At 44.8% G+C, this 252,367-nt stretch overlaps 4 protein-coding genes, 1 non-coding gene and 1 pseudogene across 17 annotated transcripts; 2 read left to right on the forward strand and 4 right to left on the reverse strand.

The window, feature by feature from the left end:
* Positions 1-16,561: 16,561 nt before the first annotated feature.
* Wdr59 (WD repeat domain 59) lies at positions 16,562-87,880 on the reverse strand. 10 transcript variants are annotated; one of them, XR_013104899.1, is made up of 29 exons: positions 87,712-87,879; positions 74,946-74,995; positions 71,688-71,823; positions 69,790-69,875; positions 68,350-68,430; positions 66,136-66,173; positions 64,789-64,877; positions 62,161-62,277; positions 60,736-60,813; positions 58,536-58,692; positions 55,126-55,205; positions 53,928-54,081; positions 53,704-53,828; positions 50,353-50,517; positions 48,831-48,926; positions 48,519-48,675; positions 47,562-47,631; positions 44,654-44,807; positions 41,194-41,250; positions 35,395-35,528; positions 34,596-34,677; positions 31,374-31,486; positions 29,981-30,131; positions 29,801-29,873; positions 27,523-27,649; positions 27,208-27,350; positions 18,906-19,580; positions 18,708-18,789; positions 16,562-17,057 (listed from the first exon to the last, which is right to left on the reverse strand). XR_013104899.1 is itself a non-coding variant. In XM_076915901.1 (27 exons), the coding sequence occupies exons 1-27, from the start codon at positions 87,763-87,765 to the stop codon at positions 19,345-19,347; spliced, it is 2,979 nt and encodes a 992-aa protein (XP_076772016.1). In that variant the 5' UTR covers positions 87,766-87,880; the 3' UTR covers positions 18,820-19,344. The 10 variants fall into 10 exon arrangements, 8 of the variants coding, with proteins under 8 accessions (XP_076772016.1, XP_076772015.1, XP_034378772.1 ...); XR_013104898.1 differs by lacking the exon at positions 16,562-17,057 and having other exon boundaries at positions 17,579-18,789; XM_076915901.1 differs by lacking the exons at positions 16,562-17,057; positions 18,708-18,789 and having other exon boundaries at positions 18,820-19,580; positions 27,523-27,646; positions 53,949-54,081; positions 87,712-87,880.
* Positions 24,253-24,354, reverse strand: LOC117723547 (U6 spliceosomal RNA). The gene has a single exon (XR_004608661.1). It is a non-coding gene; the product is annotated as a U6 spliceosomal RNA (small nuclear RNA).
* Positions 87,881-101,203: 13,323 nt separating the features above from the next.
* On the forward strand, positions 101,204-189,974 carry Znrf1 (zinc and ring finger 1). 2 transcript variants are annotated; one of them, XM_034522238.2, is made up of 5 exons: positions 101,204-102,302; positions 174,562-174,657; positions 183,960-184,065; positions 186,077-186,168; positions 187,001-189,974. In XM_034522238.2, exons 1-4 carry the CDS (start codon positions 101,879-101,881, stop codon positions 186,132-186,134), a joined length of 684 nt encoding a protein of 227 aa, XP_034378129.1. In that variant the 5' UTR covers positions 101,204-101,878; the 3' UTR covers positions 186,135-186,168; positions 187,001-189,974. The 2 variants fall into 2 exon arrangements, with proteins under 2 accessions (XP_034378129.1, XP_034378128.1); XM_034522237.2 differs by having other exon boundaries at positions 101,206-102,302; positions 187,318-189,974.
* Positions 108,304-108,461, reverse strand: LOC117723554 (small nucleolar RNA SNORA70; annotated as a pseudogene).
* A 179-nt stretch (positions 189,975-190,153) lies between the features above and the next one.
* Ldhd (lactate dehydrogenase D) lies at positions 190,154-194,921 on the reverse strand. Its single transcript, XM_034522235.2, has 11 exons — positions 194,764-194,921; positions 194,472-194,584; positions 194,121-194,262; positions 193,797-193,938; positions 193,500-193,659; positions 193,030-193,229; positions 192,817-192,945; positions 192,609-192,736; positions 191,974-192,064; positions 191,764-191,875; positions 190,154-191,676 (listed from the first exon to the last, which is right to left on the reverse strand). The coding sequence occupies exons 1-11, from the start codon at positions 194,833-194,835 to the stop codon at positions 191,511-191,513; spliced, it is 1,455 nt and encodes a 484-aa protein (XP_034378126.1). The 5' UTR covers positions 194,836-194,921; the 3' UTR covers positions 190,154-191,510.
* Positions 194,922-206,142: 11,221 nt separating this feature from the next.
* On the forward strand, positions 206,143-238,773 carry Zfp1 (ZFP1 zinc finger protein). 3 transcript variants are annotated; one of them, XM_076915904.1, is made up of 4 exons: positions 206,143-206,293; positions 221,412-221,466; positions 230,276-230,435; positions 234,684-238,773. In XM_076915904.1, the coding sequence occupies exons 2-4, from the start codon at positions 221,452-221,454 to the stop codon at positions 235,751-235,753; spliced, it is 1,245 nt and encodes a 414-aa protein (XP_076772019.1). In that variant the 5' UTR covers positions 206,143-206,293; positions 221,412-221,451; the 3' UTR covers positions 235,754-238,773. The 3 variants fall into 3 exon arrangements, with proteins under 3 accessions (XP_076772019.1, XP_076772020.1, XP_034378018.1); XM_076915905.1 differs by having other exon boundaries at positions 234,687-238,773; XM_034522127.2 differs by having other exon boundaries at positions 230,309-230,435.
* The last annotated feature ends 13,594 nt before the right edge of the window (positions 238,774-252,367 follow it).

Raw genomic sequence — 252,367 nt, forward strand, 5'->3', positions numbered from 1 at the left:
CAGGATTTCCCAGGAAGATTTATTCAAGTGTACCATCAGTGGCTCTACTGAGGATGGACACACCCCTTTTAAGACTCAGTATCACTGGAAAGAAGAAAGGTCCCACATTAGAACTAGGGAGGAAAGATTATTAGAGAGGGCCCTTTGGAGGAACTCAGGAGCATGATGGGAAATGCCAGGCTGAACCTAGGGATGAGCTATGGCGGCCACTGCTAGAGTCTGGTCCTAGCACATAGTGGGTCTAACAACATATGCTACTGAACCGATAAAGAAGAAAAAGAAGAAGGAGGATGAGGGTGAGGAGGAGAAGGAGAAGGAGGAAGAAGAAGAGGAAGAAAAAGAAGAAGAGAAGAAAGAAAAATTATTATGTAACCAATACTCAAATTTCTGACTTTCTAAATGTCTGTTTGGTTATTTATTTATTTATTTTTGTTTTTCGAGACAGAGTTTCTCAGTGTAGTCCTGGCTGTCCTGGAACTCACTCCGTAGACCAGGCTGGCCTTGAATTCAGAAATCTGCCTGCCTCTGCCTCCCAAGTGCTGGGATTAAAGGCATGCACCACCACTGCCCAGCCTAAATTTGGTTTTTTAACACAGAGAAATGCTTTGACTCTAATCCCATACAGTCATGAAACACGAAATGGCACTTCTGATCCACAATGAACAGGACATTTGGCCCCAGTCCTATAAGATTATGATAGGGCCAAAGAATTCCAATTGCTGATGGTCATCAGAACATCACAGGGCCAATGAAATGGTTCAGTGGGGAAAGGTGCTTATGACCCCTGAGTCTGACAACCTGAATTCCATCCCTGGAACGCACATGGTGGAAGGAGAGAAAGAACTCCCTAAAGTTGTCCTCTGGCCTCCACAGGCTTACTGTGGCACACACATAAACAAACAGATAAACAAATGTAATGAAGTAGACAAGAAAGGATAGTAAATTTTTAAAAAGAACATCATAGTGCAACATTGTAGTCACAGGTTTGTAACAATCCTGGCATAAACAAACCAGGCTACTGTGTGTGCTTGAACCTTGGTTTTTAACAGAAAGTTTAAAAAGACTGGGGAGATGGCCCAGTGGGTAAGAACACTTGCCAGGAAGGCAAGAGGAGCTAAGTTCAAATCCCCAGCAACCATATAAAAAAACCAAGTATCATTGCACAGAAACCTAGTAACCCCAGTGCTGGGCCAAACAGAGACTGGAGGATCGATGCAGTTTGCTGGCTGCCAGCCTAGCTAAGGTTCAGTGAGAGACCCCATCTTAAGAGACTAGAGACTGACAGAGTGAGATACCTGGTGCATTCCTCTGGCCTTCCCATACACACCCAAGCACACGTACCTGCACACATACGTGCACATCTGCCATGCACATATGTAATCAGATACCCGAGCAAAACAAAAACGGATTTTTAAAAGTAAAACGTAAGCTCCAAAGAAATCATTTTTAAAAGCTTACAGAACAAAGATCCACCGAAAGTAAAAAAAAAAAAAAAAAAAAAAAAAGTCGTTTAGCTGTGTGGTATGTTTTTGTAATTTTAGGCAAAGTGTTATTACAAAGAGTCAAAGAGTGGTTTTTTTTTTTTTTTTTTTAAGGTGCCTAAAGTAAAAACGTCATAGTAAGCTAAAGTTGATTTGTCATCAAAGAACAAATTCAAGTTCTACTCATGCTAAGAACTTTATATGAACTTCTAGTTTTCAAAAAGTGCGTCTGTGTTGGAGTTACAGACAGTTACAAGCTGCTTTGCAGGTGCTGGGAACTGAACTCTGGTCTTGCAAAAAACATCCACGTCTCTTAGCTAGGGAGCCACCGGTCCAACCCCACGTAAGTCCCCCCCCCCCCCCCCCCCCGAGACAGGGTTTCTCTGTAGACCAGGCTGGCCTCAAACTCAGAAATCCACCTGCCTCTGCTTCCCAAGTGCTGGGATTAAAGGCGTGTGCCACCAATGCCTGGCTGTCTTTTTCTTCTTACTGCACCTTTCCATATTCAATGGGTCGAAGCATTTGCCATGCAAACATTTATTTTAACTTTTATTGGTAGACTTTTGTTTGTTTGCTTGCTTGCTTGTTTTTTTGACACAGGATCTCTCTAGCCCTGCCTGTCACAGAGATCTGTCTAGCAAGGGCAGATGCTAACATGCCCAGGTTCATTTACTTTAATTTTTAAAAAATTATGTGTACTGGTGTGTGGCTTGCACTCACGAGTGTGGTTGCTCTCAGAGGCCAGAGATATTATCTGGTGCTAGAGTTATAGCTGTTGGAAGCTGCCTGGTGTGAGCAATGGAGATTGACCTCTGACCTTCGTAAGAGCAATACTTGCTCCCCACGCTGAACCATCTTTCTAGCCCCAGATGTGTAATTTTATAAAATAGATTTGCTGTTGTTGCAGTAGTCTTGGAGACAGGGTTCCATGCATCCCTGTCTGAGCTTGAACTCCCTGGGTAGCTGAGAATGTCTTTGAACCCCTGATCCTCTTGCGTCCACCTCCCAAGGAGTGGGATCACAATAGCATGCCACCATACCCAGCTCGAAATGACAACTGTTAACAAATACATTGCAGAAACTGTATGTTTACGTGCAGGCATAAACTTTTACATCCAGGATTGCTTTTACCTACATTTCTAACTCAGTAACTGTTGGTGGACAGACGTTATTCAAGCTGTCTTGTTCTTAGACTAATGACATTTATTTTCTATTGCCAGGCAGTGCAGACTTAGTAGCTTAAAATGTAAACATTTGAGATCAGGTGGGTATCGTATTTGAACTCAGACAAAACCCGAACACCATTCAAGGCACAGAACACTACCAACCCTTCTCCAAGCCAATATGAGAGGCAGCTGCTTCTTCAGCAATTGCTGCACCAACCTCACCAACCTCACCAACCTCACCAACATCACCAACATCACCAACATCACCAACATCATCAACATCACCAACATCACCAACTTCACTTGGAAAAGTCCTTCCTACAACTAAGTCTTCAGATATCCAATCACAGGATTATCCTTGCTTCCAACAACAATGGACTTGGGACGGAATAGAGAACTGCCAAATTACTTTCTAATGGGTTCACTTTGCGTCACTCCATTATACATGCCAGCATACCCAATAGGCATGCATGCTTTCCCTTGGCTCTTGGCTGTTTTCTGTCGTATGAACATAAAAACTTATAAACATACAACTTATAAACTACCTCCTCAACTTTTTCTGAGATAGGCTTTCATGGTGGAGCCTAGGCTAGCTTCAAGTTCACTATGTTTAGGGGAGATTGTGCTGGGAGGTTCCTCTGTCACATCAATGTTCCTATCTCACAGTTAATATGACCTACTGTTGAAGGTAACCTTTACACCAACGGTCCTGTCCATGGTTGACAGTACTTACTGTTAATCCTTTTATCAACTATCCTATCTCATGGTTGACAAGAGTCACTACTGATGTTAGCCTGATGACCTTTTTGAGCAAATAACATTTACAAAATTCTTGACATAAATAAGGACACAGGCTAGGAGTAGAGTCTCAGTGACTTCCCAAGGAAGGACCTATGACCTCAAATTGAAGTGATAAGACTGAACATTGGGGTTCAGGGAGACCCTGCTACGAGAGCATCAAGAACTCTAAGCTAGAACATAAAGTACTTAGAAACATATTGGAAATTTAGAACATTCTTTGGTCTCCACTGAGATAAGTACCAGTACCCACACTTCACAGAGGAAGAAACCCAGGCACAGAGCCAAAGACACAGCCAGGAAGACCGGAATGCAAATGCGGGTAGAGCCCCATAGTTCAGGCCCTTATTAACTATGTACATTGATTTTCCAAGCTGGGCATGGTGACACAAGGCCTCAGTTCCAGTACTTAAGAAGCTGAGGCAGGAGGATAGGCAGTAAAAAGCCAGAATGTGCCATCCTGTTTCAGGGAACAACCAGCAAAACGATGCTATGCCAAAACACTAATGACCCTGCAGTGTCTCCTCTGTGGTCTTTTTTTTTTTTTTTTTTTTTTTTTTTTTTTTTTTTTTTTTGGTTTTTCGAGACAGGGTTTCTCTGTGTAGCCCTGGCTGTCCTGGAACTCACTCTGTAGACCAGGCTGGCCTCGAACTCAGAAATCCACCTGCCTCTGCCTCCCAAGTGCTGGGATTAAAGGCGTGTGCCACCACCGCCCGGCTCCTCTGTGGTCTTTAACCTCATTTCCCTCATGCCTTTGTTAGGTTTAACTACTGCTCTGATTTAACATCATGACCAAGCAAGTTAGGGAGGAAAGGGGTTTATCTGGCTTATGCTTCCACATTGCTGTTCATCATTGAAGGAGGCTGGGACAGAAACTCAAACAGGGCAGGAACCTGGAGGCAGGAGCTGATGCAGAGACCATGGAGGGGTGCTGCTTACTGGCTTGCTCCTCATGGCTTACTCAGCCTGCTTTCTTATAGAACCCAGGATCACCAGCCCAGGGATGGTGCTACCCACAATGGGCTGGGCCCTCTCCCATCAATACCTAATTGAGACAATGGCTCAGAGTTGAATCTTATGGAGGCATTTTCTCAACTAAGGTTCCCTTCTTTCAGATGACTCTAGCTTGTGTCAGGTTGACCAGTGTCAGCCAGGACACCTAGTTACTGGTAAGACGGTCATCTTTCCTTAGACAAATTAGCTATTAGATTTCTTTTCCTTCAAAACATGTTTACATTTAATATTAGGGGAGGGACATATATCATACTGAGCATATAAAGGTCCAAAGATATTCTCTCATTCTACCACGGAACCCAGGATCCAACTCAGTTTGTCAGGTTGTCATAAAAAGTGCCTTTACCCACTGAGCTGCCCAGCCAGCGCTGGACTTCTTTTTAAGACCTCAGTTTTGACAGGTGACACAAAGCAGCCACAAAGAACAGTTTTAGGTGTATACAGTCATTGTTGGCCCATGCCTGTCCAGGTGGTATCTATACTCAGAGGACCTGGGCCAGCACTGCCCAAGTCAGGCTATGGAAGATGGTTGTCACAGGTTTGCTGTTCTAGAGATTCAGTTACTCAAAGTCAACCTTGTTTAGATTTATCCAGAAATAAGTCATCAGTCTTTGGATTTGGAACGACTCCTGAAGGCCCATGTGTTGAAAGCTTGCTCCTTGGTGCAGCAGGATTCAGAGGTCAGGCTTTTGTAAGATGTGTGAATCATCTGAATCATGGGGCTGTAGACTCATGGATGGATTAACTCATCAAAGGATCATAATTTAATGACATCATTGGGAAATGGTAGAAACTATGGGACCGAACACTCTGAAAACATAAATCAAACCAAACCATTTCTCCTTGAAGTCATACAACACAGCAATTTGTCCTAGAGACAGAAAACTGACACAATATTTAAACAGTGTGCCTTTCTGAGTAACCCCTGTCTCATGCCATCTTGTTCCATCTTGTTTGGAACATGAATCATCTCTTGGTCCAGCGTACCCTCTGTGAACACCACTATCTGTTATTCACTCAGGAACCATCTCAGAGAGCAGATGTCTATCAAGGTATGGCCCTCATTGTATTTCCTGGCCCCAAAGCACGAGAATAACAGTGCTGATCATTTGAACGTGCTGAAGAGAAGACATTAAAATGCTTTAAGTGAAGGGTATAACTTCTTTTACTTACATGTGTGTGCTTGTGCACGGGTGGAGACAAGCATGTGGAGGTCAGAAGAGGATGCTGTCTCCTTCCCCAGACACTATCTATTAGTTCTTTTGAGGTAGGGTCTCTCCTTGAACCTGGAGCTTGAGCCTTTTCAGTTGAGCTGGAAACCAGCAGCCTCCTGTGATCCTCTTGTCTCCCTCCCCCTCAGAACTGGGGTTACAGGAATTTACAGGGGTGCCTGACTTGTTCTGTGGGATCCAAACTCCTCTAATCCTCACAACCTCGAAGCAGGGTTCCTAACAGCTGACTCATCTGCCCAACCCTAGACATTCTTGACAATATGAAAAAAAAATTCATATAGTTACATATATTGAAGGTGACAGAATTGATGTAAAAATAGAATCCTTTATTTACGAAATTGTGAAGGTACAGAACTTCATGCCAGTCTCTTTAATGCTGTTGGAAACAAGGGCTTGCCGTGTAACCTTGGGTGACTTTGAACTTGCGTTGATCCTCTTGTGCTAACATCACAGACAAGCAGCGCCATCCTCGGCGTTGTGCCAGCTTTCTGCAGCACCTCAGGATTTGCCCATCTAGCCCAAGGTGCTACTCCCTTGCCAGCCATACTTGGCCTCAGTTCAGAATTATCACCTACGTTTGCTCTTTTCTCCCGGCGACTTCTTCACACTGTCCTGACCCCTGGTCTCCTCTGCTTCCCCAAATCGACAAAGACACCAAGTCACTAAGTCACTGTGGGTGGCATACTTTTCTAAGGGTTGTCAGTAAAGGGTAAAGACAGGGGGAGGGGAGAGGGAACACTTCACATTTAACAGAGATTACTGCCATTTTCCCTCACCTTCAAATGGCCTTTCCCCACACTAATTGTTATTTCTCACATGTATGAATATGCATATATACGTATTTATTCTTAAATATAACCTGCTCTGTCCATATAATATTTACATTTCTTTTTATCACTTCTTTCTATAGATTCCCCATGGAACAAGAAAATTCTTCTCATCTTACTAGTCGGGGAAACTGAGCTTTTGTTTTGTGCTTTCTGCCTTCTGAGTACATAGCAGCTCCAGCGCATGACACAGGCTGGCCCTGCTCCTTCCCTAGGCACACACTCCAAGGCAACACGGCTCCTGTGGTGTGTTACTCTCCCTGCCGCCAACCGCTACCTTTTACTGAGATATCAGTATCCTCGTAACTTGGCTCCATTACTACTGGTTTTCACTGTAGAAATATAGAATAAGCTGCCGGGCGATGGTGGCGCACACCTTTAATCCCAGCACTTGGGAGGCAGAGGCAGGTGGATTTCTGAGTTCGAGGCCAGCCTGGTCTACAGAGTGAGTTCCAGGACAGCCAGAGCTACACAGAGAAACCCTGTCTCGAAAACAAACAAACAAACAAACAAACAAAAACCAAGAATAAGCTAAGTCATTGAAAGTCAGGTCTTTTCATCCTGTGTCTAAATTAACTCTTTACCAACTCAAAGATATCCTAATTTTTGCTATAGTTCTTTCTTCCTTTCTTTCTTCCTGAGACAGGTTCTTACATAGCCCAGGTTAGCTTTGAACTGGATACACAGCTGAGGATGACCTTACTCTGATCTTCCTGCCTCTGCTTCCCAAGTGCTGGGATTATAGGTGTGTAGCACCACACCTGGGCTCAGCCACCACTGCTTTTGTTGTTTTAAAACAAGTTTTCTCTGTGTAGCCCTGGCTGTCTTGGAACTCTCTATGTAGACCAGGCTGGCCTCAGAGATCTGCTGCTCTGCCTCCGCAGTGGGCCACCACACCGGGCTTTCATGAGCCACGGTTACAAGAGTGCTTTCTGGTGAGTCTGTGCAGAAATGGTCTTGCTGTTAAATTCCACACGCTGTGACAGAGTGAGAGAAATCAGTCCAAACTACAGCAAAAACTGTTCCAATCTTCGTTTTGAGAGATTTGCATTACATTTGTTTATTTTCTGTGTGGGCACAGACGGCCCGTGTGGAGGTCAGAGGGTAACTTGGATAAGTTGGTTCTCCCACTGTATGGGTCCTAAAGATTGAATCCAGGTAAACTGCTATCCTAAGCTCGAGATATGATTTGGCCACACTCAGTTTTCTTACTAAACGACCATATTTAAATTGTGTTTCTCACTTAATTAAACTGTGTCACTGACTTAAGGGGTCAATCCCCAGGACCCTCACAGCAGAAGGTGAGAACCAACTCTTGAAGATTGTCTCCCAGCTCACCTGGCATGGTAGCAGCTCTTCCCCACCAAAATTTTTAGAAATGTAAAATGCAGCCAAAAACATGCTAGGTGGCTTAATGTAAACAATAACAAGAAAAGCATACTCATACCTGATGAGGGGGTAGAATTTCCCTCGGCTTTTCTCTGCAATGGGGGGGGGGGAGGGGAGGGGCATATTTGTTCAGCCACTGAATGGACTGGACAAATCGAGAACATCTCACATCTGCATTACTGGATAGGACAAAGAACCAATAAAAAGCCCTCATCTGTGGTCTTGAGGAAAAAAAAAAGGAAGCCAATGAGCTGAGCATTGGCAAGCATCTACCTCTCTTTGTCTCCTGACTGCAGACACCATGAGACCAGCAGCTTAAGGCTTCTAGAACCAAGACTCCCCACCGTGAGGGACTGGACCCTCCAACTGGGAGCCAAAACAAACCCTTCCCTGTTCTGAGTATGTTGTCCCCGTAAAGAAGAAAGTGACTGGAACAGGAACTTTCATTTTACCACCAGAGAAGCAGGTATAGGCCCATTTGGATTAACTTCTCTTCCTTTCGGATGGAAGTGCTCAGGTTTGTAGACGCTCTGCTGCCACCTGCTGTTAAATTTGAGCTGGACCGACATAAATGCTCAAGGCTCCTTGGCTAAGAGCCCTGGTTACTCTTGTGGAAGCTTCCATTCCCAGTACCCACGCGATGGCTCACAACTGTCTGTAACTTCACTTCCAAGAGACCCAACACCCTCTTCTGGCCTCCAGAGGTACCAGGCATATATGTGGTGCATGTATATACACGTGGCTAAACACTCATGCACATGAATGTGCAGAAGAAGCCCTGGATCTGAAACCCACACGTTGTTACCTGTAACTCTATCAAGTCTTTAAACCAGGGATGGCGGCTTATCCTGTAATCCCAGCATGGGGAGAGGGGTGCCAGGTAGGAATCTGAGCCCAGATACCAAAACATTAAAAAAAAAAAAAAAGCTTTAAAGTAGGAAACCGTTGAATACCATACAAATGTTACCCCAAATCATGAAACTGAATGAGAGTTGGGGGTTGGGGTGGGGGTCGGGGAGTCAACAACAGTCTTCTGAGATGAGCTGTGTGTTTACAAACTGATGGCAAACACCACTACTATTCCCAACTACTGAAATGTCTGGGGTCAAATGGCAGTAGTGTTCTTTGAGACAGGAACTAGTTATGTAGCCCAGGCTAGCCTAAATCTCACCTTCCTGTTTCCCATCACTTTACCTAACCTACTTGAAGTTTATTTCTTTTCAACCTCAAGAACTGCTGGAAAGTGGTTACTAAGGACCACAGGGAAGAGTCAAAGCTGTAAACCTGTAAATTGGAATAAAAAAAACAAGATGTGCTTCTTTTCCGATGTCCTCACTCCCCCTAGTGGCAGTCGGTTCCTTACCCTGCAGCCAGCATCTTGCTCTCGGTCTACCTCTTCACTCTATAATTAGGCCAAAGCTTGCTCTCCAGGCAAGGAGGATGAGTTCACGGGCTCTGAGCAAATGCCCTGCTGAACATTGGTCTTGGGGCCGGAGAGATGCTCAGCTGATAAGTTTACTCGCTGCTCTTCCAGAGAGGACCCACTTTCAGCTCCCAGCACCCATGGGAGTTAGCTCATAACCGCCTTTATAAATGTTTGTTGTGATCATAGTGTCTCTCAACAATAGAAACTTTAACTAAGACAAGGATATTCCCTCTTAGCCACTCCTTCCTAGTGGTACCAACCTGTCCCATCCCCTTGCTGGGAAGGACCTCCTAGCTAAAGTGAGGCTTCTGTTTTGCTCTCCTCATCTGCTTGACCCCAGGGCCACCAGCTGATCTCCTTGTTCTCCAAACCACACAATATGACACATTGTTTCCCAGACCAGCTTCTCAGGTAGATCCTGGGACTGGGACACCCAAAAATCCCTCTATAACCACAATCACCCCTTCCCATCATTCAGTTACAAAACCCTACCAAATATGTCACCCAGACTCAATAACTGCTCTTTCTCCAAAGCCTCAGGGGTCTTAAGCCTCTCACCTTTGACCTTTTAAGGAAAAAAAAATCTTCTACACCCCACGTCTTTGCCCCTTTAACATTCTTATATGTGCAGTTATAAACCCAGCAGAACCTACCATTTAGTTCAGGATCTTCAACGTATCAACTTGGTAGTGGCTCCTCTTCAGCCCATGGTTCCCAACCCCAGTACTCTCTTCTCCACCATCTCCTTACTGACCTCTCGATGCTTTGACCTCAAAGATGCCTTCTTTTCTGTTCCTCTTGATTTCCAGTTGGGACAGACCTAGAAACTTCCCTTTCTACCCAATTCACTTAGACCACCCTACCCCAGGGGTTCCGGGACAGCCCACATCTATTTGGCCAGGCTCTAGTCTCTGATTCACTCTCTTTCCCCTTCCCTAAATCCAAGCTTATACAATATATGTAGACAATCTTCTCTTTCATAGTCCGTCTCTGCAAATTAGCCAAACCAACACCTCTACCTTATTCAACTTTCTGTCTGGCCGAGAAAGAAGGTCTCACCCTCTAAGGTCCAGCTGCCCTCTCTCCTGGTCACTCATCTTGGATTAGCTATTGCTCCAGCTCACAAGGCCATTGCCCTAGATAGAAAAGACTTGATTTGGTCATTCACAGACCCCACCACCAAGGACGAAATTCTATCCTTCCTAGGGATGGCTAGATTCTTACATCCTTGGATTCCTTCTTTCTCTCTTCTTGCCTGCCCTTTACATGAGACGGCTCTTGACACCTCATGCAAACCCCTACTTCTGCCCACTGACAAGCCCTCTCGAAACCTTCAAGCCCTCCCCCAGGTACCCACCCTACATCTTCTGGATTTAATTCTCCCCTTTTCTTTCCAGGGTACAGAAAAGGAAAGATTATGCCCTCAGAGTCCTGGGTCATCAAATGGGACCTTCCCTAACACCTGCTGCATACTTATTTAAAAAATTAGACCATACTACCCAAGGATGGGCATCTTGCCTACATGCTCTGGTGGCCACTGAGCTTCTTCTATGTGAATCAAAGAAGTTAACCTTCAGGTGGCCTATTACTGTCTTCTCTCCTCACCACCCAGCTGCTAACACACAAAGGCCTCCGAATGCTATTCCTTTCCCAGGTTCTTTCTCTTCAAGTAGCTCTGGTAGAGGACGCCATCTTTATCTTTCTGACACGCCCATGTCTCCACACTTCAAACCGACTCAAGTTGCCAATTTGACTCTCTCGAGGTGAGTACGGACCATTAGTTTCTGCTGGCTTCTGCCACCCATCATATTTGGTTCTGAATTCTAGAGGCTGCCTCTTGAGCTGCCTCTTCCCTCCATCTGCTCTAACCGCCTGTCTCTCCTCATCTATTGGGTAAGAAGTGTCCTCTCTCTGGCTCCTGGAGCCTGCTGCATCATCTGGGGCCCCACAGTGAGGGCCACACTTGCTCCTCTCCCTCCATTCTGTGTTTCCTTGCCTCTCCCCTCAGAAGCTGCCTGCTAAGTCCCTCAGCTTCCTTAAGGCCTCTGGACCTCTGTGGGCCTCTGCAACCTTGTCTCTCTTGTCTCTCAGCTCCATCAGAGAAGTCTCACAGCATCTCTATTCCCTCCTGGGCTGCTTTGCTTCTCAGCTCCCACTTGGGGCTTAGAGAAAACTCCCTCAAGCAGAATTCCTTTTGCATCTCTTTCCTCTCCCCTCCATGGACTTAGACTTTATTAAAGCCATGCTCTGTTACTACAAACAGTTTGGCCTCCGTACAGTCCAATGGCCAGTACTGGCATGCTTGATTTTCAATGGTGGCAGCTTCTGCCACTGCACAAACAATCTGAAACTGATCCAAAAATCTTTTATAAATAAACTTGCTCTTTTCTCTTGTTCATATCTACGCCTGTCCAGGGCAGCTCTCACACACGGCTATCTACCCCAGAGCTGTAACACTGTAATAGGGGGAGCCTTTCCCTTCAGAGCTGTAACACTTACAGTGTAGCCCAAGGCTGACCCCAAACGCACTGTCTTCTTACTTAAGCATTCCAAATGCTGGCGGACAAGTGTGCATCGCCAGGGTTACAACTCACCTACAACTTAAAAAACTCTTGAACTCAGAGATCCGCCTGTCTTCTGCCTCCTGGGTGCCAGGATTAAAGGCGTGTGCCACCACTGCCCAGACAGTAATTTATTTAATAGAGCAATGATAATATTATTTCCAGAATGTTCTAAGATGACCCAAGCTTGGTAACACATACTTTAAAATCCAGGGGTTGGGGGGTGGGGGGTAGAGAAGGGCCAGGAGCTCAAGGTCATCCTTGGCTACATATTTAAAGCCAGTCTGGCTGTAGGAGACCCTGATGGGTGTTGGGGGGAAGGGCAAGTGGAATTGTACTGAATGGTAGTGTAACTTTTTTTTTAAAGGATTTATTTATTTCTTGTATGTGGGTACACTGTCGCTGTCTTCAGACACACCAGAAGAGGGCATCAAATCCCATTCCAGATGGTTGTGAGCCACCATGTGGTTGCTGGGAACTGAACTCAGGACCTCTGGAAGAGAAGTCAGTGCTCTTAACCACTGAGCCATCTCACCAGTCCAGTAATGTAACTTTCAGATTGACTTTTTCATCCAGGATAAGTTCCTTGAAATCTAGCAAGTTGTCATCATCTATATTCGTGTTTTATTCCTTTCTATCTCTGAGTGGTCATCACTGTACCAGGTGCACAGTGTACCTGGCCTTTCAGCACCTGGAGGGCATTAGGGTTGTTTCCATACGGTTTTTAGCACTTAAGTCTGAAAATAATTAAGATGTATTATTTCTATAAATGTGTGTGTGTGTGTGTGTGTGTGTGTGTGTGTGTGTGTGTATGCCACACACTTGAGGGTGTCTGCGGAGGCCAGAAGAGGGTGGAAGATCCCTTGGAACTAGAATTATGCATGGTTATAACTACCCGGCAAGAACCCTTCACCACTGAGCTATGCCTCCCACCCCTCGATGTTCTCATAAGCCAGGCATGGTGGTTCAGGCTGGAATCCTGCATCAGGAGGCTGGAGCAGGAAGATTCCAAACTAAGGCTTTCTGGGCCACAAAGTGAATTTAAAGCCACCCTGGATATAGAGCAAAATCCTGTCTACATAGTGAGCTCTGGGGCTGACAGGGCTATATAAAAAAATCCTGTCTCTGGGCAGGGGTTGGAGGTGGGGTGAAGATAGAAAGAAAAGAAAAAATGTGGAGGACATTCAGTGTTGACCTCTGGCTTCTACTCACGAAGGCACAGGCAAGCACACCTGCAAATACACATGCATGACACACAAAAATAAAAATAAAAAATTAAGCGTGTGAGTCAAAAACAAGCCAGAATATGAGATACTGTTTCCTTTCCTAGTTATTTAAGAAACTGTGTACATTTGATCTCTGCTCTGCTTCCAAACAGGACTCAGAAGCTCTTGCCATTTCCCTAGAAATAGGGCCACTGTGAGAACATTTTCATTGTTTGGTCCTGGCTGGAGTTCCTGACCCTGAGATCCCATGACCTCTGTCACTTCCTGAAATGATAACAATAGCTTCTCACTTCAATACCATGACTCTTAGACACCTGGATAGCCACGGGATACAGACTGGCTGCCAGGGAAAATAACTGTATCATGAGAGGCCCTACCCTTGACTTTGGAGAAGGGCTTAGGGTAAAAGTTTAACCAGTGGCTGACAATTTAATCAACCATATCAATCATCTACACAATAGGTTTGGGGAGCTTCCAGGTTGCTGACGATGTGGAGGTGTCTAGAGGCTGATGGTCAGGTGACAGGTGGGAAGCTCCTTGTCCCTTCCCATGTACTTTGTCATCTACGCAGTTGGAACCTTAATACTATCCTTATAATAAACGTCACATGTAAGTAAAGCACTTCCCTGGGTCCTGTGTGTAAGCATACACGTACATGTGTGTACATACAAGTTCTCTGTGTGTGCTTATGTGCACACCTGCTTATGGAGGCTCTATCCCTCCCCAACCTCAAATATGAGACAGGGTTTCTCCCTAATCCCAGAGCTCACTGCTTGGCTGGCTACACTGGCAGGTCAATGAGCTCGGGGACTCACCTGTCTGCACGAGCGGCTCTACCCCACCCCTATCCCCCAGCTAGGGTTACAGACACAGCCCACCACATCCCAATTTTTTTAGTGTGGGTCCTGGGAATCCGAACTCAGGTCCTCATGTTTGTGAAGGAGGCTAAACTATTTTCCCAAGCCCCTGGCTTTCACATCCAGACACAAGGTCTCACGTAGTCCAGGCTGGCCTCAAATTCTCTGTGACAAGGATGATCTTGAGGTCCTGATCTTCTTGCCTGTATTTCCTAAGTGCTGGGATTATAGGTTTCTATTGCTAGCTGTTTTAAATGGTACTAGGGAATCAAACCCAGGGTCCCATGCATGTGAGATAAACATGCTACCAACATAACTATATCCCCAGTCCCTGCTTGCCTGGGCTCTGAGTGCCTTACTGTACCCAAGGACAGTCAGGTCAGAAAAGCATCACACCTAAGGACTTGAGATAGGCATCTGAAGTGGAATGGTCTTGTGAGACAAAGACCTATATCTTTAGATTCTAAAAGAAAACCAAGGGTACCTGCCTGGCATTTGCTGGAGAATGTCTTAGTGCATGGGGCACAAAGCCTGCACGTTGGATGCGATGTGTACTATGTTAAGGGTCCAACTGGGCATTGGCTAGCTGCATCCTGGGCAAGGAAAGGATGAATCACCAGATACTGGATACTTGCACCACTCTGCACAGGCAGGTGGGTTGGAGAGTCTCAAGTCTGAAGGGCAAGTGGGTAGGGAGGAGGGAAAGCCTAGCAGCAGAAAAACCGAGACTCCAGGCTACGGATAATGTCCAGACTCCCTGGCACAGCCTCCAGGCTCTTGCCTCTCTCCAGCCCTGTTTATCAGCTTCAGCCTGTGTTCCACTGATAAGCAACCGCAGCACGTGCCTTCAATGATGTCCTTCTCCCTGTCCTTGGCTAAGGCCTTCTGTGCTCTCCTCTCCTCTTTCCTACTGAAAACACTCATCCTTCAAAGACGTTCAGCCATGTTGACACTGAGCAACCCCCCCTACCCCCCATGCCTTTGTAAATGTAACCTTTATTCTCCTGAAGTAATTGTTATCTCTGAGGCTTACAGCTTCAGTCTGCTAACCTAGGCCTAGTCCTGGAAGCTTCTAGCCTCTGAACAATCTAATCTAAGCCTAGAAAATCTAAGCCTAGAATGTTTTCAGCCACTGAAAGTTGAGGGCATGGTATGTTGCAGGATATATTTTTTTTCCTGGAGGCCAGAGCACAGGTAGAGATATAACCACATTTCCTCCTAGATTCACCTCTTTCACAATGCCCACCTCACATTAAATACATGATAAATAAAACCAGGCCTTCTGAGATTTAAAAAGGAAACAACTCAGTAATGTGTCAACACAGACTTGCCAATACATGGAATACCAACAGAATAGGTTTGCTTCTGATTCTTACAAGAACACTAGGGTCTAAGCATGAGGCAAACACTGTGTGTTTTACCCTTTAATCTCTTGAGTGTAACACCTGCTGCTGCTGGCTTTGAAGATGGAATGAAAAACAGCAGCTTCAAGTAGTAGGCGTGTGATTTAGAACCCTATTTCCCAAGCTACTGTTCCATAGCTAACGGAACTAACTTGGAATTTATTCTGTTGCTTAGATATTTCCCGAAGCCCTCACCTATGCGTGTCCACACTACATCTATTTTTCTGGCAGAATGAAAAGCTGTTGTCTCTTTAGCTTCTGCTGCATTAAACCTCCAAACAAAACAAAGCAAACCTAGATTCCTCCCCTCAATCCTACGAGCCCCTGAGAGAAGCACTGGGAAGGGCTGTCATGCCCATTGTGGATCAGCAAATGCAGACTGTATGCATCTATATAGTAAAACTCTTTTTAAAGTTAAGCATAGTGGATTCTATATAGCATCCACGAGGAAAGCGACAAGTCTTGTGATCTGAGCGGCTTGAGGTGGGAGGACAAACTCAAGCTGATGGTCACCCAGAACACATGGCCGATTCTGCTTGGCAAGCTGGATAAAGAGCCCTTGGCGCCCTAGACAGCTAGCACTGTGTTTCTTGGCAAATAGTTTTTGTTTGTTTGGTTGGTTGGTTTTTGTTTTTTCAAGATAGGGTTTCTACATGTAACAACAGCCCTGGCTGTCCTGAAACTTGCTTTGTAGAGCAGGCTAGCCTCAAACTCTAAGAGATTCCCCTGCCTCTGCTTCCCAAATGCTGGGATTAAAGGCATGTACCACCAGGAACATGCCTAGTGTTTTCCTTCACAAATTCAAAGGTGTTTTTATAACATATAAAATATTATATTTTATATAATTTATAATTTAATATTATAATATTTTACAATATTATAATATTTTAAAGAGCAAATAAAACCCAGGTATGGTGATGTTTACCTGGAATCCCAGCACTCTGGAGGTAAGAGGCCCCAAATTCAAGGTCAGCTGGTCGATACAATGGTGCCCTTCCTCAAACAAACACAATAAAGAACAACAAAAAAAAGGACTTCGCTAAGGTAGAGAGGCCGTTGACCAGAGCCAGCATCCAGACTACTATGTTTCCAAACAGAGATATTTTTCACAAATACTAAGTTTTTGTTCTGGTAACTTGGAAATACAAACAGAACTGACATCTTGTGAGATGTTCTATAATGTCTTACTTTATTTTATGCATAATGAGTGTTTTGCCAGCATATCTACATACCATGTGCGTGCCTGGTGCTGATAGAGGCCAGAAAAAGGCATCTGGTCCCCTGGACTGAGTATTAAAAATGGCTGTGGACCGGCTTATGGTTACTGGGAATTGCATCTAGAAGAGCAGCCAGTGCTCTTAATCACTGAGCCGTCTCTTTAGCCCCCTACAAAACATCTAAACTTGAAATGACTTCATAGTCACTAAGAAAGGTTTTTTGTTTGTTTGTTTGTTTGTTTTGTTTTGGAAGACAATGCTCTTATAGAAATAATCCACACAAGAAAATTACCTCATTCTCAACAGGGACGGGGTTCCCACTGGCTTCACAGTAGGATAGAGAAATAGACTGTTCTCTGTAAATGGTGTGAACTCACAGAGGACCCAACACATCTGTATCTGTGTGCATCGGTTCACCTGTTGTGGGAGCAGGGTCATGGCAGCATCAGCACAAACAAGGCTGGAGGAATAAAGTAGAAAACACTCAGATGTCTGGGGCCCTTTCTCCTTCATCCCAGCATGTGCTGTTGAGGCACTGGTACCCAAGCCTGGCACATAGTTCAAGGTTAAGCTCATGCCTCGGAGTCTCTTGACCAATTAATAATACAGGGGACAGGTGAGGGCCAACTGTCATCAAAAGATATGTGTGCAGGTGTGTGTACACATACTAGTAAACAAATGACACATAATCATGTGTTAGTACAAGATTGTTTCTCGTCCACGTGATTTCACTGTCTTTAAATGACAGTTTTGGGGCTGGTGACAAAACAGTTTTGACTTTGCAGTCATGAAGATCCAAGTTACATGTGTGATCCCTAAACACACATTAAACAATCAGGATGTCCTGAAAATACCTATAATTCTAGCACCAAGGAATCAGATGGCCTCTTCTGTCCCACACTACATACACTTGAAGACACACAGAGATTCACAAAGTAATCCTTAGAAATATAAAATGTTGGTTTTTATCTACAAGATTGATTTCCTAATCCATTCATGAGTCTTAAATTGTAGTTTCAAACAAAGTGATATACAAAATTTACTTACCATGGAAGATGTAGTGTTGTGAGTGTGTGTGTGTGTGTGTGTGTGTGTGTGTTGCTGAGGATCAAACTCATCACCTCCTGTATGCTAGGCAAGTATTCAATTACTAAGCTATAGCTCCAGATCTTTTTATGATGTTTGTTTTTAAGTGTCTTCATACATAAGTTGGGCTGACCATCAACTCACTGTGTAGCCCAGGATGGCCTCAAACCTGAAACCCTCTTACCTCAGCCTCATGAGTGAAGGGATTAGAGATACGTGTACCCATACTCCAATGACACAAATTACTTATGTCTCTCAGATTAATCAATTTGGAATAAATTTGTAAATTTCATTTTTTGTTGTGTGTGTACATTAACATATCAATGCACACATGTGGAAGTCAGAGGACAACTTTTAGGAGTCAGCTCTTCTATCATGTGGGTCATGCTGGGGACCAAACTTAGGTTAGTAAGCTTAGTGGCAGGTAACTGTGCCCACTGATCCATATGAAAGGCCCAAGGAATTTACATTTCTAAGAGATAGGAATTTCAGTATAGTGGGTTGTTTTGTTTTTTAAAAATCTCTTCCCTGGTATAGACAAGTGAAGCCCCGGAAAATGCTCAAGGAGTGATTCTGGTGAGTTTGCAAGGGAGTTCAAGTAAAAAGCGCCCCTGGAACCCGGCCAGCCTGCCCGGAGGCAGAGAGAGACTTTGGTATCAGTGCTGAAATGCAATCTCATTTCCCTTTTGCTAGAAGAAACAGTTATGAGACTCTTGCGGCTAGAGAGAACCTTAATGTCAGATTCTGTTTCTTCTATCAGATGATCAAAGTCAAATGGCATTTCCTTTAGAAGTCATGAGACTAATTCTAGTCCTGTCCAAAACGGTTCCCTTCAACCAGAAGTACAATGCAAAGTGAGTCGCTAAGAATTCTCTCTCTCTCTCTCTCTCTCTCTCTCTCTCTCTCTCTCTCTCTCTCTCACACACACACACACACACACACACACACACACACACACACAACTATAAGCTTCTATTAGTCAAAGGAAAGCAGATAAAGAGAAATAGTACACACACACACACACCTTAAGCACTCTTCTGGGGCTGGAATGTTAACTCAGTGGTACAGCTGCTCACCAATATGTGCATGGCGCTTGAGTTCAAGCCCTGTACCAAGGAAAGAATGCTGAATACACATCCATCATATATTACACTTTAGTAATGTATTTATAAGGCCACCATCAAGGTGACAACTTCTAAAGTCACAGATAAACAGAGCTCACTTGTGGATGACACTAAGAGCCAGCAGCTGTCTTTTGGCTCAGGAGACTGTTCTGCAGCTTGTGTGTCTTTGTACTGGCATCTGGAGAGCCCATTCTTGGTTCAAGGACAGCATCCTGAAGGCTGATGAGGCTCTGGTGGCTCTGGACACAGGTGCTTTTCCTCATGAAAACATCCACTGTGGACTCAACAGCAGTGCAGGAGGGTCAGCTCTGTGTGTCCCCCTCCCTTCTTCCAGCACCATCCATGCCCTGACAGCCAAAAAGAAGGGAACACAAAGGCTCACGGGCAGACGCTGTGACAGTCTGTGAGGGGACTTCTCCGTTCCAAATCACCGAGGATGACCCTGGTTTTAGAACTTTCCACCACCAGCAGCAGAGAGCCTTCTCTAGCACGTATAGTGCCCTCTGGGATTTCTGCAAGTGCCACTGTCCTTTAAGTTCAGAAGGTGCTCTCCAGTAGGCAGTGGCAGCCACACCCAGTGGGACATACCTCCTGGGTCCGAAACCATTCCATCATATGGCTTGTGTGGCCACCATGCCCACAGGTCAGGCAGAAGTTGGATGAACCCCGCACAGCCACATGGCAGATGGCACACTGGAACGTGAAGCCTTTGCAGATGGCACACTGGGTGCCACGGACCTCACTCCGGCAGTGACTGCAGTACACGCCAAACTCTGGAAATGGGTGGACAGGGCAAAGCAAGAGGCAACATGAGTTCTAATAAAAGCAGGCTGAGTCTGCCTGGGTAAGGATACCTACTCCTCTCAAGATTCTGTCAGGCTCTGGCAGACCAATCTTTCTCTTTTCTCTCTCATCCTTATGCTTTTTCTTTCTCGCTGGTCAACCAGGTAACTCAAAAACTTGTCTACTGGGGCTGGAGAGATGGCTCAGCAGTTAAGAGCACCAACTGCCCTTCCAGAGGTCCTGATATCAATTCCCAGGAACCACATGGTGACTCACAATGGATTACATCACATCTGTAATGGGATCTGATGCCCTCTTCTGGTGTGTGTGAAGACAGCAACAGTGTATACATTAAAAACAAACAACAAAAACAAAACCTCCGTTACCTCTAATCCCACTAGTAATTGGCTGTAGCCATTTTTATTTAACCAATAGCTTTAAATTAAGGAACAAGGTTTACACAACAAAAGCTGGTAAACGTGAGAATTCACTTGTAGGCCTAGACCTCAGGTACAGAATTTAGCATTATAATACATTAGCAACAGATCAAACTTCAGCGGCTCTGACCTTTGCCCACTCTAGTCCATGCCTGCCTCGTTGTCCACCCGCCTCTGTTGTCCACCTGCCTCTGTTGTCCACTTACCTCTGTTGTCCACCTGCCTGTTATCCACCTGCCTCTGTTGTCCACCTGTGTCTATTGTCCACCCGCCTCTGTTGTCCACCCGCCTCTGTTGTCCGCCTGCCTCTGTTGTCCACCCGCCTCTGTTGTCCACCCGCCTCTGTTGTCCACCTGTTTCCATTATCCACCTGCCTCTTTAATCTATTTGCCCTTTTTGGCTGCACTTTCCTCTTTGGCCGACCTGGAGCACCTGGACTAAGTTCATGCCCCTGTTTTTTTTTGCAAGCATCCTCAGCTCTTTTCTCTTCCTGGTAACATCTGGCCAAATGGAAACCATCAATTAGCCATGGCACCTGCCCATGGTACGTCTGCCCTGGGGAGTAAAGCCAGCTGCAGGATCCTCGGCAACAGTGTGTTGGACTGTAAGCTCACTGGTGGAGAGCCTAGGCATGGTCTAACCCTGACTTTCCTCCTTCCTCAAGCTACAACACTGGATCTCTGACATAGTTCGCAAACTTTTTCCATGTGCCTTTGCTGCTGCTGTCTCTCACTGGCTATCCTCTCTTCTCATTTGCCCAAGAAAATGGAAGCTCTTAAATGGGGGCTGTGGGATGCTTTCACCTCCATGACCACTTTGCAGATTTCCAGAGGCTGATGGCTCTTCTCCTTTCTGACAGGAGGAACGACTGGGCCTGGAGCAATGACTCAGCAGTGAAGAACACTAATGTTTTTCTAAGGACCTGGGTTTGGTCCCCAGGACTCACATGGTGGCTAAAATTTCATGTACACATGCAGGCAAAACATGTGGGCTGGAGAGATGGCTCAGTGGGTAAGAGAACTGGCAGCTCCTCCAGAGGTCTTGGTTCAAGTCCCAGTAATCACATAGTGGCTCACAACCATTTGTAAGGGGATCTGGTTCCCTCTCTGGCATGCAGTCATATGCATAAAATATATAAATAAATAAATCTTTAAAAATACTTATGTAGGTAAAAAATTAAATCTTTACAAAATTAAAACTATAAAAACCCCAAATCTTATTTCCTTCCCCCCATCCTTCATCTTAAGTTATATAATTTGAAATAAAACATTAATGGTTCAGCTCTCTATTCAATGGTTTAGACAACTATTTTAGGTAGCCCTCTAGAACTCAGGAGGAAAAAAGGCCCAACACTAGATCTTAGATGCACAGGGAAACATAAGGACAAGAAGACCGTAGCAAACAAACATACACGGAGGGACCTCGCCTCTAAGCCGGCCTCAGATGGTGGCCATACATCATGCAAACTGTCTTTTACTGTTTTAAACAGCTCTGGTTTTCTTGTTAGGTTTACTTGTTTGGGGCATATGTGCGCAGGTACACTCATGCCACAGCACGTGCAGGGAGGTCAGAAGACAATTGTGGTTCAGTCTTCTTGTTGCTCTTGCAGAGGACCGGAGTTTGGTTCTCAGCACCCACACAGAGGCTCACAACCACCTATAACTTCAGTTTTAGGATCCAGCGCCCTCTTCTGGCCCTCCTACATAAAATCAGTCAGACATATACACACAACTTTTTTAATCTTTAAAAAAAAAAAAAAAAAAAAAAAAAAAAAAAAAAAAAAAGAAAAGAAAAGGCCAGGCAGTGGTGGTGCACGCCTTTAATCCCAGCACTTGGGAGGCAGAGGCAGGCAGATTTCTGAGTTCAAGACCAGCCTGGTCTACAGAGTGAGTTCCAGGACAGCCAGGGCTACACAGAGAAACCCTGTCTCGAAAAACCAAAAAACCAAAAAAAAAAAAAAGAACCAGATTTTTAAAATATAATTAAATTAAAAAAAAAATAAGCATCTTGTTAATTTAAAGAAATTTCTGTGGGCAGATCTGACTGTTTAGTGAAGAATTATCCCTACAGAAATAAAGTCCTCTCGGATCCTGAGTATCTTCTTCCTTTCTTGTGTTTGTTTCTGTTTTGAATTAGCACTGCTCTTGCTAGAGAACACAGGCTGGCCTCAGACTCTTCCTCTCCAGGCATCAAGTACTAGAATTACAGGTATGGTGTGAACACATTTAGTTGATTTAATAGATTTTGTTTGCTGTCTGCTGATCTGGTGACTCTTACAGACAGAACAGAGGAAACTGAGCTTTCCAGCATAGGGAGATGACCGCTGTCTTGGAGGCCTAGACGGTATCTTTCCTCCAGCACTTGCTGATCTGGTGACTCTTACAGACAGAAGAGAGGAAACAGGGCTTTCCTGCATAGGGAGATGACTGCTGTCTTGAGAGCCCAGAGGGTATCTTTCCTCCAGCCCTTTTTGAGCCCTGTACTTCTTGGTGTGCAGCTACTTCCTCCAAATCCAGAGGGACTGACTCCTCTGTGCAGCTTATGGTAATGTCTTGTCTGTGAGTCTCTTTCAGATCCCTCTTGCTCTCTTTCTACGATCCTGTGATACTGTTTTTATTTGTCCTAGGATACATATTCTCTTTTTGTTGTCTGTCTTTTTATCTTGTTTTGCTTTTTTTTTTTTTTTGAGACAGGGTTTCATGTTGTCAAACTCGATATGCAGCTGAGGCTGGACCTGAGTTCCTGATTCCAGGTTCCAGGATTGCAGGTGCACATTCTCACATCTAGCAATAATAGTTTTTAATATCACTTATTTATCTCATAGTTCAAGCTCTGTGAATTACGTGTGTGTGTGTGTGTGTGTGTGTGTGTGTGTACACATACACATACATACACACACACACCACCCACATCTATTTCTTTGTGTTGCCTGCATCTTGCATGGTGCTTCAGAGCAGATGTCAACAAGGGTTTGGCTGACTGATAGCTCCACATCTCCATGATTCATGTTTTCCTAAAAACTAATTTCAAAAGACAAATTGTTCCCGGCTATCATTAATCTCTTCCTGGTACACTCTCTTGTATTTAGAAGCTCTGAAAAAAAAAAATACCACATTGTCAAAATAGAATTTTGTATTTTTATATTGTTTCAAGCAGGTATACCTAGGCACAACTTGCTAAAATAACCTTGTTATTTAGTGTCAGCTCTTATAAATATTGTTCTAGTTTTTTTTCACATGTAAACTAGAGACACATACAACATACAGAGTTTTATGAATCTTATCAAAGCCCAGCCTTCCCTACCACTCACTAGAGGAGGCCTTACCTACTTATTCTGATATTTTTGTTCACTGTCTCATTTCTAAAGACCACTTTATAATGCCCACTCCCCTACTCTCTGGAAATGAGTCTGTTTCATAAGGACGTGTCCACGCAAATAGAGAATGCCTTTCTGAGCCTATTCCACCCCATATCTCCCATCCTCTCCTCCCAACCCCTCTCTTCTGACCCTTAGGCAGTTGCATTTCTACTATCACATCATAGACATGTATAGTTTTATGTATACCAAAATCTAGAATCCACAAGTCAGAGACAGCATGTGATACTTGTTTTTAGACACAGAATTAGATCACATAAAAGAATAATCTCCAGGTGCACCAGTTTTCCTGCAATGACACCATTCAGTTGTTATGGCTGAATGCAATTCCACGGTGTATATACACCACATTTTCTTTTTCCTTTAAGAAATTTATTTTTATCTTATTTGTATTGGTATTTTGCCTGCATGTGTGTCTGAGTGAGCATGTCAGAATCTTGGATCTACAGACAGTTGTGATCTGCCATGTGGGTGCTGAGAACTGAACTGGGTCCTCTGAAAGAGTGGTCAGTCCTCTGAACTGTTGAGCCATCTTTCCAGCCCCATATTGTTTATCTACTCCTCTGTAGATGGACACCTAGGTTGGTTCTATAACTAAGCTATTAAAAGTTACGCTGCAATAATCATTGATGTGCAAGAATTCCCATGATATACTGACTGAAAACAGGAAATGCAGCCAGACGTGGTGGCACATGCTTTTGGTCCCAGCACTCAAGAAGCAGAGGGAAGCAGATCTCTGTGAGTTTGAGGCCAGCCTGGTCTACATAGTGAGTTCCAGGATAGTCACAGCCATGTAGACAGACATTGTCTCAACCCCTCAAGCTCCCAAATGCACACCACAAAAAAACAAAAAACAGTAAATGCTTTATGAATTTATCTTCCTTGGGCAGGGGCCATGCTAACCTTATCTATAAATCTTCCAATTTTAGTGTATTACATGCTGTCAAGGTGAGCAAAAATCAATCTCTATCTATCTATCTATCTATCTATCTATCTATCTATCTATCTATCTACCTACCTACCTACCTACCTATCTGAGGCAGGATCTCTCTTTGTAGCCCTAGCTAGCTGGAAACTCGCTGTGTAGTCCAGGATGGTCTAGAATTCAGAGGCTCACATGCCTCTGCATCCCAAGAGGTAGGATTAAAGATCTGTCCCACCATGCCCAACCCAAAGTGAATTCTTAAGTATCATATCCAAGTACTGTCTATTGGCATCCCAGAATGGAAACTCCTTCTCCCCTGCAGTCTCCCCTCTACAGACAGCACCACCTGGCTCTGTCTTCCCATGCTCTGTTGTGGCTGGACCACATTTGACTCAGCCATTATTTACCTAAGCAAACAGTATTCAAGCCATGTCTATGACACTTTTCCTTTCTTGCACATTTTGTTTTTCCCAGAATTAGTAACTGCCTCATTCTTTCATTTGCTTAGTTTGCTGTGTACTTATCAATAATTCATCGCCAAACCCTCCCTCAGATGCCTGTGTCTTCTATAAATATACTCAACATTCGACTATTTTTTCAACTGCTCTCCTTGGAGTCAGGGCTCCTGGAGCACCCATTGGCACTGATCTCTCTGTAAGTCTGTCATAGTGAGTACCCTCCATCTATTTTCTGGTCCCTTCAGTTCCTGGACTGCTTCTAAAGTACACTCAAAGTTTACTCTGTACATTGCTGATAACCAGGCCTCAGAATTCTAGGTTAGAAATTCTTTTCCTTAAGAATTCTGGAGCGTCTGCTGCCTAGTCATCGACTTTCCCAGGGTCGGTAGTCAGAGCTGATGCTATTCACGTTCTCTTCCTTCATATCTGAACTGCTTCCTCTTTCTGGAAACTTCTAGGTTGTCTCTGGATCCCCGATTTTTCTGCCTTCATTAGGGTGGAGCTATCCAATCTGCAAATGTGCTTCTGTTCTCTGCAGAACAAGCTTACAGTTTGCTGTTGGGTCCGTGGCCTGTTCTACAAAGTGGGAGAGGCAACCTGAGCATCCTCCAAGGGCCATCAAATAAGACCAGCTTTTACATTTCATCTCTGAGTCCCTCCTGGAGGACCAGGTAGGCCCGATTCCTAAGCTATGGCAGGGTTCTATAATGGCCTGTTTTCTGACTAAAAGCTCAAGGTTTGGTTTGCTCAGGCTGTAAGTGAGCTGCCAATAACTTCTCCATTTCCTGGCTCCCAATTTATTGCCAATGTTACTTCTCTCTGTGAAGTTAACACCTTTTCAAAAAAAAAAAAAAAAAAAAAAAAATTCCTGTGCAGAGGCTTGCCAGGGTCTAGAGAGGGAGAGAAACAGTGTGAGGTCAGTCTGATCCCTCTGGAAGTCTTCCATGTCTTCCTATAGAAAATCTCTGCTTCATTTCTTCCACGGCACAGTCTGGCTTCTTGCCAACTCACTGGAGTCTCACCTGAGTTCTCCTCTTCCTCTTGGATGCTGAGTGCTCATTTCTCTAAGGGTCCAGGCTCAGACACCCCTCAACTGTGTTCCCTGCATTTGTCCTTTCCACCCTCGCCTCCCACATAAATACACACGCTTGCTTACTTACTTCCCCCCCTCCCCCCTACAAGGTCTCCCTATGTATCCCTTAGCTGGCCTCAAACTCACAGAGATCCCCCTGACTTTTCCTTCTAAGTGTTGGGCTTAAAGAAAGGCATACCTCACTCTGCCTAGATAATGCACACACTCTAATAGGCTTACATACCAACTGTAGAGTGACAATTCCCAAATCACCAGCTTTAGCTGAATACAATTTCTCCTGAGAACCAGATCACATCTGACTGACCATGCGACTTTTCTAGAGCCCTACTTGTGACACCCTGGAGACCCTGAGCTCCAGTGTTCTCCCATTTGTTTCTATCTGTGGGTAGAGCACTGTTAATGTGCTCAGTTCATCAGCTGGAAACCTCGGGTGAATCACTAAAGCTTTGTTTCTCTTCCTCAATCCATATCTGAGTTATCAGCAATGATACTAAGTCTACTTCTTTTTGTTTGTTTGTCTTCAAGACAGGGTCCCACTATGTACCCCTGGCTTGAACTCACTACGTAGGCCAGGCTGGCCTCAAACACACAGAGATACACCTGCCTCCTGAGTGCTGGCATATGCCACCACTGCATGGCTGAATCTACTCCTTTTTGTTTGTTTGTTTTCGAGACAGGGTTTCTCTGTGTAGCTTTGGCTGTCCTGGAACTCACTCTGTAGACAGGGCTGTCCTCTAAGTCACAGAGATCCACTTGTCTCCCAAGTGCTGGTGGATGACACCACTGCCTGGCTGAGTCTACTTCTTTCATTTTATGTGCATGGGTGTTCGATGCCTGTGTGCATGTTTTCGAAACAAATGTAGGCAGGACCCACAGAGCACTGAGAGGGATTCAGATCATCTGGGTAGAGTTACAGACCAAAGTGAGCCACATGTGGGTGATAGGAACTGGACCCAGTTCCTCGAGAAGAACAACCAGTGCTCTTAAGCCCTGAGCCATCTTTCCAGCCAAGTATAGTTGCCATACTTTTTAATTGCTTACATTTTCCCTCTACTCTTCCACAGGTTCCATAGTCTCGATAAATATCAGCTGGATGAATAATCATCTCTATTTCTTGTTCACATTGAGAATTGTCCTAGACATGCTGTCATGATAGAAAGTGAATCCTGCAATGATTATATATCTGCCATTTTGAGAAGCTTAGAAAAAACTCAAATGCTTCAGAATCTTCTGCCTATAAATGAGCTCAGCCTTCAGCCCTAAGGCTGTGGGCAGACAGAGTCTGGGGCCCTGCCAACAGCGACGGGAAAAGATAAAATCATATTCACCGATTCCTTTGTGAGGGTCAGGAGGGCAGGACACAAACTTCAGCACTTCTGCTCGCTTCTCTCTCAGACCCCAGCGGTAGAGGATCTCTCCGTAGCACTTCTTAAAGTCATCAAACTGCTGGGTATTGGCAGGATCCAGGAGCCTGGGTAAACCCAAAAGGTCCCCTGTCAGTCCCTTAAGAGAAAAGGGAGCTGACTACCCAATGGCGTCTAATCCTAAACTCCATCTTCTTGAAGCCCGAGTGTGATTCTGAAGCTGAGAGTTCTGTTCCTGCCATGGGGAAGGTGGCAACCCTTCTCGGAGAAGATGGCTACCTTTTGTTTTTATCATGCTGGTCTCGTTCCCGCTCACGGGGGTCACTGTAGGTCAGACTCCCAAAACGGAGCTCCTCTGGCGAAGACTCTCCCCAAGGAGAAGATATGTGTTCTGTCTCTCTTCCTGCTAAAAAAAGCAAAAGAGAAAAGAGATGGCGGCCGGGGAGGCACGGAAATAGGAAGCCCCTCCCCCCTCCCATGCCCAGCGTGTGTCTACTAGGTTCTCCAGAAGCCAAACATGCCAAACTCAAGACTCTGAGGAATGGAGCCCTACTGTCTGTTGGGCCTTGGACAAGGTAACTCCATTTAACCTGTCACCTTCAGTCATGTAGGACATAGGGAGAGGGCGTGATTAACAAGTCTCTACCTCCAGAGATTTAAATATTAATAAATTATCAAAAGGCCAGGGGCGTAGCTAATTAAGTTATTCCCTCCCCTTTTTCCTTCCCTATAAAATGAGACTCTCCTGGCCTTTGGCGGGGGAAGCCCGTACCACCTACATCCATTAACCATGTCATGAACAATAAAGCTTTGGAAAACCGGACTCCACATGTCGCATGGTCTCTCCGCCTGATTCCCAGCTTTTGGAACCCTGGAACCTTGCCGATGCAGCCGCCGGCCCGCCCACCGACAGCTGCATGAATGTGGGACCCTCCGCTGGCGATGTGGGAAGCCCACCCGGGACCCTGATGCCAGACCGCCCTGGGACCCTGCTGCCGGACTCCCTCCCCCCGCCCGCAAGATTTCTTCCCCACAACTGTCCTCTTTCCTAGTACACCTCTTTGTCTAGGGATTTGTCACCAGGATAACCTGGTAATTAAGTACACATGATAGCCAAGCAGATTATGACATAGTGATAGAGTAGAATTCTATACAGCGATTTGTTATGAAGACTTGCTAAGTGTCATGAGAAAACACTCATGATAAAAATAAAAGCACAATGCAAAACAGCATAAACCAAATGACTACCTCTCCACACACACACACACACACACACACACACACACACACACACACACAGAGGGGGAAGAGAAGAAAATGTTCTGACATAGTAGTTATGTGAGAGACACTGAGATAGCAATCATTACTTTTTTTTTCTCTGATAGATTTTGTCCTTTACTGGACATGTTGTATACATGCATATTCGAGAGTTGGTGAGTTTGCGCGAGTGTGCATGCGTGTGTGTATGTACGTTTGTGTTTGTGCGTGTGTGTGTGTGTTTGTATACAGATCTTTCTGTGCAGCCCAGGCTAGCCTTAAACTCCCAATCCTCTTGCCTTCACTTCCTGAGTGCTGGGATTATTTTCTAAGAGGCAGGGTCTTGCTATGTTGCCCAACGAGCCTCAGATGCCTAGGCTGGGTAACCCTTTTGTCTCAGCCTCTTAAGGAGCTGGGATTACAGGTGTATATTACTATACCTGGCTAATGTTCTAGTTTTATAATCACAAAAATTAAGATCATTTTTTAAAAGTTTTTTTTTTTTTTTTGAGACAGGGTCTCTCTGTGTACCAGAGTCCTGGCTGTCCTAGACTCACTCTGTAGACCAGGCTGGCCTTGAATTCACAGAGATCTGCCTGCCTTGCCTCCTCACAGAGATCTATCCGCCTCTGCCTCCAGAGTGCTGGGATTAACAGCGTGTCACACCACGCCCAGTCTGAATTTCTTTTGTTGTTGTTGCTGTTGTTGCTGTTGTTGCTGTTGTTTTTGTTTTTCGAGACAGGGTTTCTCTGTATAGCCTTGGCTGTCCTGGAATTCACTTTGTAGACCAGGCTGGCCTCGAACTCAGAAATCCGCCTGCCTCTGTCTCCCAAGTGCGGGGATTAAAGGCGTGCGCCACCACCGCCCGGCCTGAATTTCTTTTTAATCCAGTAAATACAAAGATATTTCCTTCATTCAACAAGCCCTACAGCCACCTGGTTTCCACCTGATCTCAGGCTGGCTTTCTTTCTCTCCACTGAAACGAAACATGGGAAGAGATGGATGGTGGAGGTGGCAGATGACCGTGGAACGGGGCATGTGGACAGGCACGTGGAAGGATAGAGGGTAGGTTGTTGTGACCTAAGTCACAATTGTGACATAAGTCCCAATGCAGCTTTTCAAACAAACCCGAGCAGCACAGAAACCTCCCAGAAACCGAATGCATTCAACATGCGCAGCCACGCCTTGCTGCCAACCCTGTCCCTGACACACTACATGGAGAAAAAAGCACGAGAATGTGCACTAAGCTTCCATGGGAACAGCCAAAGTCCAGTGTGGGCTGTGTGAGTCCCTCACCAACCTATGTTCCAGCCACCAGTGTTGAACCCTGGATCGGACATGCTGGAGCAGGACCCCGAGGAGGTAAAGCTGGGCTAGAACGGAGGAGAAACACACACTGGCATCAGAACACTATCCCGTTTCAAAGTTACGTTTGGGGGGGAGACAGACCTCAAGGGAAGCCAGGAGACCATGAACTCACATATCGGCTGTGGGACACCACGAGATTAGAAGAACGATTAGGAAAAGACCCAAAAGGGTTCGGTAACCCCTGAGGCCGGGACTGGGCTTCAAACACACTGCAGAGCATAGCCAAGGTCTGAACGTCTCGGAGTTGGCAGTAGTGAGCCAGTCTGTAAAATATGGGAGGAGACCAATGAAGCCAGGAGGAGGAATGGAGGACTCTTAGGAGCCTTAAAACTCCTACTATGGGCGAGGCTGGAGGATTTTGCATCCTCCTCCTTGACCTTGTCAGAAACAGGGCTTCCTACAGATCCACAGCCTCACCAACTGGGAGATGGGTCCCACTTATTTTTGTTAGGAACAACCTAGACAGGAATCTGACAGCTTCGTCTGGAACTCAGGCATGGGCTCTAATGCAGCACAGCTTCTCCAGAGCCAAGCCGACTGACCTAGCATCTGATCGAGGAAGTCCGTACACGCATGCTCTCTCTGTCTCCCCAGCTCCAGGGGGAAAAAAAACCCAGCTTTGTGGTAAGTTTCTATGTGCATCTTTCATTTGACCTTATACTACACGGAGATGCTCAGAGAAGACTGAGCACAGCACATCTGGTTCCTGGACTCAGTAAGAATGATGAGGAACACGTTTACCTTAGGTTCTCTTTCCTTTATCTCTCAGGACCACCGAGCTAGAACATGAACTTAGGGACTGAGAAGGATTCCTTCTAGATGCTTACGTAAACTAAGTACAGTGAGCTTTATAACCCCTGCCTTAAGGAAGAAGCAGCGGGAACACAATCAGCTGCCCGGGTCTGGCCTCGCCCAGCAGAGAAGCAAACCTCACCTTGAGGCAGTGGGGGTGGGGGTGGAGGGGTGGAGGGGGGGCAGAAGGAGTTTCTCTGCCCAGGCTCTGAGACTCACTGTGAGGAATAATACTTGAGTGGCTTACCTAATGCCTTAAAGATTATTTTATATGGTCTGACTTGCTGTATTTTGGAGTAATAAGTTGGACAGAATCCGATGCTTTTATGAGCTGTCAAACAGGGTCCTAGTACTGGCAGAACAGGAATACCAACACACAGTTCTACCCTTGTTCCCATGGGCCAAACCACACAGCACCATAAAGATACCGTCTCCAGAGCCCAGAGGCCCTTGGGTCCAGCGGTGTGAGTGAAGGCCTAAAGCACTCTAATGAGCACTGGATTCAAGGCTTTCAAACTCTTGTGAATGACACATATTACTTAATGTCAGAAGTTCACTCTACACGAAGGCCATTTCTGTGCTAAAAGCAAAGGGCTTTCTTCCCTTCACACCTCTGGCCTCTGCTCCCCTCACCACGGCGGGAACATTTAATATGTTTACAGACCTACAACCCCCTCCATTCATTTTCCTCACTTTTAGCTCTCAGAACCTACAGGGACTCCAGCAGCTGTCGCCCAAATGGATGTCGAGCCCAGGGTGTTTCCAAATCTGGGTCAGACTTCGGACCAAGGCAAAGATCTGTAGCTACCGTGGCCAGCGACCAAACCTAGACAGACCAAAGAAAGATACTCAGATTCAAACCACTGAAGAGATGAACAGAACCTGCAAAGGGGGCCCATTTGTAGGCTCTTCCTACAGCCTGAAACCTCACCACAAGGGTAAAGAAAGCTGGGGCTGGCAGAATTCTAGGCCCCAGTCAGACTTGCTGCCTTAAAGTTGATGTGCGACAGGATCCTCAGTGACTAATGACACTATAAAGCTGAGAAACACTAGCCTTAAAACTTTCATTAAAAGCCAAACATGGTGGCTCATGCTTGCAACTCTAACACTTGGCAGGCTGAGATGGCTGAGAGTTGGAGGTGAGGCTACACACCAGCCCACACTAGGTGGCAAACTCCCATCTCCTCAAAGTAAAATAAGCAAGGAAAACCTTCCATTAAGCAAGCTTCAGAGAATAAACTATCACAATTCAAGGGGCCAGCTTCTTCAGCACTCTTGGCCTCTGCTGATGCTTCACTGGTGAACTAGGTTGGCAGAGAGCAAACCAGGGCAGTCCACAACCACTGAAGACCTGTCTTTATGCAATGGGTGGAGAATACTGTCACCTCCTTTACAAAAGTTTTAGAGCCCTCTTGAAGCTGAAGAACAGGCCTAGAACTAAACAACCTTGGTTTTGTTTATGTTGACATCGAGTCTGATGGTCACCCAGGCCTCAAACCACATGGGACTTAGAATCATCACACTAGTGTCCACTAAATGTCTGTCAAACCCAAGGCTTCACTGCCCATCAGAAAGAACCCCAGCCCCTTGAGTCCTTGAGAAACTTGAATGCTACTTTTGGAAAATCTCCTCTGCTTTGTTTGTTTTGAAAAAGCAATATAATCATTGTATGCACTACCTGGAACACACTATTCTAAACGCAAAAGGAAGAAGACACAAACTTTGAATCAAGTCTATAATTTGAGATGAGCAAGCAAATAAAAATGCTGAAAGGCAAACATTAGATATGTGAAATACTAGCACGAGGGCAACATACCAAAAGTGAAGTGCAAGTATTGTTCCAGGGAGGGGCATGCAGTTCACACCCATCTTCAAAGTTAATGGCTGCCTGGGGCAGGACAGGTTTTCTGCCTTGGCTAACAGTAGAGTGGTGTTAGTATCTCTCTCCATAACACACATTTCCTAAAGGCCTTCCACAGAAGGGTGCCCTTGCATTTACCTCTCTGGTAAATTCAAGGGACACAAAACAGGAAGCATATCTTTATCAAGGGCAGGGGGAAAAACAATAAAATTCTTTGAGTGTCATCGTCACATCATTCCTGTCTTTGACATCATCAAGTCACAATGTGGAAATGTACAATATAGAGAACAGGCATTTCCAGTGAGCAGATAGCTAGGAGAAGTCACACATTTTACTTCATTTACTTACTGGTGAAGTCAGAAGTATTGCTCATTTTATAGCAGGGACCCTGAGGTTCAGATAGACTGGGCAGCTTGCTGAAAAAGTGTCAGGGCCCAGAAGTCAAGCAGAGCCTGCCTGAAGACAAGAGTCTCCCCACATCACTGAGACTGGTCTAGCCTTCCATACCAATTCAGTCAGAAAATACTGGGGAAGGGGGAGGAGTTGAGGAGACAGAAAAGAAAACGGAAGGTGGGGAGAGGGGAAAAGGAAGAGAGAAGGAACAGAGAAGTACAGGAAGAGAATAAGGAAGAGGGAAAGAACGCACAAAGGGAAGACGTAACCCTGCTGAATGTTCTTTGGGGCCATGGGACAGCCTTCACTGATTCCACCAACCCCATGGGGGAAAAATTCTTGTTGTTCTCACACTATAAACCCCCTCAAAGGCTGAGGGCCTGAGATAACTTGCCTGGGGTATTCTCTAGGACTCCGAGCTGGCCTCAGCCTCCACTGTAAATTCCACACTGTTCCTATTAGCTCATTTTGAATTCTTAGTGTTCAGAGTGGTGGGTGGGGCTGATGGAAACAGATCAAATCCATGAGGGAGTTTTTCTTTAAAGGGTTTCCGGGAGAGAGGATGTGATATTCATTACTAGATGAATGGAAATCTTAGGGATGTTTTTAATCAAATGAAAATCAAGGGAAGGTCTTAGTGTTGATTCATTTAGTTATGAGGGAAAACCTGATCTGCTGGGAGAGCTGCTAGTCACTTCCAAAGCTCAGTCTCGTCATCAACTGGAGAACAGAGAGAAAAAAGACAGGATGCACCTGGCAGTTGTCCAGGCCTGATGGGAAGAACCAACTGAAAGACAAGGGTTTCTTCTATGGGTGATAAAAACACTGAATGGTTTCTAATGAGAGCTCTGATAACACTAGAAAATACTAAGTGTCTCATTTTAAGTGGGCAGACTCTTGATGTGCAGACCGTATCTCAATAAAAGAGAACAACACAGGGGAACCTCCAGAGATGAAGGAAACTGACATCTTACAAATACTGTCATATTTTATTATTTAAAAATATACTACTATTTTACAAGTATGAGTGCTTTGCCTGCAGGTACGTATATCGTGCACATGCCTGGTGCCAGAGGAGGACAGAAGAGGAAGGTGTATTCCCTGGGTCTGGAGTTACAGATGTGAACCACCACATGGATGCTGGGACCTGAACCAAGGCCTTCCATCAGAGCAGCCAATGCTCCGGTCATCGCCCCATCTCTCCAGCCCCATGAAGTCATATTTCAAAACTGAACATCTTTACTTCGAAGTACACTCTGGTAAACCTTCTTATGAAATATTTTTAAAAAGTAATGCAGGTGAAATGACAAAGGCACAGATTCTCAAATTTAGGCAACATAATCACTATGGCATTGAAAAATAAACATACATAGTTTAAGAAAAAAAAAGCCACTTAAGGCTCTCCCAACTTAGCACTAATAAAAAAAATCCGCCCACAGGTGGCAGCTGTGATGTTCACCTTTAACCCCAGCACTTGGGAGGCAGAGGCAAGCAGACCTGAGTTCGAGGCCAGCCTGCTCTACAGAGTGAGTTCCAGGAGAGAGAGGGAGAAAGGGAAGTAGGGAGGTAAAAAGGACAGACTGGCAAAGAAAATAGAAACTTCAAATAGGGGGCACACCCAGTAGTGTCACTAGCTGACAACTGTCAAGGCCAGAACCTCACCAACAGGGATTGACAATACCTGGACAAGATCCTTCCTTCCAACAAGCATGGCAGAAGTAGCATTCTTCTGACATGTCTCCTGAGTGTCATTCACATTCAATCTGAAATTAAAATAAAAGAGACTAAAACGGTTTCTACTTGAACTTGCCAAGAATCCCTTCTGATTTTACAGCCTAAAAAGTGCCTCTCCAGTTGTCACTCAAAATACCTCCTCTGTCTGACAGGGGGGAAGGGTTAATTAGAGCTGAGGCTACAGGGCTGGGGGTTCCCACCTGGGGGGATCAGAAATACTCACCACTTTCAGGAGGAGACATTAAGAAAAATACTAATTAGCTAACAGCTTTTCTGTTGACAGTTCCCAAGGTTTGGGATTTAAATATGTGCAAACTAACTGTGATTTCCATGTAAAAAGCATTGTGCTGTAAATATACTACAAAAGAAAACACTTTCTGTAAATGTTCAAGGACTTGGAAGACCTACAGGCCAGCCTCCACTCCTGCTGGCTTTCAATAAGCGAAGGTTCTAAATTCAGCTACTTAAACTGGTTTGCTGGACCCTGAGCTTCAGAAGAGAATTCATGGGGTCAAGGTCATGCTTCCAGTGGTGAGATCCTGGGCACGGAGGGCCCACTGAGCTGGGTGCCTGACCTCCAAAAGTAGTGAGGTAAGAAATGGACATTTGAAGCCACAGTTTGTGGCAATTTGTTAGTCACCAACCAAAAAGCTAACACACCAAGTTTCCCCAAGTTGTCCAAAACTTTAAAAAGATCCGCAGATCCTGAGTGACATGCTCAGTGTTACCTGTGATCTTGGACTTACATGTACAGCTCTCCCAAGGACTTATGAACGGGAAGGAGGCACGAGACATCCTGGATGATGACCTTCCCAGCAGCCTTAATGGGTCGGTTGCCAGAGTCTGACCCTTCCCGCTTACTTTTCCACCTCCTTGATTTCTAGGGGAGATGACAAGATGTGAATAATGGGGCCTCTGGAGAGTGGAAACCTACAGTTGCACAGTACATCATATTTGGGTCATTGGTAATTTGCAGAGACTTTAAATTACATCATGCCCACAATTACATGAATCAGCATCTGTAGGAAATAAAAGGGTAACAAACGGCCCAAATCTCTTGATCCAAGACCCTCACAGGGAAACACGCACCTGCTGCAGGGCCAGCTACATTCTGCAGGTGCTCAAAAATAGATACTAGGAAGCCAGAATTAATTCATTAATTAATTTTAAAAATAGCAGGTAAAGAAGTTAGTAAAGATCCCCAACAGACGGGGAAAGGGGACTTTAGGGTGTTCAGTACTAGGTCCAAAGTTCTTGCCTGAAATGATTCAAAGGTTTTTTTTCTTCATAGACAGTTTCAACAGGATTTGTTGATATTTTAATTCAGACACGACAGTGTGGGCTCTGCAAAGCTTAACGTATGGAGACAGAGACACTTGGCAGCACGAGAATTGCCTTGTTTTTGTAGCAGGCCTGAATTATTTCTACAAGTGATCATTTCTGAAGGTCAAAGATACTTATTTGGGGAAACTGAACAATAGACATGGGAGACCATGGGTGAGTTTCAGCTCCCAGAGCTGTCCCAGGAAGTGACTGTGAGGAATGAGAAATGTCCTGGGAAACAAAAGGTAAGCGTCGCCCCATCTGCTATCTTCAAAAAGACAACCAGTCATGGGAGCAATGTCCTATTTTACTTCCAAAAGTTAAAAAAAGAGGTCACCAAAGTCACTTGATTAAGCAAGGGAGCAACATATTTATTAACAGGGAGGCGTAAGGAACAACTAAAAGGGGCTTGCAATTCGACATCAGCAAACTAAGGTGCTGTGTGTTCTGGCTCAACATGGCCCTAGGCAATTTATCCTAGTTAATCATTTGCTGTGGATTTAGTCTCATACCTGTCAATCTTTCTTTTGCTTATTGGCTAATGCTGAGTTCTGCTATCCAATCCCATGAGATCGGTAAGGGTACAATGAGAAGACACAGATGCAAACTGCATAGACGTGACATCACAACCTAACACACTGCAGTTACTGTGAATGCCCGGAAGTGGTCAGGAGCCGCCACCACTCACATTCCCGCTAGTGAGTTTTGTATAATTACTCTTTCCGGAATCTGTCTACATCTAAATCCAGGCATTTTAACCAACACTCCAAGTGTCCACTGAATCAACTTCCCATATTAATCAATATGTCTTGGGACCTACTAAATTCGGGCCCCCTGGGTTCCAGGCAGGTAAGTGAAGTAGGCCAGCTGAGGCTGAACTGTTCATCATAATTTATCACTTTGGAGCCACGATCCGTTTGATCTTAAGAAGGAGTTTTATTACTACTTGTTAATTTTCCACATCTCTTGATTCTTCAAAGCAGGGGGTGGGGGGAGCCTTGACCTGTTATTATGGGGTAAGCCTCCAGTCTCCTACAGGCCCTGATTTCTTGGAGAACTATGTCCATAACTCCAGAACTACTATCCTTTTATCCAGCCGGGGTCACTCACGTAAGGGAAGGACATGTCAGAGTGGGCCGGAGCCAGGCAGTGTTAACTGAGAGGAGACAGAAGTAGCCACAGGAGCATGCAATGCATGATGGGCTGCAGGGGTAACTTAGTGGATGGCCATCCTACAGAGAAGCATAAATGCTTAATTAGCTGGAAACTATACACCCACAGGTCCCTAACAATTGACCATTTCAAGTGAGATTTAGGATGCTGGATTTAAAAACAAAAACAAAAAAACCCTCTGAGTATGTGAGAGAGTTCAACAATGGCCTACAGTTACTGCCAAGCCTGACAACCTGGCTTTGAATCCCAGAACCAATTTAGTGGAAAGAGAAATCTGACCCTCACGAGTTGTCCTCTAACCTTGCAAGAGTGATGCCTTTACACATGTGCACACAAGTGCGCACACACACACACACACACACACATAGGTGTAAAAAACTTCCCTTTTCATTTCTATGCCAGAAAGATTCCATCTGGAAGGGAATGTGATCATTTAGTGTGATCATTTAGTATCTTCTGGGTTGGACAGAAGGCTTCTAAAAACACTGTGAACATGAAGTCACTGTGGCTCCTTAGTACAAAAAAAAAAAAGCTTCAACAGTTTAGCCACTCACAGAAGCTCATCTAATTATACAGTTGAAAGAAATGAAGACCTTGTGAAGGGCGGACGGGGCTGCTAGCTCTTAGGGTGCACTGAAAATAGCCATGCTTTCCTGACTTTGAAAGCAAGCCTAACAAAAGCATTTTACTAATTATATGAAGGCTCATGTGCCAGGAGTAGCTCATTTGCAAGGAGACTAGCTCACTTGGCAACAGATACTGGAACATGTCCAAGTATCCCGATATTTGATTTAGGATTTAAGGACTTAGTGTTGCTGTGTGTTAGTTCTTGCCCTGGACTGTTCATGCTGAGCCAGCAGGTGTCTCACTGCAGCTCCATGGGATAGGGGCATAACCTCCATTTTTAAATGGAGATGTGAACTCATACAAGGTTACGGTTATGGAGCAGAAGTTTAAATAGGTATATCGAGCTGCTACACTCGTGTGTGTGTGTGTGTGTGTGTGTGTGTGTGTGTGTGTGTGTGTTGTCTGCATGTGCATGCAGAGGTCAACTTCTGGTGTCTTCCTCAATTACACCATTAAGGGAGTAGGCACAGGGTCTCTCACTGAACCTAGAACTCACAAGATTAGGGTGGACTGGCTGGCCAATAACCTGTCTCTGTCCAGTACTACACTACAGACACCGGCCTGTCACTGGGACTGGCTTTTTCATTGGTACTAGGGATCTAACACAGGTCCTTATGCTTTTGTGGCAGGCACTTTCCCACCTAAGCCATATACCCTGCCCCAGCTAAGACCATTTTTTGTTGACTCGCTTTTCAGTACTAAATGTGATTTTAAGAATCAACAAAGGAAAAAAATTAAGCCCTAAATAATGTGCCACTAAATGTGTAAATAGTTTGGTCTGTCTTTAAGTAGATCACTGTCAGGACGTAAAGATACTGACATTTGGTTCTGGTGATGCTAACCCTAAAGCATCCTTCTGTAATTACTTTTCCTGTCATTTCTCTCTCAAGCATCCTGAGTGCATTCTGCTAACCCAGGGTAGTCTGCTGAAGGTCTGACTTTCTCCTAAACATCTTGCAGGCATTCCACGAGTCTCTGTTGTTTGTATGGCTATTAACAGAGGTACTTGCCAGGAAGTCCTTAGCTTTAAGAGAAGAGTGACACCAGTTTTCCCTAGGGTAAGTCAGACTTAGACAAGGACGTTGGGTTTCCAGCTGGGCTTGAGAATGTGTCCTGCATGCATGTGTATGGGTGTGTCTGTGTGTGACCTTTTGTGAGTTTATTAAGATCAGGCATCTAGAAGAAAAATCAGAGTCCAAAGAGATGTCTTAAGACTCTTCTCTCATTTGCAGACAATCCCAATTGCAGGGTTACAGAGATCAATAAAACAAACAGATTTGAGCTGCCAATTCCTTGAAAACAGAAAGGCAGTGGCATTCAGCAACCTTCTGCAATTACCCCCACTGAATTATGGAAATAGGTCTGTATTTCCTGGGACTGTGTAAGACAACAAGCTTCCAGGAATTTCCATCTGATATGTATTGGGTGTCTGTCTACAAGACGTGGTGGAACCTCATACAGCTACCTCAGCCTGCAAGAGAAGGAGGTTCCCCCACACTAGATGACTATAATTTTGTTTCTGTGGGGTTGTTTGTTTATCTGTCTGAATTTAGCAGAGAATAACTGTAAGATACTGTTCAAAAATCCCACAGAGGCAAAATAGTTGCGGCCATTCTTTTGTTTGTTTTTAGTTTTGTAGGGTGGCAATTTTAATGTCTCCCCTTCAGGTGACAGGGATCATTCAGTGGGCCACTAAATGGCCAATTATTCTAGAAATTCAAACATAACAGGGCTGCCTAAATGAAGATTTGATGAATTTTTAAACAGATGTTAGCTGGGGCCTTAGGTCCTAGATGTCCCTGATGAGAAGATGAATAATTTTTTCAGGCAGTTTCCTACAGTTTTGGGTAATAAGAAACATTCCTACCCCATCTGTTTTCCCTAAACCTAACTTTCTCCTTAATACCTTGAAGTACTTTAGGGGTTTCTGCGGTCTATACAGCTGTCAAGTAACACTGCCAGATTTCTCTTGGGACTCTCTGTTTGTAGTGAACAGGGACATACAAAGCTGAGATGTGGTTACGCTGTCCAGGTCAGGGAAGGGCACCATGGCCTAAAACTTTGTCCCTTGCCCTCCTGCACTGCTCCAGTCCCATTCTGATAGGTCTCAAGTGGACTTCTCTCTGTACTGACAAATGGGTGCCTCTGGGAGGCCAGGTCTTTCAGGGCTCCATCAACAGAAAATGCCCTTCCTCACAGATGGCATGGGAAGAGACTCAGGGAAGAGAGACAAAGCAAGGCAGACAGGTTATTGCATGATAAGCTCTGGGAGATCCCTGCGAACAGTGGTTGTGGAGGATGGTAAAGAGGACAGGGAAGAGGGGGCGGGATGGAGGGAGCCACTAAGTGACAAGCACGAGCCAGCTCGTGACTGCACCACTACTGTCACTGCTACAATTGGAGGCGACATCAATGCCAGTAAATGGGTTTAATGTAAAATCAGCCCAAGAATAAGCCACCAACCGCTTCGCAGCAACCCCATCAACAATGCGTAATCAGCAGAGTGGCAGGAGGCCAAATGAGCTCCTATTTGAAGAGCGGTGGGAAATGGGCTTCTGGAAACCAGTGAAACTCAGCAAGGGAGCCGGATGGAAGCAACTGTTTGAGGAAAAGAGGCCATGCTGGTGGCTCGACCTGCAAGCTGTTGAGAAGTGGTTCTCACTACTCAGGCTCCTAGTTTCAACTGGTTTTTGTAGGAAAGGGGTGTTGGAGTGTTGTTCTAAACATTCTTTATAGCAAATAAAATTGACACAAGGCCTCAAGACTGCCTTGAGGATGCCTTGGCACTACTAAAACATGAAGGGGGCGGAAGAGGAAGACAGAGGAGGGAGATGGCCAATAGGAATGAGTAGGAAAGGGAGGAAGGAACACAGAATGTCCATAGCAAATTTAATTATGAATGTAAAATACCAGGGTAAGAAGAAAAATTTGCTCCAGAAAATCCCCAAAGGATAAAACCAGCTCATGTAGTATGCCAATGAAGCAAGCAGGTCTTCCTTCTGTATCAGACCGAGACATTAAAACAGGGCTAATGGCAAAAGTCTCTTCTATCTTCCTCTGCTCCCCCCCATGCCAAAGGCAGGCTTTTGAAAGCTCCATGCAATTTGCAGAAGTGCCCCAAGTGGTATCAAGTGAGCTGAAGCCATTCGAGCAGGGTGCCTTCCAAGAACCCAGGAGTGAGTTTCATTTGCAAAGAAGCCCATTGGTGATCCCTAAGTGTTTCCCCATTTGAAATACCATGACTGGCAAGGAGGCAGTCCTTGGTGCCTGCCCCCCCAGGGTGAAAATTTTACTGCGGCTGGTCCTGAACCCCAGCCAGCCTGTCATTCAGGTTCCTCAAAGCCAGGCAGGTGGCATTTTATTCTTGGGCCTCTGGTAGAGACAGGATTAGTGGAGGAGAGCATTTGCACAGCGCACAGTACCGGGAAGTCGTTAATTGCTTGTATGGACCAACGTCGCCGGGCAGAGCGAGGAGACATCTGTGTGTGAAAACGTTACACCCAGGAAGAGGAAGAAAAACACCAAGAAAATTAAAAGGGAAAAATATAGAATAAAATGAAAGTTTCCCCCACATTTGATGGATTTATAGGCATATATGCTGCAAAATGGGAACTGGGGTGGCTGAAAAGGCTGAGCCTAAGCGTGGAGTAGTCTTTGCCCCTCTCCTCCCCCACCCACCTGCCTCAAGCCCAGCTTCAGTTTTTTGCTCCTTAGTCACTGGCCAGGATATAAGGAAGCTGATGCCAACACAGCTCTGACAAAGGAACCCAGATGAAGGGATGAGTGACTCTGGCAGGGCTAAGGTCCTGCTGCAAGTGGAGAAACAAAGAGTTTCTTTTCCCCAGTGTGGCTGGGAAGCAGCTTGGCAACTGAACGTCTTAGCACCAGGGCTGCAAACCCATTTCCTAAACAATGCCGGGGATTGGGGGGGGGGGGGGAGCAGGGGGAGGGGGGCGAGACATAGGAGCTAAGTTGAGGAGGGCACTCCCTGGGCACACCAGCTAGCCTAGAGGGTCTGAAGTGGGGTGGGTAGATACTATACTGATTGTGGAGATCGGATCCTACTCCATTAACTTAAAGGCCTCTTCAGTTACTTACATCAGAGCTGTTTAGTAACGTAAACTGAAGCAGAGATGACAGGCTGCAAACTTTGAAAAATGCCTATAGGCCAATGCTCAATATTTATTAGAAGATCCAGAATAAACAATATTTCTTTGGCCCAATCTGTCCTTGTGAGTATCTGTCCTTTCTGACCTATATGAGACTTGACAGGTCTTTAGGTCACTTACACTTAAGTTCTTAGTAGAAAACATAATTTCATGTAGAGAACACTGGGTAGATGTAAATTCAACCTAAGTCGGGCAGATTCAAAACACAAGAGAAATAAACCTCAGTCCGCAGGCAGCTGCAGACACTCCGCAAGCCCAAAGCACTTGCTCCTTGCTAGGCCTTAACACGGGCCCATCTCGGTCCTTCTGCCTCCCTCTCGGAATACTCTCAGGGGCAGAGGTCTAAAAGAATACACAAGTGCACACAAGAAAAAAATGTGGACACAGAAAATTCCAGGTAGCCAGGATATTTCCAGAGCAAAAGTGGCAATATGGAAACACTTCTCCCGAGGAGAAAACAGTCCTCAAGACTCATCGGCCTCCATAAGGAGGACGAGGCCACACATGGAAGAGAACGTGGGGGCTCTCACTGCTTCGGCCACCCTGCTCTGGTTAAACAGAGTAACGAATGAATAAGCCTCAGGGAGAGATAAGGTTGTTGCAGATTAATCACAAAACAACTGACATTTGTTTTGGATATCTTAAATACATTGAACCACATGAAACTTTTAGATCAAAAGTGGTTAAATATAAGCAAGTGCCCACAATTTACCTCCACAATTACTATATGCCATTCTTTAAAATGTCTCTTCCCTCCCCCAAGGGCTCCTGAAGGTCTTACAGTGTTCTACTTCTTGGCTTGGGTGTATGTTAATTCTCTAAGCTACACATTTATGACCAGCTAACTTCACTGTGCATATGGTATACATCAGTGCAAATCTTTCATGCACACTGTGATTGAAAAATAAAAAGGGCTTCCCATTTTATTTGGTTGCTATATAAAATAAACCTTAAAGGCTACTTTCTATGTCAGAGCAGATGACTAGAACAGCCCATTTCCTGTGGAGAGATAGCGCTCTAAGAGCTGCCCCACACTGAAACCTCACAGTCCTTTCTAACTGCTTGGATGGTCAGCCACACGCTCTCTTGGTGCTTCTTCATGAACACAGAGTAGGTGGTGAAAGGGGCCAGACCATTGTCATCATGAATGTGGGCATCACTGGTGCCTGTCTCGGAAGCACAGGCACTGACTACAGATGGGCTTCACATGAAGACCAAGTCAAATATGTACATAGACTGTTTTAGCCAATCAAATTGCAAGCATGGGTGGCAGCACGTGATATGAATCAAAGGTACATTCAGAATTGCCTCTGACTTGGGGATCTCTTCAAACCCGCCATGATACAAAATAAAACCCTCATTTACCTAACTGTAAGTTTACACAGATTTTATGCCAACTAACTGCTCCAACTATCAAATCTTCTACCCAGGTAACAGCTGCCTTGCAGACAAACGGGAAACTAATTGTTTTAATGTGAACCACTTAGGGGAGATACAGTGAATGAGGGAGTGCCTGCGGGAGGTCTGTGACAGAGAGAGGGAACAGAATTCCATCCGGGAGCTGCAGAGAGACAGTGTGGAGGGCTGAAGGCAGGCATGAAGACAACTGGCACCACATCCCTGTTTGGCTGGATGGCTTTGCCCAAGATTGGTCAGTCCCAAATGTCAGCTGCTGCCCCTGATTTCAGCTACATGAGTGCGACAAGTCAGCACTGGTCAGCCCTCAGTTGGAGCTGCAGGACACTCCCCTACAGCCCATTCGAAGACACCTGCGATACTTGATGGAAAAATGATTGTTTGTATTTTAAATGATTCCATCTTTAAAGCAAATTTTAATTACTGACAATCGTTATTCCTGTTTTATGGGAAACAGTGAAGAATTCTTAAGGCCAAGTAGGTCAGCAGAAATACTGTTTAGATTGCTAGTGTTGAGGCCTGGTTCTCAGCTTGACAACAAACAGACTCCTGGGCGTTCCTCAGCTCTGCAGGCCCCTGCTAGCTCAATGCTAAGTACTTTAGGGTCATTGCATCCTTAAAAACCCCAGAAAAGCTGGGCACGGTGGTACACATCTTTAATCCCAGCATTCGGGGAGTAGAGGCAGGTAGATCGCCATGAGATCCAAGCCAAGCAAGGTTAGAGAGTGAGACCCCATGTTTAAAAAAAAAAAAAAAATGAGGGCAAGTCCAGACAACTTTTGTACCATCTGATCCACTCAAATGAGACCTCAAAATGTAGGCTTATGTAGAAGTGGAAACCTTCTAGAGATCAACTTTACACCACAACTACAAAGTGTAATCTCCATCAAGAGCTTCAGCTTTCAGAAGCAACTCTCAGTGTGTTTGTTGACAGGCATCAGGATATCACGGGAGACCCAAAGCTAAATTATTCTACTTGAAATATGGGAACCAATTCAACTAATGGGGATTGCCAGGACAGGTTTTAGGTGGGGAGCAAGGGGTACTTTACAATGCAGTGTAAGATACACTTCATAGTACAGTGTAAGACCTAACTAATTCTACCCCATTGTTTACAGTAGTGCAAACCAACTGAGAGCATCAGAGCAACAACCATTCCTGCATTAACTAATTACGAAAGTGAAAGACCATGAAGGGGTTACTAACTTAACCACTGTGCATGGCACGCATGGGACAGGAAACAAAAATCCAGCGGGGGTTGGGGGGAAGAATTAAAAGCAATGGCTCAGACACTTACCCGTTCCTTGTAGTAGAAGGAGCTGATGGAGACCTGCTCTTTCTCACTCCGAGTTGGGCTCCCACTGTACAAACGCAGGTTCCCAGGGGCCTCGGTGCGGATCTTCATCGGTGCAATCAAGCCAGTATGGTAAGCAGATAGGGCTGAGAGAGATCTGTGGTTGAAATGAGAATTACCCATACTGACTGTATTCTCTATACTTGAGTGTGTGTATTCTTAGCATTTAATGAATCTGAGAACATGGACGTGGGAAGAAAAGGGGAATCTAATATATATATATATATATATATACACACACACACACACACAGAGAGAGAGAGAGAGACAGAGAGACAGAGACAGAGACAGAGAAATCATTTGAAAAAATCAGGGCAGTCTGAGTAATTAAGGGAAGCCCTGTCTCAAAAAAAAAAAAAAAAAAAAAAAAAAGTTGAATAGTTTAGGAACAAATATAATAAAAAGAGTCACTAAAGAATATACAAGACAATGGAGAAACACTATACAAGGGCATGACAAGATTCTACACCGTTAAAACATCAGAGTTCTCTCAATGGATGTACAGAGTCAGTGTAACTGCAATTACAACATGAGCAGACACTGCAGACACTAACAAGCTGACAGAGTTTTGTGGAGGTGCGAAGGCCTAGAACAGTCAACAAAAAACTAAAGGAAATAACCTTCGAGAACTTGCATGGCCAAACTTCAAGGCTTACCACAGAAGGCTATACTCTGAGTGATGAGACATGGGGAGAGATGTATATATCAAAAGAATAACTAGGGTGCAGACACAGACGGCCAATTTTCATCCACAAAGGCAGGTTGCATAAACAGTGCTAGAACCACTGTTTATTTCTATTAAATAAAACAAACATCCACCCTTACACCATGCCGTAGACAGCAAAGAGACTGAAATGGACCCTGGACCTTAAACGAGGAGTTTACAGACTCCCAGAAGAAAATGCATGAGGCATCTTTGTGACCTCCATGTAGATTGAGGCTTTTTTTTTTTTCCTTTTGATACAATACAAAAATCACTAACCATAAAATTAAAAAATGATGAATTAGACAGCATCATGTTCACTGAAATTGAAAGCCATGTTCACTAGACATTAAGGAGAGAGGAAAACCAATCATACATTAGGACAGTCAATGCATATTCAGCAAAGGATGTGCAACAAAAATAGACATCTACCACAAACAAGGAATGCAGTGCAGACACTTGAACAGGCACATCACAAAAGATGACACCCAAATGGTCGATAAGCACACAGAAGCTGTTCACATCGCTAGTCATCATTGTGGGAATGCAAATCAAAGCAATGAGGCAATACTTCCCACCCACCACAGTGACAGAAGTAGAAGGGCTGGCAACACAGAGAGAAGCTGTGTAGTCATCAATCCTGAGGCTCTGCTGAGAGGAGGACAAAATACCCTCGCCTCTCAGCACAGACTTCCTCAAAGTTAACCACATGCCTATCCTATGACTCGGCAGTTCTACTCCTTGGGTCAAGAAATTAGTATATCCATGCAAAAAGAAAAAAGAAAGGAAAAAAGAAAGAAAGAAAAAAAAGGCTTGTATATTTCATTTTACTCTTAATAGCCTCAAGCAGGAAATGATCCAAGACTCCATCAACAGAAGAATGAATCACCCTGCGTTATGTTCATACAATGCAATTATTGATCTACGCAGCCACTCAAATCAAGTTCAATAACATTAAGTTGGCCGGGCGGTGGTGGTGCACGCCTTTAATCCCAGCACTTGGGAGGCAGAGGCAGGCGGATTTCTGAGTTCGAGGCTAGCCTGGTCTACAGAGTGAGTTCCAGGACAGCCAGGACTACACAGAGAAACCCTATCTCAAAAAAACAAAAAAACAAAAAAACAAAAAAACAAACAAACAAACAAACAAAACAAAAAAAAAACATTAAGTTGAACAGAGTAAGCCACATGTAAAACAGTTCATGCTGCATAAGTCTAACTCAATGATGTTTAATAATAGGCAAAACTTAAAGAGAGTGGCAGATGTCAGGACAGTGGTTTCTTCTGGGACTTGGCAAAGGGACCAGGAGCTTTTAGAGGTCAGGACAATGTTCTGTATCTTGATCTGAATGTTGGTCACTGAGCAGTAAACTCCAGACTTTTATACTGCCAATTACACATCAATAAAAGACTGCTCACTGGAAAAGGTCCCCACTAGGGCATGTGGTCCCAAGTCCAGACCAGCTTGGTTTCCCTTGGAGAGTGGGTGTTGGGACCCTGGGTATTTGACCTCAGTTCTCATGAATCAAGGTTTCATCTGCTTGGTCTAGTGTAAAACCTGGCAACCTCCCTCTTCAAATAATAGCATCTACTCTCATGTGGACTATTAGACAGGCCCTTAGTACACACTTTTAATCCCAAACAATGATTTCTAATTGAGGGACAGACGAAGTGACGAATCAGAGAAAGATCTGAGAAAAGGGATACACCCAACTCTTAAGAGAAAGGATAGGGGGATGTAGTTTTCCCAAGACACTTTTACAGACAGGTTGCAGAGAGAACAAACTAGACACAGGTAAAGACAGAACAAGCCAGAGAATAAGAAGGAGCCAGAAGATTAGAACAGATTGCTAGAGTTAGTTGGAGACCAAGAAGAACAATTCAGTCAGAAGCTGAGAGAAGCCAGTTTGAATCAGTCAGCTTGGAGAGGAGTTTGAGCCAGCCAGAGATCAGAAAGAGTTCGAAAGGGTTATTCAGCAGTCAGCCTTAGAGATGACAATTACATCAGGCAAATAAAGGTTACTTTTCCACCATACAGTAGAAATAAGTTAATTTAATAGAGGAAAAAGAAAAATTTAACTGAAGAACTGAAATGAACTTTGCAAAGAGAGACCCAGAGATGCAGATTCCTGCCATATCTCCCAGACTCACCTAGGAGTGGGCTCTGTGGGAGACACTGCTCGATGCATCGTCATGGGCCGTGTGAAGTACACCAGGTAACCTGACAGAGGAGACACATGAGCACAGTGCTGTCAGTGAGCTGGATGTGGGAACTCCTATGGCAAGACTGGACTTCTTTTTTAAAGCTTTTGTTCTTTGAGACAGGGTCTCACTAGGAAGGGCAAGCTGGAATGGAACTCACAGCAGCCTCCAGCCCCAGCATTCTGAGTACTGGGATTAAGGTATGAACCTCCATGCCTGGTTAATAACTGTATTAAAATGTATATATAAGTTTGGTGGTACTAGGGATTGACATGCACACATGCTAAGCACTCTTACCAGCAGCTAGGAGGGCTTGTTCTCTATTTCAGTATACCTGAGGCACATCTCCATAAACTGCCAAGGCTTATGACTATACTGACCCTTAAAGGGACAGGTTAGGGTCTGCTAGATCTAGGAGAGGTCAAAGAATTATGGATCTAAGCAGATGCAAACTCAGGATCATCAGAACTAAATAGTTATGACTTGGATTATGGCAAACATTCTTTTTTACAAAGATTTATTTATTTTACTTATATGCATGTGCATGTGTCTCTCTGTATGCACACTATTGTGTATCCAGGTGCCTGTTGAGACCCAAAGAGAATGTTAGATCTCCTGGAGCTGGAGGTTCAGATGGCTGTGAGTTGCCGAACGTGGGTGCAGGGAACTGAACTTGAGTCCCCCAAAAGAGCAGCAAGTGCTCTGTCCTGCTGAGCCACCTCCCCAGGTTCCCAGTAAACATTCTTAGGCTATATTCACAGATACCAATTTAGCATTACACCATATGTTGTTTTGAGTTCTTGGGAAGTAAAAAACAAACATTTTCTGATAATTAATGCAGAATATAAGCCTTTCTTAGCTACATTCCCTCAGAGTTAAGAGTCAAAGAACAACAAAGAGTCCAACCTGCTCCACAAAACCTGGCCCCAGAGGTTCTAGGAAAGGGAATATTGGCATCCTGGTATGAGCCATAGGCAGTGGTCACCCGTGCAAACGTTGGTAAGGGTGGTGTGACAGAGTTTGGGAGTGCAAATGGGTTGCTTGAAGCACTGTCCTCTTGGTTCTGAAATCAGAGAGAAGCACACTAGAGCCCACAGCCTATCTTTAAGTTGTGTTACAAGACAACGATACAGCACCACAAAGGAAGCCAGGTCTTGGGATTAGAAGTAGGACAAGACACTAAAGCACAGGTTGGCTTAATAAGTCCACGGTTCCCACCACAAACGACTCAAGGCACGAGACAAGCTGGCGCAGGCACGGCTCCAAACAGCTCTGGTTGCGTTTCACTTTCTGCAGGGAAGTGTCCTTTAGGATCTGGAAAAGACCCAAAACTCCGTCAGGGAGAGAATCAGACGTCCATATGCTTCCTGCTTGGCTATATTCTGCAAAGTGCCTGGAAGCGTGACGGCATGGTAGCCGGCACATGGCCAGGCCTGAGGCTTCTATCGGTTTCCACGAGTGCTCAAGGGAAGAGCTTTCCTGAGCCTCAGAATAGAGTGACTACTCTTTCCTTCTAGTGAGTTCTACAGTTTTCTTCCACACATGAAAAACCTTGTCACTAGGATGCAGAGAAAACGGCTTCAAATGATATAAGCCAGGGCAAAGATTTGAGTACTATAAGCCAGGGCAAAAACTTTTATTTAGCAAAAGTTAAGACATATTGTTATATTTTTATCCATAAAAACAGTGACATCTTAAGGCATGTGCTAGAGATATGAATTGACACCCACATTAAGATAGGCATGTGACCTGGACCACTGCTGTCATGGCCTGCACGAAGCACAGGAGGTGTGCCTCCTTCAGACTCACTGTTGCAGCACGTGTAAAACCCACCACTGTACAGAAGGCTTGATATAAAAATTAAAAAGTATAAAACATCTCATTTTGGTTGCATCAGGGTCTTATGTAGCCCAGGCTGACCTCAAACTTGCTATGTAGCTGAAGATAACCTTGAATTCCTGACCCTCCTGCCTCCTACTCGAGGTGCCTGGATTACAGGACTATATAACTAGCTCATTTCACTAATTATATGTTGATATAATAATATTTTTTTAAATGTGCCAGGTAAAATAAAAGTACTGTTAAAATTAATTTATCTTAAAATTATTTCATACACACATCAGTTTCTGAACCCACAGGGCTCCTTTTCTGAGATATTTAAATGACTATACATACGCTTTTTCTAACTATCAAATATCTTTTGGTGTCAAAATATATCTTGCCTGGAGGTAAGATACATTCTTTCTGGATGAGTGAAATTGCTCTGCAAAGCTCCAAATTCACAAGGCAGTAGTTGTAGTTCATATATCTGCATGCAGTATTTATGAAATCCGTCCTACAGAACACTTGTAGAAGCTTTTCTGAAGAAAACCCCATGAGTTTTATTAAATTTTCAAAGGACACTCATACCCACACCTCAAAACAGCAGGTTAAGAACCCCTGCTCTATAGTCAAATCTCTTGAGTTCGAGGACAGCCTGGTCTACAGAGCTTGTTCCAGGATGGCCAGGGTTACACACAGAAACTCTGTCTTGGGTTACAAGAAAAATAAAAAAGAAAAAGAAGCCCTGCCTTACCACTGTCTGCACCAAGTGGGTGGCCAGGACAGCGGGTATGCAGCAGAAACTGCAGCATTCGGGGAACGGGCAACTTCCATATCTTACTGATCCAGGTTTGTCCTCCATCTCACCAAGGCTCGTTACAGCCTTGAGGAGAAACTGAAGCTGGGAACCCAGCAGTACCTTCAGCAGCTTGGCCTTCACAGTGGACGTGATAGTGGTGGGGTTAATGAACTGGAAAGAAGGAGCAGCGTTGTTGGGGTACTGGGCTGGGAACGTCACCAGCATCTTCACACGGTGGTGGCTGCAATGCACAGACACCGTGCAGCTCCGGTCGGCAGCATCCATCTGTAAGACAAGTACATGGTGCTTTCAAGACAAATGGCGATGGTCTTCAGATGCAAAGGGGTTTACCTTATCATACTGTGCTGCATTTTATTTGCAGTGCTGAGCCTTAAAGCTGGCCTTGAATAGGCAAGACAAGTCCTCTCCCTATGAGCCATAACCTCAGCAAGATACAGATAGATTTTAGCAATCTACACAAATGCCCATATTCCTAGTAACTGAGTGGAAGGGAAATGCCTTTAAAGATAAATGAGTTTAAAAGATAATTCATTTTCAGAACAGATATTTAAGTTTCAGTAGTGGCTTAAATAAGTTCACATATATATTATTTTTAAATTTTATATGTATGGATATGCCTGCACACCGCCTATGTGTCGGTGCCTTTGAAGGGCAGAAGAAGGCATCAGATTCCCTGAAACTGGAGTTATAGAGGTTGTGAGCCATCATGTGGGTGCTGGAATAGAACCTAGAACCTCTGGAAGAACAACAGGTGCTCTTACCAGAGGTATCTGTCCAGCCCCAAACTCAAAATACTTTAACTTTAAAAAAGCATCTCAAAGTTGCAATGTTGACTAAAACTTGTATACTTATTTTGCCATGAAAAAAAAAAAAGCAAAAAGTTTAAAGACATAACCTGAGTCAACTTAAGAACTCCTGAGAGAATGTATAGACAGAAAATAAAATAATGACTCTTTGGGGTTGGCGGTAGTGGGGGTGTGGGGTGGGGTAGGAGTGGGGGCAATGGAGAGTAACTGCTTCCAGGTATAAACGCTCTTTTTAAAGACTTTCTAGCTATCTGTATGAATGCATGCCACATGCTTGTAGTACCCACAAAGGCTTGGGGAGGAGGGTCTCAGGTCCCCTGAACTAGAGTTACAGTTATGAGCTGCTATGTGAGTGCTGGGAACCAAACTCTTGTCCTCTGAAAGAGTGGCCAGTACCCCTAATATCTGATACACCTCTATAGTTGCATAAAGGAGTTGTTTTATTTTATTTTATTTTATTTTATTTTGAGACAGGTCTTACTATGTACTCCAGGCTAGTTTGGAATTTGTTATAGAGCTAAGGCTGACCTTGAACTCATAATCTTCCCTGAATGTTGAGACTACAGAAGCGTGCTACCACACTTGCTGGTTACAGTGTGGTGGTTAGAATAGGTGTGGTCCCATAGATTCATGTGTTTGAATGCTTGGCTCATAGGGAGTAGTACTGTTAGAAACTGTGGCCTTGTTGGAGGAAGTGTGTCAGAAGTTCAAATCAGTTCTCTCCCAGATGCCTGCAGTTCAGGATTTAGAACTCTTAGCTCCTTCTCCAGCACCATGTCTGCCTGCACAGTTCCCACCATGACAATAACGGACTAAACCTCTGATCTGCAAAACAGCCCCAACTAAATATTTTCCTTTATAAGAGTTGCCATGGTCAGAGTATCTCTTCTCAGCAGTAGAAATCCTGACTAAGCCACAGAGGTGTTTTGTTGATTTGTTTTGTCTTTTGTTCTGGAATTAGGCAGTGGTGGAAGCTTCACAACTACCCAATCAACATCTTTCTAAAGCCAGACCGCCACTGTTCTCACCAGACCAACACTGCTCTCACCAGACCAACACTGCTCTCACCAGACCAACACTGCTCTCACCAGACCAACACTGCTCTCACCAGACCAACACTGCTCTCACCAGACCAACACTGTTCTCACCAGACCAACACTGCTCTCACCAGACCAACACTGTTCTCACCAGACCAACACTGCTCTCACCAGACCAACACTGCTCTCACCAGACCAACACTGTTCTCACCAGACCAACACTGATCTCAACTGGGACAACAGCTGCAGGCTAAGCTGATACAGAGAAGCCATGAACGTAGCTTTTAGGTCTGTTGATTTCCAATGTGGCCAACTAGAAAAGGCAACTGAAGTGAAGTTTAGTGAAAAGAGCCAAACTTATGGGAAATCTAAAGACCTCAACTACACAACTAAATTTAAATATTTAAATATTATCTCATCCCACCAAATAGCTGCTGGCCTTTGAAGTCATTGTGTACCTTGTGTCTCCATTTCCTCATCTGTGAAACATGGTAACTCTGCATTACAAAACAGCTTTATAGACCAAACAAATCGCTGAGCTTCCAAAGCCCTTCTCGGAGTGATTGATACTCAAGTCTCTGAAACAAAGAGTTCTAAAATCTACACAAGCGTGCACCACACACACACACACACACACACACACACACACACACACACACATACACTATTCCACATTGAGAGCTAGGCCAATCCAAGGCTTTCAGAGGCCCTGCTGAAACAACAAAAGGAACCAAGTTTTATGTCCTTGCCCAGGAGCAGACTTGGCAAGGTTTAGTCTGGTGCTGCAGTCTGGGCATCAAACAAGTTAAGATTTTGGTTCCTGGGTACTTGGCTTTTCCCCTCGAAGAGACTGGAGTTATCAGTCCCAAGGCGCTGTGCTGAGCACGAGGTATCACAAGTACACTGCAGACCAGGCTCCCTTTGTGCAACACAGCTCAATTAGCATCTTGCTGACTTTATCCCATTGTATGACAGACAGCTGCTACTGACTTCATCCCATGTCTCCCCTGGAAAGAGTATATATAAGATGTTGTATTTCTTAGTAAGTTTGCTTGGCCTAAGACATAGCTTGTGCAAGACCTCCCAATCCCAGGTTAATGTCTTCTTTATTGTCTCATCTCCTGGCCTCATTCTCCTTAGGACTCTGTCACTGAAGAACAACCTGCTGGTCCAGGTCTGCTCCAAGTATTAAGTGAACCAAGAGGATTTGGTCATCTTCTTACTCTGAATTTACATGAGAGAAAACTAGCTCACAAAGGAGAGAGAGAGGAGATGCAGCTTAAATTCAGCTCTGCCATTAACCTACGCCATATTCCTGACAATCATTAGGCCTTCCCAGAGCCAACATCATAAAATAAGGGCTAGGGAGGTGCTACAGAGAGGCTACAGTACATGAGCTTCAAAAAATGTCTACATTTGAAAAACTTCTATTTCTATAGAAACTTATGAATTAAAAACTAATCCAGGAGCTAGAGATGGCTCAACAGTTAAGTATGCTTCCTGCTCTTCCATAGGGCCAAAGTTCTCAGCACCTGTGTTGGGCAGCTCAGACAGACTGATTGCCCATGCTCCTACACCAGGAGTCCCAGGGCATTACTCTGCCTTACCTCCACATTGACATTCCGGATCTGCACGTTGATCAAGGAGAACTCCTGTTGCAGAGTCTGAGGCAGGCCTAGTTGGTCTGATCTCTTCTCTTCCAGCAAACTACTGGGAGGATCTTCCTTTATGGCTACCAGGAGAGACAGACAATATTGGAAATGTTTTAGAAAATAAGTCAGTTCTAGGGTAACTGCTATGTAACTCTGGACTGCAGAGTGGGGTCCCTCACCTAGGACATCAGTTACATTACCATCTTCCTCTCCATGGCTTAGGCTGGGCTGGTGATCTGCGTCTTGAGGATGTAGGGTCTTCTCAGGTTCCGGCAGGAGAGAAATGCTCTCAATGAACTCATCAACACCATCCAGGACGTCATTGGCACAGAGCTGAAAGCAGGGGCAAAGGATGGTGGGGAGTGTGCTTCAGTGTTGAAGTGTTTTCCTAGTGGGCCCCAAACCCTGGGTTTGATTGACAGCAGCACCAAAAGACAAAAACACCAAAACATAAGGATAAAGATGGAGGGCTAGAGATGTAAGAGAAATGGTCACTGGGTTTGGCTCATCATAAAGGATAGAGAGTAGCCAAGAACTGGTACCCTCAAATAGGTTTCACCCATTGCCAATACTCCCTAGATAAACAAAAAGGATAATAGACTCTATTATCATATCATCCTTTTCCATCTTGACCACAGCAAAAATGCTGAGGGAAAAAAAACTACTTAAATTCCAAGTCTTAATGGAGTTATTGAGCTAACTCAGAAGCACAAATACCATAACCTCAAGCATTTGGACCAAATGGTATGTTCTGGAAAAAAAAGATTTAAAAGGTGATAAGGTAGAGGTGGGGACTTGACCAAAATGCTCAGGTGAGTTTAAACTAAGCAGTGCTGTAAATTTCACCTAGCATTTCCCATCAGCTCTGGGGGAGCTGGAGTGGGAAATGCTCTCAGTGCTGTCTGATATAAAACACCAGTGAGCCGTGCTTCTCACCGTCAGGTGATCCAGCCACTGGATGAGAACAAGACAGTCCCATGACAGCTCAGAGTGACACTCCAGTACCACTTCCACTTATGTAAGAAACAAATGCTCATATATGGAAGCACTGAGGGAGCTTCACAGAGAAGGTGGTGCCGACGAGCAGACTTCGCAATCCATTGGGAAAGGAAAGAAATGAAAGGCTAAGTCATTTGCTCAGTGTGGTTTCCATCCTGTCCAACACTAAGACCGGGGGGATAAAAATAAGAGTCTTTAGCCTTAAAGTGAAGATTACTTAGTTCTGAAAGACCACAGGCCAGTGTGGCATACACAGGCCATCAGCCCACCACAGGCACATGTTAAATGTCAGCAAATATTCTCTAATTTCTTGTATCTTTTGCTTAAATTTCTAGTGTATCCACTTAATATTTATCAATAATATCACTGAATACATACCCTCTGCATTTGATAATCCACTCTCCACATTCTCAAGGTCTGATCCCGGGACCATGTAACCAGTTGATAGTCCTTGGACCCTAGGGAAAACAAAAACAAAACAAAACATCCTCTGAACCAATATTATTGGTCTCACAGAAGTCAAAGATCTTGAACCAGACCAATGACTGACTGCAATGAACCTTTGTAAGTGACAATGTGTGGACAGAAGGGTACACTGCGGGACACGCCGTGACACACTACAGCTCCCATGCTGAGTGGTTTTCTATGCTTTCTTTGGTTTGGTTTGGTTTTTTTGGTCTATTTGTTTGTGTGTTTTTAATTTTAGACAGGAGGTTGCAAGGGTGGAAGACAAATGTGAGGAGACAGGGAGATGAGCAGGACTGGGGTTCATGATGTGAAAGTTACAAAAAAATCAATAAAATGTATTTTTTTTTTTAAATCCTCCGGATTTGACATCCATTTTGTTACAGGCAGCAATGGAGTATGATTCATTCATTCATTCATTCATTCATTCATTCATAGTACATACAATCAGCAAATAGTCACTACACACCTTATGCTATGGCAAGTACCTGCCTAAGCCCTAAACACTGGCATGAGTAAGATTATCTAGCTTTGTAGAGCTCACATTTCAATGATGAGAAGAGAGCAGCAGATAAACATATAATAAAATCCTGGTGATAAGTCGAATGAGAGATAACAGCAGAGACCGCTGAGAGAGCTAGGACTTCAGGACTCCCTGGGGAAGTCTCAAGAGAGTAGAGACGTAAATGAAGTGAAATAATAACCGGCAAATTAGCAGACAAGAGTGACACTAAGACCTAATGTCACCTAAACTTTCGCCTCTGCAAATGTACTCCCAAGGAGCTGGTAGGAGTATAAAAATAAATTGTGTTCTATGCATCATGGAATCTCATTGTTCAAAACATTTTTTTTTTTATTTTGGTAAAGTAATACATCTCTTTATGAAGTAAATAATCAGTCTTTTAATCTTCTTAATCAGCTGAATCACGTTTTTAAGATACTGGGTTTAGTCAAAGAGATGACACAAAAGTTTAGGGTACTTCATGAAACAGCTTATAAAGCATGAGAATACTGGGGGTAACTACAGAGCGTCTGGACTCTCCTTCCTGGTCAACTTTATACAACAAAGAATTCAGAAGAAACTTCACTCAATTCCCTCATTTTATAGATGGGAAAACTGAGGCAACAGATGTGTACATAGCAACAGGATAAGTGGGCTTTGGCCAAGGGCGAGTCCTCTGCATCAGTCCCTTCTCTGCCTTTCCTACAGTGTCTTTGTTCATCCTGAGGCACTCCTAGCAACCTCTCTGAATCACTGGTGAATCCCACTACCTAGTCTCATGTTCGTGGGTATCAACGCTGTGACCTTACATCTATCCTCACATGGCCCTGGCTTTGTGGAAAAGGTACACCTGAGTGTCCCGTAAATTCAGCTCCTCTCCCTGCATCTTCCATGACATTCTCACATACTCCCAAGGGTCCTCTTATCACTGCCCGCCTTCACACATCTTCCTGCCTTCACCAACTGTCCATTCCACTCCTTGTCTTGGAGCTCCTGCTGCCGCCCTTAGACCACCTAGGTATCTGGCTTCTAGCCTCAGTCTACTTTGGAATTCTCTCCTAATGATCAAACATCTTCCTTTTTGTTCATTTACATGTTTTTCTCTCTCTGCACTGTGATCCTTCACAACACCCTGTGGGAAAAACTCTCGGGGAGTCCAGCGGCATGACAAAGTCATGAGGGCCAGTGGCAGGGTCCCGGGCGGGCTTCCCACACAGCCGGCGGAGGGTCCCACATTCACACAGCTGCCGCGGGCAGGCCTGCAGCTGCACTGGGAAGCTTCAGGGTTCCAAAGGCTGGGAACCTGGCAGCAGGCCCAGGAGACACGTGGAGTCCAGGAGTTTTCCAAAGCTTTTATTGTTCATGGATGGCTTGGTGAATGGATGTAGATGGTTCGTGCTCCCCCCCAAAAGCCAGGGGAGCCTGGCTTTTATAGGGAGGGTAAAAAAGGGAGGGAATAACTTAATTAGCTACACCCCCCCCCAGCCTTTAGATAACTCATTAGTATTTTAATCTCTAGAGGTGGAGACCTGTTAATCATGCCCTCCACCTGTGCCCTACATGACTGAAGGGTGCAGGTTGAATGGAGATTAGACCTCGTGTCAGGAGCCTGGGTTCTGGGGGTGTGGCCGAACACCAAGAACCAGGATACCCTTCCATGGCCCGACAACACCCAACCCTCTGACTACTGGTTCTTTCCTTTTCCCATAGCTGCCACATCCTGCTCCTTTCCCTCAATGATGATCAGAGCCAAAGGCATGCGGTGCCCGCTCCAACAGGAACGGACTGAGGAGAGACATGGTACCAAAGCACATTAGGTCAGGAGGAAGGTCAAATTTAAGCACACATTCAGAATAATTAAATTGTGGAAGGCAAAAAAAAAAAAAAAAAAAAAAAAAAAAAAAACCAGACAAACCAGCTTTAGGGATTCACAAATTGGTGGTGAAAGCCAGGGGTATACTTTAGTCCTAAGTTTGATCTCCAGAACCATCAAACAGACAGACAGACAGACAGACAGACAGGGAGGATAGACAGAGAAGGCAGGGAGAAGAGCAAGAGGGTAGGAGGAAAACTGCTATTGGTTTGTTAGGGTTTTTTTGGGTTTGGGTGGGGAGGAGGATTGTGGTTTGTTTGTTTGTTTGTTTGTTTTCAAGATAGGGTTTCTCTGTGTAGCCCTGGCTGTTCTGGAACTGGATCTGTAAACCAGGCTGGCCTGGAACTCAGAGGTGCTCTGCCTCTGTCTCCTGAGTGCTGAGATTAAAGGCATGCACCAACCCTTACAGTAAAAATTGCTATTGTGGTCTGGAGAGATAGCTCAGAGGTTAAGAGCACTGACTGCTCTTCCAGAGGTCCTGAGTTCAGTTCCCAGCAACCACATGGTGGCTCACAGTCATCCATAATGGGATCCGGTGCCCTCTTCTGGTGTGTCTGAAGACAGCAACAGTGTACTCATACACATACATAAAATCAATCAATAAATCTTAAAAAAAAAAGTATTTTTTAAAAAAATTGCTATTGTTATGGCTTGGGTCTGGAAGGTTCTAAAGTCTTTGGCCCTTGAAATGATTCAACAAAACCCCTCTCGACCTCTTCCTGGAGCAGATCTCTTCCAAGCAAGAGAGATACAATGGAAGCTGGAGAAGAGAACCAGGGAGAGGGAAAATGTTCCCCACTCCCTTTACTCATATATAATCAAACACAGCCCTCCCTGCCTTCCGGTCCCTAGAGCCAGCACTGGCCTGCTACCTCACTATGGCACATGACTGGCAGAGCTGTCCACCAGAGCTCAGAAGAAAATCAGACGGCGGCCTTCCTCACTCACCTTCCTTCTGTCTCCTCCACTGGAACTCCAGCACCACGTCGTCATGCCCCACAAAGGTGTGAACCGGAGTGTTCAGGTCAGACGCGTTCCACAGGAGCAGGCTGTTTTCCCTCCGAAGCTGAGGAACCATCACGGTCACTAACCCGTTGCTGAAAGGCTACAGCCAAGAAGGGGAAACTGGGATTACTCCATGTGGAATCAGCCAAAACCAAACCAAAGCTCAAACTGTTCCTAACTAAAATAAGCCACATGAGAGACACCAGGTGTGGTAGCTCAGGCCTATAATGCTAGCACTGAGGAAGCAGAGATAGGAAAATTGCCACAAGTTTGAGGCTAGCCTGGTCTACATATCAAATTCCAGGCCAAGACAGTCAAGGCTACACAAAAAGAACCTATCTTTTGTTTTTTTTCTGTTTGTTTTGTTTTAAGTTTTTGAGACAGGGTTTCTCTGTGTAGCCCTGGTTGTCCTGGAACTCACTCTATAGACCAGGCTGGCCTAGAACTCAAAGATCTACCTGCCTCTGCCTCCTGAGTGCCAGGATTAAGTGTGTGCCACCACTGCCAGGCTTAGAACCTATTTTAAAAAAAATATGGAAAGCTCAAACTCATCTGCGAAAATTCTGTCAGGTATCATATGTCTACCACATATAGCCTCTATGGAACACAGCAAATGAAAGATGAGGCTAAAGCAAATGCTTGGATAACTCTGGAAATGCTATCATAAGCACATGGCTCTTTCAAGTCCACGTCCTACCTACTCTCCATGAGTTCCTGTACACAAAGCTGGCTGAGAAAATCCGCAGCAGACAGGCCAGCAGAACGCCATCCACACGGAGGGAGTATCACCTTCTCACTGCCTCAGAGCAACACCACGTCAGGAAAACTGAATTCCCCCAGAACTGCTGTCTGACTTAGTAAAACCCAGTCTGCAGGGGAACTGAGGGCCCATTTGGTTTATAACTAGACTGCTATTTAAAGAAAAACACATACAGCACATCTGTTTATCTATTCCCTTTCCTCCCGATAACACTCCCCAACCTTCATGTTTATTTTTTAAAGCAAACATGAATGCAGAGATGTCAGCTCCTAAGAACAGTGTCTCATTTCTTGGCAAGTGATCCCAGATGCAAAACAACATAATGTCCAATTATCTTCTTTGCTCTACAATGTCCCAGGGTGACAGCCTAATGCATAAATGTCGCTTTGTTCATCCCGGTGCTTGCTTTCAAAGTGACATTAAAGGAGAGACACTTATCTCTGACTCACAGCTATCAACATGGCCATGGAAAGATGGTTAGAGGTGGGTAGCGGGCTATCTGTACCCTTCTGTGATTTACAAAGCATTCATATACACGATTTCAAGTAGAAAGCAGATTGATATTCCACATGCCATGGACTGTCCACTTTAGAATGGCAAATATTATCACAATAATAAAAGGAAGGTGGGGGGCTGGGGCAGACAGCAGCAGTTACGACACTGCTCTTCCAGAGAATCCAAGTTCCATTCTCAGCATCCACGGCAGGCAGCCCACAACCTCCTCCAGCTCCAAAGGATCTGACACCACCTTCTAACCCCTGTGAGTACCTGCACTCCCATGGCACGCACACACACATAAAAAAATTAACAATAAAATCTTTGAACTGGAATGACGGCTCAGCAGTCAGGAATAGTTGCTGCCCTTCCAGACAACCCAAGTCCCTTTCCCAGCACCCATGTTGGCAGGCTCACAACTGCATGTAACTCAGCTCCAGGGGCTCCACCACTCCACCATGGCCTATGGGCACCGACATGCATGATACACACACACATTCACAAATAAACACAAAAGACTTTTTAAAAATTTAAAGGGCAGAGTGAAAAGTATCCTTCAACTCTGGAAATGAAAAACTACTTAAAATGACATATCTTTTCCAAGGCCACAAAAACATTAAGTGGGGGAGTTGGGCCCCAAACCAGGTCCTCTGAGTCTAAACCAGAATTCTCTCCACTATATAGCTCAGCAGCTTCCCACCCTGGCCCCTCTTCTCCATCCTACCCTGTTGAGCAACTTTGGTGACCAAGAACCTCCGCAAGCCTGCTTCTCTGTGGAGCACCTGTCAAGCATCCTGGAGGCTAAGTAGCTAAGGCCACTACTGCATTCACAAAGAAAGCAGGAAAATGCACACTTCAGACAAGAGGTACAACGGACGGCTCACTCACTGTGTATCTGGCTTTCCAGACAGGCACCTGGCAAGGTAGAATATTGAGGTATTTCCGAGGCTGGCGGTAATCCCAGAACTACAAGACAGAAAGTTTGAGAAATAAATGCCATTTTGAAAAACTCAACAATTGAAGTAAGCATGGCCTTCAAGCTCATTGCTTTTCATCCTCCAAAGAAAGATTTCAATAGTGTGTTTTTAGTTCCTCCCCCATAAGCATGGTATTGTCAGGCACACAAAGAACCTTCCTTTTGCATGAGTCAACATTGAGCGAGGATTTCTAGACTTCAGGACACACGGACAGACCAACTGCCTATGACTAACCACTGTAGATAAAAGGTAAAATAACGGGTTTGATCCTGCATTGCTTCTACATCTAAACGTGATTTAACAACAGGTGACATACCCTGACAACTCACACCATCAGACAGACATTGAAAACTTTTCTTTTTAATCTCACCCAATCTTTACAACAAACATTGCAGGATGCTGCTAATCTCTTTTTCAAATGCAGAATGGAATATGTTCCTGTTTCCTGAATTTGGGAGATTAGGGACAGAAACACAAATGAACCAAACAAACAAGTCACTTCCCAGCACAATGCCAGGGGATTTACAAACCTCCAGAGAGAACTTTCAGCCCTTTACATACAAAGCCTTGGACTCAAGCTTAGCTAGCTGTACCAGAAAGATTACAGCTATGTAAACCCAATAAAACATCATAATGATGATGATGAAGTCACAAAATTGCTAAGCCAACTTCTGTGGCCAAGTGCTGACCTGGCACAGGGATAGAGACTTAACCACAGAAGGATGGTGGGGCAGAGATTACCCTGGCCCATCACTGCTTTGATCAAGGGTGCATAGCTGATACCACAGCTACAGAAAACAAGCAAAGGAGAAACACTGCCTCTAAGATAAATCACAACTGACAGGACTCCTGAATATAAACCTTGAGCAGGACTTAAGTTAGAGAATACTAGCAAATCTCTATCCTGCCGACGCTCATGTGTGAGGTCATAACTTTTACAGATATGACGATCCGAGGAGAAACTGCTGGCTTGCCACCATGAACAGACAAACTATAATCTTGGTGGTTTTAACAACTGTGTGGGCTTCTTGACTTTATCTCTGTGTATGCATCTGGCTTCTTTACAAGTTCTTTTCAGGTAAACGTTTCTCTCCTAAATGCTTTCTGTCTCTGACTTTCAGAGAGGGAAAGAAATCTGAACAAATTCAGAGGCTCATCAGGTGGCTGCTACATCATCCCATCCTCTAGTCAGCAGAGCTGGGCTGACAGACTCAGGCCCCCAAGGAGTACATGCACTCATGACGCACATGAACACACCAGCAAACTGCATGCTATCACACACCACTGACACCTGTCACACAAAGCTCCTCCAATGGCCCCAGTGGGGACCACTCACCTTGACAGAGTTATCTTGACTGGAAGTGGCAAAAATGTGCTCACTGTCTGGGTGCCAATCCAGGCCGTGGATCTTGGAGAGGTGGGCTGCTAGATACTCCACCGCTGTACTGGGTTTCTGCAATACAATGACATTGTGTTTGCTGATTTTGGAAGAACTCTATTGAATGTCTACCACTGAATGCTGTACCGGGTACCGAGGGGACACCAACACTGCCAGGATAGTTAAGCCTCTACCCTTCATAAGCTCTCTTTGTTCAAATCAAATACACCCAACAACAGAAGACTTACCCAGACCCTCCCACATGTCCTGTAAGTAAGCCTGTCAGCCTCATTTCTACCCACTCCAGCCTGGTGTGTGATTTTAATAAAAGATACAGGTAATGACTGTTTCTTTTCCCTTCAGAGGGGACACTTCTGTTCTCCTTCTGACACGAGAAGAGACCATGACAAATCCAACTTCAACCATGAGGGTAAGAGCATATGTCTCCTAGTGATGGAGTACTAAGTTCCCCAAAACATCCTACACACACACACACACACACACACACACACACACACACACACACACACATACACACTTACTGTGTGCGCGCTCTCTCTTCCTCCCTCCCTCCCACCCCTGATATAATTTTAAAATCTTTTTTAAAAAGCATTAAAGTTTTCCTTTTGTAGGGCAGTAATCCTAATTCAATAGAAGCTTCAAGTACGAGACATTCATGCCAGTGTTATCTGAAACTCAAGAATATCAGAAGCCAGTGTTATCTGAAACTCAAGAATATCAGAAGCAACTTCTAGAACCAATAAGGAGGGAGCAATTAAATTCAATAAATTACTCCATAACTATGTGAACTCACAATCTTCCTCCCTCAACATGTGAGTACTAGGATTACAGGCAGGTGGACCAAACCCACCTTATTAAGAACATTAACTTACACTGAAGTGTGTGATAAACTGAATAAAACCAACCGCAAATTCAAAGAAGGAAGGAAGGAAGGAAAGAAGGCAGGCAGGCAGAAAGATGGTTATTGGCAGACTGGACCAAATACAGAGAAAACAAAACTAGATACTGCTAGGCCATTCCAGTTTTTTGAAATCTCCTTCTCCCCTGCAAGCCCCAGGAGGCAGACTTCAGCCAGCACAGTGCACAATGCACCCCAGCAGGTCCTGCAGCCTTCGCCAGCAGGCAGGATGAGCCACCCCTAAGCCCCCAAGCTCTGCTTCACTTCCCTCATCTTTCAAAAATGTGTACAGTGTTCTCTGTCCAGCCAGGACTTTACTGTCAGCACCTGGGTTAGGACAGTCATGGAGACGCCCTCTCTACAAAGGCTAAGGATCTGCAGCCCCAAATTTCACAAAGCATGGAACAGTAATTGCACCCCAGATTGTATGGAGCTGACTCTCATACCTGTCATTATCCCATGGACTAGCAAGCAGTGGGTATAAGGGAAAGCTTCACCCACCACACTCTACCAATGCCAAGATATCAGACTCCCAGTTGACTTTCCATTATACACAGGACTCGGCAGCCTTTGCATGCTTTTTGGTACATGGTACATGAGGCTATTTTGAGGCTGACAAAATACACAAAGGAGGAGGTGAGCATAATCAGTCCCCTGCCTCAGAGATTTATGCTGGAAGTACTGAAAATGGCAGAGGCCTCAAACCAAAGCTTTCATTTTGCAAACATGGCAGAGACAAGAGGCCTGTTGGTCATTCTCTACAAACATCAGGTCCTAAAGGCTTGACCTCAATGATACACTCACTATTCTTATATTGATTTTGAAGACAAAGATTCTGAGGCCAGATGTGGTAGCAGCACACCTGTAATCCCAGTACTCAGGAATCAGAAGCAGGAGGATTGAGACTTCAAGATTCCCCTTCTCTTTTAGAAAGTTTATTTTTATCTTCTGTGTAAGGGTGTTTTGTCTGCATGTAAGTCCATTACATGAGAGCCTAGTGCCCAAGAAGACCACGGGAGAGTGTCAGATCCCTGGGAACTGGAGTTCCAGATGGTTGTGAGATACCATATGGATCCTGGAAATGAGGGAATGAACCTGGGTCCTCTATAAGGAGTAGACAGTGCTCTTAACTCCTGAGGCACCTCTGCAGCAGAAGAGTCTCAAGAGAGAGGTGAGGACAGGAGGGGGCAGCACACTGGGCATGGCAACACATATGTTTAATCTCAAGACTCTTTGGGCAGAGGCAGGTTCTAGGCTAGCCTGGTCTACACAGTCCTGGTCTACAAAGTAAGTTCCAAGCCCGGTGAGGATATACAGTAAGACCCTGTCTCAAAAAAAAAAAGAAAAAAAAAAAAAGGAAAATGGACAAAGACAGGAAAGCCATTGTAATGGCTTCCCTGATGTCCTAAGAGGGAGCAGCAAGCTGGGGCTCCATCTCAGGTCAAGGCATGTTTACCACTGGTCTCAGGGGCTTACTTTCCACCCTCCTTCAACAGCAACTCGGAGGAGAAGCCAATGCCATGTGGTTACAGTGACAACCTGCCATGCCCACAAGACCCTTCCATCTATTGAGGTGAGTCCTGGGACTCCATAACATCCTCTTCACACCCTCTGGGGGGAACTGAACACCAACTACAGGGAAAGACCACAAGGGACAGGTCACTCACTCGCTTATCCCATATCCGTACATCACCATCATGGCTGGTGGCAAGGTAGTTGGCATTCTTTTTATTCCATTTGACCTGGGAGGCACCAGCTGCAAAGAAAAACAACATGGAGAAAGTGGCTGCCTGCCCTCAATGCCTCTGAGGCAGAGGGGCATGTCCAGGGATGCTGGATAACCAGCCCTGGTCCAGTAAAGCCCATCCAGTTTCTATGACGGCACTGGCTCTGCTGGTAAACATGAAAAGAAGTTGTAAACAAGTGAGTTAACATGTAGGAGCAAGATCACAATCCCCTCAGGAGGAAATAATCTCCAAGGGAAAATCCACAAGTGACAGCACACAATCAGTGGGGACGAGGAGCAGGAGTGGATAGTTCGGTTGGTAACACAGCTGTCATAAGAATCTGACTCCTGGATGACACCAAGAGATCCTCAATGCTCACTCTCACCCCTCCCACTCTACTCTGTCATTGCTGGTTTTACATAATCTTGGGGAAACACTAACTCAAGCTTTAGAATCAGCTCCAGGTTGGGCAGTTCTGTGCATATGTTCTGTACATGCCCCCACCACCCCCTACCCACTCCTTTTTTTTTTTCCTTTTTGAGACAAGATCTCACTATGTAGCTCTGGCTGGCCTTGAACCCACAGAGCTACGCCTGCTTCTGTGTATCACCATACCCCACTCTACAAATCTCTCTTGACTGTCATCTCCCCATCAGCACAGTTAGCTTTGGCCACTGGCACTGGGCACGTGGACTCAGGATGACATGAATGGGCCTGGAGCTCACCAATTAGCCTGGGCTTGCTGGCCTGTGAGCCCCAGGGCTGCTCCTGTCCCTCTCTCTGTATTTCTGGGGTTTAAGGAACACACCATCATACTCAGCTTATTTTATATGAGTTCTGGGGATCAAACTGGGGTGATCATGCTTGGAAGGCAAGCACTTTGCCAACTGAGCCATCTCTCCAGCCTACAGAGATTGTGTGTGTGTGTGTGTGTGTGTGTGTGTGTGTGTGTGTGTGTGTGTAATGCATAATAAAGTACTGGATACATAATATAATACCCATATTTTGCTTCAAAATAATCACAAAGGGAATGAGGGTGAAACAAGATGGTGACAACTATGGTGACAACAACTATGGTGACAACTATTGAAGCTAACGGTGAGAACAAGACAGCTGATAACCTCTGATCTGGGTCAGGGTCAGGTCAGCCTGAAGCAGGCACCAGGCACCATGGGACTTAGAACTCCATCCAGCCACAATGGAGAATAGGCTGGGTGGGCAGTCAGAGTAGTGAGAAGGATGAATAGGAAGGACCTGGGGAAGACAAGCCAGGGTGCACACACTCACCTACAGCCGAAAGTGCAACAGTAGGTTTCCTTGTGTCTCTGAAACAGAGAAATCAGAAGTCAAATGCTCATCATCATGTACCAAGAGCCAGACAGTGCACTCCACCATCTGCTGACACTTTGGTACTCTCTTCTAGGGACATTTGGACTTAACCATGTTTGTAAGAACCTTTTAAAAATGTGTAAAGAGAGATCCGTTTTTGTGAGACACTTTAAGCAAGAAACAGCCTGGGTTTCAAATCATTCAGGTGCATCCACAGAAACAGATTACAACATTCATCATAGCCTGGGTAGCCCATGTGTGATAGGAGAGGAAGCCGTAAGAATCAGAACCCTGAGCTGGCCGTGGGTATACACCTTTAAGCCCAATACTCGGGAGGCAGAGGCAGGTGGATCTCTGTCATTTCGAGGCCAGCCTGGTCTACATAGCAAGTTCCAGACCAGCCATAATGAATATTGAGTCTCAAAGAGAGAATCAGAATCTCTCCTTCTAAGAACTACCTCCTTACAGAAGGTAGCTAAGGCGGTCAGACTCATTAGATAGAAACTGGAACTGCAGTTGGCAAGGGCTGAGTACTCAGTGCCAAGTGCTGCAGGGAATGGAGACTTGTTTGAGGTGGAAAGTTTAGAATTTGTGAGACAGAGCTGTGCAGGCAAGTTTCAGGATAATGAAGATACAAATGTATGCCACTGCAATTTTGGTGAAGAATAACTACTATGGATACAAAAAAGTACAACAGTCGATCACAGAGTCAGAGGGGTAACTTCTCCACAGAGACACATGAGAGAAGCAGACATTAAGGAAACTCACCATTCATTGTTTCTTAAACTTCACAAATTAACGTTCCAATTTTCAACTAAGAAATTTTTATGTGACCTTGGGGCTTACAGGTTTGTAATAAACTGGTATAAAATCAAAATACCTCAGATCCATCCCATGTTTGATTTTGAATTAATTTTTAGGTCACTAAATGTTCAGAAATCTTTTCTTGTTGCCAATTTTTTTTTTTTTTAACAACCTCATACATTCAGGTGTAACTTAAATAATCCCAATTCAGGGTCTTTTCTTATTTTTTTTTTTTCTCTTCTGTTTTTGTTTGTTTGTTTTCACTTTCAAGACAGGGTTTCTCTGTGTGGCCATGGGTGTCCTGGGACTCACTCTGTAAACCAGGTTGGCCACAAACTCAGAGATCCACCTGCCTCTGCATTCCAAGTGCTAGGATTAAAGGCGTGGACCACCATGCTGGACTAATTCAGTTCTAAATGATGAAGGTACTTGCTGTATGTGTGTGAACAATACTCCCTGATCCTGTTCCTTGGCTCCCTGAGGACTCTACCTGCTGAAGGCTCTCCTCTTCACTTCCAAATTTCTCCTCAGGTATTGTCCTGAGACCCATAGGCTTAAGAGCTGGTCCGCCAGTAAGGTAGCCATATTTGGTCAGGCTAGATACACACACCTTACTGCCTCAGACCACTGTTGGTAGTTTGAATAGTCTGTCCCCTTCTAGCTCTGGTTTGCCATCTGTCTACATCCCAGCTGGTGTGGTAAAACGACCAAAGTCCCTGCCATGAGGGAAGTGATGACTTGGCAGCCAGGGGGCCTCCAATACACAGAATGACCAGCTCTAACCATCAGCAAAAAGAGCTCTTACTAGATAAGGCAGGCCTCAGGCCGGAAGCTCCTTTAACTTTATGAGGTGCAACCGCAGGAGGAGGCCATTAGCTCCCCTACCCCATCCCACCCCCAACAGCAGGGAAACAGAAGCCTCACAGAGCCATAAGAGCTAAGCAGATGTCTTAACAACTCATCACTTGCTCTCTCTGCAGACCAGCTTGACTTGCAAATGCCAGCATCTGTGCTGCTTTGCCAAAGGGATTGCCTGGCCTCTGAGGACTGCTTTGCAGAACCCTGACAAGCATGAAGAGCCAAGGCATTCAGCCTTCTGGGGACAGCCATCAGCTCTGATTGCAGTCCCCTGCTTCCCAGGCTCTCCTTTGGTCATAGCTGTGGAAGGCGCTGTGGAAGGTGTTTCCTCGTGGCCTTCTATCACTGCCTGTCTTCTTCGTCCCCAGCAGCTCTTCTCTTACCTCTTACTATACCTGCTCTCGCATCCTGATCTAGGATCTGCATCCACGGGAAACAAACTAAGATGATCAAGCTCTAACAAAGTTCTCAGCGGTCCACCAAGGGGCCACATCCTTTCATTGTTCTTACTTAATATCCCAGATGTAGATGTAGGTGTCCACAGAGCTGGTGACCAGGAGATCTGGCTCAAACACTGCCCAGTCCAAGTCGCTGGCAGAGACAAACAGAACAACAGAAAGACAGAGCTTCAATGTCGCGTTCAAAAGAACTAACAAATTCAGTTTCTAGTGGCTTCATGTCTTCACAGTGTGCCTCCTAACACAGCTCAGGGCAAGACACTAAAGTTCTGTGCAAGTGAACAAGAGTTAACTGAGCTCTGAGGGAAACTCAGGTCCTTCTCCCTAGAACTGCTGGCTGTAATCCTGTCTATTCTTGAAAAGAAATAGGGCATTTCAACCTACAACGTGCCCAGAGGCGGATGCTGCAGAAGCCACAGGCCGCAGCAAGGTTCTGTCAAGCCTGCCGTTTTTTTCTGAGTCCAGACTCAAAAAAGCGTAAGTTCCTTTTCTTTTTTCTTTCTATCTCTTTCTAAACACGCTTTTTCTAAAGTCCCCTTCCCCACACGCGTGGCTGACCCTCCATGCAGGTCTAACCCAAACGGCATGGACTTTTCCTCTTCTCCATCTTCCTCCTCCAGGGAGCAGGGAGATCACAGCTTACCTAACCCTGGAGCTTTTCTTTTCAACTCTAATAAATTGCCCTTAAGCCTTAAAAACAACAAACAAAACACAAGCTGCTCCCCTCCCCTAACAAACCCTACTCCTCCTCTCCCTATTTTCTCCTTCTCGTACTCTCTGAATAAACAGACAAAACTAAAAGGAGGCAGAGAGTGAGCTCTGAATTATTAATCACAGGAGCCTTGGGTAAACTGTCTTAAGGAGTGACAAAATTGTTCCTTCCTGCCTGTTATCCTCAGCCCTAGGAAAGGAAGTAGTTCTCCGACATTGTGTACACATAAGTATCTCACCTTTCCTATCACTTCCGGGTCAGACATTCTGTGTACACTCAAATAGCTAACTTCTCCTATCACTTCCAGGTCATTTGCCCCAGCCCCACACTTCCTGCTAGTACTCTCCAGGAAAAGGAAATAGTGACCCAGAAGAAAAGAGGATCAAGGAACACTCTGGAAACCCCACACAGGAAGCAACTCTATGAAACAGGAGCCTCGTGAGGCAATCAATCCATGCTGCTGCCTGGTGTCCTTGCACCCTGGACAGTCAGACACCAAATAGGGAGGTTCTGTTTTATAACAACTTCTTCCTGCAGCAAAAATCAGCCCTGACCCTGTACCTTAGTCAGGTGCTGTAGCCAAGTTTCTGGTATTCAAGTCATACTTTCTAAGTTTTAAGTGGTTGTGCTCTCCGTTATCTGCCTGGAAGTCTGAGCCCTGCAGGCTCCTGAGAGCAAATGCAATACAGCAGGTCAAGCATGTGACGAGGATGGCGTCTTCCTTTCACTCATCACAGGACTGTGAGACAGGCCAAGGAGCTGCCCAGGGGCAATGCATACCTGATAACTCGAGTGTGCCCCTGTAAGGTTGTGCCAACTTCCCCGCTGCCATCTTTCCACTTATAAAGGTCGACCCGTTGATTACTCTGAGAGGAAGCAAGGATGAGAAGACAGTGAGTGGCTCAGCACACACCTGGAGTAGCAGCTCTCACCTAACTGCTTAAGGTAAAGGAGGTGAAGTCATACAGAAGCCAACTTCATGGCAGATTCTCTGGGTTCAGCTTTTTAAAAAAAAAAGTCTAGCTGGGCGGTGGTGGTGCACACCTTTAATCCCAGCACTTGGGAGGCAGAGGCAGGCGGATTTCTGAGTTCGAGGCCAGCCTGGTCTACAAAGTGAGTTCCAAGACAGCCAGGGCTATACAGAGAAACCCTGTCTCGAAAAACCAAAAAAAAAAGAAGTCTAGTAAGTACTGGAACATAGCTTAGTCAACAAGCTTGAGTACCGGAGTTTGATGCCCAGTACCCATATAAAAAGCTGGGTAGAGAATCTCTGTGCTGGGGAAATGGAGAGAGGAGAATCCCTGGGGGAGTGGGGGTGTCACTGGCCAAGCAGGAACAGATCTCCACATGCACATGCACATGCACAAATGATAACAACCATAAAGGGTCAGGCACAGACATCTATAGTTACTCTCGAGCAGTGGTTCTCAACCTCTGGGTTGTGACCCCTTTGGGGGTCGAATAACCTTTTCACAGGGTTTGCCTAAGACTATCTGCATATTAAATATTTACATTATGATTCATAAGAGTAGCAAAACTATAGCTATGAAGTAGCAACAAAATAACTATTTTTGTTGGGGGTCACCACAACATGAGGAACTGTGTTAAAGGGTCTCAGCATCAGGAAGGTTGAGAACCACTGATATAGAGAGAAGAATAGTGACAAAGGATCTGGAGAAAGGTATCAGAGATGACATGGCCCAAAATCTTTTTGGAGATTGATAAGTTTCTCAGAAAACAAAAAGAAGCTAGGTATAAACCTGGAGAATTTACAAATAGGCACTCAAAACCTGCAAAGGTTAACCAAGCTAATGAACTCCAATTAGAAAGAATCCTACCCTTGGAACAAATGAGACATTTTTATTTTAATTTACTTTCTTTTTAGTTATCTGTTTGTGGGGAAGGAGAGATCTGCATGTAAGTGCAGGTGCCCACGAAGACCAGAAGAGGCCAGAGGACCCGTCAGCTGTGAGCCACCGAGATGGGTGCTAAGAACTGAACTCAAGTCCTCTGAAAGGGCAGTACTTGCTCTTAACTGCTGAACCATCTCTTCCGGCTGCTGATGGATGAGGTGTTCGATCCCTCTGAAGGCAAAGAAGGCCGGCTCATACCAGCTCCCGTTCCTCCTCCTTAGAGGATATTTACGTCATATGCCAGGCAATCCTTGGCTAGTTACATCATCGCTAAGGAAGGTAACTCACTAGACACAGAAATGAAGGCATCCACTTGCTTCTCATTAAAAATTTGGATTCAGAAATACAAAGTCTGGCACAGACCAGGGGACAGCAAATTACTTACACATACAAACCTGCAAGGCACCTCCCTCTTCCTTCAGAAAGAGGCAAAGCTCCCTTTTTTATTTTTATTATATGTGTATGGGTGATTCCCTTTGTGTTATCTGTGCAGTATGTTCATGCTTGGTGCCCATGGAGGCTAAACACTTGTGTCAGATCTCCTAGAACTCAAGCTTTCGTTATGAGGTACCATGTAAGTTCTGGGAATGGAGCCCAGGTCCTCTGGAAGATCATCTATCCAGTGATCTTAACCACTAAACCATCTCTCCAGCTCCATAAACCCCCCTCTTCCCCCACTTTTCCTGAGCAATGAAGACTACATTTTCTTCTCTGTACAGGACAAAGACTTGCCAGCCCTCAATGACACTCCTTAAATAAACTCACCGAAGCTGCAAAATAGTGGGCAAAGCTGTCGTGAGGATTCCACTGCACGGCTCCAATGTCCCATTTGCTCTGGCGGGAGATTTTCCGGTGACCTTCAAAAGGGGCATCTAGATTGACGATGTATAGGAATCTTCGGCTAGAACGACATCAATGTGAGAGCCGCACAGCAACATAAGAACATGCACACGATGCTAGGAAAGCTTAGTCAGAGTTCATGCAGTTTGCAAGTGGTGCTCCCAAAACTCTCAGATACACATGACAACCATCTCATCAGAGAGTGTCTGGTCTCTCTGTGCTCAGCTCCAACCTGCTCCTCCGCCAGCCTTTCTCAGTGCCCTGGTTAAGATCGATTCCCAGTTCCATACTAATGCCACTTCAGGAGCTACATTTCAACTGTTTTCTCTGTAAGAAGGCTACCAAATGTTAAGGCCCTTGTCTCAAGTCACCTGCGTATCTGGAAACTACACTATATCTAGAATATCTTTATAAGCCCGATATTATTAGGCACAAAGCTTTACATTCAATAAATGTGTTAAACATACTTATTACTGAACCAAAATCCTGCAGAAAAATCTCAAATTCCTCTGCAAGTCAACTACTTAGAAACGAAACCTGATCGATCAGGAAGAGAACTAATGACCCAAGAAAAATTCGTAACAATTAAAGTAACATAATAAATATGTCAATAGCAAGTTTAAAGTATCAATCAATATGAAGAACCTGGAAAATAAGAATGCTAGGTATTTTTTATAAAGAAAACTTGCTTGACTGTGAGTTAACATTCCTGTGGTAATCTCATTCCTGGGGAGGAGGAGACAGATGGCTCTCTAGAGCTGACTACCCAGCCAGGCTTGTGTTATCTGTGAGTTCCAGCCCAGCAAAACAAACCTACCTCAAAACTGAACAAACAAGGTAGACCTTGCCTGAGGAACGACACCTGAGGTTACACACACACACACACACACACACACACACACACTCCTCAATAATGAAAGGAAGAGGCAGGAGGTCCTCTGAGGGTCCTGCTTTGACACAGGCCAAAGCAATCATGATGAGAATTCTTTAGATGTCTAAGGATTTCAAAGGTTCTGTTGAGACAAATCCAACACAAATGAAGCGCCTAGAAGTCTGCATAACTGTGACTCAGGAGGCGGGGGCAAGAGGGTGGCAAGTCCAAAGCCAGCCTGTGCACAAGCCAGCCTGCACAACTCAGTGAGGCCCTGTGAAAAGAAGCTGGAGGGGTTGGAGACGTTTGAGAATGCAGCTTAGAAGCTGAGTATTTAGCTGGCCTTGTGAGACCCTGGGTTCAATCCTCAGTGCTTGGGGGGTGGAGGCTCAGAGAACTCCAAATACCAACTCAACCCTTAACAACTGTTACAGAACACCAGTGGGAAGCAGGGGAACGTCAGACAGGTAACAGCCTGCGACATACAGAGCACACAGGAGAAGTATCAGATCCCCATCTTCAACTGTAAGAAGTCAACTTACAGGGTGCAAGACAGACGTGGCCAGATGCAGCAGTGTATTTGGAAACTGGAGACCATCAAAAAGCAGGCCTACACCATAGTCGAGAATGTGTCCTGGCAGGGGATCGGCATGGAAAGCTGAGTGAGGCAGACACTGCTACTCCTCTACACAGGCTTTGCAGCACTACTCAATTCTAGACTGTAAACCAGGGACCCACTTCCTCAAAAACGTGATACTGCAAAGAGTAAGTCGGCAATTGATGATGTCGTATGTTGCGACCCACTGACCTGTGTACTCTGAGTGAGTGAAGTGTATGATATGCAGATTATATCCTAATAAGAACGCTTATTTTATTTATTAATCTCTCTGTGTGTATATGTGTGTGTATGCGCGTGTTCGCGCACGTGTGTTATCTCCTTCAATCATTCCCTGCCATCTTTCTTTTTTTGTTTTTTTTTTTTTTGTTTTTCAGAAATCTGCCTGCCTCTGCCTTCCAAGTGCTGGGACTAAAGGTGTGTGCCATCACTGCCCGGCCCCTGCCTTCCTTCTTAAGAACTCATTTTATTTTTAATTACATGTATATATGTGAGGGGGATTTTCATGGGAGTGCAGCTGCCCAAAGAGGTTAAAAGAGGGCATCAGATCCCTGAGTCTGGACTTACCGGCAGTTGTGAGCTACCTGATCTGGGCGCTGGGACCTGAACTTGGATCTGCTGCAAGAACAGTATACACTCCTAATTGCTGAGCTATCTCTCCAGAGTTCTACCCCACCCCCACCCCCTTCAAAAGATGGGGTCTGTGAACATGGGGCCTGGAGGTTCAGCTAGGCTGTCTGGCCAGCGAGATCCAGGTGCCCTTCCCTCCCTACTTCCCCAGAGCTAGGACTACAGGCAAGGCAATGCTCCACTTTTTCTATGGGTCCTGGGGATCAAACTCAAGTTCTCATACTTGCACAGCAAATGGTTTTACTGGCTGAGTCAGCTCCCCAGAAATAACCAATAAAGTTATTGAAAAAATAAAGCTAAATGTGAGAGAGAAGGGAAGTTATCGCAAGTACCATAAAAGGGTCTGGGTCTCTAACTATATTCTGGTTCAACTCTAGAGTTATTACGAAAGACCAGAATTTTACAATTTTTAAGTGAGAAAACCATGTTGTCCAATTCCTTTTTGGTAGAAGTAACCTGCTTCTTGAGGGCTGGCAAGATGGCTCTGTGAGTAAAAGCACTTGCCACATGAACCTGATAACCAGAATTCAAACCCCAAATCATGTGGTGGAAAAAAAGAATTGATTCCCCAAAGTTGACTTCTCATCTCCACAAATGCACCACGGCACACATACACATATGTGTATACATACACACACACACACACACACACACACACACACATATTAAATATTTTTTTTTAATTCTTTCAGAAGAAAAGAAAAATCCAGTTAGGTAAACTGATTAAGTGTCCAGAGAACCCCAGCCCCCTCAACCCTCCTGACCACCTCATTAACCATGCTAGATTGATTCCTCGATGAGACCGTGTGGTAACAAAAACAGTGCCATCTCAAGGGCAAACTACAAATCACTAAAATGTGAGTGCATTGCTTACCTGTGAGAGACAAAACAAAAAACAAAACCAAGACTAAACAAAACCTCCAAGAATCCCGACCAGTGCCCTTGTGGCCCTTAGGATGTGAGCACTGAACCTTAGATTGTTCTCAAACACATAGCTTCCAATTTCCCAGGAATTTACACAAGTTCCCTAGAACTTGTGGGAGACAAACTCCCAAAGTTCACTTACCCAGAAAGCACTGCATGCTGCCCAAGACAGTCCACAGACATGGCAGTTGCCTGTGAGAAAGAACACAGTTTTAGTTCTGCTGGCAAAAAAAAAACCAGGGGAGAAGACAGACCTATCTTTGGCTCTTCTTCCTGTTTCTAAGGAAGTCCCTGGCTGACAATAATCCATTACCGGTGCTAGTGTTCTACTAATGGACACTTTCTGGTTCTCAACCTTCCTAATGCTGTGACCCTTTAATACAGTTCCTTATGCTGGGAGTGACCCCCAACCATAAAATTATTGCATTAGCACTTCATATCTGTAATTTTGCTACTGTTATGAATTGTAATATGTTTTTGCAGATAAAAGTTTGCCAAAGGGTTGAGAACCGTTGCTTTAAGCCCTTTTAGTTCCCACCCAGATCTTACATTCACTTTGACAAATGACACCTTCTGTTTAGCACACACACACCAGGACTATACACAACCAAGACAATACATTCTAAGTTGAGAAGACAGATGTTCTAGAGCTCCCCAGAGAATCTGACTAGCACAGAACAAGAAACAGCTACTAACAAGACTCTCCCCTACAGAAACTAACCTGGAACACTGCTACCTACATACCCACAGAACACCCATTTCTTTCCATAACACATGGGACCTTCTTGAAGCCAGATGGCATATTTCTCAAATACCATCCCTACTGAACCCAAGGTTTTATTCTTAATATTTTAGCCATTTTTTATTATACAGGGTTACATGAGGCCATTTTTTTTTTTTGCAAGTTCATAATGTACTTTAAGCATATTCTCACACATACCCCAGCACCCTACTATCTTCCAGGGTAATATTGTTACTAATGAGTCTGTAATTCTGTCTCCCAGATCCTAATGAGTATCATTTTCATGACTTAGAGCCTCATCTCCAAGTCTGTATCAAGTCTAGTGAAGGTAAGGCATGCAGCTGCCTGAATCCTGGCAGGTACAGCCTCACACTGTCATTTCTGTGCCGTCTGTTTGGTCCCTAAATGCTCTCAGTTCTTTCCAAGAGAACATGCTCGAAGAATTCATTTTGTGGATGTTGCTATAATCATATCCTATGAATAGCAACACCAATCCCACCCCCACTAGCTTCACTAATGGTTTTCTCACACATACCCATGTCATCCCTAATACTGGAGACATGAAGCCAGACTGTTCTCCCAGAGGCTGAAAAGTGATTAAAACATCCTTCATATTGTCCTAGAGTCCTGAGCAAAGAGAAACCTGGCTACACGGGCAAGCTTGATGCCGTGCCATCTCTAGAACCCTTCTGTGTGATGTACAGATTAACACTTATAAAGAGGACAAGATGGCTTCTCCAACAGGGAGCATCCTCTTTCTAGAAGGGCATCTCATGGAGAATCTGACCACAGCCCCAAGATTCTGGGCTCTTGATGCACATCCCTTGTGCCAGCTACACAACGTTAATTAATAAAAATACTCCTCTAGCTAGAGCTGCCAATGGTTTACTGATACGATTAAGGAGTCCAAGTATCCATCAGGGGATGCATGGAAGATAAAGAAAAGTAGTCAACATCACAGTAGATTATTACTCAGCCTTTAAAAACAGAAATTCTGATAGATGCTACAACAGGAATGATTCTTGGGATTACACCAAGTGAAACACACCTAACGAGACACTAGTACAAAATGACTCCACTTAAGGCATGTGTGGAGGTTTGAAAATGTCCCATAGGCACCTGTATTTGTATGGTATTTTATTACAGCAACAACAACAGCAACACTAAAGGTAGTGATACCGCAGGGAAGCTCACAGAGACAAAGTAGAGGCTGACAAGGTTGGGGGAGTGTTGTTTAATGGGCACAGATCTTCTATTTGGAAGGATGAAAAGTTAGGAAGGGAAGGTGACAACTGAGAGAACTAATCACACTAGCCAGTTAAACTGGTCTGGAAGCTAGAAAGGAGATGGGATTCCCCATGCTACCTATGAAAGAGGATAGTGACCTCTGGGAGCTGAGAGCAAGCCCTCAGTAACAGTCAGTAAGGGAGCAGGAATTTCTGTCCTAGCCCCTGGAGACTGGATATTGAAAACCACCTCAACACTTGGAAATGGATTCCTCTGAAGTGAAGCCTCCAGGTGGAAACACGGCTCAAAGATGCCTTGATTTTGGCAGTGAGGCACTGAACAAAGAAACCAGCCATGCAGTGCCTGGACTTCTGACCCACAGGAGTCTCAGCTAATAGACGGTTATTGTTGCAGTATACAGTACTAGTGCACTAATAAAAGATGATCTGGCAACAGTCTGAAAATACCATCCTTTTGTCACAGGAGCTCTACCTCTAGTATCTACCCCAAAAGACAGCAAATGTTTTCTGGACAGAGCTGTTTAGTTACAACTATAGAATGCATATATAGACAACAGAATAATTCTAGCAGCATTTTTATTTATTTATTTATTTATTTATTTATTTATTTTGGTTTTTCCGAGACAGGGTTTCTCTGTGTAGCTCTGGCTGTCCTGGAACTCACTCTGTAGACCAGGCTGGCCTCGAACTCAGAAATCTGCCTGCCTCTGCCTCCCAAGTGCTGGGATTAAAGGCGTGCACCACCACCACCCGGCTCTAGTAGCATTTTTTAAAACATGAAAATGCATCAAAACTACAAATGTATCATAAATCACCATATTAAGAAATTGCTTCTACACTATTTATTTATTGGGGGTGGAGGATACACGTGTGTCGTGGTGTGTGTGTGAGAGAGAGAGAAAGAAACCTGCAGAGGTCAGGTCTCTCCCACCACATGGGTCCAAGGCTTGAACTCATGTCATCAAGCTTGGTGGCAAGCACCTTTATCCACTGAACCATCTGTTCAGCCCAGAAAGTTATTTTTTTAAAAGGAACCACTAATTAAGAAAACAAACAAACAAACAAAAAGCTAACACTGTGTTTGTAGAAACACATAGGAAGATTATGCTACGTTGCCACCATGAAGAACTGGAGAGAAGGAAGTTCTCTCAACAAAACATGAAGCCATCTGCCCAGAGAAAAGGACGATGATCTGTAGGGACGGGAGGCAATGGTCCAAGGCCTTCCCACTGACAGGGCTCTGTAAATGAGATGAATGAATGAATGAATGTGCTAAGTGAATGAAATGGCAAATGAATGAAAGGGGTAAGCAGTTATGAAGAATAGGGGATGAAGTTTTTACTTGAACCCAAGGACAGCGAGGAAAGGAACACCTGCAGTGACTCCAGCAGAACTTCCTGTCTGCCTGAAGGAAGGGGCTTGTCAATTATGATAGACCAGCGATGTACCTGAGAATGGTATTTTATACCCCCTATCAAAACTTACATTGAGGACCAGTGAGATGGCTTAGCAGGTAAATGTGTTTGCCATGCCAGCCTGACCGCCTAATCCACAGTGGAGGAGTGAACCACCTCCACAAGGCTCCCCTGGCGCTGTGACACTCAGGCACTACACACTCACACACATGGGAATAAGTAAAAACTGTAGAAGAAAAGTATCTTTAAATAAGGCCAGAGAGATGACTCAGCAAGGAAAACAAAAGCACACGTGCCATGAAATCCTGACAGCCTTAGTTGGTACCTGGAACCCAGGTGAAAAGCCAGATATGGTAGCACATATCTGAAATTCCAGCATTTGTATGGTGGCGCTGAAACAAGAGGCACTGCCTTAAACCAACTTCCTAGCTGTTCTCTGTACACACACACACACACACACACACACACACACACACACACAGGCTGAGCACTGTGATGCATATCTGTAATCCTAACACTTAGCTGACTGCAACAGGAGGACCACACATTCAAAGCCAACATGGGCTATATTTAGTTAAAAACACAAAAACAAACAAACAAAACCAAAATGACCTAGCAAAGAAACTAAGACAGGATCAGAATCAATGATTGTTCCGACCTAAAAGGCCCTGCTTCCGGGATATGGCTTTACAGAGACTGCAGGTAAGTCTGGACAGACCTTCCTGTCTCCCCTACTCAACCACTCCCATCCTCTGCCTCATTATCACTTCTCACCCGGGAAGGCCAGGAGCCTGCAACCAGCTGTGCTTCCTGCCATCTCAAAGCTGCTGCTAAAGCTAAATCTGGCCGTGGCTCTGCAGAGTCAGCAGGACTGAGTGCATCCTCAGTGTCAGGTAGCATTACGGACCAGCATTACAGACCACCTTGGAGCTTCCTGTCCATTCCCACAGCCATTTCAGGGCTCTCCCTCTGAACGCTGTCCCCATATCCCAGCTACTATCAGTTCTTTAAAATGAATTCCTTTCAGCCCTCCAAACTTATGTCTGTCTCTTTCTCCTTCTTCCTCCCTTTCTCCCCCATTCCCTTCCTTCCTCCCCCTCCTTCTTCCCTCACCTCAGGTCCTTTATACCAATAGCTAGTTCTGCCTGGAAAGCACCTCTATCCTTTATCTGGCTAATTCTTTATCTTTTTATGTGTCTGTGTCTTTGTGTGTGTGTGTGTGTGTGTGTGTGTGTGTGTGTGTGTGTGTGTGTGTGTGTGTTAAGTACACTGTGCATACATGTCCCTGAGTGTGAAGGACTGAGGCCTACATGGAGTGTCTTCCTCCATTGCTTGCTTGCTTGATTGCTTGCTTGCTTGCTTGATTGATTGATTGATTGATTTACAGTTTCTCACGGAACCCTGGAACCCACCAATTCAGCTAGCCAGCAAGCTCCAAAGATCCTCCCACTTCCACTCCTCGGTACTCAGATCACAGGTGTGCACCACCATGCCCAGCATTTTATGTGGGTAGCAGGGGCCCAAAATCAGCTCTTTATGAAGTTTGCACAGAAATTATACAGATCTCCAACTCCCCACCTTTTGGGATTCAGTATAGACACTTCTAAGGTTTTGCTGGACCATCCCCTCACACTCAGTATGAATTAGCTTTGTCTGTGTTTCCATGGGACCTAGGATTCTGTTTCCTCAGCACTTGAGATATTATAATGGTATTTAATTATTAGTACGTTGTCTCCATTAGACTGCAATTTTCTTGAGGGTAAAAAAAAATCAATTTGCTAGTACAATGCCTAGCACATGGTGTTCATTAACATATTAATTTAGTGACTATTTGGTATTAAAGGCAACTTAAAAATGGTCTTAAATGCTTGTGCTACACAACAGCTTGTACATCAGTCTTCACAGCAAAATCACTCATAATACCCCCAAAGTGGAAACAACTCAAATGCCCATCAACTGGATAAATAAGATGCTGTGTAACAACAATGGACTGTTACTCACTGACAAAAAGAAATGAACAATTCATAACTAGTGGACCTACTACTCAACTATAAAGAGCAACTATAAAGAGCAACTACTCAACTATAAAGAGTTGGGCGCTGATGGCACACGCCTTTAATCCTGGCACCCAGGAGGCAGGCAGAGGCAGGAGGAGCTCTGTGAGTTTGAGGCCAGCCTGATCTACAGAATGAGTTCCAGGACAGCCAGGGCTACACAGAGAAATCCTATCTCAAAACAAACAAAAAACAAAAAAACCTGACTCAAGTCAGGGTGATGGTAATGACGGACATATACTAAACCTCATTCAGACGTTCGCTTTAAACCGGTGAATTGACAGTTAATTACCTACAGCTCAGAGATCTGCTAACAGGAAAGCTCGTGAAGCTGGGTATGTGTATACACTTATAATCCCAGCCTTAGGAGACAAATCCCAGCCTTGGGAGGCAGAGGTAGGAGGAACTCTGGGGGTTCAAGGTCAGCTTAATCTATATAATAAATTCCAAGCCAGCCAAGGCTAAATAGTGAAAACTTGCCAAAACAAACAAACAAAAACTCCTCATGCTTCAATATTTTTGTAATATTTTTATTTTTAAAAAGATTAACAGGTAATTATGTACTTAGTAATAGCCAAATGCCAGGATAGATTGTATTACAAGTCCATTTTGGACTTGCAGCTAAATGTTAGCACAAATACAATTGGTTCTGTTAGAAAACTGATCTTGGGCTGAGCACGACAATACATTCCTCTAAGCTCAGCACTTGGAAGGTGGAGGCAAAAAAATCAGGAGTTCAAAGTCACCTCCTTTTTTTTTTTGTTTTTGGTTTTTGGAAGACAGGGTTTCTCTGTGTGTCTCTGGCTGTCCTGGAACTCACTCTGTAGACCAGGCTGGCCTCGAACTCAGAAATCCGCCTGCCTCTGCCTCCCAAGTGCTGGGATTAAAGGAATGCACCACCACTGCCCGGCTCAAACTCACCTTCAACTGAACAGTAAATCCAAGGCCAGACTAGGCCACATAAACTTGACAGAAGAAGGAAGACAGAAAGGAAAAGTCTGTTGTCTGCTTATCCTTCCAATCAGTGCAAATCAGAGCCGGGTCTTTTCTCCTAATGCCAGTTTGTCTCCAGCCTGGGCATGGATCCTAATGAATGCATAATCAGATCTCACAGCCTGAAGCCACAAGCTGAAACCCACTGATATTAACAAGAATCAGACCATGTCACATAAGATCCTATCTCTATGTAAATTAGAGGGACAGACACTGCTGCCAAAGCAGTCTTTGAGCCATCATTGTCTAACATGAACTACAACTTATTTATACAGCAAGAGGGGTGTTGTCTGGGAAACCTCCCTCTTTAATGCAGGAACATCTCCCCTCCCTGCAAACTCAAATGCCACACAGTATCATTGGGGAAATGGCCTCATCCTTATAAGACTCAGCAGGTTCCAATGTATAAAGTATGAGGGCAGACGAGACATCACCTAAAGGTCTTCTCAGCTCCCAGAGTCTATTCTGTGAAGCCCATTCGTTACGTCCTTAGGTCAAACTTCCAATGCAATAACAACAGGCATCAAGCAGTTAAAGTACGCTGGCCACTGTGCTACGTGCTCTGCACAGACACCTTCACTTAACCCTCCCAGCTATTCTACATATGAAGCATGCCAGGGCACTGGTGAGACCTGAGGCTAGCCTGCTGAAGGCTTCCTTGTAATCGCAGAGCTGGGGTGCTGTCTGAGAACCTGGATTTTGGAAGTGTTCACACCAGCTGCCAACAGTGGCTGCTTCGGCCACACTTGAGCATGCTTTTCTCCTGAAGGAGGTCTGCACTTTTGGTACATGCTGTAGTCCTTAACCAACCAGGCTCCAAACAACACTTCAGGCACTAACACTGGGAGAACTGATCTCCTCCACCACTAAAGGTCGCTGGGGAGTCTGGAGCTCCTTTTGTCCAGTCTCTACTCCTTTTGCCCTTTGATTTTTGCTTCGAAGTCTTTGATGTACTCATCATCCTGAGGGTGCTGTAGAGACCCCTTGATACCTAGTGTTTGCCTTGCTTTACAGATGAAGAGCCGACGGTTAGAAAGGTAGTAAGTTAGCCAAGGTCACCTGGCCCACAGATGGCATCCCCTGGATCCTGGCACAGCACTCCAAACCTTTGACTTCTGTGCTAGATTGTATTTTTCATTACTGTTATGGCATTGTTATTTCAACTCTTAACAAAGCAAGTAATTCACATCTGCTGTGATGTGGTTTACTACCGTGACCTAATTTACTGTTTTGTTGTTGTGTTGGTTTCAGGTTTTTGGTTTTTTTGTTGTTGGGGCTTTGTTTTGCTTTTGGAGATAGGGTCTCCTGTAACTCAAGCTGTTCTTGAACTTGCTCTGTGTGGGAAGATGACCTTGAACTCCTGATTGTCCTGCCTCTATCTCCCAGGATCTGGTATTAGACTTACTATTCACATCTTAACGAGTCACTTCAAAATGAACAAACTTGTTTCCTAAAGATTTACTTTACCTTTAATTATGTGGCTCTTGGTGGAGAGTATGGATATGTGCACAGGTACGTGCAAACCAAAGACTGACTGTGCACTCCCTGGAGCTGGAGTTACAGGCAATTGTGAGCAGCTTGCCAAGGGCACCAGGCCCAGAGTGTGATTCTCAGCATCCATATACACAGAGCCAGGTGTTTGGGGGCTGGAGCTCAGTATTAGAGAGTTTGCTGCCTCCAGGGGGACCTGAGTTCAGTTCCCAGTGACTCACAACCTCCTGGAACTGTCCAGATCCAGAAAATTTGATACCCTCTTCTGGCCTCTGCAGGTACCCACAAGCATGTGCAAAAAGCATACGTGCACACTATCACTCTCTCTCTGTCTCTCTCTGTTCTCTCTGTCTCTGTCTGTCTGTCTGTCTGTCTGTCTCTCTCTGTCTCTGTCTCTGTCTCTCTCTCTCTCTCTCTCTCTCTCTCTCTCTCTCTCTCTCTCTCACACACACACACACTTTTTTTTATTATTATTTTATGTGTATTTGCCTATAGGTCTGTGTACTACATGTGTGCCCAGTACCAAAAGAAGCCACAGTGCCATGTAGAGGTCAGAGGACAACTTTCAGGAGTCAGTTCTCCACTTCTCCATGTGGGCCCTGCGGATCAAACTCAGGTCAGCAGCTTGACAGCAAGCGCCTTGGCCTGTGCTTTAATTACTTTTCAGTTGCTGTGACAAACATGATCCAGACACCTTATAAAAGCATTTAACTTGGAGCTTACAGAGGGTCCGTGCCCATCATAGCACAGATTGGGGCACCAGGCAAGTTGGCATGGTACTGGAACAGTTGTTGTGAGCTTACATTTTAATCTACAAGCAGGAGGCAGTGAAAGCTAACTGGAAATAGCATGGGCTTTTGAAACTTCAAGGCTGGCCCCCAGAGACACATCTCCTCCAGCAAGGCCACACCTCCTAATCCTTCCCAAACAGCTCCACCAACTGGGGATCAAACATTCAAATATATGAATTTATGAGAACCCTTCTCATTCAAACCACCACAGACTGCTGAGATTATTTTCTAGAATATAAAATATGAATGAGTATGGAGCATTTTGAGAAGTTTACTGCTCCAGCCATCTTCTTCAGAGAGGCAACAGAAAGTATTTCCTTTTCTCTCTGTATGTAGTAGAAAGCTAATAAAACAGGTTTCTGCTTCTTGCCAATCAATGTCAGACAAAACAGGCAAATTCACACTATAGATATACCCTTTCAACTAAAGAGAAAATCTTAAGGAAAAACAGAAACTCCCACAAGGCAGTTAAATTACCCAGTTTACTTTGTGCTCCTGCTATGCCAACTGCTGTTTAGGCTTAATTATTTGCTCCTATTTCATAGCACTCCAGTATAGGTGTCAGTGCCCTCTCTGCAGGTCTCTTCAGTTACATCTCTATGAAGAAACAGGGGTGAGACTGCCTGGGTTTCTGTGAGAATTAAAAGATTTATAGATTAGCATCGTCCAAATTAGCAGGCTTGGACACATGACACTCGTTCGGCTCTGTCCTGATCCCTAGTGAAAGCAATTAACAAGAAGGGGAACTGCAATCTGTCTTCTCCCCTGGGAGTCTGGCACCTCCCTGGGGAAAGCAGACCTCACACTGACAATGCTGACAGCACCAAGTGTTTCAAGATACCTTAATCCAAGAGCTGCTGGTCAAATTCTCCACGGGGACTACTTATCAGAGGGCACCACAGAGCAGACTGGTGGGTGGCTCCTCATATTAGCTCTCATAGCAAAAGACAGGATGGAGTTTTAGAAGACTCACGCTATCCACTTACTATAATCTAGATTTCCCTAAATGTAAAGTAACTGGATATTGACACTATGCCTGGGACAGTGTGCACTAGTAAGACCACAATAAATCCTTATGTTTAAAAGGGACTGGGGCTGCGGCAATGGCTCAACAGTTAAAACACACGCTTGTAATCATGAGGACGAAAGTTCAGGTCTCCAGAAACCCACATAAATATTGGGTAAGCATACTAACCTGCCTGGAAGGCCAAAGAAACTGGATTCCTCAGAGCAAGTTGGCTACCAAGACTAGCCACATTGGCAAGCTCTAGGCTTCACTGAGAGACCCTCAATGAACAAGATGGACAAGCAACCGGGATGATTCCTGACATCAACCTTGGGCCTCCACCTGAACGTGCAATCACACATGTTATGTGGCTTGAAGGAACAGCCCCATAGCCTTATATGTTTCAATGCTTAGCCCATAAAGCGAGTGGCACTATTAGGAGATGTGGCCTTGTTGGAGGAAGTGTGTCACTGTGGGAACAGACTTAAAAGTCTCAGCAGCTCAAGCCTGCCTAGTGGCCCACATATGTTTTACTATTGCTGGTTGATCTGCATGTAGAATCTCAGCTCCTTCTCCAGCACCATGTCTGCCTGCATTCCGCCATGTTTCCCGACATGATAGTAATGGACTGAACCTCTGAACTGCAAGCTGATTAAAAATTTTCAATTAAATATTTTCCTTTATAAGACTTGTCATGGTCATGGTCATGGTCTCTTCACAGCAACAGAAACCCTGAGATACATGTGTATACACATGCAAAAACATGTGTACACACGTACTTGCACACCACACACATAAAAAAACCCACAGAACCTGAATAAATGAATCCTTACTGAATAAATAAATAAACAGGTGAATAAAAGTCTGACACACAGAAAATATGCATGACTGGAGGGATGATGCAACCATTAAAGGCTAGGCTTACAACCAAAAATATATGAAAATACTCAATAAATATTCGTTGAATAAATGAAAAAAACTTGAGAAGAAATGTCCTAGGTATCAGGTAAGGGAGACACAATGTTTGTTATGAACCTATATGTGACACAATATGAGCGATTAAGAGATGAAATAGCATACTGAGCTCTGGGGCCAGAGACTACAAATCCCAGTGCCACCAGTCACACACAGGAGGCCTGACAGCTCTCTCAAGATCAGCCAAACAAGCATCAGCTTCCGCTTTTGGTAGAAAAGGACAATAGCTACTTAGCCTGCGCGGCTTTTTCATCAAGTAGAAAAAGAACACATAGATAGGCTGCTTAGCACGAAGCCTGGCATATAGAAGACTCAATACGGAAAAATGATAAAAAACACAGGGATGTAGCTCAGTTAGTATTGTCCTTGTATGGCATGCACGAAGCCCCAAACACTGCTTAAAACTGTGTGTGGTGGTGCACACCTATGACCTTAGCGCTCAGGAGGTAAAGGCAAGAGGATCAAAAGTTCCTCAGCTACACACCAGGCTCAAGGTCAGCCTGGAGTACAGGAAATCCTGTCTCAAAAGAGTTCTAGTGCATGCCTCTAACCCCTGGTCTTGGGGGACAGAGGCAGGAGGATCCCTCTGAGTCTGAGGCCTGCCTGGTGTACATAATGAGTTCCAGGACAGCCAAAGTTACATATGAAACCCTGTCTCAAAAAAAAAAGGGGGGGGGGGGGTTGGGGAAGGTACTGGCTAAGAGATGGCCCGGCGGTTAAGAGCACTGCTTCCTCCTCTTCCAGAGCATTCAGGTTACATCAGGTTAGATTTCCAGCATCCACATAGAGGGTTTCAACTGTTGGTAGCTCTACTTTCAGGAGATTCTGTACCTCTTTCTAGCCTCAGTAGTCATTAGACATGCAAATGATTCACATATGAACAAGCAAAACAACCGTACACCTAAAATTTTAAATAGGTACCTTCAAGATGGCCTATAGGGTAAAAATTCTTGCAGATATGGCTGTTGACCTAAGCTTAAGTCCCACAGTAGAAGAGTATAGACTCCCAAGTGTTGTCCTCTGATCTCTACACACCCACACATACATCGTACACTTGCTATAATAATGTTTTATTTTAATTTAAAGAAAGGAAAATTTTTTTAAAATATTCAGTCAATACTCTTTTTTAATTTATATTTTTTAATTTATTTTGTGTGTATGTGAGTGTGGGCACACATGCCATACAATATGTGTGGAGGTCAAAGAACAACTTGTGGGAGCTGGCTCTGTCCTTCTGCCATGCCACGTGGGTCCTGGGGATGGAACTCAAGTCATCAGGCCTGTTGGCAAGAGCTAATACCTGAAACATTTCAAGGACTCAAAGCTAACATTTTTTAAAAGATATCGTTTTTGGTTTTTGTCGTTCGTTTATTTACTGTGTGTACGTGTGCCACCGGATGTGATGGAGGAGAGAGGACAATGTACAGGAGTGGGTTCTTCCTGACATGTAGGTCCTGGGGATTGAACTCAGGTTGGCAGGCTAGGCAGCAAGCAGTGCCTTTGCCAGCCACCTTGTGGGCTCCCTGTGTTAACAATTTTTGAAGTTTGCCATGTACCACACATCTTAAACATGTGGCCTCATAAAATTACACCCCAATCCTGTAAGCATAATAATCTCACTTCTACAGGTAAGAAAACTGATGTGTAGAGAGTGAAGTCAGAGATGGGCTACACGGGTGTCCAATTTAAGCAATACATGTATTTTGTCAACGACAGAATATTTTCCACATTAGCAACCACTTAGTAGGCTCAAACAGATGCTCTGCAAAGCAGTATTTCACAAATTCACCCCCAAAATGGTACAAGGCAAGATTGGTCCAAGTAACTGAGGCTCAAAGAAGTTCTGCAACTTTCCCGAAGTCACCAAGTGCAGTCGACTACCTCAGGGAGGGGACACCTCCACCAACTCACTACCTTGAACAAGGGAAGAATCTCTTCAGCATTTACTATCGCCATCTCGGTGTCCCAAGACCATAAGCCCATGTGGAACCCTAAAGGCCGTACACACCTGCCCTAACTGTCCTGACCAGTAATCAAAGCTTCCCTAGGCTATCATGACTCCGACAGCTCCAGGTGAGCACCATGTCCATCTTCCCACCCTGAGCAAAGGGATGGATGAAAAGGTGGGGGTGGCGGTGAGGGTGTAAACCATGGAAAGCGCATGCTCAGACGGCACCATTCACGCACATCTCACCTGTGAGTCTCGAAACTCCACCACCACGTTCTCGCTGCTCCAGCGTGTCGCCATCCCACTAGCCCGAACGTGGGGTGCCAGTAGGCGACCCTCCACCCCGACCCCAAGACCTGAGACTCCCCAGGTTAGTAACCCCCAACACAGCGGACTAATAAATCCAGCCACGCCCAGTTCCCTGCCTTTCACTTGACTGCAACTCATTGGCTACCCCAATGATAGACCCCGCCTCTTCTGCTTTCTCTCCCAACCACGGACCAGGCCTGCCCCCAAACAGGAACGCCCCTTTCATTTCATCATCAGAACGAGTCAACCGGGCACCCGGAGGCTGCTGACACGCCCCCTGCCGAGAGCTCTGCCGGGAATTGTAGTCAAATGTCAGCACAGCGTCAGTTACCCAGGAAGAAGAACCTGAGCAGAGGCCGGTTGTCCGGTCTTCTTGCTGGGAGTTTGTTGATATCCCCGTATTCTCCTACACACAGCCTATTAAAAAATAAACAAACAAAAAAAAAAAAAACCGACATCCGTACCAAAGGAAATCAACATCTTCTGATTCCTGTCATCAAGGCTTCAAAAAGTCTTGAGTGCACGATTTATTGTTTCATGCTGTACAGCCAGGTCTCTTAAGTACTGAAGCTCTTGAGGTTCTCCGCGACACATTTTTTTTGGGGGGGGGGGGATAGGGGGAGACAAGTCCCTAAAGGTAAAACATTTTCTACTAACACATTACTTTCATTTTCTCTCACCAATGTGAGGTACAGTTTTCCCGAGGCTGTGTAGTATATAGGGAATGTACTCTAGGAGGTGGTTTAAACTGAATATCAAACGACGTGACACACTTTTTCATAACATCATTTTGGCTTTGAAAAGTGTTATTTTTTTTTCTTAAGATGTGTAATTAATGTTAATGACAGTTGCCATTGAACCATAATTGGTTTTTTTTTTTTATTCATGGCTTTAATTTTTAATAATACCTTTAATCCACACAAACAGTTTTTGGAGTCTTGGATAATTTTTGAGGATGAAATAAAAATAATCAGGAAGTTTAGCATAGTAGATAATAGTTGGCTTCTCTTCAATCCTATCCTTTGACATCCTGGGGTAACTGGCTTAGCATCACTTTCTCTGCAGAAGTGGAAATGTCCTGTCTTATTTAGCTGTTGCAAGGACCCAAGCACTGGACCTGACATGTTGTAAAGGCTCAAGTATAGACTATTACTGGCATTCCTCTTTGCAAATCGTTGCACGAATGGAGAGAAGGTATAGGCTCCTTTCCCTGTGAGATGCTGGTTATAAAGGTAAGACAAACTTGTATGTAGGTTAGGGTGACAATCATCTCACTGTCATCTGCCTGAAACAGTCCAGGTTTTACCACTGTAAGCAGCAAAAGATCTTGCATCCCAGAGAACCCTTCAGTACCAGAAAATGGAGCAGTTGGTCCCTCCATAGTAGGTAAATGCTTCTCAGAATGAATTGCATATTATAACAAAGTTGCAAGCAATGTGTGAAGATGGGACAACCTAAGTTGAAGACCTGAGGTGGCACCTTGAAGGTGATATTTGAGTGTTTCAGTATATTAAGATTTTGGTAGGATACACTATCAAAAGGAAAGGTACTTCATTAAGCGTATGAACAAGGGGCTGGAGAGATGGCTCAGCGGTTAAGAGCACTGACTGCTCTTCCAGAGGTCCTGAGTTCAATTCCCAGCAAGCACATGGTGGCTCACAACCATCTGTAATGGGATCCAATGCCCTCGTCTGGTGTGTCTGAAAACAGCAACAGTGTTCAGTGTTCTCACATACATTAAATAAATAAATAAATAAATAAATAAATAAATAAGAGTATGAACAAAGGAGCCCGGCAGTGGTGGCAAATTCCTTTAACCCCAGCACTAAGGAGGCAGAAGCAGGTGAATCTTTGTGTTCAGGGCCAGCCTGGTCTACAGAGTGAGTTCCAGGAAAGCCAGAGCTATACAGAGAAACCCTGCCCCTCCCCACTCAAAAAAAGCAAGAACACGAACAAAGATCTTGCAGTGTGAAGAATGAGTTGTGTCCCAGTTAAACGCTTTCTGTGGTACTATGCTGCTATTTAATTCAATAATTATTTATTTAATATTTCCAGGCTTCAGAAAGGCCCCTGGTCTGTTTTGTTGGAATCTGCTTGATACTGCATATACAGACTGCTCCGTGAATATTTGCCCTGAAGAAGCAGCAGCTACTCCCGATCCCACAGACCTTTGTAAGTCAGAGGGATACCTTCTGTGCAACCAAAAGTAACTTCAAGACTATACAAGTGACCCTTTTTAAAAGATTTATTTTAGTTATATATTTTTTAAGTGTGTGTGTGTGTGTGTGTGTGTGTGTGTGTGTGTGTGTGTGTGTAGGAAGGAGGGTATAGGGGGAACATGGAAGTGGGGATGTGCAAATGAGTACAGTTGCCTCAGAAGGCCAGAAGAGGACATCAGATACCCGAGAACTAGAGTTACAGGTACTTGGTGAACTGTTTGATATGAATGCTGGGAATTGAACTCAGGTCTCTGCAAGACTGGGATACTTATGAGCCGTCTCTCCATCCCTGTGTAATTCTGTACATCTAGGAGAAAACGTAGAATTATCAGTCATTTTCCTGAATGCTTTCTCTCCTATCCCCCTATCAGTTTTTTTTTTTGCACAAACTGAAACTCTTTAAAAAGAACAGTAACAGGTACTCCCAGAACTAGGGAGACAGAGGCAGGCAGATCTTTGAGTTTGAGGCTAGTCTGGGATACAGATTGAAGTTCCAGGACAGCCTGGGCTACACCAAGAAACCAAACAAAACAAACAAAACAAAACTATTATAGGCCTAGAGGGAGATGGCTTACTGAATATGAACGTTTGCTTTGAAATCCCAAAGAACAGAATCTCAGGACTCATGTAACAAATGTAGGCTCCAGTGTGGGCCTGTAATTCCAGATCTAGTTTGGTGGAGACAGGACAAGAGGATCATTGGGGTTTGCTGGTTTTCATCCTAACTGAGAAAACATGAGTCCAAGATTGTGAGAGAGAGGAGAGAGAGAGAGAGAGAGAGAGAGAGAGAGAGAGAGAGAGAGAGAGATCTCAAAACAATAAGCAGAGGAAACCTGATGCCTTCTTTGGTCTCCCCCATGCACAGAAGCAATTGCACATGAATAAGCACAAACACACACACACACACACACACACACACACACACACACAGAGACACTCATACAAGTAAGCACAAATATTAAAGAAAAACTTCTCGAGTGAATTGTAGTGTTGAGTTCTAATCAATCCCAGAACTCAGGGTGCACTATCTCAACAGGATCATCAGGGGGCTGGAGAGGTGGGTCATTGGTTAAACCACTGGCTGCTCTTCCAGAGATCTGAAGCCCCAGGTGGGACCTCTTACAACAGCTGTAGGGGAATCTGATGCCCTCTTCTGGCCTTCATGAGGACCTGCATACATGTGGCATACACATACATACACATAAACATTTCAAAAATCTTTTTTAAAAAATTCAAGCCTAGTGGCTTATGACTTTAATGCTAGCACTTTGAGAGGCAGACAGCTGAGTTTCTGCGAATTCAAGAACAGCCTGGCCTACCTAGTGAGTTTCCAGCCAGCCAGAGCTACATAGTGAAACCCTGTCCCAAAAGCAAACAGATAAAATGATTTTTTTTTTAAAGATCACTGGATATCAGGAGTTAGATCAAACTCCGAATCATAGTGAGACCTCCCCCCAAACAGGAAACTATTCTAGCCTACACACCCTACCTTTCTTCTGTCACCCAGTTCCCTCTAATCCCCAAGTCTCTATCACAAAGGATCAAGACAGCTCTGAAGATAAAGACCAGTCTGGCCTCAAAACAGGGACCCACTCCTATGACGTGAGATTGCAGGCATGTTGCTCCATAACCAGAGAAAATATGATTTTCTAGGCCTGTTCATGAACTCACATCAGAATCAATGAATGTGTTAATTTTCCTAGCATGTTAGATTCTTATTTGCCCATTAGCTGGAAGCAGTAAATAACTCTGCTGAATGAGTGGTTCCCATAAGCCAGGTTTGGCTGGTACTTGAGAGCATGACAGGATGTAGGGGGACATTACAGCAGAAAAAGGTAGAGAAGAGCTAGCTAAGGAGGCCTTGCTCATGTATTTAGGTTGGTTTAGGCGACAGCTACAGACAAAGATATTCCAAAGCTCTGTCCACAGGTAGCTTGGTGATGTGCTGCGTCACCCTTGCCGGAGCTTTTCTGCAATACTTCCCCAACTCAGCTCTCTTGCTCACATTACTCCAGTTCCTCCCAAGCAAGATGGGGGTCTCCTGTAGCCCAGGCTGGCTTGGGACTCACTGTAGCTCAGACAATCTTGATCTGATCCTCCTGCCTCCACCTCTCAAGTGCCAGGATAACAGGAAGCCTGGTTTCCATTCCTCCAAATCTTCATGTCATGCGCTGCAAGCACAGAAAGGACTTTGGATTTCAGGTTCCTCTGTTCTTTCAATGCTTTCTTCCTTTCATGTAGAAAGGTTGTAAGGAGACGGAGCATCTGTGCCTTCCTGATTGCTTCCTCAGGCCCTTTTTTTTAACACCTTCCACCCACACTGTGTCCCACCCACAAAGTCATGTCATGACTCTGTCATCAAAAGCTGGAGACTCTAAAGTAAAATAAAAAATGCTGTGGCTTCTGTGCACATCTGAGAGTCGTGGGTGAGTGTCCTGTCTGAGGCAGAGTCTGGGGAACCTTGGTGGTCCTTGTCACACAGACCACACACAACAGGGCTCTTACTTTCCTGTCTTTCTAGAAGGTCACTTAATTAGCCAAGCCACAAGAAGAGAAGATACACAGCAAACCTAGAAACCTAGGTCCTCAGCTATCTTTTAACAGCAGCTAGCTATGATATTTAAACACAGCTGTGTTTTTCTTTTTCACTGGGTGCTGGAGAGGCAACTCAGTGGTTAAGAGCACACACTGCACAGAAACTGGACCCACATTTGGTTCCTAGTACCCAGGTGAGGTAACAATGCCTTTGATCTTTTTTGACACCTGAACCCACAGAGAGACAGACAGACAGACAGACAGACACACACACACACACACACACGCGCACGCACGCACTCAGACATACACAGACACACGGATGCACACAAAATAAAAAGAACAAATGTAAAAATATAAAATTGTTTTAAAGAAACAGGTTGGCTGGACAGTGGTGGCATACGCTTTTAATCCCAGCACTTGGGAGGCAGAGGCCAGCCTGGTCTACAGAGTTAGTTCCAGGAAACCCTGTCTCAAAAAGAAAGAAAGAAAGAAAGTAAAAGAAAAAAAAAAAGAAACATAGGTTGGTTCCTTCATGTAGCTACTGTAAAAAGAGCCTCAGTGAACACTGATGTTCTAGTTAGTACCTACATGGTGGATTGACATAAAATCTTTTTGGTAATTATTAAGGAGTGGTATAGCTACAGTAGATTTGTTTTTGTTGGTTTTGCTTGTTTTTGTTTTGTTTTGTTTTGTTTTGTTTTGTTTGGAGGAACCTCCATACTGATTGCCGTATTGGCTGGACTATTTTACATTCTCACCCGCATGCTATAAAACAACCCCTGTCTTTCTCATCTGTTTCCTCCTCTGCAGGATGTACCAGTGGCTCTCTGCTCCCCACCACCGCTGCTGAATCCTCTTGCACCTCGAAACTTGGACCCTTGAGACCCACTAGTAATCTTCCTGTCTTTGTCAGTCAGCAAATATTTGCAGATGTGATCACACTCTGGGCCTTGTGGCCTTGCATATTTGGTTGCTCGTTTCTCTGCTCAAATTTTTGTCTTTTCAAGCAGAACAATAAAAACATAAAGATCTCTGAGAGGGCTCAGGAGGACAGTTCTCAGTGGAAGACTGTCTTTCTCAGTGGAGGTCCTGGGGTCTCCCTCAAGGCTGTGGAAAAGCCTCCCATCCTCTGACTAATATCGACAGAGAAGAGAGGTTCTTATCTCCTTTATTGTTTGAACTTTGCGAGCCCCGGACTTCTCGTGTATTCCTGAGATGTCTAAAACAGGCTTTGAGCACAGTTGCCTGCATTTTCACATCCGCAGTGGGCTTTTGCAACACCTTTTCCAGCAGCTCTCACTCCTATAATAGAAGGTGGGTCAATCAATATTCACTAACCCTGCCTCATGAGACAGTGCCACAAAGCAGCTTGCCCAACCTATGAGCAGTAAGAACATGAAGATCAAAACAGAAAAAGGAAAGACAGAGAGGTCAAGGTCCTAGAGCAGTGGCTAATGGTTACGAAGGATTATCGCTTTTCCAGGAGGACCCAGGTTTGGTTCCCAGCATCTATGTTGAGCAGCTCACAACTGCCTATAACCCCAGCTGCAGAGGATCTGACACTCACTCTTCTGGCCTACCCAGAAATAAAATAGAACATTTTTTTTTCAACATTGAAGTCCAATTCAAATAGAGACTTTGCTATTATTCTAAGGGGGTAACAGAATATTGGTAGGTTCTGAGACTCCATTTCTCTCTCGTCTCCACAAGGATACTTGATCTACTCATAGCATCTGAACACACAGAAAATGATTTGCTGCCTTTTACACACACACACATACACACACACACACACACACACACACACACACACACTGCTGTGGTGCCAGGAATCTAGCCCAGGACCCTAGGTTAAACAAGTGTTTGACCACTAAGCTATAGTCTGAAAACTTCCTCCCCCACTTTTATTTGGGGTGGGGGGGCAGGTTCTTGCTAAATTACCCATAGTAGCCTTGAACTCACTGTGTACCAAAAGAGTCTTAAACTCTCAATTCTCCTATTTCAACCTCTCAAGTGGCTAGGATTACAGTCATGTGTCACCAGTCTGTCTTCACACCCAACTGTGTGGGTCTGCTCTGTGCACAGACACACATGTATGGGAGTGTACATGCACATATGTATGGATGGGAGGCCAGAAGAGGAGAGGCTGATGCCAGTTATCTCTTCCTGCCACTCACCTTATGTACTGAAGCAAGGAGTGTGTGTGTGTGTGTGTGTGTGTGTGTGTGTGTGTGTGTGTGTCTGGATGGATAGATGGGTCTGGATCTGGGAAAGGCAGCAAGTCCTTTTTTGTGTTCCGATGCTATAAATAGAACAAGAATCCTCATGAAGACAAGAGAGAAATGGAGTCTGAGAGCTTGTGATTTTGGCTAGTCTAGCCAGCCAGCTTGCTCTGGGGATCCCCTGTCTTCAGTTCCCACGTGCTTGGATTACAGGAAGACTGCATGTCTGGCCTTTCCATGGGTACTGAGGATTCACAGTCTTTCACATTTTCCTCATGCTAGCATGGCAAACGCTTTACCCACCGAGCCACCTCCCCAGTCCCTCACACTGGCCTCCTGATGGGACAAATGACAACAGGAAACTTTTCTTAAGCCTTCAGGACCGGTTCGTATGCCTGCCTGTTGCAATGTCATGAATTACTGCCAGGTAAAGGGTAGACTCAGCTCCTGAAACCCAGCTCCATACTGTAATGCCACTTCCAAGAGAAAATTAAAATTTGGGTACATGCACAGAGTGGTGACAAGGGCAGTCTCTAAGATGGGCACCAAAGCTTGACATTAGAATGTTCCAGAAAGAGTCAGCTTTGCTTAGCTGTTTAAGTGGCAGCCTAGGAGCAGCAGCCTTTTAATAAACTGTAGGATAGGATATAAAACTACAGGCCAAATGGCTCATTTGCAAAACAGAAATATAGCTCGAAGCAGTCCTAATTTTTGTCATTTTGTTTAAAAGCATACAGAGCAAACAAAACTGTCATCTGGAGATCCCATGATGAGCATAGCCACTTTAAAGCACAGAAGCTCAGTTCTATTCCTACTGGCTATGTGACCTTTTAGCGTACATGTGGCACGTATCCATCAGTCCATGTAAATGAACATGGTACAAGGGGATGATGGCAAACACCTAGAACCTTGGCACTCAGGAGGCAAAAGCAGGAAGATGAAGAATTCAAATCTAATCTCAGGGACTACACAGTGAGCTTCTGTCTCACAAATTAAAAAGGAGAGGCTGGAGAGATGCCTCAGTGGTTAAGAGCACTTGTTGCTCTTGCAGAGGATCTGGGTTCAGTACCCAGCACCCACATGGCGGTTTCTAATCAATTCCAGGAAATCTGACTTCTTCTTCTGACCTCTGTGGGCACTGCATGCATGTGCATGTGCACTCATGTATATATACACACAGGCAAAATACTTACACATATCTAAAATAATGTTTAAATGAAAAATTTACATGGCCAGAGACAAAAATATTAAAACACATATAATGGGGCAAATGTTTCTCCTCTATTCTGTCACCAGAACCCTCCAGTTCCCGCTGTCTCTCTCCTAAGAGGACCACTATGTTGTATCTCCAATTTATGTATGTATACGTGGGTAAGCATAAATATCATGTATATGCTGAGAACAGATCTTTAGTTGAGGAAAAGGAAAATTGCCTTCATTTAAAAGGGGGCAAGTTTTTTTTTTTTTGTTTTGGTTTGTTTTGGTTTTTCGAGACAGGGTTTCTCTGTATAGCCTTTGGCTGTCCTGGAACTCACTCGGTAGACCAGGCTGGCCTCAAACTCAGAAATCCGCCTGCCTCTGCCTCCCAAGTGCTGGGATTAAAGGCGTGAGCCACCACTGCCCGGCAGGGGGCAAGTTTAAATTTCTCAGTTTCTTTGAGCTTTTGGATAGCACATCCCTCCAGGCATGGAGAAAAATACCTGGAAATTTTTAAGGCTGAGGATGACTTTGAACTCCTGATCTCCTACCTCTACCTCTCCTGTGCTGAGACTATAGGTATACACCACCATGCCCTGTTTATGCAACACTAGGGATTGAACCCAGGACTCTGTACATGTTAAGTAGCACACCGAGCTCCACCCCAACCACCTTACTCATCTTCCATGGCTCCACTTACACACTGAGCTTCTTCTGGGCACCAGTGTTATAACCGGCACTGTGCTCTCTCCCATGACACGCAAACATTCATATAGCAAATATTTTTGACAGCGCGTGGCAAATACAGTTCTAGATTTATCTCTATTGCACCATCGCCAATAAACCTGTCATCCTAGCACCTAGGAAGCAGAGGCAGGCAGGTCAGAAGGAAGTTCATGGGCATTTTTGTTTCATCTCTTTGTGCTGGGATCCCCTTCTGGAGTGCTTGGGATCGACCCAAAGCCTAGCATATGCATTCGAGCCAGGCAGGCATTCTACCACTGATCTAGATCCCCAGTCCAGATCTAGAGTATTACAGTAAACTTTATGTAACCTAAAGCAGCTGATCTCCGCAGATGTGTGATTCGATGGTTGCTTTTAATATATCCACAAGCATATGCAACTCTGATGTTAGAATATTTCCATCACTTCAAAAGAAACCCATTAGTAGTCACTCTTCATCTTTCCTTTCAGGTTCAAGTGACCCTAATCTATCTTAATGAATTAGTCCACTCTGGACTTTTCATGTAAGTAGACTCATATAATCATACATTTATGCGGTTAATGAATTAATTCTATCTACCATGGTGTTTTCAAGGCTTATTCATGATGATCTATCAGCACTTTATTTCTTTTTATGACTAAATATTAGTTTATCAAATATATATATATATATATATATATACACACACACATATATATATGTATACAAACACACACACACACACACACACACACACACACACACACAGGTTGGACAGGGTTTTGTTGTGTAGCCCTGGCTGTCCTGAAACTCCTTCTGTGGACCAGGTTGGCCTCGAGCTCATAGAGATCTGCCTGCCTCTGCCTCCTGAGTGCTGGGATTAAAGGAGTGTACTACACCACCCAGCTCATTGTGTAGATACTATTACTGCTTTAGTCTGTTGATGAATCTTTGGATTGTTTCAAATTTTTGGTTTTCTCAAATAATGCTGAAGCCTGGAGTGCTGGTACAGGCCTATATTCATAGCTCCTGAGAGAAAGACACATGAGGGCATCCTTGTCTACCTAGGGAATAAAGGGCTATCCTGGGCTATGTAAGATCTGGTCTCCAAAAACAAAACAAAACAAAATTAAAAACAGGGCTGGAGAGATAGCTTTGTCAGTAAAGCACTTGCTATATAGTAGTATCCAGTGCTGGGGAGGTGGGAGTAGGCAGGTTCCTTGGGTTTACTGACTAGTGAGTCTAGCCAATCAGGGAGTTCAGGCTCAGTGAAGAACCTACCTCAAAAAACAAGGCAGAGAAGTGATTGTGGAAGACACCCTACCTATATCTTCTAGTTTCCACATGCTTATGTATCCCTCCCCACAGAAACATGTACACACACACACACACACACACACACACTAATGAGGCTGTGTACATTCCTGTTAGTTATTTTGTGAACATATGTTTTATTTGCTTAGAAACATACCTAAAAGCCAGATATAGTGACAAATACCTCTAATGCCAGCACTCTGGAAGCAGCGGCAGGTAGATCTCTGAGTTTGAGGCCAGCTTGGTCTATAGAGTGAATTCCAAGACAGCCAGGACTATACAGAGAAGCTTTGTCTTGAAAAACCAAAACCCACCGGGTAGTGGTGGTGCACTCCTTTAATCCCAGCACTTGGGAGGCAGAGGCAGGCGGATTTCTGAGTTCGAGGCCAGCCTGGTCTACAGAGTGAGTGCCAGGATAGCCAGGGCTATACAGAGAAACCCTGTCTCAAAAAACAAAACAACAACAACAACAAAAAAAAAAACCCAAAACCAAAACGCAGTACATATATACATATACACATATATATATACATACACACACATTTTATATGCACACACTCACACTCCTAAGAATGAACTGGCTGGATCATATTGTATATTGTATCTGATGGGTTCCTGGAGTCAGAATCTCACTGTATATCCCTGGATGGACTGGAACTATGTAGACCAGGCTGGGCTTAAGCGCAGCCAGCCTCCTGCCTCTGTCTCCCTAGTGCTAAAATAAAAGGTGTGTGCCCATCACACTCAGCTTGTTTAATCTTCTTGAGGATCTGCCAGGCTTTTTTCCAAAGCAATCAACCATTTAACATTGCCAGCAGGAAGGTTTGAGGGTCTAATCTCCCCACTTCTCCATAGCTGTTGCCATCTTTCTCTGATTATAGTCCTTCAAGTGGGTACAAAATGGTTGTTCTGAAGTTTATGAGAAAGGGAACTCTGTCTTGTTCACTGTATTCTAGAATCTAGGAGAGCGACCGGAACTTCTCAGATATTATTTTATTAGTGAATGGGTTATAGCTCACTACTAATGCACATGCCCAGCATATATGAAGCCCTAGCTTCAATCTCCAGCACCTGAGTTGGGGGATAATTATATATGTGTACACACACACACACACACACACACACACACACACACGCGCGCGTGCGTGCGTGCACGTGCACACACATATGTGTAGTGAATAAGATAAAAAGTACTTTTCTAAGATGGTTATAATCTATTTAACTTCAAAAGTGGACGTGTCAAGAATCTAGCTTTTTTTTTTTCTGTACTGAACCACCCCTTTTCTGATACCATAGTTATCCTTTGGGAAAAAATAGATGAATGTTTCCTTTTTATAGATTTGTTTTTATTATTTCTATGTGTATGTGTCTACATGAGTGAGTGGTATCTATGTGTGGGTGCCAGTGGAAACCAAAGGAGGTCATCAGATTCCTTGGAACTGGAGTTACAAATCAGACTCAGGTCCTCTGCAAGAGCAGTGTACTTTCTGCTGAGCCATCCCTCCAGCCTCTGGAAGTTTAATTTCTTCAGATCATTCAGTTCAGTTTTAGAAGTGCACAAATTCCTGACTTAGACACAGATAATATTCTGGATATTATCTCAGTGAGTTTGTTTTATATTTATTATTTTTATAAAATTTTAGATTTACTAATTCTTTATAGATGAATGCCTTGCCCATATGCATGTATGTGTATCATGCATCTGGGATTATGGATGATGGTGAATCACCACATAGGTACTTGGAATGAACCTGGGGCCTCTGCAAGAATATGTGCTCTTAACCCCTGAGCCAATTCTCCAGTCCCTAGATACACAGACACACAGACACACACACACACACACACACATACAGAGGCACACAGAGGCACACACATTTGGTTTTTCCAAACAGGGTTTCTCTGTGTGGCCCTAGCTATACTGGAACTTGCTTTGTAGACCAGGTCAGCATGGAATTCAGAGATCTACCTGCCTCTACCTCTCAAGTGGTGTGATTAAAGTGTGCACCACAGCCATAATATTCTTTGCATGGAATTCAGAGATCTACCTGCCTCTACCTCTCAAGTGGTGTGATTAAAGTGTGCACCACAGCCATAATATTCTTTGCTTAGTTTTTCTTACAAAATTCTCAACTTCTTTGTTCGGGGCTTTTTGCTTGCAAATAGCCATCTTCCCGTGGCCTTCTAGGCCAGTCACACTGGAAGAGACAGGTCTATTAGCCTTTTTTTTTTTTTTTTTTTTTCTCTCTCTCTCTCTCTCTCCATTTTTGGAAGCTCCAGGCACACTTGACAGAGTGACAAGAGGGAGTCAGGCTAGTGACTGGGTGATGCTCACGGTGCTCCGGCGCTGAGCACTTGAAAAATTATTTGCTCAATGAATAAGCGAAGCGAATATATGAGAAAGACCGGGACTGACCTGGAAAGGTGATTCTCTGTTGCAAAAGGCAATTTGGTCAACAAATATTTATTGAGTACTGTGTCCTTGCCTTGCGGCTCTATGTCAAAATACATGGTAAACAAAACAGCAAACGGCCTTGGGCAAGGAGTTTCTAAAACCACTTCTTAGCTGCGTGGTTTTATTTCACTGTTTTTTATTTACCTTATTGATTTTGAGGATTGTATTCTAGCCTAAGGAATCGATTTAGACCCAAATAGTTGGTTCTGATCTAATGACAGCAAAGGCTATGAGCCCCTAGGGCACTGTTGTATCCCTAACAGCTAACCCCAAATGTTAAGACTCCTGATGTTTGGGTCCAAGCTAACAACCCTCCCCACCGCCGCCTCCCCCACCCCCGCACCCTCCTTGCTAAACTTCCTAACGTTGGCTTGGGTCCTTGGATGGAGTACCACCAATGGACAGCACATCCACCAGAGGGTGCTGTGTGGGCAGGTCTGTGGCAGGAGGGGAGTTCGCCCAGTGACCCTCAAACCCAGGTAGGCTTATTAGTTGGTTTTCTTTTCTTCTTGGGGTTTCTTTCCTACGCGCTCAAACCGTCGTTGCCCCTCCCCCCAAGCAGGGTTTCTTTTTGAATATAATGACTCGACTTTCGCCGCGACTCAAGCAGTGCTTGGTTCCAGAGGAAGTCTGACCTCTGTCGCAGACGCCCCGCAGCTGGAGCCGGCCTGTCCTCCGACCGCCCGAGGCGCAGGCGGTGGGTGGGTGGGGACCTCCGAGGCCGCAGGGAGCCGCCGCGCCGCAGGGGCCGCGAAGGGGTTAACCCGGCGGGGGGGGGGGAGGGGGTGCGGGCCGCGCGTGCGCTCTGCCGCCCTCCATTGTCTCCACGGCGGCGAGGAGCGCCGGCGAGCGCAGCCCGGGACCGAGCGGGGCGGCGCGGCTGGCTGGCGGGGCCGGCGGCGGCTGGAGCCGGAGCGCGACGCCACGCGACCGCGGCTTCCAGAGCTCCGCCTGGCTGCCCCACCGCCGCGAGCCCTCCCGAAGCCTGGAGGAGTGCGGGCCGCCGGCGCCGGTCGTCGAGTCCTGAGACGGGGGACGCGCGCGGCGCCCGGAGCCTCCGCCGCTTCCTGCTGCGGGCGGGCGAGCGGCCTCCTCCGGCGCCTCCCTCCCTTCTCTGCGGCTCCTCAAGATCCCGAGCCCGGGGGCGGCCTGTGGCGCGAGGCGCCCGCTCCGGACTGAGCGTCTTCGGACCTTAAGGGGAACATGCATTCGGCTTGGACAGTTTGAAATTCTTAGTTTGGGGGCCCCGCTCGCTTGCTTTTTCCACCCGGCGGATTTTTTTTTGAGGATTCCCCCCCTCCTTTTTTTTTTTTATTTTCTCCCCTCGGGGCTCTTTTGTGACTCTTCACCCCCCCCTCCAACCCCCCGCCTTTATGTTCGCCCAGCCCTCCACCCGCTTCTGAGTGGTGGGGGAGGGTCTCGGCCTCCACGTTCCCGCCCCACCGGGGCCCCGGCGAACATGGGGGGCAAGCAGAGCACGGCGGCCCGCTCTCGGGGCCCCTTCCCGGGGGTCTCTACGGATGACAGCGCCGTGCCGCCGCCGGGAGGAGCGCCCCACTTTGGGCACTACCGGACGGGCGGCGGGGCGATGGGGCTGCGCAGCCGCTCGGTCAGCTCGGTGGCGGGCATGGGCATGGACCCCAGCACGGCCGGAGGGGTGCCCTTTAGCCTCTACACCCCCGCCTCGCGCGGAACCGGCGACTCAGAGAGGGCGCCGGGTGGCGGAGGGTCCACGTCGGACTCCACCTATGCCCACGGCAATGGTTACCAAGATACCGGCGGCGGTCACCATAGAGACGGGATGCTGTACCTGGGCTCCCGAGCCTCGCTGGCGGATGCTCTACCTCTGCACATCGCACCCAGGTGGTTCAGCTCGCACAGTGGTGAGTCCGCGGGTGAAGGAGGCCTTGAAGGGTGGAGTGCAAGGGAGGGCGCGCCCGGGGCGCCCGAAACCTCTTAGTGTGCTAAGGTATGGGTATGAAGCTTAACTCTTGCCCTTCCCCTGATTCCCTCCATGTCAGAGGATGAATCGGATCAAATAGGATAACTACTGCCTAGGGGAAAAGCTGCCTACCAGGCTTGTGGAGCCGGGTGTTTTAGGACTGCAGGCATGTGTTCACTTGTGGATGACTGAGTGAAACCTGCCCAATTGAGGTCGCATTTATTAGCATCATGATCCTCAAAGGTCTTCTTGTCTGAGACTCTTCATTTCTGCCACTGCATCATGGTGCCTACCTTTCTGGTTAGGAGAGGTAGTGTCTCTTAAACAAAGAGTGAGAAAAGAAATAAAACTAGGGGCAAGTGACTCTTGGGTTAGGGTTCATACCTTTGCTAGGAAAGGGAGGGGAAAGGGAGGTGGCTAGTTTTTCCACCCGACTGGTTTGCTGTATCAATTGTTTAAAATGGAACAGGAGGCTGGCTTAAACAGGTGTGGTCTGATCTATGGAAAGCCTCCCTCTTTGGGTTTCCAGGACCAGGATTCTGGTCTCTCTCGTGCTGCATGCAGTAGATTGGGCTCAGGGACTCTCACATCCCTCCATCTTTTTTCTCCTGCTCCACGCTAAGTGCTTGGCTCTTCCCATGATTCTGCATCTTTTTTTTTTTTTTTCTTTTCCTCGTTTCATAGAGCACAGGAGAGGTGGGGTATTATTATTGCCCAGCAGTTGGCACATGACTGGGGAAGAGGAAGATTGAAAGGATCTAGATGAACTCATTCTGTGCACTTCTGGTGACAGGCCAGGAAAAAGCTGGAGGGGGATTTCCCAGGGCCTGGCTGGTAAGGCAAAAAAGGCCTGGCAGAGACTTCTAGAGGAAAACAGGTCTGTCTGCTTGGCTGTCCTGAGAAGCCAGGGCAGGCCTCTAGAAAATTGGTCAAAAGGGGTGAGGGGCTGCTGTTTGCTAATTACCAGTTGGAGTGAAGCAGTTAAGTAATTCAGACTCCTTTGCCTGAGTTGGGAAATTTTAGTTACTGTGTCAGAGAAAGCTTTCTCCTGTCCTTAGGGTACTTTATGGAAGGTTTACCTGTGAGATAGTTGTTGTAGCTAATTTCAAAAACAAGGTAGTTTTTTGTTTGTTTGTTTTGTTTTGTTGTATCTTCTTTCTTTTGGTCAACTCCAAAATCTTAAATTTTTGAAGTAACTTTGGTGGGTTATAGTGACTGGTTTAGAGCCTCTCTGACTTTAAACTGTTGGAAATCAGATACAAGACATGTCTGCGTTTGGTACCCTTTAGGCACTTGGTCTGTGTTAGGCATGTTGGAATTAATAAGCTTCCTTAAATAGTTGGGTCCAGAAGGCTCAGCTGTATTTGTGAGACTATTGTGATTACGTTTGTCAGCGAACTGTTATTGGTATGCTTTTAAAACAATTTTGAGTGTAGCAAGCAACTGAATTTATAAAAGATTGTATGGAGGAGTGAGAAAAGGAGTTACCTCTTTGGTAAGATTTCTTAAGTCTGTCTCATAATAGAAACTTCGTTATCCTTGTTCTATTGTCAGGTTCCCTGATAGAGTTAGGAACTTACAACTGAGTTCCAAAATGTCATACTCTTCAGATATGAAGCCTTAGCGTTCTCTCCCCCCACCTCACTCCCTTCCATCATGGGAATAGGGAGCACCACTGAGCAATGGGAGTACAAGAAAAGTTGAGATAGTCATCCTTTCGGTGTCTCTGAAGTGTGTGTGGCAGGCTCTTGTTAACATTATAGGTAATACTTGTATATAGTTACTTATTTTTAGTATATAGGACCATCCTGTACTTTTTGCAAGACTTTGAGCCTATTGAATGCTCCTGGCATCCTGCAGTTCACCTCATACTGCCTCTCTGAATTCCCAAATGGCTTTTACTGGGGTGGGTGTACCGGTCTGACAGAGATTCCTGTGCTGTTCACCTGAGGTGAGCATTCATTTGTATCAGTGTTCTGTCTCTTAGAATAGGCCGTGGAATTTTCTGGGGCATCCTTTTCTCTTGTTTATGGTGCAAGGAGAGAAGCTGTTTCTACTGTGGAGCTTTGGAGTGAGGTCTGAGCAGCTTTTGCTCTCCTGTAAGACTCCAAAGGCAGGGCTTTCGGGTGCTTGATTGACTAGGCACCTGGAAACTGGTACAGTGTTATTACTTGGGTTTTCAAGGTGCTTTGGTGACTCCTGGCAGAAAACTGTCATTAGAGAAGTCAGTCAAAGCTGTGGGCTTATGCTGTGTTCGGAAGTAGAATACTGAGGGCTTCTCGTTTTAGGTCCTCTGCTGAGTAACTTTGACCTTGGACAAGACACAGAGTTTTTCTCTAGGCTCATCTTTGTTATTTTAAAAATAGATGTGGTAATCCTCTGTGGTGGCAGCTTGTAACGGTTGTTCTCCAAACCCTGGGAGAGGATATTCTGCAGTTGCACTCGTCTTCCGTGTTCCTGTGCCTTCCTCATGCTGTGACCCTTGCATATTGAGATCCTTCTGACAGAAATGCTAGTTCTTCCTTTCTTCACATAGTTAGCTCCTTTGGATCTCTTAGGGCTCAACAGAAATTTCTCTTCAATGGGCACTCTTAACATCTGACCCTTCCTGTGATTGTTTTCAATCATTTATGGTAATCCTAATTTTTTATTACATTTTATAAGCATTTATCTGCTTACTTATTTTTCTTCTTGTAGTTTGACTAAGTTTTAAGCTCTGTGAGACCAGGACTAGCTCTTGAGTGCTGCTGTAACTTACACTGTGCTTGACACAAGTATTTGCTGGATGAAAGAACTTGAATGGTTTATGTCCATGTCTTATTCGTAACTGTAACTCTATTCCCAGTTTACAGAGGAGGTAAGGAACCCAGACAGCTAGCTGTAGACAGCAGAGATGAGACCGGACTGCTGGCCTGGCAGTGCCAGGACACAGCCTCTTTTTATCTATTTCTTTATTTTGTTTATGTGATTATTTATTGTTTGTTTTGAAACAGGGTCTTAGTATGTGGCCCCAACTAGCCTCAAACTTATGTAATACAGGTTGGCTTTGAACTTTTTGTTTTGTTTTGTTTTGTTTTTTCGAGACAGGGTTTCTCTGTATAGCCTTGGCTGTCCTGGAGCTTTGAACTTTTAATCCTTTGCCTTCACCTCTGGAAATGATTCAGTTACAGGCTATTGTTCTTGCCTTCTCTGTCTCCTTAGAACTAGAGGTCTACACGAATGAGAACATAGGCCCCAGATGGAGGCCTGTGCTGTCTGGAGTCTGCCCTGTATTCAGTTCTCCCATAACTGCTAGAGGAGAACTCCTTTGAGAAGAATGTGCAGCTTTTCCTTTCACTCTTCAGCTGTTGGGCTTGTTCTGAGGTGATTCTGTGGCTTTTGGTTTTCTGACACTAAAGGCCTTTTTGTAGTAGTCCTGTTAACCTTGGAATCAGGGATTCCGAAAGTGGGGAGAAATCATGATGTATCACATGTTAGGTGGTGCTGCTGTTTTCTACTGTAAAATGGCTGGCTATTGGGGGGTGTTGGTTGGGTCTGGCTTCTTAGTCATATATGTGTATACATATGTATATTCAAAAAATGCAAATTTGTTTTGTATTTTAACCAAGTCATCGTCTGGGGCTGAGATGGAGTGACTTATAGAAGTGTGTGAATATGCTAGCAGTGTGTCTCCTGGGTTCAGTTTGCTGTCATACGAGGATTTTCAAAAGGTTTAACTTTTTCTAGTCTTAAATAGTGAAGGACAGTTGCCAACTCTATTGGAGTGGATCGGGAAGTCCTTGTGTCTCACTGGAGGCATGCTAGAGGTGATGAGCCTTTTTGAGCTTTCTGAAAAAGGAAAAGCATTCTGTGGTCTCTAAAGAGCTAGATTCATTCCCTGTCCAGTTCTGCAAACAAGTTCCAGCCTTAATGAAGACTTCGTTTTTTAATGTAGGATTTTTAGTTTTCTGTTACCACAAGGGGCTTACTTTCCACGCATCCTTCAGGCAAAGATAATTTCCTAAGGGTTGTAGTTAACTATTCCCCATGAGATCTGAAAGGCGTAGCAAGCAACAGTGGTTAAATTGTTAACATGGTTGCTTTATGGATGTGTATATTTTTATATTAAACAAAGACTCATCTTCAACTATGTCACAAGGAATGCTGTAAGCCGGCCACCCTTAACCAAATAAAGAGTACTCGCTCCGTTGTTGAAGGAACGTGCCACATAGTTTACAATTGTGATGATATTCTACCTGAGCTCAATGGGCATGAACTCAAGTTTAAAATACCCAATTATAGCAGCAACGTGGCTCAGCAGATAAGCACACTGGCCTCCAAGCTTGATGAGTTGAATTCAATCCCCAGGATCCACATGGTGGAAGGAGAGAACCAACTCCCCGAGTTGTCCTCTGACCTCCACATGCCCACATACACACGTGCACACGTACATGCACACTAAAAATGGACAACAAAAATGAAACAGACACAAACAAGAGCCTCCTGATAAGTGAGCGCCACAGAGCAGCCTCATCTGCCTGCCTGCTGTGTTTTATGGAGCCTCATAACAATGCCGATGACTGGACCCTACTCCCAGAATTCAGTACAACTGAGGAGAGATCCCAGAATCTGAGTTTAAAACAGATCCTGAGAGTACATTTAGAACATCTACATTTGAAATTCAGCTTGTCATGAATTTCATTTTTTCCTTCTGAAACAGAAAGAACTTGGTGGTTTTTTGTTTTGGTTCATCCATTGTTTTTAATACTGTTAAACTAGTTGGGTGTTTTCTAGACAGGATCCTGGTTTTTTACCAGCAAGAGCATTCTTCGTAGGTTGTTTTGTTTTGCACATGGAATTAAGCATTTGTCACCTACATAAAGACCTAAGCCAATCTGCCATGGTCTTGCGAACTGAGTGGCTCTGAACAGACAGACAGTAATTGGAGCACTGGCCCTTCTGTGGATGTCTTCCTCCTGATTTTTCATGAGGCCCAGCTGCCTCTGGTGGTCATTACCACTGAAGGGCACTGAGTTATGATCTCTGACACACAAGCCCAGCCCAGCAGCTAGAGAGCTGGAGATCTAGGACAAGTCATGACACTAAAGCGGATACACTACGAGTTTCTCTGTTTTCCTCTCTATCTCAAAGCAGGAGACTTTCCGGCCTGTGTAGAAACTGACTGCGCTAAGACTGAGTACGCACAGGTGCCAGGAAGTAGTGTAGGTGCTTGGAATATGCATTTATTATAAAGATGATTAGTGTTCTCTTCAAGAATCTTTGCTTTCTTTTTTAAAAGTATTTTTTAATGATTTATTGATTTTATGTATGAGTGCTCTATCTACATGTCCCAGAAGAGGGCATCAGATCTTATTATAGATGGTTGTGAACCACCATGTGGTTGGTGGGAATTGAACTCTGGACCTCTGGAAAAACAGCCAATGAATGCGCCTAACCATTGAGCCATCTCTCCAGCTCACATCCTTCCTTCCTTCCTTCCTTCCTTCCTTCCTTCCTTCCTTCCTTCCTAAGCAGACTTGATGCAACATTTATTATTGAACATGATCTGGTAGGGTATAGGAGAGCACTGTGGAAGCCTTCAGGAATGCAGGGCTCTCCACTTGTCTAGAGGACCATGATTGGGGATATATTTGACACCACAGCCATCAGGAATGAGCTGCTTCTCAGCAACCATGTTTTCAAATTCATCCGCATTGAACTTGGTGAAGCCCCACTTCTCTGAGATGAGGATCTTCTGGCGGCCAGGGAACTGGCTCTGTGCAGAGCCTCAGTCACGTGTTCCTTGTTCTGCAGCTTGGTGCGGATAGACATGATGACCTGGCCAGTGTGAACCCTGGCCACTGTGCCTTGGGGCTTCCCAAAGGCACCATGCATACCTGTCTAGAGCCTAGATCAGGGACAGCATTGTGTGATCAGAGACTTATGATTATCAACTACCAGAAAATTGTCTCCAAGGTCCTCTGAGGCAATCCATATAGACAATAGGCTACATACACTACCAAGGAGGCTGCTGTTAGCAACCATTGCACACCACTTGCTTTCTTTCTTTCTTTGTAAGAGTGTTCTTGTGGCTTTAGAGTTTATCAGTTCTATGTTGCATGAACACTCAGGTGTGTGAGGCTGCTGCAAGGTGTTTCTTCTGAACTCTTCAGTGACTCTTCATTTTTCCCCTAAACTCTATTTCTGGTCTGGGCAGGTCATCTTTGTGTTTCTAACAGACTAAGAAATGTCTTGTGTGACCCAGTATAAGGGGGCTCTGTCTTCTCAGTGGTGTCTTGTCTACCCTTGGACTTTTAAGTGTCTTTGTTGTACCTAGAGCCGCTTTTCTTTTTGGTCACTGTGTTTGATAGGAAGCATTGTTGACCACGTCTTAAACCTTCTGTAAAGTAGCCTCTTGGTCTGTGAAGTGCAGGTTTTGAAACGCCATGGTATTGATGACTTTAGTACCCTCCACCATCTTCACCATTTTTAAGTGTGTAGTTGAGGGGCCCAGTAAGAACTGATTGTAAGCAATCATAAAGTATTTGTCTTGTGACTCTCATTTCACTGAGCATGATGAATGCCCTTAACCTTCATCCCTGTAGTTGCATCTCTGGTCAGGATTTCCTTCCCTTTTAGGGTTGAACATGTACTACAGAAAGTGTATTAGAGTGTACAGTAGACTGGACCACATTTGCTTCTCCATGCATCTGTCACGGACACACGGATTGCTTCCATGTTGTGAATAATCCTGCTGTGAATGGACAAATACTCTTTGAGACCGTTTTAACACCACCACCACCTCCTCACTAGTGATGTGTTTCTAGTCTACCAGTGGGCCATATCCCCTAGTCTTTCATATATACCTAGGAGTAAAATGGTTGGATCATATTTTTTGTTGTTTTGTTTTGGAGATAAGAGACAGCTGCCCCTCCTCTTTGTTTTTGATTTAGGCCATTTTTTTTTTTCCCCCGTATAGTTCAAGCTGACAAACTCACTGTGTAGCTGAGGATAAACTTGAACATCTGGTCTCCTGCCTCCACCCCTGAGTGCTAGAATTACCTGCCCTGTTTTGTTCAGTGCTGGTGACTGAAGTTGGCTTCATACACTGAAGGCAAACACTACCATCTTGAGCTATCTCCAGATCCTCTGTTTCAGAACTTCTGTTGCCTGCTTTCTCTCAGGTCTTGTTCTATTGCTGGGCTGTTCTATCTGGAATTCACTGTGTAGACCCTGCTGGGTTAAATTCAGAGATCTGCCTGCCTCTGCCTCTGGAGTGCTGGGATTACAGGCTCAAAGTCACCATATCTGCCCTTTTAATTTAACTTAATTTTTAATGTAATTTTTAAAAAAAGATTAATTTATTTTGTGTATATGAGTACACTGTTGCTGTCTTCAGACACACCAGAAGAAGGCATCAGATCCCAATACAGGTGGTTGTGAGTCACCATGTGGTTGCTGGGAATTGAACTCTAGACCTCTGGAAGATCAGTCAGTGCTCTTAATTGCTGAGCATCTCTCTAGCCCTTAATTTAATTTTTAAAATATTGAATGAAAATGAGCACAGTAAAGAAACAAAATAGCTATTCCATGGGTGAAAAGACAAAAAGTTCATTCCAAACTGCCAAGGCTGTCTGGGAAAGTAGGGAGAAAGCAACGAGGGAAAGATTTTCAGAGTTAAATGGGAAGGAGAGAACAGGGGGCTTGTGAGCTGGGACTGAGAGAACCTAGAGGCTAGCATTGACCTTGACAAGTTAGAAGAGCCACAAGTTCAACCTTGGGAAAAGGACTTTTTGTTTGTTTGTTTGTTTGTTTGTTTGTTTTTAGAGACAGGGTTTCTCTGTGTAGCCCTGGCTGTCCTGGAACTTACTCTGTAGACCAGGGTGGCCTCGAACTCAGAAATCCACCTGCTTCTGCCTCCCAAGTGCTGGGATTAAAGGCGTGCAACACCATCACCTGGCTGGAAAAGGACTTTCTTGACAGATAGATAGTAGCTAACCTAATGGGTAAGATGTTGTGTCTTGTAGTTTATATTTCTGTCATGATGATTGGTAAATCTGATTTTGGTTTTTTCCTAGCCATTCATGTATCTTTGAAGAAATACATATTCAGGTCATTTGCCTGTTTAACAGGGTTTTTTTTGTTTTTTAAATTTCATATGTATGTCTATTTTGCCTACACATATGTCTATGCACCACATTTGTGCTTGCTGCCCTTGGAAGACAGAAGAGGATTCCAGTCTTCCAGAACTGAACTTACAGAAGGTTGTAAGCTATCTAAAAGCTGGTGTTGGGAATTGAACCTAGGTCCTCTGGAAGAGCAGCAAAGGCTCTTAGCCACTGAATCATCTCTCCAGCCTCTCTCTCTTTGAATCAGGTTGGGTTTTTGTTGTTGTTGCTGTTTTTAATTCTTGCTTTTAGTGATGCTTTCAGTAATTTATTAAAGCCTTGTATGATAACCAACACCAGTAATATGTTATTCCCCAAAATAACTAATAAACGTGTGTTACATAGGAACACTTTTTGTTCAAAATGAAGAATTTAAAAGGCCCATGTTGAGATAACTTTCTTTTTATTTTATTGAAAGACTATGAAAAGTGGCTGTTAGACAATGCCTTCATTTTTGAAAAGTGACTTTTGGCGAATTGTCACCGTGTGTGTGTGTGTGTGTGTGTGTGTGTGTGTGTGTACATGTATATGTGCGTGTGCTTTGCCATCTTGTCTTGGTGAATGAGATTTATAATATGGCCACAGACTTCTTGTTTCTAGTACCCTTCTTCTCTCTCTAAAATATGATTAAAACATACTTCACAAACAGCTATTCCAAATTAGTTACTTCCATATTGTGTGCTATACAATATCTTCTAAGGTCAAAGAAGGTTTTTTAGCATGTGGGAGAAACAGTTACTCACAGATCCCAAGCCTGTGTGGTCATTTTGCTCACATTTCTGAGCTATTTGGAAACATTTTTGACGTGCCCATCTTGGTCACCCTTTTCCTGCAGAGAAGAGCTGGCGAGGATTCTTTTTATCCTGATTCTCCCCTAAGGACTCTATAAATTTTACAGGAATTTAAAAGAGCCCTTGGGATTCCATACTAACAAATTAGTTTTGTGAAATATTGCTCATTCTTTTATTTACACTCTCAAAGATATGACACTGTTTAAGATAGATAGGAAGCTTTCTAGAATACCAGTTACCACTGTAACCACCGTCCCCAGCACCCATGTAAGCCATCAGTTACTGGTTTTACTCATACCTGGTCAGATGTGGTTGAAGCATCTATACCATTGTAACCAGATGCCCTGGAGAGATTGTAAGACCTGTGAGTGCTGGCTTGCAAGCTAGTGGCCTTCTAGCTTAATATTGACAAACCCAGTTATATGATGTATTAGTTGGATTTAATCAACCAGTTTCCTACCTCTTCTCTCAACCTAAAGGCCAAATGCAACACAAAAGGCTAAGCGGATATAAATGTCTCCCATGTTTGGGTATAGGAACTTCCAGTGAAGTGGCAGACCTATGAAAAATACTATCATGAGCTGTTCTATTTTGCTGTGGCTTTCGGAAACCTTTGGATTTCTTTACTGAAAATTTGTTTGGGTAAAAAAAAAAATCTTTTTAATGAAACAGTGTGAGTCACAAAGCAGCCACCCCTTCTTATAATAGCATTTCTCACCAGGGGAATTTTTGGTAGCTGTTGGGGGAGGGATGTGAGTAGGTTGTAGATGATACATCCCTTGGTAGAACACAGCCAAAGGCTGCTGCATGACAACTCTGGTGCTTTCCTTGCTGACACCAAGCTCTGAATTCAAAATGCAGGACAGCAGAACAGGACAGAACAGAGAAGCCTGAGTTAGTGAATGGATGCTGCAGCATGAACAATGAGATTGGAGCCTCGACATTGTCAGTCAGTTCAAATCCCATTGCAGTGTAAAAGTATCATGCAACAGGCCTGAGGTCAGAGCACCGGAAGCCACAAAGGCAGAATCTCAGCTCTCTGGGTTCTGAGATGGCAACTGACCTAATGGTGCCCATCTGTGGGTCATCATTAGCTTCTTTCCTTCAGTGTCTGTTTCTCCTGTTTCCAGTTTGTGAAGTTACAAGGTCAGCGCACTATCATTCAGAGAGTAGATTTGTAGAGCTGTACTTCACCCTTAACGCTTTGGTTCAGATTGGGGTTGTGAGGGCTGGAGAGATGGCTCTGTGATTGAGAGCACAGTTTGCTCTTCCAGATGACCCAGGTTCAATTCCCAGCACTCACATGGCAACTCACAGCTGTCTGTAACTACAGTTCCAGGAGATCCAACACCCTCATACAGACAAAAACTCCAATGTACATCAAATAAAGTTTTTAAAAAGGGGGTTTTGTTATATTCAAATGCGTCTGCATAGAAAGGAAAGGATTACCAGGCCAGCCTGTGGGACCTTGTGTCAAACAATAACATCAGCAGCTTACAGAATGGGAGAAAATCTGCCAGTTGTTGATCCTCCAACAAGAGATTAATATCCAGAATATGTAAAGTCATAAAAATAATCCAATAAAACAATAAGAAAGGAATCCAACAGATAATTCTCAGAAGGAGTACTAGTACCTTACTCTAAGAACCAGAGAAAGGCAAATCAAAGCTCCTTTGAGATTCTATCATCAAGAAAAGAAAAGCAGATGTGTAGCTCTTTGGTGCAGTGTTTCCCCCATGTGTAGCAAGGACTGGATGCATCCTCAGCACCACCACCACACAAACAGATGCTGGGAGGAAGGAGAGCGTGTAATACACCCGGGAAAAGTCCACTATGGGACTCAGTGCAGAGGTTCCCTCAAAAAAACTAAAAAGATAACTACTATATGACTTAAGCCTGCCCCTTGGGAAATATACCCAAAGGAATCTAAGTGCATGCTAGACATACCTTCGTACACCATGCCTTTTTCAGTGCTAGTGCCGCTCCCAGCAGTGGAGATACAGAGTCAAGCTGCGCATCTATCAGTGGATAAGTTAAGTGCCATGTGTACACAATGGAGCTTTTTTCAACCATTTAAAGAAAGTGAAATCACCACACTGGTGGCACACTAATTTCAGCATTTGGAAAGCAGAGGCAGGAGGATTTCTGAGTTCAAGGCTAGCCTTGTTCACATAGTTCCAGGACAGCCTTGCTATGGAGAAGAAATAATAATAATAATAATACTTAATAATCATATCTCATTTGGACCAACTGGAAAATAATGGAATGCAAATGTTGCATGTTTTCTTTCATGTGGAATTTAGACTTAAACAGAAAAGCTGGGAAAGTAGGATAGTGAAGGAGCAGTGGACGGTGGAGCACAGGAGCCGAGGCCGGATCACTCAGACTGCTGCTGTCCCTGTGCAGAAATGCAGAACTGTTGTAATGACTGACGCCTATTACTTAACATCAGAGGTGCACTAATAAAATTATAGAGATGGAAATTAGATCTAGCCAGGTAGTGGTGGCGAAAGACTTAAATCCCAGCACTTGGCAGGCAGATCTCTGTGAATTCAAGTCCATCCTGGTCTACAGAGTAAGTTCCAGGACAGGTGGGGCTACATAGAGAAACCCTGTCTGAAAAAAAAACAAAACAACAACAACAAATCCAGTTAGGTCTAAAGCATATCAACACATAAAGGCATCGCTTTACCCTTAGCCTCTATGAAGGATGGTGAAAAGGAAAGACCTTTCTAGAGATAGTAAAATTTGAGACTAGAGCCGGAGAAGTGTCTCAATGGTCAAGAACATTTTCTGCTCTTCTAGAGGACCTGGGTTCTGTTCCCAGGACCCATGTGTCTTACAGTTGTGTGTAACACCAGCTCCATGGGGTTTCAGTGACCTCTTCTGGCCCCGTGAGTGTTCCGTGCACGTGCTACACAGACATACCTATGACAAAAATTAATTTAGAATAAGCCAACATAGCAGTATTCAAAAGCACTTGCCTCAAACCTTTCTCAAACTTACGGTTAGGTTTAGAGGTTCCTAGGGGATTATGTTTGTCTTGAGATAAGGTCTTAAGTGTTCCAAGCTAGCCTCCTCTCACTGTGGAGCTGAAGATGACTTTGATCTTCTGATTATCCTGCCTCTGCCTCCCTGTTGCTGGAATATCGGGCATGAATGACTGTGCCTGGTTTTGTGTGGTGCTAGGGAATGAACTTAAGGCTTCATGGATGCTGGCAAGCTTTCTGTCAGCTGAGCTAACGCCATCACTTTTTAGAGACAAAGTCTTGCTTATACTGACCTATAATTTTGTAGCCTGTGCAGGTCTCAAACTAGTAATCTTCCTGCCTCACCGTCTTGGTGTTGGGTTTGTAGGTATGAGCTACCACAGCCATCTTCTGAGCCTCAGTTTTAACTGCTGTTAGCTTCCTTGACTCAGAGTTCCACAGGACTCATTTCAGAACCACTGCTTCATGTAAGATGTAGACACAGGAAAATCTGAGAAGTTTTACAGTTGTTAAGATTCTAAACGTCATGGCTGTCTCCTTTTTGTGTTTTCCTGTCTCTCTCTCTCTCTCTCTCTCTCTCTCTCTCTCTCTCTCTCTGTGTGTGTGTGTGTGTGTGTGTGTGTGTGTGTGTGTGTGTGTGTGTGTGTGTGTTTTCCCAAAGCCTCATACTAGTTCCAGGTCTCCAGGACTCAAAAAGGGGAAACAGGAAGTCCATATTTGATACATGAGAGCCAGCAACAACTAATAGAGAAAAGGGCACCAGTACTGGAGGGGAGTTCTGGGCCCTGGGAGTGACCGATAGCAGTTCCTACGAAAGGAAAAGGCCTGCCTGCTTGGCTGGTATAGCAGAAAATAGTGTCTAAGGAACAAAACACTCAAGGAAAAGGTGTATTTTATTTAGCAGTAGGAGTCAGTCTCCTATTTCTCTGACTTGGAGGCTTGCTGGATGCTTATCTTTGGATCCCAGCTGTAGCCTGGAGCCTTTTCTCTTTCCTTCCCTTTAAGAGAGAACTCTGAAGATTTGGTCTTGTGGTTGGTGAACTGGTAAGTCAGGTGGTCAGTGCTGTTTCACTTCTTGTTTCAGGTGTACATGTCAGTAAATCAGATAGTGGTGTGACCCTGAATAGGGGATCTTTGGTGCCTTAAAATGTTCTCAAACTATGAACTATTTCAGGAATTCAAAAAAGAGATGATATACTTACCCTAATAGGAGATAATAAAAAACATTATAGACATAATTGTGTACATCCTTTTCATTCCCACTTTCCCATCCTTCCTCAAGAATACCCACTGCCCTGACTCTGTTGTTAATATATGTGTGTGTACATATACTATTTTTGCTCCTTACATTTGTTCAAAACTGTATTTACTGTACTTGTTAATTTTTTATACTTTGTATAGACTGTATCCCAATGTCTACATACATACAGGTATATATAGGAAAATTGTGATGTATAAGTGGGTTTGTGATGTATTGGTGGGTTTTACTTGTTAGCACAGCAGATCACTTTCACTGTCATACTATAAGACGACTTCACATCACCATCTGTCATTTCCTTTTTAATAAATAAGCATTAAATTATTTTCACTAGCTTCTAGAAAGTTTTCATGTTTCCTTATACACTTTTTATTGTTGTTGTTTTGTTTTTAGCCATGGTTGTTTTAGAACTAGCATGGTAGTCCAGGCTGGCCTTGAACTCAGAGATCCACCTGCCTCTGTCTCAAGTGCTAGGATTAAAGATGTGAGGCACCACACCAAGCTAATTACTATAGTAATTAGCTCTGTGGGAAGGGCAAATCATTTGACCTCACTGAATCCTTTTTTAGAACTGTTGTCTAAGTGGAACTTTCTAGGGTTTCAAATAAGGGATCCAGATGGGACCAGCAGAGTGAAGTCCAACGTTCCAGCAGCTGCTGTTTATAGTGGGGTTCTTAATGCCAGGACTGGTGTCTGGTGCGCCTGACCTAATGGGCACTTTCACATTCCCCCTCTACTATATTGCATAAGCAACAACATTTCCTGATGTCTTTGTATCACAAAGAACAGTGTTTCAGATAACAATAAAAACATAAACTGCCTATTTTGGGCAATTTTTGCTTCCAGACAAATTTTAGGTTCTGTTTTGTCAATATCTATGGGGGAAAACAGGAAGAACTGCAGGGATTTTATCCTGATCACAGATTTGTCTGCCATACTTTTGTTGTCAATTTTTCTCTAGCTTGTTTTTCTGTATTTAGAGTTTCAGGTTTGCTGAGACAGACGGTAATCTTCTTGCCTTAGTCTCCTGGGTGCTAAGGTTGTAGGGTCTCATACCCACCTCACTTGATACAAGAATTATAGTGTCTCATACCCACCTCACTTGATGCAAGAATTGTTTTTTTTAAGATTTACTTATTTATGTGCATGAGTGTCTTATCCGCTTATATGTCTGTGTACCATATGTGTGCCAAAAAAGGGTGTCAGATCCCTTGGAACTTGAGTTACAATTGTTAGCTACCATGTGGGTGCTAGGAATGGAACCTAGGTCATCTGAAAGAGCAGCCAGTGTTCTTAACTGCTGAGCTATCTCTCCAGCCCCAAGAATATAATTTATAGATTTTTTATATATATTTTTAATTTCTGAAATTATTTTCAGAACTTTTTTGGGTTGCTGGGATCAAAGATGTAAGCAACCACTGTCTGTCTTATATTCAGAACTTTTACAAATAGATATTATACCTCTGCAGCTTTAAAATCCTCAGTGTTACCAGAAATACAAATAGTTGACAAGCATTAAGTTCGTGGCTCTGTAAAGCCCCTTAAGGTCTTAACAAGTAAAATTTCGCAAGTCTGAAAAGTCCATGTTGGCCTGCTCCTGGGAATGGGAGTGCCATGTGATTTTGAGAATGACATAGGGTCTGATGGGGTGCTAGGCCTAACACTGAGACCTACTTTAATCAGAGTTGATCTGTATCCTTATATGAACCAAAATAGATACAGCCTCTGTTCTGTGTGTTGGTGCTTTGAGCTAGTCTATTAAAAGAAGGGCTTTAAAAAGGCCTTTTTAGGAGAATGGAGACGACTCAGTAGTTAAGATTGCTTGGCTGCTTTTGCAGAAGACTTGGGGGTTCAATTCCCAACAGCTACATGGTGGGTACTGTCTATAGCTCTAGTTCCAGTGTTTGCTTCTGGTCTCTGAGGGTACCAGGTATTGCACGTGCTGCATAGACATACAGACAGGCAAAACACCTATACACATAAAATAATTTTAAAACTAACTTTCTTTCTTCCTTCTTTTCTCCTTCTCTCCCTCCCTCCCTCCTTCCCTCCCTCCCTCCCTCCCTCCTCCCGTCTGTCTCTTTTTTTTTTTTCAAGACAGGGTTTCTCTGTGTAGTACTGGATATCCTGGAACTCTCTTTATAGACCAGGCTGGCCTTGAACTCAATGGAGATGTGTCTGCTTCTACCTCCTGAGTGCTTGGACCAAAGGTATATGCCACCACACCCAGCTTTAAAAACTTGTTTTAAAGACAACTTTTTTATTAATACTTTTTTTGAAAGAGAGAGAGAGAGAGAGAGAGAGAGAGAGAGAGAGAGAGAATGAGAGAATGAGAGAATGAGAATTTCATTTTGTAGTTCTGGCTAGTTTGGCACTTGTTATGTATATACCAGGCTGGCCTTGAACTCAAAGATCCATCTGCTTCTGCCTCTTGAGTATAGGGAGTGTAAGTGTCCACCACCCAGCCCAGCCTGGCAGTATGTTTTGTGTCCTGTCTTCCAATGGATACGGTTTGGTTGTCCTTACTCTATGTTTGTATCCACGCCTTTCACCATTTCCTACTATCTGGAAGCGTCCAGCTCTTTTAGTTCCTTCTCTTAAAGTCTTGGCATACTTCAACTGAACATAAAGTTAAATCATCTCTACTCCATTCTTACATAAGAACACACAGTCTCTGTTATTCTGCTCTGGCTCGGTATCATCGTCCACTTTGTTTCCGTACCCTAGAGTTAGTTATCGCTATTCTTACTTGATAACGTCTGCTCCCTTGGATCCACCCCCCTGCTTACCCTTCCTCTGCCTCCTGCTCCTTCTCCCATCTTGATGCTTCTGAGCTACATCTCTGCTAACTTTCTTTATTTCTCTACGGTGGGATCTACGGTTGTTTTTTTTCTGTCTACTACTGTGATTTTTTTTTTTTTTGCCTGCTTAAATATATTTTTATTTGTCATTGGATAATTTAACTGGATGTGTATGTGTCTGGGTTTGTGGGTTTATTTTTTTCAATATTTAGACAATCTTACTGCTGTGTTTTGTTTAGTATTTAGAGTTGCAATGGTGAGGTTGGCTTCTGATCTCTTATTGTTAATCTACTGTCTGCTGCTTTGTCCTCTTTGTTCCTGGTCTTCTGAAGGTTACTGTGGTGTGATCCTCACTTGATTTACTTTCATGTGTCCTGCTGGTTATTTGTACTTGAATACAAGATCTCATATCCTTCAAAGCACTTAAGAAAGTACCTTGCATTTAGATTTACAATTTTTACTTTTTATTGGGTTTTTTCAATCCTTGGAGCTGTGCTTTGAGCAGTCATGGGTGCATGCCATGGTCCTCAGTCAGTGATCCTCGACTTTCATCCTTCAGATTCTGGTCCTGTATTTCAGTTTCTTATCTCTGCCTTTCAGTGTACAGTTGTTTCTTCACCCACTTTTAATTTACAGCTTTACACTTCATTGAACGACATTTATCTCCAGTAATAAAGTGGGTTGTTTACTTCTTGCCTTTCATTGTATAAAAGCAAACAAATATGACAAACCACCTTACTTATGCTTTTCTTGTTGCCTTCGTTGGGAAAGAGACCCGGGTTTAGCTAGCTACTTTCTTACTGTCTCTTCCTGCTCAGAAATTCCATGAAGCCTTATCACTCTGGCATCATGCTGTTGAGCAAACAAGCACTGTAGCATGGGGACAGGCAGGAAGCTAGAGCCCAGCATGGCTTTGTGCTCCACTCCCAGAGGAAGAGCAGCTCCTGAGTCATGTGGGGAAACCTTACAGCATTGTACCTCTGGGGGCTCACAGCTGTGGCAGGAATCTGTTTCTATAGCAACAGAAGGCTTAACTCTTCCTCTCTTCTCAGAATATGCAGAGAAGAGACATGATAAACTTGGAGAGCATTCTGTGCTCTAGACAGGCTAGATTGGTTTTTTCCCTTTTGGACCATAGTGTCTAGCACATAGCCACAAGGTACAGGTGGTTATTTAAATTATAATCAATTACATTTAAAAATCTGTTTCTTGATTTTATTTTTGTCTTTTTTTTTTTTTTTTGACAATATTTTAAGAAGTTGTTTTATTAGCCCAGACTGGACTGAACTGGACCACATTAGATATTGTGGTTCTTCTTGTTCAGATGGAAAGTTGTTTTGGGACTCGGAAGCCCAGGAACCACATAGCTCTGAGGTGGGACAGTGACCCAGTGGAAGGGCATCCTGACACACAAGAGCCCCAGAACCACACAGCTCTGAGAGGAAGCCTCCTCAGCAGAGGCCCTGAAGCTCCGGGGGTGGGGGGACATCCCCTCCGCCTCCCCTCCCTTCTCCCCTCTGCACGGCTGAGATGAGGACTCCGGAGCCTGCTTCAGTGCTTCCCTTCTTACATTCTTCTCGTTGCTTCTTGACTTCTTCTGATGAGAGAGACACACCAGGCAGCAAATCTCATAAAAGAGATTTATTGGGTGGGTGCAGAGCGTGGAGAGAGAAACCCAGGGCTGGCTGCCTCTGGCTACCAGGAGGGATGGCAGGGAACAAACAGGTGCAGCTTTTCTGTAGGATTTCTTAGGGGCGGAGCTTTCTAAGGCTGAGATTTCCAGGGTGAACTTTGGGGAGCTCAGGGATTGGTGTTTTCCTATTCAAAGATTGGTGGTTTTGTTCATACTTTTCACCTAAAATTAGAATAATCTGGTAAGGGTCCTATTGAGGTGTTAGAAATGACCTTTGTAACAGTTCTGGAGGCTGGAAGTGCTGTTAGGACAGAGAGGTCTGAGGGAGGACCCTGGCTGACAGAAGCTTCTCAGGCAGGAGCCTGGCTTCTTTTCTGCCTTGAGGGATTACAAAGTATACAACGTTTACAAAGGGAGTCCATAGCACTTGAGTCCTTGTGAATAGCCAACATAGCTTGGCCTTGAAGACAGGGCAGTCCTCCTGCCTTACCCTCCCAAATGCTGGGATTGTTGTCCACGAACCACGGTGCCAGCTGAAGACTCCATTGCTGAGTCACATACCCTGCAGACGTCTGGGACGGTCACAGTTGGGCAGCACACACACAGAGCAGTTCTCATTGTAGAAAGTCCTGTGGATGGCTCTGGTCTAAGCTCCAGCACTGCATTCTCCCAAGCAGCTCATTTGCTAGGGATGTGGCTCCAGTGAACCTCTTGGTGCCGGAGTCTGGAAGACTCTCTTGCAGGTTACTACCACTCTGCACCATCTGTATTTTAAAAGACTCCAGAGAGGATATTGAGTTCAGTATCTGTGGATCATTGATGATCACAAGCCTTTTACCTGTAGTTTGGTATGTGGAGAGGAAAAGCCAGGTGAATAGAAAGGTCATGTTAAGTAAGATTTGGGGAGAATGAAGACTAGCTTCTGCGTGGATTGATTGGTTTTTATGCAGCTGTGATTAAGCTGAGTTGGAGGACAACTCTGAGTTGTGAGATGGCTGCAGAAAGCTAACTCGTCGTAAGGAAAGGTTTGTCATCCACACCAACCTTCACTGTTATCCATTGCTAGGAATTTGAGTCTGGGGGTTTGTATTCAGAGTGTCTATGATGCTGGCAATGTGCACCAAGTACATTGAACCCAAGGCTTTATACATATTAGGCAAGTGCTGTGCCAGAGTCTCAGTATGTCTAGCTTACACTGGCTTCAATCCCCATCCTCCTGCCTCAGCCTGCCAAATGCTGGGATCACAGGCATGTAATGCCACACTTGGTAGTGTGTTGGGTTTGTTTTTGTTGATATTTTTAAAATTAAAAAAAAATGGGAGGGAGGGATGAGAGAGACAGACAAATGGAGAGAGAGAGAGAGAGAGAGAGAGAGAGAGAGAGAAGGAGGTAGGGAGGGAGAGGGGCAGGCACATCAGCCACTAAGCTCTCTCACTAGCCTGGTGTTGGTATTTTAGAGATGTGAGATGTGGCTATTACATTGGTGACTGAGACCTTGTAGGGGAAGAACTAGGTAGGTATTGAGGTCCAGAACCTGGAAATAGGGTTTAGAATGAAGCTGAACCCATTACCCAACAGCAAGGCTATTATTTATTGAGTTTTGGTAGATGGCACATATCATTTTCCCTCCCTTTCCAAGAGAAAGTAAAGAAGTGAGCAGACTAGGAAAAGTACTTGGGAAAATTCTGTAATGATTGGAACTTGAACCATGCTCAATACTTAAGTGTTTGAGCCCTTCCTCCTGTGACTCCTGCTTTTATAACAATCTGGGTTCTGTTAGGTAATACATCTTTTTAAAGTAGGCAAGCAGAATTGTAACAAATAGTAACGAGTGATAACAATGTCGCTGACAGCAGGCATTTATTTAATTAATGCTTACCCAAAGCCTGCACTGTTTAAATGTGTTTAGTAGGTTCACTCTTTGTCTTTGCCCTGTGACATATTTGGCAGATGCAGAAACTAAGCCCCAGCACTTTAGGAACTTGCCTAAATGTCACATAGCAGGAAAGTAGTGCAGCTTTAGTGAATGGCACCTCATACTGTTATTAAGTGGCCATTCAGAAATGTAATTATTGGGATCCTTTTTAGCCCTGATGGTCTTAACCTCAATTTACATACCTTTGTAGTTCTGTAAAATGATGGAGAAATAACAATTTTCTTACCTGTCAGCCATGAGATTTGCATTCTTTTACTCCTTGTTATGACCAATCCCTTAACCGTCTTTGACTCTAGTGGGACTTACAGTCCATTGGCTAAGTTCCCTTTAAATTGCTCGAGCTCCACAGTCAGTGGCCAGAAGTCACCCTTGATGCCTTGCCCCGCTTCTGCCCGGTTATAAGGTGGCCAAGCCATGGCCTTGGTTAAATCAAGTCTGCCTGCTGTGTGGTCTTAGTCTTGGAGGGAAGAAATGCAGAGCCCCTCCCCTCTTCTCCATTTTACATTCCTGATCACTAAGTTTAATGGGCTTTTAGCATGGCCTGGAAATTCTCATCTCTTTTTATAGTTCATTCCTTCCAACTTCCTAGAGGTTGTCCCTTACCTTTTTTCTTTTCAAAACTAATTCCCCTCTTAGCAAACTGATGGCACACACCAGCAATCTCAGAGGCAGAGGCAGGAGAATTGCCAGTTGTGGGCCAGTCTGGGATGTATAATGAGATTAATGAGATCCTTTGCCAGTCCCCCATAGACTTTGGGGGAGACCTTACTGTGTTTCTCCTTGAAAACTGTTAACCACCTCGTCATCCACTGTGGACAGCTCTGCTCTTGTTAACTTTTCTGTGACATCAGACGAGCTATCCATGGGGTTTTTTGTTTTTGCAAAGGTTGACCCCTCTCCTTGTATATTAGATTTCAGCCATTTTCCATAAGCAATTATGGAATCCATAGCACTGATCTCCAGACTTTCTCTGCTCTCTCCTAATCGTGCCTCCTCTGTCACATTCCTATCAGAACTGGAAAAACTGCTGGCGTCTCTCCCACTTGAAAAGAGCAATAACAGATTATATCCTGCTTTCATTTCACTATTTCCCATGATATCAAAACTCCTTAAGAACTGTCATTCTGGGGCTGGAGAGCTGGCTCAGCGGTTAAGAGTGCTGACTGCTCTTGCAGAGGACCAGGGTTTGGTTTTTGGAACCCACCCTATTAACCTTTTCTTGGAGACTTAATTAGGTCCCAGAGATCAATGAGTGCTCCACACTTTGCAGAGTAGTAAGTAGTTTCTACTCTAGCACAGTTGTTCTGTCGTTGGTTGGTCTTTTCATTTCTTCTAGGACTATACCGATTTTGTCTAATTGCAGAGGGCAGTAGTAAAAGCCACACTACCTTCCATTCATGAGTGTTTGCATGGTTATGGTTATCTGTCTACCCTTTAACTTTTGCCTTTCTGTGCCTTTTTTCTTTTTCTTTAGGATCTCACTATGTAGCCAGGCTGGCCTGGAACTCCTAGAGGTCTGCCTATCTCCGCCTCCCAATTATGTGATTAAAAGTATGCTCTGTGCTCGACCACACCTGGCACTGTTTGCATCTAGAGAGGTTTTTTTTTTTTTTTTTTTTTTTTTTTTTTTTTTTTTTAGATTTACTTATTTATTTTATGTATACGAGTACACACCAGATCCCATTACAGATGGTTGTTGAGCCACCATGTGGTTGCTGGGAATTGAACTCAAGACCTCTGGAAGAGCAGTCATTGCTCTTAACCACTGAGCCATCTCACCAGCCCCTGTATCTAGAGATTTTACTGGTAGAAAAGGTATGTTGAGGCTGTCCTGCTGTTTTTAAATCCAGACAAATATTTCTTTGCTTTACGTTGGAAACTTCATATTCAATGCGATGTTTATCATCTCTTTCCATTTGTTCCTCCTGTCCTTTTCTATTTAAATTAAAATTTTTCTCCAACTTACTAATTTTACTTTTTTTGCTTTTAGGAGGAGGGTATTGCTCTAGGTTTTATAATGGATTTATTTTTACTGGTTATAGTGTGTCTTTAGTTAGGGTTTAGGATTTGTTTGTTTGTTTGTTTGTTTTGGGGGGGTTGTTTTGTTTTGTTTTTTTTGATTTTGAGGCATGTTGACCAGGCTAGTCTCAAATTCACTGCATAGCTGGGGATGACCTTGAACCTAAAAAAAGGTGCATGCTTATATGCATGAGTATGTGAGTGTGTGTGTGTGTGTGTGTGTGTGTGTATAGAGGGTACACAGAAGCCAAAGGAGGACAAGGACACTGTGTGTTCTGCTCTGTCACTTTCTACCTTATTCCTTTGACAAAGGATTTCATACTCAACCTGGAACTAGCCTGGCAGCAAGTGACAACAGCCCTCTTGTCTCCTCCCCAGTTGCTAGGGATTTGAACTCAGGTCCTCATGCTTGTACAACTAAAATCTCTTGCCCACTAAGTTCCATAGTATTTATTTCACCTCAGTGTAAGAACAGCACTCAGTCTTAAGATAATAGTCTTCCATTCACTTTCCCCAGAGACCTCTGGAGAAAAGGACACATGTAGTCCACGTGTACATTCTCACACACCGCCTCACAGGACACTAGTTGGTGGTTTTTTTGTTTTTGTTTTTGCTTTAACTGGTTAATTATTGTTTAAAGAAATGTGATTTTAAATGTATTCATAAATACACATCCATCAGCCTTAAGCAGATCCCAAAATGTTTAACCCCCGTCTCAGGTTTGCCTGAGGAAAGCAAATGAGGAGTTGCTAAAAGTAAAACCCAGAGTTTGCAGTTCACAAAACAGACACACGAAGTAAGTGGGCAGTAAAGTTCAAGCCACAGGAAGAAGACACTCGAAAGGCACAAACAGCCCCATTTTACTGGTTCTATGCTTCAAGTGGCTCAAAGAGTGAGGAAGTTTTAATCTAACAGGCAGATGAAGGCTGGGCTATAATTAGTAAGAGGCTGCCATTACCAGTTTAATGCAGTGCAGGTCCCACTTATATAAGAATGCAGACGGAGCATAGGGAAGCTCAGTCTTAGACATTCTCAAGAGCGCAGCTCTGCTTGCTGCTAGCATCCTTCTGAGCATGAAAGCCAGTCCTGTTTCAGTCTTAGCCAGGCAGTGAATTCAAGGATCTGTTGCCTCAGCTGCCTTGAGCTCCTGGCTCACCTCAGCTTCTCCTTTTAAGGATCCATCTCTGGCAGACAAGTTATCTGTTCTTTTATTCTGAAAGTTTTAGAACAGCCTACCAAAAATGTAGACTCAACTTAATTCCTTTGAGCTACTGAAATTTTAAACATTTATAAAGGAATGCTGGCACTTTACTTGTACTTGGGTAAGATTTGTTCAGTGATGGTGCATATTGGTATATGCCTACGTATATTTAATGAATGAAGCCATGTGTGGCTTTGGTTTCTTTAGTATGTTTAAAGAAAACCTTTCGGCTATGTAACACTTTGAGAGATCCTGTTGCATTGATCTAGGGTGGGAGAAAGGGATCATGAACTTGACATTTCCTGAGTACCTGATCTGTGCCAGGCTCAGGGACAGAACTTTACATGTATTCTCACTTTTCCTTTATAACTGCCTCAAGCAAGAAGGAAATGACTCCCATCATATAGCTGAGAAGGTCCATTGTCAGAATTTCTGTCTGACCTGAAGGTTGTATTTCACAACCTTCAGGTTGGCAGCATTTAAATGTGATTGTCTTTGTTTTCTTTCCTGTTGCACAATTCACAGGAAATGTTGCGCTGTGGGGGTGAGAGCAGCAGCCATGATACTGGGAGTGGTAACCAATGGGATCTTCTCTTTGGCCTGTTTTAACAAACTCCTAAGAAGGAGACCACACTGATAGGTTAATGTGTGTGACGTCAGCCTCACTATCTGTCATATTTAAAGCCCTGGACTTTATTTTCCCTTTCCCTTTCCCTTTCCCTTTCCCTTTCCCTTTCCCTTTCCCTTTCCCTTTCCCTTTCCCTTTCCCTTCCTTTTCCGGTTTTGGTTTTGGTTTTTGGTTTTTGGTTTTTGGTTTTTGGTTGATGAAGTCTAACTATAAGGTCCAGCTTAGGCTGACCTGGAACTCATAATGCAGACAACCAAGCTGGCCTTGAATTCAAAGAGATGTACTTGCCTCTGCTTCCTTCTTGCTGGGATAACTTGCTTTTTAATATATAAATTGAGAAACCACAAAGCCTTTTGCTGACAGATAAGGACCAGTCTATAATAGGGAAATTAATTTGAACTGGCTTGTGAACCCTTCTTTTCTTCCTCCTAGCAGTTGGGTTTCTGACTCCAATTCCCTGTGATTTTGAGAGCTGATTAAAAAACTTTTTTTTTTTTTTTTTGGTCTGTTGTTAGGTAATAAAATTTGCCTTAAAACTTAATGGCTTGTTTCTTGGGTTGGGATGATGGCTCAGTCCAATAAAGTCCTTTCTGTGCAAGCATAAGGACCTGAGTGCAATGCCCAGAACCCATGGAAAAAGCCAGACATGGCAGTGTGTGCTTGTAATCCTAGGGCTGGAGAGGTGGGGACAAGTGGATCCCTTGAGCTTGATGGCCAGTCAGCCAGCCTAGCATACTGGGCAGGTCCCAGGCCCCTGAGAGACCCTGTCTCAAAAAGAAAGAAATTGTTGGACAGCACCTGAGGCAAGACACCTGAGGTCATCCTCAGCCTCTGCATACATATGCATTTGCACCTGCCTACATACAAAACCACATACATGTACACATACAACTTCATGACTTACAACCACAGTAATTCTGTGACACAGGAAGTTAGGCAGGGCTCAGCTGGGTTGTTCTTTGTAACAGCGGCTGGGATGGTTGTATTCAGACAGCAACTGGAGCAGGAATGTCTAAAATAACTGCTAAGAGCTTCTGCCACCTTGACTAGCATGATTAGGAGGCAGGAACCCTCTCTCCATGTGGCTCTGTCTCTGCTTGACTGGCTTAGGTTTCCTTATATGACAACTAGATTCCAGGAGAAAAGCATTCTAAGCGACTAAGGCAGAAGTTGTAACTCTTACAAACCTCTGAAGCTTTTTCTATAGTCTGGCCAGTTGACAAGGAGATGTCAGGAGAGGGAACATTGTAGAAGAACCTATGACATAGAAGCAAATGTACCCTTCTGTCAAGGATTTGAATTGCACTCCAGGTCAGTTAAGTCAGAACCCTAAAGATACAGGCACTCTTGGGAAAGTTGGGTGTGTGTGTCCACAGTAACAATGAAAGCCCACACTCCTTTGAGCTGTACTGATAAAATGAGTTGAACATAATTTTAAGTGCAACTAACGTTTTTCCCAGGTCATAATCCTATTTTTAACTTCTATGAAAATTCCCCAATTAGGACTGGAATAGTTCAGTTGGAAATCACTTAGTAGCATGATGAGCGCAGGGGTTTGATCCCTAGCACCAAAGTAGCAGCGTGGAGCCCCTCTCCCTCTGCCCAGGACACCCTGTGTGAGTACTGTGTCTATAGTCAGTAGGGCAAGTGCTTTTTCAATGAGCTATACTCCAGTACCCCTTCCCTTCCCTCCCCTCCCCTCTTCTTCTCTCCCCTCCCCTCCCCTTCCCTCCTTCCTTTCTCCCTCCTTTGACACCCCCCCCCCTTTTTTTCTTTTTTTTTCCAAGACAGGGTTTCTCTGTGTATATAGCCTTGGCTATTATAGAACCCACTCTGTAGACCAGGCTGGTCCTGAACTCACAGAGATCAGCCTGCCTCTACCCACTAAATGCTAGGATTAAAGGTGTGTGCCACCACCGCCCGGCAGCCCTGGTTTTCTTAAGACATTTTATTTAGGAGTCTTTTGAGATAAGTGTTTCACTGTGTAACCCTGGCTTTCCTCAAACTTGGGGTCTTCCTGCCTATGCCCCCAGTACTGGGTATAGCCCCTCTCCCTATATATAGAGTATATATATTTGCTGGGTATAGAGGCATGTACCACTACACCCAGCAAACTTTAGGGCAGTCTAAACAGCATTAAAGAACTGTTTTTAGCTCATAAGTGTGTTGCACTATGCATTAACCTAAGGATCTTAAAATGTACTTACAAATCCAGAACCACGTGTCTGTGTCCCTCACTCTCATCCTCTCAGTGGTAAGCTGGCCTTCCCCTCCTATAGGAGCAGCAGGGAGTTTGTCTTAAAGGAAAGGTAAGGGTGATGACTAACCCTCTTCCATCTTCTTTGGGAGGCTGAGACAGGAAGATCATGAATCCAAGGCCCGTATTGACTCTCCTGCCTTCTTCCTTTATTAAAATCATCTATGTGTCCTTGAGTTCCCAAGCTGCCTGCTCATGTTTGCTTCCCTGGTTCCCTGACTAATGGGCAAAGTTTTGAGTATTGCTGTTATCAGATTTTAGTATTATTGTTTTGGTTTGTTTTTGCCTAAGCAGCTAACACGCTGTCACCACAGACAGACGTGTCATCAGGACTTCAGGAGGCTGGAGAGGATGCACACATCACACGCTCCTGCTTCTTTCCCTCAGTTGTACTTTGCAGAACATTCCATCTCATTCTTAACAAAAGTTGGCATCTTCCTTCTTCATTAGGCCTTTCATGTCTAGTTCACTTAGCCAACATTTATTGAGAATTTAAATAGACGAGCCATTTTAGGTTTTACTAAATATGTGGGAATGATTGATTACAGCTCTTGTTGTTATAGAACTTCACAGTTTAGTAAAAGTTAACAAGTGTAAGCACACAAGTAGTTGGAAAAGGCAGCGCGTGGGAGTGGGATGGAGAGCAGCTCTCAGAACCTGTTGAGCTTGCAAGCCAGTCCCTTACTTTGCCTTTATAAACAATAAACCTTGAATACCTTGGATAGCTCTGGCAGTGTCTTAGTGTCCCTTTTTGGGACAGAGTCTTTCACCTCTGTGACTCACTTTCCATTTCTCTTTCTCTCTCTCTCTCTCTCTCTCTCTCTCTCTCTCTCTCTCTCTCTCTCTCTCTCTCTTCTCTTTCCCTCCCTCCCTTCCTTCCTTCCTTCCTTCCTTCCTTCCTTCCTTCCTTCCTTCCTTCCTTCCTTCCTTTCGAGACAAGGTTTCTCTCCGTATGGCCCTGGCTGTCCTGGAACTCCCATGGTAGACCAGGCTGTCCTCAAATTCACAGATCCATTTGTCTGCCTCTGCCTCCTTGAGTGCTGGGATTTAAAGGTGTGTACTACTACACCTGGCCTTTCTAGGCTTCTTAAAAATGGGATTCTTTTTTATTGTTTGGACACACCTTCCCTATACACCATAGCTGTCCTGGAACTCCTCCCCTTCCACCATGTTCTAAAGGGGGAGCAGTATGGGGTAGTCTTTATTTCTAGCAGATCTCCCAGCAGGTGTCTTAGTTAGCTTTATTTGGGTGGTGTTTTTCTGGTGGCCCTTGGCTTTGGCACGTGTTCTTTAAGCATTTGGTGTGAGTGTGTTTTCTTTTAATTTTGCCCACACCCGTGCAGTCCATGTTTTCTGTGCCAATACCAGAATAACCCTGGCTAGAGATCAAGAAAAACCTGGTAACTGACATAAAATTAAATACTTAAACTGTTTGGCCTTTGCATATGTTTTGTTGTTGTTGGGAAGTCCTGGAGCCTTTTCCCACCTTTTAGGACAAGGCTGGGAAGGAGTCAAGTGGTCTTACTATCCTAGAAATAGTAAGGGCTGAGTAGGCTAGAAGGCCACTGTTGTAAGTTTAGACGGGGCCAGGAAAAATTTGCTGGGTTTAAAATAATTTTAGTAAGGATGCTATGACGTTATCAGTCATTGGCTTTCCCCATGCAAGCCATAGTAGTCTTGATTCTGAGTGTGAACCATATTTTGCCAAGCCCGGATGCTGTTCCAGCTCTGCTATGCTGCTCTTTAATGAGCCTGCCGAGCAGTCCTCAGTGGGAACATTGTTCATCCATGACACCTCTCGGATTATAGGTGATCATTCAGACCTGCAGCAAGGAGCTCTTGTCCAAGATTGGCTTATTCTGATTATATAATAAATTGCCTTTCTTTCTGGTTTTATCTCCCCTTATGTACATTTGTTGCTGGTGTGGTAGAAAGATAGTGGTGAGCTTTGTCTCCTGAGGAGGCCTTTGTATATAGGTAGTGGTAGGAGAGTGGATCATGTTTAAGCATAACCTTTAAAGTTGGTGTTGTAGTGTATATAGACATCAGTCACTTTAAAATGTAGGATTTTAGGCAGATGAGATGGCTCATCAGATAATGGTGTTTGCCACCAAGCATGACCACCTGACTCACATATCACACACACATACACATTGAAAGAATAATTTTAAATATATTAATATAATATAGCAAATATATATGCTTATAACCAAGATGAAATATTTACATATTTCTTATATACCATTTGGATATTTATTTATTTATTTTAGAAATAAGATCTCATTTTGTAGCCCAGGCTAGCCTAGTACTCAACATATAGCTTATAATTACCTCAAACTCAAGTCAATCCTTCTGCCTCAGCTCTCAACATATTGAGATTATAGATGTGAAGTAGCACAAAGCAGCTTTGATTTCTCTATACTTATGCCATTCCAGTGAGTCCCTATAGTTTTGTGTGTGTTAATATGAATAGGGCTGGGAAATAGGCTCTGCCCCTAGTAAAGAAAAAAAGAAAAAAGAAAAAGACCCACTGAGTTTGCTTATTTGAAGTTTCCTTTTAAAATTCAGTACTACGTTATGTTTTTGAGATGTTCCATGCATATCCAGTGTGAAGCTCTCCTTGTTAGGAGATACGCTGTCTCCTTCTGTATCTGCTTGTTTCTAACCATCAGCATGCAAGGGTACTGTGCATTTTGCATGTGCAGGTCTCTTACCTTTCCCAATGCTGATAGGATCCAATTATAGTTGCGTTTCTTACCCTGGGTCCTTTGTGTCGTTTCTCTCAAGCTTAGGACTGCTGTAAGGAAGTGCACAGGTTGAATACTTGCTCCACAGGCTTATAGTCTATCATCAGGGTGTCAACGTGATGGTTTTCTTGGAGGCTTCTGTCCTTTGATGTCCTTCGTTGGCAGATGGCCAACTTCTCCATGTGTCTCCACATGGTCTTACTTGTGTGTCTGTGTTCTAATCTCTTATAAGGGTATGAGTCTTATCTTTTAGGGCCTACCCCAAAACTTTATTTTAATATGGTGACTTGACTTCTAATACATCATTGGATTAAAGCAGGTAGAGTAGACCTCTTTCATTGCTCTTGTACAAGGTGCATGCTCTTGGAGTCTTGTCACTCAGGGCTGGTCACAGTTATAGTGAGGTCAGAGATGGTCCTCTGCATCCTGTTTGCTCTCCAGCATGAGGCCTACCTCAAGTGAGAGCTCAGAAAGTTTGGATCGCTTCCTCATGGGGTCAGAACATCAGCTGTCTCTAAGGCTGATTTGGAAGACAGCTTCAGTCAGAGCAATTGACAGCAGAAAACAGTATGAGTACTTGGGAGGCCAGTCATAGACATGAGGGTCCCTCTCAGTCCAGTGTACTGTGTCCCAGTATTGCTCTTCTGCCTCTCAGTGTTTCTCTGAGAAACCCAGCAGCTTTCAGCTGGCTCCTTCCGGCCTTATCACTACTGCGCTGTTCCTTTGGTCACTGTTAGGAACCTTCTTTGGCTTAGCCATCTGCTTTTCTCTTTAGTATACTCTAAGCCTCTCTCCGGCCCGTTGTTGTCACTTCCTAGCATATGCATTTTTCATAGCGTGGTCACAGTGGTAAGGGCCCGTCACAGCTCCTAGGTCGATTTTAGAACATTCTCATCATCCCCAGTGGAAAATTTTTCATACCTTTAAAAAATACTTAATTATATTTTTAAATTGTGTGATGTGTGTGTATACATATCTGCCATGGCAGTGTGGAAGTCAGAGGTGAGCTAGCAGGCATCAGTTATCGCCACAGTTTTGGTCTCAGAATTGAACTCAAGAGCCTTTACCCGCTGAGCCTTTGAGACAAGATCTTGTCCTTAGCCCAGTTTGACTTGAAACACTCACCGTGTAGCCCCTGCTGGCCTTGAACTTGCTGTGGCCCTCCTGCCTCAAGCATCCTGAGTTCCCGTGTGTACCACTGGTCAGCTCTCATGTCCTGTAGACATCTGTTTCCTCTAATTCCTATATTCCAATGCAGTCTGTATAGAGTTACAGTTTTTCTTTTTTTAGAATATACTTAAAAAAAATTCCCCCCTGGGTTCTCCTTTAAATGTATCCTACAAGCTTATTTTTGTTGTTTTGACAGACAGGTCTTGTGTAGCCTGGGATACCCTCAAACTTAGTACTTAGCTTTATAATTTGAACTCTTGACTCTCATATACCTGGAACTACGGACTATGACAACAGGCCTAACTTCCCACAGTATGTTTAATCATCGAATTTTAGGGAGCAGGGTGGGGGCAGGAGCAAGGTAACACAATGTGGCATAGGCTAGACCAGAACTTACTATGAAGCAGGCTGACCTCAAACTCAAAATAATCTCCCTGCCTCATCTTCCCTGGTGCTGGAATTATAAGCCACCATAATTGACTTGAGGAATAATTCTATCCTGTTTGTGTTGTTTCTAAGAATTACTTCGATATTAACATAAGAAGCCTTATGGTAATTTAGTATTCAGGATTCATAGTTATATAATATATAGTGAAATTATTCTTAGATCTTTTGATGAAGTTGGCAATTTCATTTCATAAGTGATCCAATACAAATGCATACTATTTGCTGTTTTAGGAATTATGGAATTCAGATTGTATGAATTAAACTAATTCTCAGATGAACTTCCCAGGGCTTCCTTATATATCTATCTGTAAGTTTCTTGGATGGAAACCACATTAAACCACTGATCCAGATATAGTGGTATATAGAATAATCTCGGCTCAGTTCAAGGAAGATTAGCCTTGGCTACATGGTAAGGTTGGAGACAGCCTCTGCTAGATGGACCTGTCTCAGACGATGACAATGAACATAAGGCAAAGCAAAAATAGACAAAAAGGTTTTCAATCAAGAATTGTGGTTTATATGTCGTTGTCATGTCTCCATAGTCCCATTTTTTTTCTAGAACATTCTCTTCCCTCTTTATAGGATTGACATTTCTGAAGAACAAAGTATTTTGGGTTTGTCATATTGTTTCCTTTAGATCTAGATTCAGGTTAGATTTCCTTGGCAGACAAGAACTGTGCAGATGATGTGTGTTCTTCTGTATCAGTGTCACTTTATCCCATGACTTAATTAGTGCCTGCTAGGCAGAGGGGATCTGGGTTTCATAACTCCGACATGGCGTGACTGTCTCATATCCTAGCAATCTGGGTGCTAAGGGTTTTAGGATCATTAGTAATCACTCTACTCCTGAACTGTAGTCCTAGCTCGCCTCTTCAAGAGTATTTTATTACTATCAATAACTTTTTTTTTTTTTCCTTTTTGAGACAGGCTCTCCCTAGCAGCCTGTAACTCTCTAAGTGGACCAAACTGTCTTCAAACTCACAGAGATCCACCTGCCTCTACCTCCTCAGTACTAGGATTAAATGTATGACACCACACCTGGCTCTCAGTGGTGTCTCTAGAATTTTGAGTCTATTTCTGTTGTCAGCCTTAAGTGTACTTACTTGAGTCTATCAGATTGTGGTGTCTTCTGCCTTGCCCTTGTTGGATTGCTTTGCAACTGACTTAAACACAGGAGACAAAACTGGCAAGTGACAGCAAATTGTGGGGAAGCCTTTTTTCTCTGTGTGGCACAGGCAGAAGTTTCCCCCTTACCTCCCATTTCAGTTCTTTCTTGGTTTCTGGCACCTGGGGATTTCCAGTTCTTTCTTTGTTCTCAGTCAGCATAAGGTATTTAGAACACGGGTTTCTGGTTAGATAGGCATTTGTTTGTTTTGCTGTAACTGGAAGTTCCCAGGATTTTCATTCTCACTATTGAGACTAGATACTTCAAAGGTGTTTTAAGACTTGAATTTATTCTCTCTGTGAGCTTTCAGAAGTAACTATAGTTGATATCTTTCTCATCATTTAGAAAACCATAGAATCTTGACTTACAGAGGTCTTACAAATTATTTTTTATGACTGGAGATTGGTAAAGGGATGGAATGGTGGCAAGTAGGGAGGAGAGTGAGTTCATAAGGTGTGGCTCAGAGTGTCTGTCTCTGCTTAATCTTTAGTTCTTAAGGACATCAGTGTATCAGCATTTAAAACGTGAGAAGCATGTTTTTGGTTTTTTGCTTTGTTTTGTTTTGAGTATGATTAAACCTGAGAAAATTATTACATTTTGAAATGAAAGGCCTCATGGTTCATTCCTTTGAGGCTCTATTCATTCTCCAGGGTTTATGTTTTTTTAACATATATTTTAAAGGCCAGTGTTGTATTTCCAGCAACAAATGGAAAGTGTTGTGCATCTATAACTTTACTAGCAAGTAATAGCTGAGAAGCCGGTGTGTTACTCAGCTCTCTGTTCCTGTAGCAACCTAAGTGAGATAGTCTACATCAAAAGAAGTTTGCTTTTGCCTTAAGTTTCAGAGCTTTTAGTCCATGGTCATTTTGCCCCATTCCCTTTGAGCCTATGGCAAGGCAGTGACTTCCTTCTCAAAGGGAGAAGTGTGCAGTAAAGAAAGCTCTTCCTATCACAGCATCCAGAAAGTAAAGAAAGGGCAAGAGGATGGACCAGGAAACCAACAAACCAGTGTTCCTTCCTTAAAAGATTTATTACGTGTATATGTTTGTGTGTGCATTCGCGTTTGTGCACACCTGGTCTGGAGAGTGGGCAGCACATGCCCCAGTGTGCATTGTGGAGTTGATTCTCTCCTTCCCTGTTGATGTCAGTTCCCAGGATTAAACCCAGGTCTCCAGGCTTCCATAGCAAGCACTGAGACATTTCTCTGTCCCCCAAATCTTTTTCAGGGGCATGCCCTCATAGCTGCCTGGAGAATTTGCAGCTAAACCTCACCCATATACAGCCTTTTTACTTGTGCCCAAGACTGGGGACCATGGCTTTTGGTTTTGTTGTTATTGTTTTGTTTTAATATGGGTTCTTAAAGGACATTTATCCAAGCCATGTGATAGGTGTGAAATATTCAGTTGAAAAAATAAAAACAAGCTATCCTCCTGGCACTTGGGAGGCCAGAATGGGCTACAGAGTGAATCACAAGCCAACCTGCTACAAAATGAAACCTACAAAAGAAACAAAAATATATCTTTGTTTTAGAGTTCAAACTGCAGCTGCCCCAATACAAATACAGGAAATGCCTGTATTTTTCTTTTGGCATTCAACTGTCTTTACACCATCACCACCTGTTTGGCTTGTCACATGCATTGCCAGGCTTTCTATCTGAAAGGAGATAATAATATTCACAAATGGCTCAGAAATAGCAATGAGCATTTCTGGTCATTATTAACTCTTTTAGAGTTGGGTTTTAGAATCAGATGAACTTTTGTGATCAAAGTGTCTTTGGGTTTCTACTGTAACCAATTAGGTGCGTACGCATGTTGGTTGTGTTTTGAGACACTTCTTCCTGTGTAAACCAGGCTGGCCTCAAACTCACAGCCATCCGTCTCTACTTCCCAAGTGCTGGGATTAAAGGTGTGTGCCAGCAAGCTTGTCTAAATTGGTAATTTATATAACTATGGTCTCTCAAAAATGAGAACTGGACCTTGGAGCCATTGGTACAACTCCCAAGCCTTACTTGGATTCCCAGTTTTACACTACCTCTTGTGTGTGTGTGTGTGTGTGTGTGTGTGTGTGTGTGTTGGTGTCCTCATAGGTGTTATCATCTGTATGGGTTCATGTATTCAACATCACAGAGATACAAAACAGGCCATAGCAGAGAGCAATTCCCAGGTTAGAGATACAGCTCAGTGCTATAGTCCCTGTCCAGCACCCACAGCTACCCGCCTCCACCGCTCCCCAGCACCTGTGTCTTTTTATTATGCTTATTATCACATATTTATTGTCTCTGTTGTCCATCCATTAATCTGTCTTGAGTCATTTCCAAATAAACTGTATACTTATCTCTATAATCTCTATATTTTAATGTGGTATTTTTCTCTGTGTAAAATTACATATAATAAAATACACACACTAAGTGTATGTTCACTGTGTTTTGCTCTCAACACAACCCAAATCTCTCTCTAGAAAGAGAAGCTCACATTCCCCACCACCTTTTAGACCCACAGTGAACCCTAGCACTCGTTGTCTATCAAAGCTCTCTGGTTTCCATGCCTTCTCCTGTCAGGAATGCTTGCTGCTCCTTTCTTTGATGTGAGTGCTGACCTTGCTCCTGCAGAGCTCCTTCCATTCTGTAGCCGACAGGCCTGCTAAAGAGTAAAATTGAGAAGCAGCCGCTCACTGCCTGCCTCCCGCCTCCCGCCTCCCGCCTCCCGCCTGCCGCCTGTTTTCCCGAGGCTGCTTTATCGCCCAAGGCTCATCTGTGCATCCCTTCCGTCCTCCATCTTATTGTTGCGACTTTGCCAGACTTTATCTGTATACACTGTCCTCAATGATTCTGTTGCACAGAGCAGACTTACACGTTGAAAGCAGATTTGGTGGCCCCTGTGAAAAGGAGACTCTGAGTCTGCAGACAGGAGAGCTTTCTCATTGGCTGTCACATGATGACGTGTGTACACATTCTCTGACTTAGCCCTGTGAGGTGCCTCGATTGGACCTCAGGGGGAACCTCCTGAGGAAACGGACTCTGCAAGTCCTGCCCAAGGTGGGCTCATTGCCTTCCTGAGGCTCTATTTATAAGCTGCAGAGGGAATCTAAGGGATTTTATATCACCTCCCACCCTGCCTTACAAAATTAGTTCAGGTGGGTGGCTAGAACCATGAAGTTAAACACCAATTATCTAAATATACATAGGAGGTAGGAACAGAGGGTCAGAAAAGAACCCATGTTCTCTAACTTGAGGATTCCAATTGCAAAGATAAAAATGGCAGCAGCCTCCTTGAGTCTGCAGCTGTCAGGGCTCCTTGAGCACATCCTCCGTGCACATCCAGACTCTGGTTATAAGTGCTTCATGTTGGAAAAGCCACTCCCATGTTACTTTGTGGATTTGTTTTTTGGTTTTGAGACAGAGTCTTACTATGTGTCACAGGCTAGCTCCTAACTCATGATTCCCCCTGCCTCAGCATCCCCTGGGGAGTGCTAGGATTATAGGTGTATACTACCACTTCTGGCTATAATCCATGTATTAAATAAGCAGATTTGACTCTTCCAACTAGAGTTTTCCTCACAACCTCCCATCATGCTGTCTCTGTACTCTGGCACATCCTGTCACATTTGCAGGGAAGCATTCGCGTATTTCTAGGTGGTCCTGGGCTCCTGTTCAGGCTGTCCCCTCTGTGGCACTGTAGGCTTGTTCTAATCATCCTGTTATGGCAACTCAAGGCCTTCCAGCCTGTGTCCCTTTGCTGATCGGTCTTCCAGGCCTAGTCAGAACTTTGCTTTTTGTTGATTCCATAAACTTTAGCTCTTTAGTAGTGTTCCATTTTAAGTTATTTATTCCCTCCGAGTTGACAGTTGGCTTTATGCTTTCCATTGTTCCTCCAGCAAGGCCTTTAGTTCTCTGTGACTTTTGTGGTTCTCTTGGGAAAGGCAGAAGTCCCTGTGGAGGTCGTTAAGCTAGTGGTTTCAGATATACACACCATCTTCAGGAGTGTAAAGAACGTCCAGCATTTGATTCAGATATGTAGTTTCTGACTTTAGCATTTTAGGTTTGAAGAAGGAGACCAGAATCCAGGAGCTGCTCTTGTGGGCTGGACCGATCTTAGATTCCAGTTCTGGGAATTAGAGTGAGAAGAGGGATAGCTTTATGGAAGGAGCTGATGTGGCTTGGCTTGGCTAGAACTTGGTCTGTCTGTCCTGACTCTAGGACCAAGCTAGGCCTTGGCTTTTTTTTTTTTTTGTCTGAGATCTTGGGTCTATTTTCCCATCAGGTCCATGGAAGATGTGGTGGACAAAGGGTAGAAACAGTAGGATGACGGAAGAAATTGTTGTGTGGGATTATTGGGCCTCTTACTGGGTTTTCAGCCTTGACTGTGATCTCTGATCTCTGAGTAAGATATCTCTAATTAAAAGTGTAAGAACCATTTATTCATTTAGCAATTAGATAACATAGTAGTTTCTCCTTGTCTTCAAGGGATAATTTCCTCAGTTGGTCCCTGGGATCACAAACTCTAAATTTAAAGTGTTTCTCCAAATACCCTGCAGCTAGTCAGAGTTAATCTGTCTTTCCACGTCTTTTGTTCTGATACCTGCTTTGCTTTGCTGCATTTGAGAGTTGAATCCATTCGGTAAAGCAGTCATTTTCTTAACACGGTTGATCTGATAACTGATCTGTTAACTCACTTAACAGCTGAGTAGTAGATTAAGCATGACTGTACTGTTTGAGAGAGTGATTCCTCTCTCAAACAGGATGGAGCAAGATTTCAACATACTACTCAGAAAGTTATGCAGATTAACAAGAATGATCTGAACCCTGGTGAGATGGTCCAGAGGTTAAGAGAGCCCTTCCTTGCTGCTCATGCAGAGAACCAGAGAGTAGTTCCCAGCACCCACATCAAGCAGCTCACAGCCGCCTGGAACTCTGGCTCAAGTGACCCAGCACTCTCTTCTAACCTCTGCAGGCACATCCTTTAGACTTTCCCTTCTTCCCATCTTGGTGTCTTCTGAAGAGACCATTCTAGTGTAAATGAAGTTTATTCCCGGCTTAGTGGAATCTAGAGCTTTTAGTGCATGTCTCCTGTCTCTTGCTGTGATGAAAACACCTCGACCAAAAGCAACCTGGGGAGAAAAGGAGCTGCAAGTTAGCATCACACTCCATCACTAAGGAAAGTCAGGGCAGGAGCCTAGCAGGAGCTGATGCAGAGACCTTGGAGTAATGCTGCTTTCTGGCTTGTGTCTTATGGCTTGATCAGCCTGCTTTCTTATAGCACCCAGGACCACTGGCCTCAGGGGTGGTTTCCCCCATAATGGGCTTGGCCCTCCTACATCAATCACTAATTAAGACAATACAAACTTGCCTGACTAATATCGCAGAGGCATTTCTCAACTGTGATTCCCTCTTCTCAAATAACTCTAGTTTGTGTCAAGTTGACATAAACCTAGCCAGCACATATCCATTCTATTTTCCTACCTGTGCCTCCGCCACTAACATATATGACTTAGGTGATATCTTCTTGGGGTAGAACAGGGCCCTGTCTTAAGGGCTTGGGTAACTCTTCTGAAGAATTTGGTGTCCTTTGTTTGTTGCTGCTCTGGGCATAGGGCAAGTCCTGTCCTCTGACTATGAGGTCTTCTCTGATAGACTCTGGCCTTGATGGCAGACACGGATTTTCCTTCTGGGAGAGAGGCTTCTCTTTGTTCTGTAGGAACCCAGAAAACATTCTTAAGTACAGTGCTCCCCCACCCACCCACTCATACTTCAAACTCAAAATCTCAGAAAGCAACAAATGCAAGGAGGAACTTTGTCTGGAGTTGCCTGTCTGACTAAAGGATGTTCGCCTGGTAGACATGAGATTATCAGAGGCTCCCTTCTTGGAGTCTGAGTAAACAATGATTAACTCACAGGAAAGGGACCCCAAAGTCTGACACCTTGCCCTAAGAGGCTTTACAGTCAGCACTGCTTGTTCTTCTGAGTCCTTCTCTGAATAACTGCACTGCATGACAGCCATTGTTCACACCCAGCATGCATTTATCCCACCCGCCCTCCTGGGCCCTCACACACTCAGACAGGCTAGGGCTGGAATCCTCTGTCATCCAGTCCCCTAGACACTCCAGACTCCTACTTTTTCTGTAGCTTAGAACATTCCATAAGCTCAACCATGTGGCCCTTTTTTATTTTTTGATTCTGTGTACTTTTATGTTAATAATTTCCTTTTTTTACCTGGTTGCCTACTTTCAGTTTATTCCTCAGAATTGGATACTATCCCTCTATATGGCTCACAAAAAAGAGGCATTATGGGCATGCCAACTGCCCACCTGGATGAAGAAATTCCCTCCAGGCCCTCCAGCCAGACTTTAGAAACTCAGTTCTGCTGTAAGAACATTGTCTCTTGCCCTCAGGACCTAGGTTGCAGGTCTTCAAATGAGCTAACTCACAAAATGACTTTGATTAGATAAACTAAAAACATATGCATGCAGTCTTGTGGGCTAATTATTGGTTTTCTGACTTAAAAATCAGCCTTCTATCTTTGAAGGACTAAGAGAGTCTTCCCTCAGACCCATTAGCTTCAGAGAAAACAAGCTGTGGTTTTGCTCTGCCAGTTCCTGTCCGATAACCCAGAGGCATCCTTAGGCCGTTCAGAATTTATAGTCAATTTCTTTGCTGAGCAGGCAGGTTATATTTATACATATTGGAGTAAATTCAGGAGCTCGTCCTCATTTTAGTTATGTATAGGCAAGAGTTAGGTCTTCAGGTCACTCTCCCCGTGTCTCTTTGGACCGCCTTTTTGTGTCTCTTTTGAAGTTGGAAGTGCCATAAAGATACATTGGGAACCTCCTTTAGAAGCAAGGCTTTGAGGCAGTTGACCTTGTAAAAGAATTCACTCTATTCCCTAGAGCCTAACCTGCAAGCCAAGTGGCTTTATGTCTGTCATACTTTGATCAGACAGCTCTGTCCAGAGGCTCTGGAAGGGCTCAGGTTGGAACAAGAGGCCATCATTTTTCTACGACAACCCTCTCATAAAGCTCTAGGTTTGTGGCTAGAACAAGTCTGTGAAAGTTAGATAAGTAATTCTGTCTGTTGGTGTTTACATTTCTTGGTTAAAGAATAAGTCTGGTATCTTTAAGAAGATATGAGCGTTCACAGGTCTGTTGCATGTGTGGACTGGTCTCATGAGAAAGACTTCCAATGCCACTGAGTTCCCTGGTGCACACAGCACTCTGAGTTCCAGATCAAGTAAGGAAGTGTCTGGAGCCCCACACTTAAGACGTTTTGTAACAGCGTCCTCTTTATCATCCTCCTCTTCTTTACTTTTCAGGTTTTGTTATGGGTGCTTTGTCCGTATATATGTCTGTGCACCGTGTCATCCACAGTGGCCATGGAGACTAGAAGAGGGCTTTGGGTCTCCTGGAACTGGCACCATATGGGTGTTGGGAATCATCCACAGTGGCCATGGAGACTAGAAGAGGGCTTTGGGTCTCCTGGAACTGGCACCATATGGGTGTTGGGAATTGAACCTGGGACCTCTAAAAGAGCAGTCAGTGAGAGCCCTTCACTGCTGCGCCATCTCCCCAGCTTATTTTCCTGTAGAGAATTGCTACTGAATTTTCTTTCAGATTTTTTTCAGAATCTCCTGTGATTTCCTCATTCAGTGGTCTTCTTTTGCCTTGCTTTCATATTGTAGAATAATTCAAATGCATGTTTTGTGCTATTCATGCCAAGCAGATTTCTGACCTAAATGGCATTTAGTGAGGTTGCTCCAGTACAAACATAGATGGCAACACATGTTTTCTTGTTTGCTCTTTGAGAACCAAAGGTTTGATAACCACATGGAGGTTTTAAATGAATGAATTGGTTCTGGGTTGGGAGGTGCATGATAATGTCCTTAAGTTTCAAGGTAAAGAGCCTTTGCATAGCAGGACAGCAGATGGTCCAGTTCTGTCTGTCTTTCATGTCCTTAGTCTTGATCTCTTTCACTTTCAAACCTTCTGGTTCTAGTTCCAAAGACAGAGACAGACTGAAAGCCAGCTTCACAAGTGGACTTGAAACAACATGAGCAAATGAGGGATGATCCTCCTCTGGCCTCAGAATTGTCACTGGCAGCTGCTTAGAAGGAAATGGTTCTGTTTGCCTTGGAAATGGCTATTTATACATGATGGGCTGGGTGTGAAGAAGGGTATCAGTGCCATTGAAAAGCTCCTCAGGAAAACAGGGCTTCTTCTTGTCCTATCAGTCTACTGATACCTGTGGGTGTTCCTTTTACTCTTTCTATAGGAATATATAATCTGATGGTAGCCTAGGGCTGCCCCCATTTGGCAGGCTGTTCTCATTCTTTACATGTATTGTGTTAGCTTTCAGTAGTTTTGCTTGCAGGAGGCATTGTGAGACTAACCCTATGACACTCAAGTCTAAGGATTATTTCTTTGTATCAGGTGGTTCAGCACCATTAAAGGCAGTGGGAATTAGAGGGATAAAGTGGACAAGGCCTCATAGAACCATGAGAATGAATGGTTAAAGCTGAGGGCAGCTTTTTCAGACCAGAAATTACTATTACAGTGGAATGGAATTCCAACCTCCCTTAAGCAGTTCAGTAGGAAGTGAACAGCACGTCTCAGCCCATTGCTTTGGGCAAAATAACTTGTGTTGAATTTGGTACTCCATTGCAGATGAGATCAAAAGTCTAGGTGGGCAGAAGGTAGTAATTTTTACTCCTGCCCGATATCTAATCAGGAGAGGTATTTGATATTCAGTGGTGCTTTCACTGTCTCCTTTAAATACACCAGGTCACATTGATCAGAACTCACCCTCTTTGGGACTTAGTTGAAAGTGTTTGGCCATGTTGGTTTTCCTGAACTGGAAAGTTTTTCTTTAAGCAGCTGTACCTCCTAGGCTTTTCATATTGAAAGGTGAAAGACCAGATTCTGGCCTTAATCTTGCCACTCTAGGAGCAGTAAGGAAACATTCAGAGTGACCCGGGTCTGGGGGCTAGAGAGCTGGCTCAGCAGTTAAGAGCACTGGATGCTCTTCTAGGGGTCCTGTATGACAGCAACAGTTGTAGCTCCAGTTCCAGGAGACCCAACACCCTCTTCTGGCTTCAGTGACTAATGCATGCATGTGGTTGCATATACGTACACACAGGCAAAACACCCATTACAAAAAAATAAACATTTTAAAAAAGAAAACATTTTTGTAAAGTATTACAGGTTTGTAAGTTATAGTAAAAGCCATAAGAACTGCAGGATATTTGATTACACTGTGACCCTCAAGATTGTTATTTGCTATAAACCCTGTATCTAGTTGCAGTGTGGCTCAGCCTTAGCACACACCTCTAATCCCAAACAATGAAGGGAAAGTTAGTTTGCAGAAGGAAGCAGCCATGTTTGAAAGTGATGTCTAATTGAGTGGCAAAGTAATGAATCTGAGAAAGATTTAACAGACTGGGATATGCCCACCCAATTCTCACGAGAAGAGAGAGGAGAGGGAAGCTACTTGAGAAAGCTACAGAGAAAGGAGACAATTTCTTAAGGACAGTTATAGAGAGACAGGTTATAGAGAGAGAACAAGCTAGACACAGGTGAATACAAAATGAACCAGAGAATGAGCCAGAAGATTAAAACATATTCCCAAAGTTAGTCTGAGGTCAAGCATAGCAATTCGGTGAGAGGCCCAAAGAGAAGCCAGATTCAGTCAGCTTGGAAAGGGGTTTGAGCCAGAACAGCTAAGTTGAACCAGCTAGCCAGAAAGAACTAGAAAGGGTGAGTTTATTTAGCAGCAAGTCTCAGAGGCTGAAAACATTCTAGGCCTAGATTAGGAGGCTAGAGGCTTCCAGGACTAGGCCTAGGTTAGCAGACTGAGGCAGTAAGCCTCAGAGATGACAGTTACTTCAGGAGAATAAAAGTTACATTTATAGCCTACTGTCTGAGCTGATTCAGAATAGGCATTGAAACTCCTTATAGATAATAATTGCAACTACCTTCCCTATTGTAGCCTTGGCACCAAGTGTCTGCTAAATTTCAAAAAGAACAGCCTAATAAATCTCAGACACTGGTATCAGAGAAGGCAACCTTTTTGCTTGAGTTTGTGATAAGATGGCTCAGGTCTCCTGGGAATCAAAAGACTTCACTCTCTTGGAGTTTGTTTTCAGGTCTTATTTGATCTTTTCATTTCTAGATGTACATAAGAAATGTTTTGAGCCAGAAGTTTGAGGGATTTCTTCTACTCGAAGTAATGGTTAGAAATTGCATAAAGTCAATTTCAAACTGGACATAGATTTTAAGTAGATAGGTGTGGCTCCTCCCCCTTCTCCAGGCCAGCTTTGTTTCCGTTGATCTCTGGAAGTCGCATTGTGTTTCTTCATGCCATTTCTCCCTTCACTCCTCTGTGATTACAGTTTGGATAGGATTATGTGACCAGGCGTCCTGGTTTGACTATTTGGTTCCATATAGCAATATGAAATGCCTCTCATCAATTAAAACAAAACAAACAGAACACCAGGTGCACTTGGGCTTGCCGTAAAACAACCCAAAAAGAAATGGTAGTTCTTGGCATGGTATCATGTATGGGAGTTATATCTGTGCATAAGAGCGGCAGGACCATGAAATCCACCCTAGTAGTGTGCTGGACACAGGACATCAACCAAGAGTGAGAGTTTAGGATTTTAAAAACCTGGATTTTATTCTTGGCTCATACCCTTGGTTTTGAGGTAAGACCTCTGAGGCCATCTCTTTATTTCTTCTTTGTGCTATATGAGGTTACTAGAATTCCTTCACTGTATAAGGAGGAGGTTGCTAAGAAAAGAAGGGGAAATCCACATAAGGCTGCCCATTGTAATATCATTCAAGGGATGCTGATGAAGTCAGAGCCTGCACTGCAGATCTGCCAGGATTGTTGTGATTTGATATTTTGTATGTAGTCAGAAGTCATCAAGGAAGAACACCTTAGACATATGAGGCTCATCACTGATGTCTGTTCCCAGTATAACTAGTCCCCCACCACTTCTTTTTTATCCACCTTTTTTTTTTTTCCACAGAATTAATCTACTTGCCCTCAGCTTAGTTTAAAGAGTTTATCTAGCTGGGCATGATGGCAAACACCTTTAATCCTAGCACCCTAGAAGTGAGAAGACTCACAAGGTGGGTCTTGTGAGCTTAAAGCCAACCAGGCATATGTGAGACCCTGTTGTTGCTGGTTTGCTTTGTTTTGTTTAAGCTTGTGTTAGCTTCTGACCTGCCTGAGCTTGCTGCTGAGATGTGAGAAAATGCTGGCTTCTGTTGTATTTTTCTCAAATTAATCTGTAAGAGAAATTCGGTTACACCCTTGACAAATGTAAGCAAGAAATGGCTTTGTTCTTGCTGTGACGCCACAGTACAAGACATCCTGCGAAAATGGCTGTTCAGTGACTTCAAAAGACTTGAAACAGTTTAAAGAACTGGCTTTGACAGACTGTTCCAGCTCATTTGTAATAACAAACTTAGAACCTTATGTGTTTAAAGGCATTTTAGAAGGGCAATGCCTGGAAGTGTCTCACTGGAACAACATTAAGCCTGGTTGATTAGGGTGTCAGAGCTGACACCTTACACAGCATGGATCTCTCAAGGCATCTCTGAGGGCCACTGGAAGAGTTCCCACTGTCTGTGGCTCATGGTCAATACTCTGACCTTTTGCTAAAGTTGAGAATTGCTGAAGGGAGATGAATTATTTATCAAGAGCCAATTAAACAGGAAAAGGGAAACAGTGCAAACACGGTCTTTACCTTTCCATAGCAGCCTGAACTCATTTTGTCCTCTCATTGTATATCAGTAGGTATATCACCAGGGTCACCAGGAGAAGCTCTTGTACACTTGGCAGGATGCTGCTTAGTCACTGTTGTCATCCTCGGAACATCCCTGTGAGAATATCTGCGCTCCAGGAGACTGTAGGTGGTAGACGTGTAAGGCATGAGACAAGAATTCATTCAGTAAAGCATCCTGGGAGAAAAGTCTCAGGGCCCTGACTGTACCTAGTACAGAGGAGGAATGAACAGCAATCTTTAAGGTTAATAGTCTCCATACTCATAAAAAGAAAAATTCTGTGTTGTCTTAAAAGTAATTACAAAGTCCAGAGAGGGATGCAAGAAGTAAATCAGCTAAACATGTCAGAATTTAGGATGGGCTGGGTGTGGTGGCTCACACCTTTAGTCCCAGCTAGAAAGGCAGAGGCTCAAGGCCAACCTTATCTACAGAGAGAATTCCAGGGCACAGAGAAATTCTGTCTCAAAAAAAAAAAACAAAAATAAAAAAATCACCTCAAAACTGGTCAGTGGGCCCAGTTAGCTCTGCATCATTTTTACATACAACTTTCCACAGTGCTCACCTCACCTGGGTCGGAAGCAGCAAGGACTTCTCCGTCAGTACTGCCCTCCACACCCACAGCTTTCTGTCACCCTGCCCTCTTATCCATAGCCCATACAGTTTAATGTAAAAACTGTATTATGCTTTCTTCCCCCACAGTCAAGATGTACTCTTGACTCTGTTTCCGACTGTTCTCTGGCCTTGCTGCTGGTAGTTGCAAAACTCTAGGTCAAGACCCAGTTAGTGGGGCTGGAGAGATGGCTCAATGTTTTAAAACATGGGCTGCTCTTGCAGAGGGTCAAGGTTCAAATCCCAGTATCCACCTGAAGGCTAGCGACTATATTTCCAGTTCAGAGGATCTGGCACCGTCTTCTGGCCTCTGCAGGCACCAGGCACCCACATGGAACACAGAATCCTAAAGTTGGAAGAAAATTTAGAGGGATAACCTCAGCTCACTCTACAGGTGAAAAAAATAGAGCCTTGTGTACAGATCGAAGCCCAGGCCAGCCAATGGACCATAGTAATACGACCTGTCCCAAATCAAGAGGAGGGTGGGATTGATAAGAGAGGGAGGGATAGGACAGACAGACACCAAGATTTGTCCAGACAGTAGTTGGGGATATTTTCTAAAAGAGTTCATGTGCTGTCTAGTCCCTGCTCATGCTATGTAAAAGAATTAGCTCAGCTCCCTGCTCTGTAGTCAAGGAGAGGGCAGTAGAGGTCTAGGCCAGTACCTCTGGCCTCTTGTAGGTGGATGTGCGTGTTCTGGGTGAGCCAGTTCCAATATAGACACTGCCAATTTTACTTTTACCTAACTCCCTTCATTTCTGACCCCACATCTACAGTGTTTGCCTTAGATGAGTGATGTTACAGAGCTTTAAAAAGTACATAGTGATGGGGCTGGAGAGGTGGCTCAGCAGTTAAGAGCACTGGGTGTTCCCAGAGAACTGGGGTTCAGTTCCCAGCACCATATAGCAGCTTACAACTATCCTTAAGTCCAGGTGCAGGGAATCTGGTGCCCGTTTGGACTTCTTCAGCACCAGGCATGCAGGCAGAGCACTCATACGTATAAACTAAAAATAAGGGATTTGTAAAAGATGCTTGTGTGGGCTTTTTGGTTTGTTTTTCAAGACAGGGTCTCACTGTAGCCTTTGCTATTCTGGAACTCACTCTATAGACGATGCTGGCCTTGAACTCACAGAGATCTACCTGCCTCTGCCTCCTGAGTGCTGGGATTAAAGGCATGTGCCACTGCCACCCAACTGAATATGATTTTTAAAGAGTATAAAGTATAAAGTCTTTTGCTTTGATGTCTGATACTTTAGTCCAGTTGTCTAGTAGCCACAGGTACTCAGCCAAGAGAGTCAGAAGTTCAAAGCCAGAAGAGTCCAAGGCCAATCTATGTAAGCCTGATAACTTGTCCACAGGTTTAAAGAAGAAAAGAGAGTGGGAATCTAGCTCAGTCAGGAGTAGTGCACATTTCTAATGTAGGCGAGGCCTGAAGTTATACCCAGCCTCTCACATGCACCCTCAGAGCTGTGCAGGACAGTTAGCCCCAAGACTGTGACCGGTCTTTAAACATTTGGCTTAGTAGATGAAGTAGCGAGCATGCTGGTGGTTTTGAGAGTGAATGATACTCCTTATGGAATCATTCTGAATACTTTGTGAACCCCATGCATCTGGTCTCACTTGGCACCATGTGTATCCACAGATGTCAGGAGAGATGAACACTGTGAGCACATTGCAAACCTGCCCTGCTTCTTGGTCCAGGGAAGGACCCACTCCTGTTAGCCTTCTCCTGATAACGGAGAAAAGTCCAGTAGAGGAGAGTGAGGTGCTTTTTAACCAAAGGCTTTATGTCTGCTGAGTGGTACATGCTCGTAATCTCAGCATTTGGGAAGTAGAGAGAGACAGAAGGATCAGTTTAAGGACATAATTGTTACATGAAACTGAGTTTAAGGTTGGCTTGGGCTACAAAAGACCCTGTCTCAAAAACAACAAATCTCTACAGCCATTGGCAGTGATGTCAACGGCGCCTCCGTGAGGATGAGTGAGTCTCCCCAGACAGGGTACCCAGCACACCCATGAAGAAGCCTTTAAAATAATCACCATCCAACTGCAGCTTCATGGAAGATGTGAAGCCCCCATGCCTGACTGAGCTGCTACTGTGTAAAAAGCCTTTGGTTAAAAGGCACCTCACTCTCCTCTGCTGGACTTTTCTCCCTTATCAGGAGAAGGCTAACAGGAGTGGGTTCTTCCCTGGACCAAGAAGCAGGGCAGGTTTGCAATGTGCTCACAGTGTTCTGCTACACTAGGAGTGTGCACTACTACTGAGCTAGATTCCCACTCTTTTCTTCTTTAAACCTGTGGACAAGTTATCAGGCTTACATAGATTGGCCTTGCAATCTACTGTATGAGTAAGTCTGTTTGCTAAAGGAGGCACATTTTTCATATTCTGCAATTTTTAAAAATGTATTTTGTGATTAAGTTATGAATAGAAGTTTTTTGTTGATGTTTATGTAAATAGCTCCAAATATATGTCAGTGTGAAGATACCATCTTTATAGTATCGGATCTTATGCAAGAATACATAATGTCCCTTTGTTTATTGGATGTCTCAAGAGTTCTGCATATTCTTGTGTAAGTTACTTACTACTGGAAACATTATGGTTTCTTCTATTATTTTTGTTTCTAGTTAATTTATTGCTGACATAGAAAAATGCAATTTGGTAAATAGATATAAAAAAGCAATTATCTCTTCCCTTCTAATGTCTAGCTTTAGGTTTCCCCACCTTAACCTGCAGATCAGTGCCTCTACAGTTATGTTCAACAGTGGTTTTTCCATTGAATATAAATTTGCTGTAATTTTGGTGAAGATACTTATATTTTTTCAATTATGTATTCCCCTTTCTGTTTTATTGAGAATTATAAACATAAAGTAGTAATGAATTCTTCCACTTTGGTTTCTGTATCAACTGAAATAATCATTTCCCCTTCCTTGGTCTATTGGGATTTTCAGGTTTCCTTGTGTACTGACTAGTTTTATGTCAATTTGGCATGCTCTAAGTCATCAAGAGAGGAGGAGCCTCAGGTGAGAAAATGCCTCCATAAGAGCATGCTGTAAGCAATTGTCTTAATTAGTGATTGATGGGGGAGAGCCTAGCACGTTGTGGGTGGTGCCATCCCTAGGCTGGTGGTCCTGGGTTCTATAAGAAAGCAAGCTGAGCAAGCCAGTAAACAGCACTCCTCCATGGTGTCCGAATTGGCTCTTGCCTCCAGGTTCCTACCCTGCTTGGGTTCCTGTCCTGACTTCCTTGGATGATGAAGTGATATGGAAGCCAGATAAACCCTTCCCCTCAACTTGCTTTTTGGTCTTGGTGTTTTATCACAGCAATAGAAGACACCTTGTGTTTGGAGGGAAATTGCACTTTCTGTGACTTGTGTGTCCTCAATACTGCCATCAGGGAGCTTTTCCATTTGTGACTAGATGTTAGTATGCACAAGTCCGTAGTGTTTACCTTCGAAGAAACAGACTCTAAATTCTAGTCTCCACCTGAGTCAGCAGAGAGGGATGACCATGTGCCCATCCTCCTGCCTCTAGTTCCACACTCCTGGAATGACCTGAGTCTATAGAGTAGAGTGGGCTCTCCCTAGATAAGCCTCACACACAAGAGAAAGAACAGTGTCACTAATTATTTGTAGCATACCTATTCCATAACAAAATACCTAAAGCTTAAAAGTTTAAGCCAGTAATAATCACTATCTCTGAGTATTGGTAAGTCAGGAAATGAGGAGCAGCTCAGTCAGGCATGGGGGCTTTACATCTTCCATGAAGCTGCGGTTGGATGGTGATTATTTTAAAGGCTTTTTCATGGGTGTGCTGGGTACCCTGTCTGGGGAGACTCATGAATGGCCAGGGTTCTTCAGCAAAGTTTTTTATGTGTGTATGTGTACACACACACACACACACACACACACACACACACACACAAACCTGGCTAGGGCTGTCACTACAAAAGGACTATATAGGAGCTTCAGCAATTTTTAACCATTTATTTTGAGACAAGATTTTATTATGTATCTGTGGCAGGCTTAGAACAACTTACTGTAGACTAGACTGGCCTAGAACCCAGAGGTCTGCCTGCCTCTGTCTTCTGGGTGCTAGGATCAAAGGTGTATGTACTACACTTGGCCACATTTCCTTTTTAGCATTGTCTTGGAAGTTACACAGAATCATCTCTTGCAACATTCTGTTGGTTCAGGTGAAAGTTGACTTTAATTGGAAGAGAACATAAAGAGCCTGTCTCAGTAGTCCTAGTATCACTTCCATCTTTAAGAAATTGCAGTCTGCTACAAAGTACAATTCTATTCCTATTATTTCTAAGAGGTGCATGCCTGTAATTCTGCCTACTTGGAAGACTGAGGCAGGAGGATCACAAATTTGAGATAAGGCTAGACAACTTAGCAAAACCCTGTTTGAAGATAAAATTAGGGCTACAGATGTGACAGAGCACTTACCTCTCTATCATGGGTAAGACCTGGGTTTAGTCTCCATCACCATAAAAAACAGTCAGAACTCAAGGGGATAGGAAATAGATAACTCAGTAATAGAGCATTTTCATGGCATGTACAAGGCCCTGGGTCCTCAACAGCACAGGAAAGGGAGATTTTTGCTGTGGTGTGTTGGAATTTATAAGCTGTTAAGTCATGGCACAAAAAGCAGGATGATATCTCTGAGAACAGGTAATGGAAAGGGGAAATCGAATGCAGATCTCCGAGGCAGAGTCTCCTATCCATGGAAACGTAGTATGATATAAAGGGGCAGCACAAATCCATGAATAAAGGATAATGGGTCACTTAGTAGATGATGTTGAGAGAATTGACTAAGTAGATGGAGAAACATAAGTGGTTCTTTGTTGAAAACCACATGTGATGGTGGGCTATAGATGGCTAAAGACCTAATGAGAGTTGGACACTCTGAAAACCACTTTTTCTTGACCCACGTGGCTTGGCTTGAGACCTTGAGCTGCCCTCTTTTTTTTTTTTTTTTTTTTTTTTTTTTTTTGAGACAAGGTCTTATGGAGTCCAGGCTGGCCTTGAACTTATTGTATAATCCAGGATGATTTTGAGCTTCTTTACCTCCTGCCTCTACATCGTGCTGTCATTACAGACATGTGCCACCATGCATGACCTTTTAATAATGCTATAAACCATCCTAAATCCACTCCACATTGATATTTCCCTGTTTGTACTCAAAATATTTTCCCCATTCAGCATGTGTTTATTGAACATCATTTATTGTTCATTGAGCAGTAATGCTTAGTGAACATTATTAAACATTTGTTATTATAAACCACACTGGAAAACAAAACAAAAAAAAAACAACAACAACAACAAAAAAACCAAAACAAAAAAAAATAAACCACACTGGAAAATATAGTATAATACTAGCAGAAATAAAGCTGTTTGAGGACATGAGCAGTGATGCCTTTTGAAAGGAGGCCTCCTCTTATATAGCATCTTGTACAGATGAGATAGTACTGACTCCTTTTCTTTGTCCTGACCCTGTTCTCGTGTTCTCTCTCTCTCTCTCTCTCTCTCTCTCTCTCTCTCTCTCTCTCTCTCTGTGTGAGAGAGAGAGACAGACAGACAGACAGGCAGACAGGAGACACTGCTACTGAGGATCACCTCTGTGGCGTTCTGCAATGACAGTGTCAGTTGATTTCTAAAATGCCTTCATTTTAGATTTTCTTATTGTTTCCTCCTGTTGTTATTTAACCTGTTCCTCTATCCCTTTTATTTATTTATTTTTATGCACTAAAAAATAGGTTAGGTCTAAATACTTAATTGGTTTCAGTTTAAGTACTTTGGGCAAAAATGAAAGTTCTATTGCCATGTACATCATATTGATTGTGTGACAAAGCACATAACAAACGCCAGGGTTCCATCATTGATTCTTGTAAATTGATCATTTGGTTAAGGTGCTGATTGTCAGATCTTTCCCTTGTAAAGGTGAATTTCTCCCATTGCAGTGAGTCAGCCGCTTTTACTTAATTGGTGGCTTGTAGATGTCCTATTTTACAATAACCACGTGAGTGATGATGATCTAATGGTAGAACTTGATGGCTGTGGTAGTTTGAATGAAAATGGCCCCTATTGTCTCATAAGGACTGGTGCTATTTGGAAGTGTGGCCTTGTTGGAGTAGGTGTGGTCTTGGAGGAGGTGTGTCACTGGGGGTAGGCTTTGAGGTTTCAAATATTCAAGCCAGACCCAGTGTGTCTCTCTCCCTGCTGCCTGCCCATCCAAATGTAGAACTCTCAGCTACCTCTCCAGCACCATGTCTTCCTGCATACCACCATGGTTCCTGCCATGACAATGGTGAACTAAACCTCTGAAACTGTAAGCCAGCCCCAATTCAATGCTTTCTTTTTGTTTGTTTGGTTTTTTTTGTTTGTTTGTTTGTTTCGAGACAGGGTTTCTCTGTATAGCCTTGGCTGACCTGGAACTCACTCTGTAGAGCAGGCTGGCCTTGAACTCAGAAATCTGCCTGCCTCTGCCTCCCAAGTGCTGGGATTAAAGGCGTGCGCCACCACCGCCCTGCAAATGTTTTCTTTTATAAGAGTTGCTGTGGTTATAGTGTCTCTTCAGAGCAATAAAAGCCTAAGACAGTTGTCCTCTGAAAGTCGATCGATCTTTCTTTCTTTCTTTCTTTCTTTCTTTCTTTCTTTCTTTCTTTCTTTCTTTCTTTTTTTTTTTCTTGTTTTCTTTTTTGGTTTTTCAAGACAGGGTTTCTCTATGTAACAGTCCTGGGTCTCTTGGAACTCATTTTGTAGACCAGGCTGGCCTGGAACTCACAGAGATCTGCCTGTCTGTGCCTCCCAAGAGTCAGGTTTAAAGGCGTGCACCACTACTGTTCAGTGTGGTACTGTCCTAGGTTTTGCATGAGTACTGTGTAATGGGATTTTTTTCTTATGTTTGCAAAGATCTGAGTCCCAAAACATTGCTGGTCCCAGGTTTGTGAATCAGAGACCATAGGAAGACAAAAAGCTAAGGTAACTATGTTAGGTAAGTGATGAAAAACTTGTAAAAGCACACACAGGGCATTAACACAGATAGTCAAAACCTAGACACTCAGGAGGGAGAGTGTAGGGAAAAAAAAAAAAAAAAAACCATCATGGAAGGACTGAACCTTGAGGCCCTGACCAATTTTAAGAGGTTATGAGTAGGGAATACAGCTCAGTGGCAGAGTGCCCTAAAGTGTCCAGTAACTGATTTTACTTCATAAAATTTATCTAAGGGATGAAACAGAATAAGCACCCAAGGTACCAAGTGAAATATTGTTTCTATTACTAAAAACCTGGGGACAGCTTTAGCATCTGTAGCAAATTCACTAAATAACTTAGTTTGCATGGCATAGACTACTAGACAGCTGTTTCTTAAGAGATGAGGGAGGGTCAGGTTGTAGTTGAGTTGATAGCATGCTTTCCTAGCATACACAGCACGGCATAAGCCATGTGTGGTGGCACAAAACAGTGTGGGCAGAAGAGAGGAATCAAAAGTTGCAGGTGATTCTTGGCTCATGGCAAGTTTGACAGCAGTCTGGGCTGTCTGAGGCCCTTTGAGGAAGGAGAGCAAGAGAGGAGTCCTTTTTCAGGAGGCTAAGGTGGGTTCTGGTCCCCGCCACCATTCCTATTCCTGGTGGGTTTTACCCATTGAAGCCTGTGTGGTCCTACTGTATTGTGACCTTTGTGTCTTTGAGGCCCCTGTCACCAGCCGCCAATTGGGCTGGCATCTGTGCTGCAAACTCTCCCATTGCTTCTGTAGCTATAGCCTACCTTCTTGCCAGGGTACAAAATATAATACTCTAGTCCAGCATGCAGGCTTGGTCTCCTGGACACAGCCAGAAGGTGAGCTTTCCTTTTCATGCTGTGATCGCCTCCCTTACTTACTAAGCTTTTGCATCTTTGGAAAAATGTGCTGCCTATAGATGCTTCACCCATTTATTATTATTTGTTTTTTCTTAGTGTACTAGGAAAGATGGAACTTTTGCCTGGCCCTCTTTCCCCTAGCTTCATTCAGCAAATGGGTGGAAACAAACTACTATCTGAAGAGAATCAGTGGGCTCTGAGATATTTAGAAACAATGGTTTCTACTGCTTTCTTGACAGAGGTGTAAACAGAATTAGTTGATTCACCTTCTCCAGGATTTAACTTAAGTTGAACAATGCTAGGGATGGAAGGAAAGGAAAAGGGAGTGCACAGGATGTATGGATGTGCAGACTGTGTGGATGTGTGGACCGTGGATGTGTAGACTGTGTGGTTGTGCAGACTGTGTGGATGTGTAGACCATGTGGATGTGTAGACTGTGGATGTACGGACTGTGTGGATGTGTGGACTGTGTGGATGTGTAGACTGTGGATGTACGGACTGTGTGGATGTGTGGACTGTGTGGATGTGTGAACCATGATGTGCGGACTGTGTGGATAGGTGGACTGTGTGGATAGGCAGACTGTGTGGATGTGCGGACTGTGTGGATGTGTGGACCATGTGGATGTGTAGACTGTGGATGTACGGACTGTGTGGATGTGTGGACTGTGTGGATGTGTGAACCATGATGTGCGGACTGTGTGGACTGTGTGGATGTGTAGACTGTGTGGATGTGCAGACTGTGTGGATGTGCAGACTGGGTGGATGTGCGGACTGTGTGGATGTGTGGACTGTGTGTATGTGTAGACTGTGGATGTACGGACTGTGTGGATGTGTGGACTGTGTGGATGTGTGAACCATGATGTGCGGACTGTGTGGACATGCGGACTGTGTGGATAGGTGGACTGTGTGGATAGGTGGACTGTGTGGATGTGCAGACTGTGTGGATGTGTAGACTGTGGATGTACGGACTGTGTGGATGTGTGGACTGTGTGGATGTGTGAACCATGATGTGCGGACTGTGTGGACATGCGGACTGTGTGGATAGGTGGACTGTGTGGATAGGTGGACTGTGTGGATGTGCAGACTGTGTGGATGTGTAGACTGTGGATGTACGGACTGTGTGGATGTGTGGACTGTGTGGATGTGTGAACCATGATGTGCGGACTGTGTGGACATGCGGACTGTGTGGATAGGTGGACTGTGTGGATAGGTGGACTGTGTGGATGTGCAGACTATGTGGATGTGCGGACTGTGTGGATGTGTAGACTGTGTGGTTGTGCAGACTGTGTGGATGTGTAGACTGTGGATGTACGGACTGTGTGGATGTGTGGACTGTGGATGTGTGAACCATGATGTGCGGACTGCGCGGACTGTGTGGATAGGTGGACTGTGTGGATGTGTAGACTGTGTGGATGTGCAGACTGTGTGGATGTGCAGACTGTGTGGACATGCGGACTGTGTGGATAGGTGGACTGTGTGGATGTGCAGACTGTGTGGATGTGCAGACTGTGTGGATGTGCAGACTGTGTGGATGTGTGGACTGTGTGGATGTGTGGACTGTGTGGATGTGTGAACCATGATGTGCGGACTGTGTGGACTGTGTGTGGATAGGTGGACTGTGTGAATGTGTGGACTATGTGGATGTGTGGACTGTGGATGTGTGGTGTGTGGATGTGTGGATTGTGGACTGGGAATGGTACCTTTAGCTTAGCTCAGTGGTTCTCAACTGGTGAGTCATGACCACATTTTTCCAGTGGTCTTAGGAAGTGAGACACAGCTTCAGCAGCAAAGCTATGAAGTAGCAACGAAAATAATTAATTTTTTTATTTATTTTGTTTTATGTTCATTGGTGTTTTGCCTGTATGGTTGTCTGTGTGAAAGTGTCAGATCCCTTGGGACTGGAGTTACAGACACTTGTGAGCTGCCATGTGGGTGGGAATTAAACCTGGGACCTCTGGAAGAGCAGCCAGTGCTCTTAACTACTGAGCCATTTCTCCAGCCTTGCAATGAAAATAATGTTATGGTTGGAGGTCACCACAGCATGAGGAACTGTACTGAAGGGTTGGTCACAGTGTTAGGCAGGTTGAGAGCCACTGCCTTAGCTGCTCAGATAAAGCTTCTCTGATCTCCTGGCCTACTCATCAGGCCCACTCCCCTCCAGCCACACACACTTGTTTTGTTAAACTGTTTAGCCTGATTCATAACTGGAGTCCATGGTTTCCCTTCCGGTTTCTACCTCTTATAGCAAATGAGCCAGCTATTTTTCCTTTTATTAGAGTCCCAAATTTAGTATGTCTAAAATCAAGCCATCATCATCTTCCCCTGTCCTTCCAGCAACCTGTTCATCTAGGATTCCATCTTCATTGAAAACCACCAGCTGGTCTTCTCTCTCTTAAACCATAAATTGGAATGCATCTACTGACCCTGTCTGCACTCATGCCTCTGACTTGAGTTGATACACAGTCTGGCCATATATCCCTTGCTAGCCTTAAACTTGTGATCCTCCTGCCTCAGTCTTCCAAGTGAGTACTGTTACTACAGGCCACCACACCTGCCATCATCTGTCTACGCTAACCTATGTACTTTGCTTCTACAGCTGGCACAAGTTATTAGTAGATGCTAAAAAGCACAGTAATCAAGATCAATAATTATTCAGTCAAGTCAACCAGATGTCCCTTCTGGATTCTGAGCCCACCAGATGGCCCATTGGGCACCAGCCCAGGGCCCCAATAACATAGGAGACCTTCATGTTTATCAGGGGTTGGCAGGGCAGTGAAGCCTGGTTCTTTCCATTCATACTACCAATAGCCTGAATAGTAACGACTCCATAACTGTTCTACAAGCTTTCAGGGTCTGACAGAGTGGTCAGTCTACTCTCTCTCTCTCTCTCTCTCTCTCTCACTCTCTCTCTCTCTCTCTCTCTCTCTCTCTCTGTGTGTGTGTGTGTGTGTGTGTGTGTGTGTGTGTGTGTGTGTGTGTGAAAGAGTTTAATGTTGGGTGTTTTTCTCAATTGCTCTTCATGTTAATTTTTGAAATGTGTATCCCTTACTGAACCTGGAGTTTATTGATTCTTCCAGATTTGATGGACATGGACCAGCAAGCTCTGGAAATCTGCCTTTCTCTACTACTTTGTCCCCTCCAAATGCTGAGGTTACAGATTCATGATCCCATATTTTTACACCATTGCTGGAGATCCAAACTCAGGATCATGGTTGTACATCTTTAATCTTGCAGAGGCAGATAGACCTCTGTGAGTTCAAGACCAATCTAATCTACATAGTAAGTTTTATGCCAGCCAGGGCTACAGAGTGGATCTCTGTATCAAAACAAACAAAAAAACTAAGTACTTATAGCACATCAGAAGTGCACATCTTCGCATGTGAAGTGTGGGATGGGCATGTTAGTGGGTGTGCACAGTAGGTCAGCGATTAGTATCAAATGTCCTTTCTAAATACTCCCTACCTTATTTTTGAGACAAGGTCTCTCCCTGAATCTGGAGCTTATCTATTCAGCTGGTTCAGGCTGGCTAGACAGCTGGTTTATGCATATTGTAGTGTGGTGTTGAAGACTTTTAGTTAGCCCTGCTGTAATAGCTTCCATTATGTGAATGACTATACTTCACCCATTTGTTCTTACACTGCAGCTGCATCACAAAATAGCCTAAAACTTCACAACTGTTATACCATTCTGTGGGCATGAAAGGAGCAGCTTGCCTCTGCTTCATGATACCTGAAGTCTCTGCTGAGAATCTAAATGTACTATCTTTGGACAGTGTGAGGTTTGAATGAGAATGTCCCACCCTCCGTAGGTTCATATATTTGAATACCTGGTCCCCAGTTGGTGGAATTGTTTGTAAGGATTAGGAGGAGTGGTGTTCCGCACGCCTCCCGTGTCCCCTCCGCCCGTGGAAGAGGTACATGTGAGACAGTATTCGGGTATCACCACAGCGAGGCTTTAATCTGTATCAGCAGACGTGAAAGACCGCGGAAGGGGCAAAGACAGGAAGAGGCACAGCTTAAATACACCCTAGAGTGACATGTTCACTTCTGATTGGCTGTTCACTCATCACCCAATATTACGCCTCGGGATTGGCCAGTGACTTTGGCGGGCTTTCTGCCTTTGCACCTGCGCAGTTAATTGTTTACTAGTGGGAGGACACGATGTCTGTGCCATCTTGGAATGGCGGATACTGACATGCTCACTGTGGCTCCCAACAGAGTGGCCTTGTTGGCGGTGTGTCTCTGGGGGTGAACTTTGAGATTTCAAAAGCCCACACATTCCCTTTTAGCTCCCTCTGCCTCTTGCTTCTGAGTCAAGGTCTAAGCTCTCAGCTACTCCACTATCCCCATACCTGCCTGCTGCCACCCTCCCTGACATGATGGTCATGAACTCTATCCCTAAAACTGTGAGCTCCAGATAAACTCTTCTGTAAGTTGCCTTGGTCATGATGTCTTATCACAACAGTAGAATAGTAACTAAGACAGATGATTCATTCACTCACATGCCTGGCTCTCAGCAGAGACTTCTGCAAGGCTTGTCAACCCATGGTGTCTGTGTAATCTAGCTTCCTTCCAGTATGATGGCTAGTTAAAAGGTGAGATTCTAAAAAGCTGAGTAGCAGCCATTTGTTGTATGTCTCTGCTTTGCACAGCATGACTTTTCTGCTGTATCCTTGGTCTGAATAGTCCCAAGCCCACTCAGGCCCAGGGATTAGAGATGCAGACTCCAGCACTAAATGAGGGGTGTGTGGGAGTGAAAACAGTACCGAGGACATTTTGGGACGCAGTACACTTTGCAGCTGTTGGTACGTATAGTATTGTATGATGATGTCATTCCTTTCTGAGGCAGCCACATTAGAACTAGTTCACTGACCACCTCTAGGCCCGAGTGGCTTTCTTTAGACTTCCTTTTTTTTTTTTCTTTTTCTTTTTCTTTTTTAAAACAATGTCTTTCCCAATATTACCACCATCCAACTCCAGAAGTTCAGTGTAGGTCCCGCTCTTTTTGCTGGCACCTTGTCCTGACTTTATCACAACGCAGGCTATGAAGCATGCTTTTGCCTATTTAATTGCTCTTGTCCCCTGTCAAGAGCTGGGGCTCTGTAAAGCAGCTCTTTTCTTTTCTTTTCTTTTCTTTTCTTTTCTTTTCTTTTCTTTTCTTTCTTTCTTTCTTTCTTTTTTTTTTTTTTTTTTTTTTTTTTTTTTTTTTTTTTTTGGTTTTTCGAGACAGGGTTTCTCTGTATAGCCTTGGCTGTCCTGGAAAAGCAGCTCTTTTCTTCCCTGTGTGCTGTCCAGTGTCCTTCCCAGAGTCTGGCTTAGTAAGCTACAGTGGAGTAGAGAAAATGTACCTAGACTTTAGTCTCTGCTAGCTAGAGACAGTGATTGTGTACCAAACACATAGGAATCAGCCATACTCTTCAGGATATTCAAACGCATACTCTCCTGCAGTCAGAGAAGCTTTAAAACAGGAAGCAGCTTTGGACTGTCTTTTCAATAGGTTAGAAATGTAAACAAAACAGTCTTTAAGTGGAAGTGGGTGGCCCGGTGAGCAGCAATCCTAGCCCTATTTGTGATTGGGGGGGGGGGGGGGGAATTGCTGTAAAGGGAGCTGAAGGGACTCTGTTTGAGTCCCTCTATTTTTACACTGAAATGCAGAAACTGTGTTAAGTCCAGTGATTGACACATAAGCCACTGGTCATACCATTCCCATGTGTGCACTCCAAGAAGACCACCTTTCTGTGATGTGCAGGCAGAAGTAAGGCATCTTTTTCTGTCCTCTTGACCCTACCCGGCAGATCCTATCTTGTTGGGTAAAAGAAAGCATTTTTTAAAATTGAGGAAGCTGAGGAGATGGCTTAGGGGCCCACAGATGTCAGAAGAGGGTGTCAGAGGCTCTGGAACTGGAGTTAGAGATGGCTGTGAGCTACCATTCGGGTGTTGGGTATCAAACACAGATCACCTGGAAGAGCAGCCAGTGCTCTTAGCCACTGTGTCATCTCTTCAGCCCCCTAAGACTTAAAATAGTTGTGTGTGTGTGTGTGTGTGTGTGTGTGTTCATGTTCCTTGGCCGCCTTTGTTTTTAGCTCTGCCACTGTATGTGTATTTAGTCTGTTGTTTATGTCTGCTTGTTGAGGAACTACTCCACTGTCTCATAATGTGCATGTTCCCTGTTGCACCCACCATGGTCTCCATGGTGCTGTTCTGGGCTGCCCTGAACTGTGCTATAACAAACATCCTCTATGTCTGAGAAACAGCCCTGAAGTGAGGTTGCTAGGTCATATAGACCAGTGAACTTTGTGGAACCTCTTCTAAGGACTCAGATGTTACTATGTCCCATTTCCCCCTGTTTTCCAGTATGGTAGGTTACTTCAGATGTCCCAACTTCACGCTAGATCTGGAATTTTGCAGTGATATCCTCCAGAGAGTAGAGAGAAAGGCTGGGATTTTAACCTCTTGTAGATTGTACTGTTGTGATCCACTTTGAACTGTTCAAATGCCTGCTTTTCCTTCTGTTAGTTGAAACACTTCATTCTCCTGTCCTGAGTCTGTAACTTGTTTCTGTATCCTGTGTGGAGGCAGTAGGTACGACGGCTGAGTGCAGAGTGGAGCACACTGATCTGGGCACACACTTGACTTCTGTCTGTGTGTGCCCATCTCGTCCATAAGCTGGAGCCAGGCAGCCAGGCCACAGGTGGTTGTCAAGAGTCCATGTGCCAGCATACACCGAATCTGCCCATCTCTTTCCTTCCCTGCTGGGAGACAAGAAAAGCCATGGCACGACTATTTAGAAGAAAGAGCACAATGCTCTAAGTTTAATGAAACATTTATGGTGGACTTATATCTAGGATTTGCTTCAAAATAATCTGGAGCAGGGGAAGTAGCTATGGTGAAGAGTGTAAAATTTGCCATCCAAATTCAGACACATCTAAGACTAAAGGAGAGAGCTATTAATTACACTAGGATAACAAGCCATAACCAGGATTGTCCTAGCAAACCAAGACACATACACCTCGGGGGAAAAATAAGATGGGACTGACCCTGAGTTGGTCATTGTTTCATTGTTGAAGCTAGGCGACTAGAATTTGGAAGCTCATTCTAATTTTTGTTGGAAGATTTCCATAATAGAAAAGATTTCTAAGAAGATATTTATTAGACTGCTGAAGTAGCTATAGTCACCCATGCAGCTATGGAGATTGTCAAGCTGGGGACTTAGCCAGTGGGAGAGCATTTTTAATACACAAGGCGCTGGGTTTGATACCTATATCTTCTCCCCAACCCTCTTCCCTCTTTCCGCCTCCAAAAATAGTCTTTATTACCCAGAAAATGGCTACTGGGACCGTTGCCAGCCCATTAAGAGTAGTAAGCTTAGGTCATCTCTGCTGGCTGCACTCTGGGCACCTCTAGAAGGGTCCCTCCGCCTGCTCTTGTTGACAGGAAGAATGAGAGGCTGCAGGTTGTTGTAGCCTAGTGGGATTGGTTCAGCCTGCCCAGGGACAGACCGCAACAGTTCCCTTCACATACACACGACAGCCTGCTAGCGATCTGTACACAGCACATGCGATTGTTATCTGTGGCAGGCAGGAAGCAGTCTGCAGACGGTGGTTCTTAACCGACATTCTGCAGCGCACACTTCCCTGTCCTACTTAACCCTCGCCGGTTTCAGCAGGTGCTGCAACTGAGGAATAGAAGGCAGCCTCTGCCAGGAGTAAACTCCAGCAGCAGGTTCACATACCCATAATTGGTTAGCTCTGTGCAGCTCATGGTCCTTCTTCACACAGTTCCATGAGAACTTGGCATAGTGCTTCTAGAGACTGATGGATCCTGAGCCCATCCTAAGAGTCCCAAGAATCTGTGTATAAGGTATATTCACTAGATAAACCTAATCCACGGAAGGCTCCACAATCACAGAGTGTGATCTCTGTAGCCATTTCTGTTCTCTTTCCTAAGGGCACCCATTGATTCACCAAGAGTAGAAATTATATTTAATTCTTTGCTGTAGATCCTGATTGTTCAATATAGAGTAAATGTGAATGGACAGACTGACTGATTTAATTACCCATTCTGAATGGCCAGCAGTCATGCTTTCATTGGTACCTAGAGAACATAATATACTCTGTGGGTGTGTGGAATCCCATCACCTGGTGTGGTAGTATAAAAGGTAGGGTCTGTCGGATGGGTTTAACTTTAGATGAGGTTGTTACAGTAGAGTCTTGATGATGGAGTTGTGTTCTTAGAAGAGACAGTCACCAGCACCCCCTACCATGTTAGGACACAACAAGAAGGCTGTTGCCTGCAAGCCAGGAATAAAACACTACATCTTCTAGCACCTTGCATCTTGGGCTTGAAAGTCAATAGAACTGTGAGAAATAAATATTTGTTCTTTAAGCTACCCAGTCCACAGTATTTAGTTATAGCTGACTAAGATAGCTCAGATAATTTTTAGCAGGACCAAAGAACCCCAGTTACTCTGTTTTGCTTTTTTCCTGAGACAGAGTCTCACTCTGTAACCTTGTCTGGCCCAGAACTTGCCTTTGCCCCCAGAGCACTAGATTAAAGGCATACAGTGTCAAGTTTGGGAGGTGATGCCCCGATATTGGCTTCATTGCTCCTGAGCAGAGAGAAGCATGAGAGTGCTGGTGCTGAGTCTAGATCTGTTTCTGTTCTGTCTGGATGTGTGCTTTTTAATTCTCGCCACACATTTCAATAAGCAGTATTTGTCAATATTTATGTTCCTGAAGCCAATCTTCTGGGAAATTGGTGTGCTGACTGGAAATGAGGAAATGTTAAAACCAATATAAAAATAGTCCTCAAGGCAAAATGTCAAAGTGAAGAAGGAGTTTGCAGTTTGTGGTTCTCTCATTTCATAAGCACTTATGAGGGAAAGGTCCAGTACACAGGCTGCATTCGGACAGAGTATTTTGTCCACTGACTTGTGCTTGCCTGTGATGTAATGTCCTGTTACAGAATGCTTGCTGTCAGTAGGAGGTCCTTGACTTTCTTAACCTTGGCTCTGTTGTTACAGGAAAGATTTATAAGGTATTCTCATGTTCCCACTACCATGTTGGAGTCTTTTCCTCCATCCTCCTTGTTCCCACCCTCGACTTCCTCTTCTTATCTACCAGAGTCAAGTAATCTGAGCCAAGAGGAAAAACAATCAAATATTAAGCCTTGCACGCCTTGGTAGAGATCATGTGCTATTTTAGGATCTTGGAATTGGAGGGTCTTTTTGTTTGTGCTATACTCAGGGACTCTCTAAGAAATTCCTTTTGACCCTTTGGTCAGTACCTCAGAAAACACTAGGATGTAGCTGTGGGTGACAGAAGAGCAATAAGGCTGTGATGCTGGCACTCCCTCCTCCTCCATCCTATGTCTTTCTCTTTGGGTGCCATTTCAACACCCAATGAGACCTTTGGAACTATGTCCTCCGTGTCTGCCTCCATGTACTCCAGGGTGTAAGTACAACTGAGCAGAGGATGTGTTGATGAGAAGGGGCTAAGTCCAAGCAAGAATCCAGATCTTCATTGTTTCCATGTGCTAGGGCCCAAGCTTCGGCTGGTTATTTCTGAGAAATGAGCAGAGCTGTATATGTTTTATAACCTGAGATTATAGGAGTACCTAGGAAGAACCTTCTAGTTGACTTCCAGTGATGTGAAGGCCAGGCACAGTGGTATTTACAGATGTTGAGTTGCATAGTGTAAACAAATAGCTTTATTCTATATGAGCACTCATTTGTATTTAAGTATCATGGCCATTTGCCAATAAGTCCAATATTATACTAATCACAATCTAGTAATATATTCAAGCATTTTCTCGCTAAATTCTAATCGTCTAATGATGTGGGCAGTGCCACATCATTAGAAATCAGTCCAGTATGGATTCTTGGTATTTTTTTCTCCTTTCTTGTCTCTTTCTTAACTGATCTTTCCTTCTTCAAACACATTCATGCTCATTCTCTCCTGTCCTTACTCCCTCTCTCTCTCTTTGTCCCCCCTTCCCATCTCTTCCTCTCCCCCTCTTCACCTTCATTTCCCTTATTTTAAAAAAAAGGAAAGCTGGTAGCTAGAAGATGGCTTAGAGGTTAAGAGTACTGTCTGCTCTCCCAGATTCCCAGGACCCACATGGCAGCTCACAACTGTGTAACACATACATATAATACACACACACACGCACGCACACACACGCGTGCACACACACGCGTGCACACACATGTGCACAGCCAAAACACCAGTGCACATATAATAAGCGAGTTTAGAAAAAAACAAAACCCAAAACTTGGTGTCTCTTGGTGAGGGAGAACTAGTTGAATACTGGGATCTTTAAGTGTATCCGTGAAGAGCTCAGGACTTAGACAGTCTCTGTCCAGTGGAGAAGAAAGCCTGCCTGCCACAAGGTAGCTCCAAGACCAGGCTGTTTTCTTTGGAAAGTTTGCTAAGGATAGTTGCTGTAAATGAGGCTCAGTGTACATAGCCAGTGCCTGGCTCCAACACTGTGCCCCCTAAACTGCAGACAGTAATACTCCCTTCTCTTGTAATATAGAGACAACCCACAAATCATCTGGGGCTGATAACTGCACCATGTACATAGAGACTAGATTTTTTTTCTCCCTTGTTTGGTTTTGGTTTTGGTTTGTTGTTTTCAAGCAGGGTCTCCCTCTGTGTAGCTCTGGCTGTCCTAGAATTCACTCTCTGTAGACCAGACTGAGCTCAAACTCAGAGATCCACCTGCCACTGCCTCCTGAGGGCTGGGATATGGTTTGGGCTTTTAAGGGAAAGTGCTAGTGGTATTGGACTCACGTCATGAGGAACAAGTTAGAGAATTTATCCTTTTTTAAGATTTATTTATTTTATGTATGTAAGCACACTGTAACTCTTTTCAGACACACCAGAAGAGGGCATCTGATCCCATTACAAATGGTTGTGAGCCACCATGTGGTTGCTGGGAATGGAACTCAGGACCTCTGGAAGAACAGTTAGTGCTCTTAACCACTGAGCCATCTCTCCAGCCTCCAAGAATTTATCTTGAACAGTATTCTTTGACATTGCCCAGACACTGGAAGGCCCACACTAGCAGTGAGGAGGATTGTTGGGTACTGGGAGCACAGCAGTGTGGGGTGCGGAGGCTGAGATGGGCATGGCGAGTGAGGTGGAAGGAGAGCTAGTACTCAGCTAAATGTCGTGGCTAGATTTGCCCATCGTAATTGCCCAGCTTTTAGGTAATCCTTGGTGTCTGGGAACTAGAAGAAATCCTGGCTTGATCCTCTGGATACTGGACAATCTCCCTCTTTCAACAGATGGCCCATCCTTTAAATAAGACATCTCCAAAATGCAAGCCAAATGCTCTCCCTGGAGACCTTACCCCACATTTTACGTGTGGCCTGTAAACTGTCCAAGCACGGTGGCCAGGTAACGAGAAATGATAAGTCTGTTCATCTTTGCCAGTTGTTGGAAACCTACCTGATCTCACACTCAGGCTAAGTCTCATTGTCTTGTACTGATCAGGGTTGGGTCACCACGTTTTTGTCCCCAGCTCCCATCCTTTCCTGCTAAGTAGCCCTTCTTCCTCCTTGAAGAAATGGGTTGCAAGAAAAGAGGCATGAAACAGTTACCAGCCTGAGCTCCTGCTGCCGGCTGGGGCTTTTCTTGGTCTTCATGTGGCTGGACTGCTACTGTGACAGCCTGAGCTTGCCACGCAGCAGGATGATGGGTCAGAGCTCCCAGGTACCTCTGTGTACATTGTTCCCTTTGCTTCCTGCTCTAGATACCTTCACTGAACCTGTTCTGGTTTGCAGCAAGATGAACAAGAATAATTTTACTGGGTATATGATTGAGCCTGTAACTTATCTAAATGTGCATTTTCACATGTTCATTGCATATACATCTCAAAATTTAGCAACTCAGAAAATTAGTATATGGCCTGGTATGGTGGTATGTGCCTTTAATCTCACAGTCAGGAGGCAGAGGCAGGCGGATCTCTGAGTTCAAGGTCATCCTGATCTACAGAGTGAGTTCCAAGACAGATAAGGCTACATAATAATAATAAAAAGAAACCCTATGTTAAAAAAAAAAAAACCTTGTTGTATGCCACATAGTCTGATAGCTTTTCCTCCACTCGGAGGAAGGGTGGTAATATTGCCTTATACAAGTGGTGACATCAGCCCATAATATACTATAGGTAAAATTCATTTGAAAAAAATTAATTATTTGTATTTACATGTACACACATGCTATGGCACATGTGTGGAGGACAGAGGTCATCTTTTAGGAGTAAGTTCACTCCCCTCCATGGGATGTGGGACTGGAACTCAGGCCATCAAGAGCTCTTACCCCAAGTTCCATCTCGCCAGCCTCAGTTTTCAATTTTCTTTTTTCTTTCTTTTTTTGTTTGTTTGTTTACTTTTTCCAGACAGGATTTCTTTGTGTAGCCCTAGATGCCCTAGAACTAGCTTGGTAGACCAGGCTGGCCTTGAACTCACAGAGATCTGCCTGCCTCTGCCTTCTGAATGTTGAGATTAAAGACCTGCGCAGCTGCTGCCCAGTTCACTTACCCATTTTCACATGAAGAATTTGTAAGTTTCCTCAAATAGGTGGATTTACCAGCAAGCCCCCTCCCCAACAGGTGTAAGCAAGCAGTACCAGATCCAGTCCATAAGAGCGACCGAAGGTCCACATTTCATATTGCTTTGCCTTCCTGGAGCACTCACAAGTTTTGTATTTGGGCTTTAAAGCAATACTGGATAGCACATAGAGTGTTCCACAAGTATTACTGAGTAGCTATACAAGCCACCTGGAAAGTAGCTGCCAAAATCTGTCTTAGGGGGTTGTTTTGTTTGTTTGTTTTCCTGTCTCTGAGTCAGGCTCTCTTTCCCACAGGCTAGTGCAGAATCCAGAATAGCAAAAGTATGTCAGGCTTGGAATATAGTCAGCGTAGAGTGGAGAATGGAGATGACTTCTGAGAGAAGTGTATAGTAGATAAAAATTGGGAATCTTAACAGAAAATAGCTACACATAATATGTCGACATCTGATACAGACATGGAAAAATACAGATTATTACTGGTTTGTTTTGGTGTTAAAGCAAGGTGTCACTCTATAGCCAGGCTGCCGTGGAACTCAGTATGTGGCCCAGGCTGGCTTTGAACTTGAAGCAGTCCTCCTACTTCAGCCTTCTAAGTGATGAGATTATAGGAGTGAGCCTCCATTCTCTGCTAAATATGTGTACCTAAGGAAGAGTAGCAGTGCCTGAGTGGGCAGGGCTCTGGGATAGATACGTATCTCCTTGACTTCCAGTGCCATCTATTCAGTTTCTTGAGCCAAGCAAGAAGCTCAGAGCATGTAGGCAGAGCCCAGAGGACAGTAGACTGCTGTGGGGGTGGTGGGCTAAAAGAAGCTACAGAGGAAGAAATTATCAGCATACAACAGTGGAAATACTAAGAGGAGATGCTGTAACAGTCAGAGTGGGCTAGGATGAGGTAATATGATAAACAGTCCTGTAAGCTCAGGAGCCAAGATCAACACATTTACTGTCTTCTGGTTGGTAGTATGTAGTGCCAGTCAAAAGTTGGGACTCTGCCTACTCTTGGCAGTTGTTACTCAAGGACCCAAGCTGACAAGCTATGTCTCCTGGTTGACTGCCTGCTGTATTATAAGTAGCTTGGTGAATCATACACTGACTGACTCTTGAAGTCTGCTTGGATGTTGAGAGTGGACTCAACAATTCATTGCCTAATGAGTATTTCAGACTTTAGAAACAATAAAACCTTAAATCTGGTGTATATTTAGTAGTGTGACAGACACGTATCTCCTCTTAATGTAGAATATCACCATTACCCTGGAAACTTTCATATCACCTTCTCTGTCAACCTCTGTCCCAACTCCTGTCCCCAAGAGATGACCATTGTTCTGATTCTTCTCATAATCTGTTAGTGTATTAGAGTCACACTCTGTGTCCTAGTGACCTTCACTGGGCAGGATTTAATACTCACTCATGTTGCATGTGTCAGGAGTTATTAGCTGCTGCCGCTGCTGAATAATTCTCCCATTGCTTATTGTCTCTAAAGCTGTGACGTGTGATTTCACAAAGATCTACTTACAGACATATGTTTTCGTTTGGTGGACATGGGGCAGAGGAATTGCTTTGATCATAGGCTAGGAGTATGTTTTATAAGAAATGCGCCTACCTTTTCCCAAATGGCTGTCATTCCAGCCTTTCATGTTACAGCTGTTCCATATCCTCACCAGCATCTGTCAGTTTTATTATTTGCCATCTTGATGGACACATATATTATGGTTCTACAAAAAAATGGAACCTATGCACATGAATGCATGCATATGTGCACATGTAAAGAGATCTATTATAGAAATTAATTGACATGATTATCAAGGCTGAGAAATCCCATAGTCTGATGTCTGCAAACCGGAAATCAGGGTGGCCAGTGGTGTTTCCAGGAAGCACAGTAATATCAGTCTCAGTCTAAAGCAGAAGTCCAGTGTCCTATTGTGCCCAGGCACATGGAGAATGGAACCCATCCCTCTTTCTCCTTTGTGTTGTATTCAGGCCCTCAGCTGACTGTGTGAGATGTACTGCGCTGGGAGAGCAGTCTGCTCTGTAGACCCTACCCAGCCTTCCAGAAACACCCAAGACTAATACTTAGCTAAATATCTGGGGACCCCGTCAGCTGTTTATGTTGGCACTCAGTATTCATCGCGTGCACACACAAATGTACATGAGGAGTTACTCCTGAGTTCTAGAAGAAAAGTGCAGAGACCAAGTGCAGAAGAGGGTTGATGAAAGAAAAGAGAATTAGAAGTCCAGGGCCTTTCTATGCCCAGAATATTCTTCAGGAGGCATAACTCAGACTTCAGTTCATCAGTTGATATATTGTGCATTGGATTTTTGAGAGGGAGAGGGTGTGGAGAGAAAATACATGTGTCTTTGTGATGAAGAAAGTGGGAACTATATATAATTGTTTGTAGCATCCCCTGTGGCACCTTTGCCCTCTTTGTGATAATTCCTACTTAGTCAGTTCATGTAACTAAGTCCTATTTTATTGCCAATAAGCATCACAGAATGAGGCAGGAAACTGGCATCTGGGAACTGGCTGGCAGAGAGAATTGGGGTGGTGCCCTCAGAGCTCTCAGCTGAGAGGTGCCACATTATTGCTCTTTCTACAGACAGGAGGCCCCTGCAGGGTGTGCAGCTCCCTTCACCCTGGTGCTTCTTTTGATTCTTCCACCTTTAGGTGATCCCAGAGACAGGCAGAACTGGGGCAGCCATTAAAATAGCGCATCAGCATCAGGAGGGTGGGGAGAGAAACTGGAGCAACATGAAGCCAGCTCTTGGTCCTGCCCAGGAAATCAGGTCTTAAAGGAGAAGGTTTCAGTTTGGGAAAACGAGAAGTACATCTGTGCCCAGAGTGTGGAGACTCTTAACTTAGATTGTATAATATACGGGAGGAGGATTTCCAGGAGCACTCTGAAACAGTCATCCCCATCTTTACTCTGGTGCTGTCATCAGACTGAAAAACCTGCTTATCTTGCCCCATGAAGATGCTTTTTTGTTTGCTTGTTTATTTGTCTGTTTGTTTGTTTTGAGACAGGCTGTCCTGGACTTGATTTGTATGAATATGCTTTTTAATTCACATGATTCAGTAAGCTTTCTCAAAGTCATTCTTGGTTCGCCTGCCAGGAGTCCTAATCTAACATTGTGATTGGGCTCCCTTGACCTAGCACAAGGCAGTTACCTGCCTGCCAAAGGATTCCCACTTAAACCGTGCACTTGTAGAAAGGAGGCTGCTGGGCTCTAGAGGACCAGTGCCCTTTGTTTTTCTGGCTTAGAAAGGAAAGATTGGGTCTTTTGTCCTCTGTTGGTTTTTTTTTTTTTTTTTTTAAGATATATTTATTTTATTTATATGAGTACACTGTCACTGTCTTCAGACACACCAGAAGAGGGCATTGGATCCCATTACAGATGGTTGTGAGCCACCATGTGGTTGCTGGGAATTGAACTGGGAACCTGTAAAGATCAGTCAGTGCTCCTAATAACTGCTGAGCCATCTCTCCAGCCCCTTTTGGTTACTCTTGGTTGAATCTTGTAGCAGTACTTGCATGATAGAGCCACCAAACACAGAATCAGGCCAAAGCACGTTACTGCAGTCTTTGCTCATTTGAGACATTAACAGAACAAGGGGCTGGCTCTGTAAGCCACCACCTCAGCCTCAGTGTGCTGACAGGAGACAGGTTGCTTAGCCAGCAAGCTATAATTAGTGGCAGTCACAAGTGTTGAGGACAGGAGTGGGAGAATCTCCAGGAGCACAGGCTGCCCCCACCTCCTGAATGGGGGAGCATCTTGAAGAGACCACCTGTGATTTTTCTCTTGAAGTGCTCTGGAGCAGTGCCAAGGCCTCTGAAGAGGTTTGAGAAGTCCTGGCCTGGCCACCTCTGCAGACCTTGGGTTTTCAAGGCTGATTTCCATTCAGTACAGACTTCCTTCCAAAATGGGATAAAGATTTTCAAGAAGTTTTAACCTTCAGATAGTCCATAAATATCAGTATTTGTCATTCCATAGGGCTGTTGGTGCTGAATCAAGACTGGAAAGATACAAGAAAAGATTGGGGCAGGAAAGAGGTAGAATCCATCTTGCTCATCGGATGACCTCTCGGGAAAGAAGGTGGGGACATTAGCCTTTCCCCCTTAGCTCTTCATTTTTTCCTGTCCCTCTTACTTTTTTCCTTTATTTTCATTTGAAAGGTGATAAACAAACTCAGCCTCTTACAAGCAGTGCTGTAGGCTCCATACCAAGAGGACTATGCTGCATTCTGGATTCTGATCTTCTACATTAACAAAATTCCTAGAAAAAAGTATCAGCTCTGTTTAGGGATTATCTAGAACCATGGGTATGGGCAATGCAGAAAACCTGAAGAGACTTTAAGACCTGTGTCTGTGTTGTGCTTGCTGCTGCTGAACCTTTCCCTTCTCCTGTGCTTGTCAGCCAGAGGGCGCAGCAGGTGCTGGCTTGAGGTCAGACTGGCTTAGTGTCAGCTCTGTTAATGTTGAACAAGTTACTTGAGCTTTTCACTGTGTTTCTGTGAAACAGAGTTAATATAGTACCTGCCTATTGATAGTTCTTACACTGTATTATAAAAAAGAAGCCATGGAAAACATAGTAGCTGTCTGTAAAAATGACTCCGTAAGTGCAAAATACTATTTGCCCATTATCATATTGCAAGTAGAGCCCTGCTTCCACATTGGCGGTTTGGAAAGTACCAGTGCCCTTCTTGGTCTTCGAGTTTATCTCCTTAGTCCTCAGTCCGTCCTCTGACCCTCTAGTTCCTTCCTCCTCACTCACTGTTCTAGGCTCATGATGATGTCATCCCATTTGGTCTTTGCAAGCAAGCAATGAATTCCTCCATCTTTTCCAGTAATAAAACTGAGGGCCAGGGAGGGATCTATCATTAGCCAAGGTCTCGAGTCTAGAAAACCCCATTATGTTGCCCTTCTCTGCTCTCATAAGAGTGGTTCCTAATGACTTCGTGAGCCGTGTAACCTAAGTTCAAACAAAAGCACCAAGAGCCATGGACCCTGCTTCAGTTAAGACGTGCCTCTTCCTGCCGTTCTGCACTTAGTCTACCAGAGGTGTTACTTCCCAACTTACCTCTTTCTCAAAATCCCATGACCAACTTTTTCTTCCTTGATGTTTAAACTGAGACCTAAGAAGACCCATAGTCTCAGCTCTACCGACTCAATATGTGACCTCACACTGCGCCAAGGCCTTACTGGGGCCTGTTCCTTCTTCAGTATAATGAAGAGAGTCTTCTAAATCCAAGGGTCTCAGTCTTTTGTCCTTTAGGATATAACTGTCTAGTGACATTTAGAGCTTGCTGAGGCCAGGTTGCCAATACCTCAGTGGTGACTTGAGCCTTTCTTCACTCAGTACTTCACACTGGATAGAGGACTGTCCTCCTGCTCTTTCAGGAAAAGCTAGGGAATGCACAGCCTGGGGAATGATAGACTTGTTCTAGTAACAGATGCCTTGGATACCTCTGTGGATGTGCCCACTAGGACCTGTGTGGTCCTTCCATGCCACTGTGGCCTAACCCTCAGCCTACACACGGGCGCTATCTTAGTATAAAGAACAGGTATTCTCTACGCCATTTAAATTCCTTTTTTTTTTTTTTTTTTTTTTTTTTTTTTTTTTTTTTTTTGAGACAGGGTTTCTCTGTGTAGCCCTGGCTGTCCTGGAACTCACTCTGTAGACCAGGATGGCCTCGAACTCAGAAATCCACCTGCCTCTGTATCCCAAGTGCTGGGATTAAAGGTGTGTGCCACCACTGCCCTGCTCATTTAAATTCTTAAGAAATCTTGCTCCTTTGAGTTGGAAACTACAGAAATATTTTGTAAACACACAAGAACTTAGGTTAGAAATGTAGAATGTCTTTATTCTGAGACTCAGATTTGTTCCTCATCCCTCCACTGCAGATAACACTGCACATTTCTAAGCTGGCTTTAAAAAGTAAGTAACCTGGTTCTACCAGGAAACAGGACAGTACACCCTGTTCTTTCGATCTTCTGGATTTTATGGACTTGTAACCGTGCAGAGGTCAGGTATTGGTACTATTCTAAGACCTTAGGTGAGATGTAGGTGTTGAGAATTTTTAAGGAACTAAGCAAGGGGGTGGGGGGAATGGGAGTTATGCCGTGGAATCCACGTCAGCTGTTGTTAGCTGAGCACCGAGGTTTCTGTTTGGTCTTTAGCATGATTGATACGAGCTGTGGCGGCACATGTCTTTAATCCCAGCACTCAGAGGCAGACGTAAGCAGATCTCTGTATCTCTGTGAGTTGGAAGTTACCCTGGTATACATAGCAAGTTCCAGGACAGCCAGGGCTACACAGAGAGATCCTTTTTTTTTTTTTTCTTTTTTTTTTTTTTTTAAGCATTATTGTTGAGAGAAAGGTTTGAAGAATCCACGTAGATACCCTGTGTGCCTTGCTTCCTGTCTGTGCCATTTTACCCCAGTCAGAGCTTTCAACCAGATCAGCAAGGCATCATGTGCAGGACACTGGGAAGGGTGTGAACTCCTCTGTTGTCAGGCACACAACTGCGTGTTTGAACGTTTGGCCTTTTATCTCTTTCTTTAAAAAATGTTGCAGGATAAACAGAGGCAGGCAGATCTGTGAGTTCAAGACCAGCCTAGTCTATATAGCAAGTTCCAGATGAGCCAGGACTACACAGTGAGACCTCAAAAAAGGCAGAGGATGCGGAGTTAGGCTGAGTAGAAAGATGACTCAGTGGCTTAGTAGTACTGGCTGCTCTTGCAGAGGATCCAGGTATGATTCCCAGGGCCCATGTGGTAGCTCACAACCATCTGTAACTCCAGTTCCAGGGAATGTGGTGCCCCCTTCTGACCTCCTTGAGAACCAGGCATATATGTACCACACATACATATATGCAAGTGGCACATATGTAAATATATATATATATCGTAGATACTCATTGCCAACATCAAACTGAAAATTCTTAACTGAAAATGAATAGAAGAGTGAAATCTCTCCACCAGTAGTTAGATGCATTGTGTTACATGGTAGCATATCCAGGCCAGGCAGGTAAGAGTCATTGTCACCAAAGAAGGAAACTGATAAACACAAAATGGATGCAGACAAATCAATAACTTTTCAAAGTTGTTGGATCTGTGATAGAATTTGCATGCAAAGAATTGATCTCTTTGAAACTGTTCAATAATACAAAATGGAAAAAGTTGAAATCTTAATTCATCTATCTTATCAGTCTTATCACTGGGCATGTTCATCAGTACATTCGCCTGCTGGGGTGGGGAGACTTCGTGTGTGTGTGTGTGTGTGTGTGTGTGTGTGTGTGTGTGTGTCTGTGCACGTGCAGATTCTGTGTGAAAAAGTTAGCTTTCTACCATGCAGTGGTGGCCCTAGCCTTTAATCCCGGCACTCGGGAGGCAGAGGCAAGTAGATCTCTGTGAGTTCCAGGACAGCCAGGGCCGTTATACAGAAAAACTCTGTCTTGAAAAAAACAAAAACAAAACAAAACAAAAAAAGAAGTTAGCTTTGCTTAATTAGAGTTCAACTCAGAAGATCCTCAACCAGAACTTACAATCCTGTTCCTATGCTGAGAAGCCCCTTTGATGTGTAACAGGCCAGATTGTCCTAGGCATAAGATGGCAGATCATGATGGCCTCTGCTTGCCTGGCATTGGAAATGGCTGCTTTACTTAGCAGCATTTAGGAGTCCTCTGGAGATCCCCCACCCCACTCCACTCTCCCCCTGCTCAGTATATACTTCTTAAAGGATGTAGCTGGCTTAGTTTCAAAGGTCGAAAAGGATGCTTGGGTAGCAAAGGATAAAGTTGCTACCCAAGTAGGTGGGTGAGGAGGTGGGGGATGGAGGTGCAACTGTCAGTAATGACTCCTCCCTTGGGAGGGACCAAAAGGTGTTAAGCTCTGAGACTTAAATACTATTCCGCTGCCTTGGCTTGCTGCTTCCCTAGTCTTGTCTACTAGACCCCATTGAAAGTCAAGTCAGCAACTCTGTTAGATGGGGTGTGGCAGAGTGCCCTCTTGAAAGCTGATGGCTGTGGAGAAAAGTAAAGTCTCAATGAGTGAAGGACAAATTGATCTCAGTTCTGTCCACATTGTCATTGTCTCGAGTGCTGATTCCACACAGCGTCGTGGTTGAGCGTGTCCACTTTGACTGTGGCTATATCGCTGGATTTGCAGAAGATAGTTCATGCTGTTTCCTCTCTTTTAGGTTTCAAGTGCCCCATTTGTTCCAAGTCTGTGGCTTCCGATGAGATGGAAATGCACTTTATAATGTGTCTGAGCAAACCTCGCCTGTCCTACAATGGTAAGTAAGGGCTATCTGTCTTATCTGCTTCCTGGTGTCAAGATGAGTTGAACAGCTGGAGACATAGCCTCTGGGTGAGGGGGGCTCTGTTTTCTTTTAGTAGCACTGTGTGTGTGGTGATGATGAACACACCTGGTTAAGCCGTAAGCCCATGTGACATCAGTTGGAAGGAATGAATCCAATCTGTAGATTTCTCTAGAGATTATTGCTAAGAGGGTCTCCATGTTCCACCATGGCTTCCTACATAGAAGCTGAGTTAGCGTCGGGTATAAGCTGGGCAGTGGTGGAACAAGCCTTTAATCTCAGCACTCGTGAGGCAAAGGCAAAGGCAGGTGTATGGATCTCTGTGAGTTCGAGGCTAGCCTGGTATGCAGAGTGAGTTCCAGGACACCCAGAGATACATAGAGAAACTTTGTCTTAAAAAATAAAAAAAATAAAAAAGAAGAAAAAGAAAGAATTGAGTATGAACCTAGCAGGGATATAATCAAACATTTGGGGGATTCGGTGGCACTTATCACTCTAGCATGTTTCTGGGGATAAAGTTGAGTGCCAGATCTGTCTGGTATGTTGAAGGTAAGTTCTGGAGTTCAGATGATTAGAGGTCAATTTTCCTCTGCTGTTCACCCACTATAGCTTAGACAAGTTGTTTAGCCTAGTACAGCCTCTCAGTTTTCTGGCCCATAAAATGAGGATACCGATCTTTGAACACAAAACCCTCTAGCCCAGAGCTTCACACATGGTGGTATTTAGGAAATTGCAGCTGCCATGGAAAAGCAAGGCTCCCAGAAGCTTCATGCTGCCCAGACTGTGCTGCCATTCCTCTGCTTTCCATTCCTCGGTGTCTATCTGCTCTCCTGACAGTGATTGCCAGGGAATTGTGTTCTCTGCAAAGTCAACAGTGAATCAGAAGGATGCCCTCAACCCCAATAAACGGGCCCACCTTCTCAGGCAGTAGGAAAAGTGTGGTTGTTTTGAGAATCTAAGGATGCCATCCTGTAACCAGAGGCGTCCATGATCACAGCATCAGCCTAGGGAGGGCTCATGGCAACCCTGAAAAATAAATCAGACAAGTCTAACCTGCTTGAGTCTCTTAAAAAATATCCTACTATAGGTTGAGTAGATCTGACATGAAATTCTTAGGGCCAGAGATGTTTTAGATTTTAGAGTTTTTCAAATCTTTGAACATTTGTATAGGTATAAATAAACATCTCTAATGTGAAAAATCTAGAATCTAAAATTTGTTGATTATCATGTCCCTAGTCAAAAATGTCAAGCCAGGCAGTGGTGGCGCACACCTTTAATCCCAGCACTTGGGAGGCAGAGGTAGGCGGATTTCTGAGTTCGAGGCCAGCCTGGTCAGTGAGTTCTAGGACAGCCAAGGCTATACAGAGAAACCCTGTCTCAAAAAACAAAAAACAAACAAACAAATAAAAATGTCAAGAGCTAGAGATGTGGCTCGGTGGTAGAGTGCTTGCTTAGCATGCACAAGGCCCTGGGCTCCATTCTAGCACCTCCCACCCCATATTTATATTTGGGGTACTAGAATAGAATCCAGGGCCTTGTAAAATATAATGTAAAATAAAATATATTTTACAGATTTTAGATCTTTCCAACAAGATTTGTGTTCTTATATCCTTACTTGCCTGGCCAAAGGATCCCAGTTGCAGGAGGGCATGTTGTCTATCTTGGTCTGTATGGCCTGAAGACTTCTGGATGTGCCAGAGGGCAGGGCAGGCTATGGCTATGTCTTTTCCCAGTGATTCCCTTTCTTCGCCAGCAGTTTTTCCCTTTTCACTGTGACTGCCATCTCCTGGGTCTGTTGTCCCTGCTTCAGCTAGCCTTCCCCTGCTCAAGCTCAACTTTGTCCCTGTCTTTGCCTGGGACTGTGGAAGGAGAGGTCCACAGTTATAGCTTCAAGTACTGCATTTACTTCTGTTCCACATGTGTTGAGACCTTATGAAACCTGTTTTGTCCTGTGGGTTGCTAGCAAGAGCTCTATGTAGACATTGCCTTTGTTGTTGTAGCACAGAGAAGCTTCAGAGGGGCTTGGCCTAAGAGAACTTGGCTTTCAGAGGCACTACGGAGAACTTTGTAATAATGTCTATGGCAGATAAAGTGCTATCAGGAGACACCATGACCACAGCAGCTCCTATAAGAGAAACCATTTAATTGAGGCTGACTTACAGTTTCTTCATCATCATAGTGGGAAACATGGTGGGTAGCACACAAGCAAACATGGTGTTGGAGGAGAAGCTAAGAGTTCTAATGTGGATTAGTAGACAGCTAGAAGAGAAAGAATCACACTTCTTCCAACAAGGCCACACCTCCTAATAGTGCCACTCCCTATGGACCTATGGGGGCCATTTTTATTTGAACCACCACATTCCACTACCTGCCCCCCTTAGGCTTGTACCCATATCATACAGCAATATGCATTTAGTCCAACTTCAAAAGTCTCCATAGTCTATCACAATATCAGCACTGTTTAAAAGTCAAAGTTTAAAGTCTCTTCTGAAACTCAGGCAGTCTCTTTTAACTGTAATCCCCTATAAAATCAAAATCAAAAAAACAGATTATATATTTTCAACATAAAATGGCATATTACCATTCCAAAAGGGAGCATAATGAGGAAATAATGGGCCAAAGCAAGACAGAAAGTTAACTGGGCAGACTCTAAACTCTGCATCTCCATGTCTGATGTCAAAGCACTCTTCAACCTCCAACTCCTTTCATCTTTGTTGACTGCAGCACACTTCTTTTCTTGGTTTAGTTTCACCCTGTTAGCAGCTTTCCTCAGCAGGTATCCCATGGCTCTGACATCTGCAACATGTGGGGGTCTCCAAGTTAATCCAGGCTTCACCTTCATAGCTTCACACTGTGGTCTTTCTGGGCCTCCATGCAAGCACACCCCTGATGCATGTCTGGCCTTAGTGGCTTTCTTTAGTCACAGAAGGAGATTCCATAACCACCTCCTTCTCTTCTTGACTCTAAGCCAGAACCATGTGGCTGAAGTTGCCAGGTTCTGCTGCTTGCTGGGGCTGGAACATGGCTTGCTCATTCAGTTACATCTTCACCAGCTTTCTGGTTTCCATGGTTCCTAAACTGCTTAAGCCTGGCTGTTCTGGAACTCACTCTATAGACTAGGGTGGCCTTGACTTTAGAGATCCACCAGCCTCTGCCTTCTGAGTTCTGGGATTAAAGGGAGTACCACCCCTCCTAACAAGCACTAAACCGTTGCTTAGCTGGGTGAGGCCTTGCCCTGAGGTCACCAATCCCTTTACCCCATTTCCTCTCAGGTTTTCCTTTAATCTGTATATCTCACTGAACAGGGGTTTAGCTTCATTCCATTTCCTGGTGCCCCCTTTTCTCTTTGAACTGTGTATTTTGTATTTTTTCCCTTGCTTAGCTTGTTCCTCTTCATTATAGATCTTCATAACAGTGAACACTAATAATCACTGACCGTCAATACTAGGCGGTATTGAAATTTTCTCTGCCAATGCAACTAATCCAAAACTCTTCCATTTACTCTCAGGCAGACTTCTTACGTCTTCTAAAATACCACATTCTTTACCCCTGAAACTCTTGAGCCCTCACAGTTCAAATCACCCTAGCACCACTGTCTCCCATGTTCCTATTAGGATTGCCCATTAAGCCCTACTTAAAACAGTCAACTGTTTTTCTAATCCAAAGTCCACATGCCTCCAAACAAAAACATGGTTAGGCCCATCTCCCAGTACTAACTAACTTCTGTCGAAGTTGAGGTTTCTATTGCTGTGAAGAGACATGACCACCGCAAGTCCTATAAAGGAATACATTTAATTGGGGCTGGCTTACAGGTTCAGAGGTTCAGTTCATTATCATCATGGTGGGAAGCATGGTAGCACATAGGCAGACGTGGTGCTGGAGGAGAAGTTGAAAGTTCTTTAGCTGGATCTGCAGGCCATAGGAAGAGACTTCTTCCAACAAGGCCATACCGCCTAATAGTGCCACTCCCTAGGGACCTGTTGGGGGCCGTTTTTAGTCAAAGAATCATACATACTAATGTAGGAAATGGAAAGTGAGAATCTCTAGCTCCTTTCCCAGAGAACCCAGGTCTTCTTTATATCCTCACTTGAGTTGATGTCTCTCTCACCTGCAACCTGGAGAAAGTCCCCTAGAGCAGTGGTTCTCATTCTTCCTAATGCTGAGACCTTTTAATACAGCCCATGTTGTGGTGACCCCAGTCTTAAAATTATCTTTGTTGTTACTTCATAGTAAATACTGGGTATGCAAGATGGTCTTAGACAACCTCTGTGAAAGGGTTGTTTGACCCCAAAGGGGTCTCAACCTATAGGGTAGAGGAAAAACAGGTTGGCCATCTAAGGCAGAACCACTGTGGCTCTCCCTCTGCTCCTTGCTCTTTCTTCATCCTTTACATGAAAAGCCACTTCTCCCTGTATGTAAGCCATAGACTTCACCTCTAGCCCTGTGAGTAGAGTTTATCCTAAGGAGATGAAGGGCCTTCAGAGTCTGTCTGTGTCCTCTGTCCACATGGCTAGTGCAGAAAGGGGGCTGTGGCAGCATGGTGGTGGTCGTTGTCTTCGTCTTCGTCCTTCTTCTTCTTCTTCTTCTTCTTCTTCTTCTTCTTCTTCTTCTTCTTCTTCTTCTTCTTCTTCTTCCTCTTCCTCTTCCTCTTCCTCTTCCTCCTCCTCCTCCTCCTCCTCCTCTTCCTCCTCTTCCTCCTCCTCTTCCTCTTCCTTTTCTTCCTTTCTCCTCTTCTCTGAGACACTAGAGGTAAGAGGACAGTGTTTGTTACCTAGGTTTGTGGCCTGGAGTCCTTAGAACATGTCTTGAATTCAAACAAAATGTGAATTCTTGGGTCCTTACACTAAAACCTCCAGCATGGTAGCATGCCCTGCCTAGTTTCTCATCACTCTAGTCTCACAGATTTTACCTTATCTATTAGGGGAAAATGTGAGCCTAAAAAGACAGCTCAGAAGTTAGGAGTTTGGCTTCTCTTCCAGGGGGCCTGGATTAGATCCCCAGCACCCACCAGCTCACAGCCATCTTTAACTCTAGTTTCAAAGGAATCTAATGCCTTCTTGCTTCCACAAGCACCAGAAACACCTATGGTTCACAGACGTACATATGTAAAATACCTATACACATGAATAAATCTTTAAAAGAAAACTGTAACTAGGAGATACCTGGCAATAAGACATGAGCTCTTGGAGTCTTTTTAGGAAGGGCCAGTGGGAGACTTTCTTCAGTGCTGGTGACGTTCTGTTTCTCATGGAAAGGGACTTGGGGGTCTGGAAAGCTGGCTCCGTGGTTAAGAGTCATTTGTTCTTTGCCAAGGCCCTGGTTTGATTCTCAGCATTCACAAGGGTCACCACCTCCTTGGAGAGCAGGCACACATGTAGTGCACAGACATATACATGGGCAAAACACTCTTACACACAAAATAATAAAATGAATCTAAAAAACATGTTTTTAAGTGACTGGAGGGCAGAGCAGCTCTGTCTGTGTGAGGTTCTGCTCTCTTTCTAGAAGTAGAGAAAGAGTGTGGTGGGGAGAGGGGTGGTGAGCTCCAGGAGCTCTGGAACCTCCTGGTCTCTGCCCTGGAGACCTCTACATGCACACATATTCACATGCTCACCTTCTTGGTTGCTGGCACCAGTGTAAATATGTATAAAATTTATAATGGTTATGTAAGATGAAATTTAGTTAAATTAGAGAGAAAAAAAATAGAAAGCTTCAAGTGAGACAAATAGAAAGTAGTATTTTTCTTAATCTGAGGGTTGGCCTAAGGGGAGGGCTGGAAGGCCTCCAGTAGTTGCCTGCCAGATTATTTTTTAAAATTTAGGAAAAGCAAGACCAGTTTTACTGGTCCAGTCAGTGCTCAAAAACAAAGAGAACGGGCACCTGGTGCGTCAAGGGCAAGGGCTCCGCCGGGGAGACCAGTGTCCAGCAGCTTCAGCATCCGCTCTTAGCCCTCTAAGCCTGCCTTGGCAGCCCTGAACTAAGGCGTGCCAGAAGCTGAGGGAGCTACAGAGAAGAGAGGAAGGAGGAGGAAGTCCTCTGCATAAATTCAGTTGGCTTTAATATCTCGCTCTGTAAAATCTTTGGCCATCGTATTGCCCAGCCTCCTGAGATGGAAGTATGACTGACTTTCTCTTAGCAAAAGAGCTCTGGCCAGGTGATGGTGGCACACACCTTTAGTCCCAGCCCCCTGGAGGCAGAGGGAGGTAGGGCTCTGAGTTCAAGGCCAGCCTGGTCTTACAGAGTGAGTTCCAGGACAACCAGAGCTATATAAAGAACCCCTGTCTCAAAAAACAAACAAAAAACAACAACAATAAAAAAAAAACCTTCAAACAAACAGAAAAGATTGTTCTGATACCATAGAGTTGACTAAAAGCTCAAAGGTGTTGTTCCAGGACTTGCCAGGATTCCTCACTGCAGGGATGTTTTGGTGAGGCAGGAGTTTCACTATGGCATCTGGGACATGGTGACCAGTACATTGCTTCAGTAGATTCCCAGAGTTCTGTTCTGGAGTGCAGGGCTTTTTGATTTATGGTGCTCTTCCCTCCTTTGCCAAGGGGTATTACTCTTTCTTCAGAGCTCTGGGAGTGCATTGTGTGAGCTCCTTCCTTCCTGCCTCCCTCCTTCCCTTCCTCCTTTTATTTAGTGTGAGTGTCTCTGCTTGTGTATGCTCCTTTGTGTGTGTGTGTGTGTGTATGCGTGTGTGTGTGCATGCATATGTGCAAGCACATGCCCACATGGGGGTATATACCGCCGTACACAAATGGAAGCCAGAAGACAGTGTAGGTTGGATCAGGTGAGTTCCAGCTCAGTCAGAGTCAGAGTGTTAGGCTCTGCAGCAAGTTATGCACTATGCCATCTTGCCAGCCCAATGTGCTTTCTTGAATGGGGTGGGATGTGTGTACATGTGGGACATATGTGTACATGTGGGACATATGTGTACATGTGGGACATATGTGTATATGTGGGACATATGTGTACATGTGGGACATATGTGTATATGTGGGTACATGTAGAGGCCAGAGTTCAGTCTCAGGTGTCTTTCTCACTTTTCTCTTTAAAAATTTTTTTTTTTTTTAGATTTTGTGTGTGTGTGTGTGTGTGTGTGTGTGTACATGTGGGACATATGTGTATATGTGGGACATATGTGTACATGTGGGACATATGTGTATATGTGGGTACATGTAGAGGCCAGAGTTCAGTCTCAGGTGTCTTTCTCACTTTTCTCTTTAAAAATTTTTTTTTTTTTTAGATTTTGTGTGTGTGTGTGTGTGTGTGTGAGAGAGAGAGAGAGAGAGAGAGAGAGAGAGAGAGAGAGAGAGAGAGAGAGAGGTTTGCCTGTGTGTGTGTATATGTGCTGGTGGTTTGGAATCTAGGTAACAAAACCAATGAAGGACTATAGTCTGAAAGTCCATGTCAGAGGCGAGATGCCCCAGAGAATGGGGAAGAAATGGCCAAGGATGTCTCCAGGATAACTCCACCATCTCTAGACTAAGCAAGTGTTCTTCCCATCTCTGATGTGTTACCGTGAAGGCATATCAAAGCTGAAAGCCTGTTCACTAGCATCGAACACCTGTCCCCTGGGCCCTGCATTGTATATTATGAATTCATCTCCTTTGTCTAGTCACGATCCATCTTACTCTTTGAGTACACTTCCAAGTAAAATGCAAATTACAGTTGTCTTAGTCAGTGGTCTCATGCTGTAAAGAGACACCATGACCATAGCAACTTTTGTAAAGGGAACCATTTAGTCCAGGGCAGGAAGCACACAGACAGACATGGTGCTAGAAAGGTAGCCAAGAGTTCTACATCTGGATGGGCAGCAGCAGGGAGAGAGACACACTGGGCCTCGCTTGAGCATTTGAAACCTCAAGCCCACCCCCAGTGACACACCTCCTCCAGTAAGGCTGTACACTACCTAATCCCTGTCAGGGACACCACTCCCTAATAATTAAACATCTAAATCTATGAGCCTATGAGAGGCCTATTCAAACCACCACACCAGTACACTTCTTTCATGTTATTTATTACGTTTTTTTGAAACAGGGTCTTACTTTGTAGCCTAGGTTGTCCTGGAACTCACTCTGTAGACCAGGCTGGCCTGTTCACAGAGATCCTTCTGCCTCTGCCTCCTGAGCCCTGGGATTGGAGGCTTGGCTTCCTGTGCACTTTGTTAAGGATTTTAAGTATAAAGTAGTATGTACTCAAACACTCACAACAAGACAAGACCACAACTGTGCTTTGCATCTGATCCTTTCTGTCACTTTAAAGGTGTATTTTTACAGATTTTTTACCTTGTGTGTACCAACAGTGTGTATGGTATCTAGGATGGGATTGGCCACGTTAGGGTGTTCTTCTGCTATTTAAGTTCATGCTGCCCTTTTTACTGTACCCTTGGCTTACTTAGCTAAATGTTAAAGGGGAAAGTGGTGACCACAAGTTGTCCCAGTGTCCTGGAAACCAAGTGACTTCTCTTACAACTCCTATGAACAGGAACTTTAATATCAAATTTTATCCATTTTATTCCTTTTCTTGATAGGGAAATTTGAGTCACTAGGCCCTTCTAGTCTGTGAATAATCCATATTTTATGAGTACTTAAGAGTTCTACCACCAAAATAATCAGGACACAAAGAAGCAGTGGGAAGAGAGGTCACCAGAACAAAGGCTCCAGTCTTGTGCAACCCTTCTCAAGCCCCTGACAAGGGCAAACCATGTGACCTCTCTGGGCTTCCCTTCCACCATTCATACATGATACCATGTACCCTGCTAGCTAGTGAGATCCTTCAGCTCAAAGAAAACCATACACACAGAATCATTATGCTCACTGGAACTTGATGGTGACTCCATGTGAGGGCATTACTGTGCCTGCCTGTGGCTTTATTGGAGTTCAGTCTAAACTTTGTCCTTGAACAGTTTCTTTATTCTACTGTCTGTACATGTTGTCCCCACATCTGGAAGTTCCCACTGGTATGTCCCTATGGAGAAAACTAATAGACACCTCTGGGAGTCATCACGGTAGCATTGCCTTTTCCTGTGGAGTGTCTTATAGCGTTAACATGTTAATTCCCTGTCCTTTTCATGCCCCTTGTTCCAGGCTTCTAAGTCAGTCAGAAGGCTCTTCTAGTTATTTGCATATTTCTCCCATTGCTGTGTTCCATATATACTGTGTGTTCCAAACACATAGTGGTTTAGGTCTGTAAGTAGCTCATAGACCTATGTGTGCTCTGTGCCACCCACCTGCTGGTGATTAACCCTGTTGGTATCCCCATTTCTCTTGCAGATGATGTGCTGACTAAAGATGCGGGTGAGTGTGTGATCTGCCTGGAAGAGCTGCTTCAGGGGGACACGATAGCCAGGCTGCCTTGCCTGTGCATCTATCACAAAAGGTACATGGGCCTGGCAGGAACAGCTCTAATGGATAGATCCCCTTCACCAGTCATCCAGTCCTTTTGGGTTATGGGATGGCCTTTGCTCTCTGAAAGGGATCAAGCATCTACTGTGGTGATGGGAAGGTTCAGTCATAGCAAGGGCAGAGCAGAAGTGAATTGTTGAAGGTTCAACTCTGTGTCAGCAGTTCAGATGATAAGAGCCAGTGGGTAGACCTGACTTCGAGGTATATAAGATCCCACCTAGAGCTTGACTCCCTCCTCTCTGAGCCCTGTCATACAGAGAGAGGTATCAAGGGTAGAGGTGGTGTCCTTGCTGTTCTGTGTGGCACCCTCTTCTCCCAAGGGCTAGGAGGCAGAAAAAGCCACTACCTGTAAGTACCAAGAGCTGCTATAATTAGCCAGGCCAAGCTTGGGCCTCTGCCTCCAGCAGTGCCCTTCATCTTTTTCCTAGCTGGAAAGAAGACACCTCCTTGTCCAGGACAGGAGGACACCCTGTGTTTTTGGGCCAGCACCTGCTGTCTGTTCCTCCAGCCCACACTGTTTCCTGACACATGGCTGGTGCCTGGTGTGTGATTGGCCTTGGGAGAACTGTGGTTCTTGGTCTGGCACAGATCCCTGCAACATCTCAGGAAGGCACTAACCAGAGCCAGGAAAGGAAAGCCCTGGCCCTGACAAGACCTAAGCAGATTATGTTTAGTTACTCTTTGAAAATGCCCAGATGTAGCTTTACAGTCGGGATGGTGTCATGGGGTACTTGCTGTTTCTTCTTTGCTGCAGATACTCCACTATGAACACTAGAGATTGAGACCTTACTGTACCCCGCCCCCTGCTACCCCACCCCCTACCCTGGCTCAGGCTCACTTACTTAGCAATGTCAAAGAGCCCAAGGGTCTAGCTCCTCTTCTTACTGTTATATCTAAGCTAGATAGACTTGGCTCCTGAGAGAGGGATCTAGCCATCCTCATCGCTGGCTAGCCTCTTGTGTCTGGTCCGACTTCCTGCCTCCCACTGCCCTACGTAGTCCACCTGCTCTTGCCTTCCTAATACTAGCTGTCACTGTCCTGGGCTCCCTGAACCCTGGCTTTGATCTTCACAAGGCTACTTTTGCCCTTTCTGCAAGGCCCAATCTCCGGAGCCTGTACCTACTTACTTCTGCCTCCTGCTGAGCCAGGGTCATTGTTCTGTTTCCTTTTTATCTTATTTATTTATTTTTGTTTTATTAATCTTTATATTTATTAATCATTTAGTGTATTGAGGTAGGGTCTCACTATGTAGCTTTGGTTGTCCTGGAGCTCACTATGTAGACTAGTCTGGCCTTGAATTTACAGAGCTCTACCTGCCTCTGCCTCTCTAATTCTGGGATTACAGGCATGCACCACCCACCACCAGCACACCCAGCTTATTTTATGTACCTGGGTATTTTGCTTGCATGTATTCGCATGCACTACATGTGTGCCTGATGCCCACTGAGACCAGAACAGAGCAGTGAAGCCCTGGAGTTAAAGATGTTTGTGAGCCACTTGTTCAAGTGCTAAGAACTGAACCTGGCTCTTAACTCCTGAGCCCTAGGATTGATCCCAAGCCCTCAGGATTATTCTTTTTTACAACTATTATTTTTATTAATTTTCAAGTATGGATATGTGTGTGCATCAGAATGCAGGCACCTACAAAGGGCAAAGGGTGAGATCTCTAGAGCTGGATTTATAGGATGGCTGTGAACTAGCAGATGGGTGGTGTGAACCAAACTTGGGTCCTCTGGAAAGCAGCACCACTCTCAACCACTGACCCATCTTTCAAGCTCCCATCTGCCCTCCCACCCTTAGGATATCGTGGTTGTTAATCTTCCTTCTCTCGCTTCAATGAGGTTGGGGGCATAATCATGTTTCCCTGGGGTCCTTTCAGGAGAGATTTAGAAAGTCCTTCCTGGGAGTCCAACCCCTTGAAAAGCTCCGTTGGCAGGAACAGTGTGTCAGCAGTTAATGTGTTTTCCTTGATGCCCCCACTCCAGCTGCATAGACTCATGGTTTGAAGTGAACAGATCTTGTCCAGAACACCCTGCTGATTGACCCTGCTGGGCCTGCTTACGGACTCCTCTCAAAGGTGAGCCCATACTTGTCAGGGGACTCTGGGCTAAGAGTCAAGTTTCTGGGAGCTGGGGGAGAGGAACTGGTCTGCCTGATACACACCCCACCAGGGAGAAAGCAGAAGCAGAAAGACAGAAGCCTTTCCTCAGGAAGCAGTCCCCAGGAAGTAGAGGGATGTTCCTGGGAGCTGAGGGAACATAAAAGAGCGATAGTAATATACTCATGAAAACCTCCATGCAAAGGCAGAATCGGGCTCCTCTCTCTCAGGAGAGGCAGAAAGATCCCCTGCAGGGTGCATGGGCTGAAGCAGATGAGCCCCCAGCCAGGCTGTGCAGCTGTCTCACCCTCCCTCACCCCTCAGAGACTTGGTTCTGAAAGGGCAGAGTCACTGAGTAGATGACCTGTGGAACAGACAGTATCCACTGCAAAGAGATTGCTGGTTCTTCTACCTGCTGGCTGCCTTACCCCACTTCTTGGGGAATTTGAAATCTGAGGGTTCCAGGCCACACTCATCCATCTGTCTGTCCATGGCACAATGTCACAGCAGCAGGCAGCCCCCTCCCACACATGCATTTGTATTTCTGTGTAACTATTGGATCTGACCTCCATTTCTTCCCCCAGGGTACCTTGTTTAACTACCCCCCCATCCTGTCCCCGACCCCACCTGGGCCTTTGAGGACATGGTGGGGATTTTCTCTCTCTTGTTTTATTTTGTTTGGTTTTGCCCTGGCAAATAGAGCATAAGCCCCAGAAAAACCAATAGTCCATTCTCACTTGATCTCACACCCAAAGGTTTGGGGGATCCCTTTTCTTCTCTCTCTCTTCTTTGTTGTGTTTTCTTTTGTTAGGTTTATTTTATTTATTCCAAGTAAATGCCCAGAACAGCTGACGGTGTCAGGCAAATCAGGGACATTGGCTCTTTTTACCCTCACCTCAAAATCTGATGGCAAGCAAGGGAGAGTGAGGCAGAGGGATTGGATCCCAGCTCCAGAGTGCAGGTCCAAAGTGCCGGCATGGTATTTGGCTTCAATGGGCCTGCCTGGACTGAACCAGATGCCCCCAGCCGACAGCCTGCCCTCAGGGGGACACACGCTCCTGCCACCGTGCGATGGAGCGGCAACTCTCAGCAAGATGGAGTGGGACTGACTTCTTCCGACCCACACAGGGACAGCCAGCCCCTGTTCCTGAGAGGAGGTTCCTCGGACACTGGACAGAGCTGAGCTTGGGACACCAGAGAGAACAGGGCACCCTTCTGCACTGACTTCCAGAAGATGGTCCTCGATGAGGGCACCCAGTGGATGAGAGCGAGTCTCAGAGAAGAATGAATTGACCTCTGTCCTCCCTCACCCTCCACCCAGGAGGGAAAGGGCATTTTCTTTTTCACCTTTGAAAGGCGTGTGGGTCTGTCTTTAAAAAGTGTTTACAAACAACAAAAAATTCTATAAAAAAGTCTCGTGTCGACTGGTGTTTTCCCTTGTGATGTTTACAGACTGCTGTTTGCTGCCTACCTAAAACCCACTCAGTGACAGAAGCAAGCATAGCCATGGCCTCACCTCTAGCGCTCTGAGGGCAGGCGGGCGGGTGGGCAGGTGGGCACATGTCACTTACTTTGCCCAACATCCCAGTTGGCTCTCTGCATCATTAAACTTTCTACCTTGGGGGATTCATTTTTGTTTTCTTGTTCTGTCCCACTTTTCTGGCTTGGTTTTGCACTTTTCTCCCCTTAAATTTCTGATATCTTGATTTCCTTGCCAAAAAAGAGGAAGATGAAGAGCCCATCCCAGACACTTCCCCTTCCATCCCCACATCCACCCTACCTTTCCTTCTGGATCTGATCCCATCAGAGGATTTAACAATCGCAAATACACTGAAGGAAAAAAAAAAAAAAAAAGCCTGGACATTTTTCCTAGGCCCTTGTGAATTTTTTTCTGAGAAAACTTAGAGTTACTAAAGGACTCTATGTACTGCAACCCCCGTTTTCAGGCACACGGAAATATTTTAGCCATTGATATTCACACATGACATTAGCCCATGCAGGATAGGTTTCTGTATTTATATATTAAAATCCAAAAAAACAAAAACTTACAAAAATGTTTTAAAACTGTTCAAAGCTTAGGAGAAAAGCTTATCTTTATCAGTCAAGGTGTTTTGATATGATATAGTGTGTAATAAAAGATGCACCATGTGATTTTATTTTAATGAAGTGTTGTTACACAGTCAAATTGGAAGGCAAATGCCAGTTCCCTCTGTCCACCTCCCAGCCCATACCCTGTCAGCACCTGTAATGGCTTAGCCACTCCTAGCCAGAGGCTCGACATGGTGGCTCAGCTGTGTCTTTGAAATTTATCAATTCTTAAGCATCATGGAGTGATTGTCAGTCTTCTGTCATCTCTGGTTGTGATAGGATGTTACTGGAAAGATATTCAAGGGCAGAGACCTTACAGCCATCAGAGGCTGCAAGGATATAGGCACCTCGAGATGCCAGCCCAAGCCCATTCTTCAGAGCCTCTGCTCCCCATCCTGCACTCTGCTTGCCTGTTGCTCCGTGCACAGCTGAGTGCTGACTCATGGGCATGCTTCACTGAGGCCCAGGAAGAGGCCCTGATCTGGGCCTGTTCCAGCTCACAGTCCTTGAACCAGAACCAGCCACTCAGCCTCATAAAAGTTGGCAAATTGCAGGCTGGGCAGGAAACTTGGGGCAGGGGGCAACAGTGCATACCTGCCTGCCTGTCTACTAGCCAGGTTCCAGGAGCTGCATTTCAGGGCCTCCTGCAGAGCCAGCTAAGGAGAGCTCTGGAGAGAAATGGCCCCACCTCTCCACCATGACCATTCCCAAACCTGCCCCTTGTCCTGCTGTCTCAGGGCCCAGTCCCAATAGGCCGATATAGTTTGGACTATGCTACCTACCACTCTTGCCCTCAGATGCTTCCTGAAGCAACTGCTGTGTGCAAGGACATTTGTTGGAGGCCAGTGGACACATGTGAACCAAGGCAGGTAGCAAGTTCAGAGAACTAAGAGTGCTTTATTTAGAGTCTCAGGACTGTGAGCACTATCAATGGCTAGAAACTGGGCTCTTGTCTGTCCTGAGGCAGAATGGTGAGCAAGTAACTGCATTCATCTGAACTTGATTTCTTGCATGTGAAGTGGGGACACGGTCATGCAGCTCAGTTCAATGAGTGTCGGGGATCTGCCCCCAAAGGCCTGGCACATGCATAGCAGGCTTCCCTGTAGCTTTGTCACTGCAAAGGGCACTGTTCTATTCCCAGCACCTCCAGCTTCTGCCTGGCAACTGTGTCTCCCCGTTCTATATATAATCCTACCAGCAGAGCTGGCGGGGCAGGGCCCAGCCCTCAAAGAGATCTCCTTGTCTGACCCCTGGGCTTGGAGACAGGCTTTGTGTACCCACCTTGGCTGTGTGAGCCCAGCCGCTTTGGCAGTGCTGTGGCTGAGTCCCGTGGTTGAGTTGGTTGGGGCAGCACTGAGCCCCACACCGGGTGCTATTCTAGGCTCTCTAGGCTGGTGCTCATCCCATCCCCAGTGACTTCCGCCCCCACCTGGCACACCAAAGCCCTCTGTTGGCTGTCACGTCCTCTGAATTTGGACCTAGATTGCCAGTGCCTGGTGTGAGGGTAGAATGAGGCTTGTCTGGGCTTCCCAGGTGGCACTTGTTTGTGTATGTCACCTTCCATCCAGACAGCCCTCTAGAATCCTGTGTTGTTCCTACTCTGCCTTTCTGAGAAGGAAGAAAATATGGAAGAGCCAAGAGATGGGTTCTTCCCCTTTGCTCTGAGGAGCCCAGAAAGCCTTCTGAGAGCTCCAGGAGCCCCTTTTGAAAAACCACCCATCCAAGCCATTTGATAGTATTGAAACTCATAGGAGAATGTCCTTCTTAAGGCAGTGGCTGAAATATATAGTTGAATGATTTCAAGAAATGTATAATCTAATCCCATATGGTCTCCCCTCCCCCAAAGTATACAAAGCAAATAAGGCAAGAATGTCCATTGTTGAATCTTCAACGACTGATATTTCAGTGAATAGTGTATTTGTTCTTTCAACTTTTCTGTATGTTTGGGATTTTCTTTAATAAAAGAAATTGTGGGGAAATGGCTGTCTGTTGAGTCACCAGTTATTGGGAGGTGTATGTAGGCGTCCTGTCCAGTGGAGCTAGACTTGAGAGGACTCGAGGGAGGGGGGTTCACTAGTGATCTTTCTCCCTGGTGAGTGCAGGTCTGATATTTGGGTTTCTTCATCCTGAAGCAGTTTGGGAGCGAGCCAAAGAATCGTGAGACAGACATTCTGGAGAAGGAATCCCAAAACCAAAAGTTGGACAGAGAAAGTGGTGGGGTGGAAGCAAGAAACTGCCCCTTCTGTTTTTCCAACCCAAAGACCTTGTAGTAGAGAAGATGGTACTGCAGTTGACTGGGACACACAAGGGGTAAAATGTCTAGAGAGACTGGCCACCCTGAAAGTCTCTTATGTTTCTGGTGTTGTGCGCCCTCTCGTGGACTTCTGGGGAACACCTGCCAAGCACCGCCAGACAAGAGCTCTGGCCAGGGAATCTCAAAACTGCCAGGCCTCAAAGTGGGCAAGACCCCAACTTTAAAAGTAAACCCTGGTGGATAGTGCATTATACCATGGAGAGGGGAGGGACACTGGATTATCTCATGTGTACTTCTAATGTCCTCCATAACAGCTTGGAGAAGGTACTTCAGTTTCCTGGTGGGGAAACTGTCAGGTGACACCCCCCACCACCACAGGCAGGTCTTCTGCCTCAGGTATGCAAAAGTAGAGGGGCTGGGACTGGCTTTCTTCCAAAGCTTGAACTCCATACGGCGCCCCAGGCTACTATTAGTCTGGGGACAGGCCCAAAATAAATGGCTCATTAGTCCAAGGTCAGAGACCTAGAGAGGAGGAAAGGATGCAGCTGCAAATGGGGTTCACATTCACGGGGGGTGGGGCAAGGAGAAGGCCTAACTGTGGAATGGATGCTCCTATCACTATATATAGGGTGAATCATATGATATTGGGCACCAGCAGAGGAGAGGCCTCCACAGAGGAATCTGATCTTAGCTTGGAGTAGGCCCACACCATCTCTGCCAGCCAAGAAGAAACTCCACTGGGAAACACCCTGGGTTTTTCTACTGGAGTAAAAGGCTTCTGAGAACAACAGTGGTGGCTTTCTGTGAGTGAGTCCTTCTTCCTCACCTTCATCCTGAGCCCCAGCTACAGAGGGCTACCTGGCAGGCATAGATAGCATCAGCCATTCCATTTCTTGCACAGTCATTGGCATGAAGGAAAAGTCCAGAACAGGGGCTTTGCATTCTTGGGATTGCGGGTGGGCCAAGTGTTACACGTTCCTCATAGCACTTTGCCTGGGTTCATGAGACCTCGGGGATCCAGTGTGTCTTTGAGCTGCCGCATAGTCGCCATACCCACGGGACCCACTTCCTCTTGGAGCAGCTGCCTCTTGCCCAGCCCGATGCCATGTTCTCCGGTGCATGTCCCATGGAGTGCCAGGGCACGCCTAGGAGGACCATTGAAGTCCATCAGCAGCTTTCTCCCTCAGCCTCTGCCCTCCCCAGCGCCCACCCCTCCCTGGCTCAATCCTCACCTGCCCAGAGTTTCTGCAAAGACCTTGACCCTCTTCTGCTCCTCCACATCATGTGGGTTGACCAGCAGGATGCAGTGAAAGTTACCATCACCTACGTGCCCAACAATGGCTCCTAGGGGCCCAAAGAATAGTAACTGTCACCTCTAGCCTTCTTGCCCAGGCCTTGGCTAACCCCAGTGCCTCCCACACAGCAATAAAGTAGAACAAAACCTGTGAGTTTTGAGGCCTTAATCTCCTCCTTGGTCTCTACCAAGATCTCTGGCAAGCGGGAGATGGGCACACACACATCCGTGGAATAGGCCTGCATCAGAAGGCAAGCTTGTGTGATTCCCCGCCATCACCCACCGCCTTCCCAAAGGTAAGGAATCACTGTGACTCAGGCCGTAGGACCAGTCCAAGGGATCTTGATATCATAGAATGAAACATCTGTCCTCAAGCCCACTGGCCTTGGTGTATTCGCTAGCCCAAGTCTTCACTACTCCCCTGGATCCAAGCCTGGACCACATGCAGGTTCCCAGCAGCCCCACACTTCTGAGGTTCTGCATAATATGCCCAGCCTTCCCTTCTGGCTAAACTGCCTTCTTCCTCTCCAATTCTTCCCCAGTCGACTTTTCCTCTGTGTTTAGAATTCCTAAGTGCTCAACACTGCACCTGAGGCTGACTCATGAACTCCCACGTTGTGGGCATATTAACAGTTCTCCCTCTTAGACTGCCTGGAATAGCTGGGTGCAGTGGTCTATTGCCCTTGGTCCTCACACCCCACTCAGCCAGCCCTTGGTGGGCCTCAGCCTTCTCTCTGCAGTAAAGTAGTGGGTAGATCCCACCTCTACCCCAGTCCAGCTCACCTTACTTCCTGGACACAGGGCCAAGGCTGCATACCAAGCGTTGTGCCGCGCTGCCCAAAGTTCATTGCGCTTTTCAGCCTCCTTGGCCCAGGAGAAGTGAGAGCCGCCATTATCCTGAGTGATGGCCTCTGTAGTAAGCACAGAAAGGCTTATCCTTAGCCCTCTACCGGGACAGCCCAGACCTCACAGAGCCATGTCCCCAGCGCACCTGTGCGCTGCAGCTGTTCCTCCAGTGCCTGCTGGGAACCGTGGAACTCCAGGAAAAGTGTGGGTGCCACAGGGCAGTTAAGTTTGCTGTGTCTGTTGCAAGCATCCATCATGACATCATCCAGAAACTCTGGAGCCAGGGAGAAGGCTGATCAGGTGAGGCCTGGCCTTCTAAGGGGGCCTTTTCTGTGGAACCCTCCCTCCCCTGGCTCACCAATGCGGGCCACAGGCACTGCAGCCTGGAGGATCTGCACTGTGCTATCCACAGCCGCTTGAACACTGGGGAACGCACAAATGGCAGCCACTGTGGCTTCGGGCGCAGGGTGCAGGCGCAGGGTGGCAGATGTAATGATGCCCAGAGTCCCCTCAGAGCCCACAAAGAGTCCTGTGAGATTGTAGCCAGCTGCACTCTTCCTGGGCCCAGGGACATAGAAGGTTAGGTGAGTGCCCAGGCCGTGACTACTGTCCAGAAGTCACTAAAGCTGGAAGACAGGTTTGGTCTGGTCTCCTGCAGCCCCGATTGTCATCACAGTGTTTGTGGTTTAATGGCCCAGAGAGGCCTTGCACAGGGAGAGCCAACTCCAGCACTCTCTCGCTGGCTCTCCAGACAGTCTCGGGGCCCTCCTGAGTGTCACTTACCTATCCTATCCGGGAGGCCCTGCAACTAAGTCAGGCAGTGCTCACCTATAATGGCGGCCCCGGCCTGCGGTGTGAAGCACCCTGCCATCAGGCAGCACCACCTCCAGGTTGATCACATTGTCCCGCATGGTTCCATAGCGCACAGCATTGGTGCCCGAGGCCCCGGTGGCTGCCATGCCACACAGAGAAGCATCTGCACCTGGGTCTAGAGAATGAAATGCTGGAGAGAGCAACTGGGGAGACCCTTTGCCCCTTGCCGGAAAGATGGAGGTCCTGTGAAATCCCTCAGACCACGCCCCCAAGCCCTCGGTACTCTGACAGAGTGGTTAGTCCAAGGCCTACCAACAGGAAACCAAAGGCCACTGTCGCGCAGGTGGGTATTGAGAGCTTTACGGGTGACGCCAGGCTCCACCACCACCGAGAAGTCTTCTGCATTCAGCTCCATGATCTGGTCCATATGGGTCAGGTTGATGCACACTCCACCCTGGTGGCAAGATTGAAAAAAAAAACCTGCCCAACCTAGGTCTCTAGGCCAGAAGCAGCCCCTAGAACCCCATTTTATGGCCGAGGCTTCCAGCAGCCATACCAGAGCTCTGGGATGGCAGGTGAAGATTGCTGTAAATGTGTCCTGTGTGATGGGACCAGACCCAGGGCACCCCACTATACCTGCACAGCACAGACTCCCCCCTCAACACCGGTGCCTGTGCCAAATGGGATGATGGGAACACCTTGATTGTAGCACAGGGTTGCCAGTCGGCTGACCTGGTCCACATTCTGAGGCCACACCACAGCGTCAGGAGGTTGACACCTAGAAGCAGGCAGGCATCAGAGGTTTGAAAAGGTGTGGAAGCCTCTCACCCTCTCTTTTCCAGGAACCTGGAATGGTTTAAGGACCTGAGGACAGGCACCTCGGCAGACCAGGGCCGAGAGCACCTCTCTCTGTAAGAATGCCTGGGCACTCCAAACAGGTGTTCAGAGAGGCAGGGACAGCCTAGGACCCTCAGTCCCTTCTGATACCTGTGCATTGACTCATCATGCCCATGATGCTCTCTGACCGCAGAGGCAGTGGACACATGGGGGCTTCCTACAACTGCCTTCAGAGCCTCCACAAAGTCCTGGCTGAGTCCACCCTGCAGGGTAGAAACAGTGTTCAAGAATCATCGGAAAGACAGTAGGAACCACAGACCTGCCTTGTGGCAGGAGAGAAGAATGGGGGACTGGTCAGCCTGCCAGATGACGTCACGGAGCCTCGAGAACCTCAGGCCAGGCTCTCCACCCTCCAGGACCCCATCCACACATAGACTTATACCTGCGACCCCCTGGAGCAGTAGCGCCTCCAGGGAGACAACCTCAGGGTGGCCACCCGAAGGAGCTTAGCCATAACCAGACCGCAGCTAAGGTGAGAGTAACTAGGCGGGGAGGAGGCCTTGCCGGCCTGCCTCTAGCGGGACCCAATGGCTGCACTGGGTGGAGCCTGCTTAAGGTGGAGCCGGTTTAAGGTGGCCTCTGCAGATCTGGAAAACAAGGACACCAGGCAGCTACTTCACGTCTTCAAAGTCAACTGCTCCCTGAAGCCCTTCAAACAAGCATTTTGTACGGAGGCTTTAAAGTCCCATAGGGCCCTCGGACTCCTCCGTCAGCTACACTTCCTTCCAGCCTCCTCTTTGAGCTTAAGCTGCAGTTTTCCTTTCCATTCCAGAGCTCAGGCCAGGCTCGAGACCTTGACACTTCACTGTGCCCTACACCTGGAACCATCTCCTGACTCCCTGTCAGGCTGATCCTTCCTCACCCTGCAAGTCTCAGCAGCATGTCACAGAGTAGGCTACCACCATGGCCACAAGGAAGGAAACCCCGGGACAAAGGGGGGTAGCCTAGTGCAGTGTGCCCCCAGAAAGGCTTCCTTGCAGAGGAGTGCTGAGGAGAAGCAGTGAGGGAGAAGATTACTTCCAAGACCATCCTGGAGCAGGGTGGCGGCCATGTTGGTTCCAAGCAACCCCCACAGCAATTCCAGAAGAGCCTTTGTACCGCCATTGAGATCGACTACCTCTCCATGATTCTTTCCTCCTTTGAGACAGGAATACAAACTCCTTAATTTATTTAGTTTTTACTCATTTTTATTGTGCATGTGTGCATGATGGAGGAGAATGTGTGACACCGTGCACAGGCAGAGATCAGAAATCAACTTTGTGGAGTTGGTTCTCTCTTAATTCACCCAACCACATTTGGATGGATATGTCAAAGGAGAAAGTTCTGCCAGGCCTGTGGTATGCACCTATATTCCCACACAGGGAGGCTGAGTTAGGAGGAGGATGAGTTGAAGCCAGCCTGAGCCATAAAAACAAAACAAGACAAAATGACAAATTTAGTTATAGAGTATGGGTGTGGGGGTGGAGAGATGGCATCAGGGTTAAGGGCACTGATTGCTCTTGCAAAGGACCCAGGTTCAATTCCTAGCACCCACATGGTAACTCAAATCCCAAGGGCACTCCAACACCCTCTTCTGGCCTCTGTGGGCACACATAAAGGCAAAATACTCATACACATAAACTAAAATTAAATCTTTAACTTAATTTAGTTATAGACTACAAAATTGAATGACAGCCCCCAGTGGGTTTTATAAAATGGGCGCAAAGAAAGAGCAGGAGGGGAGCTGATGGACTGACGTCAGCCCAGCCTTCCTAAAGGTTAAAGCAGACGGGACACTTTGTTGATGTCATGGCACGCACAAGCACTGGCATCACAGTCTGTGCACCGTTACTCCTTGTTCTTATGATCTGATCCCCACACTCACTTCCCACTGCCACCACCTTTCCACAGATTTTCTCCTCACAATGACTCAGACTGGAATTTCTAGTTTTCAGGAAACTTAACCGGATGAGATCTACATGTTTCCTTACAGTTTTGTTTGGATTGTGTGGCACTGAGCTCAAGTGACTCCATTTTGGCCGGTATATTAGTTTCTTTTCTCGTACTGTGACAGAAAACAAAACAAAACAAACAAACACACAAACAAAAAAAAAGCACACCATCTGACTGATAGCAGGCTTCTCCTTTTCCCATTATGAGATTCCCGGGGAAATTCCGATTTCTTGGGGTCCATCATCAGGCACAAGTGGAGGTCAGAGGTCAGGAGGAACGAAACTTCCATTGTAGCACCAAGCCTACTGGAATACCCTGATAAGCAAAGATTGGGGCCCCAGTCTCCCTTTAGAACAACATGATCGCTACCAGGATGGCTACATTCTCATGCTTTGTTTTTAGACCTCAGTTCTGAGGTATAATATACCTGTGCCTGAAACAATTATCACAAACAATATAAGCAGAGATCAAGGTCCAGAGACATTCAGTTAATCAGTTAACGTCAGGTAGCTGAGTAGATGGGTCATTCCTCCTCTCTTGGCTTTAGCTACTCTACAAGGGTGGGCACAGTGGTTCCATTTTTTTGTTGGCTTTGACCAAGTCTTGCTACAAAACCCAGGCTGGTCTCAAAAAGCACAATCCTCCTGCCTCAGGCTCCCAAGCATTGAGATCACAGGCAAGTACTACTATGCCCAATGTGACTTCATCTCAGTTTTGACTTTTCCTCCTTTGTCTCTGAGCAGTGTTTTTCTGAAGACATCACTGTTTGCCTGATGGCTTGGTCTCAACACAAGGATGAGATCCATTCTGCTTGGTCTAATCTGATCCTCTGCTTAGAGAAAAAGGCAGGGGTGGGTAGAGGTTGTGGTCATTTGAATGAGAATGGTCCCTCAGGCTCATATATTTGAATGCTTGATTTCCTAGTTGATGAAACTGTTTGGGAAGGATTAGGAGGTGTGGCCTTGTTGGAGGAGGTGACATGCCTGCCTGCTGACTGCCATGCTCTCTGCTATGATAGCCATGGGCTTACCCTCTGAACTATAAGCCCCCAATAAACTCTTTTTGCTACAAATTGCCTTGGTTATGGTGTCTCAGCATAGCAATAGAAAAGAAACTAAGACCGATGTAAAAGTATTAATGCCAATAATATCCTTGATAGTCAATTTTAAGGAACTGAGAGGTATGGAAGAAGTGATTTTTCTACATCAGACATCCCTAGAACCCACCCTATTTGTTCTGTGGGTACTATCTTCTTCTTTTTTGTTGTTGTTTTGTTTTTCAAGACAGAGTTTCTCTGTGTAGCCCTGGCTGTTCCGGAACTCACTCGGTAGACCAGGCTGGCCTGGAACTCAGAAATCCACCTGCCTCTGCCTCCCAAGTGCTGGGATAAAGGCATGTGCCACCACTGCCTGGCAAAGATGTACTCCTTAGGTGACCTATGTCTATACTTTTAAAATTGTTAGGAAGCACTGCCGAGAGCACACAGTATTAGAGAATGTCTTTGCATAAAGAGAATAAAATAGCAGGGGGGAGGGGGTGCTAGAGAAATGGCTCTGCCCATAAGATGCTGGCACCAAGCCTACATACAGTTTAAATCAGGCATGATGAGAATCATAATTTTAGCAGAAATAACTTGAAAACAGAAATGCGAAGATGAGGAGCTGGAGATCTGGCAGTTCAGAACACTTGCTGCTCTTGCACAGGACCCAGGCTTATTTTCCAGCATCCATATAATGGTTCACAACCATCTCTAACTCCAGTTCCAGGGGACCCTACAGACACTACAGATGCATGGTGCATGAACATACATGCAAGCAAAGTACTCATACACAGAAAATATAAATCTTAAAGCAAGAAAGCAAGCAAGCAAGAAAGGCAGAGATGAAGTAACCAGAGATTTACAACTCAGTTATTTCCAGGAATTCTAGGAACAGATTGTCTTGTCTCACACTGCCTTAAAACCATCACGAGCATACAAACTCTGATCAAAATTCTCCCTAGGGGGCACCAGCATAATAAAAGGTATAGCAGTCTTTATGGTTATACAAATCACAGAAAAGATCTCCTTAACGCCTCATTTCTCTCTCTCAAGTGATTTAACAACCATGATTGCCTCAAGAGAGACCCCCCACCCCAAATTTCCAAATGGGATGAGTCCTGTCATACAATGGCATAACAATATTCCAAATGATTCAGCACAACTGAACCAGCTCAGAGTTCACCAGACAGTAGTTACCAAAATGGTTCAAAAATGAACCAAAATAGCTCAAAGGAGCCCCAATCCAACAGGAAGGCAAAGCCTGGGGGGGGGGGGGCACTGACAAGAAGCAAATTCAAACCAAGTCCTAATAACTCACTTCTCCACTTTACCCAATAAAAGCAACTGATGACCTCCTGACACGGGAAGGGAAGGAAAAGTCTGAGGAATGAAGTGACTCTGGTAGTTGTGTTTCCCTTCTATCTTCTTCATCCAAGGTCAGTTTGTTCTAAGTGACTGAAACAAACAAATCAAAAGTGTCTATCTTCCTGGTTCGGTCACTTAAATTGTGACTCGGGAGTTTTTAGGGTCAGAGCCTGAGCCCTGGCAGCACCTAACAAGCCAGGCTTAGCCACCCATTGCCAACAGGCTACTTAAGCAAACAAAGAAAACTGAAAAGCAGATTTATGAGATGTGACCACGCTAGGAAGATGAGCCAAGAGCCCCAGTGACCCACCCACTTCCAGTCTGTCTTTAGGTTCTAACATGAGGTATAAGCAGAGGCTAAGGGGATTGAGTAAGCTACTCTATCCTAGTAGAGGCTATGGGGTGTGGATAAGTTACTCCTAGTTGAAGTGAGGTCCCACCCACCTTCATTGTCTCAACTCGGTCTCTCCTGCAAGGTGGTCTGACAAGTCAGTATTTTGTGAAAATTCTCTCTCAGAGACAAGCTCTGCCTCTGATTGGCACCAGAATCCTAGACTTTTCCCCTTTCCAACTTGAGGTCCATTGTCAATAGCCGGAGAGCCCAAGGAAGGGACACAGTATCTGTTTATGGTATCTTCATTCCTGTAAGGATGGTTACACACATCACTTTTAAATCATTAATTTCAGCCTTATGGTCACTAAAGGCTTGTGTTCATCTCATAATGCAAAATTCATTTAGCCCATCCTTGAAGTCCCCAAAGTCTTAACAGTTCCAGAATTGTTCAAGAGCCCTAACATCTCTGAAGTCAAGGCAATCTTAGCTTAACTAGGAGTCCATATGAAATAGAACAAGCTCCAAACTTCCAATGAGTGATGACATGCAGTAAACATTTCCAGTCCAGAATGAAAGGATGGAATGATAGCAAGGAAATGTTTACTAAAGCAACAGCAAAACCCAGCAGAGCAAACACCAAACCCTTCAACTCTACATCTGGCATCTGGGACTCATGATAAAATCATCTGGACTCTCATAGTCTTGAGCAGCTCTGCCTATACACATAGCTCTACTGCCTGAAGGATACATTCCCTCTATCTTCGAAAGACTCTACTCCATGCCTGCAGATTTTCTCAGCAGACATCCCAAGGTCCTGTGATCTCCAACATCCTGGAGTCCCCACTACACTGTTAGGCTTCATCTTTAGACTTTCACAAGGTGGTCTCTCAGGGCCTCCCTACAGAGAACCTGACTCTACTACGATCAGATGACCTAGGCAGCTTTCTAGAACTTTGGTACAAGCCTCCATGACCCCCTTACTTGCCTTAAAAACCAGTAGTACCACGTGGAAGACACAGCTAAGTTCTGTTTCCATCGTGAAATGTGTCTTGTCCACCTGAAAGCACAGTTGCATCAGCCTCTATGTGCCTTCCAGGCTGGCCTAGTAAAAACTCTTCCTTAGACAGCCATCTTGGAGCAGAGGGTCCCTGTGGTAGCACTCTCAGTTTAGGCTCTGCATTTTCACAAGTTAGAGCCTTAGATGGATGATGGTGTTTCACAAGTTGGAGCCTTAGATGGATGATGGTGTTTCACAAGTTGGAGCCTTAGATGGATGATGCATTCAGGGCACCTTATTTATTATCCCAGTACAGAGCAAGAGGTTTACCCCTAATGGCACTAATGTCTTTAGTAATGTCAGAGGCTTTGTCTACGACCTCTGTCTGTGACTTTAAATTTGCTCACAGTCCTTTCTCATCAGACAGATACATTTTCCCTCTTTCTGGTCTCTCTGTGTATCTGAGCAAGAACGGTGAGCCAAGCACTGCAATCTGAATGCTGTCCTGTCTTAAATTTCCTCTGCCAAACAAATTAGTCCATCACTTTAAAAATTCAATTTCACCCAAGCTTTCAGCACATAGGCAAAATGCAGCCTGACTCTTTGCCAGAATACAATACAAATAGCTTCATCCCAGTTCCTGACCGAGCCCTGTGCCCTATGAAAGCTCATGAGCCAGGCCTCCACTAGTCACATTCCCTTTGGCGTTCTAGTCTTCTGAAATCCCACCAGAATGTCCTAACCCCTGCTTACTGATCCAGAGCTTCTCTAGCCTGCAGCTTCCGTATTCCTCACACAAACCATTTCCAAAGGACCACATGGTTAGATTTACTATAATAATAACCCCCTCCTGGGTACCAAATTTCTGTATTATTTAATTTTGGTATTCTTATGACAAAAGAAACTTATGGAAAGAAAGGTTTCTTTTGGCTCAGAGTTTGAGGGTACGGTACATCATGGCAGGGAAGGCATGACGGCAAGAGCATGAGGCAGCTGATCATGTTTCATCCACATTCAGGAAGGAAGGTATAAATGTTCTACTTTTCTTACAGAACACATTCTGTGTATGCTCATATGTGTGTGTGTGTGTGTGTGCATAGATTCATGTCTGTGTATGCATACATTTGTGTGTGTGTGTGCATTCAAAAGTGTGTGTATATATGAGTGTCTTGGTCACTGTTCTGTTGCTATGAAGAGACACCATGACCAAGGCAACTATTATAAGAGAAAGCGTTTAATTGGGGACTTGTTTACAGTTTCAGAGGTTTAGTACATTATCATCCTGGCAGGAAGCATTGAAACAAGTAGATGTGGTGCTGGAGAAGTAGCTGAGATCTATAGAAGAGAGATCCAGAGACAGACAGACAGACAGACAGACAGACACACACACACACACAGAGAGAGAGAGAGAGAGAGAGAGAGAGAGAGAGAGAGAGAGAGAGAGAGGGAGAGGGAGAGGGAGAGAGACAGAGACAGAGACAGAGACAGAGACAGAGACAGAGACTCTGGGCTTAATGAAACCCCACTCCCCAGTGACACACTTTCCTCTAACAAGGTCATGCCTCCTAATCCTATCAGAGTCTCGCTGCCTGATGACTAAGCATTCAAATATGGGAGCGTGTGTAGAGTGTGGGTATATACCTGCTCTGGCAAGCATATGGTGGTCAGAGGGCGATCTTAGGTGTTGGTCCTCAGTTCCCACCTTGTTGAGATAGGGCCTCCTATTATTTGCTGCTCCATATACCAGGCTTGGTAACATGAATGCTTGTGAGGATTCTTGTTTCTTTACTTCCCACTCATTGTTGGGACACTGGGATTACAGATGTGCCTGACAATGTCCAGGATTACATGGGTTCTGGGATTCAAGTTCATATCCTGGTGCTTACATGGTAAACGCTTTTTACAAACCATTGAGCCATATCTCTAACCTGGAAACACCATCCTGACTTAAAGAATGACTACTGAGGAAACATTGCCGATTCTGTGTTTTTGGTGAAGTTGAAACCTTTCTTAACAATAAATGAAGGGAACTGTCACTTCCAGGAAAACAGCCGATTATATCTGTTGCTTAATGATAAAGTGAGCTTTTACATTAAACAGAATTTTGGCAAAAGCCTGTCCTGCTTCTGGATACTTAGCCAGTGTTGATGAGAACAGTGGTGGAATCGGTATGACATTTGATGCTGTATAATAAAATGTGCAGGCACATAGAATGATTTGATGAGCCACTTTAAATGACCAAACTGTGATGGTACAAATCCACACCTGACCAAAGACCTTAAATAAATATTTAATTTTTAAAAACACTTAATGAACATTTAGATTTTTTTTTATTTGACATATATGAATGCTTTGCCTTCATGTATGTCTGTACACCATGTGGGCACAGTGCTCAAGGAGGCCAGTTTAAGGTGTCAGATCTTCTGGAACTGGTGTTACAGACAGCTGTTAGCGACTGTGTGGGAGCTGGAAACTGAACTCAGGTCCTCTGTGTCCTCCGTGAAATCAGTAGGTGCTCTAAACTGTTAATGCATCTCTCCAGCCCCCAAAGATTTAAGTTTAATCATTTCTGTCTGTGTGTGTGTGCACATAAATGCAGATGATCATAGATGTCAGAGGAGGGCATCAAATCCCGGAAGTGAAGTTACAAGGTTATTGTGAGCCGTCCAACATTAGTGTTTAGCGATGTGATTGAGGGAGTATATAAAAATTAAATTTTTATCACTAATCCATGGGCAACCCACAGTATTGTTGACGCCTTGGGGCATTTGCTCCACTTTCAATCGTCACTGTTTTACGATTAAAATGTCTGCACATGAGCTGCCCCTGCCACTATGTACATCCAAGCACATCACAAAGTAGCAGGGGAGTGCGTGTTTTGGATTTAAGTAGCATATGGCAACATGCTCTGGACACCACCCAACCCCTAGTGTCCAGTGGAGGTGCCTGACGAGAGAGTCCTGAGAGCCCAGTGGGAAGTAAATGAAATTAAAAGTCATATTTCAGGCACTGGATGTTGTTCGATCGGTAGCATGCTCACACAAAGCTCTATGTTCCATCCTCAGCCCCCACTTAAAGTAGTATGGTGGTGTACACCTTTAATCCCAGCATTCAAGAGGCAGAGGCAGGAGAATCAGAAGTCCAAGGCTATTCTGAGCTACATAGTGAGTACCCAACTCCCAGGTACCAACTTCTAGATCTGTCTTCAATATTTAAGACTCTGTCCCCCCCCCCCAAAAAAAAAGAGAGAGAGAGAAAAATGTATTTCAGCAAAACAATCACTGTGTTTTCAAAACTTTCCTTTGTACTCTTTCTTCCTAAGGGAGAAAATGATTTGTTTTTGTTTGGTTTTTTTGAGACAGGGTTTCTCTGTGTAGCCCTGGCTGTCCTGGAACTCACTTTGTAAACCAGGCTGGCCTCGAACTCAGAAATCTGCCTGCCTCTGCCTCCCAAGTGCTGGGATTAAAGGTGTGTGCCACCACTGCCCGGCAAGAAAATGATTTTTAAAAATGCTTTGAATTTTGCAAATTCTTTAGGAACAGCTCACACAGTGAGCGCTCATTTGGTGGTGTTATCATAAAGGAGAGAGGGAGAGGGAGATCGAGGAGAGAGAGATCTGAGAGCTCTTCTTTTTGTATTTTCTAATTTCATCTCAAATATGCATAGTTTTTACAAAAATAGGGACACATTCTATTTTTGTTTAGATGTGTGTGTGTGTGTGTGTGTGCACGCGCACGCATTGCTGGGAATTAAGCCCAGGGTCTTTATAAGATAGCAAATGTTCTTTTATTGAACTACATCCCCAGTCTAAATAGGGCCACACTTGACAGATTCTCTTGTAATTCCTTTTTCATTTCTCAGTGAATTAGACACCTTCATCGTCTGAGCAGAGATTCTTTTCGGTATCTCTTCCAATTCTATTTGTATATAACTACAATTTATTTGATTCACAACTATCAAAAGATCTAGATTGTTTCCAATGTTTTACAAATACAAATGGAAATATGATTTAAATTCTCTTTTAAAAAGAATTGTATTATTCATAAAACATGAATATGATATTCACAAAATATGTGTGTGCATGTGCACGCTTGCATTCACAAATGTGCCAGTGTTCATGTGGAAGGCAGAGGACCAACTCTCTTCTTCCACCATGTGGACCAGGGATGTAATTCACATGGTCAGGATTATTGACAAACATCTTCACCGTCTGAACCACCTTTCCATCCTGTTTTTGTTGGTGGTGGTGCTTTGTTTTTTGAGACAGAGTCTACATGGCTCTGGCTGTCTTGGAACTCACTATGTAATCTAGGATGGCATCAAATTCACAGAGATTCAACTGTGTCTGCCTCCCAAGAGCTGGGATTAAAGCCAAGCACACCGCATCAGGCTCCAGCCCTGGCTTTGAGATTGGTCTTCAACTCTATATCCCAGGCTAGAACTCAACATGTAGCATGTAGCAGCTCATGTTGGTATCACACAGCAATAACCCTGCCTCGGCCTCCCAGGTGCTGTGATGACAGGGTTATTGCACTCAAACTGGAAACATTTCTTTTCTTTCTATGTGAGGGGCAGTCTCCCATAGTCCAGATTGACCTACACCTAATCCTGCTACTCTACTTCTGAGCACTGGGATCACTTCTGTCCCTATCTTTTTCCTTCCTAACCCCCATGCCCCAGAAACAGTTTTGTGTATACTTTACGCAGAGTTAAAATTATCAGCAACGACAAAGTTTTAAGATTTTATGTGCACGAGTGTTTTGCCTATATGTATGGATGCCTACCATATACATGCAGTGTTCATAGACGTGGTCAAAACTAAAATAAAATCATACTGAGCATGGTACCACTCGCCTGTTAGGAGACATTTCATGAGTCCAGCCATCTCAGGAATAAGTTCCATCCTGTTGGCAGGGCCAAAACTGAATTCATGTTCCCAGGCCCCCGAACCAACCCCTATCCTGCTTCTTCAGGTGTTTCATGTTTGTGTGTTAACCAGTAAAGGGTATTAAAAGGTAGGTTGCCATTATCCCGTTATCTAACTAAGGTACACAAATAATAAGTGTATTTCCTGTCATGATTTAAAGTGACTACGTGCTGTTTTCCCACTCCTTTGTTCCCTTATCATTCTAAATTCCAGGTCAGAGTCCAGGAGGGGACCTGACTGCAAAAGCTGACTCAGGACCTTGAAACCAGGTGACCAGGATAATAATGGCCCAGTCACTAATGTTAACTTCCTTAACTCCTTGTGTCAAAATATGATTGGTCAATTGGCCTTCTCCCACCTCCTCGAGATACACACACACACACACTTATATTGTGGCCCATCCTACAAAAAACGCTGTACAGTCAGTCTCCCCTCGGGGATGAGGTTCAGAACTGGCTGCCCCATACAGAAAATAAAGCTTCCATTTTTATGCTTCTGTATCTGAAGTTGAGTTTATTAGCTCCCTCCCCTTCCCCTGAAACCAACACTGTAATCCCAGTAGGTAGGGAGCTGAAACAGGAAGAACATTAGTTTGAAGCCAGCCTAGGCTTGATGACAAGACCCTGTCTTAAACCAACAACAGTGCTTCCAAAAATAACTGTAGAGCCTAGAGGTTAAGGAAAATGGTGGTGGTGGTGGTGATGATGGTGGTGGTGTGGTTTGTGTTCGGGTGGGTGTAATACAGGGTCTCACTTTGTAGCCTTGTCTGGGCTGAGATCATATTCTCCAACTCCCAGGGATCTGCCAGCTTCTACTTCCCGACTAGCTTGGATTCAAGGCGTGCACTACCACGCCCAAAAAGGTGTGTGTTTCCAACGTGGTTGAGATTAAGGTTGATATTTGCTTAAACGTACATATTTTGTTGTTGAACGTTTTAATCAGTTACTCGTGAAATTTTCAAGTCCAGGTTTTTAATAGCACAGAAAGATGAGAGAGACTGCGCGCTCACAACCATATCTGAGACCACAACACAACTCTGACTCTGTTAACTTGGAAAAAAACGGTCCCTAACCAACAATGCGTAGGCTTCCCAGAGTTCCTAGCAGCGCAGCTCAGAGGCATATGGGAATTGTAGTCCTAAAACTCGCGTCACTGCTCCGAGGACTCTGGGAACTGCCGCCCTCTTCACAAGCTGCACGCTTGCGCAAAAGAGCTAGCGGGCGCCCTTCCCCCACCTGCAGTCGCGAGTGGGTGACAGAGCCCCCTTCTCCGCGAGCCTCGTGACCCGGAACCGCGAGTGGAGGCTAAACCCCTCCAGGTATGTCTGCAAGGCCGGGATGCGCGGGCCCCGGAGGAGCGTCGCGTCTGCGCCGGGGTGGGAGCCCCAACTTTGGCGCCTTGCGGACCGCGGCGACCCCTGGGCACAGAGTCGGGCCTCGAGCTCTTCTGAGAGTCAGTCCCTATGGGCTGCTCCCGGTCGGCGCGTGTGGGGTCGGAGGAGGACGGGCAGTTCCCGGGCTCCAGCCTCCCTTTGTCAGGAGACGCGCCACTGCTGACCGTCGCGGGGCTCAGGCCGCGCGGGAGCGAGTCCGGAAGCCTGGCGGGCGCGCGTTTGACCCTCCACGAGGGTGTGAGGGCGGGGCCCAGTCGGCTAGCCACGCCCCCACGACGGCTTAGCCGGCTCCTGGAACCTCCTTGGTTCATGGTGCCTGTTGTTTCGAGTTATATTGTCACGGAATTATCACGTCTATCCCGTTACTTCCGATTTGAGCATCAGTATGAACAGATTTTTCTTTTCTTTTTTTTCTAACATTGGCTTTTCTAGGTAGCTTGGGTACACTTGGAGCTTGCCATGTAGCCCAGGCTGGCCTCGAATTCGAAATCTGTACACACTCAGCTTTACCTCTTATTTTCCTGATTAGAGTTGTGCTTTTTATTTATTTCTTAAAGTTTTCATGCAGCTATGTTGCCGAGGTCCAGCCTCAGCGTGAGGATGGCCCTCAGAAAGGCGTGAGTGGTAGATTCAATAATATGAGTCAGTAGTGGATGCAAGCTGTCAGTTCATGGGTTCTCTTGTTGCTCGATCTGGTCAGAGAAACTGAACCCAGCCTTTTATTTACTAAAGTTACATTCACTAGATCTTTTTACCACTGTTAATCAATTTCTAAAAAAAAAAAAAAAAAAAAAAAAAAATCCGTGGTTACATAAATTCCAATAATCCCTAACGAATCATTACCCCCAAGCCGCGATTCTTTGAAATAAAAACTAAACATAGAGCAAAAGTACATTTCCTTATCGCTTAAACACAGTGTGCTTTTCACGGGCAGCAGGGCACACAGCTCTTGGATTTCTTATATTTCCTTATTGCTTGAACACAGTCTGTTCTTCACGAGCAGCTGGGCAAAGCTTTTGCAGTTTCCTGGTACATCGGACAGTCATTACAGTGGCTGTTTTCATATGAGAACAGAAAGGTGACAGATGACTGAGGTTAAAATGACTTCTTACAAAGTTTTAAAATTTCTACAAGTAAAGCAGCTAGCCCTCTCCAGTCTCTCTCCAGGCATTGCCCTCTCCAATCCTTCAAGTTGCAAGGAGAATGAGGTAGTCATGTTTTATATGCGTGTACATCATCTTTTAATTCTCTAATCTTTGTTTCCTTATCCTAGAGATTCCATGGCCTCATGTCCAAGATTGACAGTCTCTCCATAAACAGTTAATTCACAAGCCTTTCCCATTAAGCCAAACTCTCCTTCTAATACTGTTTGTTTCTGGATCATACACAAGCCTTCCTACTATAGGATAAACCATCTGTCATTTGCTTGTTTTTTACAGATCCCTCTTGTTCTGTCCATGCCTTTTTTTTTTTTTTTTTTTTTTTTTTTTTTTTTGAGACACTTTAACTCTCTATCCTTGATGTCCCCAAGTTTACCCTGGCTAATTAATGCAGCAGTCATTGGACCAGAGGGTACATGTGTCTTCTCATATAATTCCAAGTTTAAGGCCAAGTCACATAATGAGTGGTTTTTACAAAAGACCATCTAGGTTTTTATGGCCTCTGTAGTTATGTTGTCTGGATCCTTTCCCATGGCCCTAAGGTCCAAGCAGAAGGCCTGTTTGTCCCTGGTCCCCCACAGCCCCATGACCACCCCCATCCCTATGAACCATATCTATTTCATTTATTATGGAGTGATTAGCTCTGAGTAATGGGGGAGGTATATTCCCCAGAAAGAGAAACTGAAAGTAAAATAAAGAGACAGCAGCGGTCAGCTTCAGGGCAACCACGGCAAGCAAGCATCAGCACACAGGATCCAAAGCCTGGTGATGATCCAGAGGCAGGAACTCTGTCATGCTGCCCCTTACGCAATATATATCGTACTGTCGCCTCTGCTTAATCCTCCCCTCCTGCTAGTCCCTTTGTCTTCCTAGTTTCGCTTCTACACATGATTTTATGCATCTATATAAAAATCCAAGAACCACAAGTCAGAAAACATGTTTCTTTTTTAGAGTAATTTGTTTAATATGATGATATCCAGTTGTATCCCGTTTCCTGCAAATGACATAACTTCATTCTTCTTTATAGCTGAAAAAAAAAAAAAATCCCATTGTGGGGCTAGCAAGAAGGCTCAGTGTGTAAAGGCATGTCCAGCCGATACTGAAAATCTGAGTTTGAGCCCTGTATAGCAGGAGGAGAGAACTGGAGAACTGGAGGACTGACTCCTGAAAGTTGTTCTCTGACCTCCACGTGTACGTGTGTGCACACGTGCACACGAAGACGTTAAGAATTCCATTGTATATGTCATGTTTTCTTTATCCACTCTTCTGATGTTACTTACACACCTTGGTTCCATAGCTTAGCTGTTTGTAAATAATGCTGGGGGAACAAAAAACAACCAAAAAACCATTAATGTGCAAGTGTCTCTGTGATACGAAGAATCTTTAGGTAAAAAAAAAAAAAAAAAAAAAATCTAGGAATAGTGTAACTGAGTCATGGAAGATCTATCATCAGTCTCTGGAGAAGGCTCTATACTGACTTCCATAGTGGCTGAACTAGTGCATCCCCACTGGCAGCGGGTGGTTTCACTTGTCTACCCTCCTGCCAGTATTTCCTAGTTTTATTTGCTTGTTTTTAATGACTGCCATTCTCACTAAGGTGCTGTAGCATCTCAGTGTAGTTTTGGTTTGCATATCTCTGGTGGCCTGTGAGGTTGAACATTTTTCCATTGGCCGTTTGTATTTTGTCTTTTAAGAACCACTTGTTTTGGTCAGAGTTACGGTGGGAAGCAGGGATCTTGCCTCAGAGACTGGTCTATTACGACAGATAATATTTTCAGTATTTTATCTGGTTCAGCTGTCCAAATTGCCCACTTGGTGGCCTTCTCTGCCTGGGTATTTTCCCTTGCTTGTGAAAGAACTGTCTTTTTAGTGATCTTAACCAGTCAGTAATAGCATCAGTGCTTGTAGCATGAAAATGTCAGATCCTCAGTTTTATGGGGCAGCTTTTGGCCATTAGTAGCCCTTCTTTCTGGATCTACATATGGGCGTGTATTAGCAAAGACACACACTTGGGTAAAACTTACTCGCTCAAGTTGTAGACATTCAGTTAGGGCAGGAGAGATAGACACGCGATAGACAGGGCGTGTGAGGTCGGAAGTGCCGTGGCACTTCCTGTGCCCTGGTCTTCTCAGTTCCCCCTTCCACATTCTGCTTTTTCTGTCCCAAGGAGAGAGATAGCATACTTTAAGATTGGCAGGCTTTTAAGGTGAGGTTAGGAGCGTCATAGCTGGGTGTGATGCTGTTAATCTTCTGTTGCGTAGCCAGAGGTATTCCTTTATCTTTGGGGGACTGTCAGGCATACGCTTTGATGCTTCACCCTTAAGCAAAAAAAAAAAAAAACTGGACCAGGTGGTTCTTAGGTCTTTGGACTTAGTACTTAGGTCTTAGGTTTTCTGGGAGGGATGTGGAAGAGTTTGGAATGTTGGGTTAGAAAACCTAAAATGCTGTAACTAGAACATAGTGGGCCATTCTGGTGGGAATTAAGACCATAACACCAAGAGAAATTTAAGGAGCTGGAGAGATGGCTCAGCAGTTCAGAGTGTTTCCTGCTTTTGCTGAGGATACAGTTCAGTTACTAGCAACTATGTTGGGTGACTTACAGCCACCTATGGCCCCAGCTCCAGGGAGTCCAACACCCTCTTCTGGCCTCTTTAGGCACCCACACATAGATGGCATACACTTATAGATACACACACATATACAAAAATAAATCTTAGAGAGAGAGAAACACAGATAGAGAAGGCAGCTAGCTACTGAGGTTTCAGAGGGAGGGGAGGCAAGGACTTCTCTGAACTGGGGCTAGAGGCCATTCATATCCTATTCTGGTGGAGAACTGGGGTGCTTTCTGTGGATCTCCCAAGAATTTGAGTGAGGCTGAATTCAACAATAATGGACTGATTTGTGTGGTGGACATCTGAAGACAGGATGGGGGCAGAAAAGGGGGATTAGTGGATTAGTGATGCAGACACTGACTGCTCTTCCAGAGGACCTGGGGGCGGGGGAGAGAGAGAGAGAGAGAGAGAGAGAGAGAGAGAGAGAGAGAGAGAGAGAGAGAGAGAGAGAGAGAGAGAGAGAGAGAACAAAGCCATGTGGTTGTTTGGGAAAGGGAGGGAGTATAAAGTTGTAGGCTGCAAGGCAGATGCTGAGAAGACAGCTACAGTTGTTAGACATTAGCATCATTTAAAGGAGGCCTGCTCTGCACTGAGACAATAGGGAAAATGCTCCAGGGACAAAGTTCCTCCCTAAGTTTAACAAAGCACATTCACTTAAAAGAAGAAAGCCTAAATTAAAGAGGCCACTGAAGGAGTCCTCTGTTTGAAAACCACCACCTGGGGAGGTGTCTCCTCCAGGATAAGCTTGGAGGGCAGACTGGCTAACCCAAGAATGGCCCAAGGGAACCAAGCTACATCTCCAGATGGAAGCAAGTTTTGGCATGGTGGTATAGGTACAGTAAGTAGATGCAAGAGTAAGGGGTTCAAGGAGGTTCCTGCCAAGTTTGTAGAAAGCTGCTGAGGCCGAGCAGAGTGGCCACTGTGGGGAACGGTGAAGGTTGTTGGGTCCAAAGGAAACTCCAAGCCTCTAAAAGATTGTCCAAACAGCCAAAAATGAGCTCAGCCTGGACTATAGGAGGATTTCTGGCAGTTAGATAAAAGCCAGTATTTCTCAGGAACTTGTGAAACTGGTTCCCATCTGCCAAAAGTAATTTCTCCTCCCTATGGCAAAGGGGACATATGGCTACCTGTGGCACCTGTCAGCTTATCAAAGCCCATGATGGCCTCCAGGCCCCCTCAGTATCTATCATAAGTGCCTGTTATATGCTGCATAGTCCATCTTAGTGTCCTCACCCTTCTCACCGTCCCAGGTTCCCTTCCTCCCAGACACAGGGCTGGGAGTAGTTTTAGAGCTCAGCTGAGGCACTGGGGCATGTCTAGGTGCCCAAGCTGAGTTTTATTTGTGAATGGGTATGTGCAACCAGCCCTCCGTGTTTGTCAGTTCTACCTCTGCGACCTCAGCTCTTTCTTCTTTTTATGTTGGCAGGATTCCCCTGCCCCTGCTATTCTCATTATGCTCTCTTTGTTCTCTGTCCCTTGCTGTTCCTTCTTCCCCCACAGATAGCCCTGCCCGTGTCCAGTCTGTTTCTCTTTCTCTCTTCTCTAGACTCCTCCAGATGCCTCTGTGTATTTTCTCTCTTATGCACGATAAAAACTTTCCCCTGATAACGGTGCAGTCATGTTGGCAGCTTCTGTATTGCACCCCCTGGCACACAAAGGTGAAGTTTGAGCTGCAGTGAAGATCCCAGGATGTTGGAGATGGCAGGATTGAGGGACTCAGCTGAAGAAAGTTGTATGCATGGAGTTGAGCTGGTCTGAGACAGGAGCTACATGAGCTGCAGGTGGCAGAGCTGCAGGGGTAGGAGTGAGTTTGGAGCCTGGGTGATATCATCACAAGTCAGATGCTGGGCATGTTGTGGGGTCTGGCAAAAACCCCAGGACACAACAAGTTTTCTTTTCTTTCTTTCTTTCTTTCTTTCTTTCTTTCTTTTTTTTTTTTTTTTCGAGACAGGGTTTCTCTGAGTAGCCTTGGCTGTCCTGGAACTCACTCTGTAGACCAGGCTGGCCTCGAACTCAGAAATCCGCCTGCGTCTGCCTCCCAAGTGCTGGGATTAAAGGTGTGGGTCACCACTGCCCGGCCACACCAAGTTTTCTTAACCAGAGCAACTTTGTTGATTTGAACAACAAACCATCCAGGGATGCAGCACGGACTTGGGAGCTGATATTGCTACCCCCACTCTTCTGATTGAACAGGTCTTAAGCTCAAAATCCACATTCAACATGGGTGAGACAGATCAAAACCATAAGCAGGTGGGCCATCTAATATTACAGGAAAGGGAACGATAGCAGGTTGGCTTCTTAATAATAGGTTTCTGGGATCAGGGAGTAAGAAATGAGTCATGGTTTCTGTGGTTGGAACATGGAAGGAATTGGAGAATAAAAGAAACAGAACACAGCTGTGCTCTTGGCTTGACCTTAAATGATATTCAAGCCCTAGCAAATGGGTGGCTGGCATAGAGGGCAGCACTCACTCCAGGCATCATCTTTCATCCCCTACACCCTGTTTTTATGTGAGTAGATCAAATCGTTGATCATCTTCTGTATACAAAGGGTTATATTGTGTTCTCATGACCATAAGTTTAATAGATCCTCTTCGTTCTTGAATGAGGTTAATGAGGGTGTTGCTTCTGCATCCTAGGAGGAGCGGTGAAAACAGAAGAGTCAGAGGACCAACGAGGGCCATAATAGAGTTTTTTAGCCTGGGAGGCCAATTAAACACGTTTTGGAAACAGTTCTAGGACCATTGTCTTTCTTGCTCTCTCTATATTAGATTTTGTTTGACCTTGGCTCAAGCATCCCTGATGACTCCAGAGTGACTAACATAGAAACAACAAGCCTCTTCCACAGCCATGCAGAGTCCCGTTTTCTGTAGAATAGTAACTCTAATCTTCTGTTCTGAAGGGTTACTTCAGCTGTAGAGTCCGTCTGGTTCTCTAGTTGGATTGTGAAATGCAGGTGTCCCAGGTCTTTATCCTTTTGCCTGGGGTAAGAAAAATGATGAGCAGGTTGTAGCAGGAGTGTTTGCTAAACCACTTTGTGCCCAGAAGCTATCTGTGGATCCATGAATGAAAGACAGACAGACAGACAGACAGACAGACACACACACACACACACACACACACACACACACACACACACACAAGCTTATTTTTAAAATGCCTTGACTACCTCAAAGGCTGGGCACTCTAGCCGCCAGCAGCTACGGGTAACCGGGTTCACCTGAAAGGAAGGCTAGGAATGAAAGGGGAATGGAGGTCGAGAGAAAACATGGGGCCAAGACAACGTATTCTGATCAAGGCTCAAAGTTTAATATTTTGCTTTCACATATATAGGGGAAAGCCCCTTTCCCCCCCCCCCCCAGTCTTTTCTTTGTTTCAGCTAAGTGGCTGGGTGAGGGGATAGCAGCCGGAAGGGTCAAGGTAAACTCAGGGGTCAAGGCAAGCTCAGCAGGCAGCCCATTCTAGCTCCTGTAGCAGACTGCAGGTCTGCAGGAGGCAATGCCTCCTATGTCTAATTGTTTTGGTCTACTGTGGTAGCTAGTTCAGGCCTGCTCAAGGCTGTGGGGGAGGGCACAGGGCACTCCTAAACCTTCCCTTGGTACCCCAGGCCCAATGGGGATGTGGCCAGTGACCACTTACCTGAAATCTCACATGGCTGGTTGGCTTTATCTCCTGTCACTCCTGCATCCCATCCTTCTACCCTGAGTCATGGCGATTCTCTCTGTTCTTCTCTGTCCTACCTGTGCAACTCTTAAGTGGCCTGTGCCCAGCCATTGGCTGTTGCCATCTTTATTGATCAAAAGCCAGTTGGAGCTGGGCAGTGGTGGTGCACGCCTTTAATCCCAGCACTTGGAAACCCTGTCTCCTAAAACAAAAACAACAACAACAAAAAAACCCAGTTGGGGACAGTGACCTTCAGCATCTGGACATGCAGAGTCCCAATTGAATCAAAGCATTAGAACCAATCTCCAACAGCAGACAGGCAATCGGTGATGCCAAAGGTGCATGCAAACCAAGTAGTAGTGGGGCGTTTTAGCCAGCTTTGCCTGTCCAGGGGTGCAGAATCAATGAGGCATGTTCCCTGTCCTTGCACATCCTCTAGTATGAGGGAAGCATGAGGACCATGGGCAGTTTTTTGTTTGTTTGTTTGGTTTTTGTTTTTTGAGACAGAGTTTCTCTGTATAGCCCTGGCTGACCTGGAACTCACTCTGTAGACCAGGCTGGCCTCGAACTCAGAAATCCACCTGCCTCTGCCTCCCAAGTGCTGGGATTAAAGGTGTGCACCACCACTGCCCGACCCATGGGCAGTTTTTGGCCATCTGGTGTGAAGGAATTTGCGGGATGTTAGTTATATTGGGCCCAAGAGTGACTAAAGTTGCTATCCCCATTTAATAAGCAGGTCTTAAATGTAAGCAAAGCCAGCAATCTTTCCTTTAAGTTGTGGATGAATCATGTTTAGGTTAAGCAAAGGTAGCAGTCAGGGTGTCAAATAGGGGTTCTTTAAGTTCTTGTTCAACAGGTGACAATTCTGACACAGGAATCTGACCTCCAGGCCCTGATTTATGGCTGTCAGCCTCTGGTTCTGGGGTTGCCAGGGGCACAGACTCTAGTTTTGGTCTGGGTAGCCAGTGGATGAAGATCTTCCTAGTTGGCCTATTTGGGTTAGGGAACAGCCTAAAGGGCTGTCTTTGGATATTAGATTCAGTCCCAGGTCTCGGCCTGTCTGATATTTTCTGACACCCCAGTTCTGTCCTTTGTCCCAGATGTCTCCTGGAGGGAACACATCCCAAGTTTTTAAGGTTATGGTTATAGGCTTACAGTAACTGGGAGCCTTGCAAATTCTGTCGGCCTCTATGGTAGTGGAGATGTAAGGATCATTGTCTTGGGACCAGGAAGACCAAGTCTCACACCCCAGTTTTTACAGTGATACCATTTTGCTCACAGTTCGATTCACAGGACATGCATAAAAAGATGATCCCCATAAAGACCTTTCAAACTCCAAGTCTCTACAACTATACCAGGTAGTTCTAGCTCCTGAGGCCCAGGATAATGAGACACTGGGGCTGGCCCTATAGTTTCCAATAATGCACAGAGATGGGCTTAAAGCTAGATGACTCATTAGGGTACACTGAGCACCCTGGTTATAATGGAACTTGTTTGAGTGTTCAGTACTTCCCAGTCATAAACCTTAAGGTGATAAAAGTTGGGGCTAGACAGGGACTTGAAAACCCAACAGAAAAGAATCAAGATTTGGCCAGTCGTAGCTTTAGTAGGTCTCACTGAATAGTCCATCAGTGGGTCTTCAAGGGGTTTTCTTCCTCTGGCACTGCCCTCGGGTGTGAATGATGAATCCAGAAGTGAATTCCATCAACCTTGACAGCCATCAGTGTGATCAGATGATAATACTGTACTAGGATCCTTCAAATAGACAGTCGGAGATGCCATTTAGCCCTGAAGGTGGACTGAATGAATGCATTTTATATCAAGAAATGGCCACAAGCCTATAGGGACAAGAGTCAGAAGGTGTGGCTTACAATATGTTTGTTGGGTTGACAAGTGGTAGACTTGTTCTAGTTAATACCGCCAACTAGACTGTTGAGGTTTGGTCTTTTGCTATGTATTATAATGCTAAGTACTGGCCCTGGTTGCCTCAGAAAATCTGCCTGTTCACCAAGTAAACCTTAGTCCTTAATTTAAAACTATTGGTTGAATAAAGATGCCTATAGTTGGGCAGAAGAAAGGTAGGTGGGGTTTTGATTCTAGATTATCAGTTGCCTCATGCTCCTGCTACCATGACTTTTCTGTCATGATGGCCTGTACCAAAATGTGAGCCCAGGTAAACCCTTCTTTAAGTTGCTTTTGTCAGGTAGTTACATTAATGAGAAAAGCAACCAATACTCTACATGCTAAAATGTAGGTTCCTGATGTTAGTGCAAAACCAAGGTGTGAAGGCATCAGGGCCCAGATTAAAGAGTCAGGTGTACATCTGTGAGTTCAAGGCCAGCTTGGTTTACAGAGCCAGTCAGGACAGCCAGGCTTAATTTGTCTCAAACAAAATAAAACAAAAAGAATTATGTTGGAATTTTGGTGGGGATTACCTTGAATCTGTATATTGTTTTTGGTAGGATGGCCATTTTTACTATGTTAATTCCATCAGTCCATGAGCATGGGAGATCTTTCCATCTTCTGGTATCTTCTTCATTTTTTTTCTTCAAAGACTTGAAGTTTTTTACTTGAAGTCTTTCACTTGCTTGGTTAGAGTTACCCCAAGATGTTTTATATTGTCTGTGGCTATTGTGAAGGATAATGTCTCCCTGATTTCTTTCTTGGTTTATTTGTCATTTGTATATCACAGGGCTATTGATTTTTTTTTTTTTCCCCGAGACAGGGTTTCTCTGTGTAGCCCTGGCTGTCCTGGAACTCACTCTGTAGACCAGGCTGGCCTCGAACTCAGAAATCCTCTGCCTCTGCCTCCCAAGCACTGGGATTAAAGGCGTGTGCCACCACTGCCCGGCCCTTTCTAACCTTTTAATAATCATCTAGCTGTTGTTTGGACAAGTCAGTGGGCAGATTGTTGTCAGAACTAAGTTCCCAGCAGAAGAAAATATCTGAGCTTTAGCTGATGTACCCAGACCAGGGCCTTGTGTTGACTCAACCACATCACCATCATTAGCAGACAGAGTAGTTATTGGCTCCACTCTCCTGATGCTCAGAGACAAACAAGAATAATTCACAGTACAAGCTTCCTTTTTCTGATTTTGGGATAACATCTGTCACAGACAAAGTAAAAGTGAAGACTTCACTAGCAAAGCCAAGAATGCAAACACAAGGCAAAGGTGGCCCTGCAGTGGTGGCGCACGCCTTTAATCCCAGTGCTTGGGAGGCAGAGGCAGAGGATTTCTGAGTTCGAGGCCAGCCTGGTCTACAGAGTGAGTTTCAGGACAGCCAAGGGCTACACAGAGAAACCCTGTCTCAAAAAAAAAAAAAAAAAAAAAAAAAAAATAATGAAAGAAATAAAGAAAAAAAAAAAAACAAAAAAAAAAAAAAAAAAAAAACCAAGGCAAAGGTGAGCCAATCGATTCCTCAAGAAAGGTCAGGAGATGCTGTGAATATCCACACAGGTCCTTGCCATGTGGGACCTAATGCTCATGCCTTGCCTTAGAGAGCAGTCTGCATTACACTCTTGCACCTTTCCCAGCAGAGGCTTGGTCACCTCTACCTTTGTGTTTGGGGCATAAGTGTTAAGAATTGGCACACCGTTTTGGTGATTTTTGCTTTGAGTATGTAGTGTCCTTTTGATTCATTTGGGGTAGAAGTCTATTCTGTTAGATATTAGAATGGCTACACTAGCTTACTTCTTGGCTTCATTTGTTAGAAAAGTCTTTTTTCCAACCCTTTACTCTGAGGTGATGTCAACGCTTGATTTTGAGGTGTGTTTCTTGTATCCAGCAGAAGAGTGGATCCTGTTTTTGCATCCTTTCTGTTAGTCTATATCTTTTTATTGGGGAATTGAGAGAGATCACCGACTCATGATTAATTCTTGTTATTTTGTTGGTGGTGGTAGTAGCAATGTGTGTGCTTCCCACTTCTGCCTTTGCTGGTATGAGATTATCATGGATATGGTTAAGTTCCTTGGGTTGGAGTTTTCTTTCTACTATCCTATGTAGGGTTGGATCTGTAGATAGATATTATTTAAATTTGATTTTATCATGAAATGTTTTCTCCATTTTGTTAGTTGAAAGTTTTGTTGGGCATAGTAGCCTGGGTTAGCATCTGGTCTCTTAGAGTCTGCAGGACATTTGTCCAGGTCCTTCTGGCATTTAGAGTCTCAATTGAGAAGAAGTTGGGTCTAATTCTAATAGGTCTTCCTTTATATGTTACTTGTTCTTGTCCCCTTGTAGCTTTGAATATTCTTTATTTGTTCTGTATGTTTAGTGTTTTGCTTATTATGTGGCAAGCAGACTTCCTTTTCCGGCCCATCTATTTGGTGTTCTATATGCTTCTTGCATCTTGGAATATTTTCTGGGGGTGGGAGGGCTGGAGAGATGGCTCAGTAATTAAGAGCACTGACTGCTCTTCCAGAGGTCGAAAGTTCAATTCCCATCAACCACATGGTAGCTCACAACCATCTGTAATGGGATCCGGTGTCCTCTTCTGGTGTGTCTGAAGACAACTACAGTGCACTCATGTATAAAATAAATCTAAAAAACAAACAAAATATTTTCTGGGCCTTTGAGCTGGGTTTCTTCTCCTTCCTCTATACCTATTCTTAGGTTTTGTCCTAGATTTCCTGGATGTTTTGTTTTAGGAATTTTTTAGATTTAATATTTTCTTTGACTGATGTATCTATTTCTTCTGTTGTATCTTCAGTGCCTGGGATTCTCTCTTCTGTCTCTTGTATTCTATTGGTGATGCTTGCATCTGTAGTTCATGTTCACTTACCTAGACTTTCCTTTCCGGAATTCCCTCAGGTTGTGTTTTCTCTGTTGCTTCTATTTCTGTTTTCAGGTCTTGAACACTTTTTAACTGTTTATTTTTCTTAGTTTTCTTTAAGGGATTTACTCATTTCCTCTTTAAGGACCTCTGTCATCTTCATAAAGTTGGTTTTAAGGTTTTTTTTTTTTTTTTTTTTTTTTTTGTGCTTCAGCGTTGTTGGAATTTTTTTGGATTCTGTTTCCTCTCTGGTCTTCTGGCCTGTGTGACCTATGATTAAACAAGGAGTCCCTGCCAAAGTTGGGGACTGGACTTCTGGCAGCTGGTCTGATCTCTTTTTTTTTTTTTTTTTTTTTTTTTTTTTTTTTTTGGTTTTTCGAGACAGGGTTTCTCTGTGTAGCCCTGGCTGTCCTGGAACTCACTCTGTAGACCAGGCTGGCCTCGAACTGGTCTGATCTCTTGTTGAACGGGAGTGGGGTATGTGTTTCTGCCTGAGTTGGGGGCAGAAATTCTGTCGTCCGTGTGACTTCTGGTCCAGGAGGAAGGTGTCTGCACTAGAGAGCTGGGATGTCAAGGAGGAGGGGGGAGGGACAGGGTGGGTGGCCTAGCTGGTCTTCTGGCAGGTGTAGCCTGTGGGTGGACTGAGGGTGTCTGCCCAAGGGATCCAAGAGTATAGGTGTGGTCCTTGGGCAGGGTAGGCAGGCTGGGGAGTGGGCAGCCTACCTAGGCATCTGGTAGGTGTGGCCTGTGATGAGGCAGAGGATGTCTGCCTGAGGGAGCAGAGAGCTGGGGCAAGGGACGCAAGTGGCTGGTCCATCTGATTTCTAGCCGGTATAGCATGTGGTTGGGAAGCCCATGTCCTTTATTTAATATTAGTTTTTGTTTATATGAGTTTGTCTTGTATGTAGCTCAATGTGTGCTGGTGCCTGCAGAGGCTAGAAGAGGGCACCATATCCCCTGGAGTTGGTATTGGGGTGGTTGTGAATGTCTGGCATGGGTGATGGGAACTGAACTCCAGGCCTCTGGAAGAGCAGGAAATGCTCTCAATTCTTGAGTGTCTTTTCACCCTCCTTTTTTTCTTTCTTTTTTTTTATCATTAAAAGAAAAAGTTTATGTGATGGGTGTTTTGTCTGCATGTATGTCTGCGTATCAGTTGTGTGCCTGGCACCTGAGGGATCTCGTGGAACTGGAGTTACAGACAGTTGTGATGTGCCATGTGGGTGCTGGGAAGTGAACCCTGGTCCTCTGGAAGAGCAGTGAATGTTCTTAAGCCAACTCTCTAGTTCCCAAAGGGGTGGAAAATAATATCTGCAGCAACTGTAATAATGTGTCCTGGATCATTCTAGATATTGGTAATTTGTGTCTTCATTGCTTCATTTTTAGATTTTTGTTTGGTTGGGCAAGGTCTTGCCACGTAGCCAGGCTGGCCTGGAACTTGTGATCCTGCCATAGCCGGTTGAGTACTACCACACCACCACACCAGCTGCTTTCCCTTTTCTTGGCCAGGTGGTGCTACTGAGTTTTCTTCGGAGCAGCTTTGGCTCTGCTGCATTTCTCCACATTTCCTGTTTGAGATTGGTTTCTGCTCTCATCTCATGGCTTCCTCCTGGGGCTCGCACTAACAAGGTTAGGGTGGGACCTGGGGTGGGAATGAGCTCAGGTCCTTAACTTCATTTATCGTATCTCATCCCTGAAGTTCCAACACTTGGTAGCCTGAGGCAGGAGGATCATGAATTTGAGGTTAGCTTAGGCTAGATGATGACACCCTATCTCAAAAAGATAAGTAGAAGGAACAGGTTAGTACAGAAACTCTCTCTTACTGCTTTAGTTGCTCTTTCTTAGGTATTCTCATTGTTACTTAATTCCTTGCTGCGAGCTGTTTTAAGGACCCAATCAAGACCTCAAGCACGCTAAGAATTCTTTGTTTCAGTGGCAAATGCCTGCAAGAAACAGGTCAAAAGAGGATTTATTGTGGCTCCTGGTTTGAGTAAATGGCCTCTTGATCGATCCTTTCTTTTTAAGTCTAAAGTGTTATTGAACATCACGGCAGTGGGAAGTGTGTTAGACTCAGCTGTCTCTTCTCACTTCCTAGCAACCATGAAGCAGGAAGACAGGAAGGGGCTGGAGACAGGGTTTATCTCCTAGGGCTTGCCTTGGCAACCTGTTTCCTCTAATCCCACCCTCTATTTTCCACTAAGGCCACCACAAAAGTCCACTGGGGATTAATCTATGGATGAAGGGGGGGCCCTCACGATTCAGTCACTTGTCAGTGATTGAATGTGGGTGTGGGGGGATCTGAGGGCCAAGCCTTTGACTCCTGAGCCTTTCAGGGGCTCACCTCATACCAGACCTTGACAGCCACAGAGCTATACTCCCAAGCCCTTAGCACTTTTTCCTTTTTTTTTTTTTCCTTGTAATTTCCATCTTTGCTGAAGTTTCTTATTTCTTCATTCATATTTGCCTTTTAAAGACTAGTGTGGGAATCATAGTTGCTTTAAATTACTGACAGCCTCAGGAGTTGGGGGTTCTGAGTTCTGTTTGTCTCTTGGTGGTAGGCTTTTTTTTTCATTTTTGAGACAGGGTTTCTCAGTGTCCTGGAACTCAATCGCACTCACGAAGATCTGCTTGCCTCTGCCTCCTGAGCATGTGCCACTATCCGTGGCTGATGGGTCCTGCCTTTGTGTGTGTTTCATCACGATCGGTTGAAGGCAGGTATTGCCAGCATGCTTTTTCTGAAGAGGGGGTGGTATGTAGTTAGGGGTGTGTAGGCCGAGCAGATCATTCTGGGTATCAAGGAGGTCAGATCTGTAATAACAAGGTTCCTTTTCTTTTCTTCCAGTTGTGCCTTTGTGCTTCTGTGCCTTTACCCAACGCAGAAAATGATGGGGTCCCAGGTAAGTTGTTTGCATAGTACTCATTTGGTTTTTCATCTCACTTTTGGCATGTTATACTTACAGAAAATGAACTAGAAAGCTGGCTCAGTGGATGAAGGCCCTTGCTGCACCTTAGTGTGGATCATACGGGGTTTGCCCACACCAGTACTGGTGCTATAAAGGGCAGACATGAGAGGATTGTTCAAGCTTTCTAGAAGTCTAACTCCATGGTCAGTGAGAACCCCTCTGTCCTTGACATTTTGGGGTTCCCTTGTGTTTTAAGGGGCTGACAGAAAAGTTCTTGTGCAGTATAGGCAACTCTCGAACTCGCTATGTGTTTAGAGCAGTCATTCATGACCTTCCTAAAAACATGAATTATGTACACAGTGTTCTGCTTACATATATGCTTGCACACCAGAGGAGGGCGCCAGATCCCACTATAGATGGTTGTGAGCCACCAAGTAGTTGCTGGGAATTGAACTCAGGACCTCTGGGCAATCAGTGCTCTCAACCTCTGACCCATCTCTCCAGCCCTTTAATACTGCCTTTTAATACATACAGTTCCAAATCTTGAGGTGACCCCCACAACCATAAAATTATTTTTGTTGCCACTTCATAATTAATTTTGCTACTGTAAGTTATTTAGTGTAAAAATTATGTAAATATCTGTGGTCTTGGGCAACCCCGTGAGTCATTTGACCCGCCATCCATGGGGGGGTGACACACGGGTTGACAACCACTGATGTAGATGGTGACCCTGAGTTTCTGATCTGCCTCTCTCCCAAGGTTTGGGATTACAGGTATGTGTCACTGTCCCTGGTCCACGCTGTGGGGGATGGAACCTAGGTTTTGTATTTGCTAGGCAAGCATTCTACCAAGTGAGCTGCATTCCCAGTCCACAGTGTATTAGTCAGTTCTGAAAAGACATCTTAATTGCTTCCCAGCTTTGACAATGAGTATACAGGTTTTTTTGTTTTGTTTTGTTTTGTTTTTGTGGAAGGATAATTTTTCAGCTCATTTGAGTGGATATCAAGGATTGCTGGACCACACAGTAAAAACATGACTAATTTTGTAAGAAACTATTAAACTATCTTCCAAGTGGCTACACCACCTTGCATTCCCAGAATCGGTTAGTGAGAATGTGCTTCCAGATCCTCACCAGCATTGGCATGGCCAGGATTCTAGATTTGTTCACTTTGATGAATACATAGCAGTTTCTTGTTATAATATTCAATTCCCTGGTACTCTCCCCACCTTCGTGTGTGGAAGTGACCTATGTGTGCTCTGTTGCTTATTTTTTAGTCAGGAGGTTTGAGTTTTAAGAATTATTTGTACATGGTAAGTACTTTTTTTTTTTTTTTTTTTGAGACATTATGTCACCCAGCTGTCCTGGAGCTCACTATGTAGGCCAGACTGGCCTCAAACAGAGATCCTCCTGCCTCTGCCTCCTCTCCCAAGTGATGAGACTAAAGATGTGCCACCATACTTGGCTACTTTAAATTCTCAAATTCTAGTCAGGCATGGTGGTCCATTCTTTGTCAACTTGACACACAATCGTTTGTCCTTATATCATGCTTAATTTCCAAATGAAAACAAATACCAGGTCATAATTGTGTCTAACATGATAGAACTATCTCAGGTACACTGCAGACACATTTATAAATTTCAGTATAGGTGGCAGAGTCTCTTGTGGGACATTATTTTAGTATCTCTACCTTAGATAATCACTGATAATTGCTGATACATTACATAGTAAAGAAAATAAGGAAAAAACAAAAACACATTTTTTTTCAAAAACACATTCTTAACAAAATATGACAGAAACACTCAAGTCAATCAAAATTCTTCCTGCAACTACACATTCTTAACAAAATATGACAGAAACACTCAAGTCAATCAAAATTCTTCCTGCAATTGGTCATGTGGCCTTAGCTGGTATTTATCACTGCTTTCCTCTACTATTCAGTTGTATTTCCTCCACCCTCAGCAAGCAGGGTGGCTCTCTTCCTAGAGGAGTGACTCAAACTTTCATTCCTGAGGGGAATGTTCCCTTCGTCATCCTGCCTGGGTTAGGTTGTTGTAGTTTCCCATTGACTTTCATCACAGGACATGGTAACAACAAGAGAGGCCCTAAAGGCTCTCCTCCACTCCAGACATATTTTTTCTTCCCTCCGTTGTGGAGGATCAATCCGATTTCCTCTTGGTAATCTGGACTAGTCACCTCTCCTAACACTGTTACTTCTTCCATAGTCTGTTGGCTTTGGGCATCGGAAGCCTTAAGGGGGAAGTCTGAGCTTCAGTTGAGTGAGATATTTGTTGTGTCTCATTGCAAGAACACTTCCCCCATCTGGAACCAGAACTTCTAGGCCAGGAGAATGTAAGGTCACAGGGACAGGAAGCAAAAAAATTCCTAGTGGGTGACTAGGGGTGACAGTAAGTGGAATTATCCCATTTTCTACTCCTTGATTCTGGATCTATAGATCTTGGCTATAGGAAAAACAGCATATATTGATCACTGATTCAAAGCATATACTGTCTTCAGGAGAACCCTGCCCAGCCCTCCATGCTGTTACCACCTACCTGGCACTATAACTGTGTCTTCAAAGGCCATTCCATTTTCCTGTTAGGCGAGCTGCTTCAGAATGCTGGGGAACCTGGTAGGTTCCCCACTGTCGTGCTTCTTTGGTTATGAAGTGAGTTCCTTAGTCAGAAACAATACTGTGTGGAAGACCATGATGGTGGATAAGGCATTCTGTAAGTCCACAGATGGTGGTTTTGGCAAAAGCTTTATGTGCAGGAAAGGGTAAATGTATAACCAAAATAAGTATCTATTCAAAACATTGTCCTTTTCACAGGGCAAGTGGTTCAATGTAGTCAATCTGTCACCAGGTCACTGGCTGGTCACCCCAGGTAATGGCACCATATCTGGGGCTCAGTATATTGATCTCTGCTGTTGGCAGATCTGATACTCAGCATCAGCTGTAGCCAGGTCAGCCTTGATGAGTGGACATTCATGTTGTTGAGGTATGCACCATAGCCACTTTGTTCATGTGCCCATTGGGGAATGACAGGGACTGCTGGGGAAAGGGGCTGACTATCCACAAGACAGGTCATCCTATCTGCTTGGTTACTGAATGCCTCCTCTGCTGAAGTCACCTTTTGATGGGCATTTACATGGAACACAAAAATCTTCACATCCTTCACCCATTTGGAGAGGTCTGTGCACATGCTTCTTCCTCACCAGTTCTTCAACCATGCTCTTTCCAAGTCCTGATCATCCAGCCAATCCATTGGCTACAGCCAGTGAATCAGTGAACAATTGTACATCTGGCCATTTTTCTTTCCAAACAAAATGTATGACAATGTGCACTGCCTGAAGTTCTGCCTACTGTGACAATTTGCCTTCACTGGTGTCTTTCAGATTTGTCACAGAGGGAGTTGTAATGTTGCAGCTGTCCACTTCTGGGTGGTACCTGCATAACGTGCAGAACCATCAGTAAACCAGGCCCTAGTCTTTTCTTCCTCAGTCAGCCAATCATAGGACACATGCCTGGCAGTAGATAGTATTGTAATGAGAGTAGAAACCATAGGCATTTGGACAATTTCATGCACCTTGTTTGTGCCTGATTGTGTGTATACCACTTCCATTTGATAATGGATTGCTGCTGTGCATGCTCTACTATGGCATGGTGTGGCAGATAATACCCAGCTCATGATGGGTGGCTGCTCGGGTCGCATGGTAACTTGGTAGCCCATTGTCAAATGTTCAGTTTTCTTTTTCTCTCTCTCTCTTTTTTTTTTTTTTTTTTTTTAAATTTATTTATATGTGTGTACACTGTCATGTCTTCAGACACACCAGAAGAGGGCATCAGATCCCATTACGGATGGTTGTGAGCCAGCATGTGGTTGCTGGGAATTGAACTCAGGACCTCTGGAAGAGCAGTCAGTGCTCTTAACTGCCGAGCCATCACTCCAGCCCCAAATGCAGACCAACAGCTGCAAAAGAATAGTTGTCTGCAGATAATGGTATATAGCCTTGCTCCAAAATCCCAACGGTCTCTTCTGTGAGTTACCTACAGGGGCCTGTCAAAGGCTCCAAACAGCATCCCTGTCTGCCACTGACAAGTCAGGTACCATCGGGTATGCTGGGTCATATGGTCCAAGTGGCAGAGCAGCCTGGACCTGTTGAAGAGCCCTCTGTTCCAGGCCCCACACAAAGCTAGTAGCTTTGAGTCACCTGATATATGGGTGGGAGTAATCCACCCAAGTGAGGAATGGGCTATCTACAGGATCCGAATAGATCTGCTAAACACTGTGCTTCTTTCTTGGTAGTGGGAGGGGCCACTGCAATAACTTATCCTTCACCTTAGAACAAATGTCTCTGCCTGTCCCATACCACTAGACTCCTAAGAATTTCACTGAGGTAGAAGGCCCTTGAATTATGGTTAGATTTATTTCCCATCTCTGATGTGCATATGTGTTACCAACAAGTCCAAAGTGGTTGCTACCTTTTGTTCACTCAGTCTAATCAGCATGATGTTATCAATATGTTGAACCTATATATTTTGTGAAATAGATGATCAAGATCCAATTGAAAGTTTCAGGCAGGTATGGTGGCAGATGCTAATCTCAGTTCTTTGGAGGCAGAAACAGCCAGATCTGAGTTTATAGCCATCCTGATCTTCAGAGCAATTTTTAGGACAGTCAGGCTACACAGAGAAACCTGACTGGGGGTGGGAGGATCCAGCTGAAAGAAATTGTTTCTGGTGGTCTTATCGACAGGTACTGAGAAAAAGGGGCATTTACTAAACCAATAATTACAAGCCATGTGCTAGGAGATAGATGTGTTAATCTGCTCAAGTAAGGACATCACCCCTGCATCTTTCAAGTCCTTTAAGGTAGCATGTGTGACTGGTTTTGATTTACTGACAGAGCCACCTCTAAAGGCTTCCAGTTAGCCTTTCCAGCCTTAACAGCCCTCACTCCACAGGCCAGGGAACCAATGTGAGAATGCTGCCAACTTCTAAGCATGTCTATCCCAGTTATACATTCTGGACCTGGGGAAGTTAACCAGAGGATGAGTTTGGGGACCCAGTTGGACTTTAGCCAAAACTCCACGACTCATCTGACCTTCATAAGCTCCGGCTTTAATTGGAGGACAACAATGTGTTGGGGGTTCCTGGAATCAGAACCAGTATCCAATAGACCCAGATAATCTGATTGCATCCTTTGCCCCTCCATACGGTTCCCCTTGTAAAAGACCACAGGTCCCTCTGGGGAAGGACGGGAAAGGCTAAGAGTAACATTTTTAGGCATTTTATCAAGGTCCTTCATCCATGGTCGTCTGGGTCTGCAGACTGGCTCAAGTATGGAAATCAGTTGATGGCCTGAGATCCCCTTTTGCCATGATTTTCTTTCATTTGTTAAGAGATTTTTGTTTTCCCGTTTATACAGCTGCTTTAAAAAAAAAAAATGCAGTAGGCTTCTTACCCATTTCCTGCCTGGAAGTACCATGATTAGCCAGTACCAAAGCTCCATATGAGTCACACCATTATAAAATTCACCTTTCCTGTGCTGACTACAGATTAGGCCGTTATGGACACTGCTCTGTGCTTCCCATCAGTACACTCACCTTGCCTTTAGTGACTCAGTGCTGCCACCTGCCGCTGCTCCTTGGGGGCCTGATTAAACTCAGGCCTGACCAGCCTGCATTTATTTAACTCATCCATTTGAGCAGCAGCGTCCCCAACCCTGAAGTCTGGCACAGGAGAGGGCAACGACAAAGCTTGTCAAATGTGCTGGTGCCTGTCTCACTGTTTGCATCTCACAGAATTAGTGAAGAGCATTAGTGATTAACTGAGTTACCAATAGCGGTGGTGTCACACTCAGATGTAAAAGCATTTCCTTTTGTAACAAGAGTGAGTGCAGATGGGAATTCCCTACATAGTGCTGTCTCGAGAGCCTGAATCTGTGCCTGCCTGAAGACTGCCGTGGGAATCTTGTCTCTCCTTGTGTTATGTAAAGTGGGGTCTGTATGTGTCTTATGTGTGGGAGTGGTATCTGTCCCGAACAAAGGGCTTTGCTCTGTCTTTATTGAGCAGCACAGAAAGCACCACATGGGAATGGCACACTTTACTGAAATTTTTGTTTTACAAGGGATTACATCCCTGATTCCAGCTGATACAGATAACACACATCATCAACCAAATATGATGGATTTTAGGAAGTTGTTTTCAGCTTCTGTACTTGCTTTCAGTAAATGGTACACGTGCATAGTATCCTGCTATGTAGTTGGTGTTGTCATGGAAACTGTATAGGTCCGGCTTACCTTGAAATCGTGGCCTTCCTACCTCAGCTTCCCAAGTTCTGGGATTACAGGTGGGCACAACCGTAGCAAATAACATCTTTTGAACTTACTAGAGCATAAAACTTCCTCATTTTCATTCTCCTAATGTTGAGAGGGGCATGGTGCCCACACCCTTAACCCAGCAGCACTCAGGGGCCAGAGGCAGGTACCCTCTGTAAATTCAGCCACAGATAGTGCTACACCATGAGACGGTCTCAGACCCTTTCTTTTGTGTGTGCTACAGCATCTGTGTTTTGGTTTTTAGGAGTTGGTTCTCTTCTTCCATCACATGGGTTCCAGGGATTGAACTCAGGTCGTCAGCATTGATGACTGGTTCACCACCGAGTCTTACTGCCAGCCCCCTTTCCTTATTCTTTGTCTAATAACAGTGTACACAATAAAGTACTACAGAGGGACGTCACTCAGCCAATAGTGTACCTGTCTTGCATCCTTGAGCTTGATCCCAGTACCCCTCCCACCCCAGAAAAGAAACGGTGTGTAGTGTGAGCTCTCTGTGCAGACCTGGGTTAAGAAGTGAGCTACCAGGCTGGGGAGATGGCTCAGTGGTGAAGGAGCACTGACTGCTCTTCCAGAGGTCCTGAGTTCAATTCCCAGCAACCACATGGTGGCTCACAACCATCTGTAATGGGATTCGATGCCCTCTTCTGGTGTGTCTGAAGAGAGTGACAGTGTGCTTACATACATAAAATAAATCTTCAAAAAATTAAAAACAAAAAGACACAAGTCCAAAAAAGAAGTGAGCTACCTGCTCCCTGTAATGCCAGCTCAGTTGAGCCCTTCTTGGGGAGCTTTTTTTGTTGTTGTTGTTTTGTTTTTGTTTTTGTTTTGTTTTGTTTTTGGTTGGTTTTTTTTTTTTTTTTTTGTTTTTTTTTGTTTTTTGTTTTTTGTTTTTTGTTTTTGTTTTTTGAGACAGGGTTTCTCTGTGTAGCTCTGGCTGTCCTGGAACTCACGCTGTAGACCAGGCTGGCCTCGAACTCAGAAATCCGCCTGCCTCTGCCTCCCAAGTGCTGGGATTAGCTTTTTTTTTTCTTAAGTTACATTTTAAATTTTTGTGTGCATGGGTGGGGGTTGGGGGACATGTGCTATAGCGTACATGTGGAGGTCGGAGGACAACCTGCAAGGGTCAGTTTTCTCCACCACATGGTGAGGAACTGTCTCCAGACATGACAGTAGCACCTTTACCCAGGTACCCATCTCATCAGCCCTTGTGTTCAGATTACATTAGCTGGTGGCAGTATAAGGGAGTCTTACTGACAGCAGTGTGGCACTCCTTAGCAATACTTACCTAAGCCATGGCTCATGGTCTAGCCTTAGCTTTCCCAAAAGCTCACTAAACCCTCATTTGGAAAGTCATTGACAAGGTCATGAGCAGCGTAGGAAGCACAGGGCTCAACGCTGTGGCGTCCGGCTGCGTCACAGTGTGCATCCAGTGCTCAGTGTTTGACGGGACTGCGACTGATGAAGCGGGTGCGGAGAGGGTGCTCGGTATTTTCTGCTTGTGGCTTTACCGCTTGACTGCCAGCTCTCGGGAGTTGGTTAGGAGCAGGCAGATTTGTTAGATGGATAGAGTGAGTGTCCTCACCTGATCCAAGGCAGCGTGGTGTGGAAGAGGAGGGAGAGAAATGTCCTTAGCACATGTCCAGGACAAACCAGAGCAAGTGCATGTAGAACATGCTTGTAGGCTTAGTTAAAACTGGTGCAGTGCCAGGGAGGATCTTGATGCTTGGCCTCAACATGCCTGCTTTCGGTTTTCCCGCCCTACACTAGAAGCAGTCTGGTATCATTAGAGTTACTTTATGGCAGTGGTTCTTAACCTGTAGGTCTCAACCCTTTTTGTGGGTCACATAGCAGATATCGGGTATTTAGGTACAATTCATAAGAATAGCAAAATTAGTTATGAAATAGCAACAAAATAACTATGGTTTGAGGTCACCACAACATGAGAAACTGCATTAAAGGTCATAGCATTAGGAGGGTTGGGAACCACTGTTCCATAGCTATGTAGTCCTGGCTGTCCTGGAAAACTCTGTGTGGACCAGGATGACCTCTAACTCAGAGATCCACCTGCCCTGCCTTCCGAGTTCTGGGATTAAAGCTGTGTACCAGGCTTCAGTGCATTTTTCAGGGGTTCCCTGAGAAAGGATGAGAAATACACTTCAGACCTTGTGTTTTTGAAAGGTCTTCATTTCCCTTTGTCATTTGATGTAGGCCTCTGCATCAGTGTGGATTTGTCTCTTTCTAGTTTTATTTTTGATCCCTGATTAGATTGAAATTTGTTATGTAGGCCAGGCTGGCCTCAAAGTCAGATCCGCTTGTCTCTACCTCCCAAGTGCTGGGGTTCAAGCTGTCCTGAAGAATGTCCTCACTGTTGAGAGCTGTGACAAACAGTGGACAGGCAGCAGCACAGTTGAGTTAGTGAATGTGGCAAGAGTAACTTTCCTGTATCCTTTCTATCTCCCAAAGCTAATCACTTCAGAAGGAAATGTGTCATTTCAGGGATCCGTTTCATTCACTGATGTAACTGTGGACTTCACCCAGGAAGAGTGGGAGCAGCTGGACCCCTCACAAAGGATTCTGTACATGGATGTAATGCTGGAGAACTACAGCAACCTGCTTTCAGTGGGTAAGGACAGCTTGGGAAACGGCTCTGTAAGCTGGAATGAGACTGTAGTCACAATGGTCAAGTCAGAATTCTCTAGGGGAGCTACAAGGAGGAGAAAGAAAACCTGGTAGAAGTGACATCTGAGGTTTTGAACAGTTTGAGTACATTTGAGGTTTATGGGATTTTGTTTTTAAGACAGGATCTCACTTATGTGGCCCTAGCCAGTCTTGAACTCAGAGATCATCGGCCTCTGACCTTCCTGCCCCAGTACGGGGCAGAAGATCCATGTTGTGAAAGGATGCCTCTGTCCCAGCCTAGCCTTGAACCCAGTACATAAGCCAAGTGTGGAGTTTCTGATCCTCCACTTGTACCTCTCAGGTGCTGCTGTTCCTGGTTTTCCGTGGTGCTGGGGATGGAGCCAGGGCATCGTTAGGTATGGCAGGTCGGCACTCGGCTAACAGCTGCATCTCCAGCCTGCTTTGGAACTATTTTTCAATTCCAAAAACCTTTAGAGATGACTGAGAACTCAGGGTGACCTGTGCTTCTGATCCCTGGCACACTTCCAAGTATTCATCTCTCCATAATTACCAGCGCCTGCCTAACGCACTAGCTCTGGGAGTTAGTATTGTGTTCTCAGTTTGCCAGAATGATGACCGTGTATGTAACCCATGGGAATTGACACAGATTTTTCAATACAAGAATGACATGGTTTTAGACGGCAGCAGGATCATAAGGAGTAGCTAGTACTACATCAAGGCTTTTAAAGTCTAGACCAGGCAGAGTAAGGACTCTTTAGATCTGTTCAGGTAAAGTAAGGTCATGGTAGAAGGATGAGAACACATGCACGGTCAGCAGCTTTGGTGTAGGAGAAGCTGTAAACCCAGCATACGATTGTGTCATCAGGACACTGACTTTCCATTTTCAATACAGTGAGCTCTGGGATCTTTGCTGTTGGTGTGTGAGACAGGGTCTGTCTACTTAGTGATGGCTGTCCTGAACTCACGCTGTAGACCAGGCTGGCCTCAGACTCACAGAGATCTGCCTGCCTTTGTTTCCCAAGTGCTGGAATTAAAGTTGTGTGCCGTCCTGTCCAGCTAACTCCAAGATCTTGCTGTCGGCTTGAGAGGTGTCTCCAGATACTTGGAGCACCTCAGTGTAATCATCTCTTCAGGCCTGTGAGAAAAGCTCACTTTTAAAGTTATTTTGGGGGGCTGGAGAGTTGACATATTGGTTAACAGTGTATACTCTGCTTTTGCAGAGGACTTGAGTTTGCTTCCCATTTTCCATGTGTGACAGCTCACAACCACCTGAACCTCTGACTCTGGTAGTACCTGTAATGTACACAAACATTTTTTTAACAAAACTTTTTGGACCAGTGAGGTGGGCGCTTGCTTCCATGTCTGATGTCCTGAGTTTGATCCCTAGGGCCCATATCGGTGGAGGGAGAGAACTCCAGGTGCTTGTCTCTGACCTCACTCACATGCCATGGTATAAGTAAAAATTGTAAGTTGGGTGTGGTGTTGCACACTTTAATCCCAGCACTGAGGAGGAGAGGCAGGTAGATCTCTGAGTTCAAGGTCTACATGGAGAGTTCCAGAACAGTCATGGCAATCTTCAAAAAAAGGTGGTGGTGGGCTGCAGCCATAATTTAGTGATTAAGAGTACTGGCTATTCTTCCAGAGAACATAGCAATGATTCCTAGCTAACAACCTTCTGTAACTCCAGTTCCAGAGGATCTGGTGCCCTCTCCTGGTCTGTGTGGGCACTGCAGACATGTACTCAGACATAGCACGCAGGTAAAACACCCATACATACACATAAAAGTAAATAATTCAGGCTGGAGAGATGGCTCAGTGGTTAAGAGCACTGGCTGCTCTTCCAGGGCCTGAGTTCAATTCCCAGCAACCACATGGTGGCTCACAACCATCTGTAATGGGATCTGATGCCCTCTTCTGGTGTGTCTGAAGACAGCTACAGTGTACTCATATATATAAAATAAATAAATCTTAAAAGTAAATAATTCTTTTAAAAATTATGTATGGGTGTTTTGCCTGCCCATATGTCTGTGTGCCATGTGCGTGCCTGGATACCCTCAGAAGCTAGAAGAGACCATTGGAATCCCCTGGAACTGGAGTGACAGGGATTGTAAGCCACTATGTGGCTGTGGGGATTGAACCTAGATCCTCTGGAAGAACAGTTGGTGTTCTAAAGTTCTGAACTCTCCCTCCAGTCCCATAATTCTTTTAAATAAGTTATTTGCAATGCTGGAAGAGTATACAGTTGCCCACAGAAATGCTGGATTGCCACCTCCCTGTAGTTCCATCTTTGGAAGGATAGTAAGACTGAGCACATCAGTGAGCTCTGGGTTTGACTGAGGGACCCTGCCTCATTGAATGAGGTAGAAGAGCAGTAAAGGATGGCTGCTGCTGTGAGCCATGAGTCTCCACCCACATACATGCAGACATGTGTACATATACATACGTGAACATGAGAAAAGGTTTTGGGTTATTTGGGGGCTGGTGAGATGGCACAGAGTATAAAAGGCCCTTCCATAAAAACATCGTGACTTGAGTTATCACCAGAACCCATGGGAAAGTCAAAGAGAGGCCTGGACTCACTGTGCAGACCGTCTTAGCCTCAGAGTCGTAGAGATCCACCTGCCTGGATTAAAGCTGTGCTGGGATTACAGGAGTGGACAGTTATGCCTGCCCATTATTGTTTGAAGTTATTTTGATGTAAGAGGTGTAGTTCGGGTGGTAGAATGCTGACCTAGCATATGGGAAGTCCTAGGTTGGATTCCTAGCAGTCCATAATAAGCCAGGCATGGGGTTACACACTTGTGATCCAGGCACTTGTGATATAGGGGCAGGAGGATGCTCACAGCATCCTTCGTTACATAATGAAGAGGAGGCCAGCTTACAATACATGAAACCCATTCTCAAGAAGATTTTAAAAGACAGAACAGGAGAGATGGCTCAGTGGTTAAGTGTACTTACTTGTATGGGAAGTGGTGGCATATGTCTTAAATCTGAGGCAGACAGATCTCTGTGAGTTTGAGGCTCCCGTGGTCTACAGCCTGAGTTCCAGGACAGCCAAAGCTACAGAGAAATCTTGTCTCGAAGAAAAAGAGAAAAGAGTACTTACTTGCTGCTCTTCCAGAGGACCTGGGTTCAGTTTCCAGCACCCATATCATGATTCACAGCCATTTGTAACTTCAGCTCCAGAGACTCTGGCACCTTCTTCCTGGCCTCCGTGGATCCTAGGCACACACATGATACATAGCCATACATAGATACATACATACATACATACATACATACATACAAGCAAAACACCCACATATATTAACAAAAAAGTTATTTGGGGCCAGTTGTTAAAAACAAATGCCTGTAATAAAGAGGATTGCTGACAGTTTTAGGCTAGCCTGGTCTGCATAATGAAACCCAGTCTCAAAAAAGGGGAGAATAATACAGATGTGCAGAGAAGACTGATGCCAGGGTCACTGTCAGCTAGAGCTGAAGCGTCAGTCTCTAACCTCTGCTCTTCCCAGGCCTGGTCACTCAGTGTCACCTACATAGGTTCTTGGTTTCTAGGCTAGCTGTCCGTTGTCCTTGAGAGCACTGGGAAATCTTCATTCCCTCAACTGCTAGCTTTCCTACGGCATCTTATGCTCACCTTTATTTTTGATTGTGACCACATGGATGAAGAAAGTTGTTGAGAGTCTTTCTACATAGTCCAGACTGGGCTCAGACTCAGGCTGGTCTTCTCAACTCAGCATCCTGAGTGTTAGAATTATAGGTATCAACCACTGTATCCCAGCTTTCACCATTGTTTCTTGGTTTTGGGTTTTTTTTTGGGTTTTTTTTTTTTTTTTTTTTTTTTTGGTTTTTTTTTTTTCTGCCCAGTTGTTTGATTGGTTAGTTTTTTCCAGACAGGGTTTTACTATGAAGCCCTGGCTGACTTGATGTGAAGACCAAGCTGGCCTTGAACTCACAGAGATCCACCTGCCCCTGCCTCCTGAATACTGGAATTAAAGGTATATGCCACCACTACCTGACTTTTTTCTGCCCACTTTAAGGTTATTTTGTCCTCAGGAAAACACACACACACACACACACACACACACAGAGCAGAACTTAAGAAATGAGAAAGGCTTGCAGTGGGGATTTTTGTTGGACAGCTGAGTCAGCTCTGTGGTGGGAGCACTTGTGGGGATTTCCCACTCTAACGAGAGAGAGATTAAGAGCCTTTCGTTGTGCTTTGTCCTAGAAGTGTGGAAGGCTGATGACCAGGTGGAGAAGGACCCCAGAGACCCGCATAAGCAGGCGAGGTCACTTATAGCCCTCAAGAACCAACCACCAACTGAAGAAAGAGGCAGTCTCTTTGGAAAGACATTAAATATGAACACAGACTTTGTTTCATTAAGACAAGTTCCCTATAAATATGATTTATATGAGAAAACTTTGAAGTACAGTTCGGACTTACTTAGCAGTAGAAACTGTGTAAGAAAGAAAGGAGACGTGTGTGCTGCATTTGGGGAACCACTTCTGTGCCTGAAGCAAGAGAAGCCTCATGCTGGACTTGAATACTCAGAATATAACGGAAACGGAAGGGCTCTCAGCCATAAGGACGCCATCTTTAAACATCAGAAAATTAAGAGCTTGGTTCAGCCTTTCATCTGTAATTACTGTGACAAGGCCTTCTCCTTCAAGTCGCTGCTCGTTAGTCACAAGAGGATCCACACGGGAGAGAAGCCCTATGAGTGTAACGTGTGCCAGAAAACCTTCTCCCATAAGGCCAACCTCATCAAACATCAGAGAATTCACACTGGAGAGAAGCCCTTTGAATGTCCCGAGTGTGGGAAAGCATTTACCCACCAGTCAAACCTTATCGTGCACCAGAGAGCACATATGGAGAAGAAGCCCTATGGATGCAGCGACTGTGGAAAGACGTTTGCGCAGAAGTTTGAACTCACCACGCACCAGAGGATCCACACAGGAGAGCGGCCCTATGAGTGTAGCGAGTGCGCAAAAACCTTCTTTAAGAAGTCAAACCTTATCATCCATCAGAAAATTCACACAGGGGAGAAACGCTATGAGTGCAGTGAGTGCGGGAAGTCGTTCATCCAGAACTCCCAGCTCATCATCCACAGGAGGACTCACACTGGGGAGAAGCCCTACGAGTGCACCGAGTGTGGCAAGACCTTCAGCCAGAGGTCAACGCTCAGGCTACACCTGAGGATTCACACAGGAGAGAAACCCTACGAGTGTGCGGAGTGTGGGAAAGCCTTCAGCAGGAAGTCCCGACTCAGCGTCCACCAGAGGGTTCACACGGGATAGTCCTGAGGCTACAGGCAGAAACCCAGCAGGCCAGAATTCTTCCCGTGACGGGAATCCCTCATGAAGATACTGAAGGAACTTTGGAAATGCTATTGAGATGTAACCTATCTAAAAAACTTTAGAAAAAAGGATACCTAAGAATATTATACTGAGGGCTGGAGAGATGGCTCAGCAGTTAAGAGCACTGACTGCTCTTCCAGAGGTCCTGAGTTCAATTCCCAACAACCACATGGTGGCTCACAACCATCTGTAATGGGATCCGATGCTGTCTAATGGTGTATCTCACAGCTATAGTTTACTCATATACATAAAATAAATACTTTTTTTTAAAAAAAGATCATACTTAAAGTTATAATATCCAGCTAAAGAGTATATATCCAAATATATGTATGTATTTCAGTACTTATAATCCAGGTCCAATTGTAAATAATCATACCCAGCTCTGTTTCCGTGAGCTTGTTTTGCTTTTTGTGCTCCTGGGAATGAAATCTAGGGTCTTGTCTGTGCTAGGCAAGATTCTTCTTTCTTTTTTTAAAACCACTGATCTATATCTGCAGCCCACAGTGAATTTTTAAGAATCTTGAATGACTTGAATATTCTAAAAGGAAATATAAAGCATATATAGACAGTACCTTAGAAATTTTTATATAAGGATATGCCACGAAACACAAAGTGTTTTAAATCTGTTCATGGAAGTTTAATAGCTACTATAAATTTGAAATTCTCACCTATGATAATTGCATCACAGCAAAAGGTTTCCAAACTCAGCATCATGTGTATCTCAGTACCTTTCCCATCCAGCACGCATCCAAAGGAAGAATGTGATGGATCTTAAAGTAGCACATAGCCCGTCTTCCTCTACAGCTGCCTTATACAGGTTGGTGTGACCATTGTTACTGAGCTGCCTGGTCACTAAAGCAAAGGCAGTATTGTTGGGGTTCTAACCTGCTTCTGGGTCTGAAGATATTCTAAAGCATTATTTATATAAATGTGCAAAGGTCTGAGGTAATTCAGATCTAGAGTGAGAGGAGGCAGGTATGCTCTGACTGTGCACTGCGGAATAGAGAGGTGTGCTCTGACTGTGTGCACTGAAGAATAGAGAGGTGTGCTCTGACTGTGCACTACAGAATAGACCTGTGCTCTGACTGTGTGCACTGCAGAATAGACCTGTGCTCTGACTGTGTGCACTGCAGAATAGACCTGTGCTCTGACTGTGTGCACTGCAGAATAGACCTGTGCTCTGACTGTGTGCACTACAGAATAGACTTGTGCTGTGCAGAGAGTGTCTTCTCTCTCATGTTCCTCTTCTTTCTCTGAGGCGTTTACATACACGTGCATGTCTATTTCCAAAATAATGTGTATCCCAAAAAACTATTTTTGTATGTTTCTGTCTTCCTCTTAACGCTTTATGAATTGTCCTTCAAAAAAAAAAAAAATGATCGGGGTGCCCATGTAACTCTCAAATGTTACATTTCACAGACTTTAAAGAAAAAACCTGAAGAGCTATGTTTCACTGCTTTTTATAGTTTCCATGTGCATAATCCTCTTTAGAAATTGTGTCTGCGCCGGGCGGTGGTGGCGCACGCCTTTAATCCCAGCACTTGGGAGGCAGAGGCAGGTGGATTTCTGAGTTCGAGGCCAGCCTGGTCTACAGAGTGAGTTCCAGGACAGCCAAAGGCTATACAGAGAAACCCTGTCTCGAAAAACCAAAAAAAAAAAAAAAAAAAAAAGAAAGAAAGAAAGAAATTGTGTCTGCTTTCTCCCCATATAGCACTGCCCTTTGGAACCTGCCTCAGAATTAGCTGTCACCTTGTCTTTTGGTGTTCACAAGATTTGAGGCTCAGTCCCATAGGATTAGCACCCATGACCATGAGAGGAGGGAGCATGGCAGCAGGCAGCCACGCCGACGGAGCAGCAGCAGAGAGCTCACATCTTGAGACGAAAGCACAGGCGAGAAAGCTAACTAAGTGTGCTGTGGGCTTTTGGAAGGTCAAAGCCTACCTCCAGTGACACATTCTTACCAAACAATTCCACCAACTGGAGACCAGATATTCAAACATACCTATAAGGCCCATTCTCGTTCAAGCTGCCATGATAAATTAGACTTCAGTGGTCTCCTCCATATGGTGGTGCACACCTTTAATCCCAGCACTTGGAAGGCAGAGGCAAGCAGATCTGAGTTGGAGACCAGTCTGGTCTACATAGTAAGACCCTGTTTGAAAATAAACCATGTTTCTCCATAACTGAGAGATGGTAATCTGAAGCTTGGTTTCACATCATAAGTTGAACTTTTTTATTATGCATTAGAATTATAAATGGAAACCACACTGGATTTTAATATTTTATATGTATGGGTGTTTTTGTCTGTGAACCATGTACATGCAGTGCCTATAGAGGTCAGAAGAGGGCACTGGAGCCCCTGAAATGAGTTAGAGAATTGTGAGCCAGCCTGTGGGTACTGGGAACTGAACCCTGGGCTCTCTGGAACAGCAGCCAGCGCTCTTAACTCCTGAACCATCTCTCCAGGCCTCTGGATTTTTATTTTTGAAGATAGTTGATTCTGTCTCTTTTAAAATTAAAGAAATACACACTCACACTCTCTTCATACCAGAAAGTGCATTCCTAGCGATCTGAAGATTTAAACAACAACAAAAAAATGCCATTACTAAGATTTTATATTAACCAAGTTATAGCACAATTTTGCGTTAGAAAAATTTACCGTTTAGAAATGAGTAACTAGGCGGGCATGATGACACACTCCTTACATCACAGCACTCGGGAGGCGGAGGCGGAGGCGGACAGAGCCGAGTTTGAGGGCAGCCTGGTCTTACAAAGAGTTCCAGCACAGCAGGACGGTCTTAGGGGGAAACGTGTCTAAAAGTCAGAATGAGCTCTGGCTGGCTGTGTTTTCACTGAACAGTGTGTAGGAGGGAACTCCCGGATCAGATGAGATTACAAGCTTATGACATTTTCTGGTTTTTTCTTTTCTGGTTTTTTCAAATAAAGATCCAGGGACCTTACATTCGTATGTTTGAGAATCCATCTCTCCCCTCCCTGGCACTGAAGTTAGAGTAAGGAGCCAGCTTTTTATGTGGGTGCTGGCCCTCAAGCCCGTCCCTTCTGCTCTCAAGGCTAGCACCTCACAAAGCTATACCCATAGTCCCAGCGTATTTTCTTTATGACGTTTTTATATCTGTCTTGATCTTTGAACCCTGCACCTCTGACTCATCAATCCTGTCACATTTGGTGGCCCAGGCAGAATACAGCACAGGCATGGAAAACCATGGCTTCCAGTCCTTCACTCTCAGAGGCTGCATCTCCCCTAACCCGGGCAAGGCCTTGTCTGCATTAATTATAGGTGTTCAGCTCTCATTTAACCATGAGCTAAGCCCAGATCTGCATTCTCTACTTCGTCCTGTGTCTGCCATCCTCCCCTGACTGTTACTGGAGACTGAATCTGTCCCTGTAGTTGTGTCTGTTCATCTGTGTCCTTACAAATGGTTGTTCTCTGTATTTACGGACATCACAGGAGGCATCCATGGGAAGGAATGAGGGGTACTTCACAAGGGACCAAGTCACTGACTCCAACTGACCCAGACATCATTGCTTATGAAGCAGTCACTGTATGTGTGGTATTTATGGTGGGTGTCCATCCCACAGGATCGCTTCAACCTCTGTCTCGTGACTTTTGGCAAATCATTACTGGGGTCACGGGTGTGGAATCCAATATAAGATTACAGGTTGTAAAGGGAAAGAGCCAGGCGGTGGTGGCACACGCCTTTAATCCCAGCACTTCAGGAGGCAGAGGCAGGCAGATCTCTGAGGTCCCCAAGATCAGCCTGGTCTATCGAGCAAGTTCCAGGACAGCTAGAGCCACACAAAAACCCACTCTTAAAGGAGGAAAGACGAGGCCTTTGTTTTTTTTTCCAGATGTCCAGCCCCACCCTCCCTCAGGGCCAGTTCAAGACCAGTTTCCCTTTGTAAGTAGTTCCCTTAAGTCAGCATGACCAACCTAAGTGGTTTGGCTCTGGAGTAAGCCAGCTTCATCTTCACAAATGAAGATGGCATCCATTCCCAGAACACCCCAGCTCAGAGCATGCCTCAGTCAAGGTCTGTGGTGAAACAACAGAGGAGGTGCACTGCCCCCCAACTGAATGTTGCAGTCAGGGAGGGCCCACCTCAGCGTCTCATGACCTGTACACTTCAATCTGACTCATTCCTGGGATGTCTTCTCAAGAATTGGCCTCAAGGAGCGGTTTAGAGCACTGACTGCTCTTCCAGAGGTCCTGAGTTCAATCCCCAGCAACCACAGGGTGTCTCACAACCATCTGTAATGGGATCTGATGCCCTCTTCTGGTGTGTCTGAGGACAGCTACAATGTACTCATATAAAAAGAATTGGTCTCAGTTTGATCCCCAGATTCTAAAAAGGGAAGGGGGGGCTTATTTTCCCTCATAACAAAGTTAAGGAAAATTAAAAACTCGGGTCAAGAATGCTGCCACCTCATGGCACACCGCTGTATCACTGATTCTATGATGAGACTTGTCATACTGAGGAAAGGACTCCAACCTCTTAGCCCAAGCCTTCATGACCGTGTTACAGGACTATAGGAGGTGGCTGAAGCCTTCCACACTGCTGTGGGAAGGATGTCATATGCCTAACTAGATTCTCTAACATGCCCGTCTCCCCCTAACTCAGCCCCAGCTGACATCCTGATGACTGCACACTCAAGCCCCTGTTCAGTCTGGTTTCTCTGCTACCATCCTCCACCTGCTCCCTCCCCCCCCCCTTCCTTTGATGACTTCCTCTCCAACTCCTCTTCCTTACCTGGTGACATGGTGTCATAGCTTAACTGCCAACTTGATACAAACCTAGAGTCACCTGGGAAGAGGGAACTTCAGCTGAAGAACTGTCCAGCTCAGATTGGCCTGTGGTCGTGTCTGTGGGGCATTTTCTTAATTTCTAATCTCGCTAAGAGTCTAGTCCGCTATGGGTGGCGCCATCCCTAGGTGAGTTGGAGGTACAGAAAGAGGCAGCAAGCCAGAAGGAGAACAAGCCACTAGGCTTGTAGTTTCTGCTGCTTTTCCTACCTCCAGGTTCCTGCGTAAGTTCCTGCTCTGACTTCCCTCAATGGTGGGTTGTGAACAGGCAGTATAAACCAGATAAACCTCCTCAAGGTGCTTTTGGTCATGGTGTTTATCAGAACATCTTGATATGGAGTCTCCCTCACCCACTCACTCCAGAACTTCACACAGAGAGCATTAAGAAGCCATACCGTTTCTCTGAAAACAGCCTTCCCCTTTACAAGTGGCTAATGAGGTCTTCAGCATCATCTGGGTACACATCGTCTTCCCTGTATCTGAGCTGTCCCAAGTATACAAGCTAAGCCACCACCATCCAGCCAGACGGCCTTGCTTCACTGTGGCTTTTGACCTAACCATGCAAGATACACACACACACACACACCCCTGCTTGATAGTGTTCTGTTCATGAACAGTCAGGCCAGGCTCCGTTGCTGTGTCTAGTATGGAGTCCCATCAGTCCTGTCAAGACTACTGGCATCAAAAACTATAGGTTGAGACCATATATGACCTACTTATTAGAGGAGATAACCACAAAGAATGGGGTTTCCAAGAAGCCTTATACTCCTTAAATCTAGCTAGTTAAAACCATGCACAGGTGCATGAATCTGCATCCAGAGATTGGGAACAAGCTATCCCGGCTAAACCTTTTATAAGCCAAGGAAGTTCCCTCTCCAAACATTAGACAAAGTTTATAGACTCAGGACCCAAGGCTCTCCTCGCTTGTTAGAAATAGCATTCAAAGGCTTTAATATCCAAGAGGAGACCTTTCAAGTCAGCAAGGTTCCGACTGCAAAAGGAAAGATGACTGGCCGGTCCTGTCTGTAGGTGGCTGCAGCAATTGCCTGGGCCAGGCCCTTCCCCAGAAATCTCAGTGCTCTAACAGTCACCCAGTCCTGTTTGAAAGAACTAAGTCAGCCTTGTTAACCAGGAGTGTCTAAAACCAATGAGCTACACTCCTCCCCTGGGGCCATGCCCAGGCTACAAAGTAAAGGTACATTGAAGGCAAGAATGTCCCTCTCACTGTAAGAGCAGGCCAGCCCCACCCAAGGACGCCACACTCAGCCACTCAGCAGACCCGTGTTCTTCATCTGTAAAGAGCTGGATGAGGAAAAATGTCCAACGTCTGAAGACTGACAGGGCCTTGAGGCCATACAGGCTCCCCTGTTCTCCATTTCTATGGACGAACCTCAAGTGACTGCAGATATGATAGGGGCCAAGATTACATTCTTTATTGATAATGACTTTTCCACCATTCCAGTCTGGCCCAGGAACCTGCTTTACACTCCTCTTAGTCTATGTGATCTCTATGATAAATATCTTTTCATCCATTTGTTTTTTTTCTGGTCCTACCTTGCTGCCTCTTCCAGAGACAACTTAGAGAGTTGAGTCTCTCATGACATTCCAACACCGGCTCTGTCCTGGAATGGCCCACAGCGCCCTAGGTCCTCAAAGGCCCTTCCTGTCACCTCTTTGGCAGACCCCCTACTTTACTCAGTAAATTCTTGCCCAAAGTCTGGAATACCTCCATTTCTGGACACTGACTGAAATCACCCCTGATTTCACTGTCAAACTGCCCTGAAGGAGCCTAAAATTTTCTTTGAAGGCCTCATTATTCTTTAAAGCCTGAAGTACCAAAGTCTTTCCTGCTTGCTGGCTGTTTCGTACAACACAATAGTTGGGTAGATCTCATAAGATGGTCGGGCCATAGAGGAAGCTGTGGTCCTGACCCATAGCTTATACCTTTACACGCTTTGGGTTCCCATCCATCTAAACTCTCAGTACCTGTTTGCCTCTTAGGGAAAAACTCCATTATCCAGCCTTACTGGGTACTCAGCAGCCTACCTGGACCATGTTACTGCACGGCTGCCTGCACCTACCTTTTAGACAGACCTGTCTACCCTTTATACCACACCCGCAGTAGACTCCTTCAGTATACAGATAACTCCAGATAAACTCATGTTAGATCATTGCACTGGCCAAGCTTTAAAAATTTGCCCCCCAAATAGGATGGATGGATGGATGGAGATATATATATATATATATATATATATATATATATATATATATCCTATATATGAGATACATACATCTAATTGAACCATATTAAATCATCAAATGGGTTTTTTTTTAGAAGATTTTATTTATGTGAGTTCACTGTAGCTGTCTTCAGACACACCAGACGAGGGCATCAGATTTTTTTTTTCTCCTTCAAGACAGGGTTTCTCTGTATAGTCCTGGCTGTTTTGGAGCTCACTCTGTAGACCAGGCTGGCCTTGAACTCAGAAATCTGCCTGCCTCTGCCTCCCAAGTGCTGGGATTAAAGGCGTGCGCCACCACTGCCCAGCGGCATCAGATCTTATTATGACAGATGGCTGTGAGCCACCATGTGGTTGCTGGAAATTGAACTCAGGACCTCTAGAAAAGCAGTCAGTTGTCTTTTTAAATATAAAGATGAATGTCAAGTAAGTGAATAAGAATAGTCCACACCGCCGGTGGTTGGGAAGGCAAGATTCATCTAAAGTGCACTTGAAGATGGTGATGTCAGAAGACAGGCAGATTGAGGGGTCATTCAGAAGACATTGTACAAGCCTGCAGAGTTCAACAACTGGGGCAACAAATCCCAGGTACAATGGGAGAGTGTAACACTTCCAAAAACTGATACAATTAAACAAAAACTCACTGAGGAAAACAGGAACCTTGTTGGTTTTGTTTGTTTTATGAAAGTCAGCAATTTTCAAACCTGAGCATGTATGAGACACACCTAAAAGACTAAGTCAGGGCTGGAGAGATGGCGCGAAGAACACTTGCCACTCTTCCAGAGGAGTCTGGTTCTCAGCACGCATATCACATGGCTCACAAGCACGTGTAACTGTAGCTCCAAGGACTTTGATTCCTTCTTCTGGACTCCGAGGGCTCCTGTACTCGCATGTGCATGCACACATACACACAACTTAAAAATGAATTACAAAAAGGACTTGAGATGTAATGCTTAGGTCCCCATTGTCTCTGAGTCTGTAGGCCAGGGGAGCCTAGAGCGTTTGCTTGCTAATGAGGCCCCGCTGCTGCTGCTGCAGCACCGATTCTGCAGGGTCCCCACCCATAATCAAGCCCACTGGTCTCCAGGACACTAGTTTGGAGTGGAGTTTCTAGGCAGATTACATTGGAGGGAGGAAAGTCCACTGCCCATGCCATTACAAGAGGGGGTGTCCAGAACTGACTAAAGTGAAGGCCACCCAGGACAAATGGGAGGTGCCACAGAGTTCTGTTGAAACCAGGTCTTACTGTGTCATTGAGACTGACCTTGAGGTCACCATAGTTCTGCATGTATTTCCCAAGTGCACTTTTGTTATTGCTGGGTTTTGTTTTTTAAGAGTCAGAGTCTTACTGCACAGCCCTGGCTGGCCTTGAACTCACAAAGATCCACCTGTTTCTACCTCCCAAGTGCTGGGTGGGATTAAAGACATTTGGTGTGATCGAATATCCTGCCTGCAACATCACGTCTGGTGAGAAGATCCTCTGCTCTGTAACACAGCCTGGTGACTGGGGAAACGAAACTGTTTTTCCTATACTGTTGTTGGGGTCTTTCTGGAATAAGCCCTTTGGTATCAGTGAACGTGGAAGACAGATGTCACTGGTAGGCCAAAGCCAGGACAGCTCCTGAAAGGCCTTGGTGTCCGGCCCACTTTAAATTTTTAAACTGTGTGGCGGGGCAAGCCAGCAAGTGAGGTTGGTGAGGTGGCTAAGGGCCACCTTCCCCAGCTCCTTCCCCAGGCACTGTGTTCCAGGCAGCAAGTGAAGTCACGCTTGGCCACAGGCAGTCCAGCCAGCGCTGTAAGCAACTCTCTAAGTAAATCTTTATCTAATCATTGGTCTTTGCTCATTTTACTTTAGTACCGTCCTGCGGTGTGGGACGCCTGCCTGTTGATTTGGAGCCAGACGGTGGTTTTTAAAATCCCCCAATTTCTAGAAATTCTTGTCTTCTCTTCCCATAGGCTAGGACTTCTTCCCCAAGTCCCTGTCTTATTGGTTTAGGATGCAAAAATTTTATCTAGTGATTTGAGGCTTGTTAACTACCTCGTGTTCAGTTCTAGGTTCATTCTTCAGACAGCCTCTAACTTTCCAACTGAGTTCGGAGACAAGCAGGCAGGGAAGAGAGGCGCCCAGTGCCTCCCGTTTGTCTGTGACTCTGATGAACTCGAAGGGTACTTCATACGCGGAAAATGGACCATTAATAAAAAGAAACAAAAATGTCCGGCCTTTAATCTTAGCATTCAGCAGGCAGAGACAGGTGGGTCTCTGAGTTTGAGGCCAGCCTGGTCTACAAAGTGAGTTCCAGGGCAGCCAGGGCTACACAGAGAAACCTTACTTCAAACAAATAAACAAACAAAAGAAAAAAAGCCTGACCCAAGTTCACATTTCTTAAAGGAACTTCGCCTGCTGATCACCTCTCTCATCTATTTATTTATTTATTTATTTATTCTTTTGGTTTTTCGAGACAGGGTTTCTCTGTGTAGCCCTGGCTGTCCTGGAACTCACTCTGTAGACCAGGCTGGCCTCGAACTCAGAAATCCGCCTGTCTCTGCCTCCCAAGTGCTGGGATTAAAGTCGTGCGCCACCACCGCCCGGCTTATTTATTTTTTTACTTTATTATTTTTTTAAATATTATTTTATGTTTGTGAGTACACTGTAGCTGTCTTCAGACACTCCAGAAGGAGGCATCAGATCCCATTACAGATGGTTGTGAGCCACCATGTGGTTGCTGGGAATTGAACTCAGGACCTCTGGAAGAGCAGTCAGTGCTCTTAACCACTGAGCCATCTCTCCAGCCCATCATCTCTCCAATTTAATATATATATATATAGTAATTAGTGGAGTGCAGGAGGGCCGTGTGGGCCATGGTGCACACGTGAAGGTCAGAGGGCAACTCTATAGAGTCTGTTCTTTCTGCCCTACGTGGGCTCCTGGGATCAAAATCAGGTCATTAAGCTTGCATAGCATCTCGCCATGGCCATAATGTCGCTGGGCTCTTATCCCCGTAACTCCACCTCTCCTGCTATGGTGCCGATTATAGTGAAGACATACATTGGTGGGTTGGCTCAGGCCATGTATATCCTCAGCAGCAGCCACTTCCTGGATTGCAGCAGCTCCCACCATCAGCCTGGACTATACAGGACAGCTAGTGAGGAGCCTGTTAGCCATGAGGGTGTCTCTCACGAGCATATTCCTTTGTGGTTTGGTAGATGCATGCATCTTCATGGCGTCTGCCTCGGACACATAGCCACCTCGGAGCCTCCAGCCCCTTCCTCCATCGAAGGCAAGAATTCAATACCAGGAACCATCTGGCAGCATCTCCTAGTGCCTGACCAGAGTGTGAAATCGCATGGCCTGGAATAGCAGTCCTCAATGGATAAACTCACTCAGGTGGTGTCAGGCTCCCAGTGCTGGCTCAGCTCCCATGGGATATAGTCTCCCTCCTTTCCTTCCAGGCCTAGACACCATGACAGCTGGGAACTAAGTGTACACAGACGCAGAGCTGGTGTGTATGTCCTTGGGTGTCTGGGGAAGGAGTGTAGCCTCTGATAGGAAAAAGGCGTCCACTTCCAACTGCTCTGAACTCAAGAGCTCTGAAGGTTTGAGGCTTCAGGCTACATCAACCCAGAAGTCTACACCACACGAGTTAGGATCCTGTCTGGGGTGTGGCAGGCTATCTAAGCATTCAGAGGGAAGACCACTCAGGAATTTCCTATGACTGTGTGCGATTCCGAGATCAAATTCAGGCTGTCAGGCCCCTGCAAACACGTCTATGCTCTCTCTCATCCACCCTTGCCCTTCATTCCTAATTTTTAAGAATTTTCTGTATGGGGTGTTTTGACTGCATGTAAGTCTGTGCCCCATTTGCATGAAGTACCTTTGTAGGTCAGAAGAGGGCATCAGAGCCCCTGGAACTGAAGTTACAGATGGTTGAAAGCTGACATGTGGGTGCCAAGAACTTGACCCTGGGTTCTATGTAAGAGCAACTGATGCTCTTAACCTCTGAGCCATCTCCAGCCCTACTCTTCATTTTAAATTGTCAGTTAATTACACTACTCGGTTTCTTGCGCTTTTCCAAAGCCTTTCTGTACTTTTAGCAACAGCCACACAATTCCACTATGCTCCTAGTTACTTCCTCCCCGCTATTTCTCAAACTCCCGATGTTTAAAACCTGCTAATGAGCCGGGCAGTAGTGGCGCACGCCTTTAATCCCAGCACTTGGGAGACAGAGGCAGAGGCAGGCGGATTTCTGAGTTTGAGGCCAGCCTAGTCTACAGGGTGAGTTCCAGGACAGCCAGGGCTACACAGAGAAACCCTGTCTCAGAAAAACCAAACAAAAACAAAAACAAAACCCACTAATGAGTTCTATTCCATCAGCAGGCTGTCTTTACAGGGCATAGTGGTCCATGCCTGAAATCAATCCTAGCACTCTGGTGGCTGGGGCAGGAAGCCATTCTGAGTTCTACAGCGGAGACCCTGTCTCAAAAACAAAGCAAACAAAACCTATCATGATTCAGCAATGGAAAGATCTGAGGAGAGCACTGCCACCTTAAACCTGGGCTACCAACACTTCCCCTACAAAAAGTGAGGGCTTCTGGAGCCATAGGCAGTCAGTCATGCAAGCCCAGAGTCCCGTCTTACCGTAGTCTTGTGTGGTTTGCTCCAGAGCCATGGTTGGAGTTTCAAAGGAAGTCACCTGAAATCCTCAGGAAACTTACCGGGGAAATCTGAAGTTCCAAACCTGAAAAGGGAGGGGTGGAACAGAAACCCTGACAGGCAAGGAGAAGCAAAATAGGCTTCAACATTGTCAGGTGTTTGAGCCTGAGAGACCAGGGTCCTTAAGTTTTCCACCAACTAATTGCTGGAAGCTGAGGGCATGGGAGGGAGGTGGGACCTTGCCCAAGACCAGGCCCTTCTGCAGAGTACTCTCTTTAAAAGAATGGCCAGTTGGAGGCTGCTCTCTGCCACAAAAGGCAGCTCTGTCTACCTCCTGCAGTTCTGGAAGGGGGCAGCTGTTGTGAAGTGCCCTGGGTGAGCACAGATGCAGGCCCTATCTGGATGAGTCTCGATTGCTGGCTTTAAACATTCCGGCTAGAAGAAAGCAAGATCACCTGTGAGGGAACTGATTAACACAGGCTGACTGGAAACAGGCAGGTCAATCAGGGCAGCCCCCTAATTGGCTTGTTTTGGTTTTTGTTTTTTGAGACAGAGTCTCTCTCTATAGCCCTGGCTGTCCTGGAACTTACAATTTTGATCAGGCTGGTCTCGACCACACAAAATTCCTGCCTCTTGGGTACTGGGATTACAGGCGTGAACATAGTATCCAGTATTTTTTTCCCCTAGTTGTTACATATATTTGGATGAATTTGGGAGTATGAATCTGGTTTTTCTTTTCTTTGGGTTTTTGATTCTCTGTTTTGAGACAGGTTCATGTAATTCAAGTCTACTCAACCCAGGTTGGCCTTGACTTCAGAATAGGACATTACATCTCCTGGGACCAGAATTACAGACAGTTGTGAGTCCCCGTGTGGGTGCTCAGAAGGGTACAGTGCTCTTAATTGCTTCCTGAGCCATCTCTAGGTGACCCTTGAACTCAGGGTAATCTGCGCCCAACTAAACCCCACTCCCCCCACCCTCCTTAGCCTCTCTAGTGCTGGGACTGCTTACCTTAGATACCACAACCACCTCGAGTTTGCCTTTCAAGTGTAAATTTTGTAATAGTTAAGTACAGAACAAGTGTATTTGATGAAAAGTTAGCATGCAAATAGAGATGTGTTAGAAATACAAATTACAGTCCGGTTCAAAGAATTCCCATACAAACTATAATATTCCTAATTTCAAGATAAAGGCCAAGTGGTTTAATGTTGAAATGATAATATTTGAGTATATTGAGGTAAACACATTATTAAAATCAATTCACCTATTTCTTTTTGGTAAGGGACAGAGCTGGGTTAGAAAACGACTGTGCAGTTTTCATACTGACCACCAGGTGGCAACCTTATCTCAGAACTGCTATGTTTAGCCCCCCCCCCCCAACTCTGGGACTTGCCTGGAGGGAAAGGGACCTAGGTTTGTATTTGCTGTTCTGTTTTTATACTAATCACACTTTACATTTATTTGTATATTTTAAAAAACCTATAGAAATAACAAGATACATGTCCCTAACTCTGGGTCCAAGAGCCTTATGGAGCTGCTGTGACTTTCTTACAAAATGGCACTCTTGGTGAAGGTGGGACGTGGGAGTGGGGATCTCAGAGAAAGGGGTGCATATTAACAAAATACATCGTATGACATTATCAAAGAATACATATTTTTTCTTCCCCTGCCCCTTCCCTTCTCCCTCTCGTTCCAGCCTAAATATTTTTTAAGAGTGATCTCTTTTTCAAAGTGTGTATGTGTGGGTATGCCTATGTGAGCTATCGGTGCTTACGGAGGCAGAAGAGGGTGCCATATCCCTTGGAGCTGAAGTTACAGGCAGTTGGGAGCTGCCCTATGTGGGTTTTGGGATCTGGACTCAGGTCCTCTGCAAGAACAGTAAATGCTCTTAACTGCTGGGCTGTCTCCAGCTTCAGCCTAAGATAGGTCTCTTATTAAATCTCTCTTTTTGTTGGGAATAGGACCCAGGGCCCCACACTCTACCCCTGAGCTACCTCTCCAACCTCTATGATTAATCATAGTTTTGAGACAGGGTCTCACTATAATAACTCCTGGCTAGTACAGAACCCTGTGTATAAAGCAGGCTGGCCTTGAACTCACAGAGAACCATTTGTTTCCTGAGTGCTGAGATTAAAGGTGTTGGCATCTAGTCTAGGCTCCGCCCCACAGTTACCTAGCAACAGCCAGATGTGCCTGGCTCACTATAAAAGGGGCTGCTTGCTCCTTCTCTCTCTCTTGCTCTGTCCTCTTCTTCCTTACCCTCTCTCTCTCCATTCCCATCCCCCTCTCTCTCCACGTGCTCATGGCCGGCCTCTACTCCTATCTCTCTCTCTCTCTCTGTCTCACGCGCGCGCACACACACACACACACACACACACACACACACACACAGAGAAGCAGTTTTCTCTTGCTGCCATAGAGGAGACCTAAGCTTAGGCAGACCGCTTTCTCCCATGAGTCTGGGACTCACAATGAGTGATGACCCGGTACATCTAGACCTGGCTGGTTTGTTTATTTATTAGTTATTAAATTTTGTTCTCAGGATGCTGGTATGAAAAGGCCCACTCTGTGTTGTGTTTTATGAAAAGATAAGAGAGGAAGGAATATGTTTGGTGGAGGCAAGGTGTGGTGTGGGGGAAGAGGGTGTTGTCATAGCTGGCCCATGCAGAGGCATCCCTTCACCGAGGGACCAACCACACAACGATATAATAAAGAATAGAGTTTATTCACAGCATGGGAGGGGAGTTGAGGGAGTAGAGACTGACTTTGAGCACGTGGAGAGAGGGGGGAGGGGAAAGGGGAAAGAGGGTAAAGAGCAAGAGAGAAGAGAGAGGAGGGGCAAGCAGCCCCTTTTATAGTGTATCAGGCACACCTGTCTGTTGCCAGGTAACTGTGGGGCAGAGCCTAGACTAAATGCCAACACTCTGGCCTACTGCAACCTTCAAGGTGTCTTATTTCAAATCTTGCTTTTCGTCTGCTTGGGCTTTCTCCTTTTGTCTTACTTTTCACAAAATTCCACCCCAAACCAAGGCTGTTTTCATGCCCTTAATAACTAAGTTTTCGGGGCAGCCTTACCCTCAACACCATACCATCGGAACATCTAATATTCTACAGGGAAGAGAAAAAGGAATTATGAAGAACTCTGAGAAATGCAGAAAGAGTCCCAGCACCATACTTACCAGCAGGCCGGGCTAGTATGACTCTGGCTGCCTCACCCGGAATGATCCAGAGACAATGGAGAAGAAGCAGATGTGAAGAAGGAGCTGTGGTCAGGGCTGAGGCCAGTGTCAGAGGCTGAGGATGGTCTGTAGGATGATGGAATGGGAGGATAGGGCCCGAACCTGTTGTTTCTCCTCACTCTGACACCCTGGGCAGGAGGTACCAGCCCTAGGCCTGCCTCAGCTTCATCACTCCTCAGAATACAGGGGTCAGGTGCAAAAGAGGCACCAGGGACAATGGGAAGATCACCCCTGGTACCCAGCCTGTTCTTCCAAGTTCCCCCTGGATGTCACTCAGAGATGAAGTATTTCCCTGGTGTTCTGGCATATGGGGCTCTTTCAAGGGCTCACCCCGTCTGTCTGCTTGATCTTGGGACTTTGGCCCCTCCCTCTGTTCTAGTAGAGTTAAATAACGTGAAAAGAAAACCCACTCGTTGGGATTACAGATTCTGTTAGAAATAGGAACATCTGGGGGTGTGGGCAAGATAAATTATAGTGAACAAAAGATGTTAGCAATCAAGTAATAAAAACCATTAAAGAATCCAGTAGGGCTGGAGAGATGGCTCAGAAGTTAAGAACACTGGATGATACTCTTCCAGAGGTCCTGAGTTCAACTCCCAACAACCACCTGGTGGTTCACAACCATCTCATCTGTAATGGGATCTTTCTGGCAGAAGACTGTATACATAAATATTTTAAAATTCATTATTTTATTTATTTATATTTGTGACATTAAATAAATAAATCCAGTAGAAGTTGGACTATGGTGGCACATGCCTGTAATCCCAGCACTCAGGAGACAGAGGCAGGCAGATCTCTGAGTTGAGGGCCAGTCTGATCTACAGAGTGAGTTCCAAGACAGCTAGGGCTACACAGAGAAACCCTGCATACTAGTCAATGGTCTATAGAGTCCCAGAACTCGGAAACGAGTCTCTTTCTCTATATACACAAAAGGGGAACTTATTGGAATGCCTTACAGGCTGCAGTCCAGCTAACCCAGCAGTGTCTAGCTGTGATCAGAAAGTTCAAGCATCTAATAGTTGCTCAGTCTATAAGACTGTGTGTCTCAGCTGGGCTTCTGTATATGTTGGCATTCTAAAGAAGTAGGCTTCAATGCTAGTGAAGGTATGCTGTGTTAGCAAGGTGAGGGCATGCAGGCAAAGAGCAGAAGCTTCCTTCTAAGTCCTCATATAGACTTCCAGGGGAAGGTGAGGCCCACACTGAAGGTGTGTCTTCTTGCCTCAGGATGCAGATCAGAGGTGTGTGTGTGTGGCTTCCTACCTCAAAGGTCTGGACTAGAGTGGATTCACCCACTTCAAACCAAGCAGAAAATCTCTCACAGGCGTGCCCTCCATTTCTGGATTGTAGTTCATTCCAGATGTAGCCAAGTTGACAACTGGGAATAACCATCATACCCTGTCTCAAACAGCCAAAAAAAAAAAAAAAAAAAAAAAAAAAATCCAGGTGTCATACTAGAGTTATTGACAGGGGAATGGTAGGTAGCTCAGGCCTATAATCCCAGCACCTAGGAGGCTGAAGCAGGAGGATTGTCATGACTTTGAGTACAGAATGGACTCCATAGTGTCAGGCTAGCCTAAGTTACAGAGTGAAAGCCGGGCAGTGGT

This window comes from Arvicanthis niloticus, chromosome 18, assembly GCF_011762505.2.
Source record: "Arvicanthis niloticus isolate mArvNil1 chromosome 18, mArvNil1.pat.X, whole genome shotgun sequence".
NCBI classification, from domain to species: Eukaryota; Metazoa; Chordata; class Mammalia; order Rodentia; family Muridae; genus Arvicanthis; species Arvicanthis niloticus.

Bases quoted from the DNA above. Each gene is read 5' to 3' on its own strand.
- Wdr59 (XM_076915899.1), bottom strand. From the start codon at position 87,765: ATGGCGACACGCTGGAGCAGCGAGAACGTGGTGGTGGAGTTTCGAGAC. The intron at 66,174-68,349 runs GTAAGAACAATG...TCTCTGTTTCAG, and splicing joins ATCTACATCTGGGATATTAA to AGACACAAGGAAACCTACTG. The intron at 47,632-48,518 runs GTTGGACTCTTT...CTCCTCTGTCAG, and splicing joins GGCCAGGTTTTGTGGAGCAG to GTTACCTGGTGTACTTCACA.
- Znrf1 (XM_034522238.2), top strand. From the start codon at position 101,879: ATGGGGGGCAAGCAGAGCACGGCGGCCCGCTCTCGGGGCCCCTTCCCG. The intron at 102,303-174,561 runs GTGAGTCCGCGG...CCTCTCTTTTAG, and splicing joins GTGGTTCAGCTCGCACAGTG to GTTTCAAGTGCCCCATTTGT. The intron at 184,066-186,076 runs GTACATGGGCCT...CCCCCACTCCAG, and splicing joins CTGTGCATCTATCACAAAAG to CTGCATAGACTCATGGTTTG.
- Ldhd (XM_034522235.2), bottom strand. From the start codon at position 194,835: ATGGCTAAGCTCCTTCGGGTGGCCACCCTGAGGTTGTCTCCCTGGAGG. The intron at 193,230-193,499 runs GTGAGCACTGCC...CCCTGGGCCCAG, and splicing joins GGCCGGGGCCGCCATTATAG to GAAGAGTGCAGCTGGCTACA. The intron at 191,876-191,973 runs GTTTTGTTCTAC...TTGGGCCCCTAG, and splicing joins TAAGGCCTCAAAACTCACAG to GAGCCATTGTTGGGCACGTA.
- Zfp1 (XM_076915904.1), top strand. The intron at 230,436-234,683 runs GTAAGGACAGCT...GCTTTGTCCTAG, and splicing joins CAGCAACCTGCTTTCAGTGG to AAGTGTGGAAGGCTGATGAC.